The sequence below is a fragment of the Anomaloglossus baeobatrachus genome, chromosome 5, assembly GCF_048569485.1.
Source record: "Anomaloglossus baeobatrachus isolate aAnoBae1 chromosome 5, aAnoBae1.hap1, whole genome shotgun sequence".
In the NCBI taxonomy this organism is placed as follows: Eukaryota; Metazoa; Chordata; class Amphibia; order Anura; family Aromobatidae; genus Anomaloglossus; species Anomaloglossus baeobatrachus.
The window spans coordinates 530,956,946-531,201,400 of NC_134357.1; the positions used below are offsets into that span (position 1 = coordinate 530,956,946).

General features: G+C 46.5%; 2 protein-coding genes across 3 annotated transcripts; both read left to right on the forward strand.

The window, feature by feature from the left end:
* Window positions 1-48,912: 48,912 nt before the first annotated feature.
* LOC142312915 (uncharacterized) lies at window positions 48,913-194,867 on the forward strand. Its single transcript, XM_075351903.1, is given in 19 exon segments — window positions 48,913-48,997; window positions 62,342-62,491; window positions 62,621-62,800; window positions 62,882-63,005; window positions 63,089-63,186; window positions 68,966-69,065; window positions 76,561-78,132; window positions 85,088-85,125; window positions 136,721-136,870; window positions 137,000-137,179; window positions 137,263-137,386; window positions 137,470-137,567; window positions 137,765-137,855; window positions 146,471-147,288; window positions 147,290-147,682; window positions 180,428-180,539; window positions 180,623-180,717; window positions 180,911-181,001; window positions 192,874-194,867. Coding segments are annotated over 18 exon segments (6,048 nt in total). The 5' UTR covers window positions 48,913-48,997; window positions 62,342-62,413; the 3' UTR covers window positions 194,580-194,867.
* Window positions 194,868-221,564: 26,697 nt separating this feature from the next.
* On the forward strand, window positions 221,565-242,062 carry LOC142312123 (uncharacterized). Of its 2 annotated transcripts, none has more exons than XM_075351010.1 (6): window positions 221,565-221,639; window positions 221,769-221,948; window positions 222,031-222,154; window positions 223,481-223,578; window positions 223,768-223,858; window positions 240,486-242,062. In XM_075351010.1, the coding sequence occupies exons 1-6, from the start codon at window positions 221,583-221,585 to the stop codon at window positions 241,718-241,720; spliced, it is 1,785 nt and encodes a 594-aa protein (XP_075207125.1). In that variant the 5' UTR covers window positions 221,565-221,582; the 3' UTR covers window positions 241,721-242,062. The 2 variants fall into 2 exon arrangements, with proteins under 2 accessions (XP_075207125.1, XP_075207126.1); XM_075351011.1 differs by having other exon boundaries at window positions 240,489-242,062.
* Window positions 242,063-244,455: the final 2,393 nt, after the last annotated feature.

The window sequence follows — 244,455 nt, forward strand, 5'->3', positions numbered from 1 at the left end:
ATATTTGACAATATCTTTGGTATTAAATACATCCCATGTACAATGACTAATTACAAAATTATACACCTTGGATTTTTCTAAAACAAAAGTCTTGGGCCCCTATTCGTTAAGATTAGTGTTTCATACACCAGTCTTAAATAGAATCTGTCAGCAGGTTTTTGCTATATAAGTTGAAGCCAGCATACTGGTTAAGAAAGAAAGTTCAGGCATGCCTGTCTTGTGACAGACTGATCTTTTGTTTATTTGTTATGTTTGTTTTAGCAACTGAACCCTTATCATTGCTGTGACTGGCTCATGTCACGTTGTTCTGCATGCCCTTGCTGTGATTGACACCTTAAGGCGGCTTTGCACATTGCGACATCGCACGTGCGATGTCGATGGGGTCAAATCGAAAGTGACGCACATCCGGCGTCGCAGTCGATATCGCAACGTGTAAAACCTTTTTGATACGATGAACGAGCGCAAAAGCGTCGTTATCGTATCATCGCTGCAGCCTCCGACATTTCCATAATGCCGGTGCAGCGACAGGTGCGATGTTGTTCCTCGCTCCTGCGGCAGCACACATCGCTGTGTGTGAAGCCGCAGGAGCGAGGATCATCACCTACCTGCCTCCTGGCTGCAATGAGAAGGACGGAGGTGGGCGGGATGTTTACATCCTGCTCATCTCCGCCCCTCCGCTTCAATTGGCCGCCTGCCGTGTGACGTCCCGTGCGACCCGCCCTTTTAGGAAGGAGGCGGGTCGCCGGCCAGAGGGACGTCGCACGGCAGGTATGTGCGTGTGAAGCTGCCGTAGCAATAATAATCGCTACGGCAGCTTTCACTAGATATCGCACGTGCGACGGGGGCGGGACTATCGCTGCAGCATCGGTAACACATTGTTACCGATGTCGCAGCGTGTAAAGCCCGCCTTACAGTCAATGCACAATCTCTATAGAGAGCCTGGTGTGGGTGAGGACAGCTCCCAGCTCAGAAACCTCAATTCTTGCCAGTAATCTAAGTTAAACATGGTTAGTTTCAGAATCTCTTTGACTACACCATACTGTTTTCATATGAAATAGCAAAAAGCTGCTGACAGATTATTTTTTTAATGAGGAATGTGCATCAATAAGATGTGCCAAATTCATTGAGACACCTCTGTCTTAATTCAGTACATTATTAGTGGTGTGCAACTCACCAAAAATAGTACTCCGGTTAGGCAGAAGAGTAACATTTTTGATGTAAGAAACAAGAAGCAAATCAGTATATTTTATTACAGGTTTGGGTTTTTTTTTTATAACAGAAATAACAAATATCTCTCCTCCCTTTTCCCAATCCAAAAACCTGAGGTAAGATTATTTCTACAGATGCATCATGTACAGAAATATTAAGGCTACAACAACATCACATACAGTGGGTACGGAAAGTATTCAGACCTCTTTAAAATTTTCACTCTGTTTCATTGCAGCCATTTGGTAAATTCAAAAAAGTTCATTTTTTTCTCATTAATTTACACTCTGCACTCCATCTTGACAGAAAAAAAACAAATGTAGACATTTTTGCAAATTTATTAAACAAGAAAAACTGAAATATCACATGGTCATAAGTATTCAAACCCTTTGCTCAAACACTCATATTTAAGTCACATGCTGTGCATTTCCTAGTGATCCTCCTTGAGATGGTTCTACTCCTTCATTGGAGTTCAGCTGTGTTTAATTAAACTGATAGGTTTGTGCTTATCCAAATCAAGTCCTTTCTATATAAGGGCCGTTTCAGATCAGCGGTATTCTGCCGCACTCGCAGATCCGGCATAAGGGCAGTACAGTACTTTACAGTTCACTGGCAAGCTCCGGGCACATAGGGTCATGTGACAGGAGCATGTGACAGCATGTTACCGGGGCTTGCCGCACTGTCTGTGAACTGTAAAGTACTGTACTGCCCTTGTGCCGGATCTGCGAGTGCGGCAGAATACCGCTGATCTGAAACTGCCCTAAGACAGCTCACCGTGCATATCAGACCAAATGAGAATCATGAGGTCAAAGGAACTACCCAAGGAGCTCAGAGACAGAATTGTAGCAAGGCACAGATCTAGCCAAGGTTACAAAAGAATTTTCTTTGTCGCTCCATTGGGAGACCCAGACAATTGGGTGTATAGCTTCTGCCTCCGGATGCCACACAAAGTATTACACTTTAAAAAGTGTAACCCCTCCCCTCTGCCTATACACCCTCCCGTGCATCACGGGCTCCTCAGTTTTATGCTTTGTGTTGAAGGAGGCACACATTCACTCAAGCTCCCATTTTAGTCAGCAGCAGCTGCTGATTGTATCGGATGGAAGAAAAGAGGGCCCTAACAGGGCCCCCGGCATGCTCCCTTCTCACCCCACTAAGTCGGCGGTGCTGTTAAGGTTGAGGTACCCATTGCGGGTACAAAGGCTGGAGCCACATGCCGTTTTTCCTTCCCCATCCCTTAGAGGCTCTGGGAGAAGTGGGATCCTAACCGGTCACCATTCACTGGGACCGGGCTCCCTCCGCAACCCCTTGGGGAATCTGACGGACAGGAGACTGAGTATCATCAGGGACAGGCCCTGCATCTATAAGGTACTCTGTGTCCCCTTGGGGACGGTGCATGGAGCACCTGTGTTACAGACGCTGCAGCGGCTGCTGTTTTCTTGTGACGACCGGGACTACCGCGCCGACCGCGCCTGTTTGACGGCCGCGTTAATAAATTTAGTCCCCGACTTCTGCGGCCTAGTACCATAACTCCCGCCCCCGGGCCTGCCAGTCAGGGGTAAGGGCGGGACGGTCGACTGGACGTCGGCAGTGAGGGCTGGAGCATACTTAGGTGTTCTCCTCCCCCCTCACTGAGCACTGTGGGGCACCAGATTCCCGCACTTTATTAGTCACGCCCACGGCTCCCTCCTCCCCTGAGAGCTCTGGCAGCCATATTTACAATCACTTCTGCCGGTGGAGGATTTCAGAACGAGCTCTACAGCTCTGGGAGGCCCAGGCAGGGAATCTGGTGGACACACAACCGCTTTGGGCGGTCGGTAAGCCACACCGGTTACCCGGTGCTGGCCCCCCTTGGGTGCCGAAGTGTATGTATATATATATATATATATATATATATATATATATATATATTTGTATACATTTTCTCTGTTCGGCCGCATTGTTTTGCTTTTCGCTATATACCCTCAGTGATCACTCTCAGAGGAGACTACAGCATGTCGTCCGCAAAGAGCAAGGGTGCCAAGGCACAGGCTTATTTTGCAACCTGTACCTCTTGTGCGGCTATGTTACCTGCAGGTTCCACCTACCCTCACTGTGTGCCATGCTCGGCCCCTGTGGCACTCACTCAGCCGGAGCCTCGGGCACTGGTGGGACCCTCGGCTCAGGTAGAACCGCCGGCTTCCACTGTCCAGGTGGCAGGGACAGAGTTTGCAGTTTTGGCTGAGAAACTCTCTGAGTCGCTTTCACAGTCCATGGCTCAGTCTATGGACAGATGGCCTGCTAAGATACTAGAAGCCTTGCAGTCCAGATCGGTCACACAGGCCCCGGGCACTGTGAGTTCATCGCCCCCAGGCCCCTCTCGGTCGGTGCAGCAGAGTGCTCCTGGGGTGACACCTAGGTCCCACGGGGAGGACTCCGACACGGACCGCAGTCCCAGACCGGCTAAGCGGGCTCGCTGGGAACCTTCCCCGGCTTCATCACGCTGTTCGGGGTCTCAGCATGAGGACTCTCTGGAGGATGAGGCGGAGGTCGCAGCTCAGAGCTCTGATCCTGACGTTGCTCTCAATCTTGATACACCTGAAGGGGACGCCATAGTAAATGACCTTATAGCGTCCATCAACCAGGTGCTAGATCTTTCTCCCCCAACTCCACCTATAGAGGAGTCGGCTTCGCAGCAGGAGAAACACCAGTTTAGGTTTCCCAAACGTACACGGAGTGCGTTTTTCGATCACTCTAACTTCAGAGATGCTGTCCAGAAGCACAGAGCATTTCCGGACAAGCGCTTTACTAAGCGCCTTAATGACACACGTTACCCCTTCCCCCCTGACGTAGTTAAGGGTTGGGCTCAGTGTCCCAAGGTGGATCCTCCAGTCTCTAGACTGGCGGCTAGATCCGTAGTATCAGTGGCAGATGGTTCATCGCTCAAGGATGCCACTGACAGGCAAATAGAGCTCCTGATGAAATCCATCTATGAAGCCATAGGCGCGTCTTTTGCTCCGGCCTTTGCAGCCGTGTGGGCACTCCAAGCTATCTCAGCTTGTCTGTCTGAGATTAATGCAGTCACACGTACCTCTGCTCCGCAAGTTGTGTCTTTGACTTCTCAGGCATCGGCCTTTTCGTCCTACGCCATGAACACCGTCCTGGACTCAGCGAGCCGTACAGCGGTAGCGTCCGCCAATTCGGTGACAGTCCGCAGGGCCATGTGGCTACGCGAATGGAAGGCAGACTCTGCTTCCATGAAGTTCTTAACCAGTTTGCCATTTTCTTGCGACCGCTTGTTTGGCGAGCAATTGGATGAAATTATTAAACAATCCAAGGGAAAGGACTCGTCCTTACCCCAGTCCAAACCAAACAGACCTCAGCAACGAAAAATTCAATCGAGGTTTCGGTCCTTTCGGCCCTCAGCCAGGTCCCAATCCTCCACGTCCAACACGTCAGAGAAGGGCCAGAGGAACTCTTCTGCATGGCGGTCTAAGTCACGTCCTCCAAAGACCGCCGGAGGAACCGCCTCCAAGGCGGCCTCCTCATGACTTTCGGCCTCCCCAAACCGCATCCTCGGTCGGTGGCAGGCTCTCCCGCTTTTGCGACGCCTGGTGGCCACATGTCCAAGACCGATGGGTGAGAGACATTCTGTCGCACGGTTACAGGATAGAGCTCAGCTCTCGTCCTCCGACTCGTTTCTTCAGAACATCTCCGCCCCCCGAGCGAGCCGATGCACTTTTTCAGGCGGTGAACACTCTGAAGGCAGAAGGAGTTGTGATTCCCGTTCCCATTCAAGAACGTGGTCGCGGTTTTTACTCCAACTTGTTCGTGGTGCCAAAAAAGGACGGATCATTCCGCCCCGTTCTGGACCTCAAACTGCTCAACAGACACGTGAGAACCAGACGATTCCGGATGGAATCTCTCCGTTCTGTCATCGCCTCGATGTCCCAAGGAGACTTCCTAGCCTCAATCGACATCAGGGATGCTTATCTCCATGTGCCGATTGCACCAGAGCATCAACGCTTCCTGCGTTTCGCCATCGGGGACGAACACCTTCAGTTTGTGGCACTGCCTTTCGGCCTGGCGACAGCCCCACGGGTCTTCACCAAGGTCATGGCATCCGTGGTGGCGGTCCTACACTCTCAGGGCCACTCGGTGATCCCGTACTTAGACGATCTCCTAGTCAAGGCACCCTCCCGGGTGGCATGTCAACACAGCCTGACCATTGCTCTGGAGACTCTCCAGAGGTTCGGGTGGATCATCAATTTCCCAAAGTCAAAATTGACACCGACCCAATCACTGACTTACCTCGGGATGGAGTTTCATACTCTCTCAGCGATAGTGAAGCTTCCGCTGGACAAACAGCGGTCGCTGCAGACAGGGGTGCACTCTCTCCTTCGGACCCAGTCACACCCCTTGAGGCGCCTCATGCACTTCCCTAGGGAAGATGGTGGCAGCAATGGAGGCAGTTCCCTTTGCGCAGTTTCATCTGCGTCCACTTCAATGGGACATTCTCCGCAAATGGGACAGGAGGTCGACGTCCCTAGACAGGAACGTCTCTCTTTCACTGGCAGCCAAAACCTCTCTTCAGTGGTGGCTTCTTCCCACTTCCTTGTCGAAGGGAAAATCATTCCTGCCCCCATCCTGGGCTGTGGTCACGACGGACGCGAGTCTGTCAGGGTGGGGAGCGGTCTTCCTCCACCACAGGGCTCAGGGAACCTGGACTCCGACAGAGTCCTCCCTTCAGATGTTCTGGAGATAAGGGCAGTGTATCTAGCCCTAAAGGCGTTCCATCGGTGGCTGGAGGGCAGACAGATCCGCATACAGTCGGACAACGCCACGGCGGTCGCGTACATCAACCACCAGGGCGGCACACGCAGTCGTCAGGCCTTCCAAGAAGTTCGGCGGATTCTGCTGTGGGCGGAAGCCACAGCCTCCACCATCTCCGCAGTTCACATCCCGGGCGTAGAAAACTGGGAAGCAGACTTTCTCAGTCGCCAGGTCATGGACGCAGGGGAATGGTCTCTTCACCCGGACGTGTTTCAAGAGATCTGTTGCCGCTGGGGAACGCCGGACGTCGACCTCATGGCGTCTCGGCACAACAACAAAGTCCCGGCATTCATGGCACGGTCTCAAGATCACAGGGCTCTGGCGGCGGAATTTTGTTTACTTACCGTAAATTCCTTTTCTTCTAGCTCCTATTGGGAGACCCAGCACCCGCCCCTGTTCCCTTCGGGCTGTTGTTCTTTTGTGTACACATGTTGTTCATGTTGAATTGTTCTTTTGGTTCATGGTTTCAGTTCTCCGAACATCCTTCGGATTGAATTTACCTTAGACCAATTTATAAGTTTCCTCCTTCCTGCTTTTGCACCAAAACTGAGGAGCCCGTGATGCACGGGAGGGTGTATAGGCAGAGGGGAGGGGTTACACTTTTTAAAGTGTAATACTTTGTGTGGCCTCCGGAGGCAGAAGCTATACACCCAATTGTCTGGGTCTCCAAATAGGAGCTAGAAGAAAAGGAATTTACGGTAAGTAAACAAAATTCCCTTCTTTGCAGTACTCAAGGTTCCTAAGAGCACAGTGGCCTCAATAATCCTTAAATGGAAGACGTTTGGGACCAGCAGAACTCTTCCTAGACCTGGCCGTCCAGCCAAACTGAGCAATCGTAGGAGAAGAGCCTTGGTGAGAGAGGTAAAGATAAACCTCAAGATCACTGTGGCTGAGCTCCAGAGATGCAGTAGGGAGATGGGAGAAAGTTCCACAAAGTCATCTATCCTCCACCAATTGGGCCTTTATGGTAGATTGGCCTGACAGAAGCCTCTCCTCAGTGCAAGACATATGAAAGCCTGTATAGGGTTTGCAAAAAAACACAGGAAGGACTTGCAGCCTATGAAAAATAAGATACTCTGGTCTGATGACACTTGTGAGGAAAGAGTTAACTTTAATGGCTAGAAAAATCATAGAAATTCATTCTTCTTTGCAAAGTGCACGAACAGACTTGTTTACGTAACAGACTCTGAGAGAAGATTCAAGGACTTGGAATGTTATGACTTAAAGTAGAGATAACACTTTGCTGGGAAGAAACTGCTTTTTGCTTGGAGAATAAAACTTGTGTTATGTTGTTTTGCTGCGAAAATGTAATTCACGCTTATGACGAATCTAAACTAATGAATATGCATATCACATAGTTACGCCCAAAAATAGTTTGGTATAACTCTGTGTGTAAACAATAAATCAGTATTCCTTTCGGAGCACACACTCTAGCTTTTATGTGTAGATACCAGCGTCCGTTTGTATCTCATTGAGGCTGGGAGAAGCAGGGGGGTTGCCGGTTCTCCCTTCGCATTTGGTCATCGCTGGCAACAGTTGTGACCTATTGGTCAACCTAACATTTCTGGCGCCCGAAACGGGGACCCGTGTCTAATCCAGGACCCAGTGGACCGTCTTGCCACCCGAGGACGAGAGACCAGACGTGGGGACCAAAAACACCTGGCCAGGTAAGAGCTGAACCTTCTTCTGCTCTTTTGCGCCTCATCTCTGCTCTCCCTCTCCTCACCGCTGCAAGAGGGACACTGTCAGTAGAAACTGGGTAATTGGCGGGTCACCACTGAACTCTGAGAGAACTCTTGCCAGTAGATGTTTTTTTTCTGTGCTCAGTCTCTTTTTCTGTGCTTTGTCTCCATGTGTCTTCTTTTCTGTGTTTTGCCTCTGTGTTTCTGTCCTGTCTAAATGGATGTCATATTCACTGCCCTAGTGTTAGTTGGAGGAGCCCTGTTTGCCATTGATATCGGATATAGAGTATACCTCTGGTACAAGAAGGGTAACCCACCACCATTCAACATACTCAGCCCCCTCTGAACACAGGACCCCACCTTAGTAGGAATATAAATAAGGAGTCACTCTCCGGGTACTTCCAGGATAGGTGAGGCTAGTGCAAGGGATGTTCAAGGGTCTAAAAGCTGAAGAAGTAAGACGAAGAATGGGGCAAGGAATATCAAAGGACAGAGCTGGATGCACCTTGTAGCATCTCATTACGTGTTACCATGGAAAAAGAACAGCCAGTCAGTCCAAGGAAGTTTTTAAGACATTTGGATTGGAAGGGAAGGACCAACTGGACCCCAACAAATGGGACAAAATAAGAGCTACCAGAGCAGGAGTAATATAGCAGATAAATCATGGACTGAACTGGTCAGAACTCTTTCTGACATGGCAAACACAGCCCACGATCAAGGTTGGATATACCATGAAGAATCAGACACATGGGAAGAAGCTGAGAAGAAGGCTAATAAGGATCTTGAGCCTCCCCTGTACCTGTCAACTACTCCTGCAATGACCCCACAAGCAGCAGGACCAAAAGGATGGACCTGCACTAATTGTGGCCAACAAAATCCGGGCTGGAGTGAAACATGCCTAGCCTGTGGAGCGCCACAGCACAAGCCACAAGCTAGAACACCAGTGCCTCTTTATCCTGTAGTGGAAAAAAGAGTTCTTATAACACCACCTGTTAATCCACAAAACCCAGATGCTCCCAGAGATGCAGTCCCCCGTACGTATGAAATGTACGTACCCTGGACTCCAGCCGAGCAGATGGCTTTCCTGCAAAATGCTCCAGACCCGACTAGAAACCCCGTCGCTTTTTCACGCTACCTGAACCAAATACAGATCTCTTACCGGAGCACTTGGTTGGACATGGAGGGTTTATGTAGAGTTAAAATGTCCCCTGAGATGTACGCTAAGCTTACTGCCCATCTGGCAGGGCATGTCCCAGCCGATACCCATACTGTGGAATCTGGCCAAGACTTCATGACAAGACTCAATCTTGTCTGCACCCAGGAGCAAAGAACTAAGGGCACAATGGGACCAGTGCACCAAAGTCCTGTGGAAAATGTCAGTTCATTTTACTACAGATTGAGGCAGTCATTCGCAGATGAAGGGCTGGACTTACAAGCATGTGCAATACGTCGCCTGATGGTAAGATCCTTCATGGATGGAATACATGCACCTCTGGCAGATAGGTTGAAAGTGTGCTGTCCCGAATGGAGGAACATGGAAGACATAGATCTTCTAGTCAACAAAGCAAGTGGCTTAAAAACAGACCCAAAGGATAAAAGGACCAACAAGAAAGTTGTCTTAGCTGCAGTAGACTGTCAGCCAGAAGTCACAAGAAAAAAGGCACCGACCTGCTACTATTGTGGAATCAAAGGACACATGATCAGAGACTGTAGAAAGAAGAAGAGGGACACTCAAAACCAGCCCGAGAGTCAGGAAGAGAAGACTGCCTGACTTGCGGCAGCACGGGATAGGGATGCCAGAGGTCCATTTATACACATCCCCCTTCAAATTGGCAACAACGAGATAAGGGCTCTGGTGGACTCAGGAGCCTCACGCTCCGTACTCCCCAGGGACCTGGTACCTGAAGGATCCATCTCATCCGAGTCTACTATAGTATCCGGTTTTGATGGACAAGCCCAGATAATCCCAATAACACATCCATTGAAGGTGAAACTGGGACAACACATGTTTGTGTCCAAATTCTTAGTGTCCCCCCTGGGTGGAGATGCCCTAATGGGAGCAGATGTACTATCAAGATTACAAACTCAGATTGTCTACAATGAAGATGGATCTGCTATCCTGCAAATTTTGGAAGATATTCCAGAAGAAGTCAATGTGTACCCTCCAGATGATCAAAGATCAACCAGAATCTGGTGCCACACAGGAGGCAAACACAGATCCAGTACTTCTCCAAGTTCCTGCAAACCTCTGGTCCACATCGAAAACTGACCTCGGCACACTACCCGTGCCCCCCGTAAATGTTTCAGTCAAGCCTGGAATTACACCACCACAGCTAAGACAATATCCTCTTAATGCTCAAAAGGAAGCTGCCTTGGATTACCAAATAAAAGAACTGCTGAAGTCGGGAGCTCTCAGAACTACTAAGTCTCCTTACAACACACCGTTATTCTCTGTCAAGAAAAAACAAGTGAAGAAAGGTACCAGATGGTACATGATTTGAGGGCAGTGAACTCAATACTGGAGCCCCTCACTCCTGTTGTTCCTAATCCACATACACTGCTCACACAGGTACCGGCTACATCTACCCATTATACAGTAATAGACCTTGCTAATGCCTTTTTCTCGGTGCCACTGGACCCAGCATGTCAAGATCTCTTTGCATTCATGCATAAGCAAAATCAATATACGTGGACAAGGCTGCCACAAGGGATGCAGCATTCCCCTACACTGTATGCTCAGGCTATGAGTAGTGTCCTTAAAGGCTGGCAGCCTCCTGACCGCTGTGTCCTTCTCCAGTATGTGGATGACCTACTACTGTGCTGCCCAAGTGAAGAAGAATGTAAAACGGCTTCAAACAGTCTTCTAATCTTTCTAGCAGAATCAGGATGCAAAGCAAGCAAGGACAAGTTGCATTCTGCAAGACAAGGATCACTTTCCTGGGTCATTGTCTCTCTGCAGGACAAAAACACCTCAGCCCGGACAGACAAGAAGTCATCAGGAAGGCAAACGTCCCTAGGCCCCTCAAGCAACTCAGAGGATTCTTAGGACTAATATCATTCTGCAGACAATGGATTCCTAATGCGTCACTACTCATGCAACCATTGTATGACTGCACGAAGAATGTTCCTTTCTTCCTTAGAAAAGAAGCTCGACAAAGCTTACAGAGACTTAAGGAACTAGTGATTGATGCTCTGGCACTACCAAACTATGATCTTACCTTTTACTTGTTTATAGCAGAACTTCAAGGATTTGCCGTGGGAGTACTCACCCAGAAGACAGAAAAACATCACATAATCGGGTACTACTCCTCTCAACTCGACAACGTTACCAAAGCAGCACCAACCTGTGTCCGTGCTGTCACAGCAGTCTCAAACATACTGCAGAAAGCATCTGAAATCTCACTCGATTTCCCGACCACCATCCTTACCAGCCATGACATCTATGCTGTTCTCAATCAAGTGCAGCTGAAACACCTCTCCATGACAAGACAAGTCAGACTTCAGTGCACACTGTTGCTACCCTCAAACATCTCATTTGCTCGAGTGACCAGTCTAAACCTCGCTGATCTGCTGATCTTCACAAGTTTAGAAGGGGGGACAGAGGAAGAGAGTGACAAACGTACCAGCAGCACACCATTTGACCATGATTGTCAGGAACTCATCGAACATGAGGCAAAGCCCCTGCACAATATTCAGGCAACACCGCTTACAAATCCAGACTTTGAACTTTTTGTGGATGGTAGCAGATATGCCAATGACACAGGCAAGTTCCACACCGGATTTGCGGTAGTGACCCTACATGCAGTCTTAACCAAACAACTGCTACCTCCGCGCATATCTGTCCAAGAAGCGGAACTTCCCGCCCTCATCTGGGCAATTGAGTTTCTGGAGAAACGAACAGCGAACATCTACACGGACTCAATCTATGCACACGGCATTGTGCACGATTTTGGCACTATCTGGCAGACTAGAGGATTCCTCACAGCGACAGGAAATCCCATCAGGCATGGAGCCTCAGTGAAGACACTAATGGAAGTAGCCTTGATACCAAAGCAGCTAGCTATCATAAAGGTTGCTGCCCACACCAAGGGTCAAATACCTGAGGCAAGGGGAAATCGCTTGGCCGACCAAACAGCAAAACAAGCAGCCTTACTCCCTTTGAAGGAGACGGAAACAGTGTCAACGACGGAGGAAGAAATGCAGAACCTCTCTGAGACACAGGAAAACGCATCTGAGGAAGAAATGGCCGGATGGCGTGCCAAGAGGGCATAAAAAGTGGAGGGGATTTGGCGCCTAAACGGACTTTCCGTCCTGCCACGTAGTTGGTTCCCTGCCATTTTCCAAATACTCCACTACCCTACGCACGGTAGCACAAACTCAATCATGAACCAGATGCAACCTCATTGGGTAGCCCCCGGGTTCAGACAATACACCTCCCAGAGAATAAAAGCTTGTCACATCTGTCAACAGCATAGTCCAGGCCAGCTAACAAAAACCCCGCAAAGACACATGCCAAAGACGTTTGCCCCATTTGAAAAAGTACAAATAGACTATATCCAACTGCCAAAACATGGCATTTACGAATTTGTACTTGTCTGTGTAGACCTCTTCTCAGGATGGCCAGAGGCCTACCCTGTCAGCTCAGCCACGGCCAAAATCACAGCAAAAAAATTGGCCTGTGAGCTGGTACCCCGGTTTGGACTCCCCGAAGTCATAGAGTCAGACCAAGGTACCCATTTCACTGGACAAGTTTTCCAGAATACCTGTTCCCTGTTGGACATTCAGTCAGCCTTACACACACCTTACCACCCACAGTCATCAGGGAAAGTGGAAAGGTTAAATGGAACTCTAAAGCTCAAACTAGCCAAGGCAGTGGAGGAGACTGGTAGACCATGGACAGAATGTCTCCCCATAGCTCTTTACTCCATAAGGACCACCCCGCAGGGAAAGCACAGGCTCTCACCTTTTGAAATACTCTTTGGTAGTGCACCCAGATTATGATACTACTTCCCGCAGGAGTTACACCTGCAATGTGATAGCCTAACGTCTTAGGCTCTGTGCGCACTGGGAAATGAAATTTCCTTGAGAAAATTCCGCATGCTCTCAAAGATTACCGCACCCGCGGTAAAAAACCGCGGGAAACCGCACCCGAAAACCGCATGCGGTTTGCCGCGGTTTGCTGCGGTTTTACCGCGGTATTGTTTGCGGTATTGCCGCGGTTTTGCTGCGTGCGGGTTGGGATGTGCTTTATTGCATTCAATGCAATAAAGCACATTGAAGAAAAAAAAAAAAATACATTTAATTCTGATAGTAGATAGACAGAAGAATAGATAGAGGGATAGATAGATAGACAGACAGATAGATAGAGGGATAGATAGAGGACAGATCGCTGCATTTCCCACGGTCGGCAGTGAGTTCACATTACCGGCCGTGGGAAATGACCGGTAATTACCTCTGCTGTCTGCTGCTTTCATTCAGCGCTGTGTCTGTGACAGTCGCGGCTGGATGTAAGCAGTGCAGGACCCCGTGGATTACGCCGGAGCGGTGGATTACGCCGGAGCTTTGTTTCGGGGGGGTTAATAAAATGGTGAATGAGGCTTGTTGGTTTTATTTAAAATAAAGGATTTTTCTGTGTCTGTCATTTTTTCACTTTACTTACGGGTTGATCATGTCAGCTGTCACATAGACGCTGCCATGATCAAGCCTGGGGTTAATGGCGGTGGTCCCCCATCACCATTAACCCCTTGTATTACCTTGCCACCACTGCTACACGGTGGCAAGAAGAGCCGAGGACACTCCGGTAGTGCCGCATAATGCATGCGACAGTCCCGGGGCAGCTGCGGCTGATATTCTCGGCTGCCGGAGGGGGAGTGAGGCGGGGGACATTACCCCTGCCCCTCTCCCTCCCCAGCCTGAGGATACCGGGCCGCCGCTGTGTGCTTACCTCGGCTGGAAGGTAAATATGCAGCGGAGCCCACGTTCTTTTTTTTCTATATTTCCGTTTTCTTTCTATGTGTATATTCTATGTGTCTGTGTCTATGTGTTCTTTGTCTGTGATGTGTGTGTGTCTGTGATCTGTGTGTGTGTTTACTCTGCACGGCTTCCTCTTCCTGTAATGACATCACTTCCCTGCAAAACCGCAGACAAGCGATGTACATTACCGCAGGTAAACCGCGAAATACCGCAGGGAATAACGCAGGAAAACGCAGTGAACCGCACAGAATTTGCTTCCTGCGTTATTCCCTGCGAGATTTCATGATTAACATTGGAGTCAATGGAGTGAAATCCCGCAGCGATGTGCGGAAAAGAAGTGACATGCACTTGTTTTTGCTGCGGGATTCCCGCAGCAAAACATGCAGCTGTCAAATTCCGCCTAGTGCGCACAGGATTTTTTTTCTCCATAGGATTTGCTGGTGATTCACTGCAGAGATGTTATGAACATTTTCTGCAGCGAAACATGCAGCAAATCCGCGGAAAATCCACGGCAAAATCCGGTAAGTGCGCACATAGCCTTATGTTGTTTCCCTGCAGAAGAGACTAACTCAAACCCACCAAAGGGTCTATTCTTCTCTACCTGATCCTGATGAAGTTCCAGGAACCCACTCCCTGAGGCTCTGTGCGCACTAGGCCGTTTTTCCCGCGGATTTACCCGCGGATTTGCTGCAGAAATTTCTTGAGAAATGTCTGCAATCTTTGTGCAGACATTTCCCAGCAAATCCTATGAGAAAAAAAAATAGCTGTGCGCACTGTGCGGATTTTTCTCAAGAAATTTCCTTGAGAAGATTTTCTCGAGAAACTTTCTTGAGAAAATGAGCATGTCCATTATTTTCCGCAGGTACCTGCGGAATACCCCCGGAATTTCACTCCATTCACTGTAATGTAATCGCGAACTTCCGGGGGTATACCGCAGGTAGCAAATGATGTGCGGTATACCCCCGGTATAGCCGCGATTTACCTGCGGTAATGCTCATCGCTGCCTGCGGTTTTGCAGGAAGCGATGTCATTATGCCAGGAAGAGGAAGCGGAGCAGAGTAAACACAGACGTCACACTCCCTGGACGCCGCACAGAAGCGCTTCCGTGCGACCTCCAGGTGCCCGTGCAGTCTGTGTCCTGCTCCGGCCTCGCGGCTGCCTGCACTGCAGGGTGTCAGTGTCTGCCCGCAGTGTCAGCAGCCTGTCACGCTGCAGCGCAGGCAGACACTGACACAGGCAGACACTGACACTGCACTGCAGGGTGTCAGTGTCTGCCCGCAGTGTCAGCAGCCTGTCACGCGGCAGCGCAGGCAGACACTGACACCCTGCAGTGCTGGCAGCCGCGGGGATGACGATCGCTGCTGTCAGGAGGTGAGATCATTACCTGCTGTGACGATCTCCTGCCTCCTGACGTCAGCGCGGTCACTGCTGTCTATGCCCGTCTCGCGAGCGGCCCGAGACTGTCACTAGCGGTGACGTCACGGGCTCTCGCGATACTTCTGACAACGCGGCGGGCATAGAAGTCAGTGACAGCGCTGACGTCAGCAGTGCAGGAGATTATCACAGAAGGTAATGATCTCATCTATGCTCCTGGCAGCAGCGCTCGTCATCCCCTGCAGTGACCTGAGCTGACCTATTGATGTTAGCTCAGGTCACTACATTGCTCTCCCAGCCAATGGGGAACATTCTGTTCTTCATTGACTGGGACAGCGACTATGGTATGGATCGCCGTGGCCCCCCCCCCCCCTTATTGGATTACGCCGGACGTGGAATTGATTGTTCTTTTAAATAAATTGGTTAAAGAGGGAATGTGGGGAGTGTTTTTTTCAAATAAAACTTTTTTTGTTGTCTATTTTTTATTTCTTACTGACTGGGTTGGTGATGTCGGGTATCTGATAGACGCCTGACCTCACCAACCCCAGGGCTTGATGCCAGGTGACATTACACATCTGGCATCAACCCCATATATTACCTCGTTTGCCAACGCACCAGGGCGCGGGATGAGCTGGGGCGAAGTGCCAGGATTGGCACGTCTAATGGATGCGCCACTTCTGGGGCGGCTGCGGCCTGCTATTTTTAGGCTGGGGAGTGTCCAATAACAGTGGACCTCCCTAGCCTGAGAATACCAGACCACAGCTGTCCGCTTTACCTTGGCTGGTGATCCAATTTGGGGGGGACCCCACGTTTTTTGTTTTAAATTATTTATTTAATGTAAAATAATAGCGTGGGGTGCCCTCTATTTTGGATTACCAGCCAAGGTGAAGCTGCCAGCTGTGGTTTGCAGGCTGCAGCCGTCTGCTTTACCCTAGCTGGCTACAAAAGATGGGGGGACCTCACGTCGTTTTTTTTTTAATTATTTATTTATTTTATGGCTAAATACAAGGCTAAGCACCCTTTAGGCTATGTGCACACGTTGCGTAAATACATGCAGTTACGCTGCGCTTTGTAGCGCAGCGTAACTGCATGCGTCCTGCGTCCCCTGCACAGTCTATGGAGATTGTGCAGGGGCCGTGCGCACGTGGCGTTTTAGAGCGCAGCGCTTCGGCTTCTGCCGAAGCGCTGTGTTCTAAGAAGTGACATGTCACTTCTTCCGTGCGCTTTGCCGGCAGCCCCTGCTCTGTCTATGGCAGGAGCTGCAGGCAGAGCGCATGGAATCGGCTTTTTTTTTTTTCTCACTACGGACATTTCTGCAGCGATTTAAAGCGCACATGTGCTCTTCAGATCGCTGCAGAAATTTCTACAGTGACTGTACGCAACGTGCGCACATAGCCTTAGTGCCACATGAAAGTCACTAAAGGGTGCCAGCTTAGAAAATGCAGGGAGGTGAGACATTCTATAGGTCTTTCTCATCTATCTATCTATCTATGGTCCGTTTCACACGTCAGTGAAAAACACTGACGTTTTTCACTGGCGTGTAAAACATGCACATGTCCCTGCATGTGCCGTGAATTACGGCACACGTGGGTTCTCTAAGTGCAATCCGGGCTCCATTCTCCGTGGCCCGTGATTGCACTTAGAAATCAACTCACCTGTGCGCGCTCCCGCTCTCCATGGTGCTGATCGCTCCCGCGGCGCAGCATCCGGCCAGCGCTGACCCCGCAGCAGCTGCTTCCGGGTCGGCTGTGTCGTGCATCATGAATATGCGCGACAGTAATGAGCCGGCTCAGAAGCAGCAGGCTGCACGGGCTGCAGAGAGCGCCGCTGAAGCCGGGTGAGTAAAAATGTTTTTTATTTTAAAAGCACGTTTTTTTCTGGCACGTGTTTCACGGACCACGACATCACTGATGCCAGAAAAAAATGGACATGTCTCCGTGCAGCAATCACGCACACACGGGTACGCCGCATGGAGACACGTGCAGTGAAAAATCACTGACGTGTGAGCAGACCCATTCATTATAATGGGTCTGCGTATGTCAGGGATTCTGGTACGTTTAAAAAAAGCACAAACGTACCAGAATCACTGACGTGTGAAACAGGCCTATCTATCTATCCATCTTTCACTCTATCCATTATCTGTCTATCGATTATCTATATTATTTATTGCAAAACCGAAGGGAGCAACCTGCGGTAAATCCGCGGTAAATCCGCGGCAAATCCGCGGCAAATCTGCATGCGTTTTTCCCGCGGATTTTTCCGCAGGTGCGGAAATCTTCAACTCCCAGAAGTTTCTCAAGAAATTTTCTTGAGAAAAATCACTTTTCTAGTGCGCACAGAGCCTAAAGCCTGGTGACCGGGTCTACCTAAAGAAGCACGTGAGAAAGACCCTTGAGCCACGATTCAAAGGGCCTTTGACTGTCCAGCTGACCACTCCAACCTCCGTCAAACTTGAGGGGAGATTGACATGGGTCCATGCCAGCCACTGCAAGAACGCCTAATACTGCTGATAAGTATTTCTATGTGTACTTCTTTTTTGGGGCCTTCTACACCACGGCAGAATTCATTTGAGACCCTCCATGAAGTGTTAGCTGAAAAACTTGAGATCACAGATCTGGATATGTACACACGCACCTGTGATGGCCTCCTCCATGCCTTACTTAGCTATACCAGTCCTAATAAACGAGGTGTTCCAATGGGGAGGCTGTTACAATAGACTATCAGTCAATGACACAAAGTATCAAAAACTGTGAAACACTAGTGTGCCCATACCAATAGTAAGATGGGTAGATTTCCCCTGGTGGCAAGGCAACCTTACTACCGGCCTTCCCAGAACCCAGCAATACTTAGCCATTGAAGGAAACAGCTGGGTACCCCGTAATTACACAAAAACACCTATTATGGGCAATATTCCAATGGAAGGAATTAAAATAAGTTTTGGGTGAACCTCTGACAATACAGATGCATTCAAACCCTTGCTGTTAGAGAGACATCTGCATGACCATGGGTGGGTATACAATTCATTGTTCCCAGAAGGCACAAATAAAACTTGTTACTCCAAACCTGGAAATTTATGGTGCAATGATTCAGACCCGTATGTGCCTGGCCGAGAAACCTGTGGTGAACAGTCCGCAGGATATTGTAGTCCCCTAGGCCAACTTCCCGGATGGTGTATGCTGAGAAACATATCAGCCTTTATAGATATAGTACATAGACTCATACTACAACATTCTGCCATCTGGGATCTCCCGCCGCAGACCTACTGGGTTTGTAGTTACAATGCCTACAAATGGCTAACAGTAGGGGTAAATGGCACCTGCACCCTAGCCCGTTTGACTCCTGCCACCTTCATTATCAATACTACTGATATACCGGCAGGAAAAATGCCTCTCCACCTACTGGTAAAGCGAGTGGCAGATAACAAAGAAAGGCCTAATGGCCGACCCCATGTAATTCAAATGAGCCATGTCAACAAATGTTTCAGTACCCTTTTTCTCTACCCTATGGTAATGCAGATGTATGATAAGTTGGTAGAAAGCACCGACTATCTTCATGATCAAATTTTTGAGGTTCTCCAAGCAGCAAATAGTACCATTGCCATACAGAGACAATTAATCATTGTAACCAACCAACATACTTTGGTACTGGATTACCTCACAGCGGCCCAAGGGGGGATGTGCCAGATAATAGGCCCTAGCTGTTGTCACTATATAGATCCAAAGGGAACCTTGATAGCAGGGGCGGACTGACCCACCAGGAGGTCGGGAGAACCCCCGGTGGGCCCCTGCTATTGATGGCCACGCCCCCTAGGCCCCGCCCCCCTACACCCCTTGGGCCCCTATGGATATGTGTGAGAGGCCCTCCCCCGGCCGGTAATTTAACTAATCATAACGGCACATTGCTGATATGATTAGTGAGAATCCCATTCCCTCTGCAGCGGCAAGCAGGGAGAGAGATCTCCCTTCTCTCCATGCTGTCACTGTCAGTGCCACGCGGCTCTGACTCATCTGCGCAGCCAGCGACACTGCAGGAGGAGGCAGTCTTAGAGTGATGACTGCTTCCTTCCTGAGCAGCTGCTGGCAGCATCGCGCTGCGGAGGACGGACCCGGCGTCGCCCCAGGCCAGGCTGCAAGAGCAGCAGCATGTGAGTATAGAAGGCAGGGGTCCGGAGAAGGGGGGGTGCGGTAGCCCGGGGAGCGAGCAGGGGCCCCGGGGAGGGTGCGGGGGCCCAGGGGGGGTGTACGGAGGCCCAGGGGGGGAGGGGAGGTTGGGCATCTGGAGACTGTGGGTAATCAGATCAGTAACATTAGCCCTTATTCCATCGAAATGTCTGCACAGTCAGGGGTGGGATTCAGCCGGTTCTGTCCGGTTCTGGAGAATCGGTTGTTAAAATAGCAGCCGGTTCCCAGAACCGTCAAGAAACAGCTCCAGCGATCTGGGTCCCTGTATTAATTTGTGTTAGTGTCTCTTTAAGACACTGACACAAATTAATCCCTGAACCTCCGTATGCGCCGCACTTCCGGGTTCAGTGGACCCTGATCCGGCGTGCAGCGCCGTGCTGACGCTGCAGAGGTCATGGCAGTGTGGGGAGGTAGCTCCTCCTCCTGCTGTCTGTCAGCGTCAGGCCCTGTGCGCACTAGACGTTTTTGCTGCGTTTTTAGCGGCGTTTTTTACAGCGTTTTTTTGCAGAAAACTATGTAACTTTGCTTCCCCAGCAATGTTTATGGGTTTTCAGAAGTGCTGTCCGCACACAGCGCTTTTTTATAGCTGCGTTTTTGTGGTGACCACAAAAACGCAGCATGTCAATTATTCCTGCGTTTTTCACTGCGTTTTCCACCCACTGAGTTCAATGAGATGTTCAAAAACGCAATGAAAAACACAAATTGCAAATATAGCTGCGTTTCTATGACTATTAATGCGGCTCTAAACGCAAGGGGTGGGTACTACAGTGACGTGTACAGGAAGAGGATTCCTTCTGTCAGTAAACACAGAAGTGTGAATCCTCCCGGAACTGGCACCGCTGCTTCCATCTCCCGTCCGGCGCCATGTACGGGCAGGAGATGGAAGCAGCTGCGAAGTCAAAAGTGAACAGTAGAGAAAAAAATGTCATACCCACCTGTCTGCAGCCTCCCGGTGCTATGTCCGCTCCCAGCTCTTCTCCTGGTACCGCCACCCCTGCTCCGGGTGTGTGCAGACGGCCGGGACACCTCCGATAGCTGCAGGACCTGGCGCTGATCACCTGATGCGGTCACCTGACGGAGTCAGCTGACTGTGACAGTGGTGACGCCGGCTTTTTACTACCCGGCCAGCTAAACTATCAGCTTATGTCATCAGGAGACTTCATCAGCTGATTACCGCCGGGTCCTGCATTGATCGGTCTGACAGGAGTCTGCACTGAAGTGTGTCTTTTTTTTTTGCACTGATGCATCAGCTGATTGTATAAACAGCTTTTATACAATCAGCTGATGTGTCATGGAATTCACATCCTTGATCCTGACACATCATATGATCGCTTTGCCTTTCAGCAAACCGATCAGTGGATATTGGATCCGGATTGGACGGCGCGGGACCCTTGACCCAGGATTACTGCGGAGGAGGGGGGTTCTTTATTTCAATAAAGATGGAGTCACTAATTGTGTTGTGTTTTATTTCTAATAAAAATATTTTTCTGTGTGTTGTGTTTTTTTTATCTTTACTAGAAATTCATGGTGGCCATGTCTAATATTGGCGTGCCATCATGAATTTTGGGCTTAGGGCCACTTGATAATATACAGCTAGCCCTAACCCCATTATTACCCAGCGAGCCACCCGACATCAGGGCAGCTGGAAGAGTTGGATACAGCGCCAGAAGATGGCGCTTCTATGAAAGCGCCATTTTCTGGGGTGACTGCGGACTGCAATTCGCAGAGGGGGTGCCCAGAAAGCTTGGGCACCCTGCACTGCAGATTCCAATCCCCAGCCGCCTAGTTGTACCTGGTTGGACTCAAAAATTGGGCGAAGCCCACGTCATTTTTTTTTTAATTATTTAATGAAATTCAAGAAAAAAAAAAAAGGGCTTCTCTAAATTTTTGATTCCCAGCCGGGTACAAATAGGCAGCTGGGGGTTAGGGGCAGCCCATAGCTGCCTGCTGTACCTGGCTTGCATACAAAAATATGGCGAAGCCCACATCATTTTTTGGAGGGCAAAAAACTCCTGCATACAGTCCTGGATGGAGCATGATGAGCCTTGTGGTTCTGCAGCTGCTGTCTGCTCTCCTGCATACACTAGTGGAGAATGAAGAACATATTGACATCAGACCTTTTTTTTTCAACAATCTTTAATGGCATTGTTCACTGATAAAAAAAAACGCATAAAAAAGCAGTGAGCAAAAACGCAGCCAAAAACGCACAAAAGACGCAATGTGAAAAAAACACCTAGTGCGCACATACCCTTAGTGTGCAGAGAGCCGCAGAGGACAGAAGACAGAGGAGAGGCCACAGGTGCTTGGAGCAGGTAAGCGCTCAGTGAGCCGAAGATGCAGGGAGAGGGGCCACATAAGATGGCAGCTATATGTGGCTATATGGGGAGAGGGGCCACATTAAGATGGCAGCTATATGTGGCTACATGGGGAGAGGGGCTACATTAAGATGGGAGCTATATGTGGCTATATGGGGAGAGGAGCCGCATTAAGATGGCAGCTATATGTGGCTATATGGGGAGAGGGGCCACATAAGATGGCAACTATATATGGCTATATGGGGGAGGAGCCGCATTAAGATGGCAGCTATATGTTTCTATATGGGGAGAGGAGCCGTATTAAGATGGCAGCTATATGGGGAGAGGGGCCACATAAGATGGGAGCTATATGGGAAAAGGAGCACATGGGATGTGATCTGCTGGGGAAAGAGGCCATAATGGGATGGGATCTGCAGGGGAAAGAGGCCATAATGGGATGGGATCCGCAGGGGAAAGAGGCCATAATGGGATGGGATCTGCAGGGGAAAGAGGCCATAATGGGATGGGATCTGCAGGGGAAAGAGGCCATAATGGGATCTGCAAGGGAAAGAGGCCATAATGGGATGATATCTGCAGGGGAAAAGAGGCCATAATGGGATAGGATCTGCAAGGGAAAGAGGCCATAATGGGATGAGATCTGTATGGGGAAGGTCGTCCATTCAAATTTTAGCAGGGCTCCTTTAGTAATAATTTTTAAAAACTGTAGAAAAATCATTTAATACAATAAGACTGACCGTGACTGGAACAACTGATGCTGGGCAGGAGAGGAAGGGGAAGGAGATTTTACTTTAAATTACTTGTATTTTTTGGTTGAGAAAATTGCGGGAAAATGGGTGTGGCTACCAGAATGGGTGTGGTTACAGAATGGGTGTAGTTTTCAAATGGGCGGGTTTTACAGAGAACCTGTTAAAAATTTGAATCCCACCCCTGCTAGATACAGTACGGTAACTGCATGGTGCTGGTGGGCCCCAAGATTGATTTTTCCTGGTGGGCCCCAGGTACTCCAGTCCACCGCTGCTTGATAGCCCAAGCCAGTTTAACTGAGATACAAAAGCTGAGGAAAAAACATGATGAGGAGGTACTCAGGAGCTCAGATGCTTGGTGGAGCAATACCTTCTCAATGTTCAACCCTGCAAACTGGTTTAAGGGAATAGGAGGATGGTTAATGGGGATACTGCAATCAGTATTCCAAATACTACTCTGTCTATTAGTTGTCTATGTAGTGTTTAAGTTTCTAATGACTCTGTTTTCCCGCTGCTTGAAGAGATGCAAATACAGTGATTATTCAGCACCAATATGTTTTTTTTTCTCTGCTCATTCCTCTAGAAATCACCTTGGCGTATTATGATGTGACTCTTGTCGGGAGGTATGCAGGCAGTTTCTGGAGGACAGATGTGGATTTCCAGCTTTCACGTCCCTAAGCAACCCGCTTGGATAGCATCTGGTGGCTAGCCTGCTACACAGCTTCTCGATAGGCCCTAGTCCATCACGCACGCCAAAAGGGGGTATTGTGAGGAAAGAGTTAACTTTAATGGCTAGAAAAATCATAGAAATTCATTCTTCTTTGCAAAGTGCACGAACAGACTTGTTTACGTAACAGACTCTGAGAGAAGATTCAAGGACTCGGAATGTTATGACTTAAAGGAGAGATAACACTTTGCTGGGAAGAAACTGCTTTTTGCGTTGAGAATAAAACTTTTGTTATGTTGTTTTGCTGGGAAAATGTAATCCACGCTTATGACGAATCTAAACTAATGAATATGCATATCACATAGTTACGCCCAAAATTAGTTTGGTATAACCCTGTATGTAAACAATAAATCAGTATTCCTTTCGGAGCGCACACTCCAGCTTTTATGTGTAGATACCAGTATCCGTTTGTATCTCATTGAGGCTGGGGGAAGCAGGGGGGTTGCCGGTACTCCCTCCGCATTTGGTCATCTTGGTCATCGCTGGCAACAGTTGTGACCTATTGGTCAACCTAACAAACTAATATAGAACTGTTTGGTGATAATTCTAAGCGGTATGTGTGGAGAAAACCAGACACTGCTCATCACCTGCCCAATAGAATCCCAACAGTGAAATATGGTGGTGGCAGCATCATGCTATGGGGGTGTTTTTCAGCTGAAGGGATAGGACAACTGGTTGCAATTGAAGAAAAAATAATGTGGCCAAGGGCAGAGACATCCTGGAAGAAAACCTCTTTCAGAGAGCTGTGGACCTCAGACTTGGCCTAAGGTTCACCTTCCAACAAGACAATGACCCTAAGCACAGGGCTGAAATAACAAAGGATTGGCTTCAGAACCCTGTGACCATTCTTCACCAATGTTAAACATCCAACCTGATGGAATTGGAGAGGGTCTGCAGGGAAGAATGGCAGAGGATCCCCAAATCCAGGTGTGAAAAACTTGTTGCATCATTCCCAAGAAGACTCATGGCTGTACTAGCTCAAAAAAGTGCTTCTACTCAATACTGAGCAAATGGTTTGAATACTTCTGACCATGTGATTTCAGTTTTTCTTGTTAAATAAATTTTCAAAATTGTCTACACTTCTGTCAATATGGGGTGCAGAGTGTACATTAATGAGAAAAAAAAAATGAACTTTTTCGAAATTACCAAATTGCTGCAATGAAACAAAGGTCTGAATACTTTCTGTACCCACTGTATATTATAGAGAAGAATAGCACTATCTCCATAGTTTTTTTATACAATGACATAGATCAGACAAGATCCTCATATATAGGCCGGGGCCACACGGGCACTACTGCGATCCACTTGCATGAGACTCGGCTCGTGCTGGCAGTACAGCAGAGCCGAGTGTCATGCCTGTGTCCTTGCAACTGAGGTCCGTTCGTGCGAGCAGACCTCAGCTGCGGGGGGCGGGCCGGCACTCAGGAGAGGAGGGAGGGATTTCTCTCCCTCTCTACTGTGTAGCCGGCTATTGCCATTCTCGCACTGCACTAGCAGTACACCGGTGTACCGCGAGTGCAGTGCGATTTTTCTCTCGCCCCATTCACTTGAATGGGTGCGAGAGAAAGAGACTCAGCTTACAATCGCAGCATGCTGCGATTGTTTTCTCAGTCCGATTAGGGCTGAGAAAATAATCGCCCATGTGTGCTGACACACAGGCTAGAATTGGTCCGAGGGGAATGCGATGTTTTATCGCACTCCACTCGCACCGATTTTCTCGCCGTGTGGCTTAGGCCTTAGGCAGTTTCTATTTTCCTCTAATGATTTTTACATGTACAAGGTCAGTGAGTCTCTTTATACGGCCTAAGCCACACGGCGAGAAAAACAGTGCGAGTGGAGTGCGATAAAACATCGCATTCCCCTCGGACCAATTCTAGCCTGTGTGTCAGCACACATGGGCGATTATTTTCTCAGCCCTAATCGGACCGAGAAAACAATCGCAGCATGCTGCGATTGTAAGCTGAGTCTCTTTCTCTCGCACCCATTCAAGTGAATGGGGCGAGAGAAAAATCACACTGCACTCGCGGTACACCGGTGTACTGCTAGTGCAGTGCGAGAATGGCAATAGCCGGCTATGCAGTAGAGAGGGATAGAAATCCCTCCCTCCCCTCCTGAGTGCCGGCCCGCCCCCCGCAGCTGAGGTCTGCTCGCACGAACGGACCTCAGTTGCAAGGACACAGGCATGACACTCGGCTCTGCTGTACTGCCAGCACGAGCCGAGTCTCATGCAAGTGGATCGCAGTAGTGCCCGTGTGGCCCCAGCCTACCGAGTAGAGAAGCTCCAGGGACAAGGCGCCCGTCTGGTACTAACACGCTGGAGGCCCGAAGTATCCAGCCTCAGAGCCCAGATTCTCTCATTTTTGGCTCTAGCATTTATTTTAGAATAGATCACTTTCTCATACAGTCCTGTTGTAATGACTTTCTTGATTCACGTTTTGTACAAGGATTTATCTGAATCCATCTAATCGTTATTAATTTATGTGCAAAAAACAATAAACCTCAGTTTTAACACTTGTGTCTAGTGTCAGTTCTTCTATAGACCCTAATACAAAAAACCTTGTCTTCAACTAAACCTACTGATTATGATTTTACAATTGTAAAACTTTACTCAAAAAAAGTATTTATGATCACGCAGTGTGTAGTTAAGATCAGCAGCTAACACTAAGCACTTCGGAGCTTTGGCCTCTGCACCTATGCTGACCTTGTGGAGAAACAGAGAGATCATACAATCCTAATGGATAATATATAGTTGTGACAGTGTGCAAAATTATTTTAGGAATATTGATCTGACCGCTTCAAGTATGATTGGGACTAGTCACTGATGACCATGAGACAAAGTCCCTTTTCCCTTCACCATTACAGCACCACACATGAGACAGTATCCGCCCCTAGAACAGGAAACCTACTGCAAATAAAAGTGCAGTACCTCTCCGAACGTGCCAGTGTGGTTTCCTATTCCTGGAGAAAGAGGTGAAGGTAGCACCTGGGCAGATTTCTCCAGAGGTAGAGAACCTCGTAAGGGGCGTTCGTTAGGTCTTGGGCCGGCGACCATCCAATGTCCTTAGGCTGTATCTCCATCTGTGGAGTACTCCCTGCAGGCCGCTACCAGGTTCATAGGTTACAGCTGGATGTGGCCGTGACACATATTGACATCAACTCCAGCGGTCGTTGCCAATAGTAAGGTGCATATACGCAAGATCTCTGTCCATTTCTGGTTTCAGAAGTAAGCCGGAGAAGACGTCATATGCCGAATGTTGGCATGCAGTCGCAGATTACCAGCCACTTTCGGATTCAAAAGATGGACCGGAATAAGGGGCCAGAATTTGGCGGTGTTTTCCTCCCACTCCTCCTGGGCGAGGTTTAAAAAAACAAGGACCTCTTATTACTGTCAGTGGATGTACAGCAAGTGCAGCATTCAAAATCCAGTGCCTAGTGGTGATGCAGACGACCGAAACCTTCTCGTATCGCAGTAATTTCCTATGCTTACGATGGGTGAGTGTTTTTTCCTTTGTGAATCCATACCCAAAATTTATTTTCCTTTTGTGGTTGAGGTAGATGCCTCTTCTCTGGGGAAGTGTGCCATTCTTTCACAGAAGGGCAACTGTTCAACAATGGCCTTCTCATATTGATGCATTTGTTTAGCACGTTCTTACACAGGAAGGAGAGATGGAAACTTTCCTTGTACAATGAGTCGAAAAAGGTGCACAAATAGTATTTCATGGTGGCCAAAATGCGTATCACGCGGGGGTCTTGAGAAGGCCAATTGGACATGAAATCTGATATGTGAGCCAGACTACCAAGAGGCAACCTTTCATTTTCCTCACCAAGAGGAAGACTAGCAATCATCTCCTCCTCCTCTGCAGGCCATCCACACTGAATAGACAATAAGCTGGTGTTGGTAGTTCCCACTGTAGCGCAGACAAGCAACTTCGGTTCCTCCTCAGCTTCCTCCTTCTCCTCCTGATTATCACCCAATCTGGAATGAGACTAGGAGTATCACACAGTGCATGTTCTTTCTCCAAAGCCACTTGCTCAGCATGCAAAGCTTCCTTTTTAAAAAGGAGCAGCGAGTGTTTCAGTAGACACAGCAGCGGGATGGTTAAGCTAATTATGGAGTCATCACCACTCACCAACATGGTGGAGTCCCCTCTCCCCCAGCTCACAGCGGTCATGTGACTGCTTCTGCCATGATTTTGCTGCTTTCTGTGACATCACGTCAACAGGGGCAGGACCTTGCTGACGGGCATCACAGCCGACAACATGTTCCCATCCTGCTGAGCGGGTACAGTGCGTGGAATCCCCTTCCCCTTCCCCTGCACCCTTCCACACATTCCGTAGTGCAGACTCTGCCCGTAGACCATAGGCGGCCCCTGATGCTTCTTGTGCCGTGCACGTCCGTGGCCCCCTTGATCGCAGCCTGTGCTGGGGGCCCATGCAGTCAGCGCGTTATATGAGATGACTGATGTCCGGGCGCTGCGCAGATGCGCACTCTCTAGACAGCTACTGCAATGATCAGTGGCCGGCCAATCAGATGCCAGCAGCTGATCACTGGAGAAGCTGTACAGAGAGCTCGTCCCTGTGCAGCACCCGGGAATATGTCCTCTGATATAAAGCTCTGTCAGCAGCGGCCTCTGCATACACTGGCACCGTTCATCAAGGGGACTGCGGGCGGCCCCCTGCACTGGCAGCGTTCATGAAGGGAGCTGCAGTTGCAAGAAGCAGGACACTGAGCGAATGGAGGAGAGGTGAGAAAGATTTGTCTGTTTTTTGTTTTTTTTTTGTGTGTGTAAAGAGTGACACAATATGGGACACTACCACAGGATGGAGCATTGCTACAAGAAGAGGACCCAAGGAAAGGGGTTGTTACTACATTATGAGCAGAAAGATGGGCACAATTCTACAAAATGGGGGAATTATTACAAGATCGGCACAAAGATGGGGCACATTATTCCCGGATGGGCACATTACTACAGCATGGGCACATTATTACATTATATGTGCCCATAGTGTCCTTTGCTAAAGGTTAGTGCTGAGCAGAATACTGACAGCCAATGAGTGTGCAAAGGGCGGCGCTGGACAGTGAAGCCGGGCGGTGCCAGCTCTGACTGTGAAATTGGCAACCAGGGAAAGGTAAAAGTCAAGTGTGCTTGAGCTGCAGGTAAATAAAGTGGTTGCAGAAAATAAAGTGATAATTCAAGACGAACAAAAGTTAGAAAAAAAAAAAACACAAACTGTAGGGGTGTTTTATATGACAACACAGCACAGATTAACTTAAAAAAAATATTGGAGTTTATCTCGGACAACTTCTTTAAGTACACCAGCATCCTAATTGTGGCTCAAAACTACTTTTGAGCCACAATACAAAGTGAAGGGAAGGAGCGCCATATTGGAGTGCAGTTAGTTGGAATAGTGTCTCTCTCGCTCATCAGAATGCAGAAGCTCTCCAAACAAATAGCATATTAAGTGAGCAAAAATTACACTACATAATAACAACGCATGGCCAAGTAAAGCGCAATCAATGTCTGAAATCTGTATATAGTATATATCCAGGGCCGTATTTGGGGTTTATGTTGCCCTAGGCACTGTCAGTGGTGGCGCCCCCTTCTGATCAGTCAGATTAAGGGTATGTGCACACAGCATTTTGTTTTCAGACAGATCCGCGCTGTAACCCGCCCAAAAAACCCAAACTCTAAATATTAAAGAAATGAACTCATACACTGCAGTGTAAAAAAAAGACTTGCTGTCCATGTGTTCAGTCTTCGGAGTTTTTTTAACCCCTTAACGACCCTTGACGTACTGGGTACGTCATGGTGACATGGTGCTAAACGACCCATGACGTACCCAGTACGTCATGGCGAAATCGCTGTCCCGGAGCCCTGGGGAGTCCAATTTGTTTAATCAAACAGTAGATTCGGGAAGGAGGGGACCTCTGCCTGACCTCAGGAGGGGTGGTGCCTCCTCCCCGAACCTACGGAGGCTGTGATTGGCTGACGAACGCCGCTCAGCCAATTACAGTCACTGTAATGTTCCAGCCATTGAAAATGGCTGGAACATTGAAATCCAGCCCTGATCAGTGCTGCTGTAGCACTGGCCATTGGCTGGAGCTGGGTGATCGGTGCTTCACCCGCCCCCAGCTCTGATTAGAGAGACCGGACTTGTGACCGATCTCTCCAAGGTGACCTGTGTCCATCCCTGAGGGTGCCCATCGGTAAGTTGCTGCCCCCGCCGCCCGCCCCTGTCCCCGATCGCCCTGCCAGCCTTGCCGCTGTCTCCTATCGCCCCGCCCGCCACTGCCAGCCGCCCCGCTGTCTCCGATCGCCACCGCCAGCGCCGCCGCTGTCTCCGATCGCCCCGCCGCTGCTCCCAATCCACCGCTGTCTCTGATCGCCCCACCCGCCACTGTCCCCGCCGCCACGTTCACCACTGTCCCCGCCGCCACGCTCGCCACTGTCCCCGCCGCCGTCGCACCCACCTTTTTCAGTCGCTGCTGCCCCCGAATCCGCCCCCACTGTTCCCGTTCGGCCGCCGCCGCCGCCTCCTTCATTGGCTGCCCCTTCTCCATCGCCACTACACCTCCTCCCCCTCCATGTGCTGCAAGCCACCCTCCCCCCACATGTGCTGCAAGCCACCCTCCCCTCTCCATGTTCTGGGGGCCACCCTCCCCCTCCATGTTCTGGGGGCCCCCCTCCTCCATGTGCCATCTCTCTCTCCCATCAGACTCTGCTCCCCTCCCCGATCTGCTGCCTGCTCTCTCCCATCCTCTTCATCTACTGCCCCCTCTCACACTCCTCAATCTGTTGCCTCTTTCATCTTCTGCCTCTTCTGTCTGCTGTGATCCTGCTGCCTAGATCCATCCTGTAAGGTAGGTATCCCCATCTCACCTCCCTCCCCCCCATCCTCCGCCGCTCCTCCATCCGCTGCGCCATTTCCCATCTTCCATCCACTGCGCCCTTTCTCATCTTCCATCCGCTGTGCCCTTTCTCATCTGCCGCTGCGCCCTTTCCCATCCTCTGCCGCTCCCCCATCCGCTGCGCCCTTTCCCATCTTCCATCCGCTGCGCCCTTTCTCATCTTCCATCCGCTGCGCCCTTTCCCATCCTCTGCCGCTCCTCCATCCGCTGTGCCCTTTCCCATCTTCCATCCGCTGCGCCCTTTCTCATCTGCCGCCCCGCCCTCTCGCATCGCATTATCCAGCGCAGTTGCTCGCTTCCAGACTGGAGTGGATGATGCGATGCGAGACTCGTGTATTGCTCTCACGTTTGGCACTGGTCTTAGTGGCAGGCGCTCATATTTTTTTTTTTTACTGATGTCTGTATTTTTTATTTCGCCAAACTAATTTTTTTGTATGGGGGGGTCTAGTTTCCAAAATGGGATCACATGTGGGGGAGCTCCATTGTGTAGGCACCTCAGGGGGTCTCCAAATGCAACATGGCGTCTGCTAATAATTCCAATCAATTTTACTGTGAAATTGCGCTCCTTCTCTTCTGAGCCCCGCCGTACGCCCAAACAATTGATTTCCACCACATATGAGGTACCTGTGTACTCAGGAGAAATTGCACAATACATTTTATGATGCATTTTTTCCTGTTACCCTTGTGAAAAAAAGCTACCTGTTTGAAAAAACAATTTTGTGGTAAAAAAAAAGAATGAAATATTTTCACGGCTGAACATTACAAACGTTTGTGAAGCCTCCAGGGGTTCAAAGGGCTCACTAAACAGCTAGATAAATTCCATGAGGGGTCTAGTTTCCAAAACGGGGTCAATTGTGGGGGAGCTCCATTGTTTATGCACTTCAGGGGGGTCTCCAAATGCAACATGGCGTCCGCTAATAATTCCAACCAATTTTGCTGTGAAATGGCGCTCCTTGCCTTCCGAGTCCTGCCGTGCGCCCAAACATTTGATTTCCACCACATATGGGGTATCTGCGTACTCAGGAAAAAATGCACCATAAAATGTATTGTGCATTTTCTCCTGATACCCTTGTGATAAAAAAAGCTACCTGGTTGAAGCAACAGTTTTGTGATAAAAAAAATTTTTTTTCTTTTCACGGCTCAACGTTATAAACTTCTGTGAAGCCCCCAGGGGTTCAAAGTGCACATCAAACATCTAGAAAAAATATTTGAGGGCTCTAGTTTCCAAAATGGGGTCACTTATGGGGGAGCTCCATTGTTTAGGCACCTCAGGGGGTCTTCAAACCCGACAGGGGGTCTTCAAACCCGACATGGCGTCCGCAAATGAGTGCAGCTAATTTTGCACTCAAAAATTCAAATGGCGCTCCTTGCCTTCCGAGTCCTGCCGTGTGCCCAAACATTTGATTTCCACCACATATGAGGTATCTGCGTACTCAGGAGAAAATGCACGACACATTTCATGATGCATTTTTCCTGATACCCTTGTGAAAATACTAATTTTTATGGCTAAAGTAACATTTTTGTGTTAAAAAAGTAAAATTTTCATTTTTTCTTCTACATTGCTTCGGTTGCTGTGAAGCTCCTAAAGGGTTAATAAACTTCTTGGATGTGGTTTTGAGCAGAGTGAGGGGTGCAGATTTTAGAATGTGGTCACTTTGGGGTATTTTCTGTCGCCTAGGTTTCTCAAATCACTCCAAATGTGATGTGGTACCTAAAAACTTTTTTTTGGGAAATTTTGTTGGAAAAATGAGAAATTGCTGATGAACTTTGAACCCTTCTAACTTCCTAACGGAATTTTTTTTTTTTTCCAAAAATTGCGCTGGTGTAAAGCAGACAATTGGGAAATGTTATTTAGTAACTATTTTGTGTGACATATCTCTCAGATTTATGGGCATAAAATTTCAAATTTTGAAAATTGCGAAATTTTTACAATTTTCGCCAAATTTCCAAAATTTTTACAAATAAATGCAAAACATATCGGCCTAAATTTACCACTGACATGAAGTACAATATGTCACGAAAAAAACAACGTCAGAATAGCCAGGATCCGTTGAAGTGTTCCAGAATTATAACCTGTCAAAGTGACACTTGTCAAAATTGCAAAAAATGGCCGGGTCTTTAAGGTGAAAACAGGCTGGGGGCTGAAGGGGTTAAGCGCGTCAGGTTTCCTCAGACATGAAGCGGCCGACAGTGACCGATCCATTATATGGCGGCTTCTGCTAGGATGCCGCTTACTAGTTTACTTAAAAAATAAGTAAAATCCAGTAGCTAAAAGATGTTGGAAAAAACAACCAAGAAGCAACAGCAAAAAAAAATTAAATATTTGCTTCAGGATAAAATGATGACTGTCCTGAAGTGTTTTCTGTCTGAATAATTCCGGGGGTTCACAGACAACTACAAGACGTGTGCACATGCCCTGATAGAGCCCAGAGCCTGCAGATAGTAGTTAGGACCTGCATACACATTAACCTAAAGTGGTCTAAACCCGCCAATATCGACGGGTTCTGCTGACAGTCCAATGTGAATGGGGACTCTAACTTCTGATTGTCGGGGGGGAATAAGGATCCAGCATGTCCGATTACGGAGTGTAGATCCTATTATCCTCTAAATGATAAGCTGCTGCCGGAGATGTCTAGCATCGGCTCCAATAGAGAACACAGGAACACTTGGCAGAATGCGTGCTCCTGCATATGGGAGAGCTGAGCAATATAGCTGTCGGCTGAAAGATCAGACTATACTGTATGGGGGCTTTAGTCTATTACTTATTCGGCTGACAGACATGCAGATATCTGTATTTTTAGTCCAGCACACTGACCCTATGTTTTAGGATCAAGACTGATAAGGTAAAGATTACAACAGCCACATGACTATCACCAGATCCACCATCAGTACAGTAATACATAACTAAAACCACACTAAATACAAGAATATATAACCAAAACTACAATTAGTACAGTAATACATCAACAGAACTACTGTCAATACAGTAATACATCACCAAAACCTCCCTAAATACAATAATACATCACCAAACCCACCCTAAAGACAATAATACATCATCAAAACCACCATCAGTACATGAATACATTGCCAATTTCACACAGCAATCAAGTCCAGTGTCAGGTTAGACCCATATACATATATGTATTGCATTAACATACCATTGGTAAGGACATACTGGGAGTTGTAAGGTGATACTGGTAGTTGTTACCAGCCATCATTAGACTGTGGACCATATAAGAACCACAATACTGATTAGTCCCAGACGGTAGACTTAACTTTTGGAGGCGATCTTATAGGTTTAGGTCTATTAATTCTGAGGAGATTAGTAGGGCAGAGGTGGGCTCAGTAGGGAGAAGGGGCATCATGGGGTGGGACTTGAGACCCCCACCAATTGCTCAAAAGACCTCTTACGTGCACAGCTCAGGAGACAGGACTATGAAATTTTACTCCCACCATCCATTCTGTCTGCATGTTCTGGTTCTCAGAAAAACTAGGGGCCACGGTAGTTGGACCCTGTTAGGGCCAGGTGGACGGGCAGACCCAGGAGGTGGATCCACTGGGCCGAACTCCTTGATGAAGGCAAGGGGTCCGGTAGCCGGAGCACTACGGGTAGCAGGACAGTCCGTGCACAAGAGTGGAATGGAGAAGTCCCTGGGACCACGGAGTCACTGATGGTAGTCCGGGTGACGGAGCTCAGGTTCGGAGGCCGAGATGTTGTCAGGCAGAGTCCGGAACCGATGGAGCGAGAGGACGGGTCACCACAGGGATCAGAGATGGAACGGACTGACGGGATGGCAGATAGTCAGCGTTCGGGAATCGGCAGGACCGGATGGCGAGGCAGGAGCGGCTCTAGAAGAGAGATAGGTAAGTATGGCACAGACACAAGGAGACCTGACTCCTAGCTTAGGAAACATGAAGAACAGGCCCCGCCCACTTGGACACTAAACCCCTTTATACCCTGTACCTGTGTGTTCAATTTCCTGTCAGTGGACGCTGGCCCTTTAAGAAAGGGTCAATGACCGCGCGCGCGCCCTAATGCGCATGCGCGAGGCCCGGGTGCCAGAAGCCAGGGCAGGGAGCGGTGAGCAGGAAGCAGGAGAGCCGGGCTGGGGCTGAGTAGCCGACGGGCGCCGGGAGCGGGGACCGGGCCGCCTGCAGACCGCAGGCAATGGAGGCTGGAGACCGGGGAGAGAAGCAGGGAAGCCGGGGAGCGTGGCAGGTGAGCCGGGGAGCAGAGCAGGGGACCCGGAGAGCGTGACAGACCCCCAGCGATTGGAAAGTTATTCTTCATCCCAAGGATAGAGGGTAAGTTTCCAATGTGAGAAAACACCTTTAAAGCAGCATTAACACTGCAGCCAAAGATGGGAAACGGATTTATCTAAACAGTGTCCATCACCCGATGCACGAGCAAAACTTTCATTCGTCAGGTGAGATGATTTTTAAGCTGACTGAAAGGGAATCTGTCACCCCCAAAATGACACCTAGACTGCAGAAATATTTATATGGGGGATATGATCTGTGGAGAAATAATCCCACCCATATAGTTCAGCTTAAAAGGAACTGGTCACGACCTTTAATATTAAACTGCTTTATTGTCTTGTTAGTCAGAAAATGTGCATCACTAACAAGACACTGGGGGCAGTTTAAAATTGAAAAAGGGTGTAACAGGTTCCCTTTAATACCGTGTTTTTCCAAAAATAAGACACTGTCTTATATTTTTTTTGCCCCCCCAAAAAAGCGCTAGGGCTTATTTTTGGAGGAGGTCTTATTCTTGGAGAAACACGGTTGGGGGTAAGTTTACCCCCCAAAAAAGCAGACCCCCCCCACTTCCCAGGAGACTCATACTCACCAGACCAGGACGTCTGCGTGGTTCCCAGGTCCTCCTGTGATCTCCGGTCGGTGCTGCACGCCGTCCTACCCTGCTGGTAGCTGACACGCTGACACACACAGAAGATCCCAGACACACACAGCAGATCACACACAGACACACAGCAGATCACAGATATACACAGCAGATCACACACATCCGATCGCAGGCACACACAGCCGATCACAGATACACACAGCCGATCACAGATACACACACAGCAGATCGCAGATATACACAGCAGATCGCAGATATACACAGCAGATCACACACAGCAGATCTCAGGCATGCACAGCCATCACAGATACACACACACAGCAGATCACAGATATACACAGCAGATCACACACAGCAGATCTCAGGCATGCACAGCCATCACAGATACACACATCCGATCACAGGTACACACACAGCCGATCACAGATACACACAGCAGATCACACACAGCAGATCTCAGGCATGCACAGCCATCACAGATACACACAGCCGATCACAGATACACACACAGCAGATCGCAGATATACAAAGCAGATCACACACAGCCATCACAGATACACACATCCGATCGCAGGCACACACAGCCGATCACAGATACACACAGCAGATCGCAGGCACGCACAGCCATCACAGATAGACACAGCCGATCACAGATACACACAGCAGATCGCAGGCACGCACAGCCATCACAGATACACACAGCCGATCACAGATACACACATCCGATCACAGATACACACAGCCGATCACAGAAAAACACAGCCGATCGCAGACACACACACACAGCCGATTGCAGACACACACACACAGCCGATCGCAGACACACACACACAGCCGATTGCAGACACACACACACAGCCGATTGCAGACACACACACACAGCTGATTGCAGACACACACACACACACATATCACATCACATCACATCCAGCACTTACGGCAGCAGGGAATGAAGCAAGTCACGTGTCCGGCCGCAGGTCCTGTTCGTCGCGCTGCACTGCACTGCCTCTCAGGATTCTCCCGGCGAGAAGAGATCGGTGTCACTGGATGAGGTGAGTGTGTATGCGATCCGATGTGTGTGCGATCCGATGTTTGTGTGTGTGTGTGATTTGTTGTTTGCGTGTGAGCCGATGTTTGTGTGTGCGATCTGACTGTGTGTGCGATCCGATGTTTGTGTGTGAGATCTAGTGTGTGTGTGTGTGTGTGTGTGAGAGCTGATGTGTGCGGGTGTGTGATCACTGCAGGTCCTGCCGCTCAGTGTCGGGTGAGTGTAATTGCCGGGTGCCGCTGTGTATAATGAAGTGTCCTGCAGTATCTGTTTCTTTTTTAGCTGCACGGACACTTCATTATTGATCCATGACTAGGGCTTATTTTCGGGGGAGGGCTTATATTTAAGCCTTTCTCCGAAAATGCTGAAAATCCCTGCTAGGGCTTATTTTTGGGGGAGGTCTTATTTTTGGAAAAACACGGTAGTCACTGAAAAAGCCACATTTATTTGATATGAAAATGAGGACATTTCTACACAGCCTAAGCCTGGGTGCACCATTACCACCTAATATAGGAAAATACTAGCCAGGCCTTTGTCTTGATTAATAGTGATCCATTGGTGAGAGTGAGCACCGTAACACCAGATCTCCTGACTGCACCGCACCTAACACTGCGGCACACTCCAAGCGTCAGTGCGGGTGTGCACACAACACAGGAGGAGCACAGTGGCACACTCCAAGCGTCAGTGCGGGTGTGCACACAACACAGGAGGAGCACAGCAGCACACTCCAAGTGTCAGTGCGGGTGTGCACACAACACAGGATGAGTACAGTGAGGAGGGGGACACGGCGCTGTGATGTGCTGTCTGCTCACCTCAACAACCTTCCTCCTCATTGAATCTGCAGTGAAATACAGGCAGCAACCAGGTGTCAGAACGTACCTGCAGTCACATTGCATGCGCACCCACACCAACACTGCAGTCACATTGCGTGCACACCCACACTGACACTGCAGTCACATTCCGTGCACCCACACTGACACTGCAGTCACATTCCGTGCACCCACACTGACACTGCAGTCACATTGTATGCGCACCCACGCGGACAATGCAGTAACATTGCATGCGCACCCACACTGACACTGCAGTCACATTGTATGCGCACCCACGCGGACAATGCAGTAACATTGCATGCGCACCCACACTGACACTGCAGTCACATTGCATGCGCACCCACGCGGACACTGCAGTCACATTGCATGCGCACCCACACTGACACTGCAGTCACATTGCATGCATACCCACACTGACACTGCAGTCACATTGCGTGCGCACCCACACGGACACTTGGAGTGCTACTCTGCTCCTCCAGTGTCAGGACACGTGCAGAAATGCTAAGTGATTTAAGACAGCACTGACTCTCACCTAAGGACGAGGGACTGTCTTTAATATGCAAATAGGATGGTTCACATCTGCACCAAGACACCGGCCGCAACAGGGGAGACAGAACAGTCTGCATATATATAATAAAATATTAAGTTAAAACTGTACATGCCAGAGCGACGTCCCCTGTATAAATGTGTATGCAGATTAATTGGCATTTTGGGAGTAAAAGTATAATGTCATCGTTCTTAGCAACACATTGTCCTGCGTCTCCCAAGGCTTCCCTCTTGTTTGGTCTGCTGCAGCACATACTGAAACGGTGCCCGTAAAGGGAATCTGTCACCAGGTTTTTGCTCCCCCATCTGAGAGCAGCATAATGTAGAGACAGAGCCCCTGATTCCAGCAATGTGTCACGTACTGAGCTGTTTGCTGTCAGTTTCTCTGCTGCAGATCTCGCAGTTATACAGAGCTCATGAATATGCTGGACTACCTGCAGCACACCAAGTAGTCCTGTAATGATAACTACTGCTGATTAAACAGTGATTTTATCAAAATTACACTAAGCAGCCCATTAAGTGACAACACTGGAATCAAGATCTCTGCCCCTACATTATGCTGCTCTCAAATTAGGTGGCAAAATCCTGGTGACAGACTCATAATTCTCCTCACTAAAGAGTAACCACCCTAAGTAAGCCCAAGGCTGTGCCCAAGAATAAATAATTGCCCATCACTGAGCTCACTTCACAAAAAATGACCACACACCGTCTCACTTATAGTATACAGCCTCCACATTCTCTCCTAAATAGCAACAAGAAGAGGAGATAAAAACTCCCCCAAAAATGTATTCTAAAATGTACTCACAGCAAAAAAGGGCAACCAGTCCAGTTAGCCCAGGCCAACACATCTAATGTACAAACAGGATGCAGACAAGCCTCTCAACATGATGGCCACTTCACAGGTGCAAGGTAAATTGCACACTAGTGGCATGCATAGGGCACTGTTCACACTTGTATGCGCATGGTGTCCAGCCAGCAACCTATTACCACGCCCTTACTATTAGGATTAGGCGGGCTACTCGGACATAACTCCCTGCAGCACGTAAGGGACAGAAATTCCACTATGCACGGCCGTATTAGGAGGCCCGGCTGCACCCCGCATAATCAAAGTGCAAAAAATACATATAAAATATATGTGAGGTATTAGTTTGTAAATTGGCCAATGTACGTAAGCCCACAATCCTCATCACGGATATATTTTACTGTCTTCACCACTGAATTATACCCTCCAGATCTTCCTCACTTATGAGCTATGACCTCCACTGTCCCCACCTCTCCATGCAGCCCCCACTTCACTGCCCCCCTCATGCTGTCCCCACTCTATAATGAACCTTCTGCTTCGCATTCTGTATACCGGGCCCTCCCAGGCTCCTAACTGAGCGCTCCCCATGCTGCCCCTTCTCCATATCAAGCCCCCTCCATACCAAGCCCCCCCATGGTTCCCCTTCCATACCGAGCACCCCCCCATGCTTCCCCATTCTTCATACCATGCCTCCCCCCATGCTACCCCATTTTTCATACCATGCCTCCCATTCTCAATACTGCAACTCCCATTCGCTATACTGTCCACCACCCTCATTTTCCCTCCCCCCCATTTTCCCATCCTGCTTTATCCCCCATGCTGCACACCCCATCATGCTCCATACTCCATGTTGCGCCCCCACATCATGCTTCATCCCCCCATCCTCCATGTTGCGCCCCCACATCATGCTTCATCCCCCCATCCTCCATGTTGCGCCCCCACATCATGCTTCATCCCCCCCATCCTCCATGTTGCACCCCCACATCATGCTTCATCCCCCCATCCTCCATGTTGCGCCCCCACATCATGCTTCATCCCCCATCCTCCATGTTGCGCCCCCACATCATGCTTCATCCCCCCATCCTCCATGTTGCGCCCCCACATCATGCTTCATCCCCCCATCCTCCATGTTGCGCCCCCACATCATGCTTCATCCCCCCATCCTCCATGTTGCGCCCCCACATCATGCTTCATCCCCCCATCCTCCATGTTGCGCCCCCACATCATGCTTCATCCCCCCATCCTCCATGTTGCGCCCCCACATCATGCTTCATCCCCCCGTCCTCCATGTTGCGCCCCCACATCATGCTTCATCCCCCCATCCTCCATGTTGCGCCCCCACATCATGCTTCATCCCCCCGTCCTCCATGTTGCGCCCCCACATCATGCTTCATCCCCCCATCCTCCATGTTGCGCCCCCACATCATGCTTCATCCCCCCGTCCTCCATGTTGCGCCCCCACATCATGCTTCATCCCCCCCTCCTCCATGTTGCGCCCCCACATCATGCTTCATCCCCCCCAATCCTCCATGTTGCGCCCCCACATCGTGCTTCATCCCCCCATCCTCCATATTGCGCCCCCACATCATGCTTCATCCCCCCAATCCTCCATGTTGCGCCCCCACATGATGCTGCATCCCCCCTCATCCTCCGTGTTGCGCCCCCACATCATGTTCCATTCCCCCATCCTCCATGTTGCGCCCCCACATCATGCTTCATCCCCCTCATCCTCCATGTTGCGCACCTCCCCCCCCCCCGGGTTGCTTGTTTGGCACTGGCTTCGGCTGTAAAGCGCTTACCTGCTCCAGGCTGCATCTCCGGTCCTCTGCAGCGGCTCCATCTCCCGTTCTCCGCAGTGGCGGTGGCGGCATCGCACATCTTCCTCGACGGCGGCTCCATCTCCCGTCCTCCTCTGCGCGGCACTGCCTCACGCTGCTGTGACCTCTGCACAGTGAGCGCACGGTAGCACGTCGGGGCGGGGAGCTGATTGCAGCGCCTCTGACCCCAGAAGTGACGGCGCGCTCACAGTTTCATTTATATTCGCATGTTATAGACGCGACTATAAATGACTGCGACGCCCCCTCCCTCCTCCAAAAAGGCGCCGGATTTAATAAAAAGTTTGGAGGAGGGAGGAAGATTTAAATTTTTTTTTTTTTTTTTAAGTTTTGCTCTGGGCGCCGCCCCCCTGGAAGGCGTCGCCCCAGGCACGTGCCCTCAAGTGCCTAATGGCAAATACGGCCCTGTATATAGCATATGACTAGATAAGGTGCAAAGCTAAGAATAAAAATGCTGATGCAATAGTACGTGTGGAGTTCCGTATGATATCGGCTAGATGAGGTATATGCTGATATTCTCCCGACGAAGCTACACGCGAAACACGTGTTGAGACGCTGGTCCCCACGTGGTCACCCCGGTGGTGCAGTGATCTGAATAGACTTGAGGAGGTGAGTTGTGCTGCTTGCATCTGGGGAAATACCTGTACAGTTTGTATTTTCATTCCCACCATTTGTGCTGCAGCCTTACTCTTAGCTAATAGTCACCCCTCATAAACCCTCTAATGATCTTTGCTGAGGAATTTTCCTCTTTCCTCTCTGGGACACGTGGGGTTCTTTCCCCTTCAGCACCGCTCCCTTGGTCCATATGTATTTATATATATTTTTGTACCCGACAGCACTTTAATACAATAAAATATTTAATATTTACATAATTTTGCTTGTATGGGCTCGTTACTAAGCGAACTTAAAGACTCTGTTCCTCTTGGTTCTCATAATACAATTATAGTAGAAGTAGCCCATAGCATACCCTATATCTAGTAGGGATGCATAATACAATCCATGCCCAAAGTAAGGGGAATGCAATACAAGTCTATGGATGTGTGCGAAACAATGGACTGCAGTGATGACATCCGAGTGCAGTGCGATATACGCAAGGTAGACAATATAGTAGATGGAGAGATTAATCACACACATGTAAGAGAATTGGATCACAGTAAAATTACACTCGGTTCACTCCTCGGATGCTATACACTAGTGTGACCCTGGCCTAAGTGATTGGCTGCTTCTCCTGTTCTATCTATAACATAGAGAGTGCTGGACCCCCTGACTGAACTAAGGTAACAGAAATGGGGCTGTACGGAGAAAACTGGTGGAATACAGACATTTATACAGTGTTTCCACCCATATCCTGTCCACTGCCATTAACTTGAGAATAGCGGCAGCTATAGGCATAGAAGTGGTGTCTAGGTATAGTAAAGTAACCATGCACTATACGCAATGAAACCACCTATTGCGCCACCTGGTGGAAAACAACGTAGTTAGCATTTTTATCTCGAAAACGGAACGAGAAAAAAGTGAATTACAAAGTTGTAGGGCATCATCAATTCAATATAAATCGCCACCTTGCATACAGAAATGCTGTGATTAGAACGTGTAAAACTCACAAGGCTGCGGACGTGAAGCGATACCTCATGGAGACCTTCCTAGAAGTCATTGGGTATGGTGGCTGCATGGAGTGACCTCCACGCTCACCTAACTTGACCCCATTGGACTTCTTTCTGTGAGGTCACATCAAACAGCAGGTGTATGCGACCCCTCCACCAACACTGCAGGACCTACGACGACGTATCACAGATGCTTGTGCAAACGTGTCACCTACCATATTGCACAACGTGCAGCAAGATACAGTATGCTGTCCAGAGTCCAGATGTGCATTGCAGCTGACAGTGGCCACTTTGAGCATCAAAGTTAAATGAGTGCCATATGTGTGACCAACATTCAATGTTTTGGGGGGTCATGGGTTTCATATCATAGCATTTCTGTATGCAAGGTGTCGATTCATATTGAACTGATAATGCCCTACAACTTTGTAATTCACTTTTTTTCTCTCTCATTCCGTTTTCAAGATAAAAATGCTAACTTCGTTGTTTTCCACCAGGTGGCGCTATAGGTGGTTTCATTGCGTAGCGCATGGCTACTTTACTATACCTAGACACCACTTCTATGCCTATAGCTGCCGCCGTTCTCAAGTTAATGGCAGTGGACAGGATATGGGTGGACACACTGTTTATATATACATGGCTCCGCACAGCCACACATACATAGCACTGCTCTATACACATCATACACACACAGCTCTCCTCCATACACATCTTTCACATGTGGCTCTGTACATGTTGAACACACACGGCTCCGCTCCGTACACCTTGTACACACACGGCTCTGCTCCATACACTTCATACACACACGGCTCTGCTCCATACATTTCATACACACACGGCTCTGCTCCATACACTTCGTACACACACGGCTCTGCTCCATACACTTCGTACACACACGGCTCTGCTCCATACACTTCGTACACACACGGCTCTGCTCCATACACTTCGTACACACACGGCTCTGCTCCATACACTTCGTACACACACGGCTCTGCTCCATACACTTCGTACACACACGGCTCTGCTCCATACACTTCGTACACACACGGCTCTGCTCCATACACTTCGTACACACACGGCTCTGCTCCATACACTTCGTACACACACGGCTCTGCTCCATACACTTCGTACACACACGGCTCTGCTCCATACACTTCGTACACACACGGCTCTGCTCCATACACTTCGTACACACACGGCTCTGCTTCGTACACACACGGCTCTGCTCCATACACACACGGCTCTGCTCCATACACACACGGCTCTGCTCCATACACTTCGTACACACACGGCTCTGCTCCATACACATCTTTCACATGTGGCTCTGTACATGTTGTACACACACGGCTCCGCTCCGTACACCTTGTACACACACGGCTCTGCTCCATACACTTCATACACACACGGCTCTGCTCCATACACTTCATACACACACGGCTCTGCTCCATACACTTTGTAAACACACTTCTTTGCTCCATACACTTCGTACACTCACACCTCCGGTCCTTACACGCAGCGGCGGACTGGAGTACCTGGGGCCCACCAGGAAAAATCAATCTTGGGGCCCACCAGCACCATGCAGTTACCGTACTATATATAGCAGGGGTGGGATTCAAATTTTTAACAGGTTATCTGTAAACCCCGCCCATTTGAAAACCACACCCATTCTGTAACCACACCCATTCTGTTAGCCACACCCATTTTCACGCAATTTCCTCAACCAAAAAATACAAGTAATTTAAAGTAAAATCTCCTTCCCCTCCTGTACCGTCACTGTCCTGTCCAGCACCAGTTGCTCCAGTCACTGTCAGTCTTATTGTATTAAATGATTTTTATACAGTTTTTAAAAATTATTACTTAAGGAGCCCTGCTAAAATTGGAATGGACGACCTTCCCGATACAGATCTCATCCCATTATGGCCTCTTTCCCCTGCAGATCCCATCCCATTATGGCCTCTTTCCCCCCCTTTAGATCCCATCTCATTATGGCCTCTTTCCCCAGCAGATCCCATCCCATCTGCTCCTTTTCCCATATAGCTCCCATCTTATGTGGCCCCTCTCCCCATATAGCTGCTATCTTAATGCGGCTCCTCTCCCCATATAGCCACATATAGCTGCCATCTTAATGCGGCTCCTCTCCCCATATAGCCACATATAGCTGCCATCTTATGTGGCCCCTCTCCCCATATAGCCACATATAGCTGCCATCTTAATGTGGCCCCTCTCCCCATATAGTCACATATAGCTGCCATCTTAATGTGGCCCCTCTCCCCATATAGCTCCCATCTCATGTGGCCTCTCCCCATATAGCCACATATAGCTGCCATCTTAATGTGGCCCCTCTCCCAATATAGCTACATATAGCTGACATCTTAATGTGGCCCCTCTCCCCATATAGCCACATATAGCTGCCATCTTATGTGGCCTCTCCCCATAGTCACATATAGCTGCCATCTTAATGTTGCCCCTCTCTCCATATAGGCACATATAGCTGCCATCTTATGTGGCCCCTCTCCCTGCATCTTCGGCTCACTGAGCGCTTACCTGCTCCAAGCACCGGTGGCCTCTCCTCTGTCTTCCGTCCTCCACGGCTCTCTGCACACTAAGGGTATGTGCGCACTAGGTGTTTTTTTCACACCGCGTTTTTTGTGCGTTTTTGGCCACAAAAAAGGCACAAAAACGCACCCGCGGTAAAAACGTGATGCGTTTTTGGCTGCGTTTTTGCTAACTGCTTTTTTATGCGTTTTTTTTATCAGTGAACAATGCCATTAAAGATTGTTGAAAAAAAGGTCTGATGTCATTTCCTTCTTCAATATGTTCTTCATTCTCCACTAGTGTATGCAGGAGAGCAGACAGCAGCTGCAGAACCACAAGGCTCAGCATGCTCCATCCAGGACTGTATGCAGGAGTTTTTTGCCCTCCAAAAAATGACGTAGGCTTCGCCATATTTTTGTATGCTAGCCAGGTACAGCAGGCAGCTATGGGCTGCCCCCAAACCCCAGCTGCCTATATGTACCCGGCTGGGAACCAAAAATATAGAGAAGCCCTTTTTTTTTTTTTTATTTCATGAATTTCATTAAATAATTAAAAAAAAAAAAATGACGTGGGCTTCGCCCAATTTTTGAGTCCAGCCAGGTACAACTAGGCGGCTGGGGATTGGAATCCGTAGTGCAGGGTGCCCAAGATTTCTGGGCACCCCCTCTGCGAATTGCAGTCCGCAGCCACCCCAGATAATTGCGCTTTCATAGAAGCGCCATCTTCTGGCGCTGTATCCAACTCTTCCAGCTGCCCTGATGTCGGGTGGCTCGCTGGGTAATAATGGGGTTAGGGCTAGCTGTATATTATCAAGTGGCCCTAAGCCCGAAATTCATGGTGTCACGCCAATATTAGATATGGCCACCATGAATTTCTAGTAAAGATTAAAAAAAAAACACAACACACAGAAAAATATTTTTATTAGAAATAAAACACAACACAATTAGTGACTCCATCTTTATTGAAATAAAGAACCCCCCTCCTCCGCAGTAATCCTGGGTCAAGGGTCCCGCGCCATCCAATCCAGATCCAATATCCTCTGATCGGTTTGCTGGAAAGCAAAGCGATCTGATGATGTGTCAGGATCAAGGATGTGAATTCCATCACACAGCAGCTGATTGTATAAAAGCCGTTTATACAATGAGCTGATGCATCAGTGCAAAAAAAACAAAAAAAAAAACAAAAAAAAAAACCTACACACTTCAGTGCAGACCGATCAATGCAGGACCCGGCGGTAATCAGCTGATAAAGTCTCCTGAGGGCATCAACTGATAGTTTAGCCGGCCGGGTAGTAAAAAGCCGGCGCCACCACTGTCACTGTCAGCTTATTCCATCAGGTGACCGCATCAGGTGATCAGCGCCAGGTCCTGCAGCTATCGGAGGTGTCCCGGCCGTCTGCACACAGCCGGAGCAGGGGTGGCGGTACCGGGAGAAGAGCTGGGAGCGGACATGGCACCGGGAGGCTGCAGACAGGTGAGTATGACATTTTTTTCTCTACTGTTCACTTTTGACTTCGCAGCTGCTTCCAACTCCTGCCCGTACATGGCGCCGCACGGGAGCGGACATGGCGCCGGACGGGAGATGGAAGCAGTGGTGCCGGTACCGGGAGGATTCACGCTTCTGTGTTTACCAACAGAAGGAATCCTCTTCCTGTACACATCACTGTACTACTCACCCCTTGCGTTTACAGCAGCGTTTTTAGTCATAGAAGCGCAGCTATATTTGCAATATGCGTTTTTCATTGCGTTTTTTAACATCTCATTGAACTCAATGGGTGGAAAACGCAGTGAAAATGCAAAAAAGCGCTGTGTGCGGACAGCACTTCTGAAAACCCATAGACATTGCTGGGGAAGCAATGTCACATAGTTTTCTGCAAAAAAACGCTGTAAAAAACGCTGCTAAAAACGCAGCAAAAACGTCTAGTGCGCACAGGGCCTGACGCTGACAGACTGCAGGAGGAGGAGCTACCTCCCCACACTGCTGTGACCTCTGTAGCGTCAGCACGGCGCTGCACACCGGGTCAGGGTCCACTGAACCCGGAAGTGCGGCGCATACGGAGGTATAGGGATTCATTTGTGTCAGTGTCTTAAAGAGACACTAACACAAATGAATACAGGGAACCGGATTGCTGGAGCTGTTTCTTGCTGGTTCTGGGAACCGGCTGCTATTTTAACAACCGGTTCTCCAGAACCAGACAGAACCGACTGAATCCCACCCCTGACTGTGCAGACATTTGAATGGAATAAGGGTTAATGTTACTGATCTGATTTCCCACAGTCTCCACATACCCAACCGCCCCTCCCCCCCCGGGCCCCTGCTTGCCCCCCTGGGCCCCCGTACACCCCCCCTGGGCCCCCGCACCCCCCCGGGGCCCCTGCTCGCTTCTCAGGCCCCTGCACCCCTCCCCTGGGCCCCTGCTTGCCCCCCTGGGCCCCTGCTTGCCCCCCTGGGCCCCCATACACCCCCCCGGGCCCCCGCACCCTCCCCGGGGCCTCTGCTCGCTTCTCGGGTCCCCGCACCTCCCCCCCGGGCCCCTGCTTGCCCCCCGCACCCCACCCCCCTGCTTGCCCCCCCGTACACCCACCCTGGGCCCCCGCACCCCTGCTCGCTTCTCGGGCTCCCGCACCCCCCCGGGGCCCCTGCTTGCCCCCCTGGGCCCCCGCACCCCACCCCCCCCGGGACCCTGCCCTTTGCTTGCCCCCTGGGCCCCCGTACAACCCCCCTGGGCCCCCGCCCCCCCCCCTGCTCGCTTCTCGGGCCCCCGCACCCCTCCCCCGGGCCCCTGCTTGCCCCCGCACCCCTGCTCGCTTCTCTGACCCCAACACCCCCCGGGCCCCTGCTTGCCCCCCTGGGCCCCCGTACACCCCCCCTGGGCCACCGCACCCTCCCCCTGGGGCCCCCGCCTTCTATACTCACATGCTGCTGCTCCTGCAGCCTGGCCTGGGGTGACGCCGGGTCCGTCCAGTGCAGCGCGATGCTGCCAGCACCTGCACAGGAAGGAAGCAGTCATCGCTCTGAGACTGCTTCCTCCTGCAGTGTCGCTGGCTGCGCAGATGAGTCAGAGCCGCGCGGCACTGACAGTGATAGCAGACAGAGCTGGAGATCGCTCTCCCTGCTTGCCGCTGCAGAGGCAATGGGATTGTCACTAATGATATCGGCAATGTGCCGATATGATTAGTGAAATTACCGGCCGGGGGAGTGGGGGGGGGGCCTCTCACACATATCCATAGGGGCCCAAGGGGGGTAGGGGGCGTGGCCTAGGGGGCGTGGCCATCAATAGCAGGGGCCCACCGGGGGTTCTCCCGACCTCCTGGTGGGCCAGTCTGCCCCTGCTTACACGTCATACACATGCGGCTCTGTACACACAAGGGTCCCCACACGTCATACACACACGTCTCTGCTACATCTGTAAGGAGGTGGCAGTAGCTCACCACTAGAGGGCACAGTGTTCCCCTAGTTCGATGCAGGGGGAAGGGAGGAGCTCAGGGGAGATGGGGGAGGGGCACTAGGTAGAAGGGTAGGAGTGTAGTAAAGAGGTGAAGGAAAAAAGAGGCTGCAGAGAAAGATGGAGTGGAGGGAGTTCGGATCCTGATGTAGAGATGGCCGCCCTGTTGGTTTGAGGACTGGTGGACAAAGACATGGATGAAGAAGGCGTGGGGCTGAGTCCTAGGGATGGCCCCCGTGTAGGAATGCTGAAGAATCTCAGGAAGTGGGAGATCAAAATGGCCAGAGCACCCGTATCTACAGGGAAAGGGACCGGTAATCCTGGAGGGCGATGGTAAAATCTGACAGCCGGGATAATGAGAGTAGTGAGGAAAAAGATGTGTCTGGGGAAGAAGACGTGCCCTGTCCTGGAGGAGGAAGGGGTCTGCAAACTAATAAAGTGGAGGTGTTGAATGAGAAACCGGAGTCTGCCTCTCCTTTAGGCTGGGACCACACGGGGATTACTCCCCTCGCATGACACTCAGCTCACACTGGCAATACAGCAGAGCCGAGTGTCATGCGAGTGTCCCTGCGACTGAGGTCCGACTATGAGAGCGGACCTCAGCTGCAAGGGGTGGGCCAGCGCTGAGGAGGGGTGGGATTTATCTCCCTCTCTCCTCCGTAGCCGGCTATTGCGATTCTCGCTCTGCATGCGCGGTATACCGGTGTACCGCGAGTGCAGTGCGATTTTTTTTTCTCGCCCCATAGACTTGAATGGGTGCGAGAGAGAGTCTCGCATTACAGTTGCAGCATGCTGCGATTGTTTTCTCGGTCTGATTAGGGCTGAGAAAATAATCTCTCATGGGTGCTGACACATAGGCTAATATTGGTCCGAGTGGAATGCGATGTTTTATCACACTCCACTCGCACCGATTTTTATGCCGTGTGTCTTAAGCCTTACCAGGACTGTGTCCTAACCCAGAGGTAAGCTCCTCAGCTCCCCTGGGGTCTGGCATCCTTCTGCCGCCCCTACAGCCCTCTTCCCTTTTCCAAGTGAGCCGGTTGAGGATACCAAGAGTACTACAACCCCCAGCCTCAGCAGGCGCCCCCACCCGGGCTCCATCACATCCACAATGTAAACCCCTCCTAACCTCACCCAGCACCATGACACCCAGCACAGCAGAGTCCTGCATACACTGAGGAGCTGATCATGTGACCCCTGACTCCTCCCCTCCATGTGACATCATCACAGGTCCTCTAAGCACAGAGCAGCCATATATCTAGTGTTGATGCTAGAATGTACGGGCTCCTTCCAGGTATGAAGTAATTTGTCACGTGATAGGGGCGTGTTCAAAATGCAGCCCAATGTTTTCCAGACAAATAAACATTATTTTTCTCAGTCCACGTGGGCATGGAGTTATTTATAATAGAAGCGGGCTCTGGGGGTAAAAGCTCCAGAACAGAGGGTGCAGGGGGCGGAGCCTGCATTATAGTGGAGGAAACATTGCCACGCCCACCAACCAAGCTGGTTGCGCCCACTAACCTGGAAGGAGCCCATACATTCTAGGCTCATCCCTGCAGTAGGAGGTATGTGAAGATTCCCCATAATTGGGCGCAGGGGGACATTAACCCCTTCAGCTCTGAGACTATTTTGGTGGTTTTTGTTGGTAATTTCCTGGAATCAGAAGGTTTTGTGCGTTTTCCTCTGAATCGTGTAGAAACATAAGAATCCGCCGCCTCTGTGAGATGAGGAGACGCTGTATATATGGGATGTGATCGGCATTACCGCTGTATGGAGACGCTGTATATATGGGATGTGATCGGCATTACCGCTGTATGGAGACGCTGTATATATGGGATGTGATCGGCATTACCGCTGTATGGAGACTCTGTATATATGGGATGTGATCGGCATTACCGCTGTATGGAGACGCTGTATATATGGGATGTGATCGGCATTACCGCTGTATGGAGACGCTGTATATATGGGATGTGATCGGCATTACTGCTGTATGGAGACGCTGTATATATGGGATGTGATCGGCATTACCGCTGTATGGAGACGCTGTATATATGGGATGTGATCGGCATTACCGCTGTATGGAGACGCTGTATATATGGGATGTGATCGGCATTACTGCTGTATGGAGACGCTGTATATATGGGATGTGATCGGCATTACCGCTGTATGGAGACGCTGTATATATGGGATGTGATCGGCATTACCGCTGTATGGAGACGCTGTATATATGGGATGTGATCGGCATTACCGCTGTATGGAGACGCTGTATATATGGGATGTGACCGGCATTACCGCTGTATGGAGACGCTGTATATATGGGATGTGATCGGCATTACCGCTGTATGGAGACGCTGTATATATGGGATGTGACCGGCATTACCGCTGTATGGAGACACTGTATATATGGGATGTGATCGGCATTACCGCTGTATGGAGACGCTGTATATATGGGATGTGACCGGCATTACCGCTGTACGGAGACGCTGTATATATGGGATGTGATCGGCATTACCGCTGTATGGAGACGCTGTATATATGAGATGTGATCGGCATTACCGCTGTATGGAGACACTGTATATATGGGATGTGATCGGCATTACCGCTGTATGGAGACGCTGTATATATGGGATGTGACCGGCATTACCGCTGTATGGAGACGCTGTATATATGGGATGTGATCGGCATTACCGCTGTATGGAGACGCTGTATATATGGGATGTGATCGGCATTACTGCTGTATGGAGACGCTGTATATATGGGATGTGATCGGCATTACTGCTGTATGGAGACGCTGTATATATGGGATGTGATCGGCATTACCGCTGTATGGAGACGCTGTATATATGGGATGTGATCGGCATTACCGCTGTATGGAGACGCTGTATATATGGGATGTGATCGGCATTACCGCTGTATGGAGACGCTGTATATATGGGATGTGATCGGCATTACTGCTGTATGGAGACGCTGTATATATGGGATGTGATCGGCATTACCGCTGTATAGAGACGCTGTATATATGGGATGTGATCGGCATTACCGCTGTATGGAGACGCTGTATATATGGGATGTGATCGGCATTACTGCTGTATGGAGACGCTGTATATATGGGATGTGATCGGCATTACCGCTGTATAGAGACGCTGTATATATGGGATGTGATCGGCATTACCGCTGTATGGAGACGCTGTATATATGGGATGTGATCGGCATTACTGCTGTATGGAGACGCTGTATATATGGGATGTGATCGGCATTACTGCTGTATGGAGACGCTGTATATATGGGATGTGATCGGCATTACCGCTGTATGGAGACGCTGTATATATGGGATGTGATCGGCATTACCGCTGTATGGAGACGCTGTATATATGGGATGTGATCGGCATTACCGCTGTATGGAGACGCTGTATATATGGGATGTGATCGGCATTACCGCTGTATGGAGACGCTGTATATATGGGATGTGATCGGCATTACTGCTGTATGGAGACGCTGTATATATGGGATGTGATCGGCATTACCGCTGTATGGAGACTCTGTATATATGAGATGTGATCGGCATTACTGCTGTATGGAGATGCTGTATATATGGGATGTGATCGGCATTACCGCTGTATGGAGACGCTGTATATATGGGATGTGATCGGCATTACCGCTGTATGGAGACGCTGTATATATGGGATGTGATCGGCATTACCGCTGTATGGAGACACTGTATATATGGGATGTGATCGGCATTACCACTGTATATATGGGATGTGATCGGCATTACCGCTGTATATATGGGATGTGGTCGGCATTACCGCTGCATGGAGACACTGTATATATGGGATGTGATCGGCATTACCGCTGTATGGAGACTCTGTATATATTGGATGTGATCGGCATTACCGCTGTATGGAGACGCTGTATATATGAGATGCGATCGGCATTACCGCTGTATGGAGACGCTGTATATATGGGATATGATCGGCATTACCGCTGTATGGAGACGCTGTATATATGGGATGTGATCGGCATTACTGCTGTATGGAGACGCTGTATATATGGGATGTGATCCGCATTACTGCTGTATGGAGACACTGTATATATGAGATGTGATCGGCATTACCGCTGTATGGAGACGCTGTATATATGGGATGTGATCGGCATTACTGTGTGGCGCCCTGGACTAGCCAGGTCATCACAGGTAACACACACACACCCCCACCCCCACTAGACAGTACCATTAGCCAAACACAAAATCCTTGTTGCCTCCCTCCAGGGTCTGATGTCCAAACCAGGTGGGGCGGAGCCAAGTGGTTGGCCCCACCCACCGAGGAGTTCATAGGCCTGGAGGGATGTGATCGGCATTACTGCTGTATGGACACGCTGATAATGGCTGTGACCGGCCAGACGCTGCTTTCCTGATGGGACCCTATAACCTAATGTGGATCACCTTTCATGTGCTCAGTGCTCACATATATTTTGGCTTTTAGGCTGCTTTCACACTTGTGTTGTTTTGCATCAGTTACAATCTGTTGCCTTGAGGAAAAATTTTGCAGGAATCCGTTTTTTCCCCGTAGACTTCTATTAGCTACGGATTGTGGCCCTGCGTTGTATCTGCCACGTGATGGATCAGTTGTTTACTGACTGACCGTCAGGCGGTAGGAATGCACACTAACTTTTTTGTGTGTGGCAGATCAGTTTTTTACTGTGAGCATGCGCACAGTAAAAAACCACGATGGACTATAAATTCAGTTCCAACAGCAGAAACGATCAGCTGATCGCCGGGCGGCCGGCTTTTCTGAACGATCAGCTGTCACAAAAGGTGTCCGCCGGGTGATCAGCTGATCGCTTAGAAAAACTGTCTGCCCGTAAAACAGTAAAAAAAAAACCCGAAAAAAAAGATAGTTGTTTTGCAGCATCAGTGTAATGCTGCCATCAGGGGGAGCCAGAGCTCTGCAGCAGAAGACACCACACAGAGCAATGAGAACCAGGAAGGGAATACACAGTGTTCTCATACACTACCTCAAAGCACAGCTGAGAAGCAGAGCATGCAAGGAATAGTCAAGCAGGCTGGGTCAAACACCGTACAGGCAGAAGCAGGACCGGAGGAACGAGGAGAAGCGGAGTCAAAGTCAGGCCAAGGTCAGTACCGGAGGAAGCAACCGAGTGGGGGAATAGGAGAGGGGACAGAGGACAGGAGGGGCGACCAGGGGACGGAACACAGACAAGCGCACAGGAACAGACAGAATCAGGATATCACTCACAGGACCAGCAATCACAGGCAAAGCAGTGCTAAGCTTATAGCCGGCGCTGGTTCACTGGAAATGTCAGCTTTTAAGGCATCCAGGGTCCGGAAGTGAGGCCCGAGAGAAGGCCCCGCCCCCTAGCCATGTGGACGGGGAGGTGAACCATGACAGTCACATCAGTTGTGCCACTATCTGCAACGCATCCTTTTCATCAGTCACACAACTGATTGTGATGGATGCAAAACAATGCAAGTGTGAAAGCAGCCTTACAGAGGTGGCGGATTCTTCTCTTTGTATATTATGCAGTCACGGCAGCTGGCTCCTGGTCACACTTGCTTTTTTCTTTTCGGAGGTGCAGGTCAGTTTTTTCATCCTAGACACACGGCTCCACACACATCCTACACACACAGCTCTGCTCTGTACATAATTTCATGTAAAATGTAATCTAATTGTAACTATTAGTGGCCACTGGAGGAGATTCCTGTGTGGGATGGTTGTATTGTCCTCTGGGATTTGTCTTTCTTTGAAGGGGGGGGGGACCAACAAAAAGACATAAAATGCAAATATCCTCCCCTGAGAGGAAGTGACGAGGTGACCTCACTTGATGGCAGATGAGCACCAGGGACCAGGTCTTCCACATGTGAGAAACGCTGGACATTGCCATTTCTATGGGGTCAGTGGGTTATAAGGCTATGTGCCCACGCTGCGGATTTACCGCGGATTTTGCCGCGGATTTGCCGCGGATTTCCCGAAAATCTGCAGTAGCGGCACTTCCAAGCCATTTCAATGGCATTTTGGAAATGCTGTGTCCATGCTGCGGATTTTTCCGCGGCGGATTTGCCGCGGATTTTGATCCGGAAAAATCTGCAGCATGTCAATTATTCTTGCGGATTTTGGTGCGGATTTTGGGTATAGAATGGGGAAAAAAAAAATCCGCATCAAAATCCGCGGTAAATCCGCGGGTGCGGATTTGCCGCGAAAGTCGCGGATTTTCATGCAGAAAAATCCGCAGGTACATTCTACCGTGGACACATAGCCTAAGACTTGTTCTGTTCTCTGCCTCCTTCAGGTACTGGAGCCTGTACACCAGGAGCAGGGAACCTTTTTTTCTGCCTGGGCTATTTGGAAATTTCTACCAAGCTTCGAAGGCCGCACAAAATTATCAACTTGAAAATTATCCAGCTGTACTGTATTTGGTCAAGCTATTGATTACCTCCTCCTACTCTGGTGGTTGGAGCTGTTTCTCTTTGGTGTGGCTGTGATGTTAGATGATATTGATCATGCTGCTTCTGTAGCATCCCTAAAGGTACCAGGTGCCACAAATGTAACCCGTGGAAATCCAAACCCCAGAATATCCGTGCCAGAGCAAACACACCAGCACCTTCAGGCCACAAACATCGCCCTAACACTAAACTGGGAGACTGCCTAGTAACAGGTAAAAGGTGAGGGCCCTGATTGGATAGTACCACCTGGCCTGTAGGGAGAGACCCAACGAGGGGGAGGGGCCAGTGGTCAATTGAAAAAGGTGGGAGGAAGTGGTGCGCAGTCTGTAGAAAGTCAGTCAGAATGAGGTGAAGAAGGAAGCGTCTCTGTCAGGAGAGTCTGTCGGAAAGTCTGAGGAGAAGGAAGTGAAGGAGAGGAGTAGTAGTCTGAGGTAGTAGAAAGTGGAAAGTACTGGAAAGACCTGCAGTGAGAACGTAGTGCTGTAAAAGGAGTGAGAACTGTGGAGCACAGAACGGGACTCCAGGCACCGTGGGTTACCTGTAAAAGCAGCAGACTCCAGGAACCACGGAGGGCCTGTGGAAGTTCGGAACCAAAGCTCACGGGACTCAGCACAAGGCGGGGTGCAGACCCTAGGACAGTGGGACACTTTATGGTCAGCTGTTAACTCTGCCGGGCGAGAAGATCTCCAGGGTCCATTGCCAACCCAAAAAGTCTGAAGCACAGGCAGCAAAGAGGGGACTGGGGACTGAACCCCTTAAATAGTCAAGGCTGTCTGCAATAGGACCAAGAGAGAAACAGAGGGGTTCCCAAGTAACTCCAGGCCACGGGAGCCCATCAACAAGTATGCATGGAGGACAGCTAACCCAGGTCACAGCTGGCATGGAGAACAAGGGAAGCGGATACACCTGGGACCGGCACCCTCGGGTTCAGGTACCACCACAGCAAAGTAAAGAAAGGCAAGTTAAACTACAATATTAGTGTGGACTGCTTCCATTACGGCGTGCACTACAATCAATCTCCATCATCCACTGCTGGGGCCTGTCCTTGCTTGCGGAGGGTGCTAACCATCCAGGCTGCATCACTCCATCAGCCCCAGCAGAAACCTGCAGCGGCGACCCCAAATAACCTGGCAGCACACTGCAAGTGACGTAGTCGACAAAACCTCTTTTTCTTTTATTCTCTTTCATTTAAAACCCCCTTTATTATTTACTCCAGAAGACACCACCAAGGTCACGAAACCGGACCACGCCACGGCTGACATCCCTGGACTAGTACGGCCAGGTTCTGAGTCCCCCGGCCCTGGGGCGGGCGTGTCACTTCTCACAACTGCTTTTCCACATTTGTCTCTGGCTGGAGCACAGTCAACTCTTTGTGATAAAAAGATAGGTAAATCATATATATCACATAGGATACTCTGGACCGCTGTATATACATCACACAGCAGACACTGGGGACTGCGGTACATACATCACATAGGAGATGCTGGGGGCCCTTACATGATAGCAGGGGCTGGGAATATATATATATATAATATACATATATAATCACAGGGCTGGGGCATGTACCTCACAGGAGGGGCTGTGACATACACCTCACAGGAGAGGTTTGGGGCATATACAGCATGGGAGGAGCTGGAGGTATATACAGCACAGGAGGAGCTGGGGACATATAAAGCAAAAGAGGGGCTGGGGGTATATGCAGCACAGGAGGAACTGAGGGCATATACAGCACAGGAGGGACGCATACATCAAAGGAGATTTTGGACCATATACATCACAAGAGACACTGGGGCACAGACGTTACTGGAGGCATAGACGTGTGTGGGGCTAATGAAATAGGAGATAAGAAGGTGTGTAACAAAGGAGATCACCAAATATCCAAAAGCAATTCACAATTTTATTAGTAGCAAAAAACATGTTAAGAACACTTAAAAACTGACAAACCGTGATAAAGATGACAGGGGTTCGCATATAATAAAGCAAGACTACCCCCAAGGTATCCTACAATAGAATACAATCCATATATGAAATACACCATGAACCAAAAGATATGCACAGTGGTTCAGTAAATGAGTGATATAGGATATATATCTTATATATGGAAGTAGGAAGTCCTCGTGCCCGAAAGCTCCATGTTTGGACTTGTGTGCTGAATTAACATTGTATTGCCTTTGTTCAGACTGTGTATCCTGTTTCCATGCAAAGAAAGGCCCATTATTTACTGGTGTATTGGCTAGCTCTATGGAGTTTACATAAAGCAGCCTTGATGTTTGTTTAAAGTCAATTCCTGTGTCTTCCCCAAACACCACCTAGTGAGCTGTATTCCTACAATGCATACCTATACAATCCGACTTTCAATCCTCGAGTATATCTATGATCATAGAAAGTATTCGCATCTCTAGGTAAAATCGTAAACGTTTTGGTGGCTGGCAACTCACAGGAACACACTATCTTCCTGAATTACAGATATATCATATCCATGTGTGGGGTGTATAGAATGCTTGAAATCTGTTCTGTAAGATGTTGGCCATATGGGGGAACTTGTGACTGATTGTGTAAATAAGGCCTAAAACTGGATTAGAATTGAATCAGAGGGAGAAGTGGGGGGGACTGGTAAGACCCTGTATAACATGTTATCTCAGGAAAATCATTCTCTGAAGTAGCAACAAGTATTGTAGATCTGTCCATATTTCTGGCGGTGTTCTCCCCTAGAAGCTCTCACAAATTAATTCTTGTGACTGTTCATCATAAAACTACAATTAATAAGTTCTGTTTTGTCTTTTTAATAATCCACGTGCTCCACTCCATACACATCTTAGCTATTTATACCATATTTTTCGGATTATAAGACGTACTTTTCCTCCCAAAAATTTGGGAGGAAAATGAGGCAAAGCTGTGGAGTCGGAGTCGGTGTTCATTTTGTCAGAGTCGGTATAAAATGAACCGACTCCGACTCCTAAAAAATATCATAAAGTGATATTGATATGTTTGTGACAACAAAGAATTTGTTACCAAGACACTGGTAGTAAAAGATACTAAAGCTCATCACACCAGCCAGTTTCTCCAGGCCTTAGTGGAGAAAGTTCTGCAAGATTACAAACTCAAAAAAGAACAGGTTCTTGCTATTGTAATGGACAATGCTTCAAACATAAGTACAATTAAACTGATGAATGAGAGTAATGAACAACAGCTAAAAGAAAATTTAGGATTCAGTATGTTTGAGATGGAAGGCCACAGTGCTAAAACCGTTTCTTATAGATATGGCGAACCCTCAGGTAAGGGGTGCTTCACACACAGCGAGATCGCTGCTGAGTCATGGTTTTTGTGACGCAGCAGTGACCTCATTAGCGATCTCGCTGTGTGTGACACTGAGCAGCGATCTGGCCCCTGCTGTGAGATCGCTGCTCGTTACACACAGCCCTGGTTCGTTATTTTATTGTTGCTCTCCCGCTGTGACGCACAGATCGCTGTGTGTGACAGCGAGAGAGCGACGAAATGAAGCGAGCAGGGAGCAGGAGCCGGCATCTGACAGCTGTGGTAAGCTGTAACCAGGGTAAACATCGGGTAACCAAGGTGGTTACCTGATATTTACTTTCGTTACCAGCCTCCGCCGCTCTCACGCTGCCAGTGCCGGCTCCCTGCTCTCTGCACATGTAGCTGCAGTACACATCTGGTAATTAACCCGATGTGTACTGTAGCTAGGAGAGCAGGGAGCCAGCGCTAAGCAGTGTGCGCGGCTCCCTGCTCTCTGCACATGTAGCGACGTTATGATCGCTGCTGCATTGCTGTGTTTGACAACTAAGCAGCGATCATAACAGCAACTTACAAGGTCGCTGTTACGTCACAGAAAATGGTGACGTAACAGCGACGTCGCTGTCGCTATGTGTGAACCCAGCCTAACTCGAAATGAAGGTCAATGGACACAGGTTGCCTGAATTGAAGGAATTGCTTAATCACCCATTTACCGTGACTAAATAATTACAAGCTGAGGATTTAACTCCTGGCATTTTCATAAGGCCTCTGTCACACGCCCGTGAAAATCACGCACATGTTTCACGGACGTGTCAAAGATGCGGATTGTCCTCGGTGTACTGTGTGTATGGCACAAGTGTGTTCTCCGTGTGTTATCCGTGATAACACATGGAGAACAGGAACTTTCTGCTCACCTGTCCCTGGCGTCGCTGTCCGTGGTGCTGATCTTCGGTCTCCGATCCTGCCGACTCTCTGCTGCTGCTGCTTCCGGCCGCAGTGAAGTGAATATTAAATGAGCATAATGAGCGGCGGTCGGCAGCAAGTGACCGCAGCGGCAGAGACAGGAGGGCTGGAGAAGGTGAGTAAAGGTTTGGGGTTTTTTTAACAGACACATGTCTTTTCTCCGGTGCGTGTCACACGGAACACATCCGTGTGGTCCATGTGTGTTACGTGTGACACGTTTGCGTTCCGTGTGACACCCGTGATGCTGGAGAAAAACGGACATGTCGGTGTATGGAGCACACGGGCACACGTAAGTACGGAACGGACACACGTTCCGGGCAAAAATACTTTCGTGTGCCCGAAACTATAGGAAAACATATGTCAACGTGTGCCCGTGTCTCCGGTACGTGAGAAAACTGTCCATACACGTACCGGAGAAAGGAACGTGTGACAGAGTCCTAAGGGAGTGGAAGAACTTGCTCTTTTGCCTGTTCCAAAGAGGAGGGTTAATCGCAGATGGCATTGCTGCTTCAATGAAATGGAGAGAAACACAGCTATTGGAAAAAAAAATATTCTTCTGGCAGCTGTTTATGTGAACCCAAGTCATCGTATACTGCTTGATGATAAACAGCTTACTAAAGGAAAAGAAGCTCTGACTGAGGTAGCAGTTAGGATGAGTGGCCTACCGGACTGCCAGGCGTAAGAGGACTTGGGTCCTGACACTGCTACTGCTGCCATATCTTCATCCTCATAAGATGAGGAGTTTAACTTTGACAAGTATTTGGATGACCTGTAGCAGGCAAAGAGTTGCCGCAAGGAAAAAGATTTCACTCTGTTTCCTATAGCAGCAGATTGACCAGATTTCAGCAGAATTTTTCACTTGCTCTCAAAGAAATAGAAAAATTCAACCATTCATCAAAACTGACTGTGCACGAGGCAAGTTCTTCATACCCGGAAATTGTTAGAGATGTTGCCCATGTGGTTACGGCTTTGCCTCCAGCCCAAGTTAGTGTAGAGAGGTTGTTCTCTAGCCTTAAAATTATTAGGTCAGATTTGGGGTCATCTAAGGAGGGTCTGATGGAGGCAATTCTATTTCTTACAACAAATTGATAGACTGCACAAATGTTATTTAGTAAGTTTTTGTTGAAAACTGTTTTCTGCCACTCATATAGTTTATTACATAGTGTTTATATATATATATATATATATATATATATATATATATATATATATATATATATATATATATATATATATATATATATATATATATATATATATATATATATATAAATGTGTGTATGTAATCTATATTACATGGTGTATTACATATTTACAATTTTTATTACAGTTTTTTGTGTTCTAAAGTTGTATTCCAATAAATATATTTTATGTTCTGTCTAAATATCTTGATTATTGTATCATAAAAATGATTAAATGTCTGATGTTCATATTGTACTACAATACATTTTTCACTTAAATATAAGCAATATATGTGGCAGTCGTGGAGTCAGAGTCGGAGTCGATGCAAGGGATATTGAGGCGTCGGAGTCGCAGGTTTGGCTTACCGACTCCACAGCCCTGAAATGAGACGTGCATCTTAAAATCTGAATGTAGCTTACAGGGAGGTGGAGAATTGGCACGTGGGAGCTGTCTGTGCGGGCGGCCTGCTGGCCGCCTCTCTGTGCGGGCGGCCCGCTGGCCCCCTCTCTGTGCCGGAAGCCGGCTGGCCACCTCTCTGTGCGGGCGGCCTGCTGGCTTCCTCTCTCTGCGGGCGGCCTGCTGGCTACCTCTCTGTGCGGGCGGCCTGCTGGCTGCCTCTCTGTGCGGGCGGCCTGCTGGCTGCCTCTCTGTGCTGGCCCTGCAACATAAATGCAACATACTTGAACGTTATGGTGTTCAAGAGTTAATTTTTTTTACACACATATTTAACATTTTTTAAAAAATAAACACTATCGACCCAAATCATCAAAACAATCATGCCCGAAATTACGCATATCATTTGAAAAGTGTCAACATTTTTGCACATACTGGAGTTTTGGAGGTTGCTCACCAGTTTCGACCAAGCCTAAAATGGGTGGGGCTATGGTAGAATGAGTGCTCCACGGGTTTGGAATAATGCCACAGCTTGTCTAATGCATGATGAGCTGTGGCGTTCTTTATACTGGACATCTTACTCCAGTCAATGACTGGAGTAAGATTTGTGGCAAGGCATATGCACTGCTTAATAAATTAGTAGCTTCTTACTCCAGCACGACCGTTCATCACAACTGGCATGAACATCTGCTCTTGACTAATCGAGTACCATGTGTGTAGCCCAACAATTTTAGCACAACAGGGAGTTTGGGAACTTTCACACCAGTATCATTCAACTCTTCCAAAATGTGTGAAGATGTAGTAAAATGAGGGCTGATCGGGGCCATGAAGCCACAGTTTACCTAATTTATGACTAACTGTTCCTTCCTTAAGCCGGTTACCTTACTCCAGTCTGCTACTAAAGTAAGATGTATAGTAAGTTACATGTGTAAGCATCAGTAATCCCTGAATCCAACAGGACTGTTTATGAAGAACGGCATGAACATCGCTGGTCTTAATCGGGGCCCATATGTTTCGTGCTTTTTACACTGTATTTTGCAAGCAATGTTTGTGCCAATTTTATTTTGTAACACTTTAACCCCTTGCTTTTTTCTGGGATTGTTTATGTAATGTACATAAACGTTGTCCAGAACCTAAAATGTCCTTTCTAAATATCTATCTTTACATTTTAGCACCTATTGTTATTAGCTTTATTATAAAATTCCCTATATAGTTTATCCTTCGTTGTGTTTTTTTTTTTTTTTACTGTATTTCCTGTGATGTTTAGTTTGAGAGGCGCATCACAGAGGATGCCACAGGAGGCTGGGGCTGCACTCACTTCCTGCAGTGTCTATCACCCCTTCTGTATTAGTATTTCATCCTGGAGCAACGCTGCAGTTGCTTGCTACAGTTTCTTGCAATGCCACCCACTAAAGTTGTCTTGGATTCCTGGTGTTAGACTCTGGGAGAAGTGAGTGCAGCACCAGCTCTCTGCTTCTATCTGTGCTGCATTTTCTAAAAGTGAAAGAAGACATGGTTAGGGGGCAGAGATAAAAGCATTGAGTGACATCAACTCCGGCCTCTGATCATTCGTTTGAGGGTGTTGACCAGGGGCCGGTGCTGGTGTTACTGATTCCATCTCTGCACCTTGGTGACGTCTTGCTTTGCATTTAGAAGATTTGGCAATAGAGAGGAGCAAACTGTGGTGCTGCACTCACCTCTACTGCAGCATTTATCAACATGGATCCAGGAGATTTTCAGAGGATGGTGATGCAAGAAATTGTATTAAGTAACTGCAGCGCTGTGCCATAATTATGTCCTGTTCAAGGAAGGGCAATAGACACTGCAGGGCAGTGAGTGCAGCCCCAGCCTCCTGTGTTGTCCTGTGTGAGACTCCTCTCAAATGAGACCTTGTGAGATCTTACTACTTACATCTAACTACATTGGTCAGCGTGCTAACTCTTCTGATCTACACACAAATGAACAGTTTCTTCCTCAGCGGGAACAAACAATCTAGTGTTGCCACACGTAGTAAACATACATGTGGTGTCTTTACCTTTTACATGCAGTTAGAAATAAATTGTAGGTTCAAGGCAGGTCCAGGTATCCCATCACCGACATTCGTGTTTTGTATCCCTTCCTCAGGGTATGTTATTTTTTTTTTAATAACTATTTCTTACATTTTATATTTAATTTTCTGAGCCTTACCACCTACATCTAACTATATTGGTAAGTATACGTGTTTTCTATGGGTGACAATAAGTACCAATCTGTTTATACTATTTGGACACATTATAATGATTAAATTGTTGTGTATGTGGCCTAAAATATATAGGATTTATTATTAGATGTAAAGAAGAAAAACAATACTGTAAAATAATAAATTGTAACACATTAATGAGCTCCCACAATTCCTGGGCCACCACTGCTTGGGTCCCCATCAGTCTCTGTATTTTCTGGTTAGTCCTAACAAACGTGATTCCTTCAGTGGCCAAAGCAGTGACCAACAATAGCGAGTAAATGGGACAAGCTGACTGTCAGCAAATCAAGTTTAAGTGTATGCTATCTAAGAATACAACATATACATGTTATATCACCTCACATGTTTCCCCCATTATCTCTGGTAACTGTTTTATTACATGGAATTGTTTATAATTTTACATATCATCTTCCTATTCAGGTCCCTACATTATCGGATCCTCTCAGTGGAGATTGTCTATATAAGAGAATTTTCCTGATTGACCCATCAAGAATGGATAAAGAGAGGGACAAGATGGCGGAGAGTATATTACACCTCACCCTAGAGATCCTCTTCCGGCTTACTGGAGAGGTGAGAGATTCTGATGACGTCACATTACATCACTCTTATCTATGGGAATAACAGATGGACAGAACTGGAGAGGTGAGGACTCTGGAAATGTCTGTAGTGAGATTTATTAATGTGTCTCTCCATAACCAGGATTACACAGTAGTGAAGAAGACCTCTAGTGAGCGCTGTCAGGCCCCTGTGTCTGAGGGATGGGGAAGACCCCTGAGCCCAATCACGGAGCCTCCACCTCACCCCCCGATACATGAGGACATCAATGACCAGAAGATCCTAGAACTCACCTACAAGATGATTGAGCTGCTGACTGGAGAGGTGACACTGCTGGGAATGCTGGGACATTATACAGTAATGCTATGAAGGGATCGGGGGTGACGGTATCATTGTATATGTCAGGTTCCTATAAGGCGTCAAGATGTCACCGTCTATTTCTCCATGGAGGAGTGGGAGTATTTAGAAGGACACAAAGATCTGTACAAAGACTTCATGATGGAGGATCCCCAGCCCCTCACATCACCAGGTAATAGACAGGACTAAATACACACGACCTATAATTATCTGTATGTAAAGAATGAATTCAGCCCCTGTATATGTTTCCTCCAGTTCTATCCAGTAAGAGGACAACACCAGAGAGATGTCCCCGTCCTCTTCTTCCACAGGACTGTGAACACGAAGATCCCAATGTTCCTCAGGATCATCAGGTAGATGGAGAGAAGGTGCCATGAAATCTCCCTATGATGTGTAGATGGCTGTGAAGGTCTTGTGCTCAGTCCTGTTTTACCCACCAGTATTAAACACAGCTCACATAAATTTAGGGATATATGGTTTTCGGGTGAAATTTCATGATGATCCTAAAATGCAGTCTAACCTTTTCAGTGGAACTTAATGTGACCTTCTCTAATCTTTTGAATGCACATGTCCAACTGTTCAATGTTTCAGTACTTTTTGCAGAACTTGCTGTTCTCTATCAATGAGTATAATGGCAATGTTCACAAGAGGCATTTGACCCATTAATCACCCAATACATTTTGGGGTTCAATTAGAATTAATATTTAAATAGTTCTCCTCATCATATTGTTCACATATAACAACTGATCAACAGTACATTGCAAAGCTTCATTAGGATGTTCTCAGATCGAAGTGACCACTGAGCTTCGAGTGTAAAGCCTGCTTTACACGCAATGTATCTTACAATGTGTCGGCGGGGTCCCGTCGTAAGTGACTCACATCCGGTATCGCAAGGTACATTGCAGTGTGTGACAGGTACGTGCGGTTGCGATTGAACGGTAAAACGTTCATCGCACGCACATCGTTCCTTTCTCTAGGATTGAACGTCAGATTGTTCATCGTACCCGAGGTAGCACACATTGCAGTGTGTGACACCCTGGGAACGATGAACAGATCTTACCTACGTCCTGCGGCTCCCGCCCAGCAATGCGGAAGGAAGGAGGTGGGCGGGATGTTTACGTCCCGCTCAGCTCCGCCCCTCCGCTTCTATTGGCCGGCTGCCGCGTGATGTCGCTGTGACACCGAACATCCCTCCCACTCCAGGAAGTGGACGTTCGCCGCCCACAGCGAGGTCGTATGGAAGGGAAGTACGTGTGACGGGGGTTAATCGTTTGTGCGGCACCTTCAACAAATTGAACGTGCCGCACATACGATGAGGGCGTTGCATATCGTATGCGAAATTGCAACTTGTAAAGCAGGCTTAAGAGTGTCATCAGCAGGTTGCAACAAAGATACAGAGAGACTGGAAGAATCACAGAAAGGCATAAAAGTGGACGTCCTTTGGCGACATCCCACACCAATGTCTGCTTGTGAACAATGCCCTTCAAAATCAAATGATGAATGCCACACAACTCCAGTTACATTTAACCCCTTCTCCCCTGGGCGATTTTGTGTTGTTCCGTTTTATTTTTGTTTTTTTGCTCCCATTATCCCAAGAGCTGTAACTTTTTTATTTTTCCGTCAATCTTGCATATGAGGGCCTGTTTTTTGTGGGATGGGTTGTACTTTTAAATGAAACCATGAGTTTTACTATATAGTGTACTGGAAAACAGCAAAAAAATTCCAAGTGCGGAAAAATTGTAAAAAAAAAATTGTGATTGCACAATTGTTTTGGGGATATTTGATTCACAGTGTTTAATATATGGTAAAACTGATTTGTGGGTTCGTAGATACCAAACATGTATAGGTTTACTTTTATATAAGGGGTTAAAAATAATTCACAAGTTTGTCCAAAAAAAAGTGCACACTTTTTGCGCCATTTTCCAAAACTCTTACGTTCTCATTTTTCGTGGTCTATGGCTAAGTGACGGATTTTTTTTTGCCCCTCGAGCTGACGTTTTTAACGGTACCATTGTTGCGCAGATGCTACATTTTGATCGCCAGTTATTGCATTTGCACAAAATTTGTGGCAACCAAAAAACTTAATTTTGGCGTTTGGAATTTTTTTGCCACTACGCCGTTTACCAATCAGATTAATTGATTTTATATCTTGATAGATCGGGCATTTCTGAACACGGCAATACCAAATGTGTGTATATTTCATATTTTTTAACCCTTTAATTTTCAATGGGGGGGTGATTTTATTTATTTTTTTTAAACTTTAACTTTTTTTTTACATTTTACTAGTTCCCCTAGGGAGCTATAATGATCAGCAGTCTGATCGCTTGTTCATTTCTGTAGATCACAGCTGCAAAGCGCTTAGTGTGCTGGGCATGTACATCGAACTGTCACATTTTAACAGCGCGATGCAAGGGGTTAACAGGTGCAGGAGGATCGTGGATCCACTCGTGCTCGGGAGGCACACATGTCAGCTGTACAAATCAGCTGACATGTGCGGGACTCACTGCCGGCTCACTGCAGCTGCCGGCAGTGAAACCCCTGACACGATCCATGATGTAGCCAGTACGTCATGTGTCGTGAACAGGTTAAGGCAAGTGAGGAGCACCAAATTATCATGTCAGACCATTCAATACCGTTTACATCACCGTGGTCTGCATGCTAGACAACCTGCAAGGGTACTGGACCATACCACTATGCAGAGGCGTCATCTTCTTACTGGACAAGGGACTGATGGGCCTCAGTGCTGTTCACTGATAAGTCGATCATGCTGAGCAGATATAATGGCCGCCAACGATTTGGAAGATGTCAAGTAGTACGCTATGCATCAGCCGTTGTTGTCACCAGACGAGCCTTTGGATATGGTAGTGGTGGTTTTAGTGTGGGCTGGTGTGTCTAGTCAATACAAAATGGCCCTACACTGTGTGAATGGTACAGTGACAGCCCCTACTACTTAAACAACATTATTAATCCAATTGTGTCTCTGCATGAACAACACAGGCCTAATTTCATCTTCATGGATGACAATGCTACAGTTCATCAAGGTCGCATTGTTAGATGATGGTTGAGTTCCTAGACCTGAAGACACCAAATGTGTTCTGAAATATATATGTATGTGATTAGATATAAAGTGATGTTATGTAGGAATGTATAGTGTAAGGTATTGTAATGTATAAGATGTAGCAGAGTTGAGAATGTTACTATGTAGAGGTGAATGTGTATTGGTATAAGGTGTAATGTTATGTAGTATATAATGTAGGATGCTTAATAAGGTATTATAAGTGTTATAGGGCTGCAGGTGAAAGGTTAAATCTGCCCGGCAACAGAAAGTTAGCATTAGCCTATATGGAAGGAGCTACTGCTGAGGGAGAGAAACGGTTTCTGTGGGAACGTCATTTAGGGCCCAGCCTGTGACAGTAACAGACCATAGGTGTGAGGAACAGCAGAGCTGCATGATATGAGTGTCATGAAAAGAGAGAGACCATTACAAAGAATAGTGTGACCGAGGAAAACAGGGAACAACTGAGAAGGAGGTGACTGTGACACAGTGTGGTGTAGTGGAGTCGGCTCAGTGCACTGACGGAAGGAACGAGTGACAGAGAAAGACGGGTCCTGGCGCAAGACAAAGCAGGACAAGGAACAATGTGAGTGTCTTAAGCAAGTGTCCCTGAGGTGTCTTCAGTAGCTTATAGCTCAGTCCAGCTGTGGTGCCCCTGAGGCTTCAGTCGTCACAGGGTACTGCATCTCACCAGAGGTGCAGTATTCACCTCGGGTAAGGAGTAAGGAGGAGGTCGGTGCCGGTTCAAAACATCCACCACCACACATATGCCAGTTGCTCTCTCTCTCCGGGACGGGGTTAGGGTAGGGTCATTTTCTCACCATATCGTCTGGGGCCTCCCACCCATTAGGGCTCGAGTGGGCGGGGTGACTGATCAGGGGAGTAGGAGCCACACACACACACTACAGAGAGAGTCGAGACACGACAGGGAACCAAGTGAGACGCAGGAGAACACGGTCGCTGAGGGGACAGCTATTAGCTCCCTCAGCACTGGCGCACATCTCGGGGTGCGGAGCCCTAGGCTGGTGGGCACTTCACGGCCTGCCAGTAGAATACACCGGGCGAAGGATTTCAAGTCTTCTGGCCCACAACAGCTCCCGGGGCAAAGTAGCATATAGAGTATGAGCGGACTGTATATCAAAACAGAGGGTGTCCGGAGAAATTTAACCGGATATGGGAAATGTGGAATTCCTCCCATTTGATTTTAACTGATTGAGTATGATATATTCACATGTCTCTATCAGTACTGAATACAAAACTGATTGTGGATGAGGGCAGTTTCCAATGTCTAGGACGGTGTTATCGGCAGAGCTAGTTATTAGTTATTTACTGGTTTTCTTTGTTTGTTTGTAGTATTTACCATACACTCAAATGCAATGTAATCAGCTATCTCATTGTCCGGAAGACACCATAACAGTTTTAAAATGAACATTCATTTAGCAATATAGCGACATGTCTACTTGTTGAGCCTACTTGAGTGGCTCATAGCAAACCTGTATGTGCATATCTAATGTGCCTTTTGCTCTGTATTTGAGAAATTCTCTACTGTTTAATAAACGAATTTAAGAAAAAAAAAGTAGCATATAGAGCCAGGAGCCATGACCATAGGGTGGCCCATCAACGGACTTGCGGTGCCTGCTATACGGGACGGGGAACATAACCACCCCCAGGACTTTGGTCCCTGTGTAGCTTCAAGTCGCAGGGACTCACACAACAGGGTGCAGGGAGGAAAACTCACAAAGTATCCCATGGAACCGGCCCTTGAACTATCGGGGATCGTCTGGAGCCCATCACAGCGGAGTCTGGCAGTCCATGGCATGAGCAACTCAGTGAGTAAACACCTTAAACTGCAACCGCTATGTCGTCTATTCCTTCCCGCGCCCCGCACTTCCAACACTGGGGTAGACAACTATTTTAAACATTCTCCATGGGGTCTAGCTCTGCCTGTGGAGAGCTGCAACATCTGAGCTGTGTTACCATCCGCCCCAGCAGAGAGAGACCTTGCGCAGTGGCGGCTCCTCTCCTGGCCGCATACCACAGGTGGGGCCATGAAAAACAACTACTTCCACCATCATCCCCACCAATCATTTTGATTGACACCGCGGGATCACGGAGCCGGGCCAGGCCACTGTGACAACCCAATCCCCCAAACCGGCCCGGTGACGAGTAAATCCCAAGATCCCATGGGCGCGTCACAGCCATATTGTCAGAATCCCTCTAAGAGGGAAATGACATGGAACTGCTTGAGCAGGAGAATGTCTTCCAATGACTATGATGTAATGTACATTGGTGTTGATAAGTTTATGTTCAGTAAAATGACATTTTTATGAACTTGTGGTCTCCCTCAATGAACGGTGCACCATCTGGTCCTGGCCGGCTCAAACCATCGGCAACATGCGGCCTGCAAAGGCGTTTCGCCTCCAGATGCAACGCCACACACCTAGCCAGGACCTCCATTTTCATGTAGCGTGCCGGGGTGCAGCAGACAAATACCTCTCCCACGATTACCACCCCGTGCCGCGTTACAGCATCATTAGGGAATGGCTACTAGAGACTGGGGTACCTGAAATGGAGCAGCCAGCGCTTTCTCCAGACCTGAATCCCATAGAAAACCTATGGGATCAGCTGAGTCGCCGTGTAGAAGCTCGTAACTCTACCATAGAATCTCAATGGCCTAAGGACTGCCCTTCAAGAAGAGTGGGATGCCATGACTCAACAGATAATAAATCGACTTGTGAACAGCATGAGACATCGTTGTCAAGCTCTAATTGATGCTCAAGACCACATCACAAGTTATTGAGACATTGTTGGCTTTTGTTTCAATAAATTGTTTAAGATGAAGAAATCACCATTGCATCTTTCTACTTAAATGCCCTACTTTCTTGATAAAATATCACTGTGGCATGAATTTTTTACGTTTTACATAAATTTCACCCTAAAGTTAAATGTCCCTAAGATTTTGTGAGTAGTCCATGTTTTATACTTGTATAATGAGAACAGTGGAGATGGCAGGATTAGAGTGGATCATAGATGTGACTTCTCCCATCTGTTTGTGACTTTAACAATATTTGTTTCAGGGTGAAGATCTGACCCACATTAATATTACAGAGACATATGTGAAGGATGAAGAGGATGAAGAGTGGTTGAAAGTGGAGATTCCTACAGATGATTATCCAGGTGAGTAGTGACCACTAAATGTAGAGAAGTTACAGATTCTTCTCAGTCACCGGCTGTGTTTGGTTTATCTGCAGAGTAACGTAGCATGTTTCCCCGAAATACAAAAACTGCGGATGAAAGCACAGAATATGGTCTTGCCAGGTTAGGTAACAGATAAAAACAGGCGATTGCGCTGACCTATTAGGGTCGTGCCAGTCACAACTCCTAAATACGCATCAGAGATGGCGACCGCCGCAGCCCCGGGATTGTGAGTAAACATCAGGATGTAGAAACCGGGTGTGTGCTGCGCTGTCACCAGAAAGTACAGATGTTGATTATTTCAAATTTCTTTTATTACGACCTGAATAAAAGAAATTTGAAATAATCCACATCTGGACTTTCTGGTGACAGCGCAGCACACACCCGGTTTCTACATCCTGATGTTTCCACAAAAATAAGCCCCAGCAGTAATTTTCAGCCTTTTTGGAGTAAGGCTTAAATATTAGCCCTACCCCGAAAATAACTCCTAGTTGCGGTTCAATAATGAAGTGTCCATGCAGCTAAAAAAGATAATACTTTAGGACACTTCATTAAAGAAATCACACACCCCCAAAAGAGAGAAGACAGAAGACCCCGCAATCATACTCACCAGACATCGAACGAGATGCTGTGGAATCCATCGAGGACCTGTAGTGGAACGCATCGAGGATCTGCGGTGACACACACACACACTCACCCACACGAGGATCTGCGCATCGATGCGTTTTACCGCAGGCCCTCACGTTCCACAGCGTCCCAGGTCCCCGTGCCTGTTGGAAGCCGTATGGTATCACCGGATGTGAGTGTGATGTTACTGTAATCTGATGTGTGTGTGTGTAAGTGTCAGCGGAAAGTAGGGGAGGACCACTGTGGAGCACACAAGGACCTGCTGAGAGCCCCCGCTGTGGATTGCAGGAGGACCTAAGAGCGATGCAGATGTCTGAGGTCTGGTAAGTATGGTTCTCCTGGGGAGTGACTGCCTCTTCTTGGGGTAAACTACCCCCAACCCATGCTTTCTCAAAAATAAGCCCTAGCACATTTTTGGGGGGACAAAAAATAATATAAGACATATGGCCGCTTTACACGCTGCGACATCGCTAGCATTTGCTGTTGAGCGCGATAGCACCCGCTCCCGTGGTATGGCTGATATGTGGTGATCGCTGCCGTAGCGGACATTATCGCTACGGCAGCGTCACACGCACATACCTGTTCAGCGACGTCGCTGTGACTGCCGAACAATCCCTCCCTCAAGGGGGAGGTGCATTCGGCGTCACCGCGTCGTCACTAAGCTGCCGGCCAATAGAAGCGGAGGGGCGAAGATGAGCAGGACGTAACCTCCCGCCCACCTCCTTCCTTCCTCATTGCCGGCGGACGCAGGTAAGGTGAGGTTCCTCGTTCCTGCGGTGTCACACATAGAGATGTGTGCTGCCGCAGGAACGACGAACAACATCGTACCTGCAGCTGCAACAATAATTGGGAATAGACCCCCATGTCACTGATTAGCGATTTTGAACATTTTTTCAACGATTCAGAATCGCTCATAGGTGTCACACGCAATGACATCGCTAACGCGGCCAGATGTGCGTCACGAATTCCGTGACCCCAACGACATCGCTTTTGTGATGTCGTAGCGTGTAAAGCGGCCCATAGTCTTATTTTCGGGGAAACACGGAAGTTCAGCCATATTACAATCAAGTGGTCTTGTTTCTAAATCAAAACTGTACCCATTACTTTGGGGATTGGAAGTCCATCTGTTGGAGTGAGATCTGTTCCGGCCAGAGCTTACAGCCCGGAGAACGCACCCTACTCTCTCTTGAGTTAGAAGATGTTGATCCTTACCTTCCCAGATCTCTAAACTACAATAGCAAATGACAGCGTACATAGAATGTGCTGACAACTTAGAAAACCATGTGAAAAAAAATATAATCCGTATGGCGTGCCTTCCTTTTATGACAAGACATCTGTCCTTGTCCTTTTTACTTTTATCAAATATAGACAGTAGACACATTAACACAAGAAATATTATGCAATTGTTATTTTTTTCCTTTTTTTTGCTATTTAATTGCATCCTTGACACCCAACCATTCAGAGGAGACAGAAAAGCAGAGAAAACCCTTCAATTCTTGCCCGTATTTCCAATGAAATGACAAAACAGTATTCAGCCTCTCAGCAACGAATGTGATAACAGGTTTCCACAAATCCCTAATTTCCCGGCCGTTCCAATAGACCTGCCGAGTTACACTAGTGACATTTAGAATTTAATATTTCCGATCTTCTGCATAAAAGCCGGGGATGGTGCAACCTGTGAATAACCATAAATTGTAATATTCTTTAATCTGACGTACAGAAGAAAATGAGCAGAATTCACCACTATTTCCCATTGTGTAATCCCTTACCGATATATGACGTACTGCTACGTTATATGTTGCCTCCTAACTTTGCATGCTCACACACCTCGCCCACATCTTTCCCGTCGGATTATGGCTGTGTTATTCAGCCACCATGTGTCTCTTAACAGCCGTGGGGGGAGTGGTGTTCCGCCTGCAGTTGTTAACCTGCATATTAAGTCTACTGAACACCTCTGTGCCTGTCGTTACAAGACTCCCGTGAAAACCAGCCAATAGCTGGCGTTCACAGCAGATTGTGATTTTCACTATACATAGCAGTATTTATGCACTGGTATGCATAGTGCAAATGCTCAGATGACCACAGGTTTAAGTTCCCTAAGGAGATTTACAAATAAAATACAGTAAAAAGTAAAAATAACTATTAAAAAAATAGACAAGTTCAAATCACTCCTCTCTTTTGCCCCATTAAAAAATAAAAAAATACACATATTTGGCATTGCTGCATTTTTAAAAGTCCGATCTTCAAAATATAAAATCACAAGAGAAAAATCAAAACCGCAGAATTAGGTTTCCTATAGCCATAACAATGCACTAAAATGCAATAAGAGGCGATCAAAACATCGTTTCTACTCCGAAAATGGTATCAGTAACAACATCAGCCCAGGGCGCAAAAAAAGGCCATGGTAAGTAAAAAATCCCAAAAAAAGAATTGTACAATTTCTTTCATTTTTATTTTTTTTTGCAATTTCTGCACACTTTTTCCCCACTTTTCAGTGTATCACATTTTTCAAATGAATGGTGTCTTTCAAAAAAAATAACTTGTCCATCAAAAATACAAACCATCATGTGGCTATGTGGACGGAAGAGTAAAAAAGTTCTGGCTCTTGGAAGAAGGTGATAAAAAAGGAGATCAAAAAATGTGAAATAGCCCAGTCAGGAAGGGGTTAAGATAAATCCAAGATCTGATCCCCAGAATTTAATCTACTGGAAATCGATTAATCAAATGTTTTTATTGGGAAATTATTCTGCCTTTTTAGATTTCACAATAAATAATCCATGAAAGGAAAAAGGTCCCCTAAAATGTAAAGTCGGGGTGAAGACTGAATAGAACGTCTTAATGCAAATAACGAAGAAATCTGAGTTCTCTAATCCTCCTTGTATGAAGAGTCCCTCTTTAGTGCCAGTAATAATTCCCTTTTTATCCAACGTTCGGCACAGGGTAATTGTAAGAAATGCGGGAGATTAGTATTATCCACAGTGAGTACATGGGGGCCGGGCAGCCCACCCACAGGAGCTTTTCTGAATGCCTCTCAAAATGTAGTTATCAAAAAAGGACAGAAATTATTACATACAGGTCGGATATTTTACCTTCAAGAGCCTGAAATATATTTTCTGTAATAATTCTACAAACGTCCATTATATAAGAACTTGTACTGGAGCCGCCATTGTGGAGTCTGAGAGGCCAGAAAATAACAATCTCCCCTTATTACAGGAGTAAATGAAGTTAACCCTTTAAGGACCAGAGTGTTTCTCATTTTTGTACTTTTGTATTTTTCTTGTCTTATTTCAAGAGACATAACTGTTTTGTTTTTCTATTTAAATGATGAAACAGAGCTCTGCAAAGAAAATATTTTTCTTTGTGTTGCCATTTTCCAACAATTATTTACCAACTGGGTAAGTTTTTCTTATCATTCTGACCTAGATAAAAATTTTTTTGTAACTTATTATCAACTCCTTCACAACCAATGACATACGGTACGTCCTTCGTCGTAGTCCTCCAGTTACCATGGGCTCCGGCGGCAAGCCCGCTGTAATCCCCACATGTCTCTGCTGATATGATCAGCAGAGTTGTATGGTTATCAGGCGCAGGTGAATCAGAGATCCACCCGTGCCAGTTAACCCCTTGGATCGTGCTGTCAAATACTGACAGTGCAATTTGAATGGCCGCTGCGGGGATCGCGCTGTTTCTCCCCGCCATCGACAGCTCCATGACACGATCACAGGGCACCTTGGTGTTACCATGATAGCGCGGGGTCAGCTGGTGACCCCTATCACTACCATGACTCACTTCCTGTGAGAGCTGACAGAGCGCCGACACTCATAGGAAAGCAGCATTTCTCCTATCAGAGCAATGGTCTCTCCGTGTTTGTGTGGTTCTCCTCTGGGTTCCCCGGTTTCCATACTCCAAGGACATACTGATAGGAACGTTAGATTGTAAACCCCAATGGGGATAGTGTGTCTGTGTCTGTAAAGCGCTATGGAATTAATGGCATTAGATAAGTGAATAAATATTATTATTTTTCTGATACATGAGTTGGTGAGAAAAAAATTCCAAACGCCAAAATGATGTTTTGTGGCCTCCGCAATTTTTTTTTCCCCCCCAATTTAATGTTTTATTGATTTTAGGAAAGGAAAGACAAAGGACAGTTAACCAATATATCAAAGGGTTGCTATACAAAGAGCCCTTACGGTACAGCAAAGCAGCGGGCTCAACAACAGTGCATGTATAATTACATAAATACATGGTTAACACGTTAAACCAGGAATAATAGAACAGAAAGGAGTAGAATGAGAAGGGAAAAAATGACACGATACAAAGAAAAGAAAGGAAGTGTAGTGAGAAAAGGAAGGAAGTGAAAGAGATGAAGGGGAAAAAGGACATGCTGGCCTGGTATGTCATCCGTAGGACTGTAAACTAGAAGAAGGGAATACATGGCTTCTGTAAATAATACATGCCAAGGGGCTAATTATCCAGGAAATTAATGTAGTGCGAGGAACTTTGGACCAGAGAGGAATGATTCCCAATGGAACCACTTAGTGGCTATCTCCGTCGTCTGTCCTCGTGACTGGGCCATCACCATCTCCATACGGTGTATCACGTTCACCTCCAGTGCCCATTCCTATAGGGTCGGGGGGGGGGGGCAGATACTTTCCATCGCCGTGGGATTACAGTCTTGGCGGCCTGAAGGAGATGCTTCAAGAGGGATTTCTTATAGGTCCTCTCCGACACTTTGAACATATACAATAAGGCTGCGTTTAGGGACCGTAATCCCCGTTATCTCCTGTATAGCCTCTAATACCTTCTCCCAAAAGGCCGCCAAGCTCGGACAGTACCACTAAATATGGGACATGGTGCCCCCTTGTGCTCCACAGCACCAACAGGTGTCAAATATCTCAGGACATCATGCATGAAGAGAAGCCGGAACCCTATACCACCGGGATAGTATTTTGTAACTGGTCTCCTGCATCCTTGTGGCGACCACAGATTTGTGGGTCAGGCGGAAACAGCACTCCCATTGGTCCTCAGGAAACACTTGATTAAATTAAATCTCCCAAGCTGCGCAGAAACGGGGGAGGGACCCCGCCGCCGCACAGGTCAGAATCCCGTAAATCTTTGAAATTGCGTGACGGGTATCAAGAGCCATTGGTACAAAGATTTTCGAAAAGAGTTTGAGGTGGGGGATGGGCCATGACATGACCTTGTGAGATTAGGAAATGTCTTAATTAGGCATATTCAAAATAAAACTGCATCCTAAAACTGCTACTCCCCCACAATCTCAAGAAGTGGGAGAATAACCCCATTTGGCGCCATCTGCTTCAATCTCAGGGGCCTCTGTTTCGAGCTTCCAAGAAAATTATTAGACGAAGCCCCTGGCAAAAAGCCAGGATTATCAGTCAGGGGCATAAGAGATCCCAGGGGCTGAAGCAGGCGATTGCGCAATTTCAGGGAATGTACCGTTTTCAGTGTTTTGTTTAGTGCTGTAGGACATCCTAATGTTGTGTCTAGTGAGGAGTGGCCAAGTCCACGGCAGGGTTGGTACCGATAGAGGACACAAGTCGTGTGCCAAACGGACCCATATCTTCGACCCAAAATTATGTAAGAGGTCCAAGACACTGCCATGGGCTTTCGCCAGGTAGTACCGCCAACAGTCAGGCAGCCCCACAAGTACAACAGTCTGGGTAGTGCTGTCATACTGAGGGCGCGAATACTGCCAAACCAGGAAAGGGTGCCTCGGTGATAGGAAGCCAGATCCCTTTCGAGTTTAGATAAGAAGCATTGAAAGTTTAATTAAAAGAGCCCGTTCATGTCGGATAAGCAAAAATAGGTAATATCAGCTCACCAAGCCTGCAGTCCCATAATCGTCCTGTGGTGGATGATCAGCGCCCGGATGGTCAGAAGTCACCAAATAGATATAAAATATAAATCCAGCGCAATCACATGGAATATTAAAAAGTTGTCTTCTTTATTGATAGTTTTTCATAAAATCCAAAAGGTACATGCAGCATAAAAATAAAGGATGCCCAGGTCAGAGCGACGCGTTTCAACAAACTGTCTTAATCATGGTCTTATTAGTTCATGTCGGATGGTATGGTAATGCCCAGGTATCCAAAACTGCCGTAGGATGGCCATTTAAAGGGGAAATTTGGTTTTATATCATCGACTGTTGTCTGTGGGAAGGGGTCTCCGCAAATTTTTTTAAAAATGCAATAACAGGCGATCAAAACGTAGCATCTGAAAAAAAATGGTATCATTAAAAATGTCAGCTCAAGACGCAAAAAATAAGCTAACATTGAGCCCTAGATCCCAAAAAATGAGAACACTATGGGTTTCAGAAAATTACAGCAAAAGCATAATTCTTTTTTCGGACAAACCTCTGAAATTTTATTCACCCTTTAGATAAAAGTAAAAGTATACATGTTTGGTATCTACGAACTCGTACTGATGTGAGGCATCATACTGACATTTCAGTTTTACCATATTCACCGCACTTTATATTTTTTTTTCTTGTTTTCCAGTACACTATATGGTAAAATGAATGTTTTTATTGAAAAGTACAACTTGCCCCGCAAAATATAAGCCCTCATATGGCAAGATTGGAGAGGAAAAAACTAAAATGAAAAACAGAAAAGCGCCGAGAGGTGAAGGGGTTAAAGTATTTGGGGGGCAGAACGAACAAACAAGAACGAACATCATGCTCTACACGTTCCTGCTCTTAGGTCTATTGTTAAATTGTCAACTGTTTTTGCCTCCATAAATAATTTAATTTTTCTACAAAACTTAATTTCTATGGATATTAAAGAAATGTTCTACAAATATTTTATTCAAAAATAATATATTTTTTTTTTAGCAGGTGACTGTACCAGGAGATTAGAGGGACAACCGACATCTGCAATTTTTAAATCAGATGACCTTGATATCACACAAGATACGACTGAAGTGAATGCCATTACTCCAGATTTCCTGTCATCCCTTCACAGCAAAGATCTATCATCTGATCCATTTAAACAGGTCTTATCTTCCGATTCATCACAGACTATTAAGAAAAATAAAAGTAAAAAAAGAGGCATTAAAAATCAAATTGCTTTTAAAGGAATGAAGCCGTTTTCAAGTCCAGAATATAAAACATTTTTGTCCCTGAAAATACACACAAAGAAGAAAACATTTTCTTGTGCACAGTGTGGGAAATATTTTAAGCAGAAATCAGATCTTGTTAGACATGAGAGAGTTCACACCGGGGAGAAGCCATATTCATGCTCAGAATGTGGGAAATGTTTTAATCTAAAATCAAATTTAGTTATCCATCAGAACATACACACAGGTGAGAAGCCATTTTCATGTTCTGAATGTGGGAAATGTTTTGCAGATAAATCAAGTCTTGTTAAACACCAGAGAACTCACACAGGGGAGAAACCTTTTTCCTGTTCAGAATGTGGGAAATGTTTTGCAGATAATTCAAATTTTGTTAGACATCAGAAACTTCACTCAGGGCAGAAGCCCTTTTTATGTTTAGAATGTGGGAAATGTTTTAATCAGAATTCAGAATTACTTATCCATCAGAGAACTCACACAGAGGAGACACATTTTTCATGCTCAGAATGTAGTAAATGTTTTAATTACGCATCAGAATTGGTTGTCCATCAGAAAACTCACACAGGGGAAAAACAGTATTTATGTTCAGAATGTGGGAAGTGTTTTACTAAGAAATCACATTTTTTTAGACATCAAAGAACTCACACAGGGGAGAAGCCTTTTTCATGTTCAGAATGTGGAAAATGTTTTAATCAAAAATCAGGTTTATTTGTCCATCAGAGAACTCACACAGGTGAGAAACCCTTTTCATGTCCAGAATGTGGGAAATGTTTTTTAGATAAATCAGGTCTTGTTAGACACCAGAGAATTCACACAGGAGAGAAGCCATTTTCGTGTTTTGCAGATAAATCAAATTTTGTTAAACATCAGAAACTTTACTCAGGAGAGCAACCTTTTCTATGTTCAGAATGTGGGAAATGTTTTAACCAAAAATCAGAATTAGTTGTCCATCAGAAAACTCACACAGGGGAGAAACCGTTTTTATGTTCAGAATGTGGGAAATGTTTTGCAAAGAAAGCACATTTTTTTAGACATCAAAGAACTCACACAGGGGAGAAGCCTTTTTCATGTTCAGAATGTGGAAAATGTTTTAATCAAAAATCGGGTTTAGTTGTCCATCAGAGAACTCACACAGGGGAGAAACCTTTTTCATGTTCAGAATGTGGGAAATGTTTTGTAGATAAATCAGGTCTTATTAGACACCAGAGAATTCACACAGGAGAGAAGCCATATTCGTGTTTAGAATGTGGGAAAAGTTTTAATCAGAAATCAGATTTAGTTGTGCATCAGAGAACTCACACAGGGGAGAAACTATATATTTTTACAAACTGTACATGAAAACATATAACAGAGACAGTCAAAGTAACGACGAATGAGAAAAGGAAAAGCAAGTTAGCGCTTGCTTTAGACTAAAAACATATAAACATATGCAGTTATTAATAGACATCATTACCTAAAAAGCAGTACAACATTAGCATTAAATATATCACATTGTTATATATTTTTATATTCACTATCTGGGTAGGAGTATTGCAACCAATTCCACCTCCCTGATTGCCAAACATACTCAACATTTCCTCCTTTTTTTTTCTAGCTCCCAATTTTAATTGTCTACCATTCATTACAGTATCTTTATATCCACAATCTCTCATGTCTAAAGAAATGAGATAAACATGTTCATGATACAAGTTACTATTTGCATCTATAATCCATTCCTTCTTTGTAGGACCATGTGCTGTGATCCATTCTTTTGTCAAAATGCTTAATTATCATATGCTGTATTTTTGTTATAATACAAAATGACAATACAGAGATATAAAAAAAAAAATCAGACAATTGTTTATAAAGGCTGGGAAGTGCGGGGAGAGTGAGAGAAAAAAAAAAAAGGGGGGTAAACAATGGTTCTTACCGTGTTTCCCCGAAAATAAGACCTGTCTTATATTTTTTTTATTCCTTGAAAAATGCTTATTTTTGTGTAGGACTTATTTTCGGGGAATCACAGTTGGGGGTAAACGTACCCCCCAAAAAGCAAACCCCCGTTCCCAGGAGTATAATACTTACCAGACCCTGGACATCTGTGTCGCTCTCGGGTCCTCCTGCGATCTTCAGCAGGCGCTTCCAGCAGGTATGCTCCATGCGGTCCTCCCCTGCTTCTGGCCGACACACATACATCAGATCGCACACAAACATTCATACACACACATCAGATCACACACACAATCACCACATCCGGCGATAATGATTACTTTCGGCCAGCAGGGAACGATGAGATGCAGTGCAGTGGAGCACGAGGACCTACAGTGGAACGCATGGAGGACCCGGTGGTGGAACATATCGATGGGTTTCGCCGCAGGTCCTCACGCTCCTCTGCACTGTGTCCCAGGTTCCCCTGCTGCCCAGAAGTATCGCCGGATGTGGTGAGTGTGTGTACGCAATCTGATGTGTGTGGCTGTGTGATTTAATGTGTGTGCGTGTGAGATCTGCTGTGTGTGCGATCTGATGTGTGTGGGTGTGCGTTCCACTGCAGGTCCTTGATGCGTTCCACTGCAGGTCCTCCCATTCGGCGTCTGGTGAGTATGATTGTAGAGTCTTCTTTTTTTTGGTGGTGTTTACTTTCTATAATGAAGTGTCCAACAGTATTATTTAACATTTTTTAGCTGCATGGACACTTCATTATTGAACCGCAACTAGGACTTATTTTTGGGGTAGTGCTTATATTTAAGGCTACTTTCACACTTGCGTTGAACGGTATCCGTTGCATTGCGTTGTGTAACGGATGCAACGGATGTGTTGCATATAGTGACACAACGGATGCAACGGATGCTGCAAAACAACGCAATTCGTTTTGATTTTTTTTTTTTTTTTTTTCCCGGTTTTACCAGCGGCAGACTATAGTGAACGATCAGCTGATCGTTCCCTGCAGCCGGCCGCTGGGTGATCAGCTGATTGCTCCCAGTAGCCGGCCGCCGGGTGATCAGCTGATCGCTCCCGCCCGCCGGGTGATCAGCTGATCGCTCCCGCCCGCCGGGTGATCAGCTGATCGCTCCCGGCTGCCGGGTGATCAGCTGATCGCTCCCTGCAGCCGGCTGCCGGGTGATCAGCTGATCGCTCCCGGCCGCCGGGTGATCAGCTGATCGCTCCCGGCCGCCGGGTGATCAGCTGATCGCTCCCTGCAGCCGGCCGCCGGGTGATCAGCTGATCGCTGTCACTTGCCGGCGCCCGGGCATGCCGGCGGGCGGGCGCTCAGCTGAGCGCTGTGACTTGCCGGCGGCCGGGCATGCTGGTGGCCGGTCATTCAGCTGAGCGCTGTCGCTTGCCGACGGCCGGGCGCTCAGCTGAACGTTCGGCCACCGCGAGCCAAAATAAAGTTTGATTTAAAAAAAAAAAAAAAAAAAAAAAAAAAAAAGAGCATGCGCAGTGAAATCCAGAGGATTCCGCTGCTCAAAATAACGTTACATGCTGCGTTCCTCCCGCTGGGCGGAAGCAACGGAGCGTCGCCCAGCGGAAGCAACGCAGCTCCTTTTGGTACAATCCGTCAACCATACAAGTCTATGGGAAACAGCGGAATCCGTTAACGGATTCCGCTGTTTCCCAAAAGGGCGGATTGTAACGGAAGGAAAATAACGCAAGTGTGAAAGTACCCTAAGCCTTACGCTGAAAATGCTGAAAATTCCTGCTAGGGATTATTTTCAGAGTAAAGCTTATATTTGCTAAAACACGAGAGATGTATGTTAATACATCTAACTAGTTTCAGATTAGAAAAACTACATATACACATGGTGTAAATGACCATTGATATAATAAAACCACAGATGCTAAAAGTCCAATATAACTTTCTGCATTAGAAGTGATGTAGTTGATGTTATTAGAAAAGAACTTAAACTATAGAGGTGATAAATGAAAAGCTTGATTTAAATTTGGATCTTGTTGGAGGTTTATCCACGTTGTCCACGCATCAAAGAAAATCTCTAGTGTTACAGTTCTTCTAGCATCAATTCGTTCATATAGCATAATCATATTAATTCTATCTTTGTCCATCGTATTGAGATGTGAATTACCATTTTGAACCAATGTGAATTCTAGCTGCCATCATAATATAGTGTATAAGATGTAAAGTTATATTGCACATTCGCAATGGTTTGTCTCCGAATAACATGATGTTTGGGCCAAGTTGGGTAGACCTTCCATTGACATTCGAAACTAAGGATTCAATCTTCTTCCAGAAAGTATTTACGTGAGTGCAGTACCACCATATATGTTTCATGTCACCTAATACATCCCAATCTCTAAAGCCTGCTTTACACCTTGCAATTAAGCATACAATATCGTATGCGATCGTACCCGCCCCCATCGTATGTGCGGCACGTTCAATTTGTAGAACGTGTCGCACAAACGAATAATTCCCAGTCACACGTACTTACCCTTCCATACGACCTCGATGTGGGCGGCGAACATCCACTTCCTGGAGTGGGAGGGACGTTCGCTGTCACATCGACGTCACGCGGCAGCCGGCCAATAGAAGCGGAGGGGCGGAGATGAGCGGGACGTAAACATCCCGCCCACCTCCTTCCTTCCGCATTGCCGGCGGGAGCCGCAGGACGTAGGTAAGATCTGTTCATCGTTCCCAGGGTGTCACACACTGCGATGTGTGCTACCCCGGGTACAATGAACAACCTGATGTTCAATTTTTAGGAAATGAACGACGTGTATGCGATGAACATTTTACCGGTCAATCGCACGTAGCTGTCACACGCTACAATGTAATTTACGATGCCGGATGTGCGTCACTTACGACGTGACCCCGCCGACACATCGTAAGATATATTGTAGCGTGTAAAGCGGGCTTAAAACATTAGGGTTTGTTTTATTTAGTCGTGCTGGAACATTTATATGCCCTGTGTAAGATTTTAAGTGATGTTTCCGTCAGAGGGATTTGGTTACTACCATTTGATAACGTATCGCAGAACCTACTCCAAATGGGTCATTTAAGCATATTTGCTCAAAGCATGAAAGTGGTAAAGTAGGTTATAAGGAGGGTTATTCCTGGTTTATACGCATAGCTTCTCCCAAAAATGGATTGTATTTTTATATAAAGTCTTGCCTAGTTAATACTTTATCATTTGACCAAACATACTTCAAATTAGTAATTGCTTTCATATTCCACCATTTATAGGCTCTTGGGTCCAATCCAGGTGGTATAAACATTAAATTGTTAAATAAGACCAATAAAGAAGAGGGGTTAGATTGTAAATTATAGTGATATCTAAGTTTTCTCCACAGAGTGGTGTGTGAAGGGGGCTCCCTAGGCCAAACCCTATGGAAGGGAACTTGTCCATAACAAACCAGAAAATGAATATGGTGATATAAGGGATGAGTCTGGTCCAATCCATCTAAGAGCAGCTTATTGAGAAGATATTGTAATTAATTGAGCTCAAAAATATATTCAGAAGCTAATCCTCTCATCCTATGGTAAAATATAGTAAGTAATACTCATGGGTGCAAGCAGGACAGAACCCACTGGGCTGCATCACATAGTACACCCGAGGGGCATGATTTAGCCGCACACTGGGTTTTTAATCAGAGCTTATGATGGTGAGGATGGACTAGGCTACCGATAGCCATTAGGAGCCACCCAGGGAGACTTGGTGCTGTGACAGTTTGCACCAGGAGTACGGACACTGACAGTCTCTGATATGGCGGATGCAGCCACTACAGTTGATAAGGCAGGCATGGCCAGAATGGATGGGTGCAGCAGCGGGTGTGGCAGATACAGCTGGTACAGATTTGTGTAGTAGCGGATATGGCAGATACTGGAACACAAACGGGTATTAGTAATAGAGCTGTACGGCAACAGCAGCACAAGGATAAGGGACCTGACCACTAGCAACACATTTCAAAAGGATAAACAACGTTGCCCAGGCACCTTCTACAGGGGGAAAATGCCTCAAATACCTAGTATCTCTCAGCCATAGGCTGAGAGGCACTTCCGGGTTGAGGCAAGCTGGCCCTTTAAGAAATGCTGTGCGCGCACCCTAAGCATCATGCTAAGATGCCTGTGTGGTGTGTGCAGAGACTGGGGAAGGAGCAACCTCTGCCGAATGACTGGGAGGCTGAATGTGCCAGCGTTCCTGCTCGGGAGAGGGTCAGGAAAGTGCAGGGATGCCGATAATGGCATTACAGTACCTAACCAAACTCTGGTTTACCTTGCCAGATATATTCTGCATTGACCGGCGACAAGGTACCAGGATTGCTGAAGTAGCGGCTCAAGATGAGAAATTTGAGGAGAGACACATGGAACCTGTTCGGGATACACAAGGAGGCTGGAAGATTCAGTTTGTAGGATACGGCATTGAACTACTGGAGCACCTCAAAGGGATCAATAAAATAAAGTCCCAGCTTGTAGACTGGCATCTTGAAATGGACCTATTTAGAAAGTGGGCCATACCTTGTCTCCGGGTCGGAATGAGGGAGGATCCAGGCGTTTCTTATCCGCATACCACTTCATTTAGATGGAGGACTGCTCCAGGGAGGACTTGGTCTCCGACCAGATCTCTGAGAAGGTCTTAAGGGGGCTTTACACGCTACGATATCGTTAATGTTTTATCGTCGGGGTCACGCCGTTAGTGACGCACATCCGGTTCCATTAACGATATTGCAGCGTGTGACACTTTTGTGCGACCTAAAACAATCGCAAAAGTGGCAAAAATCGTTTGCCGTGGAGAGCTCGTCCTAAAACCAAATATCGTTTATTTCTAATTAGCGATGTTGTTCCTCGTTCCGGTGGCAGCACACATCGCTGTGTGTGACACCGCAGGAGCGAGGAACATCTCCTTAGCTGCCTCCACCGGCAATGCGGAAGGAAAGAGGTGGGCGGGATGTTTACGTCCCGCTCATCTCTGCTTCTATTGGACGCCTGCCGCTGTGACGCCGAACGACCCACCCCCTTAGAAAGGAGGCGGATCGCCGGCCAGAGCGACGTCGCAGGGCAGGTAAGCCGTGTGACGGGGGAGCGCGATTCTGTGTGCGACGGGCAGCGATATGCCCGTGTCGCACAAACGAGGGGGCGGGTACGCACGATAGTGATATCGTTACCGATATTGCTCCTGTCTAAAGCCCGCTTTAATCAGAGCATTGGCCGCAAGGTTGACGGAAGAGATAATAACGGGTAATGGGATTTTGGGTTGCTGTCCATACACTAAATGAAATGAAGAATTAGGGTAAGACTCACGTGTTTATTATAGAACTCCTGGCTTGGAAAAAGCTTGACGTAATCGTTGTGCTGTTCGTTGACAAAATGCCGCAGGAAATTAGTCTGGATCTGTTGACCTGCTCCACTTGGTCGTTGCACTGTGGATGATAGACCGACGAGAAAACCAAGGTAACATGCAGCAGCTTATAAGCAGTCGTTCAGAACCGAGATGAACTGGATGCCTCTATTGGACACAATGTGGAGAGGTAAATCATGCAAGCAGAAAATGTGTTGGATGAAGTACTCACCGAGCACTGGCACAGAAGACAAATTGGAGAGCGGAGTGAAATGGGCCATTTTGAAAAACCTGTCCACTACTACCCAGATGATGGAGCAACCAGAGGACCTCCCTAGGTTGGTGATATGTGCTGCCAATGAGCGGACAACACCTGTAGGGGAAGTATTCGCACAGCAAGTTGTTTTTAGGGGCCTTGTTACCGGCACACGAGGGACAGACCAAGACAAACTCGTCGCACAGGCACCTCCCATAGGGGGAAGGTACCTCAAATACTTAGTGTGCGCGTGTCCTAAGTGCACTCCCAGGAGGCCTCTGGCATGAGCAGGTCCTGGAAGCTGTCGGTAGGGACCACTGAGCGGCCGGGAGGGTGACTGTGCCGGCGTCTCTGCCAGTGAGTGGTGCAGGGCAATGCGAGGATGCTGGTAACAGCATTGCAGTATTTAACCAAACTCTGGTTTACCTTGCCAGATATATTTTGAGACCACAGAATGTATACTAGTAAAGGTTCTTGTGGGAATAGCGATAGGGAGAGACCTGAATAAATATAAAAACTTTGGTAAGGAAACCATTTTTGTTGAATGCATTCTACCCAACCAGGATAGTGATGTGGGAGACTATTTGACTAGGTTGCCTGTAAACCTTTGCATAAATGGGGTTTAATTCCATTTACAAAAAGTGGACTTTTTGGTGAAAGAGTGATCTCTTTTTGGTGAAACTGTATTAAGAAATAACGTGGTCTTGTTCATATGTGGGTGTATTTATAAATGATGCTTCTGATTTATCTATATTTATTTTCAGTCCAAAGATTATCTCCAAAGTTTGGAGAAGAGAAAAAGGTAGCAATGTTATAAGTTGAGAGATTGACATTAACCCCTTCCCGACCAAGGACGTACTGATACGTCCTATTTTTTGGGCACTTAATAATCAAGGATGCACTGGTACATCCTGGCGATTGCACACACGATCGCCATCGAGGACTTGGCTTACCCGACAGCCAAGCCCCGACCCTCACAAAAAAGAATGGTGACTGCGCTGCCCCTGGCTGTTTAACCCCCTAAATGAGATACTGATTGTGGCACTTAGGAGATTGGGAGAGGGATTGTGCTCCCTTTCCTTCCTATCGAGACCCCCGCAATGTAATTGTGAGGGCCCAATCATTATCATGGTGCCTCGAAGTTGTCATGACGGCCTCTGGGTCAACTGACTGCAGAAGGCCTATGTGATCATGCCTGTAGCATGATCACTCAGGCTTTCTCAGTGCAGCTCGACAGCTCCGATGTTCTGCAGTGATCAAGCACTGCAGAACATTGCAGCTGCAATCTGAGTATTGTGGGGTAGAGACTCATAGAGAGAGGAAATCTAAAAAACAAATCCGAAAATAAAGAACAAAAAAAATAAACAATAATGTTCCAAAAACTAGTTATATTTGTGTAAAAAATAAACAAAAAAGTGCACATATTTGGTATTGCTACGTCCGTAACAACCCCATCTATAAAACTCTCACACTAGTTAACTGCTTCACTGAACACGATAAAAAAGTAGCAAAAACTATGACTTTTCATTATACAGCTGACAAAAAAGTAGACAAATGCAATCAAAAAGTCATGTATAAATTAAAATGGTACCTCTGAAAATGTCATCTTGTCCCTCAAAAGAAAGATACCATACTGCTCAGTCAGCGAAAAAAATAAAAAAAGTTATAGCTCTCAGAATACAGCAAATCAAAAACAGTTTTTTTCCTATGAAATAGTTTTTATTGTGTAAAAAGCAGCAAAACAAAAAAAAACTACATAACTGTGGTAATCATATTGACCTGAAGAGTAAAATTGTCTTATCGTTTCATGGCACGGTGAATGGCGTAATCAAACAACAACAAAAAAATATTCCTGAGTTACTGTTTCTTCTTGATTCTGCCAAACAAAAAGCGGAATAGAAAGTGATAAAAAAATATTACGTGGCCAAAAATTGTGGCAATAAAAACTCCAACTCATCCCGCAAAAAACAAGCCCTCACATGACTGTCAACAGAAAAATAAAACTATAACCTTCAAAATTCAGTGATCCAAAAAACTTTATTTTGTAAAAAGCTTTTTTAGTGTAATAGTCACCAAACTTAAAAAGACTATATAAATCTGGTATCGCTGTAATCGTACTGACAGGAGAAATAAAGCCGCCTAATCAATTATACCGCAAAGTGAACGCTGTAAAACTAAATAAAGCCATTCTTCAACTACTATTGATTTGTTCATTCTGCCTCTAAAAGATTGTGGTATGTTATAGTTCATATTTATCCTGCGCTCTATGATGAGCACTTATACCAGGGATTACGTGTAAGGGTACATGCCCACAATCAGGAATAGCAGTGTTTTGAACGCAGTGTGTGTTTGCTGCTTCCAAAACGCTGTATTGTACAGTACAAGCACCGTAGATGGATTTATAGAAATCCCATGCCCACTGTGCTTCTTTTCTCTGAAGCGTAAACTGACATGCGGCGCAGCTTTCCGCAGCATGTCCATTTTAGCTTACGGAGACGTGAGTGTTCGCCAGGGAAAACAGAGCAAAATTCCCACAGTGCCCCAAATCCTGATCGTGGACATAGGCAGCTGCGGTCTCCTGCAGAGAACACTTGGATCTCTGCAGGAGAAGACGCGCTGCATTCAGGATACAGCATGTGTGGATCATGGGCACATACCCTAAGGCCTTGTGCGCACTAGATGGAATTTCCCGCAGATTAGCCGCAGATTTGCTGCATGTTTCGCTGCAGAAAATGTTCATAACATCTCTGCAGTGATTCATCAGCAAATCCTATGGGAAAAAAAAATGCTGTGTGCACTAGGCGGATTTTGACAGCTGCATGTTTTGCTGCGGGATTCTCGCAGCAAAAACAATTGCATGTCAATTCTTTTCCGCAGGTAGCTGCGGGACTGGCTACTGGAGGAATCTCCAGTGATAACAGTCCTGGCCGCGGTTACCTGCACTGACCTCCGGAGCGGTCACCTGAGCTCTGGAGTGCAGCGTAGACTAAACTGCGAGCGCCGAGTGATTGATTCCCCGGCGATTGCAGTTTAGTTCAGGCTAGGCTGATCTCCGGAGCTCACGTGACAGCTGTAGAGAGGCCAGGCTGCACTCCGGAGCTGTCACCTGAGCTCCGGAGATCAGCCCGGCCTGAACTAAACGGCAATCGTCGGGAATCAATCACTCGGTGCTCGCAGTTTAGTCTAGGCTGCACTCAAGAGCTCAGGTGGGAGCTCCGGAGTTCAGTGCATGTAACCGCGGCCAGGCCTGGTATTACTGGAGATTCCTCCAGTAGCCAGTCTGACGCTGGCTGCGGCATTTCCGCACCAAATCCGCAGCAAAACGCTACAAACCGCATGCGTATTTGGATGCAGATTTCGGTGCGGTATTTTCCCGCAGGTGCGGACATCTTACTAAGCCTTTTTCTAGTGCGCACAGGGCCTAAATCTCTGAAAAATGTAATTCAGACAAAATTCTCAACGGAAGATTCACTGTAATGAGGCCTGGATATATCTGCCCTTTTTTGCATGTGTGTTCATTGAAACAGCTTCCAGCCTGTTGGTTGTACAGCAGGCAGTCAGTGCAACAGCTTATTGAGATTGTGTCCTGGATTAATTTCCCCTCTACCACCCGGCTTAGTATTAAGGTGATGTCACACACAGCGACAACGACGTCGCTGCTACGTCACCATTTTCTGTGACGTTGCAGCGACGTCCCGTCGCTGTCGCTGTGTGTGACATCCAGCAACGAGCTGGCCCCTGCTGTGAGGTCGCCGCTTGTTGCTGAATGTCCAGCTTCATTTTTTGGTCGTCGCTCTCCCACTGTGACGCACAGATCGCTGTGTGTGACAGCGAGAGAGCGACGAAATGAAGCGAGCAGGGAGCAGGAGCCGGCATCTGGCAGCTGCGGTAAGCTGTAACCAAGGTAAACATCGGGTAACCAAGGTGGTTACCCAATATTTACCTTCGTTACCAGCCTCCGCCGCTCTCCCGCTGCCAGCGCCGGCTCCTGCTCTCTGCACATGTAGCTGCAGTACACATCGTGTAATTAACCCGATGTGTACTGTAGCTAGCAGAGCAAGGAGCCAGCGCTAAGCAGTGTGCACGGCTCCCTGCTCTCTGCACATGTAGCTGCAGTACATATCGTGTAATTAACCCGATGTGTACTGTAGCTAGGAGAGCAGGGAGCCAGCGCTCAGTGTGCGCGGCTCCCTGCTCTCTGCACATGTTGCAGCATAGCGACGCGTGTCGTTATGATCGCTGCTTCGGCTGCTGTGTTTGACAGCTAAGCAGCGATCATAACAGCGACTTACAAGGTCGCTGCTACGTCACAGAAAATGGTGACGTAACAGCGACGTCATTGTCGCTGTCGTTTAGTGTGACCCCAGCTTTAGTCTCCAGAACAAGTGTGTGCCCGCTATCTTGGAGTAAGGTCCTGAGAAGGTGTGAGGCCAAGAATAAGGTTGTGGCTTTGTCATTCGGAGATGTATAACTCTCAGAGAGACCTTTTACATGTTATATATGTTTATATTATATTTAAGCTCAAGAATGTCAAGGCGCTCTGACTACATTTTGAGTTTCTCCTGATCTTACTCTAAAGCATCTACCACATCATCCATTTTGTTTTGCAAGTCAAATGTACATTGTGCATTTTCCTTTACATGCACAGTGAAAGACTCTAAGTTCAGATTTAAAGGGACTGTATTGTGTTTTTTTATTTTTGTATTAAAAATAGTGATTCTGAAATCAAGTATTTTTAATACAAAATGAAAATCGTAGCTTATTTACTTTTTCTGTTATTCTAATTTTACTGTATGCACTGGGGCCATGTTGGATTCTCTGTGTGTGTAACGACAGTTACACACTCCTTTATGGCAGCCCCTGTGCATAGAGATCCGACCCTATGTGTAACGTTACAGTGGGCGTATGCTGTGACCTGGACGTGCCCCCTGGGCTATCCAGATCACAGCAGACGGAGGAAAGCAAGCGCCATTTTTGTGGAGATTCAAGCCATGCTTTTTTCTCCACTTTACACCTGTCAACCGCCAGGATGTGAGTCCTGGCCGCCTCCCCTCCCCCCGTTACCAATGACACCCCCTCCCTCCCTCTGTTCTCACCAGCCCCCGCCCCCTGCCGTTACCGTCTGTAATGAAAGCACCTCCCTCCGCTGTCCACAGCCTCGTTCTGGCGGTCGCCGGTGTGTGTGTGTCCTCCCTCTGCTCTCACCAGCCCCCTGCCGTTACCGTCTGTAATGAAAGCACCTCCCTCTGCTGTCCACAGCCCCGTTCTGGCGGTCGCCGGTGTGTGTGTGTCCTCCCTCTTCTCTCACCAGCCCCCTGCCGTTACCGTCTGTAATGAAAGCCCCTCCCTCTGCTGTCCCCAGCCCCGTTCTGGCGGTCGCCGGTGTGTGTGTGTCCTCCCTCTGCTCTCACCAGCCCCCTGCCATTACCGTCTGTAATGAAAGCCCCTCCCTCCGCTATCCCCGTCCACGTTCGTGTGTGTGTGTGTGTGTTACAGTGCCAACTACAGAGCCACCATACGGTGATAACTACTGAGCCACCATACAGAGCCACCGTACAGTGCTAACTACTGAGCTACCATACAGAGCCACCATACAGTGCCAACTACTGAGCCACCGTACAGTGCCAACTACTGAGCCACCATACAGAGCCAACTACTGAGCCACCGTACAGTGCCAACTACTGAGCCACTATACAGAGCCACCGTACAGTGCTAACCACTGAGCCACCATTCAGAGCCACCATACAGTGCCAACTACTGAGCCACCGTACAGTGCTAACTACTGAGCCACCATACAGTGCCATACAGCGTATACTGTATGTGTAACAGTCAGTGTATATATGTGGGTGCGATGACCGCAGTCTGTGTATATATATATATGTGTAACAGTCACTGTATATATGTGTAAGACTCTGTGCGCACTTGCCGTTTTTTGCCGCGGATTTCCTGCGGATTTGCTGCATGTTTCGCTGCAGAAAACGTTCATAACATCTCTGCAGTGATTCACCAGCAAAACCTATGGGAAAAAAAATGCTGTGCGCACTATGCAGATTTTGACAGCTGCAGAACTACAAGGCTCAGCATGCTTCATCGAATAGTGTATGCAGTAGAGCAGACAGCAGCTGCATAACTACAAGGCTCAGCATCCTCCATCCAGGACTGTATGCAGGAGTTTTTTGCCCCCCCAAAAAAATGACATGGGCTTCGCCATATTTTTGTATGCTAGCCAGGTACAGCAGGCAGGTACGGGCTGCCCCCAACCCCCAGCTGCCAATTTGTACCCGGTTGTGAACCAAAAATATAGCGAAGCCCTTTTTTTTTAATTATTTCATGACTGTCATGAAATAATTAAAATTAAAAAAAAAGACGTGGGCTTCGCCCAATTTTTGAGTCCAGCCAGGTACAACTAGGCAGCTGGGGATTGGAATATACAGTGCAAAGTGCCCAAGCTTTCTGGGCACCCACGCTGCATATTGCAGTCCGCAGCCACCCCAGAAAATGGCACTTTCATGAAAGAGCCATCTTCTGGCGCTGTATCCAACTCTTCCAGCTGCCCTGGTGATGGGTGGCTCACTGGGTAGTAATGGGGTTAGGGCTAGCTTTATATTATCAGCTGGCCCTAAGCCCGAAATTCATGGTGTCACGCCAATATTAGACATTGCCACCATGAATTTCTAGTAAAGATAAAATAAAAAAAACAAAACACACAGAAAAATATTTTTATTAGAAATAAAACACAACACAATTAGTGACTCCATCTTTATTGAAATAAAGAACCACCCCTCCACAGTAATCCTGGGTCAAGGGTCCCGCGCTGTCCAATATCATCTGATCGGTTTGCTGGAAGGCCGGAATCACATCACACAGCAGCTGATTGTATAAACGGCTTTTATACAATCAGCTGATGCATCAGTGAAAAGAAAAAAAAAAAACCTACACACTTACATGCTGGCTCCTGTCCGATTGCTGCAGGAGGTGCCGGTGATCAACTGATAGTCTCCTGACGGCAGGATCAGCTGATAGCCGGGCGGTAAAAAGCCAGCATCACCGCGAGACTTGCGATCAGCTGATGCGTCAAGTGACTGCATCAGGTGATCCTCCGCCAGGTCCTGCATCCATCGGACGAGCCTTGGAGCCGGCACACAGCTGGAGCAGCGGTACCGGAAGAGGACCTGGGAGCGGGCATGGCACCGGGAGTCCGCAGACAGGTGAGTATGTTTGTTTTTTTGTTTTTTTTCTACTGTTCACTTTTGATTTCGCAGCTGCTTCATCTCCCGCACGGGAGCTGGCCTGCCGCCACACGGGAGCGGGCCTGCCGCCGCACGGGAGATTGAAGCAGCGGTGGCGGTACCGGGAGGATCCGATGACCGCAGTTTGTATATATATATATATATATATATATATGTATAAATGTGTTTCCACTTTACTTCCGGGTGGAGCTGTACAATTCATATACAGTCACCCAGAAAATGGCGACACATTACTATGAAATACACCTCCTCCCCTTTTGGGTGCAGTGTAACACCCAAAAGGGGAGGAGAATAGGCATGTCATCTAGTGACTGCCCAAATTTGCAGCTATCGTAATTCCACTAAAGATTACTATAGCTTTTTGATGTGTACACAGGAAGATGCTCCCCCTACTGGCAATTATAAGTATTTTGTATATAAAAGTTTTATTTTACATATTTAAAAGTTGAATTACATTAAGAAAATAGTTGTTACACGATTAGAATAATATTGTTAGCTGATTTGGCCTACAAAAAAAAAATAAAAAAATTAGACGATACAGTCCCTTTAACCCTTTCACGACCGGCCGATTTTTCGCTTTCCGTTTTTTTTTTCGCCATTCTTTTTCTGAGAGACGTAACTTTTTTATTTTTCAGTCAATATGGTCATGTGAGGGCTCATTTTTTGCGGAACGAGCTGTACTTTTAAATGAAACCATCAGTTTTACCATATTGTGTACTAGAAAATGGCAAAAAAATTCCAAATGCTGAAAAATTGCAAAAAAAGTGCGATAGCACTATGGTTTTTGAGATATTTTATTCACTGTGTTCACTATATGGTAAAACTGATGTGTGGGTGTGATGCCTCAGGTCAGTGCGAGTTCGTAGACACCAAACATGTATAGGTTTACTTTTATATAAGGGGTTAAAAAAAAATCGGAAGTTTGTCCGAAAAAAGTGGCGCACGTTTTACGCCATATTCCGTGACCCGTAGCGTTCTCATTTTTCGGGATCTTAGGCTCAATGATGGCTTATTTTTTGCGTCTCGAGCTGACGTTTTTAACGGTATCATTTTTGCGCAGATGCTACGTTTTGATCGCCTCTTATTGCATTTTGCGCAAAAGTTGTGGCGACAAAAAAACGTCATTTTGGCGTTTGGAATTTTTTTGCCGCTACGCCGTTTACTGATCAGATTCATTGATTTTATATTTTGATAGATCGGGCGTTTCTGAACGTGGCGATACCAAATGTGTGTATATTTTTTATTTTTTTAACCCTTTAATTTTCAATGGGGCGAATGGGGGGTGATTTGAACTTTTAGGTTTTTTTGTTTTTTTTTAATTTTTTAAAACTTATTTTTTTACTTTTTTTTTTTATTTTACTAGTCCCCCTAGGGGGCTATTGCGATCAGCATTCCGATCGCTCTGCAGTATCTGCTGATCACAGCTGGAAGGCTGTAAACAGCAGATACGCTGTCTTTCTCTTTTGCTGTGCCCCGGGCACAGCGAAAGTGAAACCAATTCATGTGTAGTACAGGAGTCATCACATGACCCTGTACTACCATGACAACTATCGGGAGTCACGTGATCGCGTCACGTGACTTCCGGTTTCGGCGGTAAGTAAAACTTTACCGCGATTGCGCTTATAATGGCGCTGTCATGTATTGACAGCGCCATATAAGGGGTTAATCGGCACGAGCAGATAACGATTCTGCTCGTGCCTAGCAGGCACACATCTCAGCTGTGAAAATCAGCTCAGATGTGTGCCGATCGCGGCATGCTGCCGCCGGAGGACCGCGGGCAGTAAGATTATGTCATTTAGGACGTAATTTTACGGCCCGCGGTCGTTAAGGGGTTAAACATGTCCTGCAGATTTTTCAGTAAAGTAGATGTAATTACCGAGTCCAGTGTAGCTTGAGTGTTAGGAGCTCAATCACTCTCTGCTGACTGTGTCGTAGTTGCAGAAGTGTCTGCGGCAGAAGTGGCATCACTAAAGTTTGATGGGCCTCGATGCAAAGTTTGGACCTGGAGCCCCCTACGTACATGACATTTAAAGTACGGGATAATGACATCGACATTCTGGGTACAGCATAATGACGCTGACACTTGGGATATGGGATAATAACACTAACACTTGTGGTATGGGATAATGACGCTGCACTCGGGGTACAGGATAAGGACATTGACACTTGCCTTTTTCTCTCAGCACCCAGGTTTCCCATGATCTGAAATCCCTCTTTCTGTCAGTACCCAGCTTTCCGATGTTCTGATATCCATCTTGTCCTCAGCACGCAGTTTTCCCATGCTCTGATATACACTGCTCAAAAAATTAAAGGGAGCACTCAAATAACATATCCTAGATCTGAATGAATTAAATATTATCATTGAATACTTTGTTCTGTACAAAGTTGGATGTGCTGACAACAAAATCACACAAAAATCATCAATGAAAATCAAATGTTTTAACCAATGGAGGCCTGGATTTGAAGACACACACAATGAAAGTGGAAACAAGTCAAAATGAAAATCAAAACAAGACAAAATTAAAGTGGAAGCAAGTCAAAATAAGGCTCAGTATTGTGTGTGGCCTCCACATGCCTGATGACCTCCCTACAACGCCTGGGCATGCTCCTGATGAGGTTGCGGATGGTCTCCTGAGGGATCTCCTCCCAGACCTTGACTAAAGCATCCGCCAACTCCTGGACAGTCTGCTGTGTTGGTGGATGGAGCGAGACATGATGTCCCAGATGTGCTCTATCGGATTCATTTCTAGGGAACAGGTGGGCCTGTCTATAGCTTCAAAGCCTTCATCTTGCAGGAACTGCTGACACATTACAGCCACATGAGGTCTGGCATTGTCCTGCATTAGGAAGAACCCATGGCCAACTGCACCAACATATGGTCTCAGAAGGGTTTTGGGGATCTCATCTCGGTACCTAATGGCAGTCAGGCTACCTCTGGCAAGCACATGGAGGGCTGTGCGGCTCTCCAAATAAATGCCACCCCACACCATTACTGACCCACTGCCAAGACGGTCATGCTGAAGGATGCTGTAGGCAGCAGATCACTCTCCACGGCGTCTCCAGACTCTGTCACGTCTGTTACATGTGCTCAGTGTGAACCTACTTTCATCTGTGACTAGCACAATCCTGGTGTTCTGTGGTAAATGCCAAGTGTCCTGCACGGTGTTGAGCAGTGAGCACAACCCCAATCTGTGGACGTCAGGCCCTCATGTCATCCTCATGGAGTCAGTTTCTAACCGTTTGTGCAGACACTTGCACATACGTGGCCTGCTGGAGGTCATTTTGCAGGGCTTTGGCAGTGCTCCTCCTGTTCCTCCTTGCAGAAAGGTGGCACTGAGGCTAGGGGACCCCCAGCTATCCCTGATCCCAGAGATGTCTGATTGTGATGATATCCGGGCCGCCTTCCTACCCCTGCTCCTGACCAGCCCTGATCAAGTACCCCTTCCCTCCCTATCCCCAGAGGCCCAGGACAGGAGCGTGTAAACACCAACAGTGATAGACAAACAGAGGATATAAAAACACAGCAAGCTCACACAGAGTAATCAGAGAAGTGATAAGAAAGAAAACTAAAGCAGGGAGGAAATACCCAGATGACCGAGGAATTCCACTGTACACCAAGCAACATGCAGTAAATCACAAGACTGGAAAACAACAGCACACGGACCACTTTAGCAAAAAGCTATAGTTGGCATAGGAAGACAAATTACTCCATCTTAAAAAAGTGGGAGTACCTGTGAAAGGTCTCCCACAACACATGATCCAAAGGTAACTAGCGGGCTAGCAGAAATGAACTCCTGCTAGTCCCATCACTAATAAGCAGACAGCTGGTTGACGCCCAAGCCTGCTTGTGCAACTCAGAAGCACCAGAGAAAGTATAATGAGGTGTATCAGAGTCTGGTGTCTGAACAGTGTCTGATCCCACCATGACACTCGGCGAGTTTAGCACAAAACACAGTGCAACGGTACCCCTCCTTCTATGAGGGGTTGTCAAGGGAAAAATTTAGTTGAAGATAGCTAATGGTATCTTCGTTTAGGATATTCAGAGGCCGGTGCCGTATCAGCTATATATCAGAGTTGATGTTAATAAATCAGACAATGATCACACAATACGTGTTCTCTCTTTGGGCCAGCGTCACCAACTGAAACTCGTGTATTGGATAGATTCAATTATACAGAATGCATCATTGACCTTGGGACTAGAACAGGAAGCTTAGGGAGTATTCCACTCCCCAATCTTTCACAGTATGCTGTAAAATACATCTCTGTTCGTTATACATTCTTTCTGTATGAAACTATTGATAAGACTTTTGCTCATTATTATGAAGACTTTTATTGTTTATACATCTGTTCACTCATCCTTGGTAACCCCTTCATGACTATACAGCTTAAAATCATATTATAGGTCTGTGCAATTGCTATATAGACACACAGATAATTATGCTACTACATCTATATTTTGATTATTTACATACACAGATAATCTTATTACGTTAGAACAAAAAAGCTATAGCTCAGGCCACCTCTACAGTCCCCCCTTAATAAGATTTCTGTGAATGTTGTCAACCTTAAATATTAAAGTTTTCCCCATTTAGATATATTTTATTTGGATCTTATTTGTGACTTACCCCCCTTGGGACTTTCATTTTATATAATACTACAGGCTTTAGCTCCCCCTTAAGTACTTATTCTATTTATTAAAAATAACTTCATGATTTATAGGGTCTATTAGAATTGGCATTATTACTTTCATTAGGGCACATTATCCCGATTAAGAAAGATTGAATCTAGACCTTATCTTAAAATCAGCACATAACCAAAAAAACATTTGCTACAAATTGTCTATGGTTTTCTTTCTGGATATGAAACAAAAAGGAGGATGCTTGGTCAGTGCTAGTCCACTTAGGGCCACTTCGTGAACCCAGATAATCTGCTCTTGATAAAAAAACATGATAAAACTTCATATGAACAGTTTGTGGCGCTGACTTGGAGAAACCTTTTGGACTAATGGGTAAAATAGCAGCCGCTTTCTGCTTCGGTTGTTTCAGGTCTGTTGGTTTCTGAGATGTAACATAAACTTGCGTGTCACTGACAGTGCTCAGCAGACTAGGCCGGGGAGACATCAGCCTGATGGGATAGGCTCTTCCTAAACTTTTCCCGAGATGAGAGAGTCCATAGCTAGCATTTTGTATTAAGGAAAATCATTGAATATATTCATTCATGAGTTAGTAAGAGACAAAACCATTTATAAATTGTTAGGTTACATTAACTAAACCACATTTTTGGGTCTATGAAATGGCTGAATTAAGTATTTTAGATTACTCAATTCGTACCCTCAACAGTTCCCCCTTGACTCACTTCTGCCATTTCCAAATACCAAGGGTACTGTGTTCCCTTAGGAAAAGAGGAAGAAAGATCTGTTGGGAAATGCTGCCTGACTAAACGTTGAACATGGGTGGAGAGGGGAAAGGGTTTCTTCATTGGTTTGAGACCAAGGACCCCTAAGCGAGTCCTTACCCTTTGTAGTTGGACTTTCCCATGTATCAAGGCTCGCTAAGTCCTCTCTTCTAACTGTTTTGGCAATAATGGTCTGAGACTGTGCAGGTCTTTTTGAAAAGGATAAATATGAGCAGGACACTCAGTGCAGCTCTGGTAGGTCGACCCTTCTGCAATGCGAGGCGTGAATCCATGTTGTCCTGCCATTGAGCTTTATCAAAATTTCTGTGGTGGGGACAAGCTGGATCAACTCATCTAATCTTGACTCATGGCTCTTTCTCGCTTGTCCTTTTAGGATTAATCATATACTACTAACTCTAATTTAGCATCTGAAATTAGAAAATACACTTGTTTATTTCACTATTTTGTCAATCATATAAAATTTGTACGTACTTTGTGCTAAACCAAAAAAACATTTTACATTGAGACCTGTTTGTTACTAAAGAGAAACAAAACACACATTGGTTTACAAGTTATCAGTTTGTTTTTTTACATACCACTTGCATTATGTGGATTTTCAGGAATGACGTTTTCTGCACTGGAATGCCTCTGACCAAGCCTGGAGAGAAATCTACACAACACGCACAGACTTGCATACAATGTGCTCATGATATACATCTATAATCAGTTTGCAGTCTCTAAAAATGGGTAGAGCAGGTGCAGAATATGTTTCTGCGGACTCCTTACAGTTTTTTCTTCATTGTTTTAAGAACGTGTTTTACAAGACTGGGTGAGTTTGCCTACCTGGGTACTGAACCCTGGTGTTACCAAAGCGCACACTGATATTTATTTTTCACAGATTTTAGTCCATAAGTTACTTGGGCCATCATTAAGAAGAGATCTCATGGCATAGAAAGCTTACCGCCCTTTATCCACAGACCTTCCTCAGTTAGCTGGCTACCTTCGTCTCACACTTCATTCTTCTTTGATTCGCTTGTTCCTGTAGGGATTTAAGAACACAAGGAGTGACAGAAGTCACTGACATGACAGGTGTCACCGAAGTATGGTCCATATGCATTGTAAAGGACTCTTCAACTCTAGGCCCGTTCACTGTTTCTTGGTCAGCTGCATCTGTGCGGGGATCTCCATCCGATTCCATCAGCTCAGATCTAGACTTTATCTTCAGCATACCTAACTCATTTGACAACAGAAAAGATCTACATCCTACATACACATTTTGACTCTTAATGCTCCACCCATCTAGAGAGGAATTAATACATCACTCCTCCTGTACCGATAGGAGGGAAGAGAGTGGTTCAAATTTAGACTACCTCATGTTGTGTAAACCATAGCATATCCAGTGCAGAATCGACCTGCATCTGGTTTCATCTATAAAAACAAAAACGAAAAGAAATATGCACTAATCATTCTTATAATAGACATATTTCATAGTAGTCCAATAAACATGACATAACTGTTGCAAAAGAAAAGCCAGCTTTAAAGCCTATCCAATATGTATGCTGCGCCTTCTACTACTGGAAAAATATAATAGATATCATCTTCCCCCCTTTATTTTTTTTGTTTTTTTATGTACTAATTTGATAAAATTCACAGTTTTATAACAGCAGATAATATGATTAACCAACCGATTAATAAAACTTATACACTACTGGGGAATTTAAAAAAAATATATAATTTTCCCTGTAAAACTTAATTTAATTATTTACATATTAGCAGGATACTATTGATAATCTCCTGTGAAATTTTGAACTCTAAGGGTTAAACAAAACCCACCCTACCAGAGAAAAACACTAATCAGTAAGGAGTGAAACACATACAGTCCTGCATATCTCTGCAGAAACCATTTTTTTTTCTTTTCTCTACTTCGTCAGTTTTTTTTGTTGTTTTTTAGGAGCTGACTTAGCCCCCACCTTTCCCTGTCACTCCCACGTCTCACTGCGGACAGCCAGGGTCAGGGTGGTGGTATCAGAACGGCTGGTGGGGAGAAACAGATACAAGAGGGGCCATGGGCAGAACTTTCATTACAGAAACATATATCACAAAATCTTTAACATGGATAGGGTGGAATGGAAGGCATTGTTAGGAAGGGTGGCTTGGGACTGGAAATCACTGCAGCAAGGAGACAAGCAGTCCGGGGTTCCCCTCTGTGTCATTAGGGAAGATTGGGGCAGACTCGGTATTTTGGGGGATCTTCTGGGGCGGATTTCTTTCCCTCTTTTTTTTTTCAAAAGGTGAATTACAAAGGAAAACACAGTGTATTAGTACTCCGCTGTGTAACAAACTGTCAATTTGGCCTTGGAGACCAGCTTTTTGGGCTAATTTAAAGGGCTACTGTGATACTCTGGGAAAAGGCACACCTGGCTTCAGGTAGATTATTACTGAATCTACAGGGAACACCTTTATTGTGGATTTATGTGCTGCAAGTTTTGGTTACGATTTTGAGGGTACAAGGCTAAACACTGAAATTGGGGGTACAGCACTCTCTCTGGAGGTGACGAGGCTGGCCACAACGCCAACAGATCAGATATTTGCTTTGTTGGGTTTGTTGATAGTTGCCACAACGCTTATTGGATCTGTTGTTGGACCGGTGCGGATTCACAATAGGGTTTGGTTGCTGTTGGATACGCTGTGGCTTTAAGGGTCAAAAACTATCTCCTGGTTTTACCTTGGTGAGATTAACAAGGTCCTTTTGAGCAGCTAAATACCACTGATGGACCTGTAGCATTTCCCTACAAAATCGCATAGGGTTAATTTCAGGGTTCTGGCAGGCAGTTGAGTAATGCCGCTGACTGGGTGGGGTTGAAAGGGACATATTTGAATGAGGGCTGTTCCTCGTCAGGTTCGGGGTAAGGCTCGCTATGTGTCCTAGAGGAAGGAGGGGGATCTAAGGGGAGGGGATTGGTGACTGAGGAGCGTGGCTTCAGACTGGCCGGTGGGGGGAGAGATGGCACTGCAGGTATGGGAGGGACCAGGGGTATGGGTGTGGATAACAGCTCCTGAGTCTGCTCGGTTGTTCTCTGATGTAGAGGAGGCACATAGTAATCTCCTCCCGGAGTTAGAAAAGGGAGGATTGGGACAGGCTTATGGCCATGACTCATATGTGGGCGGTGAGCTGTACAATTGTTACAACCATCTCTCCAGTCTGTGTTTTGGTAGCCACACTGGTAACATGTGCAGCTAGCTGGGTTGTATGGGGGCGGCTTCTCAATTGGTACTTCTGGATGGATAGAGGCAGTAGTGGGCAGGGTCAATGTGAAAATTGTGGAGAATGCCTCTACTAACTGTGAGGTGGGTGCTGGGACTAAGGCCGGTGTGGGCAGTACAGAAAGAGATAAGGGATTTTGGCCAGTGGGTGGGACTGTAACATCTGTGAGTAGCTCCAGGGCTTGTCCAGGATCAGGCTGCGAAGTAGCAACAAAACAACCTTCTTGAGTGCCCTTAAAACCATCCTCAAACTTCGGTAACCTATAGAAAAACATAACATCCCCTTGCTCATCTTCATCTTTGACCTCAATATATCTTTCTGATAGCAATATCTGCGTTACTCTGCCAAACTACTTTGCATCAATCAACAAGTAATACTCTGAAAATCTCCGGGGCATGATGCACAGCTTAACTGTCTCCAGCACGTGCCCCCACCTAAGGAATGTTCACTAAATCCAACACATTCTGTGAATCCTCAGGTTTCTTAACCTTGTCTTCTCCATTCTAAACATTTTTGCTATCTTGGTGGTGTCTGGATTGCACTAATTTATGACTATGCGGCGTGCGTTACAGTCCGGCTGGAACTTAAGGCCACACTTCTATACTAGCTGGCAACTCCTCAGCTATATAATAATAAGGGTATCCTGTGTTACGGAGGAGGGGTACAAAATGTATTCCCTCCAGACTTGATCAGCTGCACCAATATTTTTTATTGTCCTAATCCCTATCTTCGTTCACGTGAAAATCTTCCGTGTAACGGAGGAGGTCGTACAAGAATGCATATGCAGATACAAACAAGTCCCAAGTCCCGGCCTCTGGACTTGGTCAACTCTGGCAAATTTAACGTCCTAATCCCTATCTTCGGTCACGGGAACAGTCCCGCGTCTTTAATGACACACTGGGTCAGTCTAACTAGCTATATCCGGCCACCACCATCTTTCCTGCCCTAACAACCATCCTCTGGATTCTGTGTGACACTCTTGATCCACACCTCAGGGCTGGGATAGTGCTACTGAGCCCCAGTGGGCATCACCCCTGAGTCACAATCAGGTACCTTTTAACACTGATAAGGACACACAGCCCATCGCTCCCTCCTCTCCAAAACCAACCACAACGGTAGTGAATACACAGTATGTAACACTCACCCGTGGGGTCGGAGGGGATCAGCCTGTTTGGAGGAGAGGGAGATCTCAATCCTGGACGTCCAAACCATCGGTATTTCCAGGTCGGCAATGTGTCCTTGGAGGGGCTCCACATTGGATGCGCCAAACTGTCAAGGGAGAAATTTAGTTGAAGATAGCTAATGGTATCTTCGTTTAGGATATTCAGAGGCTGGTGCCGAATTAGCTATATATCAGAGCTGATGTTAATAAATCAGACAATGATCACACAATACGTGTTCTCTCTTTGAGCCAGCGTCACCAACTGAAACTCGTGTATTGGATAGATTCAATTATACAGAATGCATCATTGACCTTGGGACTAGAACAGGATGCTTAGGGAGTATTCCACTTCCCAATCTTTCCCAGTATGCTGTAAAATACATCTCTATTCGTTATACATTCTTTCTGTGTGAAACTACTGATAAGACTTTTGCTCATCATTATGAAGACTTTCATTGTTTATACATCTGTTCATTCATCCTTGGTAACCCCTTCATGAGTATACAGCTTAAAATCATATTATAGGTCGGTGCAATTGCTATATAGACACACAGATAATTATGCTACTACATCTATATTTTGATTATTTACATACACAGATAATCTTATTACGTTAGAACAAGCAAGCTATAGCTCAGGCCACCTCCACAGGGTCTCTGGACCCCCTTTTCATTCGAGTGGCCGCGCGACCCCCGGATCCGGAGACCCCTCGAGCCCCTGCGGATCCGGATCTGAGCAGTAGCGGCCCGGCTGCTGGCACGGGGGCGGCACAGTAACCATAGGCACAAAATAAAAGGGATATACAAGAGGAATCATGGCAGTGATTATAGATAGCAAACTCTGCAAGAGGAAGGAACAAGGACCTCTTCTACTGATTATCTGAGACAAAACAGCACAAATACTACTCCAAGTTCTGATTCATGTTCTCACTTTGTCCATTAGACTGAGGATAGAATGCAGATGAGTGAGACAGATTAATCCTAAGCAATAGCAGAAAGCCTTCCAAAAGTTGGCAGTAAATTGAGTATAGTGGAACCTCGCTTAACGAGTAACCTAGTTAGCGAATATTTCGCTTAACGAGCAAAGCTTGCTGTAAATTTGTAACTCTGTTTACGAGCAAGCTTTGCGGTACGAGCAAAATACTCACCGCACACACTTCCGGTTCTGTACATCCACCGCACTCTAACCCGCTCTTGCAGTCCACACAAACACACACAAGCACACACAAACACACACAAGAACACACAAACACACACACACACACACACACTCACACTCACGCACACACACACATATACATATTATGCTCACCTTACCTTCCATTCACTCGCCGGCCTCCTGGAACTTGCAGTTCGCCCGTACAGGCTGTGTATCTGTCACACTCCCAGGTTCCCGTACCACGCTCCCCAGTTCCCGTGCCATGCTCCCCGGCTCCCGTGCCGCGCTCCCCGGCTCCCGTGCCACGCTCCCCGGTTCCCGTGCCATGCTCCCCGGTCCTCCGCTCCACAGCCTCCTTGCTCCTTCTCCCTCACCTGCGTCCTCCAGGCGTCCTGGTCCCCGCTCCAGGCACCCTTCCGCAACTCTGAGCCTTCTGCCGGGCACTCCTGCCTCTTGTGCACCGCTTCCTGCCCTGGCTTCTGGCACCCGGGCCTCGCGCATGAGCGTTAGGCGCGCGCACGGTCATTGACCCTTTCTTAAAGGGCCAGCGTCCACTGACAGGATATTGCACACACAGGTACAGGGTATAAAGGGGTTTCCTTTCCAAGTGAGTGGGGCCTGTTCTTCGTGTTTAGTAACCTAGGAGTCAGGTCCCCCTGTGCCTTGTCCCATACTGGCTTATCTGTCTTGTAGAGCCGCTCCTGCCCCGCCAACCGGTCCTGACGGTTCCAGAACTCCGGACGGTGACTGTCTGCCATCTCTTCACTCCCTACCGTCTCCGATCCCTGGATCCGTGTGGTGACCGACCCCCTCGCTCAGCTGGTTCCGGATTCTGCCTGACATCATCCCGGCCTCCGAACCTGAGCCTCGTCACCCGAACTACCTTCAGAGACTCTGTGGTCCCAGGGACTTCGTCACTCCGGTCCTCTGAACGGACTGTCCTGCTACCCGTAGTGCTTCAGCTACCGGACACCTTGCCCTCGGTGGGGTCCTCAGTCCAGTGGATCCACCTCCTGGGCCTACCCGTCCTCCTGGTCCTAACAGCAAGAACAGGCCATGGATCTCGCCGAAGCACTAGCGTCCCAGCTGGCCGGATTGCAGTAGGAACTCGGACGACAACGTGAGATCCAATCCCGCATGCTAGCCTTCATGACCTCAGTGGACACCCGCCTGAATACGCTGCAAGCGATAGCCACGTCCCTGGCATCACAGTCCACGTCCACAGCTCCCGTGGGAGCTTCCTCGGAAGCCTCCAAACTCCGCTTGGCCTCTCCGCCCCGGTATACCGGAGATCCTAAGACCTACAGAGGATTCTTGAATCCGTGCTCTCTCCACTTTAAGCTGCTTCCGCATCTTTTTGCCTCCGACCAAGCCAAGGTGGCGTTTGTGATATCCTATCTAGAGGGTGAGGCACTGGCCTGGATGAACCCCTTGTGGGAGAAGGAGGACCCTGTGACCACTAACTTCCAGGAATTCCTGCAGGCTTTTCGAACCACCTTTGATGAACCCGGACGTGCTGCCGCGTCCGCCTCATCACTCCTCAGGCTACGCCAGGGGACCTTGACGGTGGGTCAATATGCCATCCGCTTCCGCACCTTGGCCTCAGAATTAGGGTGGAACAATGAGGCCCTAACCGTCGCCTTCTGGGAAGGACTCTCCGGTCAATTAAGGACGAACTGGCGATGTTCCTTCCACTCTGGATGCCCTGATCGCTCTAGCCACCCGCGTGGACCTCCGATTTCAGGAACAATTCAAAGAGGTGTCCCGCGAGAGACGTCCGATACGGCACTCCTCTCCTCCGCGGAAGCCCGCCGTTCCTCAGTCGGTGTCATCTGGCGTCTCTGTCCACGAGCCCATGCAGATTGACTGTCTGAGGCAGTCCGAGCAACGCCGAGCAGAACGGCTCGCCAAGGGCCTCTGCTTCTACTGGGGAGAGGGCACACACCTGCTACGTTCCTGTCCAGAGAGGAAACTCCAAAGCCTAGGGTTGGTAGGAGAGGCCACCCTAGGTACTGGGTCTCTCTCAGACCCGGTTACATGGACTGTTCAGGTGACAGCGGGAGAGACGCAGTTCATGGCAGAAGCGTACCTCAATTCCGGGGCAGCAGGCAATTTCATCCAGCAGGCTATGATGGACAAGTACCAGGTGCCTGTTATTCCACTAGACAAACCCCTCGTGATTGCCTCTGTAGATAGGAGACCCCTCTCTGACACCATCTCGTGGATCACCAAGCCTGTAGAACTACGTATCGGTGCCCTGCACACTGAGAAAATCACTCTCTACGTCCTCCCACGCATGTCTCATCAGATCCTGCTGGGACTCCCCTGGTTACGGACACACAAACCGTCGGTCAGCTGGCGTGCTGGCGAAATTACCCGATGGGGCCCCTCTTGCCACGAGAACTGCCTGAAGTCCCGGAGTCCCTACCAGGACTGCCATCGGCCTACTGGTCCTTCGCGGACGTTTTTGATAAAAAAGAGTCAGAGGTACTGCCGCCACATCGTCCCTACGACTGTGCCATCGACCTACTGCCGGGAACCATACCTCCTTGAGGACGGATATATCCTTTGTCCCCTGCTGAAACAAGGGCCATGTCTGCCTACATCACTGAGAACCTGGCAAGGGGATTCATTTGGAGATCCTCCTCTCCTGCTGGAGCAAGCTTCTTCTTCATTAAGAAGAAAGAGGGCGACCTGCGCCCCTGCATTGACTACCGGGGATTGAACCAAATCACCGTAAAGAATAAATACCTCCTGCCGCTCATCCCCAAATTGTTTGATCGGCTCAGAGGAGCCCGTGTGTTCACCAAGTTGGATCTTCGTGGTGCCTACAACCTGGTCCGCATCCGCTCTGGGGACGAATGGAAGACCACATTCAACACTCGTGATGGGCACTACGAGTATTGTGTGATGCCCTTTGGCCTGTGTAAAGCACCGGCAGTCTTCCAAGAACTAGTGAACGACGTGTTCTGGGACCTTCTCTACGTCTGTGTGGTGGTATATCTGGATGACATTCTGGTCTTCTCCCCGGACCTACAGACCCACAGAGAGAACGTGCAGCTTGTACTACAAAGGCTTAGAGAGAATCGCCTGTACGCCAAGTACGAGAAGTGTGTCTTCGAACAGTCGTCTCTTCCCTTCCTGGGTTACGTAATCTCCGACACCGGCCTGCAGATGGACCCAGAGAAGGTCTCTTCCATCCTCAACTGGCCCCCTCCTTCCAGGCTGAAGGCGATTCAACGTTTGCTTGGCTTTGCAAACTACTACCGTCAGTTCATCCCTCACTTCTCTTACTGCGCCTCTCTCTGCCTTGACCAAGAAGGGGGCTAACCCGAAGGACTGGTCACCTGCGGCCGACGCCGCTTTTGGCTCCCTGAAGCGGGCGTTTGCTTCCTCTCCTGTGCTCCATCGTCCAGAGTTAAACCGACAGTTCACCTTGGAGGTGGATGCCTCCTCCTCAGGAGCCGGGGCAGTGCTCATGCAGAAGTCCTCCACCGGGAAGATGGTCACTTGCGGATTCTTCTCCAAGAGCTTCTCGGCGCCTGAACGCAACTACACCATCGGTGATCGAGAGCTATTAGCAGTTAAGCTGGCTCTGGAGGAATGGCGCTACCTTCTGGAGGGAGCAGTGTACCCCGTGATCATTTACACTGACCACAAGAAGCTGGAATACCTGCGGTCTGCTCAACGACTGAACCCACGACAAGCCAGGTGGTCCATGTTCTTTGCCAGGTTCGATTTTCAACTACATTTTCGGCCCGCGGATAAGAACGTGCGAGCAGATGCCTTGTCCAGGTCTTTCGTGCCCATGGAGCAGGAGGAGGAGACATCCCAGCTCATCATCTGCCCAAGTAAAGTCATTCCGGTGGCTCCTGTCACTCTGGCTCAGATAAACCCTGGGAAGACCTATGTCTCTGAAACCGACAGACAGAAAGTCTTGCACTGGGGACATGCCTCGAAAATAGCCGGCCATGCTGGTCAGAAGAGAACATGGAGTACGATTGTCCGGCACTATTGGTGGCCATCCCTTCGCATGGATGTCATGTCTTTTGTCTCAGCCTGCTCCTCCTGTGCCCAGAACAAGACGCCCAAACACCTGCCATATGGTCGTCTTCTGCCGCTGCCAATTCCCTCCGTTCCGTGGCAACACATTGTAATGGACTTTATTACAGACTTGCCCTCGTCCTCCGGACAGACAGTCATATGGGTCGTGGTGGATCGTTTCTCCAAGATGGCTCATTTCGTCCCCATGGCCGGATGGCCCTCTGCCCAGGAGCTCGCTGACGCCTACATACAGCACATCTTCCGGTTGCATGGCTTTCCTGCACATATTGTGTCCGACAGAAAAACTCAGTTCACCTCGCGCTTCTGGAGGGCTCTCTGCAAACATCTGGGAGTGGCTCTGGACTTTTCTTCGGCCTATCACCCTCAGTCGAATGGCCAAGTGGAACGAGTCAATCAGATCCTGACCTCCTGCCTGCGCCACTACGTTAACATACATCACGACGATTGGTCCATGCTCCTTCCTTGGGCTGAATTCTCCCATAACCATCAGGTCAGTGAGTCCACCTCCAGCTCTCCCTTCCATGTCGTTTACGGACTTCAACCTTCCGTCCCATTACCTGTATCCTCTACCTCGGATGTCCCTGCTGCTGATACCGTAGTCCGTGATTTCTCAACAATTTGGAACTCTGTCAAGACGTCCCTTGGACGCGCTTCCCTGCGGATGAAGAGACACGCGGACAAGAGGCGTCTGGATCCTCCGTGTTTCTCATCAGTTGATCTGGTCTGGCTTGCTTCCAAATATGTCCGATTGAAGCTACCGTCGTACAAGCTGGGTCCTCGCTACATCGGGCCATTTAAAGTCATCGGCAAGATCAATGAGGTCTCCTACAAGCTGCAGCTCCCGGCCACGATGAGGATACCCAACTCCTTCCACGTCTCCCTGCTCAAGTCGGTTGTCCTTGGTCCCTTCTACGCTGATGCCCGTTCTGCTCCTCCTCCTATTGCTGATGATGACATCTATGCGGTAAGGGATATCGTGGCCATGAAGACCGTGCGGGGCCGGCAGTTCTTCCTGGTGGACCGGGCTGGGTATGGTCCCGGGGATAGGTCCCAGGAACCCCGGGAGAATGTGGGTACCCCCTTGATACGTGCCTTCCTGTCCCAGTTGCGGGGAGGGGGGCGTGGGGAAGGGGGTACTGTCATGCTCCCCGGTTCCCGTGCCAAGCTCCCCGGTTCCCGTGCCATGCTCCCCTGCTCCCGTGCCGCGCTCCCCGGCTCCCGTGCCACGCTCCCCGGCTCCCGTGTCGCGCTCCCCGGCTCCCGTGCCACGCTCCCCGGTCCTCCGCTCCACAGCCTCCTTGCTCCCTCTCCCTCACCTGCGTCCTCCAGGTGTCCTGGTCCCCGCTCCCGGCACCCTTCCGCGACTCTGAGCCTTCTGCCGGGCACTCCTGCACTCGGTGGGGTGCTCAGTCCAGTGGATCGACCTCCTGGGCCTACCCGTTCTCCTGGTCCTAACAGTATCGGGTAACCATCATGACCGATGCCGGACATTCCGCTCCCAGCGCGCTGACATCAAAGGCAGGAGTCGCTTGCCTTTGATTGGCCAGCGCACTGCCTTTGAGTAGCGGCTGACAGGGGAAGTTCCTCCCTCATCGCGATGCTTGCCGATACACATCCTGTAGCGGTGAACTACAAGAACCATGAGGCCGGCGATGGAACGAAAGGTACATATATTATGCTCATCTTACCTTCCGTTCCATCACCGGCCTCATGGTTCTTGTAGTTCGCCGCTACAGGATGTCTATCCGGTAACCATCGCGACAAGGGAGGCACTTCCCCTGTCAGCCACTACTCAAAGGCAGCGCGCTAGCCAATCAGAGGCAAGCGGCTCCTGCCTTTGACGTCAGCGCGCTGGGAGTGGAAGGTCCGGTATCGGTCACGATGGTTACCCGATACACATTCTGTATGGGCAAACTGCAAGTTCCAGGAGGCCGGTGAGGGAACGGAAGGTAAGGTGAGCATAATATGTGAGTGTTTGTGCGTTTTTGTGCATGTTTGTACGTGTGTGGAATGGTTTAATAGGGGACCAGGATGGGACATTTAACAAGTTGTGGAACGAATTGTCTGCATTGCAATGATTTCCTATGGGAAATCTTGCTTTGCTGAACGAGTAACTTGATTAATAAGCACACTCCCAGAACGGATTGTTCTCGTTAACCAAGGTTCCATTGTACCTCTATCAGAAACAATATCAGATTTGGCTCCATGGAGTCTCACGATTTCACGTAAATACCTGAGCTAAGGTTTTAGCATTGCGTGAATATGGTAATGCAATTAAATGTGTCATTTCGGAAAACCTATCCACCACTAAAGATGAGTGAACCTTTGGAGGTTCAGTTTGCTGACAGCAAACGACCTGAACCTCCATGTGTACGAACCTTGCCCAAGGAGGTTCGGAATCCATGATTGGCAGTTTGACTCTCCACCCACATACATCCAGCCATAAGCAGATCACTTCCCGGGCAGGATGGGATGGCATTTTCAATTTATTTTTTTTTGTTACACACTACATGTGACCACGCTGTTGTTACCCAAGTACGAGCCGTTCAAACACTGCAAGTGGCTGAGCACCAATCATACCTGAGCACAGTGTTGCTTGTGTGAGGTAAGTTTGCATGTAGAGAGTTCAAACTCTGAATCCGAGCCTTGTTTTTTAAGTTGGTGTTTGGTTCGAAAACTGAACCTCTGGTTCGCTCTTCTCTATCCACCACCAGAAAATTGACCATATTACCAGCAGAGAGAGGAAAATGCATAATAAAGACCATGGAAATGTCTGTCCAAGGCTTGCTAGGGACCCTCAATAGTTGCAGACAACCTGACAGATGAGAATGCGATGGGTCAGAGCATGCACAGGTCGCACATGCAGATATCACGCCCAGGGATATCTGGTACTCGGTCCCGGGCAGTGTATATCTTGGGAATGTCACTCAGGTGGCCGTTGCCCGGTTCCGTGTCCTGGGCCCTTTTTGTAAAGGGGATATATTTACAGGGGATTAGATTAGTGTTCACACGTGATGTCACTTCCGGTGTTGCGGCTATGTGGATGGAGCCGTCGCTGCACAATGTCCACTACTGGGGCTGATGTTAATGGCAGCATGGATGTTAGGCCCTCCGCAAGCAGTGCCGGGCCCCAGAGGGTATGTGTAATGATGGGTACCTCTGGTTCGCTCTTCTCTATCCACCACCAGAAAATTGACCATATTACCAGCAGAGAGAGGAAAATGCATAATAAAGACCATGGAAATGTCTGTCCAAGGCTTGCTAGGGACCCTCAATAGTTGCAGACAACCTGACAGATGAGAATGCGATGGGTCAGAGCATGCACAGGTCGCACATGCAGATATCACGCCCAGGGATATCTGGTACTCGGTCCCGGGCAGTGTATATCTTGGGAATGTCACTCAGGTGGCCGTTGCCCGGTTCCGTGTCCTGGGCCCTTTTTGTAAAGGGGATATATTTACAGGGGATTAGATTAGTGTTCACACGTGATGTCACTTCCGGTGTTGCGGCTATGTGGATGGAGCCGTCGCTGCACAATGTCCACTACTGGGGCTGATGTTAATGGCAGCATGGATGTTAGGCCCTCCGCAAGCAGTGCCGGGCCCCAGAGGGTATGTGTAATGATGGGTACCGGAATAGGTAGTCCACACAAGGGTTCAGTGCAACTGGCCTTTACTCACTTTTGCTGGTGGTAACTGGTTACCCGAGGTCGGCTGGTTTCACCTCCAGGTCCCCTTTGTCCCAGTGCCAGTGTAATAATCTGGTACCTTCTTCCCCTTTACCTCTCTGGTTAGTGGGTCCCTGTGGTACAAAGCAACTGGGGGTCCCCGTCTGGTGGTGTTTCTTTCCACTTCTGTCCGCCTGATGGTAGCGTGAACCCTGTGGGGTTGGAGTCCCTGGTCCTGTCCCCAGCTCTCTCTTTGCTACTGAGTCTCGGATTTTTAGGATCAGTAAGGTCCTTGATGGTCCCCTTGCTGTGCATGTTAACAGGCCGGCTTGGAGCTTCTGCCTGTCCTAGGGTCCTGTACCCCGTCAGTGCACAGTTCCGAGAGTACTCCACCGGCAACTACACTCCTGGGTACCAGGTTACTGTCAACCCCGTGTCAGTGCGTATCCTGCTGTCCACCTTCACTCCTTGACTCTCTACTCTGTACTAACTACTGTCCACTGTCTGCCCCTCCCACCTGGTCAACTAGTGGACTGCACTGGCTCTACCTCTAGGTGGCCATCCATGGGTCCGACCCTAGCCCTGTACCATTGTATGGGGGATTGTTGGGGAAAACTGGGATTACCTGGAGTGTTTTTGTGTTACCGGCACTGGTCTCCACTGGTATGCAGAACCTTGTAGCTCCCTGATGGCTTCAGGGGTGCTACACAGACACATAGGACACCACATCCCTCTGGATTTTGGGCCACCAGACACAACGCAATAAGAGATCCAGAGTACCTTTCACCCCAGGGTTACCAGCCAGGACAGAATCATGATGTTCCCCCAGAACTTTAAGGCGAAGATAGCTGGGACTCCCGACGATACCTCATCCTGGCCCTCCACAATCTCAGTTTGAACCTTAGTAGTGAGTGCTGACACCACCACTTCCTTCTGCACGATGGGTACAGGTTCCTCACAAGCTTTCCCTCCACCCCAGGCAAACTACTGGACAATGCATCAGCCTTAGGGCGGTGTTACAGGAGACGATATATCGTGTGATCACATGACCGATCACACCCGCCCCCGTCTTTTGTGCATCACGGACAATTTATTGAACCCCCGTCACACGGACTTACCTCCCTAACGACGTCGCTGTGGGCGGCGAACATCCTCTTCCTGAAGGGGGAGGGACGTTCGGCGTCACAGTGATGTCACACAGCGGCCGCCCAATAGAAGCGGAGGGGCGGAGATGAGCGGGACATAACATCCCACCCACCTCCTTCCTTCCTCATTGCTGGCGGGATGCAGGTAAGCTGTGTTCGTCGTTCCCGGGGTGTCACACATAGCGATGTGTGCTGCCACGGGAACGATGAACAACAGGCGCTCAGAAGGAGGAACGACATTATTGAAATGAACGACGTGTCAACAAGCAACGATAAGGTGAGTATTTTTGCTCGTTAACAGTCGTTCGGAGGTGTCACACGGTACATCTCTAACGATGCCAGATTTGCGTCACGAATTCCGTGACCCCGGTAATATATCGCACGATATATCGTACCGTGTAACGAGGCCCTTAGTGTTTTTAGACCCTGGATGATAACTTACAAAAAAGTTAAACCTGTTGAAAAATAATGACCACCGCGCTTGTCTTGGTGTAAGACGTTTAGGTGACTGAAGGTACTTTTATGATCATTAACCCCTTCACGACCATGGACGGATCTTTCCGTCATGGATCGTGTCCCGGTAATCCCCGCCCCCTGCCGCGGGCAGGCGGCGTGGATCGGCACACATATCAGCTGTTTTCAACAGCTGACATGTGTGCCTACATGTTCCGAGTGGAATCGCATTCCACCCGGAACATTAACCCCTTAGATCTCGCTGCCAAAGTCTGGCAGCGAGATCTATATGCGCGCGGCCATCTTTTTTTCTTACCTCCGCCCCCTCCGGACGTCACGTGAGTGATCACGTGACGTTCGGTGGTTGCCATCGTAGCACAGGGTCATGTGATGACGCCTGGTGCTAAGAAGTTTCACTTTCATTCTTCCTCGGCACGGAGCAGAGGAAGAAAGAAAGTGACTATTTCTGCTGTTTACAGCGGTATAGCTGTGATCAGGAGATAGCGATCAGCAATCGGATTGCTGATCGCTATAGCCCCCTAGGGGGACTAGTAAAATAAAATAAAAAAAGTAAAAAAAAAGTTTTAAAAAATTAAAAAAAAATAAAAAAACCTAAAAGTTCAAATCACCCCCCTTTCTCCCCATTGAAAATTAAAGGGTTAAAAAATAAATAAATATACACATATTTGGTATCGCCGCGTTCAGAAATGCCCGATCTATCAAAATATAAAATCAATTAATCTGATTGGTAAACGGCGTAGTGGCAAAAAAATTCCAAACGCCAAAATTACGTTTTTTGGTCGCCGCAAGTTTTACGCAAAATGCAATAACAGGCGATCAAAACGTAGCATCTGCGCAAAAATGGTACCATTATAAACGTCAGCTCGAGACGCAAAAAATAAGCCGTCACTGAGCCACAGATCCCAAAAAATAAAAACGCTACGTGTTTCAGAAAATGGCGCAAAACGTGCGCCACTTTTATTGGACAAACTTGTGAATTTTTTTAACCCCTTAGATACAAGTAAACCTATACATGTTTGGTGTCTACAAACTCGCACCGACCTCAGGTATCATACCCACACATCAGTTTTACCATATAGTGAACACCGTGAATAAAACATCCCAAAAACTATTGTGCCATCACACTTTTTTTGCAATTTTTCCACACTTGGAATTTTTTTGCTGCTTTCCAGTACACCATATGGTAAAACTTATGGTTTCATTTAAAAGTACAACTTGTCCCGCAAAAAACAAGCCCTCATATGGCAAGATTGACGGAAAAATAAAAAAGTTACGGCTCTCGGAAGAAGGGGAGCAAAAAACAAAAACGCAAAAACGGAAAGTGCCCCGGGGCTGAAGGGGTTAATAACAGTAACAGGATGAATAGCTCTCTCCAAAAAGTGTCACCACTCCTCAAACACTAATTTGATAGTGACTAGTTACCTATTACCAATGTCATAATTGCATTCAGACAGAAATAACTTCTTGGAAAAGAAGGCACATGGACACAGTTTACCAATAGACAGATCTTGGCGCAATACAGCTCCAACCCCACCTCTGATGCGTCAACCTTCACTGTGAAGGGTAAAGACACTTTAGGTTGTATTAATACGGGTGCAGACACAAAGCATTTTTTAAACAGTCAAATATATATAAAGCACTCTCAGACTAAGTCAGAAAAGTCCATACCTTTTTTCGTCATGTCAGTCAGAGGTCTTGCAATGGCAGAAAATGTTTTAATAAACTTCCTGTAATAATTAGTGAACCCCAAAAAACGTTGGAACGCTTTAAGGTTCTCAAGACAGTCCAATTTTAATATAGCCTGTAACTTAGAGGGGGTCATACTAAAACCAGAGGGGGACATAATATAATCCTGAACGGTGAATACATACTTTTGAAATTAATCGTATAACTTGTTCTCTCTGAGAATTTGCAAAACCTGTTTAACATGTTTCAAATTTGACCCAAAATCCTGTGACTAAATGAGAATGTCATTCAAGGAAATGATAATAAATTTCCCCAACAGGTGAGCAAATACATCAGTAACAAAGTGTTGAAAAACTGCAGGTGCGTTGGTCAGGCCAAATGGCATCACCAGATTTTCTAAGTGACCCTATGGCTTGTTGTATGCAGTCTTCCACTCATCCCCCTATCGGACCCAAATCAGATTATAGATAACCCTGAGATTGAATTTGGAGAACCATTTGGCACGGGTAATCTGATTAATAGGGTGCATAGTGAGTGGCATAGGATACAGTTCCCGAACTGTAATCTGGTTATGCCACGGAAATCCAGGTACAGACACAGTTCGCCATCCTTCTTTTTGACAAAGAAGAAACCTGCAGCCACAGGGGACGAAGATGGCCTAATGTAACCATTAGCCAGACTCTCCATTATCTATTGTAAATTCCTTGAGGGGTCTAGTTTCCAAAATAGAGTTATTTGTGGGGGAGCTACACTGCTTAGGCACCTCAGGGGCTCACCAAACCCAACATGGCATCCGTTAATGATTCCAGCTAATTTTGCATTGAAAAGTGAAATGACACCCCTTCCTTTCTGAGCTCTGCCGTGTGCTCAATCAGTAGATTTCCACCACATATGGAGTATCGCTGAACTCAGGAGAAATTGCACAACAAATTGTATGATGCATTTTCTCTTATTATACCCTTGTGGAAATACAAAATTTGGGGCTAAAGTAATATTTTTGTGTGAAAAAGTAACATTTTCATTTTTTTCTTCCACATTACTTTACTTCCTGTGAAGCACCTAAAGGGTTAATAAACTTCTTGGATGTGATTTTGAGCAGTTTGAGGGGTGCAGTGTTTATAATGGTGTCACTTTTGGGTATTTTCTGTCACCTAGGCTTCTCAAATTACTTCAGATGTGATATGGTTCCTAAAAAAAATGATTTTCTAAATTTGTTGGAAAAATGAGAAATTGCTGATGAATTTTGGACCCTTCTAACATAAATATTTTTTAAAAAAAGTAGAATGTGGACAATGTTACTTAGTAACTATTTTGTGTGACATAACTCTTGTATTTAAGGGCATAAAAACTTAAGGTTGAAAATGGCAACATTTTCAAAATTTTTGCTAAATTTCAGATATTTTCACAAATAAATGAAAAAATATTGTGTTAAATTGACCACATTTATATATTTGTTTGTGTTTTGCCGCTTTTACACAATAAAAACTATTTTATAGAAAAAATAATAGTTTTTACATTGCTGTATTTTGAGAGCTATAAACTTTTTTTGCTGATGGATCTGTTTTTCTGCAGGTCAAGATTAAATTTTCAGTGGTATCATTTTTATTTCAATATGAGTTTTTGATTGCATTTTATTCCACTTTTTTGGTCAGCTCTGTGATGAAAACACTGTTCACTGAAGGGGTTCACTGAAGGGGTTCACTATTGTAACTAGTTAACTAGTTTTGTAGCTCGGATTGTTACGTACGCGGCAATATCATATATGTGTACTTTTATTTTTTCACATAACTATACATATACATGTGGCGCCCTGGACAAGCCAGGACGTCACAGGTACTGCAACAACACACCCCACACCCCGGCTAGGCACATCGAAGTCAGACAAAAATCCTTGTTGCCTCCCTCCAGGGGCTGATGTCCACACCAGGGGGTGGAGCCAGGTGGTTGGCCCCACCCACCGAGGAGTTCACAGTCCTGGAGGCGGGAAAAGGAAGGCAGAGTAGTTGGAGAGTTGAAGAGTGAAGTGGTAGTGGAGCAGGCTGACCGTGTCTGGGTGCGTGGCCCGGCACATACAGCAAGGTTGGCAGACGGTGGTGACCGTCTGCAGGAGGGGCTGATTGACGTGAACCGTAAGGACTGGGGACGGGCGGTGGCCCACCGGTACCGGATCGGGGAGCGAAGAGAAGCCAGCACCATTCGGCAGGGCCTACGGACCCCGACCAGGCTTGGAGTCGCCGTAAAACTGGTCAAATCCGTTAGCGAAGGGAACCTCCGGGCTTTCCCAGCAGTCAAGACCCGATTGAAGGCAACCGCTCAAACCGTGAAGGGAAATACAGTCACTGCCAAGGCTACAGTTCCCAGGGCCAGAGCCTGCGGGCAAAAGGGGCTCCCTCAGCATCCATCCAAGCTGGGGAGCGGGTTACCGGTGGGAAGCCACCAGAACCGAGAACATAACACAGGTGCAGGGAAAGGCAGTCACCGCCAACCTACCGGGAGAAGAACCACCGCAGCCGTCTGTGGGACCCGTCCATCCAGCCGTTTGTTTTACCGGAGACTTTGCATTCATTATTGGCTGAGTGAGTACCACCGTGCCGTGCGGCACCGCGCTGCACCCGCGACCCTGCACCTCACCAGGTCTCGTAACCCACCTGCCATTCCTCCCTCACCGGGCCCCGGGACAACCAACCCCCTACCCACAGAGGGGAAAAACAACATCCAAGCTGCTCCCTGTCATCGCTCCCGGGATCCCCGTCCAGAGCAGCGGTGGTGTCACAACCTCACCACAACCGTGGGTGGCGTCACGGACAATAAATCCCCAAAACCATTCTCCTTTTCACTCACGGGCGAGGAGCGCCGCTCGAGTCCCTGGATCTGGCACACCGCTCGAGCCACCGAGCAGCAAGCGAAGCAGCAGCGCCGGACCCGAGCGTGGTGAGCGCAGCGTCCCCTCCCCGCCCGCGACATACATATTTATTGGAAGAATTATTTTTTGGGGGGGTTTTTTCAGTTTTTTTTAAAAATACTTTTACCATTTTCTTTTTACTTTTTTACTTAGTCCCTTTATGGGACATCATTCTTCAGTGGTCTGTTCACTGATATAATCCACTACAATGCTCGATCACTGCAGTGGATATGTCGGTGCTGCTGCAGCACTGATACTTCGCCTCACACATCTGCCCCCTTTAATTCCACCACCTGGAGGGATAAGGACCGCAGTAGTTTAGATACTGCAGCAACTGGGTCCTTGTCATAGTTTAAAGGGAAGGTGCTGCGTTTTTTTAATTTTTGTATTAATAATAGTGATTATGGAATCCAATTCTTTTTAATACAAAATGAAATTAATTGTTTATTTAGTTTTTATTTAATTCTAGTTTTACTCAAACAGCGGGGCTGCCATCTTAGATTTGCTGTGTGTAATGACAGTTACTCACCTCAAATATGACAGTGCCTGTGCATAAGAAATAGTAGATGTCCGACCCTATCTCTTACACTCTAGCTGCTCCCTGCTGTGACTTTGACTGGGCTGTCCAGATCACAGCTCTGGGAGTAGACCACTGCCATCTCTGTGGACCCCACAACGTCTACTGTATGGCTGTATGCTCAAGTGTCCCACTGAGCACGGTGGCAGTGATCTGCGGCTGATCCTGGTATGCTGTGGAAGTTGCACTGCGATCACCACTTCCCCCCCTGCATGTGCTCGTCTCACGCATCAGCTCCTGGCAGCTCCCCACTGCTCTGTGCTGTGATCGCTGACAGGAGGAACAGTCAAGACACCAGGCTGCCAGGAGTGCCTGCAGGGGGCGGAGGTCTGAGGTGAGTGCATGCGGCTGAGACTTGTGATCGCAGTTCCTCCTGTCAGCGTTTAGGGCAAAGTATATAGGGACACAGAAACATGGGGGCAAAGAAACATGGGGGCACAGAAACATGGGGGCACAGTATATGGGGCACAGGAATATGGGGGCACAGGAATATCGGGCATAGTATATCGGGGCACAGTAATATGGTGGCAGAGTATATGGGGCATAGTATACAGTGGGACCCAGTATACAGTGGAGCCCTATGCCAGCTGTCCTTGGTGACACTTTAGACATATCAGGATCACTTTGCGGTCACGAACAAAATGGCTCGGTACGGTGGTCCTAAACTTCATCTTCCCTTATGCTTTTGAAGACACCCAGAACGGGAGGGGGAGGCGTTACATCACACACATGAGAGCAGATTCCACCCACTTTTACTGCAGTTGTAATGTGAGCTAGTTGTACACTAGGATTTTAGCAGCTGCTCCCCTAATGCAGGCGTCACACGAGATGATCTATCGTGAGATATGTCTTCAGGCTCACGGTTTTCGTGACGCACATCCGGCATCGTTTACGACGTAGTCCCGCGTGACACCTATGAGCGACGCAGAACGTTCGCAAATCGTGTATCGTTGACACGTCGCTCATTTTTAAAAAGTAATTTATTTTTCTTTGTGCCGGTTGTTCATCGTACTCGGGGCAGCACACATCGCTACGTGTGACACCCCGGGAATGATGAACACAGCTTACCTGCGTCCCGCGGCTCCCGCCGGCTATGCGGAAGGAAGTAGGTGGGCGGGATGTTTACGTCCCGCTCATCTCCACCCCTCCGCTTCTATTGACCGGGCGCTGTGTGACGTCGCTGTGACGCCGAACGTCCCACCCCCTCAAGAAGTGGATGTTCGCCGCCCACAGCGAGGTCGCTCAGCAGGTAAGTACGTGTGATGGCGGTTTAACGACTTTGTGCGCCACGGGCAACTAATTGCCCGGGATGCACAAATGACGGGGGAGGGTACGATCGCTCGTGCGATCGCATGATAGATCGTATCGTGTGACGCCCGCATTAGTGTTTAAGACTGGAAAATATCAAACTTTTAAAATATTTATATTTATATTTTATTTAATTAAAAACAAATAATATTTAAACAGAACATTAAAACATTAATACTTTACATTTTTTCAGTTGTTAAAAAAAATTTCCTTTAGAGTCAGCCAACTATAATGTCACGGGGTGGCGGGGATAACAGTGGACCAGGCCTCCTAAACAGGCCCTCAGGCTAGGGGGGCCTGGCTCGCCATGATCTCAGACATACATCTAATGGTGACGATGTCTGGGCCGCCTTCCTAACCCTGTTCCTGACCAGCCCTGATCTAGTACCCCCTCTCTGCCTACCCCAGGGGGGAGGAGGGGGTTACAAAAGTGTGTAAACACCAACAGCATGTCACGGGGTGTGATGAAGTAACTTGGAATGGGGGCACCTACGCTGGCCCTAGGGCTAGGGTGGCCCTAGTTGTCCCTGTTCCCAAAGATCCATCTAATGGTGACGATGTTTGTGCTTACTTCCTAACTCTAGCTCCTGAATAGCCCTGGTCTATAACCCCTCTCTTCCACCCCCGGAGAGGGCTGAGACAGGAGTGGTTTTATCCTTTACAAACAGACAGACAAAACTCAGTGCAGTCATAAGGTCTGTACGGCGGCAGCTCCTGGCAGCCCTTTTCAGAGAAAACATCACAAAACTTAGAAAAAGGCTTTGGAATTTTCGTGGTCATCGCAGAGATACAGGTCCCTAAACAGTGATGGTTACAGAAAGAGATCCATTTAGTTATTTTCACTATGTGCTGTGTGACTTGTGACGTGCTCAGGGCCATTGTCTTTGTGCCTTTTGTAATTCTGTTGTTTAGGCCGGTTTCACATTTGCGTTGTTTTGACGCAAACGGACTCCGTCACTCATGTAGTACAGTTCATTTATTTACAGTGTAAGCGCGACACCATGTGGACACATGCGGGTAGTGCAGGAAGCATGGTGTTGCTCTTCCACTGTAAATAAATGAACTGTACTAAATTAGTGACGGAGTTCGTTTGCGTCAAAACAACAGAAGTGTGAAACCGGCCTTAAACATGTTTCTTTCTTTAGGCACTCTAGGGGTGCAGCTGCAGACTTCTGAATGCAGCTCAGCTGTTCCTGCTGACATCCACTTCCAGCCTGGATAAAAACCCTCTGCCACCAGCAGGAGGTGCAGGTTATTCAGATCATTCTGGGGCTTGGCTCGGAGGTGGACAGACGTTTTCCTGTTGCTGCTGCTTCAGCTGCTGGTGTCTGGTGATGGGTTGTGTGAAAGATCCCTGGTGTAGTTACTTTCCCCCTTCTGATGTCGGCTCCAGTTCACCTCCATATCTGTTCCCCTGCTGTTTGTTTATGGGTGTCTGTGTGCTGTTGGCCCCCTGTCTGTTGTTGGTGGGGGTTTTGGGAATCTGCATCCCGGTCTGTCCCCTTGGTTGGTGGCTGTGCAGGGGACATTACCATCAGGCCATAATGGGACATAAGGAGAGGCTGGAGGCTCAGATGTCGCTACCCATAAGTGTAATTCTGGGATGAGGTTCAGTCTAGGGCTCCCCCTTACCTTGAGAGTAAGGAGCAGGGGTCTCCCGACCAGTCATTCTCCCTACTGGTCACATACCTCGCGTGACAGTTATGTCCTTGGTCTTCCAGTCTACAACCAGGTTATGCAATTTAAACCAAGGGAAGCCTAACACAATTTGTGCAGGAAGGTCTTTGAGTACATAGCAAGTAATATGATCTGAATGGAGTACCCCTATGCGGATCTCCAACCCCAAAACACATTCCCTAAAGAACCCTTGTCAATAGCAAAGACCCAGAGAGACTGGATAATTTGTCTACCTCTAGCCCTGAGATGTGAGCAAACTGTTGAAATGTTTGCCCCCTGAGCTACTATCAAGAAAAACCTTAACAGAGACCTTTTGACCTTTTATTTTAAGCTTGGCAGGTGACAAACACTGAGACACCATAGAGGAGGAAATACATAGGCCCAGGTTTGAATCCCTCAATCCCCCTGGACTTAACTGTGTTCCGACGGCTGATCTCTCTTAGGCACCAAAGGACAGGTACTAATAAAGTGTTCCTTTTTACCGCAGAAAAATCAAGTACCTCCCCTTTTAAAAGTAGAAGAATCTCTCCTCACATAAGATGTCCCACCAAGCTAAATGGGCTCAGGCTAAGCTTCAGATGGTAATGCAGGTACAGCGACCCCATCTCAGAGAGTCTTGTTATTATTATTATGACACTTTTGACTGAACCGATGATCAATATGGATTACCAAGGACATAGCTGCCTCAAGAGAGGGAGGAGTCTTATACATGACCAACGCCTCCTTTACCTTGTTGGACAAGCTCTGAAGAAACGTATTTCTGAGAGCAGGGTCGTTCCACAGTATGTCCATAGGCCAGCACCGGAATTCAGAGCAGTAATTCGCTGCCAGAAAATTCCCCTTTTGCAGTGCACAGATCTTAGACTTGGCTGGTGATACCCTATCTGGAACGTCGTAGATAAGACCGAGAGCAGAGAAAAAACCCATCCATTGACACAAACACAAGTGACTAAGAAGGAAAGGAAAAAGGCCATGCTTGTGGGTCTCCACTAAGAAGAAAGATCACAATACCCACCCGCAGTGCCTCACTCCCAGAGGAATGAGGACGCTGGCAAAAGTACAATTTACATGCTTCCCTGAAGGTGACAAACCAGCTACGATTCCCTGAAAATCTCTCAGAGTGGCAACTTGTGTTCTGGCGATCCGGCAACCAACACTGCACCAGAGTAGCAGACTGAACCTGTTGCTGAACCTCCCACTTAATTCTGCCACCTGGAGGGATAACACCTGCAACTGCCTCAAAAATAAGACTACGTTATCCATGCTGAATTTTAAATTGGGCTGATGATAATGTCGCAGGGTGTGATAGAATCACTAGGGACAGGGGAGCCTAAACTAGCCCTCATGCTAGGGGAACCCTAGCTGTCCCTGATCCCAAAAGTACGTCTGAAAGTGATGATGTCTGGGCCGCCTTCCTTGTCTTAGAATCTTAATAACCCTGGTCTAGTTGCCCCCCTCCCTCGCCCTATGACAGGGCCAGGACATGAGTGGTTAATCCCATGCAAATAAATACACGGGCGTAAAAAACAAAAATCAAACTCACAGCAATCACTTACAGAGGTATAGACAATACGTGATCAGGAGGAAACTAAAAGAAGGAAGGAAATAACCAGACAACAAGAGTATTTCCACAACACACTGAACAGCACACAAAGGTTCACCAGCAACTGGATATCAAAGGACAAAGACCCGGACCGCATAGAGCTATGATCAGCACGGGAAAACAGGCTCCACCATCTCAAAAAGGGCCAAAGTGAATGTGATAGGTCTACTGCAATATGTGACTCAAGCAGTAATCCACGCGCAGCTCCCTCCTGACCCCACACATAAATAGCAGAGTCCTGCATACACTGAGGAGCTGATCATGTGACCCCTGACTCCTCCCCTCCATGTGACATCATCACAGGTCCTGTACGCACAGAGTATCCATATATTTAGTGTGCGGCTCTGCAGGTGGAGGTATGTGGAGATTTCCCATTACTGGGTGCAGGGGGCATTAACCCCTTCACTACTGAGACTATTTTGGTGTTTTTTTGTCCCGAATTTCTAAGAATCAGAAAGTATGTACCGCGTTTGTGCCTTTTCCTCTGATTCGTGTACAAACAAGAATCCGCCGCCTCTGCGAGATGAGAAGACGCTGAGTATATGGGATGTGATCGGTATTACTGCTGTATGGAGACGCTGATAATAATGAAGGTACAGTGGGGAAAATAAGCATTTGATACACTGACGATTTTGCTAGTTTTCCCACCTACAAAGAATGGAGAGGTCTGTCATTTTTATCGTAGGTGACATTAACTGTGTGAATCCCCCAAAAATCCAGAAAACCTCATTTATAATTTTAAAACAATTATTGCATAAAATAAGTATTTGATACAATAGAAAAACAGAACTTAATATTTGATAGAAACCTTTGGTTACAATTACAGAGGTCAGACGTTTTCTGTAGTTCTTGACCAGGTTTGCACACACTGCAGCAGGGATTTTGGCGACTCCTCCATACAGATTTTCTCCAGATCTTTCAGATTCCGGGGCTGTCACTGGGCAACATTGAGTTTCAGCTCCTCCAAACATTTTCTAATGTGTTCAGGTCTGGAGACTGGCTAGGCCACTCCATGATCTTAAGTGCGTCTTACGTAGCCACTCCTTAGTTGCCCTGGCTGTGTATTTCAGGTCATTGTCATGTTGGAAGACCCAGCCATGACCCATCTTCAATGCTCTTACTGAGGGAAGGTGTTATGGGGAGACCGGCAGATTAGGACCAGGGGGTATATATCCTAATCGTCAGTCGGGGCCCACCGTGCTCCAGATGACAAAGGAGCTGCTGGCACCTGAGGGTTAGGTGGAGACTATAGAGCTGGATGGCTCTGAGATAACCCAGGAACTCTGGGAACCGGTCACGTGTGTTGGGACACGTCAGACCGGACGACAACCCGATTAGCGTTTTGGTGCACCTAGCGCTACACCAACCACGTGTGCAGGAAACACGTCAGGCCGGGTGGTAACCAGGTAGCGTTGACCGGAAGACCGCCACGAAAGCGCCCTGTCGGCCACGTGTGTAGGACACGTCAGGCCGATCGGTCCTCCGATTAGCGTTTCTGGCCACCTCTCGACTGGCCACGTGTGTGTAGGACACGTCAGGTGAGATGGGTACACCAGTAGCGTTGACCGGGAAGCCGAGGAAAATAAGGAACACCCTGTTAACTCCACAGGGGTCCTGGAGTACGCTGTCCGTGCGTGTAGGGGGCACAACCGGACAGGTGGCGCAGCAGGTGAGTTGTCCGTGTGCGTAGGGGGCACAATTGGACAGGTGGCGCAGCAGGTGCGTTGTCCGTGTGGGTAGGGAGCACAATCAGACAGGTGGCGCAGCAGGTGCGTTGTCCGTGTGCGTAGGGGGCACAATCGGACAGGAAGCACAGCAGCCACAGCCCAGTTAATGCCACAGGGCTGCTATAGCAAGACTGGAACGGCAGGAGGGAAGCACGGCGCCTGACCCTGATGTGCCGAGCCACGAATCTTGGCGTGACAGGCACCGTTCGCCTAACCCTACCTACCGCTTCGAAACATAGGCTTATGCCGCAATGAGGTTCTAACATGGAGGTGTGCTCTGACTGAGCAAAAGTGAAGACTGCGCCCCTCCATGTTGTCTCCAGCCCCTTTTATAACCTGGGTCCGCCCCAAACCCAGGGTGGAACCACCAAGGTCCAATGGCAGAGTGCCATGTCATCAGTGACGTCACATGCGACCTATCCGGAACCGTCATTGATGACCTCATGGCAGCCACGCCCCAAACACTTCACCAGTCATCATCTGACGACCAATACTGAGGTGCCAGATCATAGGGGCGGGCCTCTGCGAGCCAGTCCGGAGTTGCCACGTCATCAGGACACCTGACACCCTCTGCCCTATCAGGGCCTGCCACCTCACGGACATGCTCAGTGAGGTCCTTACCGGACCTAGCCTCTGGTGCACTAAGTGCCTGAGCATGCCCAGTAGCCTGAGCAACAGGCTCAGAAAGCAGACTATCAGTTTTAGCATGCTCAGTAGGCACATCCCAGCACTTAGACACAGCACGAAGTCCAAGTACCTGTGCAAAGAGGCTGTTAGGGTTAATTGTGGGAGCATGCTCAGTAGCCTGAACTGAGGACTTAGTCTCAGACATAACACAATCAGGCTGAGCATGCTCACTAGGCAAAACACCGGGCTTAAACTCTGGCTGGGGTAATTCGGCGCACGCATGCGCACTAGCCACCTCTCCACACTTAGGCGTGGTGGAAGGAACAGCCAACTGGACGACCCGAGGCACGGTCAAGAACGGCAGCCGGCGCCTGGGCGCAACAGGAACCGCAGCAGGCTGCTTGCGGCTATGGCGGCACCGGTTCGTAACAGAAGGAGGTTGTTGGCCAAAATCTCGAGATACATGACCCCATCCATCCTCCCTTAAATATACTGCAGTCATCCTGTCGCCTTTGCAGAAAAGCACCCACAAAGTATGATGATTCCACCCCCATGCTTCACGGCTGAGACGGTGTTCTTAGGGTTGTACTCATCCTTCTTCCTCTAAACACGGCGAATGGAGTTGATACCAAAAAGTTCTGTTTTGGTCTCATCTGACCACATGACCTTCTCTCATGCCTTCTCTGGATCATCCAGATGGCCATTGGCGAACTTCAAAGAGGCCTGGACATGTGCTAGTGTGAGCAGGAGGACCTTGTATGCCTTGCAGGATTTTAATCCATGACAGCGTAGTGTGTTACTAATGATAATCTTTGAGACTGTGATCCCTCCCATGCATTTCTGGGCTGATTCCTGAACTTTCTCAGAATCATCTCTACCCCACAAGGCAACATCTTGCATGGAACCCTAGACCGAGTAAGACTCACATCACAGTCATCTTGTGTTTGTTCCATTTTCTAGTAATTGCACCAACAGTTGTAGCCTTCTCACCAAGGTGCTTGCCTATTGTCCTTTGCCTATTGTCCTGTAGCCCATCCCAGGCTTGTGCAGGTCTACAGTTTTATCCCTGGTGTTTTTAGACAGCTCTTTGGTCTTGGCAACGGTGGAGCGGTTGGATGGGATTGATTGAGTGTGAGGACAGGTGTCTTTTATACAGGTAACGGGTTCAAACAGGTGCAATTAATACAGGTAATGAGTGCAGAGTAGGAGCTTCTTAAATAAAAAATAACACATCTGTGAGAAACAGAATTCTTGCTGGTTGGTAGGTGATCATATACTTATTTCATGCAATAAAATGCTAATTAATTACCGTATTTTTCGCTTTATAAGACGCACCTGATTATAAGACGCACCCCCAAATTTGGTGAAGGAAAAGAGAATTTTTTTTTTTTAATGTTAAATGGGGTCCATCTTATAATGCCAGTGTCCCTCTAACAAATCATATAGGGTATATGTCCCTCATAGCCCCCCATCCTAAAATTAGCCCCCTTAATCTGGATATGGCCCCCTTATATTGAATATAGCCCCCTTGTGATGGCACACGTTCCCCTGTGCTGCCTATGGTCCCCTATGGATTGCACACGTTCCCGTGTTAGATAACGCCCCCATGGTGCTGCCCATGGCCCCTATAGATCGCACAAGTCCCCCTGTGTCAGATATCGCCCCCATAGTGCTGCCCATGGCCCCTATAGATCGCACAAGTCCCCCTGTGTCAGATATCGCCCCCATAGTGCTGCCCATGGCCCCTATATAGATCGCACAAGTCCCCCTGTGTCAGATATCGCCCCCATAGTGCTGCCCATGGCCCCTATAGATCGCACAAGTCCCCCTGTGTCAGATATCGCCCCCATAGTGCTGCCCATGGCCCCTATATAGATCGCACAAGTCCCCCTGTGTCAGATATCGCCCCCATAGTGCTGCCCATGGCCCCTATAGATCGCACAAGTCCCCCTGTGTCAGATATGGCCCCTAGGCTGCTGCCCAAAGTAAAATAAAACCCTCTTTCCTTATCTCCTCCAGCGCTGAGCTCCCTCCTGTCTCCCTCCGTGCTTCTGTTCTTCCACTTCCTGGTTCTCAGTGCGGTCATGTGATCGGCACAGCAGGCTGAGATCTCTGCCTGCCTGATCACACTGGAAACAGGGACACGGGGAGAAACGCTGCAGGGGTAAGTAAAGATTTTTTATTTTAGAATGAGCAGCAGCCTGGGGGCCAAATCTAACACAGGGGTGGGCATGTGCGATCACACTGGGACGCAGGCTCATATAATATGCACCGCTCACCAGCCCCTCACTGCGTGCGATTTCAGCACCATTGGAGATGGACAGCGGCTGTGCATATTATATGAGCGGGTGCAGGAGATCAAAGGCTGCGTTCCCCTGTGCTCCAGAGCTGCTGCCCCCACCTCCCCTGGACGCTGCAGTGTACATATATATATACCACCCCCCCCCCCGTATATTCAGCTTATAAGACGCACCCCCTACTTTCCCCCAAAATTTGGGGGAACAAAAGTGCGTCTTATAAAGCGAAAAATACGGTATTTAAAAATCATACAATGTGATTTTCTGGATTTTTTTTAATTCTGTCTGTCACAGTTTAAGTGTATCTACTATAAAAATTACAGACCTCTCTCTTCTTTGTTGATGGAAAAACATGCAAAATCGGCAGTGCATCAATTACTTATTTTCCCCACTGTACTTAGCTCACTGGCTGTGATCAGATGCACCTTTCTTTGATGGGATCCTATAACCTAATGCAGATCACATTTACTTATCCAGTGCTCACATAGGCCTAAAACACACTTCCGCAAAAAAAACGTCCGTGTAACACGGTCCGTTTTTCGGCTCCGTGTTCCGTTTTTTTGGGGCATTTCTCCAGTACGTATGGCATTCGTGTGATGGCGTATGCGAGCCGTGTGTACGTGTAAAATGCCCGTATATGTGTACGTGGAATGTCCGTGTGGAATATCCATTTGTGTGTTGCACAATGTCGTTGATACATGTCGGCTGACAGCAGACAGAGTTGCGCGATGAGAATGAACTCGGGTGAACTTCACCCGACTTCATTGTCATACCGCGGCTCTGTCTGTGTGCCGCGTACTGATTAGCGGTCACCTGTGAAAGATTCACCAGTGACCGCTAATCCCACGAGTGACTGAAGTGAGCAGCCCTCTCTCATACTTACCGCTCCCCGATCACCAGTGCGGCGAGGAACAGCTGTGCAGAGAATACGCGGCAACAATTACTTTGAATATGCCGGCCGCTCATTAATCAATCTCGTATTCCTTGCTTTCCCCACCCACAGACGCCTGTGATTGGTTGCAGTCAGACATGCCCCCCACGCTGAGTGACAGCTGTCTCACTGCAGCCGGTGGGCGTGTCTATACTGTGCAGTAAAATAAATAAATAATTAAAAAAAACGGCGTGCGGTCCCCCCAATTTTAATACCAGCCAGATAAAGCCATACGGCTGAAGGCTGGTATTCTCAGGATGGGGAGCCCCACGTTATGGGGAGCCCCCCAGCCTAACAATATCAGTCAGCAGCCGCCCAGAATTGCCGCATACATTATATGCGACAGTTCTGGGACTGTACCCGGCTCTTCCCGATTTGCCCTGGTGCGTTGGCAAATCGGGGTAATAAGGAGTTATTGGAAGCCCATAGCTGCCAATAAGTCCTAGATTAATCACGTCAGGCGTCTCCCCGAGATACCTTCCATGATTAATCTGTAAATTACAGTAAATAAACACACACACCCGAACAATCCTTTATTAGAAAAAAAAAACACTAACAAATTGCCTTGTTCACCAATTTAATAAGCCCGAAAAAGCCCTCCATGTCCGGCGTACTCCAGGATGGTCCAGCGTCGCTTCCAGCTGTGCTGCATGAAGGTGACCGGAGCTGCAGAAGACACCGCCGCTCCTGTCCGCTCCACGCAGCTAATGAAGGGAACAGCGTGATACAGTGTTAAAGTAATTGTTGCCGCGTATTCTCTGCACAGCTGTTCCTCGCCGCGCTGGTGATCGGGGAGCGGTATGAGCCGGAGGAAGATAAAAACTGAGCGCCAATGTAAGTATGACTGAGAACTGCAGAAAAAAAGGTAAGTATACTGACTTTAATTACAAAAAACCCAAAAAATAAGATCGCTAGTGTAAAAACGCACACACACGAAACGTGCTGAACATGGACATTGTTAGGGCCAGATGGACGGGTAGACCCTGGAGGTGGATCCACTGGGCCGAACTCCCGGATGAGGGAAAGGAGTCCGGTAGCCGGAGCACTGTAGGTAGCAGGACAGTCCGTGCACTGGGAGAAAATGGAGAAGTCCCTGGGACCACGAGGTCACTGATGGTGGTCCGGGTGACGGAGCTCAGGTTCGGAAGCCGTGATGGTGTCAGGCGGGGTCCGGAACCGTTGAAGCGAGATGACGGGTCACCGCAGGGATCCGAGATGGTACGGACTGTCAGGATGGCAGATGGACAGCGTTCGGGGTTCGAGGTACCGCAGAACCGGATGGCGATGCAGGATCGGCTCTAGAAGATAGAGAGGTAAGTATCTCACAAAACACAGGGAGACCTGACTCCTAGCTTGGGAAAACACGAAGAACAGGCCCCGCTCCCTTGGACATTAACCCCCTATATACCCTGTACCTATGTGCATCATTTCCTGTAATTTGACACTGGCCCTTTAAGAAAGGGTCAGTGACCGCGCGCGCGCCCTAATGCGCGTGCGCGCGGCGCGGGTGCCAGAAGCCAGGGAAGGAAGCTGAGAGGAGGACGCAGGGGAGCCGGCCAGGACCTGGGAAGCCGTCGGGCGCCGGGAGCGGAGACCAGGGGGCCTGGGAAGGACGGGCACCGGAGGTTGGAGAGCGGGGAGCATGGCAGGTGAGCCGGGGAGCGGAGCTGAGGACCCGGGGAGCGGAGCAGAGGACCCGGGGAGCGGAGCAGAGGACCCGGGGAGGGAAGCCGAGGACCCGGGGAGCGTGACAGTACCCCCCCCCCCACGCCCCCCTCCCCGCAACCGGGACATGAAGGCACGGATCAGAGGAGTGCCCACGTTCTCCCTGGGCTCCCAGGACCTATCCTCAGGACCATACCCCTCCCAGTCCACCAGGAAGAACTGCCGACCACGTACGGTCTTCATGGCCACGACATCCCTTACCGCATAGATGTCGTGCTCAGCAATAGGAGGAGGAGCCGGGCTGGCGGCAGCGGAGAAGGGACCAAGGACAACCGGCTTGAGCAGAGAGACGTGGAAGGAGTTGGGTATTCTCATCGTGGCCGGGAGCTGTAGTTTGTAGGAAACCTCATTGATCTTGCCGATGACTTTAAACGGCCCGATGTAGCGAGGTCCCAGCTTGTAGGATGGTATCTTCAGTCGGATGTACTTGGAAGCAAGCCAGACGAGATCTCCCGGAGAGAAACACGGAGGATCTAGGCGTCTCTTGTCCGCGTGTCTCTTCATCCGCAGGGTTGCCCGTGCAAGGGACGCCTTAACTGAGTCCCAAATGGTAGTAAAGTCACGGAGTACTGCATCAGCAGCAGGGATGTCCGAGGACGAGGATACAGGCAATGGGACAGACGGCTGAAGTCCGTAGACGACATGGAAGGGAGAACTGAAGGAGGACTCACTGACGTGGTGATTATGGGAGAATTCTGCCCAAGGAAGAAGCGTGGACCAATCGTCATGATGGGCGTTCACGTAGTGACGTAAGAAAGAGGTCAATATCTGATTGACCCTCTCCACTTGGCCATTAGACTGAGGATGGTAGGCAGATGAAAAGTCTAGAGTCACTCCCAGATGTTTGCAGAGAGCCCTCCAGAAGCGGGAGGTGAACTGAGTTCCTCTGTCGGACACTATGTGTGATGGAAAGCCATGCAAGCGGAAGATGTGATGTATATGGGCGTCCGCGAGTTCCTGAGCAGAAGGCAGTCCAGCCATAGGAACGAAATGGGCCATTTTAGAGAATCGATCCACCACGACCCATATGACTGTGTGTCCGGAGGACAATGGCAAGTCCGTAATAAAGTCCATCGCTATGTGCTGCCAGGGAACTGAGGGTATGGGCAGAGGCAGAAGACGGCCGTATGGCAGGTGTTTGGGTGTCTTGTTCCTGGCACAGGAGGAGCAGGCAGAGACAAAAGAGGCGACGTCCGTGCGCAGGAATGGCCACCAGTAATGACGTACAATAGCGCTCCATGTTTTCTTCTGACCTGCATGACCGGCTGTTTTCGAGGCATGGCCCCAGTGTAACACTTTTTGCCTGTCTTTCTCAGAGACATAGGTCTTCCCAGGCGGTATCTGGGCCAGGGTGACAGGAGCCACCGGAATGATCTTACTAGGACAGATGATGGGTTGGGATGTCTCTTCCTCCTGCTCCATGGGCATGAAAGACCTAGACAAGGCATCAGCGCGTACATTCTTGTTTGCGGGTCGGAAATGAAGCTGGAAGTCGAACCGGGCAAAGAACAAGGACCACCTGGCTTGCCGTGGGTTCAGTCGCTGAGCAGTCCGCAGGTATTCCAGGTTTTTGTGGTCCGTGTAAACAATGACAGGGTACACTGCTCCTTCCAGAAGATAGCGCCATTCCTCCAGAGCCAGTTTGACCGCCAATAGCTCTCGGTCACCGATGGTGTAATTGCGTTCAGGCGCGGAGAAGCTCTTGGAGAAGAAACCGCACGTCACCATCTTCCCGGAGGAGGACTTCTGCATGAGCACTGCTCCGGCTCCCGAGGAGGAGGCATCCACCTCCAAGGTGAACTGGCGGTTTAACTCTGGACGGTGGAGTACAGGAGAGGAGGCAAAGGCTCGTTTTAGAGCGCCAAACGCGGCGTCGGCCGCAGGTGACCAGTCCTTTGGATTAGCCCCCTTCTTGGTCAAAGCGGAGAGAGGAGCAGTCAGAGCCGAGAAGTGAGGAATGAACTGGCGGTAATAGTTAGCGAATCCGAGAAAGCGTTGGATTGCTTTCAGTCCAGAAGGAGGAGGCCAGTTGAGAATGGAGGAGACCTTCTTGGGATCCATCTGCAGTCCGGTATCGGTGATGAGGTACCCCAGGAAGGGGAGAGAAGACTGTTCGAAGACGCACTTCTCGTACTTGGCGTACAGACGATTCTCTCTCAGTCGTTGTAGAACCAGTTGCACGTTCTCTCGGTGGGTCTGGAGGTCCGGAGAGAAGACAAGGATGTCGTCCAGATATACCACCACACAGACGTAGAGAAGGTCCCGAAACACATCGTTCACTAATTCTTGGAAGACAGCTGGTGCGTTACACAGGCCGAAGGGCATCACGCAGTATTCATAATGCCCATCGCGAGTGTTGAACGCGGTCTTCCATTCATCCCCTGAGCGGATACGGACCAGGTTGTAGGCACCCCGAAGATCCAACTTGGTGAACACACGAGCTCCTCTGAGCCGATCAAACAATTCGGGGATGAGCGGCAGGGGGTACTTGTTTTTCACGGTGATTAGGTTCAATCCCTGGTAGTCTATACATGGGCGTAGGTCGCCCTCTTTCTTCTTTACGAAGAAGAAGCCTGCTCCAGCAGGAGAGGAGGATCTCCGGATGATTCCCTTAGCCAGGCTCTCTGTGATGTACGTAGACATGGCCCTTGTTTCGGCTGGAGACAGTGGATATATCCGTCCTCGAGGTGGTGTAGTTCCCGGGAGCAGGTCAATGGCACAATCGTAAGGACGATGTGGCGGAAGTACTTCGGACTCCTTCTTGTCAAAGACGTCCACGAAGGACCAATAGGCTGAGGGCAGTCCCGGTAGGGACTCGGGAACCGGAGGTCGCCGGATGGGTTGTATGGTCTTCAGACACCTCTCATGGCAGGAAGGCCCCCATCGAGTAATATCACCAGTGCCCCAGCTGACTGAAGGCTCGTGTGTCCGCAACCAGGGAAGACCCAGCAGAATTTGATGTGACATATGTGGGAGGACGTAGAGAGCGATGTTCTCGGTGTGCAGAGCACCGATACGCAGTTCAAGCGGCTTGGTGATCCAGGAGATGGTGTCAGAGAGCGGTCTCCCATCCACAGAGGCAATTACGAGGGGCTTGTCGAGTGGAGTAACAGGCACCTGGTACTTGTCCACCGTGGCCTGCTGGATGAAATTGCCTGCTGCCCCAGAATCGAGGTACGCCTCAGCCGTAAACCGCGTCTCTCCCGTAGTTACTTGCACAGTCCATGTGACTGGGTCTGAGAGAGTCCCAGCACCTAGGGTGGCCTCTCCTACCAACCCTAGGCTTTGGAGTTTCCCGGCCTCTCTGGACAGGCGCGTAGCAGGTGTGTGCCCTCTCCGCAGTAAAAGCAGAGACCCTTGGCGAGCCGCTCTGCTCGACGTTGTTCAGACTGTCGCACACGGTCGATCTGCATGGGTTCATGGACGGAGACACCAGAGGCCGTTGACTGGAGTACGGCGGGCTTCCGTGGAGGAGAGGAATGCCGTACCGGACGTCTCTCACGGGATACCTCTTTGGACCGCTCCTGAAAGCGTATGTCCACTCGAGTCGCTAGGGTAATCAGGGCGTCCAGGGTGGACGGTACATCACGTCCAGCCAGCTCATCTTTGATTCGACCCGATAGTCCTTCCCAGAAGGCGGCGGTTAGGGCCTCGTTATTCCACCCGAGTTCTGAAGCCAAGGTGCGGAAACGGATGGCGTATTGACCCACCGTCAGTGTTCCCTGACGTAACCGGAGAAGTGATGACGCAGACGCAGAGGCGCGTCCGGGTTCGTCAAAGGTGCTGCGAAAGGCCTGCAGGAACTCCTGGAGGTTCTTGGTCATAGGTTCCTCCTTCTCCCACAAGGGGTTCATCCACGCCAGTGCCTCGCCCTCTAGGTGAGACATGATGAAGGCGACCTTGGCTTGGTCGGAGGCAAACAGATGTGGCAGCTGCGTGAAATGGAGGGAGCATTGGTTTATAAACCCCCTGCAGGTCTTGGGATCTCCGGCGTACCGGGGTGGTGTGGCCAAACGCAGTCTGGAAGCATCCGAAGAGGCAGCCACGGGAGCGGGGGTCGTGGCTTGACTAGTGGAGGCTCGGGATGTTGAAGACGTGACTGCCGCTTGTAGCGTGGTCAGGCGGGTGTCCACGGAAGTCATAAAGTTCAGCATGCGGGTCTGAACTTCACGCTGGCGTTGGAGTTCCTCATGCAAGGCCGCTAGTGCTTCGGCGGGATCCATGGCCTGTTCTTACTGTTAGGGCCAGATGGACGGGTAGACCCTGGAGGTGGATCCACTGGGCCGAACTCCCGGATGAGGGAAAGGAGTCCGGTAGCCGGAGCACTGTAGGTAGCAGGACAGTCCGTGTACTGGGAGAAAATGGAGAAGTCCCTGGGACCACGAGGTCACTGATGGTGGTCCGGGTGACGGAGCTCAGGTTCGGAAGCCGTGATGGTGTCAGGCGGGGTCCGGAACCGTTGGAGCGAGATGACGGGTCACCGCAGGGATCCGAGATGGTACGGACTGTCAGGATGGCAGATGGACAGCGTTCGGGGTTCGAGGTACCGCAGAACCGGATGGCGATGCAGGATCGGCTCTAGAAGATAGAGAGGTAAGTATCTCACAAAACACAGGGAGACCTGACTCCTAGCTTGGGAAAACACGAAGAACAGGCCCCGCTCCCTTGGACATTAACCCCCTATATACCCTGTACCTATGTGCATCATTTCCTGTAATTTGACACTGGCCCTTTAAGAAAGGGTCAGTGACCGCGCGCGCGCCCTAATGCGCGTGCGCGCTGCGCGGGTGCCAGAAGCCAGGGAAGGAAGCTGAGAGGAGGACGCAGGGGAGCCGGCCAGGACCTGGGAAGCCGTCGGGCGCCGGGAGCGGAGACCAGGGGGCCTGGGAAGGACGGGCACCGGAGGTTGGAGAGTGGGGAGCATGGCAGGTGAGCCGGGGAGCGGAGCTGAGGACCCGGGGAGCGGAGCAGAGGACCCGGGGAGCGGAGCAGAGGACCCGGGGAGGGAAGCCGAGGACCCGGGGAGCGTGACAGACATACTCCGTGTGTGGTATGTGCAGGCACGGACCCATAGACTTTAGCGAGTCCATGCTTGCGTGCTGCCGGCCAAAATTGGACATGTCGTCCGTGTAGAAAAGCGCACACACGTACTTACCACACGGTCACACGTTCCGTGTGATTTTACATGTGTGTGCTATCTACCATTGAATAACATGGGTCTCCGTGTGTACGTGTCTCCAGTACGTGCAAATACGTACCGCACACGTACAAATTAAACGGATGTGTGTTGCGGGTCATATACTGTATCTTGACGCTTACAGAGGCAGCCGGATTCTTCTGTTTGTATATTATGCAGTCACTGCAGTTGGCAGCTGTTCACACTTGCTATTTTCTTTTTGAGATGTTGGTCAGTTTTTCATACAGGTGCATAGTGCAGGACAAGAGATAGCTGAGGTGCCAAAGGAAATACCACAGTAAGTAGAAGGAGGGTTGCAATTCAGTATTGTGCAGGCACAGATAGTATTGAGGTAATCATAGCAGAGAGAACAGCCTGTCAGCAGGATATACACATATTACAATCTAATGCCTTTTTAACACTCACCCATATTGTTCCGTCAGCAGATGGCACCACAGTAACCCCTGTCTGTGTATGTGTGCATGTAGTCTTTGTGTAGTAGGGTTGTGTGTATATGAACATGTAGTAGGGCTGTATGTTTATATGGGCATGTAGTCTGTGTATAGTAGGGCTGTATAAAAATAATCTGAGGATCCAGCTCAAAACATACAAGGTTTCCTTATTTCTTGTTTATATAAAGTGCATAACAGCAAATGTCCCATCAATGCGTTTCAAGTGCAAGACGCACACTTAGTCATGATACCAGTGCAGTGTGTGTATGTTCATGTAGTCTGCGTATTGTGTGGCTGTGTGTGTATATGTGCATGTAGCAGAGCCGTTTGTGTATATGTGCATGTAGCAGAGCCGTGTGTCTATAACTGCATGTATTCAAATACCCTGCACACTCTTAATCTGCTGATTAATGTAAAATTAATTTTTTTTGCAATTTTTTATTACTATATGAAAAGAGCCAAAAACCGTGTAAGGGAAATGAACAACAATCGACAGATTTTTACTCTGACGTTTCGGCCAGAATGGCCTTGATGACAGAGTTTACTGTTGTTGATGGTTCTGTGTATTATGAATCTATGAAAGCAGATAGGCCCCAAAAGGGTTAACTGTCATCAGTGGTACAGTGTCTAAGGTGTGAATTTGCAGATGGCCCTGCAGGGGTTAACTGTGTCAACGTGTTCGCCAGCACTCCCGTGCCTTCGCACACAGAGCCAAGGCATGGGAGTGCCTTGGCTCCACTAGATACACCCACTTATTGTGTTTTTAATGTACAGTACAGACCAAAAGTTTGGACACACCTTCTCATTCAAAGAGTTTTCTTTATTTTCATGACTCTAAAAATTGTAGATTCAAATTGAAGGCATCAAAACTATCAATTAACACATGTGGAATGAAATACTTAAAAAAGTGTGAAACAACTGAAAATATGTCTTATATTCTGGGTTCTTCAAAGTAGCCACCTTTTGCTTTGATTACTACTTTGCACACTCTTGGCATTCTGTTGATGAGCTTCAAAAGGTAGTCAACGGAAATGGTCTTCCAACAGTCTTGAAGGAGTTCCCAGAGATGCTTAGCACCACTTGTTGGCCCTTTTGCTTTCATTCTGCGGTCCAGCTCACCCCAAACCATCTCGATTGGGTTCAGGTCTGGTGACCGTGGAGGTCAGGTCATCTGGCGTAGCATCCCATTACTCTCCTTCTTAGTCAAATAGCCCTTACACAGCCTGGAGGTGTGTTTGGGGTCATTGTCCTGTTGAAAAATAAATGATTGTCCAACTAAACGCAAACCGGATGGAATAGCATGCAGCTGCAAGATGCTGTGGTAGCCATGCTGGTTTTGTATGCCTTCAATTTTGAATAAATCCCCAACAGTGTCACCAGCAAAGCACCACCACACCATCACACCTCCTCCTCCATGCTTCACGGTGGGAACCAGGCATGTAGAGTCCATCCGTTCACCTTTTCTACAAAGACACGGTGCTTGGATCCAAAGATCTCAAATTTGGATTCATCAGACCAAAGCACAGATTTCCACTGGTCTAATGTCCATTCCTTGTGTTCTTTAGCCCAAATAAGTCTCCTCTGCTTGTTGCTTGTCCTTAGCAGTGGTTTCTTAGCAGCTATTTTACCATGAAGGCCTGCTGCACAAAGTCTCCTCTTAATAGTTGTTCTAGAGATGAGAAGGTGTTTGCAAACTTTTGGTCTGTACTGTATATTTAATAAACTGTATATTTTAGGATTTTTTTTTGTTAACACACTGTTTAGATTCCTCCCATATTGTCAATTCTTAGCTATGAGAAACATATCTAGCTGCAGACTCCAAGGAGGAAACTGCTTTTGTGTGTGAAGACTAAAATATATAGGATTTATTAGTAGATGTAAATAAGAAAGACTGAGTACAGTAAAATAACAAAAATAGTAACACATCAGATGCCGAAGCAGTGACCAACAATAGCGAGTAAATGGGACATGCTGACTGTCACCAATTCAACTACTGTTCCAGTGTATGCGATCTAAGAATACAACATCTACACATTATATCTCCTCATATGTTTCCTCCATTAGCTTCGGTGATTGTATTATTACATGGGATTCTTTATGATGTTCGTTTTTCTCATCTTCCCATTCAGGTCCCTACAATATTGGATCCAGTCAGTGGAAATCTACTATATAAGAGAATTCTCCTGATTGACCCGTCAAGAATGGATATGGACAGGGACAATATGGCGGAGAGGATATTACACCTCACCCTAGAGATCCTCTGCCGGATTACTGGGGAGGTGAGAGATTTTGATGACGTCACAATACATCATTGTTATCTCTAGGAATAACAGATGGATAGAACTGGAGATGTGAGGACTCTGGAAATGTCTGTATTGAGATTTATTAATGTGTCTCTCCATAACCAGGATTACACAGTAGTGAAGAAGACCTCTAGTGAGCGCTGTCAGGCCCCTGTGTCTGAGGGATGGAGAAGACCCCTGAGCCCAATCACGGGGACTCCACCTCATCCCCTGATACGTGAGAACATCAATGACCAGAAAATCCTAGAACTCACCTACAAGATGATTGAGCTGCTGACTGGAGAGGTGACACTGCTGGGAATGCTGGGACATTATACAGTAACGCTATGAAGGGATCGGGGGGATGACATTATCATTGTATGTGTCAGGTTCCTATAAGGTGTCAGGATGTCACCGTCTATTTCTCCATGGAGGAGTGGGAGTATTTAGAAGGACACAAAGATCTGTACAAGGATGTCATAATGGAGGTTCCTCAGCTCCTCACATCACCAGGTAATAGAAAGAACTAAATACATGCGGTCTATAATTATCTGTACGTAAGAAATTAATTCAGTCCCTGTATGTGTCTCCTCCAGCTCTATCTAGTAAGAGGACAACACCAGAGAGATTTCCCTGTCCTCTTCTTCCACAGGACTGTACACAAGAAAACTCCAATGTTCTTCAGGATCATCAGGTAGATGGAGAGAAGGTGTCATGAAATCTCCCCTATGATGTGTAGACGGCTGTGAAGGTCTTCTGCTCAGTCTTGTTTTATCCACCAGTCTTATCGATGTTATACTTGTGTAATGAGAACAGTGGAGATGGCAGGATTAGAGCTGATCATACATGGGACTTCTCCATCTGTCTGTGACTTTACAATATTTGTTTCAGGGTGAAGATCTGATCCTTATTAATACTGCAGGGACATATGTGAGAAGTGATGAGTGGTGTAAAGAGGAGATTCCAACAGATAATCACCCAGGTAATAACCACTAAATGAAGAAAATTCAGATTCATCTCAGTCATCGTCTGTGTGTGGTTTATCTGCGGCGTAGTCTGGCCATACCACAAGCAAGTGGTTACCATTCTCCCACTAAACCAAAATTGTCCCCATTACTTGGGACATTGGAAGTCCTTCTGTTGGAGTGAGATTTAGGATTACTGCCCAAAGAACGCACCCTACTCTCTGTTATTAGAAGATGCTGACCGTTACCATCCCAGGTCTCTAAACTACAAAGCCAAATGACCGCGTACATAGAATGTGCTGACAACTCAGAAAATCATGTGAAGAAAAATATAATCCATATGATGCGGTTTACTTATATGATGAGACCCCAGTCCATGTCCTTTTTATTTATATGCACAAATATGGACAGTAGACACATTAACACAAGAAATATGATACAATTATCATTTTTCTCCTTTCTTTTTTTAATTAATTGCATCCCCGACACCCACCCAATCAGAGCAGAGAGAAAAGAAGAGAAATCTCTATAATCAATAATTCTTGCCTATATTTCCAAACTCTTTCCTTATACTAATTTCAGCAATTATTATATTTGGATGTGTAACTCAGACTAATCTGGTGTTAAAAAAATATATTATTAGACATTATCTAGTCCTTAAAAATAATTCCCTTTGCACATAATAACCGTGAAGTAATTAGATCCTGAAATGATAAAACAATATTCAGCCTCTTAGCAACAAATGTGATAACAGGTTCCCAAAAATCCCTAATTTCCCATCCCAATAGATCTTCCACCTCTGAGTTACACTTGAGACATTTAGAATATTTAATATTTCCGATCTTCTGCATAAAAGCCAGGGACGGTGCAACCTGTGAATAACCATAAATTGAAATATTCTCTCATTTGACATGGAGAAAAAAATGAGCAGAATTAAAGGGGTGGTTCACCCATATTTTTTATTGTCTAGATCGATATTATATTGAGAAACAATGTTTCTCTCAAATACCTTGTGTTGTCAATAGTGCCTGTGAGAGGCGCTATTGCAGACCGCTGCTCCCCGTCCAGTGACGTACCCGTCCAATGCTGCCTCGTCACATCCGTGCAGCAGGCTACATTCTGAGCCCATCTGCCCCCTGCTCCTCCTCCCTCCTCCTTCACAGCACATCTCTTGCTTGCAGCGTTCTGCGAGGAGGGAGGAGGGAGGGGGGAGCAGGAGATGCGCCGTGCTGTGCTAGGAGGGAGGGGGGGAGCAGGAGACGTGCCGTGCTAGGAGGGAGGAGGAGGGGGGAGCAAATCTGCTGTGACAGCAGTGAAACACCGCTCACAGCTCAGAGTCTGGAAGACTGTAGCCGGCTGCACGGATGTGACTTGGCAGCATTTGACGGGTACGTCACTGGACGGGGAACAGCGGTCTGCAATAGCGCCTCTCACAGGCACTATTGACAACACAAGGTATTTGAGAGAAACATTGTTTCTCAATATAATATCGATCTAGACAATAAAAAATATGGGTGAACCACCCCTTTAATTTCCCATTTTGTAACCCCTTACCGACATATGAGTAATTCACACACACAGAGTCCGCATCTTTCCCGTTGGATAATGGCTGTGTTGTTCAGCCACCATCTGTCTCTAACAGCCGTGGGTCAAATGGCGCTGCAACTGCAGCTGTTACCTTTCTAAATGCCACTATAAGTCTCTGATGTAGCATTTAACATGAATGAGCAGGGGGGCATGTCATTATACGCACCCATTGGTGTGCTTGTGGCATGATCACGGGGTGTCAATTGGTTGTCATGACAGCCAGGAGTCCGCTAAACACCCCTGTGTCATTAAGGTACTTCTGTGAATTTCAGCCTGTGCTGGCGTTCATAGAGGATTGTGATTTTCACTATACAGTCATGGCCAAAAGTTTTGAGAATGACACCAAAATTATATTTTCACATGATCTGTTGCACTCTGGTTTTTAATCACATACAGAAATATAATTGCAATCATATTATGAGTACCAAAAGGTTATATTGACAGTTAGAATGATTTAATGCAGCAAGTCAATATTTGCAGTGTTGACCCTTCTTCTTCAGGACCTCTGCAATTCTCCCTGGCATGCTTTCAATCAACTTCTGGACCAAATCCTGACTGATAGCTGTCCATTCTTGCATAAGCAATGCTTGCATTTTGCCAGAATTTGTTGGTTTTTCTTTGTCCACCCGTCTCTTGATGATTGCCCACAAGTTCTCAATGGCATTAAGATCTGGGGAGTTTCCAGGCCATGGACCCAAAATCTCTATGTTTTGTTCCATGAGCCATTTAGTGATCACCTTTGCTTTATGGCAAGGTGCTCCATTATGCTGGAAAAGGCATTGTTGGGCGCCAAACTGCTCTTGGACAGTTGGGAGAAGTTGCTCTTGGAGGACATTCTGGTACCATTCTTTATTCATGGCTGTGTTTTTAGGCAAGACTGTGAGTGAGCCGATTCCCTTGGCTGAGAAGCAACCCCACACATGAATCGTTTCAGGATGCTTAACAGTTGGCATGAGACAAGACTGGTGGTAGCGCTCACCTCTTCTTCTCCTAAAAAGCTGTTTTCCAGATGTCCCAAACAATCGAAAAGGGGATTCATCTGAGAAAATGACTTTACCCCAGTCCTCAGCAGTCCACTCCCTGTACCTTTTGCAGAATATCAGTCGGTCCCTCATGTTTTTTCTGGAGATAAGTGGCTTCTATGCTGCCCTTCTTGAAACCAGGCCTTGCTCAAAAGAGTCTCCGCCTCACAGTGCGTGCAGAAGCACTCACACCAGACTGCTGCCATTGCTGAGCTAGCTCGGCACTGCTGGTAGTCCGATCCCGCAGCTGAAACAGTTTTAAGATACGGTCCTGGCGTTTGCTGGTCCTTCTTGGGCGCCCTGGAGCCTTTTTGGCAACAATGGAAGCTCTCTCCTTGAAGTTCTTGATGATGCGATAGATTGCACCTCAGTCAACAATCTTTGTAGCTGCGATACTTTTCCCTGTTAGGCCATTTTTGTGCAGAGCAATGATGGCTGCACGTGTTTCTTTAGAGATAACCATGGTTAACTGAAGAGAAACAATGATACCAAGCACCAGCCTCCTTGTAAAGTGTCCAGTGGTGTCATTCTTACTTAATCATGACTGATTGTTCCATTAACACAGGTGTGGGTGTTGATGAGGACAGGGCTGGCGATCAATCACTAAAACAATGTTAGCTGCTCCTTTTAAGGCAGGAATGCAATGCTGTTGAAATGTGTTTTGGGGGTTAAAGTTCATTTTCTTAGCCAATATTGACTTTGCAAGTAATTGCTGTTAAGCTGATCACTCTTTATGACATTCTGGAGTATATGCAAATTGCCATTAGAAAAACTTAAGCAGTAGACTTTGTAAAAATTAATATTTGTAGCATTCTCAAAACTTTTGCCCATGACTGTACATAGTATTGCTTATGCATTGCTATGCATAGTACAAGCGATCAGACGAATGCAGGTTGAATTGCACTAAGGCGACTAACAAATACAGAGAAAAAAGTAAAAAAATAATGTTTTGGGTTTTTTTTAAATAAAATTAAATATTTTTTCCTCATTAAAACTATAATAAACACATCTTTGGTATCGCTGTGTTCATAAAATTCTGATTTGTCAAAATGTAAACTACACTGATCGGCAAACGGGTAACAATGTTTTGAACTTTTGACTTTCAGGCTCTATATCTCATCATGCACTACAGCTTTGAGCGTGAGACGACCTTCATTTTATAGACAATTATCTTGGCTATATCATACATAAATTTGAATTACAACTTTTTGGCATATGATTAGTTTTTGTTATATCACTGTATTGTTACTGTTTTCTCCTTAACTGCTTCACCCCCGGGAGATTTCCTGTTTTTATCTCCTTTTTTCCCCAGGAGCCATAACTTTTTTATTTTTCTGTCAATATAGCCATGTGAGGGCATTGTACTTTTGAACAACACCATTCATTCTGCCCCATATTATACTGGAAAATGAAAAAAAAAATCCAAGTGCTATGAAATTGCAAAAAAAAAAGGGAAATTGCATGATTGTTTTTTTTTCTTCTTCGCTATTTACCATGTTCACTAATTTAAACAACTGACCTGGATTTATGATTACAAGTTCATAGATACCAAACATGTATAGTTTTACTTTACGTGGTGAAAAATTCTGACGTTTGTAAAAAAAAAGTGCTTTTGTTGCCATTTTTGAGACCCATAGCGTTCTCATTTTTTTGGGATCTGGGGATCAGTGGTGGCTTATTTTTTTAGAGTTTTGAGCTGACATTTTTAACTATACAATTTTTGAGTAGATGTGATGTTTTGATTGCCCGTTACTGCATTTTAATGCAAGGTTGCGTCGTCGAAAATTTTTTTACTGTATCTTCCGCATTGACATAGACACACTTTTTTCCCCAAAACAAGGGGTAAAATGGGGGTGTGTTTTACAATGTGGATCTGGGTTACTGGGGTGGCAGTGGTGGAGCGGGGTCATAGGAGGCAAGGTCAGTGATACTGAGGGTGTCACTGTAGTGTCGTGGCGGCGACAGCAGGCGCCTGATCTAACTGTGGGCTCTATTGAATTGCTCGCGGTTGACACGATGAGCTTCAAGAAAATGGATGCGCTTGTGGTGTGTCTGCAGATTGATGCGAAGGACTACAAGAAAATGGCCATGGGGGCCTTTTTGAGCATGTGCCACCTCCGCGGCCATTTTCTTAAAGTCCATTGCGTCAACCGCGGATGATTCAAAGGAGTCCGCAGTCAGATCAGTTGCCTGCCACCGCAGCAACATCCCGTCTTGTTACCCTCCCACAGCACTCTGTCAGATTAATGGTGCGCGCCGCAAAACCCCCGAGGCCACAGTATCACCTACCCTCTGTCCACTGACCCTCCTGAGATGCAACACCCTCTCCTCTCTAAGCCCACAGCATCGCTGACCCTGCCTCCTGTGACCTTCCTGAGCAGCTTCCCCACCGCCACTTCCCCCTGGTGAGCATTAGGATTAAGACACACTAGGATTATAGAACGGACCCTCATTTTAACATTAAATATTATTTTCTCCTATTTTTCTTCTCTAAATTTGGGGTGCGTCTTATAATTTGGAGCGTCTTATAAACCAAAAAATATGGTAATTTTGTTGTTTGGAATTTTTTTTCTCACTATACCTTTTACTGATCAGATTAATTGATTAGATATTTTGATAGATTTTCAAGGGAGAGATTTGAACTTTTAGTTGTTTTTTTTTTTGGGGGAGGGGTTGTACATTTTTTTAAATTCATTTTACTTGTCCCCCTTGGTGACTTTATGCCTGTTCATTCCAATCATTTCTCCTGATCAGCGTAATGCTTTAGCATCGCTCCGATCAGGAGAAATGCTGTGTTACTGTGAGTGTCGGCACTCTGCTGGTATTCACAGGAAACACGTCATGGCAGCGACAGGGGTCATCAGCTGACCCCACGCTGCCATCGTAACCCATTGGCACCCCATGTTCGCGTCGTGGGCCACTAATGGCAGCGTGGATTTCACGATCACTGTAGGAATGCTTTAGATTGCGCTGTCAGATCAGCAGACATGTACTGGGAATAATGCAGGCTCGCCATGGCCAAGGATGTACCAGTACAGGGTTAAAATCAAAATATGATTTTGTATTATTTTGTTAGTATTTTGTAAATTCACTTTAAATTTAAACACTGCCTGAATCCTTCTGGGCATGTTCTTGATCAGATTCAAGCATGTCTCGATCAAAATCTTATCCCAGGTCTCTTCTAAACATTCCCAATGTTGGTGCATACTAATCGACTCACTTTGGTATGTAGACAGCTTTTTTTTTTATTCCAGCTCTACCCACAAAGTGTTCAATTGGATTGAAGTATGGGGACTGTGGGACAATCCAGCACCTCTACTTCATTGTTATTGAACCATTTCTTCACTAATCTTGCTTTATGCTTTGGGTCGTTGTCCTGCTGGAACACTATGTCATCCTTTTCATACCCATAGTACTCGAGTGTATGAAGTAACTCGTCTTCTAGGATACTCATATATAGCTTAGCATTCAGATCACTATTGATTGTGGTTAAGTATACAACGCCTTTGTCTGTGAAACAAACCCAAATCCTCCACCAAACTCAACAGTTCCTTCAATTTCTCGATCCGTTAGCCCCTTTTTCAATTGTTTCTTCCAGACCTATTTGCACCCATCACAGCCTAGTTTATTAACTTTTGTCTCATTGCCCCAAGTCATGAGTTTCAAATCTTGTGCTGTCCATTTTTTCTTGTTTTTTGCAAACTTGAGCCGACTCTTAAGACAATATTGAACTCAAGGCTTCTTCACCTTTTTTGGGCCACCATTCTGGACTTGTATAATGTATGTCATACAGTACTTGCTTGGACATCTGTGATCATAATATTATAAAGCATATGAGCTACTTCCACTGCCATCACGCCAGAACTTGTAGACCTTGGGATGACCCAACTTGTTGACTGCAATATTTTGCCTGGACGTCCACCTCTTGGCTTTTGAATGGATGGACGAACTTCATTTTACATTCTTCCAAATGTCATGGCACTGACATGATGCAGTTTGGCAATTTTCTTGGCTGAGAGACCACTATCGATTAACTAGATGATGTTGTTACTCTTTTTTGGGGGATTTGTCTTCATAGCAGCACCTTGATTTAAATCAGTGACGTTCACTTGGCAATCAACCTAATAACACACTGAGCCATTAGGAAATGTGAGAACAGGTAGTACACAGGAAGAGAAAAAAAATTCTAAACACCATTAGCAAAACAGTAGCAATGCAGTGACATTACAAGAATCTGCATTACAATCTATAATATAGTTATATATATATATCATATATATATATATATATCTATATATATCATATATATCTCTATATATATCATATATATCATATGCTAAACAGTTGTAAGGCAAATTTATGTATGAGATAGCCAAGGTGATCATCTATAAAATTAAGGTAGTCTCATGTTCAAAGCTGTAGAGGATGGTGAGATATGGAACCTGAAAGTCAAAGGTTCAAAACGTTTCCGTTTTGTCTGTGTAAATTAATCCAATTGGCAAATGGCGTGAGGAGAAAAAAAAAATCTAAACACCAAAAGTATGTATTTTTTTTAGTTCCCTCAATATTGCAATAAAATGCAATAAGATCCAAAATAATGTATTGCCCTCAAAATGTTATCAGTGAGAACATCATCTTAGAGCACAAAAAATATGCCCCACACAGCTCCAGATCCCAATAACTGAAAATGTTACGAATCTCAGGAAGCTAAATTTATTTTTTTTCTTACAAATTTCTGATTTTTTTTTCAAGCACTTAAAAAAACCAAAACTTCATGCTTGGTATCTACGTAATTAAACTTACCTGGGGAATCATATTGGAAGGTCAATTTTAGTGAACATAGTGAATAAAAAGAAACAAACAAAATATTGTGGAATTACATTTTTTTTGCAATTTCAACGTACTTGGATTTTTTTTTCCTGTATCACATGATAAAATGAATGGTGTCATTCAAAAGAACAAGTCCCACAAAAAAGCTCATATGGCTATGTGGACAGAAAAGTAAAAGTTATGGCTCTTAGAAGAAGGTGAGAGAAAAAAGTAAAACAAAAAGACGGGAAATAGCCACATTAGGAAGGATATAGATAAATCCAAGATCAGCCAAAGTTTGGCTGAATCCGACACTTCAACTGGTCAATTCATTTCTATCCAGAATCTAATTTCCACAATTTTAATCTCTTGTGAAAGTCGATTCATCGAATATTTTATGGGTAAGTCATTCTACCTTTATAGATTTGACAATAAATAATCCATGAAAGGGAAATGTTCCCCCAAAACGAAAAGCCGGGGTGAAGACTGAGTAGAACGTCTTACTGCAAATAACCAAAAAAACCTCTGAGTTCTCTAATCCTCCTTGTATGACGAGTCCCTCTTTAATATCTGTGACAGTACTAATTCCCTTTTTATCCAATATTCGGCACATGGTAATTGTACGAAATGTGGGAGATTAGTATTATCCACAGTAAGTACATGGAGGGACAAGTTGTAGTTTTGAATGACATAATTCCATTTACCATATAATGTACTGTAAAAAAAAAAAAAAAAAAAAAAAAAAGTGGGATCAAATTGTGAAAAAATACAATTCTGCCATTGTGTTTTGGGTTTTGCTTTTACAGAGTTCTTTTGCTGTAAAAATTGTTGGACACATAATTGTACACCTCAGTCGGATTACTATGATCCGAAATTTTTTTATATTTAAGAAAAAAAATACAGAATATTGAGGAAAGAATTTTTTTTCATTTTTTTACTGATCAATTAAGCTTTTATTGGTATCATTCTGACCTACATATCATTTTTTGTAGCTTATTATTCTAGTATTTTGGAGGTAGAATGAACGAACAGGGCCAACACCATGCTTTACACATTCCTGCTCTAAAGTCTATTGTTAGATTTTCAACTCTTTTTGTCTCAGTAAATTAATGTCATTTTTCTACAAAACTTGCAATTTCTATGGATATTTTAGAAATGTTATACACATAATTAAAATATTTTATGCAAAAAATAATACATTTTATTCTTAACAGGAGACTGTACCAGGAGATTACAGCGAAAACTGATATCTGCAATTTTTCAATCAGATGACCTTAATATCACACAAGATATAACTGAAGTGAATGCCACTACTCCAGATATGCCTTCATCCCTTCACAGGAAAGATCTATCATCTGATCCTTTTAAGCAGGTCCTATCTTCTGATTCCTTAGAAACTAGTAAGAAAAGTAAAAGTCACCAAAGTCACCAAAGAGGCATTAAAAATGAATCTGCTCTTAAAGCAAAGAAACAATTTTCAAGTGCCGAATATAAAAAAGGTTTGACCCTCAAAATGTCTTTTGCTCCTCATAAAAAAATTCACACAAAGAAGAAAAATTTTTCTTGTTCAGAGTGTGGGAAATATTTTACCTACAAATTTGACCTTGTTAAACATGAGATAGTGCACACCGGTGAGAAGCCATATTCATGTTCAGAATGTGGGATGTGTTTTAATAAAAAATCTAATTTAGTTATCCATCAGAGAACTCACACAGAGGAGAAACCATATTCATGTTCAGAATGTGGGAAGTGTTTTAATAGAAAATCAAATTTAGTTATTCATCAGAGAACACACACAGGAGAGAAGCCATATTCATGTTCAGAATGTGGGAAATGTTTTAATACAAAATCAAATTTAGTTGTCCATCAGAGAATTCATACAGGGGAGAGGCCTTTTTCATGTTCAAATTGTGGGAAATGTTTTGTACATACATCACATCTTGTTAGACACCAGAAAATTCATACAGGACAGAAGCCATTTTGATGTTCACAATGTGGGAAGAGTTTTAACAAAAAAAATAGATTTATTTCTCCATCAGAAAATGAACACAGGGGATAAACTTTTTTCATGTGCAGAATGTGGGAAATGGTTTGCAAGAACATCATATCTTTTTATACATCAGATAACTCACACAGTGGAGAAACCATTTTCAAGTTCAAAATATAGAAAATCTTTGTCCCTCAAAATGTCTTTTTCTTCTCATGAAAAAAATTCACGCACAAAGAAGAAAAGATTTTCTTGTTCAAAGTGTGGGAAATATTTTAAGTACAAATCAGAACTTGATATACATGAGAGACTTCACACAAGGGAGAAACTATATTCATATTCAGAATGTGGGAAGTGTTTTAATAAAAAATCAAATTTAATTGTCCATCAGAGATCTCACACAGGGGATAGGCCTTTTTCATGTTCAGAATATGGGAAATGATTTATAGATACTGTAAATCACATCTTGTTAGGCACCAGAAAATTCACACAGGACAGAAGTAATTTTCAGATTCAAAATGTGGGAATGTTTTAAAAAAAAAATGCATTTCTCCATCAGAGAACTCACACAATGGAGAAACCTTTTTCGTATTCAGAATGTGGGGAATGTATTAAATAGAAATCAAGTCTTGCCATACCCCAGAGAAATAATGGTGGGAGAATTCATATTCATGTTTCTAATGTGGGAAATGTTTTAGTCAGAAATCAGATGTAGTTGTCCATCAGAGAGCCCACACAGGGGAGAAACCTTTATCATGTGCACAATATGGGGGGAATGTTTTGCAGATAAATCAACTCTCGTTACACACCAGAGAAGTCACATAGGATAGAAACCTTTTTCAACTCCTAATATTAGTGATCTACCATTTATTACATTTTCTTTAAATCCGCAATCTCCATGTCTGAAGAAACGTCTATGTATATTACAATAATAAACTTAGTAACTTACAACAGCTATGCTCCGTTCCTTCATTGTAATAAAGTCTGATGTGATCCATTGTTTTAAACAGTTCCCATATAGAAGTTTTTTCACCATCAGTAGAAACTGATTCCCTTCTCTATACCCCAATACACATATTTTCTATATCGTTCCTATGGGAGACCCAGACATTGGGTGGATAGCTTCTGCCTCCGGAGGACACACAAAGTACTACACTAAAAAGTGTAGCTCCTCCCTCTGAGCATATACACCCCCTGGATAACCAGATCTAGCTAGTTCATTGCTTTGTGTTTAGGAGGCATACATCCACACATGCATTCTCATCTGATTTTTCATTTTTGGAAAGATTTTGAAGAAAAGCGGGTCCAAGTCTGGACCCCCGGCATGTCCCTTCTCACCCCACTGTGTCGGCGGTGTTGTTAAGGTTGATTCCAAGGCTGGAGCCTTACATGCCGCGCTCCTTCACCATCCCTCGGGCTCTGGCTTGAAGTGGGAGCCAGCACGGTTCTCCATGCTTTGCAGGAGACCGGTCTCCATCCGCAGCCCTTCAGGATCCTGCTGGACGGAGCACTCATCCCCAGGGACATGGCCCTGCATCTCAGCAAGCTAAGTACCGGAGACGTTTATGTTCTGGGGGTCCCTGTACTTTTATTATGTGGGGAGAGTGTGCTGAGTGTTTTTTGTGACATTTCCGGCGGGTTCTCTGGCTGTCGCCTGAGAACCGCGCCGATGGTGCCTGCGCGCCGGCCGCACCGCTCAAATTTAGGCCCCGGCTTCGCCGGAGGCCTACTTTCGGTTTCACTGCCCTCGCATGTCATTCATGCAGAGGGACAGTGTGGCTCCGCCCAGCGGCCGTTCTGCACAGGGGAGGGACACTCCTCACTGAGTACATGTCTCCTCCCCTGTAAATCTCTTTGGCCCTCCAGATCCCGCTCTCAGGGTTGGCCCCGCCCCCTCTCCTCGCTCCGGCGCCATTTTATCAGCGTTTTCTCTGCAATCAACACTGGCTGCAGCATCCCTGCTGAGGTGCTTGGGGGTCCGGGCTTTGAGATCTGGAGGGCACACAACACCGCTCCAGCGGTCTGGTAAGCCACAACCTCTGGTTGTGGGTCTCCGTATATACTCTCTGAGGGTCACTCTGGCAAGAGCCCCCACTTCAGCAGCATGTCTCACACGAGGAGCAAGGCTCCAAAGCTATATTCAGTATGCACTGCATGTAAGCTCGTGCTGCTGAACCGAGCACATATCCACATTGTGATGCCTGCTCTGCCCTGACAATGCCTCAGCCTGGAATTGCCCCCCCAGTGGTCTCTCCGGCTGCTCCGGCTCCTGTGGCTGAACCCCCGGCTTGGGTAGAATCCTTCTCTAGGTCAATCTCCCAGTCTTTTGCCGACTCCATGGGACAGCTGTCCCGGACTTTGCTGAACATGCATCAACCCCCTTCACAGGGTGCTTCTGCTGCTAGGGCTCTCTCAGCGGAGCTCACAGAGGATTCATCATCTGGTCCCAGACCCCGTCCTCCTAAAAGGAGACGCAGGGTCCCCTCTCCTTCCTCGTCCTGCGGCTCTGATTCAAGAGCTGATTCGCAGGACGAGGAGGATGCCTTTACTGGGGGCTCGGAGGCTACCTCCATGTGCCCCATTGATCTGTCCGAAAGTGACTCAGATGTTAGTGATTTGATTGCGTCCATTAATCCTGTACTGGACCTCAATCCGCCAGTATCAGAGGAGCAACCCTCTCTGGCAGAAAAGCACCAGTTTACCTTGCCTAAGAGGACAAGGAGTGTGTTCTTTAACCACTCCAGTTTTCAGGTCACTGTGACCAAGCCTAGGGCCTGTCCTGACAAACGCTTCCCAAAGCGTGGTTCTGATGACCGTTTTCCCTTTCCACCTGAGGTGGTCAAGGAGTGGGCTCATTCACCAAAGGTAGACCCTCCGGTGTCTAGACTCTCAGCCCGGACCGTTGTATCAGTGGCTGATGGCACCTCTCTTAAGGATTCCACTGACCACCAGGTTGACCTTCTGGCCAAATCTGTATATGAGGCGGCAGGGGCCTCGTTCTCCCCATCTTTTGCAGCAGTGTGGGCTCTCAAAGCCATCTCTGCTTCTCTAGAGGAGATGCATTCCCTCACCAGGGAATCTATGCCCGAAATGGTTGCCTTAACTTCCCAAGCTTCAGCTTTTTCATCCTATGCCATGTCTGCCATGCTGGAGGCTTCTCACCGCACTGCGGTGGCTTCGGCTAATTCCCTCGCTATCCGCAGGATCTTGTGGCTTCGAGAGTGGAAGGCAGATGCTTCTTCAAAGAAGTACCTTGCTGGGCTCCCTTTTGCTGGATCCAGGCTATTCGGTGAACAACTGGATGAAATTATTAAGGAAGCTACTGGCGGGAAGAGTACTTCCATGCCACAAACTAAAACCAGGAAACCTGCCCAGGGTAGGAACCAGACAAGGTTTCGTTCCTTTCGTTCCTCCAACTGGTCATCATCTAAGCCCTCGTCCACTAACTCAGCCAAGGACCAAAAATCCAACTGGCGCACAAAGGCGCGTCCACAGAAGACCGCAGGAGCTGCTGCCACTAAGGCAGCCTCCTCTTGACTATCTGGCCGCGCCAGCAACGTCCTTAGTCGGTGGCAGGCTCTCCCACTTTGGCGACGTGTGGTTTCAACACGTCTCCGATCAGTGGGTGCAGGATATCATCTCCCACGGCTACAGGATAGAATTCTCTTCCAGCCCGCCAAACAGATTTTTTCTGTCAACTCCCCCCTGCTCCAAGGCCGCCCCCTTCTCTCAGGCCGTGGCATCCTTGCAGGCCAACGGAGTAATTGTACCGGTTCCCGCCCGGGAATGGTTCAGAGGTTTCTACTCAAATCTCTTCCTAGTCCCCAAAAAGGATAGTTCCTTCCGGCCCATCCTGGCTCTCAAGCTTCTCAACAAGCATGTTCAAGTGCGGCATTTTCGCATGGAGTCTCTGCGGTCAGTCATTGCCTCAATGACCCAAGGGGATTTCCTGGCATCCATCGACATCAGTGATGCCTATCTGCATGTGCCAATTGCAGTTTCACACCAGCGTTGGCTACGTTTTGCAATCGGAGAGGAACATTTCGAATTCGTGGCTCTCCCCTTCGGGTTAGCCACGGCCCCTCGAGTATTCACCAAGGTCATGGCAGCAGTGGTTGCGGTTCTGCACCTCCAGGGGTTGGCAGTGATTCCTTACCTGGACGACCTTCTAGTCAAGGCTTCATCCAGCGCAGACTGTCAGCGGAGTGTCTCGCTCACTCTCGCCACTCTAGCCCAATTCGGGTGGCTTGTCAATCTGCCCAAATCCACTCTGACTCCGACCCAGAGGCTCACGTACCTAGGGATGCAGTTTGAGACTCTGCCGGCACTTGTGAAGCTGCCCTTAGTCAAACAGCAGTCCCTCCATCTGGCGGTGCGCTCTCTGCTGAGGGCCCGCCGTCATTCCATCAGGCACCTAATGCAGGTGCTGGGTCAGATGGTGGCGTCAATGGAGGCTGTTCCCTTTGCCCAGTTCCATCTGCGTCCTCTGCAGCTGGACATTCTCCGCTGTTGGGACAAGCGGACTTCCTCCTTGCACAGGCTAGTGGCTCTGTCGCCACAGACCAGCGGCTCCCTTCAGTGGTGGCTTCGGCCCCTCTCTCTGTCTCAGGGGCGCTCTTTCCTGGCCCCGTCCTGGGTGATCCTCACCACGGATGCCAGTCTATCCGGCTGGGGAGTGGTATGTCTCCACCACCGAGCGCAGGGCACTTGGACTCCTTCCGAGTCAGCCCTCTCGATCAATGTGCTGGAAACCAGAGCTGTGCTTCTAGCTCTCCTAGCCTTTCACCACCTGTTGGCGGGCAAGCACATCCGAGTCCAGTCAGACAACGCGACAGCGGTTGCCTACATCAATCACCAAGGCGGGACACGCAGCCGCCTGGCAATGTTGGAGGTTCAACGCATCCTTCAATGGACGGAGGACTCCAAGTCCACCATATCCGCAGTCCACATCCCAGGCGTGGAAAACTGGGAAGCAGATTATCTCAGCCGTCAAACCGTGGACAGTGGCGAGTGGTCCCTGCATCCGGCAGTGTTTCAGTCAATCTGCCGCAAGTGGGGCACTCCGGAAGTGGATCTAATGGCATCCCGGCACAACAACAAGATTCCGGTTTACGTGGCTCGCTCCCACGATCCTCAGGCCTTTGCAGCGGACGCTCTGGTTCAAGATTGGTCCCAGTTTCGTCTGTCCTACGTGTTTCCCCCTCTAGCTCTCTTGCCCAGAGTTCTGCGCAAGATCAGAATGGAGGGCCGTCGGGTCATCCTCATTGCTCCGGACTGGCCCAGGCGAGCTTGGTACCCAGACCTGCTCCATCTGTCCATAGAGGTGCCGTGGCATCTTCCGGACCGTCCAGACCTTCTCTCACAAGGTCCGTTTTTCCGCCAGAATTCTGCGGCTCTCAGATTGACGGCGTGGCTCTTGAGTCCTGGATCTTGACGGCTTCTGGTATTCCTCCTGAAGTCATCTCCACTATGACTCGGGCTCGGAAGTCTTCCTCGGCCAAAATCTATCACAGGACCTGGAGAATTTTCCTGTCCTGGTGTCGCTCTTCCGGCCATGCTCCTTGGCCTTTTTCCTTGCCGACCCTTCTGTCCTTTCTACAGTCCGGTCTGCAGCTAGGACTATCCCTCAATTCCTTCAAGGGACAAGTCTCGGCTCTGTCAGTGCTGTTCCAGCGGCGTATCGCCCGGCTGGCTCAGGTCCACACCTTCATGCAGGGCGCGTCTACATCATTCCGCCTTACCGACGGCCCTTGGATCCCTGAGACCTCAATTTGGTCCTCACGGCCTTGCAGAAACCCCCCTTTGAGCCTCTTAGGGAAGTTTCTTTGTTTCGTCTTTCACAGAAAGTGGTCTTTCTAGTGGCCATAACTTCCCTCAGGAGAGTCTCTGATTTGGCTGCGCTCTCTTCGGAGTCACCTTTTTTGGTTTTTCATCAAAACAAGGTGGTTCTCCGTCCGACTCCGGACTTTCTCCCTAAGGTGGTTTCTCCTTTCCACCTTAACCAGGACATTTCCCTGCCTTCCTTTTGTCCGGCTCCTGTTCATCGCTTTGAAAAAGCGTTGCATACTCTGGATCTGGTGCGGGCGCTCCGGATCTATGTGTCTCGCACCGCTGTTCTTAGGCGGTGCACCTCTCTTTTTGTGCTAACCACAGGTCGGCGTAAGGGCCTCTCGGCTTCTAAGCCGACCTTAGCTTATTGGATTAGGTCGGCCATTTCCGATGCCTACCAGTGTACTCAGGTGCCTCCCCCGCCGGGGATCAAGGCACACTCGACCAGAGCTGTGGGTGCCTCTTGGGCTTTCAGGCACCAGGCTACGGCTCAGCAGGTCTGTCAGGCTGCCACTTGGACTAGCCTGCATACCTTTTCAAAGCACTACCAAGTGCATGCTCATGCTTCGGCAGATGCGAGCTTGGGCAGACGCATCCTTCAGGCGGCTGTCGCCCATTTGTGAAGTTAGGCTCTGCCTACTTCTCAGTTTTTCTGTTTATTCCCACCCATGGACTGCTTTGAGACGTCCCAATGTCTGGGTCTCCCATAGGAACGATAAAGAAAAAGAGAATTTTGTTTACTTACCGTAAATTCTTTTTCTTATAGTTCCGTATTGGGAGACCCAGCACCCTCCCTGTTGCCTGTTGGCAGTTTTTTGTTCCACGTGTTATCAGCGGCTGTTGTCGTGGACAGAGTCTCTGGTTGTTCCGGTTCTTGCTCTGTCTTTACTTGTGGGTGGCTATTCTCCTTCAGCTTTTGCACTAAACTGGCTAGATCTGGTTATCCAGGGGGTGTATATGCTCAGAGGGAGGAGCTACACTTTTGAGTGTAGTACTTTGTGTGTCCTCCGGAAGCAGAAGCTATACACTTAATGTCTGGGTCTCCCAATACGGAACTATAAGAAAAAGAATTTACGGTAAGTAAACAAAATTCTCTTTTTTGGGTCTAAGGGGACTTTGATATTTAATTCTTATTCAATTGTTTCAATAACATGACCTAACAAAAAATTTACACTTTATAGCATAACAATAATATATGATGGGTTAACCTCTCAATGAGTGCCGAGACACCTTTTAATGTCAGTTGTTCAGGGCACTTATTTCTCAGCTCCATTAAAAAGCGGCGCTGTGGAATAAGGCACACGCTGCGTTTTTTGGTGCAATTTTGTTGTCAGAAAGTTCTGGCTTTTTCCAAGGAAAGTCTACAAGAATTCAAATTTGCTCTGTGCACGTTTCAGTTTTTTGTCTGCACTTTATTTGTCACAAACATCTGACAAAAAAATGAAGCATGTTCATTCTTTTTGCATTTTGTCCCTGCTTTTTTCACTAGTGATGGGAGGATTCGCAGATCAATCCCCCACGACTCGGCGCTTCATACTCACCGATCACTGGCTGTCACACTGCTCCTGCAGCCTCTCTTTCTTCTTTCGGAGCCACTCATACATATTCACTGCTTCCCCTGCCCACTGGCGTCTGTGATTGGTTGCAGTTAGATGCACCCCCACGCCGAGTGACAGCTGTCTGACTGCAACCAATCGCAGACGCCGGTGGGTGGGTTTATATCGTACAGTAAAATAAATAATTAAAAAAACGACATACTGCTCCCCCAATTCTAATATCCAAACAAGATAAAGCCCCACAGCAAAAGGCTGGTATTTTCAGACTGGGGAGGTCTCCACAGCCTAAAACTATCAGCCAGCAGCTGCCCAGAATTGCCGCAACCATCCAAACACCCAAAGAATCCTTTATTTGAAATAAAAAAGCACTCACCTCTTTCACCACTTTATTAACCCACTCATATATCCCTCCAGGTCCGACATAATCCACATGAGGTCCCACGACGCTTCCAGCACGGCTACATCTGATGTTTACAGTGAGCACCATAGAACATGACTGCCCACTGCGAGGTTCGGGCCGCGACTGAAGTGAGCACCGCAATAAGTGGTGAAGTCACTCAGGTGAGTCCTCCACCTGCAGCTCACTTCAGCCATGGCCTGATTTGTAGTCACAGGTGGAGGACTCCAGCTGTGACCACAGATCACTCAAGTGACGTTAGTGCTGATCGCACAACTGACTTCAGTCACTCTGGTGATTTGCTGTCCCAGGTGGAGGACTCCAGCTGTGGCTGCGGCTAACCTAAGTGTCATCACCATGTGGCTCACTTCAATTACTGTGTGGAGCTCACAGTGGGCAGTCATGTTCTATGGCGCTCGCTGTGAGCGTCAGATGTAACAGTGCTGGAAGTGTCATGGGACTTCGTGTGGATTATGTCGGACCTGGAGGTGGGTTAATAAAGTGGTGAAAGAAGGTACTTTTTTGTCTTTTATTTCAAATAAAGGATTATTTGGGTGTTTGTGTTTATTTACTTTCATTTACAGATTAGTGATGGGGGAGACTCAGATGCCTGCCAGCACTAATCTAGGGCTTAGTAGCAGCTGTGGGCTATTATTAACTCCTTATTACCGATTGCCACTGCACCAGGGCAACGGGAAGAGTCAGGTCTAACACCAGAATTGGCACATCTTATGGATGCGCCACTTCTGGGGCGGCTGTGGGCTGTTATTGTTAGGCTGGAAAGGGCCAAATAACAATGGCCCTTTCTACCCTCATAATATCAGCCCCCAGTTTTGTGCTGTACCTTGGCTGGTTTTAGAAAATAAGGGGACCCCACGTCATTTAAAGAAAATAAAAAAATCAAATAAAAAAAAATAGTGTGGGATCACCTCTATTTTTCATAACCAGCCAAGGTACAGCAGACAGCTGAGGGTTACGGGTTGCAGCCTGCAGCTGTTCCTGTGATGGATATGAAAAATGGGGGGACCCCACGTCATTTTTTACCCCCCAAAAAAAAGGAAAAAAAAAAAACAGCTGGCCGAGCTAGCTACCGTATTTTTCGTTTTATAAGATGCACCATATTATAAGACGCACTCCAAATTTGGAGGGGAAAAAAAAAGGTAAAAAAAAAAAAAAATATGGGGTCCGTTTATAATCTGGTGGGGTCTTACCAGGGAGGGGGGCCTGCAGAGGAGCGGCGGTCACAGGACGCAGAGGCGGTACTAAAGTACTGCAAGTAGCATAGAGGGGGGCCCAGATACTCACTGCGGGTGCTGCTCTGTGCGGGGTCGGTGCCGCCGTCGCTCTGCTCTGTGCGGGGTCGGTGCCGCCGCTCTGCTCTGTGCGGGGGGCCCCTGTCGCTCTGCTCTGTGCGGGGGGCCCCTGTCGCTCTGCTCTGTGCGGGGGGCCCCTGTCGCTCTGCTCTGTGCGGGGGGCCCCTGTCGCTCTGCTCTGTGCGGAGCCGGCAACGCCACTCTGCTCTGTGCGGGGCTGGTGATGGAGCAGCCAAGTGCCGAGCAGAATGGAGGAGCCGAGCGCGGAGCAGAACGGAGGAGCCGAGCAGAACGGAGGAGCCGTGCACAGAGCAGCCGAGCAAGACGGAGCAGCCGTGCACAGAGCAGCGGAGCAGGACGGAGCAGCCGTGCACAGAGCAGCCGAGCAGGACGGAGCAGCCGTGCACAGAGAAGAATGGAGCGGCGCTGCCCGATGCACAGAACAGCGTCGCACAGACCAGCAGCGGGTAGCACAGTGTATTGCTCGGAGCATCTCCCTGCCTCCTTTGACCCCTCTGCACAACCCCCCCGGTAAGCTACATTCGGATTTTAAGACGCACCCCTCATTTTCCTCCCAAAGTTTTGGGAGAAAAAGAGCGTCTTATAATACGAAAAATATGGTATCTCTCTATCAAGCTATTCTGTTATTTCTTTCTTTCTATTCTGTTCTTTTTTATTATCTATTCTATATGTTATAGCTATTATTCTTTCTATTTTTTCTATCTATTCTAGCTATCAATTATCCTATCCTATCATATTTTGTTTCTCCTTTAAAAAACGCATTAGCAAAAATGCACCATCATTACAAGCGTTTTGTTTTTTTTTTTTACATTTTCAGACGCTCTGTGACAAAGTGCAGTTTAGGTTGCAGTTTTGGTGCAATTAAAACTACAGCGTGTGCATATATCCTTAGAATATTGAACGACTAATAAGTGAATAGTTAAAATTTCTGCATGTGATTGCTGTACATGACAGGGGACACCTGCGGGTATTGCCACCGACCAGTTTTGGAACCAACTGGGGCCTATTAACTCCCTAAATACTGCTATCCAGTGACAGCGGTATATAAGAGGCTAAATGGTGTTATAAGACCCCCCTTGGCAGGATCGGTCACCCGTGATGGTAATCACGAGTGCCTATCATCACCATGGTATACCCAAGTCATCTGATGACTACAGGTTACGGTGACCTGTAAGATCCTGCTATAAGCAGGGTCTTATAGGCACAGTCAGTGAGACACTGACGGGTCTGCTACACTGCTGTACACAAGTACAGCAGTGCATGAGATCAGTGATTAACCCCTTCACGACCATGGACGGATATATCCGTCATGGATCGTGTCCCGGTAAGCCCCGCCCCCTGCCGCGGGCAGGCGGCGTGGATCGGCACACATATCAGCTGTTTTCAACAGCTGACATGTGTGCCTACATGTTCCGAGTGGAATCGCATTCCACCCGGAACATTAACCCCTTAGATCTCGCTGCCAAAGTCTGGCAGCGAGATCTATATGCGCGCGGCCATCTTTTTTTCTTACCGCCGCCCCCTCCGGACGTCACGTGAGTGATCACGTGACGTTCGGTGGTTGCCATCGTAGCACAGGGTCATGTGATGACGCCTGGTGCTACGAAGTTTCACTTTCATTCTTCCTCGGCACGGAGCAGAGGAAGAAAGAAAGTGACTATTTCTGCTGTTTACAGCGGTATAGCTGTAATCAGCAGATAGCGATCAGCAATCGGATTGCTGATCGCTATAGCCCCCTAGGGGGACTAGTAAAATAAAATAAAAAAAGTAAAAAAAAAGTTTTAAAAAATTAAAAAAAAAACAAAAAACCTAAAAGTTCAAATCACCCCCCTTTCCCCCCATTGAAAATTAAAGGGTTAAAAAATAAATAAATATACAGATATTTGGTATCGCCGCGTTCAGAAATGCCTGATCTATCAAAATATAAAATCAATTAATCTGATTGGTAAACGGCGTAGTGGCAAAAAAATTCCAAACGCCAAAATTACGTTTTTTGGTCGCCGCAAGTTTTACGCAAAATGTAATAACAGGCGATCAAAACGTAGCATCTGCGCAAAAATGCTACCATTAGAAACGTCAGCTCGAGACGCAAAAAATAAGCCGTCACTGAGCCATAGATCCCAAAAAATAAGAACGCTACGTGTTTCGGAAAATGGCGCAAAACGTGCGCCACTTTTATTGGACAAACTTGTGAATTTTTTTTAACCCCTTAGTTACAAGTAAACCTATACATGTTTGGTGTCTACAAACTCGCACCGACCTCAGGTATCATACCCACACATCAGTTTTACCATATAGTGAACACCGTGAATAAAACATCCCAAAAACTATTGTGCCATCACACTTTTTTTGCAATTTTTCCACACTTGGAATTTTTTTGCTGCTTTCCAGTACACCATATGGTAAAACTTATGGTTTCATTTAAAAGTACAACTTGTCCCGCAAAAAACAAGCCCTCATATGGCAAGATTGACGGAAAAATAAAAAAGTTACGGCTCTCGGAAGAAGGGGAGCAAAAAACAAAAACGCAAAAACGGAAAGTGCCCCGGGGCTGAAGGGGTTAAAGTAAAAAGTATTCTTGTGCCACAAAGTTAAAAAGTGAAAAAAAAACAAAAAAAAAACACATACACAAAAATGTGCACATAATGTCATTTCTATGTTGAGTTCACACGATACAGTCAGGTCACTTAAGCCAAAACATACAGTACTGCACCTGGGTATACAGAAGATGACCTTACCACCGTTTTACACAGACAACGCCCTGGCACGGGAAGGGAGAGAAGGTGATCCACACAAGCTCTGGTGTAGCCCCACACTCACTCACAAACCTGATAGGCTGAAGGACCCCATTTACTAGACCTGCCAGCTGGTAACAAACCAAGAACACAAATGCATGAATTTGTGTATCGAGATAAAAGAGCAGCCCAAGGTTAAATTAGTTATTTAACTGCCTATTAAGGGCACACTAGACAAAACACTTTGCATGGTTTTGTGTTATATGCCTTTGATTGTTGGGGATCCATCCAATAAAGTCTAATTATTGTGGCTCCCGTACCCTGTGTTGTCTGAGTAGTGTTCTGCCCAGAGGTACGGAGTTCAGGCGTTCATTTGGGGTGAGCCCTGGTCCATACGGTCTTTCTAAAGGCAGCTGAGCCAGTGGACGAGAGGACCCACTGACACTCATGTCTCTACAGTCATTATCTCAGAAAATTAGAATATTATATAAGACCAACTAAAAAAATGATTTTAAACTCAGAAATGTTGGCTTACTGAAAAGTCTGTACAGTAAATGCACTTAATTTAATACTTGGTTGGGGCTCCTTTTGCATGAATTACTGCATCAATATGGCATGGCATGGATGCGATCAGCCTGTGGCTCTGCTGAGGTGTTATGGGAGCACAGGTTGCTTTGATAGTGGCCTTCAGCTCGTCTGCATTCTTGGGTCTGGTGTCTCTTATCTTCCTCTTGACCAGGGGTGGGGAACCTCCGGCCCGCGGGCCGTATACGGCCCGTCACGACTTTTTATGCGGCCCCCAGGCACATTCCCAGGGACCGCTGTGCTCTGGCAGCAGCCGCGCTTTTCCCGGCTGCCGGCCCTTTAAATCTCACTGCCTGATGCCTTGAGGGTAGATGCTAGAATGTACGGGCTCTATCCAGATCCTGACTTCCAGGACCTGACTGCAGCCCATACATTCTAGGCTTAACCCCGGCCTGTGCTAGTGTGCTCTCTGCTCTGGTGGGCGGGGTAAGCAGCACGCTGCGATATGTCACAGAAGAGCTGCAGCAGATTTACCAGCCTCCCGGACCTGCTGTCTGCGTGACTCCTCCTCCTCACTGTGAGTACGCAACCCATCGCTACCCCCCCCCCCCCGCTAAGTGCTGTGTACTCCCTTGTGCTGTGTGTACCCCCTCGTGCTGTGTACCCCCTAATGCTGTGTATCCCTCTAATGCTGTGTGTACCCCCCAGTGCTGTGTACCCCCCCTAATGCTGTGTGTACCCCCTAATGTTGAGTACACCTCTAGTACAGTGTTTACCCCTTAGTACTGTGTGTGCTCCCCTAGTAATGTCTGTACCCCTTGGGTGATGTCTATGCCCCCCAGTGCTGTCCGCACCACCTAATGCAGTCCATGCTGCCACCAGTGCTGTCCATGCCACGGTCAGTGCTGTATGTGCCCCCTTATGCTGTCCGTGCTCCCCAGTGCTGTGTGCCACCCCTCAGTACTATGTACCCCCCAGTGCTCTGAACTTGCTACTGCTGTCTGTACCCTCCCACTGCTTTCTATGCCCCCAGTCTGTGCCCTCCTGTTGATGTCTATGTTCCCCCAGACTTCTCTGTCTCCCTAGTGCTGCCACCTAGTGCAGTCCGTGCAGCCACCTAGTGCAGTCCGTGCAGCCACCTAGTGCAGTCCGTGCAGCCACCTAGTGCAGTCCGTGCAGCCACCTAGTGCAGTCCGTGCAGCCACCTAGTGCAGTCCGTGCAGCCACCTAGTGCAGTCCGTGCAGCCACCTAGTGCAGTCCGTGCAGTCCGTGCAGCCACCTAGTGCAGTCCGTGCAGCCACCTAGTGCAGTCCGTGCAGCCACCTAGTGCAGTCCGTGCAGCCACCTAGTGCAGTCCGTGCTGCCACCTAGTGCAGTCCATGCTGCCACCTAGTGCAGTCCATGCTGCCACCTAGTGCTGTCTGTGCCCCCTTATGCTGTCCGTGCTCCCCAGTGCTGTGTGCCACCCCTCAGTACTATGTACTCCCCAGTGCTTTGAACTTGCTACTGCTGTCTGTACCCTCCCACTGCTTTCTCTGCCCCCCAGTGTGTGCCCTCCTGTTGATGTCTATGCTCCCCCAGACTTCTGTGTCTCCCTAGTGATGCCACCTAGTGCAGTCCGTGCTGCCACCTAGTGCAGTCCGTGCTGCCACCTAGTGCAGTCCGTGCTGCCACCTAGTGCAGTCCGTGCTGCCACCTAGTGCAGTCCGTGCTGCCACCTAGTGCAGTCCGTGCTTCCACCTAGTGTAGTCCGTGCAGCCACCTAGTGTAGTCCGTGCAGCCACCTAGTGTAGTCCGTGCAGCCACCTAGTGTAGTCCGTGCAGCCACCTAGTGTAGTCCGTGCAGCCACCTAGTGCAGTCCGTGCAGCCACCTAGTGCTGTCTGTGCCACAGCCAAGGCTGTCCATGCCCCCCTACTGATGTATATGCCCCAGCCCCCTCCTGTCATGCATATGCCCCAGCCCCTCCTGTGATGTGTACTCCCAGTGTCTCCTGTAATTTATGCACCCCAGCCCCTCCTGTGATGTATATGCCCCAGCCCCTCCTGTGATCTATATGCCCCCAGCATCTCCAGACCGAGACAAACCTGGAAAAGCAGCTGTGAGAAACAAGATGATCAATATCACCGAACACACAGTCACACCAAACAGAAGCAGCTCCTGCCTCCACAGTAAGGGTGAGTTAATTAATCGTTTGACCAAATTTTTCAAGTTGATAATGTTGTGCGTCCCCCAAAGGTTAGTAGGAAATTCCAAATGGCCCCCGGCAGTAAAAAGGTTCCCCACCCCTGCTCTTGACAATACCCCATAGATTCACTATGGTGTTTAGGGCAGGCAAGTTTGCTGGCCAATCATGCACAGTGATATTGTGGTTATTAAACCAGAAATTGGTACTTTTGTCAGTGTGGACAGATGCCAAGTCCTGCTGGAAAATGAAGTTTCCATCTCCAAAAGCTTGTCGGCAGAGGGAAGCATAAAGTGCTCTAAGATATTCTGGTAGACGGCTGCGCTAACGTTGGTCTTGATAAAACACAGTGGATCTACACCAGCAGATGACATGGCTCCCCAAACCATCACTGATTGTGAAAACTTCACACTAGACCTCAAGCACCTTGGATTGTGGCCTCTCCACTCTTCCTCCAGACTCTGGGACATTGATTTCCAAATGAAATGCAAAATTTACTTTCATCTGAAAACAACACCTTGGACACTGAGCAACAGTCCAGTTCTTTTTCTCCTTGGCCCAGGTAAGACGCTTCTGGCGTTGTCTATTGGTCATGAGTGGCTTGACACAAGGAATGCGACACTTGTAGCCCATGTCCTGGATACGTCTGTGTGTGGTAGCTCTCGAAGCACTGACTCCAGCACCAGTCAATTCGTTGTGAATCTCCCCAAAATTTTTGAATGACCTTTTCTTAACAATCCTATCAAGGCTGTAGTTATCCCGGTTGCTTGTGCACCTTTTTCTACCACACTTTTTCCGTCCACTCAACTTGCCATTAATATGCTTGGATACAGCACTCTGTGAACAGCCAGCTTCTTTAGCAATGACCTTTTGTGGCTTACCCTCCTTGTGGAGTGTGTCATCGATTGTTTTCTGGACATCTGTCAAGTCAGCAGTCTTCCCCATGATTGTGTAGCCTACTGAACCAGGCTAAGACCATTTTAAACGCTTAGGAAGCCTTTGCACATGTTTTGTGGTAAATATTCTAATTTTCAAAGATAATGACTTTTGGGTTTTTATTGGCTGTAAGCCATAATCATCAACATTAAGAGAAATAAACACTTGAAATAGATCACTCTGTGTGTAATGACTCTATATAATATATGCGTTTCACTTTTTTTTATTGGATTACTGAAATAAATTAACTTTTTGTTGATATTCTAAATTATTGAGATGCACTTGTATGTACCTCTTGTCGTTGACCACAAGCATGTTTTTGCTACATTGGGCTCTGGTTTCTGCACACAACAACAAGCTGTGGTAACTCTGGCAGAGAGGGATTTGAACAGTGGGATGCTGGTATAAGTCTCCTTTCACATTGCGGCATCCGTCCGGACCGCTCCTCCCCCACTCTGCAAAGCGTGCTCCGGACGCATGCGCCCGACAGGGCCATTCACTTTTATGGAGCGCACTGCGTTAGCGTGTGCTCTGTTTTGTGCCATTTTTTGCACATATACGTTTCTGCAGAGGGACACCCGAATGTAGAGGAGTACGTTCGGGTGTCCGTCTGCAGAAACGTATATGTGCAAAAAATGGCACAAAACAGAGCACATGCTAACGCAGTGCGCTCCATAACAGTGAATGGCCCTGTCGGGCGCATGCGTCCGGAGCACGCTTTGCAGAGTGGGGGAGGGGCGGTCCGGACGGATGCCCCGACGGGACCTGTGGACGTAGAGAAAAACGCAATGTGAAAGGGGCCTTAGGCTATGTTCACACACTGCATCTTTTTTCTGAGTGCATCTTGAGTGCATCTTGACTGCATCTTTTTTCTGTGGTCTCAGAAAATACAGCTTGTGGCCCAAAAAACGCATGACGTTTTGCTGCGTTTTTGTGAATGTGTTTTTTAAAGGAGAAACAATGATAGGATAGGATAATTGCTAGATTGCCAGAATAGATAGATAATAGATAGATAATGGATAGAACATATAGAATAGATAATAAGAGACAACAGACAGAAAGAAATAACAGAATAGCTTGATAGAGGGATAGCTAGCTTGGCCAGCTGTTTTTTTATATTTTTTTTTTGTTAAAAAAATGACGCGGAGTATCCTATTTTTCATATCTAGCACAGGAACAGCAGCAGCTGCAGGTTGCAACCGTCAGCTGTGTGCTGTACATTGGCTGGTTATGAAAAATAGAGGGGATCCCACACTTTATTTTTTTTAATTATTTGATTTATTAAAAAAAAAAAAAATGACGTGGGGTCCCCCCCATGTTTTTAAAACCAGCCAAGGTACAGCAGACAACTGGGAGCTGATATTATTAGGGTGGGAAGAGCCATTGTTATTTGGCTCTTTCCAGCCTAACAATAGCAGCCCACAGCCGCCACAGAAGTGGCGCATCCATAAAATGCGCCAATTCTGGTGCTGGGCCCGGCTCCTCCCGTTGCCCTGGTGCGGTGGTAATCGGGTTAATAAATAGTTAATAACAGGCCACAGTGGCTACTAAGCCCTAGATTAGTAATAGCAGCCATCTATGAGACACCCCCCTACACTAATCTGTAAGTGAAAGTAAATAAACACAAACACCCAAAACAATCCTTTATTTGAAATAAAAGACAAGAAAGCACCCTCTTTCACCACATTATTAACCCCCCCCCAACACCCCTCCAGGTCCAAGGTAATCCACATGAGGTCCCACGACGCTTCCGGCACTGCTACATATCTGAAGCTCACAGCGAGCGCCATAGAAGAACACTACCCGCTGTGAGCTCCACGCAGCAACTGACGTGAGCTGCCTGATAAGCGGTGACGTCACTCAGGTTACCCGCTGCCACAGCTGGAGTCCTCCACCTGTGACAGAAAATCACCTGAGTGACTGAAGTGAGCTGTGCAATCAGCGGGACGTCACTCAGGTGATTTGCTGTCACAGGTGGAGGACTCCAGCTGTGGCCGCAGCTAACCTGAGTGACATCAATGTTGAGCGCGCGGCTCACTTCAGTTGCAGCCTGAACTTCACATCAGGCAGTCTTGTTCTATGGCACTCGCTGTGAGCTTCAGATATGCAGCAGTGCTAGAAGCATCGTGGGACCTTGTGTGGATTACGTCGGACCTGGAGAGTGGTGTTGATGTTAATAAAGTGGTGAAAGAGGGTGCTTTTTTGTCTTTTATTCCAAATTAAGCATTAATTCGGTGTTAATTTAATTTCACTTACAGATTAGTGATGGGGAGGGGGGGGGGGGTGTCTCGGGTAGACGACTGCCATTACTAATCTAGGACTTAGTGGCAGCTACAGGCTGCCATTAACTTCTTATTACCCAGATTGCCAAGGCAATCGGGATGAGTTGGGTAAAGTCCTGGAACTGTCGCATCTAATGAATGCGGCAATTCCGGGCGGCTGCTGGCTGATGTTTTTAGGTTGGGGGGCTCCCAATAACGTGGCTCTCCCCAGCCTGAGAATACCAATCCTCAGCTGTGAGGCTTTATCTTGGCTGGGTATCAAAATTAGGGGGACCGCACGCCTTTTTTTTAAAATTATTTATTTATTGCACTGTACGATATAGACCCGCCCACCGGCGGCTGTGATTGGTTGCAGTCAGACAGCTGTCACTCAGCATGAGGGCGCGACTGACTACAACCAATCACAGCCACTGGTGGGATGGGGGAAGCAATGCATATTCAATGAAGGTAGTGAGCGGCCTGGGAAGTGAATGACTGGCCGCGGGAGCAGTGTGACAGCCGCGCCGGTGATTCGGTAAGTATGAAGCGCTTGCTCCTACCCCTTTGTGCCAGATTCTGGTCCCCATTGACTTTATGGGAACAGGCATCTAGCCAGCTGCCAGGGATCAATCCCCCACAATCCCAAGTCAGCGGTGGATTGATCTACCAGTCCTCGAAATGAAGGGACAATATGCAATAAGAATTGATATGCTGCATCTTGGCTGCATCTTCAAAAACGCAGCCAGAAAAATGCACTGTGCAGACAGCAAAATAGAAATATCATAGACTTTGCTGGGAGAAGGAAACGCACGCATTTAAGTGCATCTCTGTGATGTCAAAAATGCACCAGAAATGCAGTCAAAGATGCAGCGTGTGAACATGGCCTAAGGCTAAGTTCACATCTTCCTTTGTTTTGCATTGGTCACAATCCGTTGCCTTGAGGAATTACGGTATCCTGCAAATTTTGCGGGAATCCGTTTTTCCCCATAGACTTCTATTAGTGACGGATTGTGACTGATGGCCCTTGCGTTGCTTCCACCGCGTGACAGATCAGTCGTTTACTGACTGACCGTCAGGGTGGAGTAATGCTGAATGTAAAGTTTTTTGTGTGCGGCGGATCATTTTTTTACTGTGAGTATGCGCACAGTAAAAAAACCATGATCGACTGTAAAATCCGTTCCAATGGTCGGAACGATCAGCTGATCGGCTGGCAGCAAACAATCAGCTGATCGCCTGGCTTTTGTGAACGATCAGCTGATCGTTCACAAAAGCCGACCGATCAGTTGATCGTTCACAAAAGCTGGCCGCCGGTAAAACAGTAAAAAAACCAAACTTTTTTTGCAGCATCAGTCACATCAGTTGTGCCACTATCTCCATGCATCCGTTGCATCAGTCACACAACTGATTGTGACTGATGCAAAACAACAGAGGTGTGAACTTAGCCTAAGAGTTATCAACATACAGGTGATAATCCTTTTCCAGCAATGGGTGCATCAAATCCCACACTATTTTCCCACTCACCCCTAGAACAGGGGGACATTCTGTTTGTTGGACCCATGTGTCCTTCCCTTCATAAACTCTAAACCTGTGGGTGTACCCTGAGGTACTCTTGCAGTTTGTGGAGTTTAATTCCATACCTGGCCCTCTTACTGGGCAGGTACAGTCGGAATTTTAGCCTCCTCTTGAAGTGGAGAAGGGACTCATCCACGCAGATTTCTCTTTGGATTATGTACACTTCAGCAAAATTGAGATAATCTCAGGGAGGACATTGCGAATTGTCATTGAAATGTAAAAATTTGTGGATGGCCTCAAAACGTTTACGGTCAGTACCATGCAGAATACTGGAGTGTTATAGAAAATATCAAGAACATGATTAAGACCTGAGCGTTGAAACGCATTGTTCTGTCTGCCTCCTCATGATACAAGCCCTTACTTGCTGCATTTTACATATTTCTAGAATAAATTTTTGGATTTTATTTTCAGCGCTGGACTTTCTATTTTTCTATAAAATATCAACGCTCCAATATTGCCGAAATTCTGTCGTCTTCACTATCCACATGTAAAGAATACAGTGTGAAGAGTCCAATACTTCATTTCTACTGCGTCTACAGGTGTCCAGTTAGAAAATGATGAAGTGCGTTTTGGGGCCAAAAACTGTTGGGTGTACAAATTTGTTTTCACCACCTCAATGAGACTTAGAAACTGCTCAGAGAAAAGTACTTTGAAAAAGGTTGGCAGTGACAAATTGGGTCTTGATTGGGGAATACAATCATGTCAGTGGTGCAAAATTTTTGGTGGTGAGGTCCATAGGGGGTCACTACTCAAGGAACTTACCCAGGTCTCTGGCTTATTTATTGTCCTGCATCGCATCGCTGTGGTGGTTGTGCATCACTGGAGGTGGAATAAAGGAAGGTAGGATCCTATCAGTATCGTGCTTGCGTGCGTGTAATAACTAAACTATATTCAGGTGTGTGTGGTGCAAACTTTTGTATACTTTTTAGAAGTGTAAAAGAAAATCTAGAAAAAGAAATTAAAAAATTTAAATTTGATAAAATAGAAAAGAAACTTACTAAACGGACGACAGTAAAATATTTTTTTTTTTTAAAAAAAAAAAGTACTGAGCTTCCGAAACTGATACTAAGCCTACTAAAAAAAAAACAAATGCAAATCAGCGGTTGTAGGACACACACGCGGGTGTGGTGCAAACGGGGGGAAATATCGGACAATAAAATATTAAAATAAATAAATAAAAATATCGTGGCCAAAACTTGCACAGACACCGATCAGTAATTGGCGTCACTAATCAGTGGCTCAGCAGCTGCAGGATGTACACACACGGATGTGGTGCAAAAGAAAAAGCAGCTGCCAAAACTTGAGCAATGAAGTACCTGATCAGCGATTGGCAGCAGAAGTGGGGATTGAGGTCGGCTGGAAAAGACCAGGACCAAAAAAAAAAAAAAAATCTTTCTACTCACAGGAACAGAGAACAGCAGGAGCAGGGGAGACCGGAACAGAGAACAGCAGGAGCAGGGGAGACCGGAACAGAGAACAGCAGGAGCAGGGGAGACCGGAACAGAGAACAGCAGGAGCAGGGGAGACCGGAACAGAGAACAGCAGGAGCAGGGGAGACCGGAACAGAGAACAGCAGGAGCAGGGGAGACCGGAACAGAGAACAGCAGGAGCAGGGGAGACCGGAACAGAGAACAGCAGGAGCAGGGGAGACCGGAACAGAGAACAGCAGGAGCAGGGGAGACAGGAACAGAGAACAGCAGGAGCAGGGGAGACAGGAACAGAGAACAGCAGGAGCAGGGGAGACAGGAACAGAGAACAGCAGGAGCAGGGGAGACAGGAACAGAGAACAGCAGGAGCAGGGGAGACAGGAACAGAGAACAGCAGGAGCAGGGGAGACCGGAACAGAGAACAGCAGGAGCAGGGGAGACCGGAACAGAGAACAGCAGGAGCAGGGGAGACAGGAACAGAGAACAGCAGGAGCAGGGGAGACAGGAACAGCAGGAGCAGGGGAGACAGGAACAGAGGAACAGCAGGAGCAGGATTACTGATCAGAGGACTACAGGATCGCAGGAACACAGGGAGTGGTTTCACAAGCAGAAATCACTTGTGGCACCCCAAATCTCAGCAAGATAGTGTCGCAGAACGTCATGGGGACCACTCTCCTCACATCTCTAAACCGGATTGAGGCTGAGGAGAGCGATCACTGGGGGGTCAAACTGCACCTCTGCACACTGATTGGAGCAGTCGCGTGTCACAGCACGAACGCTCCAATCAGGGCTGTAGGGGGTGACACCACCATTGCACAGCTCTAGCCTATGATCGGCGCTGTTGTAGCTTTGATTATAGCTGGATCTCAATGTTTCAGTTCAGGCAATTTAATTGCCAGAAACATTTAAATTGCTGCGATTGGCTGTTCAGAATTAAACAGCCAGCCACAAAGATCGTAGTTGCGGGGTGGCGATGAATTCTGGTGCTGTGCTTTAAGAAATGGCAGGTACCATCGTGCAGTGGCAATGGAGGCCGTGTGAATGCTAGGACGTATCTATACATCCTAGGTCGGTAAGTACTTCCATTCTAGGATGCATAGGTCGGGATGGGGATAAAAACTGCACCCCTCACAGTTCCAAACTGCTGCTGGAAATTTTTTAACCATTCATGTGCTACACAGAAACTAATGCAAAGTTAAAAGAAAAATTTTACCTCTAAAATGTTGCTTTAGCTCCATACACACTTGGCTCTGCACACGTCGTACACACACTGCTTGTTCCGCTCCGCACGCGTCGTACACACACACGGCTTGTTCCGCTCCGCACGCGTCGTACACACACACGGCTTGTTCCGCTCCGCACGCGTCGTACACACACACACGGCTTGTTCCGCTCCGCACGCGTCGTACACACACGTCTTGTTCCGCTCCGCATGCGTCGTACACTCACTGCTTGTTCCGCTCCGCACGCGTCGTACACACACACACACGGCTTGTTCCGCTCCGCACGCGTCGTACACACACACACGGCTTGTTCCGCTCCGCACGCGTCGTACACACACGCCTCCGCTACGCACGCGCCTCCGCTACGCACCGCCTCGTACACTTGCGCCTCTACTACCCACGCCTCGTACACACACACCTCCGCTACGCACACGTCGTATACATGCAGCTCCACTTCGCTCCGTACACACATGGCTCCGCTCTGCACATGACAAACACATGTGGTTCTTCTCCATACACGCACCGCACCACTACCCTTCCCTCTGTACTTGGTGGCTCCACCTCGCACATGTCGTACACACATGGCTCCGCTCCGTACGTGTTCACACGTGCTTCTGCTTCGTACACACACGGCTCCGCTCCCCACACCTCGTACACACGCGGCTCCGCTCCCCACACCTCATACACACACCGCTCCGCTCCCCACACCTCGTACACACACCGCTCCGCTCCCCACACCTCGTACACACGCCGCTCCGCTCCCCACACCTCGTACACACGCCGCTCCGCTCCCTACACACGCCGCTCCGCTCCCTACACACGCGGCTCTGCTCCGTACACCTCGTACACACGTGGCTCTGCTCCGTACACCTCGTACACACGCGGCTCTGCTTCGTACACCTCGTACACACACAGCTCTGCTCCGTACACCTCGTACACACTCAGCTCTGCTACATCCACACTGTAAACCCCTCCTGACCCCACACATAACTTTCCCCTCATCCAGCACCATGACAACCAGCACAGCAGAGTCCTGCATACACTGAGGAGCTGATCATGTGACCCCTGACTCCTCCCCTCCAGGTGACATCATCACAGGTCCTGTAAGCTCAGACCACAGCCATATATCCAGGTATGACGTCATTTCCGGTCACGCCCACTAGCGTGCAAGGAGCCCATATATTGTAGGCTCAATCGTGGAGGTATGTGGAGATTCTCCATTACTGGGGATAATAATAATTATTATAATAATAGTCTTTGGAAATCAAATGTGGAAGGAACACATGGAGCTTTCTCTCCTTTTTATTGCTTGTATTGTCTCTGGAGAGAATACATCCTGAGCCGTCCTTTGTATTCACCACACTTGTATTTATACATATAAATGATAACGTTCAATGAATGGAGCCGGATCGGTTCGACCATCACTATTCAGCACTGAGACTGTTCAGGAGTTTTTGTTTTCCTACTTTCTAATAATGATAACTTTCTTATTCCTTTTCTTCTGATAAATACATTAGACCCAACTATGGAAGACGTAAAACATGAAGTCACATATTCCTCCTATAGTAAAGCGACCTGTTCTTGTGCCAAAACCCTATAATGTTCCCATAGTTCCCCATCCCCCCCAAAGGTGTTAAATCCTCAGCAAACCAAATTAAAGCTACCTGATTTAAAATGTCTTTCTTTATTAAAGAAACAACAAAACACAACAAAATACAGTGGAACCTTGGTTAATGAGAACAATCCGTTCTGGGAGTGTGCTTATTAACCAAGTTACTCGTTCAGCAAAGCAAGATTTCCCATAGGAAATCATTGCAATGCAGACAATTCGTTCCACATCTTGTTAAATGTCCCATCCTGGTCCCCTAATGTGCCATTCCACACACGCACAAACACACACACACATACAAACTCACACAAACACACAAGCACGCACATATTATGCTCACCTTACCTTCCGTTCCATCGCTGGTCTTCTGGGACTTGCTGTTCTCCGGTATGGGCTGTGTATCGGGTTACAATAACGACGAGGGAGGAACGTCCGCTACCAGCGCGCTAACGTCAAAGGCAGGAGCCGCTTGCCTCTGATTAGCCAGCGCGCTGCCTTTGAGTAGCGGTGACAGCTGAAGTTCCTGTCTCGTCGCTATGGTTGCTGATGCACAGCCTGGAGTGTAGCGGCGAACTACAGGACCCAGGAGGCTGGCGATGGAACTGAAGGTACATATATTATGCTCACCTTACCTTCCGTTCCATCAACAACCTCATGGGTCTTGTAGTTCGCCGCAAGGACGTCGCGATGTACCGGCAGACTACAAGAACCAGGAGGCCGGCGATGGAACGGAAGGTAAGGTGAGCATAATACTGTGTGTGTGTGTGTGTGTGTGTGTGTGTTTTGTGCGTGTTTGTGTGGACTGCAAGTGTGGGTCAGAGCGTGGTGGATGTACAGAACCGGAAGTGTGTGCGATGAGTATTTTGCTCGTACAGCAAAGCTTTCTTGTAAACCGAGTTGCAAATTTACAGAAAGCTTTACTTGTTAAGCGAAATTCTCGTTAACTGGGTTACTCGTTAAGCGAGGTTCCACTGTATGTATTGTGAGACAGGGAATATAGCTCACCAATGGTGTGAACAGGGTGCAAGACTCAAAAATATACAACTAAACAATAGGATAAAGAGTTGCACACCAGTCACAATGTATAGGGGAATAATGAAAAGCATAACTGCTATAGGAATAATAGACTGAAAAATACAATGGACTATGTGAAATAAGTGAAAAACATGAAAATGGTATCTGCATAACTGCTATGAAAAATAGAAATGAGAGATATTTAGCCATTGTATTGATCAATGCAAAGGAGCCCCAAAACCAAACGCCAAGGTAATCTCTATTTTTGGGGTCCCTAACCTATGTGTAACCTCACCTGCAGTTAAAAAACTTGCTCTGTATGGGAAGCAAGGGACCAAGCTATATATGGGACCAAGCTATTTTTCATAGCAGTTATGCAGATACCATTTTCATGTTTTTCACTTATTTCACATAGTCCATTGTATTTTTCAGTCTATTATTCCTATAGCAGTTATGCTTTTCATTATTCCCCTATACATTGTGACTGGTGTGCAACTCTTTATCCTATTGTTTAGTTGTATATTTTTGAGTCTTGCACCCTGTTCACACCATTGGTGTTCCAGACATACATTCTTTAGTTAGTATGCACTTTTTGTCTGAGAACCCTGCCCCACCCATAGCCATGTCTCTTATTTCACACATATATAGCTTGGTCCCTTGCTTCCCATACAGAGCAAGTTTTTTAACTGCAGGTGAGGTTACACATAGGTTAGGGACCCCAAAAATAGAGATTACCTTGGCGTTTGGTTTGGGGCTCCTTTGCATTGATCAATACAATGGCTAAATATCTCTCATTTCTATTTTTCATAGCAGTTATGCAGATACCATTTTCATGTTTTTCACTTATTTCACATAGTCCATTGTATTTTTCAGTCTATTATTCCTATAGCAGTTATGCTTTTCATTATTCCCCTATACATTGTGACTGGTGTGCAACTCTTTATCCTATTGTTTAGGGAATATAGCTCAGCTGGGATCTTTGCTTTGGTCCAAGCGAGTGGCTATGGATTCACAGATGACAGCGGCAGACTGGCAGGTTCCAAACAGATACGGCCACTGCCGTGTTTATTGTGTACACTTATGCTTCAGTGTTACACATGCAAAAACAGGAAAATAAACGTCTAAGGCCGTCTGGCCACTAACTAACAACAGAATGCTAACTACAAAATAAACCTATGTAACAAACAAAACAGTATTCTCTTACTGTGTGGGTTCCTCAGCACAGCCAGTGGAGGAATGGAGTCTCAGCCCCAGCAGCCATGAGCCTGTACTGCTCTCCTCAGCAGCCTCCCTGTTCTGAATGCCTCCTGATTATTTCAGCTGATCCAGTGAGGAATCAAAACCTGGATTGAATGGGGAGAAGGGAGCAACCAGTCCCACTGCCATTTGCTCCAGGAAAAACCGAGCCCAAAATTGCAATGAAATAAACAGTTTTCAGTGACTACCTTATTGCTGAGCCAGATATAACTTTCCCAGCTTTTCCCAGCCCATTTGCATGGGCCGACTGCTCCACAGTCAGTACATGGAGACATATGAAATGAACCGAGGGGAAACATACCTGTTCTCTAGTACTTCTCCCCTCGGCATCTCACAGTATAAATAAACAAACATGACATTAAAATGAGCTCAGTGTGAAAAAAGGAAAGGGTGATGACAGGTTCATCCCCTATCCTTTCCCTTCCTACCATACGGGGGGTCGGCGTCCTATCCTCACTGACGCCCCCGTTCACCAACAGCTAATCCCTATCTGGTCCCTGCAATATTTCTAGACCCCAATGCTCCTGTTTTAGCAGTGGGAAATAGTGAATCTGTGTCGCCCAGGGAAGGGGGTACTCGGTCCCGGGCACTACTTATAATTGGGAATGTCACTCTGGTGGCTGTTCCCCGGTCCCTTGCCCTGGGCCCCTTTTGTAATGGGAATATTTACAGGGGTGATAAGAGTGATTGTCATGTGACGTCATCTGCGGGTTGCGGTTAAGGATGGAGAACCGCCGCTGCTGAATGTGGGTACTCCCAGGGCTGATGGTGATTGCAGCAATTGTGTTAGGCCCTCCGCAATTAGGGCCGTGCCTGGGAGATGTAACGGGGTTCACACCAGGTTGTCTTCATCAGTCTCTACTCACTTGGACCCAGGGGTTGCTGGTTCAGGTCCCAGGAGTATCAGTGCCAATGTAGTGACCCAGGTTGCTCTGTCCCCGACACTCTCTGTTGGTTGGGTCCTTCTCCGTAAGGCGGGCAGTGCGGACCCTGTGGGAAGGTAAGTGTCCGAATCCCGATCCTAGTTTGCTGCTGATGCCCCCGGATTATTTGGTTCGGTGAAGTCCATAAAGGTGTCCTCACCGGGCAGGTATTTACCAAGCCGTTTAAAACTGTCGCCTGATCTAGGGCCCTGTGCCCCGTTCGTGCTCTGGTCCCAGCGGTATCTCCGGTACCCGTCCTGGCGACCTCTCTCCCATGGTCACCGTTACACAGACCCAGCTCAGGCACGTCCACGCACCTCTTCTTTGTGCGACCCTCTCCTCACTGACTGCTGACCCCTCTCACCAGGCTGGCTAATCCCAGGGACTCGTTCCCATAGCAACCATCCCCTTACATGGTTAACCCTCTATGCCCAGTGTGGAGTGGAGAACTAGGATTTTATTTGTGTTTTGGTGGTATCGGCAGTGTTACTCCAGGTCCCAGGGGGTAGGTCCTGCATCCCAAAGAGGGTGCAGTTCCCTGTAGTGCCCTGACGGTCACAGGGGTGCTACACATCACCATTCAGCCCATAGAGAGATAATCAGTGTCCTGTCTGAGGAAAGTACGTTTGTCGAGGATTGTCTCCTGTTGTTATTATTAATGGGAATACGGCCATACTACTTCGTTAATAAAAGCATAGGCCATTTGTCTGTGTGAGGTAGAAAGACAATAAAAGTTAGATTATTCCAAATCAATCCAAGAATTTGCCTACGCGTTTCGCCCCTTTTAACAGATACAGGGGCTCATTGGGGGCGTCTCAACCAAATTCTTGAAAAAATAACGGATCACAATCTACAAAACAAAGAGAATCCATTGTTATCACCTATGGATGAATCCTACATGATATTACTTCACTAGTTATACTGACCAGTTTTAATAGCCAATAGATCTCATGCCGTGTACTTATAAGACTGCCTAATATCGGAGGCTCGCTGCTTTAGTCAGTCGATATATTTTCATAATTGCACCTGCCTGTCAAGTTAACATACATAGCGATTGTCAAATACATTATTTGGTGACTCATAACACAACCATTTCTACATATTACCTTAATATGATACAGCACAAATTCATTAATGCTCCGCTGGCTGAGATATTCACCAAAATCCTTAAGAGTCTGTCCCATTATATACAGAAAACCATTATCAATAAAGCGTCTAATATCCACTTCCCATTAGTAGGTTAAGAAATGCAAACAAATATTTCCTTTTTCCTTTTAGGCCTAAGACACACGGCATGAAAATCGGTGCTAGTGGAGTACGATAAAACATCGCATTCCACTCGGACCAATATTAGTCTATGTGTCAGCACACATGAGCAATTATATTTTCTCAGCCCTAATCGGACCGAGAAAACAATTGCAGCATGCTGTGATTGTAATGTGTTCCTGGTTTCTTTCGCACCCAATCAAGTCTATGGGGCGAGAGAAAAATCGCACTGCATTCGCGGTACATCGGTGTACCGCAAGTGCAGGGCGAGAATGGCAATAGCCGGCAACGGAGGAGAGAGGGAGATAAATCCCTCCCCTCCGTAGCGCCTGCCTGCCCTCCTCAGTGCCGGCCCGTCCCTCCTCAGCGCTGACCCGCCCCCCCGCAACTGAGGTCTGATCGCATGATGAGACCTCAGTCGCAGTGACATTCGCATGACACTCGGCTCCTGCTGTGCTACCAGCGTGAACCGAGTGTCATGCGAGGATCGCATTAGTCCCCCGTGTGGCCCCCGCCTTACCGTATGTATTGCATACCTGTCCTTAATACTTCCTCATTGCTAATAATACAAGTCATCCATCATTTAGAAAATAATAGCCATGAGGGGTTCACAAGATCCTTATGGTAATTTCTGACCAGTGAACATGAACATACCACTGTTGTTCATCAATTAACAATCCCAGTATATCTGTTGTTATATATTGCATACCTGTCTTTAACCCCTTCACGATTATTTTAACGTGATTTAACGACCAGGGACGTAACTTTACTGCCTAAAGTTCATTTGATTGCTGTGGCCATAGCAACGACTTTCAAATGATGTCCCCTGCTGTTTCTTACAGCAGGGGACCTTTGCTTGACCCCGGGGGGGGGGTGGCATCGCCACCCCCCATCGACGATCGTTGTGATTGGCTGTTCAAATCTGAACCGCCAACCACATCGTTCGCACTTATTTTGGCTAAAACAATGCCTGAATCAGTGCAATACTGTGAGATCCTGCTATGAGGTGCCGCAGCAGCTGCAGCAGATCATAGCTGGAGCTCAACACGGTGCCCCCCTGCCCCTGCAGCACTGATTGGAGCGATCGTGCTATGACGCGCAATCGCTCCAATCAGTGTGCAGTGGGGCGGTCTGATCTGCAGGTGACCACCCTCCCCTGGCTTGTTGGTCTGGGAGCCATCCCCCCCAACATGTCTGCAGCGTGCAACTGGCTGGTATATGTAGTACCACGCCGCCGCCGCCCGATCGCCGCTCCATGTGAGTATTGCTCCCTCTGATGTCCCCTGCGCGCTCCCGCGATGGCCCCTGCGTGCTCCTGTGATGGCCCCTGCTCGTGCATCCCCGCGATCTGCCCCCCGACATCCCGATCTGTCTACCTCCCCCGTGATCTCTATTCTTCTTCCCTGCTTCTGCAGCTGCTTCTCTGGTCTCCTCCACCCCCTCTCCATCTGCTCTCCCTCTCCGACGTCCTCTTACCTACCTTCACCGGGTCGTCCGAAGTCTTCTCTGGCTCGATCAAATCTGCTTCCATCGCTGGGTCCTTCCTGGGTCTTCTGATAAGCTGTCCAACCTCCTGCCTACTGTTCCTGTAAAGCTGTCCATCTCCCTGCCTTCTATTCCTCCTGCAGTTCCTCTGGGTCCTGTGAGTATAACTTTTTTTTTTTGTATCCCCTGTCCATTTTCATACCTCATCCGTCTGTGTGTCCCTCCGAGCGCTGATCAGGGATGCAGATAACGGATCTGCATCTGTGGTCAATTTTTGGCGTGACTTTTTTTTTCCGTATCCCTGACGCTTTTTGTATCGTGTCCGTCCGTGCGTCCCACCGAGCGCTGATCAGGGATGCAGATAGCATATCTGCATCCATGGTCAATTTTTGGCGGGACTTAAATTGCACAATACGTTTTATGGTGCATTTTTTCCTGGTAACATTATAAAAAAAAAAACAAAAAACAACTAACTGGTTGAAGCAAAAAATTTGTGGTAAAAAAAAATTATTTTCACGGTTCAACATTATCAACTTCTGTGGAGCCCCTGGAGGTACAAGGGGCTTACCAAACATCTAGATAAATTCCTTGAGGGGTCTAGTTCTAAAATGGGGTCATTTGTGGGGGAGCTCTACTGTTTAAGCACCATATGGGGTCTCCAAACGTGACATGACATCCGCTAATGATTCCTACCAATTTTGCTGTCAAATGGCGCTCCTTCTCTTCTGACCTCCGCTATGCGCCCAAACAATTACTTTCCACCAGATATGAGGTATCATCGTACTCAGGAAAAAAATGAACGATACATTTTATGGTGCATTTTTTCCTGATACCCTTGTGAAATAAAAAGCTACCTAGTTGAAGCAAATCTTGTGGTTAAAAAAAAAAAAAATTCTTTTCACGGCTCAACGTAATAAACTTCTGTGAAGCCCCCAGGTGTTCAAAGTGCTCATCAAACATCTAGAAAAATTATTTGAGGGCTCTAGTTTCTAAAATGTGGTCACTTGTGGGGGGAGCTTCATTGTTTAGGCACCTCAGGGTGTCTTCAAACCCGACATGGCATCCGCTAATGAGTGTAGCTAATTTTGCACTCAAAAATTCAAATGGCACTCCTTGCTTTCCGAGCCCTGTCGTGTGCCCAAACATTTGATTTCCATCACATATGACATATCTGTGTACTCAGGAGAAAATGCACAATACATTTTATGGTGCATTTTTTTCCTGATACCCTTGTGAAAAAAAAGCTACCTAGTTCAAGCAACAGTTTTGTGGTAAAAATATTTTTTTTCTTTTCACGGCTCAATGTTATTAACTTCCGTGAAGACCCCAGGGGTTCAAAGTGCTCACCAAACATCTAGAAAAATTATTTGAGGGCTCTAGTTTCCAAAATATGGTCACTTGTGGGGGAGATCCATTGTTTAGGCACCTCAGGGGGTCTTCAAACCTGACATGGCATCCACTAATGAGTGCAGCTAATTTTGCACTCAAAAATTCAAATGGCGCTCCTTGCCTTCCGACCTCTGCCGTGCGCCCAAACAATTGATTTTTTTTATCACATATGGGGTATCAGCGTACTCAGGAGAAATTTCACAATAAATTGTATTGTGCATTTTCTCTTTTCTCCCTTGTGAAAATAAAAATTGTATGGCTAAAGAAATATGTTTGTGTTAAAAAGTAAAATTTTCATTTTTTCCTTCCACATTGCTTTGGTTCCTGTGAAGTACCTAAAGGGTTAATAAACTTGCAATGCTGACGATCCGTTCCACAACTTCTAAAATGTCCCATCCTGGTCCCCTATTCTATCATTCCACACATGCACAAACGCATACAAACACACACAAACTCACACAAACACGCATGCACACACGCACACACACATATTATATGCTCACCTTACCGTCCGTTCCATCGGCGGTCTGCTGGGACTTGCTGTTCTCTGGTACGGGGCCAGGCTGTGTAACGCGTTACCATAACGACGAGGCAGGAACTTCCCGGCCAGAGCGCTGACGTCAAAGGCAGAGCCGCTTGCCTCTGATTGGCCAGCGCTCTGCCTTTCATTAGCGGTGACAGGAAGTTCCTCCCTCGTCGCTATGGATGCAGATACACAGCGTGGACTGGAGCGCAGCGGCGCACTACAGCACCCAGGAGGCCAGCGATGAAACGAAAGGTAAACATATTATGTTATATTATATGCTCACCTTACCTTCCGTTCCATCGCAGGCCTCCTGGGTCTTGTAGTTCGCCACGAGGACGTCGCGATGTACCCGGGAACTACAAGAACCATGAGCCCGGCGGTGGAACGGAAGGTAAGGTGAGCATAATACTGTATGTGTGTGCGTGCGTGTGTGTTTATGTGTGTTTGTGCGTACATGTGTGTGTTTGTGTGGACTGCAAGTGCGGGTCAGAGTGTGGCAGATGAACGAAACCGAAGTGTGTGTGGTGAGAATTGCGCTCATACAGCAAAGCTTTCTCGTAAAGCGGGTTACAAATTTACAGAAAGCTTTGCTTGTTAAGCGAAATTCTCGTTAAGAGGGTTACTCGTTAAGCGAGGTACCACTGTATGTCTGTCATGTTTGTTTATATGTACTTTGATATAGTATATGTGTTTAATAAAGAAAGAAATTTTAAAACAGGTAGCTTTAATTTGGTTTGGTGGTTGATATCTACCTGAGATATCAGATATTGGTATACAATTCATGATAAATCCTCAGCCCCATCTTTATGCCGAAACAGATTATCTCATATGTTCTGGGGTCATCACTGCACAGCAGGTGTATAGGATAATAGAGGATAATGAGGCCGTTATGGGGGGATTTCACCAACATTGTGCAGGGAGTTTGTTCTCCCTATAATGAGGGCTATTTCTCATTGCTAAAACTTAAATTGGTAAGGGGGGGAGGGGGTTCACTTAAAACTTTTTTTTCAACAATACTCATTAGTGCAATCATACAACATGCAAGTCTTTCATTACTATGTGCTGATCCATACGAGGAGAGAATACAAAATGTACTTGTGATATCTCATATATTTCCTCTTATTATCTCTAATAATTGTAGATTACAGGAGATTCTTTATGATTTTCTATCTTCTCCCCATTCAGGTCCCTACAATATCAGATCCTCTCAATGGAGATCTGTCATATAAGAGAATTATCCTGATTGATTCGTCAAGGATGGATAGGGACAAGGACAAGATGGCGGAGAGGATATTACACCTCACCCTAGAGATCCTCTTCCGGCTTACTGGAGAGGTGAGCGATTCTGATGACCTCACATTACATCATTCTTATCTATGGGAATAACAGATGGACAGAACTGGAGAGGTGAGGACTCTGGAAATGTCTGTAGTGAGATTAATGTGTCTCTCCATAACCAGGGTTACACAGTAGTGAAGAAGACCTCTAGTGAGCGCTGTCAGGCCCCTGTGTCTGAGGGATGGGGAAGACCCCTGAGCCCAATCACGGGGCCTCCACCTCACCCCCTGATACATGAGGACATCAATGACCAGAAGATCCTAGAACTCACCTACAAGATGATTGAGCTGCTGACTGGAGAGGTGACACTGCTGGGAATGCTGGGACATTATACAGTAATGCTATGGAGGGATCGGGGGGATAACGGTATCATTGTATGTGTCAGGTTCCTATAAGGTGTCAGGATGTCGCTGTCTATTTCTCCATGGAGGAGTGGGAGTATTTAGAAGGACACCAAGATCTGTACAAGGACGTTATGATGGACGTTCCTCAACCCCTCACATCACCAGGTAATAGACAAGACTAAATACACACGACCTATAATTATCTGTGTGTAAAGAATGAATTCATTCCCTGTATGTGTTTCCTCCAGTTCTATCCAGTGAGAGGACAACACCAGAGAGATGTCCCCGTCCTCTTCCGCAGGACTGTAAACAAGATGATCCCAATGTTCCTCAGGATCATCAGGTAGATGGAGAGAAGTTGTCATGAAATCTCCCTATGATGTGTAGATGACTGTGAAGGTCTTAGGCTCAGTCTTGTTTTATCCACCATTATTATATGTTTTAAACTTGTGCAATGGGATCAGAGGAGATGGCAGGATTAGAGCTGATCATAGATGTGACTTCTCCATCTGTCTGTGACGTTTATAATATTTCAGGGTGAAGATCTGACCCATATTAATACTACAGAGACATATGTGAGAGGTGATGAGCAGAGTAAAGAGGAGATTTCTACAGATAATCACCCAGGTGAGTAGTAACCGTTCTCCTGCTAAACCAAAACTATCCCCATTACTTTGGGCATTAGAAGTCCTTCTGGTGGAGTGAGATCTGTTCTGGCCAGAGATTAAAGCCCGGAGAACGCACCCTACTCTCTGGTATTAGAAGATGCTGACCCTTACCTTCCCAGGTCTCTAAACTGCAAAGCCAAATGACAGCGTACATAGAATGTGCTGACAACTTAGAAAAGCATGTGAAGAAAAATATAATCCTTATGGTGGGCCTTGCTTTTAGGGTACGCTCACACGAGCGTAAAAAACGGACGAGTGCAATGCGAGAAAATCTCGCATTGCATTTTGACCAATGGTAACCCCTTCAGCCCCCAGTCTATTTTGACCTTACTGACCTCCACCATTTTGCGCAATTCTGACCACTGTCCCTTTATGATGTTATAACTCTGGAACGCTTCAACGGATCCTGGCGATTCTGAGACTGTTTTTTCATGACATATTGTACTTCATGAAAGTGGTAAATTTAGGCCGATATGTTTTGCATTTATTTTTGAAAATTTCGTAAATTTGTTGAAAATTTTGAAATTTTCAAAATTTGAAAATTTATGCCCATAAATCTGAGAGATATGTCACACAAAATAGTTACTAAATAGAATTTCCCACATGTCTGCTTTACACCAGCGCAATTTTCAAAACAAATTTTAAGAAGTTAGAAGGGGTCAAAGTTCATCAGCGATTTCTCATTTTTCCAACAAAATTTACAATAAAAAAATTTTTAGTGACCAAGTAACATTTGGAGTGACTTTGAGAAGCCTAGGTGACAGAAAATACCCAAAAGTGACCCCATTCTAAAAACTGCACCCTTCACTCTACTCAATACCATATCCAAGAAGTTTATTAACCCTTTAGGTGCTTCACAGGAATCAAAGCAATGTGGAAGGAAAAAATGAAAATTTTACTTTTTTACACAAAAGTGTTACTTTAGCCATAAAAATTAGCATTTTCACAAAGGTATCAGGAAAAATTGCACCATAGCACTTTTGGTGCAATTTCTCCTGAGTACACAGATACATCATATGTGGTGGAAATCAATTGCTTGGGCGCACAGCAGGGCTTGAAAGGCAAGGAGCGCTATTTGACTTTCCAAACGCAAAATTGTCTGGAATCGTTAGCGGATGCCATGTTGCGTTTGGAGACCCCCTGAGGTGCCAAAACAATGGAGTTCCCCCACAAGTTACCCCATTTTGGAAACTAGACCCCTCATGGAATTCATATAGATGTTTAGTGAGCACTTTGAACCCCTGGGGGCTTCACAGAAGTTCATAATGTTGAGCTGTGAAAATAAAATGTATTTTTTTTTTTACCACAAAATTGTTACTTCAACCAGGTAGTTTTTTTTTCACAAGGGTATCAGGAAAAATGACACCATAACATTTATGGTGCAATTTCTCCTGAGTACACAGATACCTTATATGTGGTGGAAATCAAATATATGGGTGCAAAGCACGGCTCGGAAGGCAAGGAGTGCCATTTAACTTTTTGAATGGAAAATTAGCTCCAAAGGTCAAATGGCGCTCGATGACCGGCCGAATTTTGAACAGTCTTATCAAAATTCGGGTCATCGCGGGGAAGGCTGTCCGCATTGTCCCTAAAATGGAGAAACTTATGAACGGCCTCAAACCGTTTGTGGGTCATGACCATGCCAAATATTGGAGTTCAATATAAAATATCAGTACTCCAGTATTGGCGAATTTCTGGTTTCTTCACAATCCCCATGTGAAGGACCAGGCCCCAATATTTCATCATTTCTACTGGTACTCCGTAATAAAACATGCTTGGTCTGATGAAGTTGGTTTACTTGATGCATATAACAAATCATACCTTAGCATCTGTTTGGCTCTTCAATACGTTTTTTTTCCAGCACCCATGACAGCACCACGAGAGAGGGGATCCGCCCTTCAAGGACAGGAAACCTCCAGGATAAAAAGGGGCGGTACCTCTCCCCGCATCAGTTGGTTTCCTGTCCTTGAACAGGGAGCCTCCAGTGATCCAGGATGGTCCTGATGGGCCGAAGATTCAAAACCGGCGGCCGGCCGGCCGGCTCTGGCAGCGGCATGGGTCCTGCTGTGGTCGGCCGAGGTGCCGTGGAGCTGCCGCAGCGGACCCACGGGGGTCAGACCTGCGTGCGGCACACCATCCTCCGGTGACGCCAGGACGGATTCCAGGCGCGAGGACATGGTGTGGAGCCCCCCCCCTCTCCTTACCACTGGCGCCAGGGGCTGGGATGGAGGTGGCTGCTTTTGCGCTTCCCTGCGGTGGCGTCCTCGTGGCTGCTGCTGCGCTTCCCTGCGGTGGCGTCCTCGTGGCTGCAGGCCCACGGGGGATATACCTGTTTCTTTGGCCTCACCTGGGGTGGCGGAGCCTACCAGCAGCAAGTCTGAGGACTCACCACAGCAGCCCACGGGGGCTGTGCCTGTGAATAACAGTGTCTCCCACGCTCCAATGCTATAGGAGCAGTGACGCTGTCTTACCGGCCCAGAGGTAAGTGGTGGTGTTTCCACAGTGTGCTTCGGGGCCTCACAAGTATCTGCCCGGCCACTCCGGGCGATTGGGCAGGAGCGACAACGGGGGACGCCATCTTGAGGATGGCCGCTGCCGCATGGTGTGTGTGTGCGCGTAGGCGCGGGATCTTCTCTGGGTTCTCGCATGACGCTCAGCTGACGTCACCTCCCGGAAGAGACACCGGCTGTGTGCTGAGACTCGGCTGAAGTGAGACGAACTGAAGGCTTCACCCCCTCCGGTGGAATACGGCAGTCCCCGTGCTGCTGGAAACAGCTTCCAGGGTTGCATGTGGCCTGCGGGCCTGGTGTTGGAGACCCTTGGTGTGGGTCGGCCTCCGCATTAGCGACATGGCTCCTATAACGTTATGGGTTTGAGTCCGTACTTGCAGACTGCTATGTACACGGTAACAGCTCTGTGTTGACAGCTGGGGGACAGAGGGAGCTGGTTGCTGGCAGTTGCTGCACTCATATGGCTCTTGTCGGTCGCGCTAAAATGACTGATAACCCTTTAGATGTGAGCATTCATGTCATTCAAAACAAAAAAAAAAAAAAAAAGGGGCTCCCTGAGGCAACCTCCAGTTCTGCTCCTACCACACAGCGCAGGCTGGCTCGCAGTTGGGGCAGTGTGATTGCATGCCTCAACGCGGACGGGTATACTAGCTCATGTGATACTCTGGGAGGATCGGCACCTGGTCCAATTAGTGGAGTCTAAACTCCAGCAGGACCGACGCCCAGAGCCTGCAGGGGAGATTGATTAGATGCCATCATTCCTCCTTCTACCCCAGTTCCGCCTCTGCATCAGAGTGGTAAGTGACCTTCCTGAAAGTTCACTTTGTTCAGAGCCGCTCTTGCCTGTTTTTGGGGCGGACTCAATGGATACACTTCAATACCTGGACCACGCTCCCTTTAATCAGGAGATGTCTGTTACCTGGTCTCAGCAGTGGTGCCAGAAGGGTATTAAGCATAACCTCTCAGGTGAGGTCTTGGATTAGGGCTGTCAAGCCCGATGTTGGCTTGACAGTTTTGCGGCGTCATGGCCTTCGGAAATTCAGGCCTGCCTTCCCTGCTTATGGAGACTCTATCAGGTCCGAGGGTGAGTTGAATTCTTCGGCTTCCACATCAATGTCTGACAGTATCTCGGGTTGTTCAGACTTCTCGATGGAGAACATTGTGACACTAGTGAATGTGGTCGGGCCCACTTTGGGCATCCCTGAAGTGGCACTCAAGAGATGTCTCGATTTTGTATGTTTGTGGCCTAGAAGAGGGAACCCGTGATGCCTCCCGGTTGTTGATACTCTATAGTCCCTCATTGCTATATAGGGGCCACAGGCGGATAGGCAAAGTTCAACCAAGACTACCCTTTGAGGAAGCAGCTTGTTCCTTCTGGCCCCTTAAGATGACTGTCGCTGCTCTCAGGATTTCAAATAGTCATCGGCCACTCTAGGCTGCTTGTGCCTGCCCTTGTTAGCTCACAGCGGCTCTACAGTTTGAGACTGGACAAGTAACGGCTGAAGGGATTGGGGGGCAATTCCCGATTCTGTGAAAATGAGGGAGGTAAGGACTTACAGCATTCTAGGATGGAAATAACGCCACTTCCTCAAATACCTGGGAATTTTCAGCTGGGGCTTGCAACAGCTAATGTAGCTGCTTACACAACGGAGTCCCTGGCAGTATGAGTTGACCACATCAAGGATCGGCTATGCCAGAGAGCCCCTAGACGGATCATGTCCCCACTCCTCTTCTCACAAGGAGCGGCAGCGTTCCTTTTAGACTCATCTGCGGCCTCACCCAGACTGACAACCACTTCTCTCGTTGTAAACCTGTTTCGGAATAGTGTCCGGGTGGTCCAGTGTGAAACATTTATTCCAGGCGGTCACATACCAGTAGTGAATCTGACGAATGCATACTATCATGTCCAGTTCGACGTAGTTCAGAGTTCCTCAGAGTAGCCTGTTTATGGAAGGAAACGTTCGACGTTTCCGGTATGCAACCCTTCCAAGGGATGACGATGGGCTGGGAGTCTTCGCAAGATTTTCAGAAGTTACAGGGCAGAGAAGTGCTTATCATCCCTTTCCTCGGCAACTTCTTGTTTGATGGCAGGCCTGCCTGTCATCGTGCCGCCTTTCTGCGGGAGGGTGTTCTTCCTGCTCACACGGGAAAGGCTCCTACACTAGGAAAATCAGGATTATGTCCGAGGACAGTCCTAACTTTTTTTTTTTTTTTTAGGACTTACTTCGATTCAGAAGTTCAGGTATTTCGTCTCCGGTCCTAATAGATCCGGCACCAGAGGCACCAAGGTTGTCCCTCAAAGGTGCTATGTCCCTACAGGGTTCCCTTACATCCGCCATTGCGACAGTTCGGTGGGACCGGGCGCACACTGTAGTAACCTTCAGTGGGACATATTGGAGACTCAAGCAATTGTTGAGGATCATTGACCAAGTGCTTGCACTCCGGCACATTCGAATCCCTACATTGCTGGTTGAACCGGTGAAGTAATGAAACCTGCTTCATATGACCTGAGATCCTAAGGTGCTTGCTTTTGCCGCACGTCTTCAAAGAGGAGCCCGCCTTCGGGGTCACCTGATCTGCAGTGTGTGGTCTGGAAGCGAATCCCATGGTTTGTTTTCTTTTCTTTTTCTTAACAATTGCCAGGATATGGCTGGTTGTAGACTGAGCGGTGGGCTGGTCCCTACCCTCCCTGTCTGGTCGTCAGTTCCTATATGGAGAAGAGTAATCGGTTTGGACTGTTTTCGGCAGCAGCCGGTTGAGACGGGGGATGGGTCCTCCGTCAGTCCATCGTCACTTCGATATACGTTGCCTGTGTTCCGATAATAGACCTCTTTGTGACCTGAAATAAGGTTCACTGGTTTTGTTCTCTAAATCCTCGGGATCAGCCTCATGTGGTGGACGCCCTGCTGTTCGAATGTAGATGTGACCTTGTTGTACCTCTCCACTCATAGCCTGTTTCCAGCCGTGTTGAAGAAAATCCTGGAGAACAGGGCTGTGATGCTCCTGATAGCGCCATTTTTTGCCAGAGTTACCATGATTCTATTCCCTGGTAACTTGTCGTTCTCCAGGCCGGGGGTCCTACTGGTCCTCCTCACTCCGGTTCCAGCTCTTCACCCCCTGTCAGGCATATTGCATCTTACCGTGTTGTCTTTTTTGAAAGGTCACCTTACGAATCAGGGTTTTCTCTTGTTCTTGTCCCTACTCTTCTTCGGAGTAGTAAACCGGTAAAAAAAAACAAAAAACAAAAAATGAAGGGCTGGGGGGCCTGGACAATATTCTTGTCTTCAAAGGGTGAGCCCTGATGCACCGACGACGGTTGCGGTAATCTTAGCGTTTTTCCGGAAGGGTTTGACACTGGGTCTGTCATTCCGTTCACTAAGAGTTCTAATATGGGCCCTTACAACCTGGTACCATTGTGTCCTGTCTGGAGTCCGCTGGACTCCTGGTTCGTTCGGGTATGGTCTAGCCCTCTGCGCAATGTATCTTGCCCCCTTGGGGCCTTATTCTCGTCCTATCTGCCCTGACAAAGCCCCATTGATCACTTGGAGTCCATGTCATTCACTACTCTGTCTCTGAAACAGACTTCCTGACACCTTCACATCAGCTTGTAGGGTTAGTGACTTCCAGGCCCTATCTTAGTTCCACCATTCCTCAGCTTTCAAGGATAAGGTGTCCTGACGCCTGCCCCTCCTTGCTTCCTGATAGTACGTCATGTTTTCTTCATTCAAAAGGGAATTGTTCTTCCATCCTTTGGGATAGTCGGCAAGATCAGGAAGGGGAAGGGGGGGCATTGCCTGGACATTAGCGGTTCCTTATGGAATATCTGTCTGCAGCAGAGTCAGGTCCGGTTTGTTTTCTTTCAGGGTGATCGCTAGACGCTCAAGGCTTCTACATCCACTTGGTGGGTGGGTCTGCGAAGCCACTTCTTCGCCTGCTCGGCTTGTGGTAGGTATGTGCCTGTAGGTCTGACAGTTCACTGCACAAGGGCGATGACATCTCCTGGGCTGCAAGATCGTATGTCACCATTGAGCAGCTTGTCAGGGGCCACGTGATCTTCCCCTTTCACTCGCTATAGGCACTATAAGTTGGCCTTATGTTTACTGGCTTCACCTGGGGAGCTCGGTTCTGTGATTTCCCCCCCTTGGCTTATTCCTCTGTCTATGTAATTCTCTCGTGGTGCTGTCATGGGTGCTGGAAAAATACGTAATTACTTACCGGTAATGTGTTTTTTCTGAACCCATGACAGCACCCTTACATTCCCTCCCTGCATGTGGAAAATTGGCTGTTTTTTAGCTGCACGGGGTTCATGTTGGTGCTGGTTATGTTATAATGTTGTTACCTCCGGAGGTCCTTTCATGCTCTGTAAACCAACTGATGCGGGGAGAGGTACCGCCCCTTTTTATCCTGGAGGTTTCCTGTCCTTGAAGGACGGATCCCCTCTCTCGTGGTGCTGTCATGGGTTCAGAAAAAACACATTACCGGTAAGTAATTACGTATTTTTGTTTAAGGCTTCTGTAACTATGGCCATGCTCCCGATATCTGTGGATTATATCCCAAGCTTGTATCTCAAAACCATTGTCAGTAAAACATAATCGTTTCAGGCGTTTGGCCAACTGGAATGGATTTAATTAGTGAAGTCGGATGAGCTGACAATGAATGTAATATATATATATATATATATATATATATATATATATATATATTATATAATATAAAATATATATATATATATATATCTCAATCAGTTTGTAGCATGTTCAGGGAGTCTTTCTTGGTTTTGATGTCTGAGAAATCAATGCTGGTGAAATCAAATTGGTATGTCAGATGGGTATTTGAATCATTGTGATTCACGAATGACGTGATTTCATGCAGCTCTGTGGTGGTGCCCTGCCAAATAAAAAGAAAATCATCAATGCACCGAGTCCAAAAAAGGACTCAATGCATCTAATCTGACAGGAAGAGGTCCCTCTCCCACAGCCCTAGGAACAAATTTTCATATGAGGGCACAGAAGAGGCCAACCTAGCAGTGCCTTCGAGCTGCAGGTAGAAGGACCCCTTAAATATGAAGAAATTATGCATGAGACTAAACTCAAGTAGTTGAATATGATCAATCATATCACCACTGGTGTTGGACATCTGTATGAAGAATTTAGCTGCTCGTATACCATCACTGTGTTTGATGTTATTATACAGTGATTCCACATCACAGCATACCAAGAAAGTATTCTCTTCAACCTGGATCCCATCAATTTTCTTAAGTAAATTGGCAGTGTTTCGGATGTATGATGGTAAACATTCAACAGATGATATCAATTTGGCATCAATGAATTTTTCAATTTTTTTCTAGGTAATTACCTGATCCAGATATAATAGATTGCCAGGTGGAGTTCTATTGTTCTTATGATCTTTAGCTAAAAAGTAGATTGTCGGAATAGTCAGTTTTTCCATTGAAAGTGCTGTTGAAAGTTCCTTTGAGATTACACCTGGTTCCCTTGCACTCTGTAGAATTGATTTAAATTGTGAGACATATGATGACAAAAGGTTGAATGTCATTTTTTTTATAATGTACAACATTGTTTTGTTGGCAATAGGCCTCGGCCTTGTACATTACCTTTGGCCAAACAACAATATTACCGCCTTTGGCCCGTTTCACACATTAGTGAAAAACACTGACGTTCTTCACTGACGTGTAAAACACAGCACATGTTCCTTCGTGTTCCGTGATTCACGGCACACGTGGGTTGTCCATGTGCAATCCGTGATCCGTGATTGCATATGGACAGTACTCACCTGCCTTCACTGCTGCTGTCCATGGTGCTGAAGTCCTCAGCTCTGCAGCGTCCGCCCACCGCTCTCAGCACCTACTTCCTGGTCGACTGTTCCTGCTCTCATGAATATTCTTGAGCCAAGCAGGAGCTGCCGAGAGCAGAGGCTGCAGAGCGAATCGCAGGCAAGGTAAGTTGAAAATATTTAATATTTAATATGTCCGTGATTTTCTGGTACGTGTTTCACTGATCACACACGGATCACACCATAGTGTGGTCCGTGGGTCATCAGTGATGCCAGAAAAAAATCTGACTTGTCTCTGTGCAGAATCACGGCCACGCGTGCACACTGCACGGAGACAAGTTCAGTGAAAAATCATGTTGGATGGTGTGTGGGATTTTCTTAAATTCCTTGCTAATCAATTGAACAAAAAGATCTACGTTCGAGCACGTCGATATCGGTGGAAAGATTTTGGAGTTATGCATGAAGAAATCTTACCTTCTGCAAAAACATTATATTCATGAAATAATGCATTCAAGGTCCTTTTAAAGCTTCCTGTTCTGCTGCTGTCAGAAACAAGTCATGAGATGTTTGATCATGGAGAAACGTTTTGAAAGTTAAGGAGCATGCAAACGGATATACTGTAAATCCTTAATGGCAGTGAATAAATCAAAATTACTCTGGGGGCAGAAGGTAAGGCCTTTGTTGAGTTCCTCCAGATCAATGTCAGACAACACATGAGTACTAAGGTTTATTACCTTGTTACGTTTATTTATCTGGAGAGGTTCTCTAATATCCTCTGTTAAAGGATCCACGTAAATCATATTTACGGTTATAGGAACTCATGCTGCCAGATGTAGTGGCAGGCATAGCCTGATCTGATTGTTCCCTCATAGATGATGAGACAAATGTAGAACAACTGAGTCTTGTCTTGATTGGGTTATTTTTACCATCCATACATATTGTTGGTTTGTAAGTTTCATATCACATGTAAATTTCTTGGTCTGTGACTCTTGAATACTTTTTACCCATATATCAATTTGTTTATCCATCTGTATGAGAATTAAGTATTGTGAAATCAAACCTTGATAGGGTGTTTTTAGCAGATACAAGAGCTTCATCCAACTGTTGCTCAATATATTGAGTGTTTTAGTATTAAGACCAATCAAAAGTTCCATAAATTTAAATGAACTTTGGTTACAGATATTGATATTCTCCCAAATGGCAATAAAATTCTGGTCATCAACAAAGAAAGATGGGATCAACTTAACTCGTAGTCTTCTGGGGATTAGTTTTTTAGCGACATAATTTTCTAAAAAGGTTCTTTTCCACTATGTATGAGTATTAGGGTGTTTCATTTTGTATGGTAAAAATTAAAATGTCAAATTTGGCAGACTTTGCTTACGCCCTGAGTCTCGCTAATGTATAAAGTATATATGCCAAATTTCAAGACGATTGAACAATATTTAGAGGTTGCACACTTTTATAAGTTCAATAAAAGTACGCAAAAAACAGATTTTTCAATGTTTAGTATTTTTTATTAGAAATTCAAACAATTCAAAACTTAGAATAATAGTGACAATAAACAGTAACATTGATAGGCAGTATCATACGTATTAAATGATTTACACTAATGTGCTGTGAAAGATGCAACTCCTTCTTTTGTTCGCTTGGTGACGGCTTTTCTATGATACTCGACAACTCTTAACAAGAACTGTTTCTGTTGTTCATCTCTGAATTATTAAACGTCTTTATCAGAGCAATGTCCCTTTCCACGGTGTCATCCACCACCTTCAGAGCATTGACGGAGCTTCTTAGTGTATCTCTGCAATATTCTTCTACGTCGTGGATCCCAAACAATTCAAATAATGTCTTTGTTTTACTTGTAAAGAAATCGCTGATGTCTTTTCCTTCAAAAACTAGGTTTTTACCTTACAACCATTTCAGTTCCTTTTTCTTTGCAGGTTTCATCTTTATGTGGATAATTTTGCAAAAGCTGTAGCATGTCCAAATCATTCATTGGAGTCCATCGTCTTACAACTGTCTCGTGCCAAAAGCGGACATATATTAGACAGACAAAACGTGCTACTTTTCTTATTCCTTTCAAGTTTGTATTAGAAATATGCAATTGTTTAGTGAATAGCACAATTTTGAGTACATATATGGCCTTTGCTATCCACCTTGCTTCATTCAGAGCCCCTGGAACCGTAAATTCAAAATAGTTTTCATCCCAACCTCCAAGATATAAAAGTGACTGCCATCTTTGAAGACATTGTGGAGGTAGTCCACCATTTTTACACATTCGTCTTCTAGAAAACCTTGAATGGGATTTTCTTAAGCTAACATTGTGGAATAGGACTTCTTATCAACTGAATTCCACTGATTTTGGAAGCTTTGGAAAATCTGGATTCAGTACTTTCAGATAAAAGTGATTAAAGTGTGCAACCCCTAAACATTAATCGATTTCGCAAACATTTTTTACATGGATCTATTAGATGAGTTGGACCAAGGATTCAAGCAAAGTCATGTGAAAATCTTAACTTCGGAAAAATGTAACACCCTAATGGGTCTGCTTAAAAAACAAATCTTTAATCAAAATGTTAAAAATCATTATTCCCCTGACCCCCAATAGTACTGCCATCTGCAGATCCATCACTGAATATCTGGTTAGCTTGTCCTAACCATGACCGTTCCTTAGTTTTAATGTCCATAATTACCTTGGCAAAGAGAACCTGTGTGAACACAGTGAACAATAAGAGACTGGGGAGTTTGTCAAAGAAAAAAGCATCACATACACCCATAAGTCTGTATAATGATACAGTATAGACCTAGGGTCTATTCTCATCCAGCAGATCTACATCCCCTTACATTTCTATACTATATCATTATACAGACTTATGGATGTATGTGATGCTTTCTCCTTTGTCAAACTCCCCTAAAACTTGAAGAAGCCTGACTCTGGCAGGCAAGGTATAGTCTGCCAGGGTGGAGCCATTTTTATTTAGATGCAGTGATAGTGTCAGCATCCAAGTGGCAGCAGCCTATCCCATAGTTCTGCGCCATCCCCCCCCCCTTCCCAATAAGATGAATGAGAAAATGTGTTTTGGGTTTTGCTTATACAACATTCTTTTAAAAATGGCTGGAGATATATTTGCACGTTGTGGTTTTTTGTAGTTATGAGTTGCTCAGATTTATATGGTATTAAACATTGATCTTTATTTTTATATTTAAATCATAAAAATCAATTGAATATTTAAAGAATTTTATTATACCGATTGGTAAGTTTTTATTGGTGTTATTCTGATCTACGTGAATTTTTTTTTGTAGCTTATTCTTCCAGTATTTGGGATGTGGAACTAACAAACCAAGCCAAACATCGTGCTCTACACGTTCCTGCTCTGAAGTCTATTGTTACATTGTCAACTGTTTTTGTCTCAGTAAATAATTTAATTTTTCTCAGTACCTTGTAATTTCTATGGATCTTTAAGAAATGTTATACAAATATATTTTTTTAAAAATATTTTATTCAAGAACAATTATTTTTATTCTTAGCAGGTGACTGCACCAGGAGATTAGAGCGAAAACTAATATCTGCAGTTTTTAAATCAGATGACCTTGATATCACACAAGATATAACTGAAATGAATGCCATTACTCAAGATATCCCATCATCTCTTCACAGAAAAGTTCTATCATCTGATCCTTTTAAACAGGTCCTATCTTCTGATTCATCACAGGTTAAGAAAAATAAAAGTCACAAAAGAGACATTAAAAATCAAGCTGCTCTTAAAGCAAAAAGGGCATTTTCAAGTGCAGAATATAGAAAATGTTTGCCCTTAATGTCTTTGGTTGTTCATGAAAAAATTCACACAAAAAAAAGATTTTCTTGTGCAGAGTGTGGGAAATATTTTAACTACAAATCAAACCTTGTTAAACATCACAGAATTCACACAGGAGAAAAACCTTTTTCATGTTCAGAATGTGGGAAATGTTTTAATCAGAGCTCAACTTTAGTCGTCCATCAGAGAACTCATACAGGAGAGAAATCTTTTTCATGTTCAGAATGTGGGAAATGTTTTGCAGGGAAATCAAGTCTAGTTAAACACCAGAGAAGTCACACAGGGAAGAAGCCTTTTTCATGTTCAGAATGTGGGAAATGTTTTAATAAAAAATCACGTTTAGTTGTCCATCAGAGAAGTCACACAGGTGAGAAACCTTTTATATGTTCAGAATGTGGGAAATGTTTTGCAGGGAAATCAAGTCTAGTTAAACACCAGAGAAGTCACACAGGTGAGAAACCTTTTATATGTTCAGAATGTGGGAAATGTTTTAAGAACAAATCAGGTCTTGTTATACACCAGAGAACTCACACAGGGGAGAAACTTTTTGTATGTTCAGAATGTGGAAAATGTTTTAATAACAAATCAGGTTTTGTTATACACCAGAGAACTCACACAGGGGAGAAGCCTTTTTCATGCTCAGTGTGTGGGAAATGTTTTGCAGATAAATCAGATCTTATTAGACACCAGAGATATCACACAGGGGAGAAGCCTTTTTCATGTTCAAAATGTATGAAATGTTTTGTAGATAAATCAAGTCTTGTTAGACACCAGAAAATTCACACAGGGGAGAAGCCATATTCATGTTTAGAATGTGGGAAATGTTTTATCCTTAAATCACCTCTTCTTATACACCAGAGAATTCACACAGGGGAGAAGCCATATTCATGTTTAGAATGTGGGAAATGTTTTATCCTGAAATCATCTCTTCTTATACACCAGAGAATTCACACAGGGGAGAAGCCTGTGTCATCTGTGTCATGTTCAAAATGTAGGAAATGTTTTGTAGATAAATCAAGTCTTGCTAGACATCAGAGAATTCACAGAGTGGAGAAGCCATATTCATGTTTAGAATGTGGGAAATGTTTTAATCAGAAGTCAGGTCTTGTTATACACCAGAGAACTCATACAGGGGAGAAACCTTTTTCATGTTCAAAATGTGAGAAACGTTTTGCAGATAAATCAGATTTTATTAGACACCAGAGAATTCACACAGGGGAGAAGCCGTATTCATGTTTAGAATGTGGTAAAAGTTTTAATCAAAAAATAGGTCTTGTTAGGCATCAAAGAATTCATACAGGGGAGAAACCTTTTTCATGTTCAGCATGTGGAAAATGTTTTGCAGCTAAATCAAATTTTGTTAGACACCAGAGAACTCACACAGGGGGAAATATTTTTGCAAACTGTCAAAGTAACTCATGAGTAAATGAGAAAGGAAACGCAGGTTGGAACTTGCATTGCAATGAAATTATATGCAGTTACTAATAGACATCAGTTATCTGCAATACAATGCAATACAATACAACAATAGCATTAAATATATCTTATTGTTTTAGATTTATATACTCACTATATGAATGAGTATTGCAGCCCCATCCATGTCCCTCTTCGCCCCCAAAAAATACCCAACATTTCTTACTCCTCCTTTTTTCCTAACTCCGAATCTCAGTGATCTGCTATTCATTAGCTTCTCTATATCCAAAATTTCCTTATCAGAAAAAATATCTTTAGTTTATGTATATTATAACAATAAACATGTTCATGTGACAAGTTATTTACATCTACGATACATTCCTTATTTGTACAGGAAATAGAAATGCTCCAGCAATGAGAAGGTAAATGTAAATGTTCTCTTTTATTGCAGAGGTTTAAAAAATTGTGGCTGACATATCACAGAGGTCAGGTCAGACCGAGAAGTTTCGGCATTTAAGGCTTAATCTCTTTACGACCTTGGAACGAATCCATACATCTTGGTTAGTAAGGGGCTTCCAATCTAGGACGGGGTGTGTCCTGGCGATCGTGCAGGCTCAGCTGTGCACTTGTGATTGCCGCTGGTAGTTTGGCTTACAAGATGGCTTAAACCCGTCTCTCACAGCCAGGAGTGGTCCCCAAGCCACCCCTAGCTGTTTAACCCGCTAGATGCTGCAATCAATAGTGATTGCAGCATTTAGGCGCTGGGAGAGGGAGTGCACTCCCTCTCCCACATGAACGTGACCACCAATGTAATCACGGGTGCCCAATCATTGCCATGGCAGCCCAAGGTTGTCATGACCGGGTCAGCCAGCTACAGCAAGCCTCTTAGACCATGCCAGGAGCATGGTGTAAAAGGTTTCTGTCAATGTAAAACTGGCAGGTATAATCCATTGCACAGTTTGTGCATTGCAATGGATTCTTCCAGTGATCAGAGTAATAAAAGATAAAGTCCCATAAAGGAACTAAGTAAAAAAGGAAAATAAAACTGCTAAAACAAACAATTGTAAAATTACTTTAAAAAAAAAATCACAAAATATAGAACGATAAAAATGAAAAACATGATATTAGTAAATACGTATGTTTATTAAAAAAAGAATAATCCTAAAAAGGACACAGATTTGGTATCGCCACGACCAGATCTATAAAACTGACACACTATTTAACTGACACACTATTTAACCCATTAGTAAACACTTGAAAAAAAAAACTGCAAAGAAACTATGCTTTTTCATCATAGTTCCATAAAAAGTTAAATCAAATGTGATCAAAAAGTTGCATGTAAATAAAAATGACATAGCTGAAAACATCATGCCCTGCAAAAAAACAAGCTTCCCTATACCTCAGAAATAAAAAAAAAAGCTATAGCACTAAGAATATAGCAATGCAAAAACTATTTTTTTGCTATAAAATTGTTTGGTGTGAAAGCAGCAAAACATAGTTTTATTTTTATGTAAATGTGGTATTGCTGTAATCATACAAACTCAATGAATAAAGCGGTCTTATCACTTTTATGACACAGTAAATGGTGTAAAAACAAAAAAATAAATAAACCCCCACAAAATACTATTCCTTAATTCTGCTTCACAAAACTGTCATCCTGCAAATAAACAAGCCACTGCAAATAAACAACCTAACATGACTAGTCATCAGAAAAAAAAATAAAACTATGCCTTCAAAATTCATTGATGCAAAAAAAATCTTTTATTTTGTAAAAAAGCATTTAGTGTGATAGTAGCCAAACCTGAAAAAAAAACCATATAAATCTGGTATCGCTGTAATCATACTGACCTGAAAAATATTTGCCTAGTCACTTTAACCGCAAAGTGAACAACCTACAAATAGTAATAAAGCCAATTCTTCAACGGATGTTGATTTGTTTATTCTCATTCCCAAATACAGTATTATAGTAAGGCTCTGCTTACATTTATGCAGCGCTCTACGTAGAGGGCTTACACCAAGGATTATGTGTAAATGTCTTAAAACCATGATTGACAACATTCCTAACGGAAAATTTATTGTAATGAGGCAGAGGAAGTCTGTCGTGCGTCATCCGTAACCGCACACGCGGATTACTTCTACTGTGTCGGGCTCTGTTCACATTGCAGAGTCTGACAGGCAACCTAGTCTCTCTAAGGCTGGAAACACATCTATGCGAGTAAAATCGGTCCGAGTTGGCTGAAAAAAACTCGGCTGATTTTAGTTCACATTAGGTCAGAGTGCAATGCAACTGCACTGCGATCCTGAGATTTTTCTCATGATTGCAGTGCGTGTGTGATCCGTGTGTGATCCTTTTTTTTTTCTTAGCAGCTGTCATCTGCCATTCAGCTCTGCTACATGGCCGCTGACAGCAGACAGACAGCCATGTTGCAGAGCTGAATGGCAGATGACAGCAGACACAGACAGAGCCGCACGATCAGAATGAACTCGGGTGAACTTCACCCGACTTCATCCTCATACCGCGGCTCTGTCTGTGTCGCGTCCTGATTAGCGGTCACCCGTGAAGTTCTCACCGGTGACCGCTAATCTCCTGAGTGACTGCAGTGAGCAGCGCGATTAGCGCTGCTGTCACTCAGGTTACCCGCAGCTAGCTGAATCCTCCCCCGTGACCGCAACTCATCTGTGACTTCATCGCTGTCACTCGGGTGACTTGCTGTCACAGTTGGAGGATCCAGCGGTGGCCGTGAGTGACCTGACTGACATCAGCTGATCGCGATACTCACCTCAGTTGCTGCGTGGAGCTGACAGGTGCGGCGGTGTCTTCTGCAGCTCCTGTCACCTTCATGTAGCAGAGCTGGAAGCGACGCTGGACCTCCGTGGATTACGTCGGACAAGGATGGGTTTTTTGCGTACTTAATAAAGTGGTGAACGAGGGTCTTTGTTATTGTTTATTATTTCAAATAAAGGATTTTGTTACTGTGTGTGTTTATTAACTTTAACTTACAGTTTAATCATTGGGGGTGTCTCATAGACGCCTGCAATGATTAATCTAGGATTTAGTGGCAGCTATGGGCTGCCATTAACTCCTTACTACCCCGATTGCCAACGCACCAGGGCAAATCGGGAAGAGCCGGGTACAGTCCCAGAACAGTCGCATCTAATAGAAGCGGCCATTCTGGGCGGCTGCTGGCTGATATTGTTAGGCTGGGGGGCTCCCCATAACGTGGAGCTCCCCATCCTGAGAATACCAGCCTTCAGCCGTATGGCTTTATCTGGCTGGTATTAAATTTGGGGGGGACCGCACGCCGTTTTTTTTAATTATTTATTTATTTTACTGCACAGCATAGACACGCCCACCGGCTGCTGTGATTGGTTGCAGTGAGACAGCTGTCAGTCAGCGTGGGGGCGTTTCTGCAACCAATCATAGGTGCCGGTGGGCGGGTAAAGCAGGGAATACTAGATTGAATAATGAGCGGCCGTCTTTTTCAAAAGAGGAGAAGCCACCGGAGCAGTGTGAACGCCGTGCAGCGCCACGCTGGTGATCGGGGATCGGTGAGTATAAGAGAGGGGGGGAGAGGGATAGACCGACATGGACAGAGATAGAGGGACAGAGATAGTGACCGACAGACCGACCGACAGAGAGAGAATAGAGACCGAGAAGGAGAGACCGACTGACAGAGAATAGTGATTGACAGACATTGTGAGACATCACTCGTTTCCAGTGTTTTAGGAAACATGCGAGAAATGTATTTAGAAAATCGGATGTGACTAGGATGGTGTGAGTGCCGTCCCGTGACATCCGATTGTTTTACACGCTCCCATAGACTTGCATTGGAGTAACTCGCCGAGAAACTCGCAAAAAAGCAGCATGCTGCAATTTTTTTCTCGGTCCGATTTTGACTGCGAAAAAAATCGCAAATGAGAGCATAATCATTCACTAACATGTGTCCGATTCAAATGCGAGATTTTCTCGCATTGCTCTACTGCGAGAAACTCGCAAGTGAGAAGCAGCCCTTAAGTGCTCAGCCCGGCTAGGCGTTGGCTTAGTTGTTTCACTGCTCCCAGCTGTGCAGGGGTTTATCCTTGTTAGAGCAGCGTGCTGAGAGCCAGGTTGGTGATTTCCTTCCACAGCTGGTCTCTTATTTAAGGCTAGGGTGTGTAGTAGAAGACCACCGAAGATAGTTTTTGCTTGCAGTTACGATATCCTGGTGTCCGTGATGATCCTCCATTTGGTAATCAGCGATCTGTGGTCTGCACTGCATGTAAGCTCCCTGGTGTGTCTTAACTCCTTCTTCTTTGGTTTATTCCCTCCGGTGTCTTTTGTCTCTCCTCTGTGGATATTTGCAGTGTGAATGAGTTTGTTTATCCCATTGTGTTTGTCTTGTGGGTGGCGGTATTCTTCGCGGCCTGACCAGCCCTGGGTTGGAGGGTGTTGGGAGTATTAGGTCAGGGCCTGACAGGAGACAGGGACATGCTGGTGGCTCGACCCTGCCTACCTTCAAGTCTACCGTTGAGATAAGGGATAGCACAGGGTCCCCAGCCTTAGCGTCAGTCACTTTGAACTCCAGTCTGGCCTGTGGTTCAGCGGTGACCATGATTTTAGGTGTGTGGAAAGTGCGGTCAACAACAGTTTTGTGTATCTCGTTAGCTATGTGACACGCCAGATCACAGATGCGATTTGCCGAGATCGCAAATAGGTCGTTTTAAGCGCCGGTCACATGTGCGATCTCGGCAGATCGCATCTGCGATCTGGCGTGTCACATCGCTAACGAGATCGCTAGCGATGTTGCAGCGTGTAAAGCACCCTTTTCTCTCGCAGAGTCGTGTAGAAGTGAGGCTCATGATTCGTTGTTTTCTAGTGAGATAGATTCTTGAACTTCAACTCCTGCTAGAAGATTTGTTTTTGATTGTTATGTTAGCTATATGACATGAAGATTTCTTATCTCCTGTTAAGTTCCCTATTGTTTTTAACAGCTATATCACATTCGCTTACATGGTGTTATTCAAAACAGATCCTCCTTGGTCAGGCTAGATGTTATATGGTCATTCAGCTAACCTAAAGGGTGTTTTACACGCTGCGACATCGCTAGCGATCTCGTTAGCGATGTGACACGCCAGATCGCAGATGCGATCTGCTGAGATCACACATGTGACCGGTACTAGAAAACCGACCTATGTGCTATCTCGGCAGATCACATCTGTGATCTGGCATGTCACATCGCTAACGAGATCGCTAGCGATGTCGCAGCGTGTAAAGCACCCTTAACTGTTACATGGAATGGTAAGGGGCTGGGTTCCCCAAGAACACATGATTTTACACATCAGTTTATTTAACCAACAATCGGATAGCAAAGGCAGATTGTTACAATTAAGACTATCTACACCGAGTGGGGATATTTTTTCATATAATGTGTATGCCCCAATGTGATCAATAAATCCTTTTTTAAACAATGAGAAACTAGATTACTTCTTGACCCCCACACCCAACAAGATAGTAGAAAGGGATTTAAATTCTGTTTTATTTCTAGTTTTGAAGATAGAAAGAACATGTCCACACACCCTCAACTAACCACAACCCTTCCCTCATTGCTATCCTTTGTCAAACATATCACAGTACTTTTACCTATGTGGGCGGCAAAGCCCTAGACCCCCTTACATCCACTTTACTCTCAAGCTAATAACGCCTGGTCTTGTATAGATTATTTGTTAATCTCCCGCCTCTATTATCCAAACTAATCCTCTCTAATATAGATGACATTGTCATCTGGGACCACTCCCCATTGATAATAGAATTAGCAAACTCTCATCCACAAAGGTCTTGCCTTTTTATGGAGATTTCCAAATTATTTCTGTAAAGATGAATCATTTGTATTTTCTCTTAAACTATGGTGGCGGGAGTTTGACTGATCATGAGGTACACCAGGATATCCCTTTTTTACTTTGGGAATCAGCTAAAGCAGTGTTGCGGGGGAAGTTTATGGCACATTTTATCGCACAAAAAAATAAATACCTTGAAAAAATCTGGAGAACTATCTGCCGAACTTAAAGGGAACCAACCGGCAGGATGTTCATATGTAATGTAAAGTCAGTGGTATATTGGCACTAGGATGCTAAATCCAATCATAACTTTAGTTGAGCTATTGAATCCTTGATTGCAGAAAAATGTGTAATCAAAGTTACAGAAATGCACCGATTATTTGCATTGCTTGTTGCCACTGTTACATTTATGTCTGATGCAAGCGCAGTAGCATCTAGAAGTATTTCAGGAACTATTCACTAAGATGCCGTTGGAGTCCACTCCTGCGCATCTTGTTGAAGACACTGTCCGCTTCCTTCAGACGTCTCAGAGGCTTGTGCCGGGGTGTTAATAGAATAGGTAAAACCCCAGCGCTCAAAGGAAAAAGGAGAATTTTGTGTATGCAAATAAATTTTATTTTTTATTAATTGCAAAAAGTGAACCCTGACATATGCAACACCAACTTTTTGGTTTGCGCCTTTCTCAAGGTTGTTTCTTAATATGGAAGTACAAAAGAACGCGAGTCACAATGGACAATAGTGGCTAAGATAAAGCAGGTGCTTCACACTTTGCAGTACAAGCAATTAAGATATTGGTGGGTAGAAGATTCAGAAGATTGGTGGAGAGAAAGAGAACGCCTGTAGGACATGCCCAGGGAAGCTTGCAGCAGCAGTATGTCAATTTCAGCGGCGGTGCCACTGCCATACTGCTGCTGCAAGCTTCCCTTGATTGCTTGAACTGCAAACTGTGAAGCACCTGCTTTATCTCAGCCACTGTTCTCCATTGTGACCCGCGTTCTCTTGTACTTCCATATTAAGCAACAACCTTGAGAAAGGCGCAAGCCGAAACATTGGTAATGCATATGTCAGGGTTCACTTTTTGCAGTTAATCAAAAATAAAATTTGTTTGCATACACAAAATTCTCCTTTTTTCCTTTGAGTGCTGGGGTTTTACCTATTCTATTAGTACCCTTGCTTCACTCTTCAGCACCACCTTTGAAGCAGTGAGCCAGATCTCACCTATATTAAGTGCCGTGGTGTTGACAAGAAAACCAGATGCGAAGGCGCATGCACCGCTAACAGCATGAGCATCCGAGAAATCTGAAGCAGGTGGACAGCGTCTTCAATAAGATGGCGCCATGGACAGCGCTATGCACAGGCACTGATGCTATCTTAGTTACGAGTTCCTGAATTACTTTTAGATACTACTGTGCATGCGTTGGACATAAATGTAACGATGGCAACGGGGGGAGAGAAAGGCCAGGCAAGCATACAGTGCCGGAATAATAACCGGAATAATAATGCAAGACTCAGCCCACATAGTCCTGCCCAGATGCACAGGCCACACAAACAATCTGTGCATTTCTGAAACTTTGATACACATTTGTATGCAATCGAGCATCCAATCCCTGAACTAAAAGTATGATTGGATTCAACATCCTAGTGCCAGTATGGCACGGACTTAAATTTTATATATCCTGCTGGTTGGTTCAATTTAAAAAAGCTAACCCTAACTTTCTTATTAGACCCTTCACCCACAAATAAAATACCTGGGTGCTGAAACAATCTAAATTCAACCTTTATGTAAACAGACCAGAGAAATTCCATGTGTCTAAAAAGGAGGCACATTTCTTTAGATTTGGTAACAAGGCGGGTCGGATGATGGCTAATCTGGCCAGAGGTATGAGAGCGCCACAGTGTATCTTCCAACTAAAAAATACTGATGGTGAAACTTCAAATGGACCCTCCGATAATCAGTAACATTTTAGACTTATTTTATAATGACCTCTACAGAGACCCTAAAAATTTTACCCCTCCTATCACTACACTCTCAGATAAAGATAATATGCCCAGCTTTTCAGAAGAACAAAATATCCTCTTTATTAGCCCCATCTCTGGGGAAAAAATCATAAGTATAATCAAAAATTTCAAGTCATGTAAAGCTGCGGGCCCCGACAGCTTTACCAATTAATTTTTCAAAATACTTGTATCTGAAATCTCTTCTTTATTGAATTCACTATTTACTAAAATCTTTGTTAACCACTTTTCTCGTCAGCCAATAAATAAGTCAGCCTTAAATAAAATTACTCGAGAAACAACTCCGAGTAAAGATCCATTATACCGCAGCTCTTAAGCGGGCTTTACATGCTACGATATCGTTAATGAATTATCGTCTGGGTCACGGTGTTTGTGACACACATCCGGTGTCATTAACGATATTGCAGTGTGTGACACTTACCGGCGACCTTAAATGATCGCAAAAGCGATCAAAATCGTTTGCCACGGAGAGGTCGTCCTGAAACAAAAAATCGTTTTCTGCTTATTAACGATGTTGTTCCTCGTTCCTGCGGCATCACACATTGCTATGTGTGACACCGCAGGAGCGACAAACATCTCCTTACCTGCCTCCACTGGCAATGCGGAAGGAAGCAGGTGGGCGGGATGTTACGTCCCGCTCATCTCCTCCCCTCCGCTTCTGTTGGACGCCTGCCGTGTGACGTCGCACGAACTGCCCCCTTAGAAAGGAGGCGGTTCGCCGGCCAGAGCGACGTTGCAGGGCAGGTAAGTCCATGTGACGGGGGTAAGCAAGGTTGTGCGCCACGGGCAGTGATTTGCCCGTGTCGCACAACCGACGGGGGCGGGTACGATCGCTTGCGATCTCGCTAGCGAGATTGCCGCGTGTAAAGCCCGCTTTACAGGCTAATTTCTCTAATTAATTCAGAAGTTAAAATTCTTTTTAAAATAATGGCAGATAGATTGGCATCTGTCCTCCCCAGTCTTCTCACCCTCCCAGGCAGGATTTATAAAAGGCTGATCAGCAACGGTCAATATTACAAAGGTGTTATTGGTTCTGGATAAAATCCATTCTATTAAAAATAAGAATAATAACAAAGGTGTCCCAGCTATAGTAACTATTGATGCGGAGAAGGCCTTCTATAATATTAAATGCAATTGGCTATATAAAGTATTATGGAAAATGTTATCAGGCCCCCTCTTTAATTATTTACATAAGTTATACTCTACTTCCAAAGCTCAAGTATATACTCCGGGCTTCTTCTCAAAGCCTTTCCCACTGGAAAAAGGAACAAGTCAGATGTCTGTTATCCCACCTTCTTTTTAATCTAGCCATTGAGCACTGGTACATATCTTGTCAAACCCAAGCAGGTGACAACCTCAATAGTAAAACAATACAAACAGCTTTTTTTTGCAGATGATATCATTTTGTTCCATCTAATCCAAAAGCACATATTTTTGACCTTAATGTATTTGGCTCTATTTTGGGATTTAACCCCTTCACCCCCGGCCACTAAAACACCCTAATGATCGGGCCATTTTTTGCATTTCTGACCAGTGTCACTTTGACAGGTTATAACGCTTCAAAAGATCCTGGCGATTCTGATATTGTTTTTTCGTGATATATTGTACTTCATGTCAGTGGTAAATTTAGGCCAATATTTTTTGCGTTTATTTGTGAAAATGTAGGAAATTTTGCAAAAATTTTGAAAATTTCGCAATTTTCAAACTTTGAAAATGTATGCCCATAAATCTGAGAGATATGTCCCACAAAATAGTTACTAAATAACATTTCCCACATGTCTACTTTACATCAGCGCAATTTTCGAAACTAAATTTTTTTTCGTTAGAAGTGGTCAAAGTTCATCAGCAATTTCTCATTTTTCCAACAAAATTTACAAAATACTTTTTTTTAGGGACCATATCACATTTGAGGTGACTTTGAGAGGCCTAGGTGACAGAAAATACACAAAAGTGACCCCATTCTAAAAACTGCACCCCTCACACTGCTCAAAACCACATCCAAGAAGTTTATTAACCCTTTAAGATCTTCACAGCAACCAAAGCAATGTGGAAGGAAAAAATGAAAATTTTACTTTTTAACACAAAAATGTTACTTTAGCCATAAAATTTTCATTTTCACAAGGGAGAAAAGAGAAAGTGCACCCTACAATTTATTGTGCATTTTCTCCTGAGTACGCTGATACCCCATATGTGGTAAAAATCAATTGTTTGGGCGCACAGCAGAGGTCGAAAGGGAAGGAGCACCATTTGAATTTTTGAACGCAAAATTAGCTGCACTCATTAGCGGACGCCATGTCGGGTTTGAAGACCCCCTGAGGTGCCTAAACAATGGAGCTCCCCCACAAGTGACCCCATTTTGGAAACTAGAGTCCTCAAATAATTTTTCTAGATGTTTGGTGTGCACTTTGAACACTTTGGGGCTTCACAGAAGTTTATAACGTTGAGCCATGAAAAGAAAAAAAATATTTTTTTTACCACAAAACTGTTGCATCAACTAGGTAGCTTTTTTTTTCACAAGGGTATCAGGAAAAAATGCACCATAAAATGTATTGTGCATTTTCTCCTGAGTACGCAGATACCCCATATGTGGTGGAAATCAAATGTTTAGGCACACGGCAGGGCTCGGAAGGCAAGGAGCGCCATTTGAATTTTTGAGTGCAAAATTAGCTGCACTCATTAGCGGACACCATGTCGGGTTTGAAGACCCCCTGAGGTGCCTAAACAATGGAGCTCCCCCAAAAGTGACCACATTTTGGAAACTAGACCCCTCAAGGAATTAAAATAGGATAAACACCATCGTCATTATGTTCCATTAATTATCCCCTCCTATTGAACAAAATTATTACCCAACTAAAATCCTGGCAGGATTTTCCACTATCATTTATGGGCAGAGCTCATCTTGTCAAAATGATAAGTATGGCTAAGCTGATGTACTAATACAGACCCTCCCGCTGCTACTCAAACACTCCGATATTAACTTACTTAATAAAGCCTTTAGCCATTTCCTCTGGAGGAGGAAATGTTATGGTCAGGAGATCACAAAAATTCTTGCAAAAATCCAATAAAGTATTGTAGAAGATAATGCACAAAAGTAGTTGGAAACTTAGCTGGCTGCAATCCACTGACTACACAAACAAAGCTAGAAGTAGCGGTGGAGCTTTCCTAACCAACCTAGATGCCTCATCACTGCCAGGGAAATAACTAACCTCAAAGATGAAATGAGGAATCCTGACTTGCCTCAGAGCAGCCCCAAAGGAAAGCCAAAAGCTCCCAACATATAAGGACAGTGATGTAAGAAAAAACACACACAGATGGTAGATATGAAATTAAGCAAAGTGAGGCCCTGCTAGCTAGATACAAAAGTATAGGATATATTGCTGGTTGCATCCAGTAAAAACCCTGAATACTAACACCTGATAATAAAAAATTCCCTTAAAAGATCACACGATCTTTCCTCCCACTATATCAGGAACTCTTGTGCAATACATGTAAATAGAAAATGCAAATATAATAGAAAAGATCTTAACTACAAAAGCACATGAGATACAAAAATACAAAACTCCTGATCAAACAGGGAGTAAAAACTCCCTTTCTTGCTGGGAATAAATAGTCCTCCAAAAATAGTGCAGGAAGAGCACTCATTCACTTGCAAGAAACAAAAATGGAGTATTCTGAAAGACAGATTTAGAAAAAGACTTAGATTAAGCAGAAAAGCCCTTCAGTGCAAATTGAGTCTCTAACCAAGCCCAGACTAATAGAGCAAAATACTTATCAGGTATAGCTGCAGACTCAGGATGACATGGAAACAAAACTGATGCAAAGGAACGAAAAATTGCTGTGGAAATCATTCCTGGAATATCCAAAATGGCGCTGAAAAAAGGCAAAACAAAACCTACAGGGAAAGGCAAAAGCCTAAAGGTTGGAGCACAATTCAGGACATCTTAGCATGGAGCAGAAATAATTATCACCGGCAAAGGTTAGACAGAGACTGCCTTCCTATATCCCCCCAGGCTGGTCTCCATAGGCATCCTGAAACAGTAATCATCTCCAACACCTGTCCGAGTGACAGATGCAGAATCAGACTTACTACCAGCACTAGCCATCAGAGGGAGCCCAGAAACACTCGCGGGAACAGCACCATCTCTGATAATATTCACAACAGGGAAACGTCCCGGAATCAATTTGATTAAACTCATGGCCTCTAAGGAGGCTGGGGGCATTAATCTTCCTATTGTTAGACATTATAACCTGGCGTGGCTCACATGCTATATCATAGATTGAATGCACTATAGACATACATTCTGAGACTCTATTCTTGAATCAGACTATGCTCACACTCTTAATCTGACAGAAATTTTACAGTCTCTACCTCCTCCAATTAAGCACTCGGTAGTTTTTAGAGATACAATATCAACCTGGAAGGTGGTCCAGAAAAATATAGTCTTTCCTTTAGGCCGGGGCCACACGGGCCACTAGTTCAATCTTCGCATGACACTCGGCTCACGCTGGCAGCACAGTGGGAGCAGAGTATCATACGAATGTCTCTTCAACTGAGGTCCAATCATGCGACCGGACATCAGCTGCGGCGGGCAGGCCGGCACTGAGGAGAGGATGGAGGGATTTATCTCCCTCTCGCCTCCATAGCCGGCTATTCCCATTCTCGCACTGCACTCGCGGTACACCGGTGTACCGCGAGTGCAGTGCGACCTTTGTCTTGCCCCTTAGACTTGAATGGGTGCGAGAGAAAGAGTCTCGCATTACAGTCACAGCATACTGCGATTATTTTCTCGGTCCGATTGGGGCCGAGAAAATAATCGCTCATGGGTGCTGGGACATAGGTTAATATTGGTCCGAGTGGAATGTATGTTTTATCGCATTCCACTCGGTCCGAATTTCATGCCATGTGGCTTAGGCTTTACAATATCAGTTCATCTTCCTTTGTGGTTTAATCCTGAGTTTCCCCAGGGCATGGAGAATAAACTCTATTCGATGTGGTGTAGTGCTGGTATATCTAAGGTTCCCCATCTCATACATCCAACAGATTCCAGGGTGTTGACAAACAGAAAATGCATTGACAAATACACCTACATCCATCCCTCTACTTCCAATATTAACAAGTTAGACTCTCAATTATGTCCAATTTAAAGGATTTTACTTATGAATCTGAACAGAATGACCTTGGTACCATTCTTCTTCGTCCAATGAGAACTCCATCATCATTATTGTACTCCATGATGAAGCCTAACTTATTGGGAGTACACAATCCTCAGTCCAGTGTAAGCAGCTTGCAGTGTTTGAACAGCCCACACTGTGGGTACCAGTAGTGTGATCTGATGTAGCGTGCACCAAACAAAAAAAATGGAAAAACCCCACCCCCTGGAGTGATCTGCTTATGGATGGCTGAATGTTGGCGGAGACCCGAACTGCCCAATTAGTGACTTCCATTGAGGTACGGGTCAAGTTTTCAAACATAATGAGTTCATCATTGAACTGCTACAATTCATACTCACCTGCAACTACTTCATGTTTAATGGGAGATTCTACCATCAACTGAGGAGCACGGCAATGGGGTGCTGAGCAGCCCCCACATACGACAATTTTTTCCTGGTCTGGTGGGAGGATACTATCACTTTTAAAGGTGAGGAAGATGTGTCTTGATGGAGCCCCCATATCCTTTTTTGGGGGAACTACAAAGACTATATCCTTATTTTGGTGGTAGGAGAAGAGGCTCTCTTTAACTGATTTATGATGGAAATTAACATCAACAGTCTTTGCCTCAAATTCACTTCTGAGTTTGGGGATTCGGAGATTAACTTTCTCGATGTGACCAATAGGCGAGTGAGTTAGGGACAGCTACTAACCTGTACCTTTTGGAAACCCACCTCGACAACCTTCTCCATTGGACAAGTCATCATCCACCTAGCTTAAAGACCGGGATCCCAAAGAGTCAGTACCTGAGGGTAAGGCATTATTGCTCCTCGGATATAACATACCATCATCAGGCAGTGAATCTAAGGAATGGGTTCCTCGAAAGGGGATATTCCATGAATACTCTAAGTAATGCCTTTCAAAATACGATAATCACTCCCAGAACCAGTCTTTTAAGTACCAAAAGCCCCCGAATTTAGGATTATTGGAAAATCAGGAGCACCAGGGACCATCTGGTGCACAACATATATTTAGCCCCGAGTCAACCAGGTACTTGGTTAGACAGACGTGAAAATGGAACCTTTCGCTGTTGCAAATGCAGTTTCTGTAGATTTGTATGCGTTTTTAAGATTTTTACAATGAAGTCACCAACAGAACATATACAGGTCCATGAGACATTTTCCGAACTCCAGGACTAGTGGAGTGATATACCTCTTTAAATGCACATACAGATTAGAATATATAGGCAAGACAAATAGAGAATTTAGAAGGCGGATAGGGATCACATAGGGAATATCCGGAACATGAGGGATATTCCAATTGCAAAGCTTATTAAATTGGTACATGGAGGGGATTTGGAGTGCTTCACTTTTTGTGTGATTGAGTTCATCACTCCAGCTCCAAGAGTGGGTGACTGGAACCAAAGGATTCTACAAAAGAAAATTACATGGAATTATCAGCTCAAAACAGTAAACCCGCTGGGCTTAAATGAGCAGATTCACTTTGCTTGTTTTTTTGTAAAAAGGTTGCTTAGTATCTCTTTTATTGCCATACTAATGTATTTCTATTATATTGTGGATATATTATATCCTTTATCCTAATGGATATCTTTCTCGTACAGACCCTGATTTATATATGACCCCCTGGTCCATATGGATGCTTGATTTTGTTATCTGGGTCCCAGGTAAATAAGGTTAGGGGACCAATGTATCTATTTCTTTATTAACGTTTTGATGATATACAGTATGTGCTCTTTGTCTCTGTATTACCTTTTTCTACCTGACCGCATTATCTTGTATCTATAGGGACGCACTATATGTGGCCAATGAATAATCATCTTTGAAAGAATGTAGAGGTTTATTTATGGTTAATGAATTATTTATCTTTGTAAGAATACCTCTTTTTTGCTGTCCTGATCTATTATGCAGTAATTATCCACTCTGGTGCTCCAGAGGGGAACACATCACTGTTCCAGGTATGCGCTGTCATGATGCGTCATCACTCGGCGGCCAGCACCTTCTTTCACATATCTAGCGTGGTATTAAAGAGGTTGAAGTTTTTCATGTTTATCTTCTGTATTGTTGCATATTGAGTGTTACTTATTCTGCTGTTGTACTTACCCTTTATTTTTCTTTGTGTTCAATCTATGCTGTGTGCCCGTGTTTTGTTACGACCCTGGCATTGCTTCTACTTGTACCTTTGGAGATTGGATTAGGGATCATGTCGGTGTAAGGCTGCATAAATTAGACGGTGTGCACCCATTTAAATCTGTGGGTGTGTAAAAATCATCGGACTGCACTCGGAAACGATTTCTGCAGACTCATTGAGGAAGATGGAAAACTTTTGTTTTCTTTTTTCTGACTGTGTGTTTTGTGTTACAATTCTCTCATCTAACATAATTGGATCACGCACAGGCTGCTTTCACATTTCCATCTTTTATCCTCAGTCACAATCCGTTTTGTGACTGATGCAACTGATTAGTCGCAGATAGTGGTAAAAATGATGAGACGGATCTTGTGAAAAAAATGAATCCGTTGTACTATTTTTTTTTTTCCTGGGAAAGGTTATGCACCATAGAAAAACCATATGAACCCATCGGGGAGGGGGGGAGAGAGAGAATTTTTAACCAGAAAGAAATTTACACACCTGAGCATGCTCATTTGACGGATTCCGCGCACATAGGCTTCAATTATACCAAACGACGGACGCTGATGGAACCGTCGCTATCCGTTTTTTCGATGAACACAAAAAAAGTTACATTCTTCGTTGCTTACGCTCGACGGTCAGTCATTGTACGACTGATTCGTTGCATGACGGATGGAATGCAATGCCATCAGTCGCAATCCGTCATTAATACAACTCTATGGGGAAAAAGATGAATCCTGCAAAATATTTTGCAGGATACCGTATTTTCTCAAGGTGACAGATTGTGACTGAGGATAAAAGACGGAAATTTGAAAGTAGCCTTAGCTGACACTCTGTTAGAGATCGATCTGTCATTAGCATAATCGGGCCAATTCTCTCAATTACTTCCATCTGACTGCGGCTTAAGTAATAGAACGGGTGAAACGTCTTCCAAGATTAAATATACAACACAAAGAACGCCGAAGCCGGGACTGAGCTCAGGTCAGAGAAATGGGGGAGTAAGGCCAAAACTGGATGTGATGGGGGACAGACAATCAAAAATACACCATGTTCCAAATTATTATGTAAACGATATTTTTCTCTGATTTTCCTAAATAGTCAGTGCAAATGACAGTCAGTCTAATAAAAGTCATCACCCGTTAGAGAATACATCGAATTGTATTGGAGAAACCTCCCAATGAAAACAGTATAATCTTCAAAATTAAAAAAACCCTCAAAATGCACTGCTCCAAATTATTAGGCAAAGTAGAGTTTCTAAACATTTTATATATTTTAAAGAATTGAAAATGCTCATTTGTGGAATTTGCAGCATTAGGAGGTCACATTCACTAAAATAAAAAGCTATTTAAATCCAAAACATCCTAACAGGCCAATTTACATGTTAACATAGAAACCCTTCTTTGATATCACCTTCACAATTCTTGCATCCATTGAACTTCTGAGTTTTTGGAGAGTTTCTGCTTGAATTTCTTTGCATGATGTCATAATAACCTCCCAGAGCTGCTGTTTTGATGTGAACTGCCTCCCACCCTCATAGATCTTTTGCTTGATGATACTCCAAAGGTTCTCTATAGGGCTGAGGTCAGGGGAAGATGGTGGCCACACCATGAGTTTATCGCCTTTTATGCCCATAGCAGTCAATGACACAGAGGTATTCTTTGCAGCATGAGATGGTGCATTGTCATGCATGAAGATGATTTTGCTCCTGAAGGCACGTTTCAGCTTTTTGTACCATGGAAGAAAGTTGTTAGTCAGAAACTTTATATACTTTGTATAGAGGTCATTTTCACACCTTCAGGTACCCCAAAGGGGCCTACCAGCTGTCTCCCCATGATTCCGGCCCAAACCATGACTCCTCCACCTACTTGCTGACGTTGCAGCCTTGTTGGGACATGGTGTCCATCCACCAACCATCCACTACTCCATCCATCTGGACCATCCAGGGTTGCTCGACACTCATCAGTAAACAAGACTGCTTGAAAATTAGTCTTCTTGGATGTCTGGGCCCACTGCAACCATTTCTACTTGTGAGCACTGGTTAGGGGTGGCCGAATAGTTGGTTTCTGCACCACATCTAGCCTTTGAAGGATCCTACACCTTGAGGTTCGAGGGACTCCAGAGGCACCATCAGCTTTAAATATCTGTTTGCTGGTTTGTAATGGCTTTTTAGCAGCTGCTCTCTTAATCCGATGAACTTGCCTGGCAGAAACCTTCCTCATTCTGCCTTTATTAGCACAAACACGTATGTGCTCAGAATCAGCCACAAATCTCTTCACAGTACGATGATCACGCTTAAGTTTTCGTGAAATATCTAATGTTTTCATCCCTTATCCAAGGCATTGCACTATTTGATGCTTTTCGGCAGCAGAGAGATCCTTTTTCTTTCCCATGTTACTTGACAACTGTGGCCTGCTTAATATTTTGGAACATCCAGTTTTCCTTTTATTGGGCTCACCTGGCAAACTAATTATCACAGGTATCTGAGATTGATTTCAGTGATCCAAAGAACCCTGAGACACAATACCATCAATGAGTTTCATTATTAATTGCTAGGACACTTAAATACAATTTGCATAATAATTTGGAACATGGTGTATACTTGACTCTGCTCCGTACACATCGTACACACAGGGCTCCCCTCCATACACGCCAAACACACGCGGCTCCTCTCCGTATATACACGGCTCTGCTACATCCACACTGTAAACCCCTCCTGACCCCACATATAACCTTCCCCTCACCCAGCCCCATGACACCCAGCACAGCAGAGTCCTGCATACACTGAGGAGCTGACCATGTGACCCCTGACTCCTCCCCTCCATGTGACATCATCACAGGTCCTGTAAGCACAGAGCAGCCATATATCTAGTGTGCGGCTCTGCAGGTGGAGGTATGTGGAGATTTCCCATTACTGGGGATAATAATAATCGTTTATCATTACCCTTTATGTTGATGCAGTTGATCTTGGGAGACATGAGATAATCACCACACGATAGCGAGATACCTGCTCTGTGTAACCGGCTAGATGGGAGAGTCGCTATTGTTCGCAGCATATAAGGCGTCTAAAATCCAGGTTTTCAATCTCTTCATTCATTGTCATATAATAATACATAAAGGTGAGCATCGGCTTATATTGGCTCGTCATCTTCTCCCCATTCAGGTCCCTACAATATCGGATCCTCTCGGTGGAGATCTTCTATATAACAGGATTATGGAGCCACAATATTAGTTGTTCCAACTGTAATGAGGCATAACAGATGGGAGCTATTACTGTATGGGGGTACCAATGGTTGTTAATGATCGTATGGTGGTATTTGGTTACCACGTGGTGGTTTATTTTTGGTATACAGTAGAACCTTGGATTACGAACATAACTGGTTCCGGGAGTCTGCTCTTAAACCAAGTTACTCTTGTAGCGCCCCTGAGACCCTCAGGGCACTACAGGGAACTGCATCCTCTCAGGGATGCATGACCTACCCCCTGGGACCTGGAGTAGCAGTGCCTTTTCCACCAAAACACAATCTAAATCCTAGTTCTCCTTTCCACACTGGGCATAGAGGGTTAACCACATAAGGTGATGGTCGCCATGGGAACGAGTCCCTGAGTATAGCCAGCCTCGTGAGAGGGGTCAGGGAGTCGGTAGTGAGGAGAGAGTGGAGTAGCACACAGGAGAGGTGTGCGGACAAGCCTTAACTGGGTCCGCGTAACGGTGACCCTGGGGGCACAGGAGAGAGGTCACCAGGACGGGTACCGAGATACCGCTGGGACTGGAGCACGCACGGGGCGCAGGGCCCTAGGTCAAGTGCAAGTTTTAGACTGTTTAGCAAATACCTCGCCGGTGAGAACACCTTCACGGACTTCACCAAACCAAATAATCCGGGGCATCAGCAGTAAACTAGGATCGGGGTTTGGACACTTACCTCCCTGCAGGGTCCGCACTGCCCGCCGTATGGAGAAGGAGACTGTACCCCACAAGAGACAGTTGGGGTCCCCAAATGCTCCACGCTACGGGGACTCAATCTACAGAGAGTGCTGGGGACAGAGCAACTTATGTCACTACATTGGCACTGGTCCTCCGGGGACCTGAACCAGCACCCTCTGGGTCCACAGTGAGTAGAGACTGTTAAAGACAACCTGGTGTGGTCTCCATTATTGCCCTCTACATCTCCCAGGCACAGCCCTACCTGTGGAGGGCCTACCATCACAGCCGCCACTACCACCATCCCTGGGAGTACCTACATTAAGCAAAGGCGGTTCTCCATCCCTAACCGCAACCCGCAGGTGGCGTCACATGATAAAAACTCTTATCTCCCCTGTAAATACCCCCCATTAACAAAAGGGGCCCAGAGCACCGCATCGGGCAACGGCCACCAGAGTGACATTCCCATTTATTACCGCCCGGGACCAAGTACCCCCTTTTCTGGGCGCTACACTCTTATAGCAAAGCAAATTTTCCCATAGGAAATAATTGAAACGCAGACAATTCGTTCCACAACCCAAAAATATTTACAGTATTTATACAAACTTATTAGAGTAATGCAAAATAATGCACTGTATTCATATAAAATTATTACAGTAAACTAATACAAAATAATGCACAGTACAGTAAAAAAACATAAATTAAACTGCACTTTAGCTTCCAATGTACAGTGGTACCTCGCATAACGAGTAACCCTCTTAACGAGAATTTCGCTTAACAAGCAAAGCTTTCTGTAAATTTGTAACCCGCTTTACAAGAAAGCTTTGCTGTGCGAGCGAAATTCTCACCGCACACACTTCCGGTTTCGTCCATCCACCGCGCTCTGACCCGCACTTGCAGTCCACACAAACACACATAAAAACACACGCACGCACACACATACAGTATTATGCTCACCTTACCTTCCGTTCCACCGCCGGTCTCATTGTTCTTGTAGTTCCCGTGTACATCGCGACGTCCTCGCGGCGAACTACAAGACCCAGGAGGCCTGCGATGGAACGGAAGGTAAGGTGAGCATATAATATAACATAATATGTTTACCTTTCGTTTCATCGCCGGCCTCCTGGGTGCTGTAGTGCGCCGCTGCGCTCCAGTCCACGCTGTGTATGTGCATCCATAGCGACAAGGGAGGAACTTCCTGCCACCGCTAATGAAAGGCAGGGCGCTGGCCAATCAGAGGCAAGCGGCTCTGCCTTTGACGTCAGCGCTCTGGCCGGGAACTTCCTACCTCGTCGTTATGGTAACGCGTTACACAGCCCAGCCCCGTACCAGAGAACAGCAAGTCCCAGCAGACCGGCGATGGAACGGAAGGTAAGGTGATCATATAATATGTGCGTGTGCGTGCGTGCATGTGTGTTTGTGTGAGTTTGTGTGTGTTTGTGTGTTTTTGTGCATGTGTGGAATGATAGAATAGGGGACCAGAATGGGACATTTTAGAAGTTGTGGAACGGATCGTCTGCATTGCAATGATTTCCTATGGGAAATCTTGCTCTGCTGAACGAATACCTTGATTAACAAGCACAGTCCCAGAATGGATTGTTCTCGTTAAGCAAGGTACCACTGTAGTTGTTGGTGTGCGAGAGGTACAGTATAAGCAATGTGCTGTACTGGTTAGCAGAAAGAAAGCACAATACTATATCCACAAATGCAAATTGATAGATATGCTATATAGTATTGTTGTGGCTGTTCTGTTTTGTCACAAGTCAGCTTATGGGATCACCAGTGAGGTCCTCTGAATTAGGCCTCTTCAGACCTAATCAAGATCGAGCGCTCGGAGAAAAGACCTGCATTCATGTGAGCATGATCAATTTTCTGTTTATTTAGCTAAGGTACAGTTTATTTATACCATTTACAGATCAATGTGATATTGCAAAAAAAGGCTTCTAGCTGGACTTTACAAGTTGCTCATATGACCTTTAAGTTTTAGCAAAACAAAAATGTAGAGTCATGCATATGAGATAAGAAGAAGATAAGAAGAACATTTAGAGACAATAATAATCCTTGAGCCTGTCTCTCATTCCGAAGGCTCCATAATGACTATGAACTACCCCCAGAGCCCAGATATACTTACTAATGGAACAATAAAATATCTTTAATAAAGAAATAGAGAAACTATTAACCCTTCTATATCAGTATATACTTTACTGTACAATGGTATACTGTAAACAGTACATATGTACAGAAAGTTACCTCCAGAGCAGGTCAGGGCACGGTGAAAGGACGGAACAGGAAGTGTGCACAGTGGGAATTTGCTCTTCTTGCAAATCATTGCTCTTAGTTAAACCAAGTTATACATTTTTAAAAAGCTTTGCTTGTCTTGCAAAACGCTCTCAAACCAAGTTACTCTTAATCCAAGGTTCCACTGTATTAGTTTTTGAATTCAAGACTTTTAGTAACATTGTGGTGATAATTATTATTCGGTAAAGGTTTTGCTTAGAAAATGATCTTATTGCTGTAGTTTATATGAGATTTAATCTGTAGTTTGTTTTATTATGGGGGGAAGGTAGAGAAGTGAACACCTATCTTTATAAGATCTAGGATGCTACAGGGGTCCTTACGTCTGACCAACTTGAGGTGGTGGTCAAGGTCCGAATATTGCACCAGGTCTCCCATAGGACTTTCGTTAGTCCACTACTTCGGACTTTTGACCTCTGTGCTAATGCTGACCTTGTGGAGGAACATGGGCGTCATAAATTCCATATGGATAATATATAGTTGTGACAGACTGCAACTGTCCCTTAGGCCTCATTCACATGTCTGTGTTTAAACACATCCATGAAAAAATGGTACTGGTGTCATCAGTGTTTTGGATCAGTGTGTCGTAAGTATATGGTCTGAGCATCCATTTTTACAATTAATGTTACATCAGAGGGGAGAGGGGAAGAAAATCTGTCAGTAGTTGGTGTGACCAACATATACCCCACGTAGTGTAACACATCTCCTTCGCATAGAATTAGTTTGTTGAATGTGGCCTGTCGATTGTTTGTCCACTCGTCTTCAATTAATGTGCGAAGTTACTGGATATTTGCAGGAACTGGAACATGCTGTTGTACATGCCAATCCATAGCATCTCAAACATTCTCAATGGGTGACATGTCTGGTGAGCATGCTGCCATGTAAGAACTGGGATGTTTTCAGATCCTTACAACATGGGGCCATGCATTATCATACTGCAATGAAATGATGGTCATAGATGAATGGCACAACAATGTCAACAACAATCTCATCACATGCATTCAGAATGGTATCAATAAAATGCACTTGTGTTTGTTGTCCATAACATACACCTGCCCATACCATAACCCCACCACCAGCATGGACCACTCAATCCACAACGTTTCCATCAGCAAACCGCTTACCCACACAACGCCATACACGCAGTCTACGATCAGCAGTGTACAGTAACAACTGGTTTCATCTGTGAAAAGCACCCTCTCCAATGTGTCAGATGCCATCGTATGTGAGCATTTGCCCACTCAAGTCGGTCATAACGATGAACTGCAGTCAGATGGAGACCCCAATGAGCAGCAGATAAGCTTCCCTGATGATTGAGTTTGTGCAGAAATTCTTTAGTTATTCAAACGTATTGTTGCAGCAGCTGTTAGGGTCTTTGGTCTCAGACGATCTTGGAGATGAAGATGCTGGATGTGGAGGTCCTGGGCTGGTGTGCTTACATGTAGTCGGAGGTTGTGAGGCCAAATTCTCTGAAATGCCTTTGGAGACAGCTTATGGTAGAGAAATGAATATTCAATTCAGGGGCAACAGCTCAAGGCCACTTTATACACACAGATAAATCTTTGGCAGATCTGTGGTTGCAGTGAAATCATGGACATATTGTTCCATTTGTTCACAGCCACAAACCTGGCACTGATTGTCCACAATTTCACTGCAACCACAGAACTGCCTAAGATTTATCTGTGTGTGTAAAGTGGCCTTCAGTTAGAAATTCTTTCAATCAGCATGCCAATTGCATGCTCCTTTAAAACTTGTGACAGCTGTGGCATTGTGTTGCGTGATAAAACTACACATTTTAGAGTGGCCTTTTATTGTGGCCAGCATAAGGCGCACCTGTGCAATAATCATGATGTCTAATCAGCATCTTGACATGCTACACCTGTGAGGTGGATGGATTATCTTGGCAAAGAAGTGCTCACTAACACAGATTTAGACAAATTTGTGAACAATATTTGAGACCTTTTGTGTACATAGAAAAAGTCTTGGATCTTTGAGTTCAACTCATGAAACGTGAGGAGAAATAAAAGTGTTGCGTTTATATTTTTGTTCAGTGTAGATAGGACCACTTCAATGGTGCTTGTCCATCAATAAACAGACCCAATATCATATTCCCAGTAACATATACTAACAATGGGATATTTCTCCAAATATATAGACAGCAAAATTTGATAAAGTCTAGAAATCTTACCAGACATTCTTTATGAGTTAAGCGGGCTTTACATGCTACGAGTTTGCTACAGCGATCTCGTTGGGGTCACGGATTTTGTGACGCACATCCGGCCGCTGTAGCGATCTCGTAGTGTGTGACTCCAAGGAGCGATTTTGGATCGTTGCAAAAACATCCAAAATCGCTCCTCATTGACATGGGGGTCCGCTCCCAATTATCGATACTATCGCTTTCCCGTTGTTCCTCGTTCCTGCGGCAGTGCACATCGCTGTGTGTGACCCCCGTAGGAACGAGGAACATCTCCTACCTGCCGCCAGCCATAATGCGGAAGGAAGGAGGTGGGCGGGATGTTCGTCCCGCTCATCTCCGCCCCTCCGCTTTCATTGGGCGACCGCTCAGTGACGTCGCTGTGATGCCGAGCGGACCGCCCCCTTATAAAGGAGGCGGTACGCCGTTCACAGCGACGTCGCTATGCAGGTAAGTATGTGTGACGCAGGTGCGCGATTTTGTGCGCGACGGGCAGCAATATGCCCGTTTCGCACAAACAATGGGGGCGGGTCGCATGCTTGCGATATCGGGACAAATATCGAAGCGTTTAAAGCCACCCTTCGATATTACATTCAGCATCATGTTTTGTTTAATCTTATTTTGTGCATCAAAGTTGTGCCACACCTATATATAAAACATACAGCGGGTGAAATAAGTATTGAACATGTCATCAATTTTCTAAGTAAATATATTTCTAAAGGTGCTATTGACATGAATTTCTAACCATATGTCCGTAACAACCCATTCAATCCACGCAAGCAAAGAAATTAAACCATAGCTGTCCAGAAAAATTATTGAACACATGAAGAAATAGATGTTGAAAAAATTCATGGAAAGTCATGACACCAGCTGAAATCTATCAGTAATTAGAGAGCAATCCTTCACTTAGTGATAATAATATCAGCTGGTTCAACTGATGGCTTAAAAAAAATATGTCTCATTACCAAGGTGCCACACAAGAAACATCTCATGTGTTGTAAAACAGGTGAGCTGTCTCAAGACCTTCACAACCTTATTGTTGGAAAACATACTGATGGCATTAGTTACATAAAAATTTCTAAACTACTTAAGGTTCCAGTGAACCCTGTTGGAACCATAATCTATATGTGGAATGATCATCATGTCACTATAAACCAGGTGCTCCCCACAAAATTTCAAAGGAGTGAGAAGAATTGTCCAAGACCACATGTGGAGAGCTGCAGCCAGGCCTAGAATGAGCAAGTACAATTGTTTCAAAGAAAACAATAAGTAGTTCACTAAACTTCCATGGTCTGAACAAAAAGCATGCTTAAAATTTTGCTTTACAACATTTAGAGAGGCCTGTGAAATACTGGCAGAATATAGTCTGGTCAGATGAGACCAAAATTGAACTATTTGATGCCATAATGCACACCATGTTTGGATGCCAAAAGGCATTGTATATCACCCCAAAAACACCATACCAACAGTGAAATTTGGAGGTGGGAACATCATGTTGTGCGACTGTTTTTCAGCACAGGGAACTAGCAAACTTCATATGGTTGAAGGAAGGATGAATGGACAAATGTACCAAGATATTCTTGAAAAAAATCTGTTGCCATCTACCAGGATGATAAAGATGAAACAAGGGTGGACACTTCAGCAAGACAATGATCCACAACAGAGAAGCCAAGTAAACTCTCAATTGGTTTCAGATAAAAGAAAAATAAAACTGCTTGACTGCATGTCTGATTGCTTGGAATCACACTGGCTGTCTGCATCTCTACAGTGGTGATAAACATAAATAAATATAAATAAATTGGCATAGGATCTCACCATATTATGATATTTAGCACAGCTAAAGCAAACGGCTACAGGCTGGAGCCCCCAACCATGCGCTTATCTTGGCTGTATATCAAAATAAAAAAGACCCCATGCAGCTTTTTTTTTTAAAAAAAAATAATTAAAAAAAAACATGCGGTCCCCCAAGATTTTGATACCCAGCCATGATAAAGCCAACAGCTGGGGGCTGGTATTCTCAGGTTGGGGAGACCCATGGTTATTGGGCTCCTCACAGCCTAAAAAGAGCAGCCTACAGCCACTCAGAGTTGTTACATCCAGTAGTTGAGACAATCCTGTCACTTTACAAGGCTCATCCTGATTGCCCTGGTGCTGTGGCAATCTGGGTAATATAAGGGGTTAATGACAGATCACATCTGCCATTAAGCCCTAGATTAGTGATGGGAGGCATCTATGAGACCCCCTCTTTACTAATCGGTAAGTAAAAAGAAATAAACACAAACATCAGAAAAATCCTTTATTTGAAATAAAATACAAAAAACACCCTCTTTCACCCCTTTATTAACTCCCAAAACACCCAGTTCCATAATAATCCTCATGAGGTCCTACAACGATCCAGACTGTGCTACATTCTGTCGCATTGTGCGGGCACAGACCGTGACTGCTCGCTGCGGCTGTAGGCATAGACTGACTTAGCAGCAGTTGTGAGTGGTGGAGTCAATGAGGTTATGTGCGGTTGCAGCTGGAGGTTCCCAGGGTGCCCCATCTGTGACCATAGGTAAAATGTGGTTTCTGCCAGGAGATGCTGGTCTGTGAACTCAGTTCATCTGAGGTGGGGTCACTGAGTTCAATGATGTCACCTGAAGTCAGTTTACCTGCGGTCACAGGTGGTGTACCATGAAAACCTCCAGCTGTGACCGCAGATAAACTGAGGGATATCACTGCTCACAGCTTTGGCTCAGTTAGTCTCTGCCTGAAACCACAGCATGTGGTCATGTTCTGAACCTGCACTCTGTGATTAGCTACTGATTATGAGTATTTTCCATCTGCTTAAATACTTCTATCTTCCATGGCATTGTGCTGGTGATATTATTCAGTCCATTCAAGCTCTGGTTGCAAGCAGGAGGCTTGTTTTCATCTGTGGTATCATTGCTGAAATTTTGCTGAACTTCTACGGAGTCATCTGTGGATAAGTAGTTCATGCATTTTCCCCCTGTCTGTCCTCCTTTTGTCTTCTGTAGTGTTTAATGGGGTTGACGAAGAGCTCATCCCACCTCTTCCGTATTTAGGGTCCAGTACTAGGGATACCTAGGGTCAGAGATCCAGCTTGGCGCTTGGGTGTGGGACCTATCTAGGGTAGTGAGTGACACCAGGGATGAGCGGTAGGTTTTATCAGGGGTCACTATTTCCCCCTTCCCTAGACTTAGGGTTCCCCTTCCCTTTCACTTGGTACTTCCCCTGTACCTAGCATGACAGTTATATTTCTTAAAACTGATTAGTGTGGGTTTTTTAGCTTAAAACGTTTCTTTTTTTTACTTTTTAGTTCTTAGCTTTTAACTTTTTTTTTTAGTTTGATCATACAACATGCACGTCTTTCATTACCATGTGCCAGTCCATGCGAGGCGAGAATACAAAATTAACTTATATCTCTTAATTATTTTTCAACTTCCACCTGTCAAGCATGGATGAGCACAGAGACAAGATGGCCGAGAAGATAATACACCTCACCCTAGAGATCCTCTTCCGGCTTACTGGAGAGGTGAGAGATTCTGATGACATCACATTACATCATTCTTATCTATGGGAATAACAGATGGACAGAACTGGAGAGGTGAGGACTCTGGAAATGTCTGTAGTGAGATTTATTACTGTGTCTCTCCATAACCAGGATTACACAGTAGTGAAGAAGACCTCTAGTGAGCGCTGTCAGGACCCTGTGTCTGAGGAATGGGGAAGACCCCTGAGCCCAATCACAGGGCCTCCACCTCACCCCCTGATACATGAGGATATCAATGACCAGAAGATCCTAGAACTCACCTACAAGATGATTGAGCTGCTGACTGGAGAGGTGACACTCCTGGGAATGCTGGGACATTATACAGTAACACTATGAAGGGATCGGGGGATGACAGTATCATTGTATTTGTCAGGTTCCTATAAGGTGTCAGGATGTCGCCGTGTATTTGTCCATGGAGGAGTGGGAGTATTTAGAAGGACACAAAGATCTGTACAAGGACGTTATAATGGAGGTTCCCCAGCCTTTCACATCACCAGGTAATAGACAGGACTAAATACACATGACCTATACCGTATTTTTCGGATTATAAGACGCACTTTTCCTCCCAAAAATGTGGGAGGAAAATGAGGGGTGCGTCTTAAAATCCAAATATAGCTTTACCTGGGGGGGCGATCTGGTGCGTTCGGGCGGCCAAGTGCCTGTGGTTGCGAGCGGGTGGCAGCCGGGTGCCTGTGTGCGGGCGGCAGCCGGGTACCTGTACCTCTGTGAGGGCGGCAGACGGGTACCTGTACCTGCGTGCGGGCAGCAGCCGGGTGCCTTTACCTGCGTGCGGGTGGCAGCCGGGTGCCTGTACCTGTGTGTGGGCGGCAGCTGGGTGCCTGTACCTTGCAGGCGGCAGCCGGGTGACTGCGTGTGGGCGGCAGCCGGGTGCCTGACGGTGCCGGCTGCCTCTTTGTGCGGGTGGGCGGCTGTGCGGCAGGTTTCCCAGTGTGTCAGTGGTCCCAGTTTCAAATGATGGCACCGGGAGACAGCGCGTGTGCAGATGGAGCTCTTGGATGAGAGCTCCATCTGCGCAGGCGCTGCTCCGGGCGCCATCATTTAAAACGGGACCGCGGTCACACTGGGAAACCTGCCGCACAGCCGCCCACCCACACAGAGAGGCAGCCGGCACCGACAGGCACCCGGCTGCCACCCGCACGCAGGCACCCGGCTGCTGCCCACAAGGTACAGTCATATACACTCACCGCACCGATCTACTGCACCACTCACCCGCTGCCGCTGCCACTACTTACCCGCCGCACCTGCCGCTGCCACTACTTACCCGCCGCGCCTGCCGCTGCCACTACTCACCCGCCGCGCCTGCCGCTGCCACTACTGACCTGCCTGCCGCGCCTGCTGCTGCCACTACTGAACCGCCGCGCCTGCCGCTGCCACTACTGACCCGCCGCGCCTGCCGCTGCCACTACTGACCCACTGCGCCTTCCGCTGCCACTACTGACCCGCCGCGCCTGCCGCCACGGACGCCACCGTGCCTGCCGCTACGGACGCCGCCGTGCCTGCCGCCACTGACCTGCTGCCACTGACTCGCCACGCCTGCCACCACGGACGCCGTGCACCTGCAGCCACTGACCCGCCGCGTGTGGCAGCAGAACCTCTGCCTCCTGTGACCTATTTCACCACCACTGCTGCCCCCCTCTGGTAAGACAACACTAAGACAACACTGCAGTATAAGATGAACCCCATTTTTATTTTTTTTTTTACCTTTTTTAGCTCTAAATTTGGGGTGCGTCTTATAAAGCGAAAAATACGGTAATTATTTGTACGTAAGAAATGAATTCAGTCCCTGTATGTGTTTTCTCCAGTTCTATCCAGTAAGAGGACAACACCAGAGAGATGTCCCCGTCCTCTTCTTCCACAGGACTGTAACCAAGAAGATCCCATTGTTCCTCAGGATCATCAGGTAGATGGAGAGAAGGTGCCATGAAATCTCCCTATGATGTGTAGACGGCTGTGAAGGTCTTGTGCTCAGTCTTGTTTTATCCACCAGTATTATATGTTTAACACTTGTGTAATGAGAACGGTGGAGATTAGACCTGATCATAGATGTGACTTCTCCATCTGTCTGTGACTATTACAATATTTGTTTCAGGGTGAAGATCTGACCCATATTAATACTGCAGGGATATATGTGAGGGGTGATGAGTGGTGTAAAGAGGAGATGCCTACATATAACTACCCAGGTGAGTAGTAACCACTAAATGCAGAGAAGTCACACATTCTTCTCAATCACCGTGTGTGGCTAGTTTATCTGCGGTGTAGTCCGGCCATATCACAATCAAACAGTCACAATTCTCCTGCTAAACCAAAACTGTCCCCATTACTTTGGGCATTGAATGTCCTTCTGGTGGAGTGAGATCTGTTCTGGCCAGAGATTACAGCCCGGAGAACGCACCCTACTCTCTGGAATTAGAAGAGTCTGACCCTTACCATCCCAGGTCTCTAAATGTCAAAGTTTAATGACAGAATGTGCTGATAACTTAGAAAATCATGTGAGGAAAAATATAATCTATATGGTGGGCCTTACTTTTATTACGAGACACCAGTCCGTGTCTTTTTTTATTTACAGTCAGGACTGAAAGTGATGGCACCCTTGAAATCTAAAATCTGATTCTATCAGAATTGCTGCACCCAGTAATCTATGGGATAGATCATTGGATTCAATGTCTTTTTTCTTACATTATGCTGCTCCAAGATAAGGTAGCAAAAACCTGCTGACAGATTCCCTTTAATGTGTCTACTGTCTATAATTGATGATATATAGTCATAACCGAACGTGTTGGCCCCCTTGAAATTGTTCAAGAAAATGAGGTAATTCTCCCAGAAAATTATTGCAATTACTAATGTTTTGTTAAACACGTTTATTTCCTTTGTGTTTATTGGAACAACACGAAAAAAAAGTCAAATTGGACATAATTCCACACAAAATCCCAAACATGACCTTGATGAAACTGTTGGCACCTTTCTAAAATTGTGGGTAAACAACTTTGTTTCAAACATGTGATGTTCATTCAGAGTTACCTGTGACAAGTAACAGATGTGGACCATGTGAAAATCACACCCGAAACCAGATAAAAAGGGGAGAAATCGACTCAATCTTTGCAGTGTGTGTCTGGTTGTGCCACACTAAGCATGGAGAACAGAGGGAGGAAAAGAGAACTATCTAAGACCTTGAGCACAAACATTGTTGAAAAATATCAAAAACGTTTACAACCAATGGCACTGTAGCTATTTTTCCTGGACATGGATGGCAGAGAAAAAATGATGAAAGGTTGCAATGCAGGAGAGTTTGGATGATGGATAAGCAGTGCCAATTAAGTTTCACAGAAATTCAAGCTGTCCTGGAGGCTTGGGGTGTATCAGTGTCAGTGTGAACTATCCATCGACATTTGAATGAAATTAAATGCTATGGCAGGAGACCCAGGAGGACCCCAATGTTGATACAGAGACATATCAAATCTAGACTGCAGTTTTCCATAATGTACTTACTTGAGTAAGCCATAATCCTTATAGGAAAGTGTCTTGTTTACAGATGAAACCAGCATAAAGTTTTTTGGTAAAGCACATTATTCAGTTTACCGAAGACAGAATGAGGCCTACAAAGTAAAGAACGCAGTACCTACAGTCAAATATGGTGGAGGTTCAAACATGTTTTGGGGTTGTTTTGCTGCCTCTGGCACTGGGTGCTGTGAGTGTGCGCAATCTGATGATTACCAAAGAATTTTGGGTCTCAATGTAGTGCCCAATATCAAAAGCTGGGTTTCTGTCCAAGGTCATAGGTCCATGAGCAGGGCATTAACTCCAAACAGACTTCAAGAAGTCACCAGAAATGGAAGACACAAAGCACTGGAAAGTTCTAAAGTGGCAGCAATGAGTCCAGATTTAAGTCCCATTGAACGCCTATGAGAGACCTGGAGCCGTTTGTAAAAGAAGAGCGGTTCATAAGTCCAGTTGAGAGGAGTAAGACGCTTGTTGATGGTTATAGGAAGCAATTGATTGCAGTTATTATTCCAAAGGGTGTGCAACCAAATATTAACTTGAGGGTGCCAACAATTTTGTTCTGCCCATTTTTGAAGTTTTTTGTGAATGTATGTGTTATGTATAATTTACCTTTTTTTCAGGGTTTTTTTTGTGTCGTTCCTAGACACACAAAGGAAATAAACGTATATAACAAAACATGAGTAATTGTAATAACTTTCTAGGAGAAATACTTTAGCCACTTGAACAAAATTAAGAGTGCCAACAATTTCGGCCAGCATTGTATATGATCAAAATAGACCATTAAAGGGAATGTGTCAGCAGATTTTTGCTACCTTATTTGAGAGCAGCATGATGTAGGCAAAGAGACCCCATGATTCACTTAGATTACTGTTTGCAGCAGTTCCGATACAGAGTTTTTTGATGTAGCAATGCAGCAGAGCTAAAAAAGCTAACCCCACCCACACCAGGCTCTTTATGTGTAATGTCTATAGACAGTGAGCTGCTACTCACAGGTGGGGGTGGAGTCAGACAATATAGCAGATCCAGATAGACACAGCAATGATCATCACTGCAATGATAAAACCTTCCGTGTAAGTAAACATCAGCATGACATATGACAGATCACTGAATTCTGTTTTATTCCTTACCCCATGATTACACAGTGAAAACCTGCTGACAGATTCCATTTATCACAAGAAATCTGCAATTAGCATTTTTTTGTTTTTTTTCTCCCTTTTCTATTTAATTGTATCCCCGACACTTACCCATTCAGAGCAGTGAAAAGAGAAAACTCTTCAATCAATAATTCTTGCCCATATTTCCAAAACTCTTTGCTTATTCTTTTTTAGCAATTAATATATTTGGAAGTGTAACTTGGCCTAACCTGTTGTTAGAAAAAATTATTATTAGAAGTTATCCAATCTTGAAGATAATAACTGTGAAGTAATTGGATTGTGAAATGACAAAACAATATTCAGCCTCTCGGCAACAAATGCGATAACCGGTTCCCACAGATCCCTAATTTCCCGGCCGTCCCAATAGACCTGCCGCCTCTGAGTTACACTTGAGACATTTTGTATTTTTAATATTTCTGATATTATGTATAAAAGCCGGGGATGGTGCAACCTCTGAATAACCGTAAATTAACATATTCTCTCATTTGAATTAAAGAGAACCTGTCATCAGATTTTTCCCTATTAAACTAAAAGTATCAGCTTCTGTAGCTCCTGGGCTGCATTCTATGAAGGTGCACCTTAGCCCTGACTCCCCTTCCAGACCCCAAAAATAACTTTATAAAACCTGGCATGCTAATTACCTGTGTTGGCCTGATGGGCGGGCTCATTTTCTGCTCCTGTCCCCCCTCCTACCACTCCATATCGCAGGCAGAGCAGAAAACATAGCTGCATCGGTGAGCTAAATGTTCAGGCGCGAGATTATGGTCGGCGCTGTGCATGACCTCACCAGCGTCATCCTCGTACCCGCCCATAATCTCGCGCCTGCGCATTTAGCTCACCGGTGCATGCGAGGGCAGCTATGTTTTCTGTTCTGCCCGCGATATGGCAGAGCAAACTGCGCCTGTGCGAGCCGACATAACTGCACACGCACGAGATTTGAAAATTCGATGAGGATGATAACGGAGGCGTCATCATGTCAATCAAGAAAGGAGGATGGCGATCAGCGGCAGGAGAGGGGACAGAAGCAGATAATGAGCACACCCATCTGGCCAACAGAGGTAATTAGCATACCTAACGGCCAGGTTTTATGAAGTTATTTTTGGCGTCTGGAAAGGGAGTCAGGGCCAAGGTGAACCTTCATAGAATGCAGCCCAGGAGCTGCAGAAGGGGATACTTTTAGTTTAATAGTGAAAAATCTGGTGACAGGTTCCCTTTAAATAAGACAAGTAGCAGAATTCACAACTATTTCCCATTGTTTAACCCCAAAACCGACATGTGACTGGTACGTCATTGGCTGGCTCCCTAACTTTGTTGTCGAGCCTGCATCTTTCCCGTTGCATAATGGCTGTGTTACTCTACCACCATCTGCTTCTCACGGTTGTGGGTAGAGTGACACTCCGCCTGTGGTTTTTAATCTGCTAAATGACTCTGTCAATCTCTGACAGCTGTATTTAACACATATCAGCAGGCGGGTGCTTCATAATACATTCCCATGGCATGACCAGAGGGCGCCGATGGTTTATTATGACAGCCTCTGCTGAACACCCCCATGCCAATCATTACGACACTCCTAAGAAATCCAACCTGTAGTTGGCGTTCATAGGAAATCGTGATTTTTCACAATACATAGCAATGCTTAAGCACTGCTATGCAAAGTACAAACGATCAGACAACCGCAGGTTCAAATTCCCTAAGGGGACGATTAAGTACAGTAAAAAGTAAAATAACTGTTTCAAAAAATAAAATCCAAATGTTCAAATCACTACCCCATTAAAAATAAGATAAACATATATTCGGCATTGCTGCATTTGTAAAAGTCCAAGTTTTCAAAATATAAAATAAATTAATCTGATTTGCAAATGACATCACTAGAAAAAAAATCAATACACCCACCAGAATTATGTTTTTTAGCCCCCAAAACTTTGCAAAAAATGCAATAAGAGGCGATCAAAACATTGTAACTACACCTTAACGGTATCAGTATAAACAGCTGCTTAGGGCGCAAAAAAAAAGCTCTCACAGCCCCAGATCCCGAAAAAAGGAAACGTTATGGGACTTTTAAAATGGCGTCAAAAGCTTTTTTAAAAAAATTTTTATACAAGTTTCTGAATTTTTTTTTCACCGCTCAAATAAAAAAAAATCTACAGTGGAACCTTGGGTAACGAGAACAATCCGTTCTGGGCTTGTGCTTGTTAACCAAGTTACTCGTCTAACAAAGCAAGATTTCCCATAGGAAATAATGCAAGCTCAGACAATTTGTTCCACAACTTGTGCAATGTCCCATCCTGGTCCCCTATTGTGCCATTCCACACATGCACAAACACACACAAACACACATATTATGCTCACCTTACCTTCCGTTCCATCGCCGGCCTCCTGGTTCTTGCAGTTCGCCGGTACAGGATGTGTATCGAGTAACCATCACGGCCGATACCGGAACTTCCGCTGACGTCAAAGGCAGGAGCCGCTTGCCCCTGATTGGTCAGCGCGCTGCCTTTGAAAAGCGGCTGACAGCACAAGTTCCTCCATCATCGTGATGGTTACCCGATACACATCCTGCAGCGGCGAACTACAAGAACCATGCGGCCAGCGATGGAACAGAAGGTAAGGTGAGCATAAGATGTGTGTGTGGTTGTGTGTGTTTGTGTGGACTGCAAGAGCAGGTCAGAGCGCGGTGAAAGTACGGAACCGGAAGAGTGTGCGGTGAGTATTTGCTCATACAGCAAAGCTGGCTTGTAAACTGAGTTACAAATTTACAGAGAGCTTTGCTCCTATAGCAAAATACTCGCAAACTGGGTTACTCATTAACCGAGGTTCCACTGTATTCATGTTTGGTATCTACGTCATGTTACTGACCTGGAGAACCGTATTGTCAGGTAAATTTTATTGAACATGGTAAATATAAAAACAATTGTGGAATTGCATTTTTTTTGGAATTATGGAACGAAATGGTGAAAAGAGTAGTGTTTATTATGCACAGTAAAATCTGTTTCTGTAGTCTTCATTGGAGGACACAGAACTCTGGGATAGTCTGCTGCCACCTGGTGGCAGACACTTTTATTGCATCTAAATAAAATTGACTCCTCACCACAAGACTATACCTTGCCTGCGGAGTCCGTCTTCCTCAGTTTTGTGAAAAAGCAATAAGAGTAGATAGAACGGAAAAGGAATTGTGTAAAGAAGAGAAAAAAATATAACCAGATGCCCAACCAGGCAACCAAGGGAGGGAGCTGAGTCCCCAAATGAAGACTACGAGAAACAGATTTTCCGGTGAGTATTAAAATCTATCTAGCCATGGCGTGTCCTAAAGCTGTCACCAGGCAGCTAAAAAAAATGAAATATGATACTCTGTTACTACCTGGCCTTTGGCCCCAACTCAAGCAGAAGACTGAGCTACTGCCACCTGCAGTGTCTTCCTGCCAAGCCTTGCATCTGCTGAGGCAAATGTGTGGACTCTGTAAAACTCTGAAAATGTATACACCAATGTCCAAGTTGCTGCTTTATAGAGCTGCAAAGCCAATAACAGATGATGTATCACCCAGGAGGCTCCCACTTCTCGTGTAGAGTGTACGCTAACCCTAAATGGAGGCACCCTAGTCTTAGTACACATAGGCATGGATAATTGCAGTCTGGATGAAGCGGGAAATGGTTGCTTTAAAAGTGGCCTGACCCCTACAAAGGCCCACTGGTATAATAAACAAGGAATCAGAAGGACATAACCTGAGGTTTGAAAGACAAGGACCTCTGGAACAAAATAGTCGTGGCGGACACCTGACCCTAGAGGGAACTAAGCGCCAGACCTACCTCCAATCCTGACTGCAAAATGGAGAGCAGCCCCGACACAGAATCTTTAAAGCTATGTCTGCCCTTCACATCTTAAGCCAAAGCATACGGTGGATCTCCATGTAATTACTTGCCACATGGGCAGAACACTTCTTTGCATCTAAAGATGCTGAATAGAAATATTTCCTGACCTGCGCAACTTGATTAACGATCTTGGCCAGCTGAACAAAAGGCAAAACCTGCCATGTCAAAGGCTCCATAGATTCTGAATGTCTATCCATGGGATCTTTAAGAGCCGTAACTTCTGTCAGCAGCGGAGTGGTCACTTTGGATAAGCGAGATGCATAGGTATCCAGTAGTGAAGTAGACTAAGAGGCCACCAGTTCTGCAGGGAAGTGATATAACACCTCCATACAGCTACGCTTCTGAAAATGTTTGTCTGGGTGCTCCCAAGCTCTTTGTAAGACCTCTTAAAATTCTTCATGGTTAAAAAAGGACCTTGGCACTTTCTCACTTCTCATAAAAACCCTGTGTCGGTAACAGGAGAGGGTGTCATAGCTGTTACTCCTAGAGAGGCATCAACAGCTGACACCAAACTGTTCACCATCTCCCTCAATTTTTCCACTTGATATGGATCTAAAACAGATTCTTAATTAGAACTTGAAGCTGAGCGCTAAGGAAAGAGTGTCCCAAGAGGAGTAGAAAGGGAACCAAGGTGCCTCCCCTATAGAGAGGACCGGGATGAGGAGGATCCCTGAGGTCGTATGGACTGCATCTGCGACCAGTCATACCAGTGTGGGGTGGCTTGAGGATCCAAATACCTTGCAGCGGTCATTGGAGTTCTTGGGGTGGCAGTGGTCAATTGCAAATGCTCTACAAAACATAACCACCGTCTTGGAAACTCTAGTTACTTCAGCTACAGATTGAGCTAAATCATGAGCCCATGCAGGAGGGGCCATATACTCTTCTGATGTCATAGGGGTCCCATGGGCAGCTACTACCATGGAAGCCAGAATGGGTACAGGCAGCATGATAGGGCACAGATTGACAAGAAGAAAACTTAAGTCCACTTTACACACTGCGATATCAGTACCGATATCGCCAGCGTGCGTACCCGCCCCCATCGGTTGTGCGACACGGGCAAATCTCTGCCCGTGTCACACAACATAGCCCGGACCCGTCACACTGCTTACCTTCCCTGCAACATCGCTGTGACCGGCAAACCGCCTCCTTTCTAAGGGGGCGGTTCGTTCAGCGTCACAGCGACGTCACAGCAGCATCACTGAACCGCCGCCCAATAGAAGCGGAGGGGCGGAGATGAGCATGACGAACATCTAGCCCACCTCCTTCCTTCCGCATTGTGGCCGGGAGGCAGGTAAGGAGAGCTTCCTCGTTCCTGCGGTGTCACACGGAGCGATGTGTCCTGCCGCAGGAATGAGGAACAACTTCATTACTGCTGCAGTAACGATATTTTAGAATGGACCCCCATGTCACCGATGAGCGATTTTGCATGTTTTTGCGACGATGCAAAAACGCTCATCGGTGTCACACGCAACGACATCGCTACAGCGGCCGGATGTGCGTCACAAAATCCGTGACTCCAACGAGATCGCTGTAGCGATCTCATAGCGTGTAAAGCCCGCTTAAGTGTTACAAGTCATGCATGCAAAGAAGGGCTGTGGAGTCAGTAAGCCAAACCTCTGACTCTGACTCCTTAATTTCCCTGATTCCGACTCCACAACTCCGACTCCCTCATATATTACTCATGTTTGTAATAAATTTACTGCAGTAAAATGGTAACACTAGGCTTTTAATCATTATTATGATGCAATAATCAAGCTGTTTAAATAGGATATAAAATATATTTATTGGAATACAAGTTCAGAACACAAAAAACTTTAATAAATTGTAAATATGCAATGGACTGTGCATGGACATGTTTTTTCAACAAAAATGTACGGAATAACATTAGTGCAGTCTATGAATTTGTTTAGAGAAATAGTATCGCCTCCATCAGATCCTCCTTCATAGATTACCTCAAATCTGACCTAATTATTTTAAGGCTGGAGAACAACCACTCTATACTAACTTAGGTTGGTTTGGCGGCATTTTGCTGTTTATTGAAAGTTTAGACTTGCTTTAAGAAGTATTTAAACACAGAGCACAAGAGTCTTTAGATTCACCAAAATATAGAAATACCCCATAGACACCGTGATGCAAATGTATAAAACATTTTATTAATTATTAGCGCACAGGGTATTACAAGATGTACAAAAAAGATTTCAAGAACAACCGAAATGGGTTAGTGAAGGAAGAGGGGAAAAACCCCACGTGACCCAGGATAGATGTCAAATATCATATAAGACCTGCTGATACAAATATGGTGCTAAGGTGGCCTCATGCCCATACGGAGGCCAACACAGGGACCAAAGGTCCATTGTGCCACTAAGCAATAGCCCAATATCTTAACATATGGCCTTCTATCAGGTTATGCACAAAATGCAAGGGATAACTACAGGCCTGTATAAGGGGCTAACACAATGGCCAGGGTTCACTCTACAGCTAAGCTGTAACCTCAGATAATTGTAAAGAGGTGCCCAGGCAGTAGAACTCGGTCTACCGTAAAATAAGGCACGAGGGCTTACCAAAAACAAGCAGATCGTCAGGGAGTCCTGGAGGACACGTGGGGACTGACATCCCAACACGTGTTTCGTCAAGTGCTTCGTCGGGGGACGATAGTTAAAAAGTGCAGAAGGTGAGGTTTAAGAAGGGGACTTGATTGTCAGAGACACACCTCCATTGCCCACGTGCACTGGAGTGGCTGACCGCTACGGAGCGCGCCGTGGCTCAGTATCGGCGGCCGGGAGCCGGCGGAAGTAAGGACTTCCGGTGACGTCACCATATAGTACTTCCGGTTCCCCGCCGCAACGAACGTTGCCACGGACGCGATACCAATCAACAAGCGGATGCCACTGCAGTGCTACGTAAGATGGACCTCCCCTCAATGCAAACGCTAGTCCAGCCTCCTCAGTCCCGTCAAATACAATATAGCATACAATGCACAAACATATATTAGGCACCTTTACATGTAAAATATCCCCTAATGGCACCTGTCAGTGGTGTGTACATTACAAGGCACATACATATTATGCATTATTAAATATATACAGTCACCACTAGTGGTGCTTATTTAAGAGAAATAGAGGGGAAAGAAGAAAAGGATAGATAAGCAGACGTCTGCAAAGGGGTGTGATATAAGGACATAGACATAGATATATGCATGGTAATTCCAACATAAACACAGTTACAAGAAATCCATGTCCGTGTCCACCAAAGTTCCGGAGCCTCCCAAGTTTCGTTCTATAAACGCATATAAGCCTCCATTTCTTCCAATTCAGATTGAGTCGGAAAATTGATGACAGAACCCGAGTTGATGGAGGCAGTAGAAAGGGGAGGGGGGGAGAGGGGGGGGGGGAAGGGGAGGGGAAAATAGGGAAGGAGGGCCAGAACGACGGGGGTTCTTGACAAAAACAGGTCCCTTAAAATTAAACAAGAAATAAAAAACACACTGTTAAAAGAGTCATAGGACAACCAAATACATACAGCATGAAAAGAAACGTTATAAATGCGCTAGGGGCCACGCAGCTATTCACTCCTCTGTTGCGTGTTCATGGTGGATTCAACCACCACAAAGACCAACAATCGAGTTAATTGAATCTAACTGGAAGGAGCTTTCCCCTCCCTCCCAGTCGGACTCATATTAAGACACCATATTATGGGGATAAGAACAATTTAAAAGAAGAGAATCCACTAGTTATAAAAATGGGGCAAAGGAGAGCCGTTCATTCAACCCATATGGTGCCTGGGTACCCAAAACAAAGATCCAACGGCATTCCACTTGTGCCAACCGTTTTTTGAGGTCGCCTCCCCGAATTCCTAGATGTACCTTGTCGATACCTCGGACCTGAAGGGATGTAGGGTCACAATTGTGGACCTCCCTAAAATGTCTGGGTATCGTTTTTAGGGATTCGGGGTTGGTGACCTCTTTGGCCGCCAGAACATCACGCACATGCTCCCTCGTGCGAATTCGGAGCTCACGTGAGGTCAAACCGACATATATCTTGTTACAGCCACACGTGGCGTAATATATTACGCCAGATGTGCTGCAAGAGATATATGCCCGAATGGAAAACTCCCTCTTTCCGTCCGCTGAGCAGAAGGTTGTGGCCCGAATGATGTTCTGGCAGCCACGGCAGCTACCACAAGGGTAGCAACCGACACGTTGGGGACCACATCCAAAGAGGGGGGTTCTCTTGGCAACATAGTGACTATGCACCAATGTATCCCTGAGACTCCTACCCCTCCTTGCCGTCATCAAGGGGCGTTCCGGTAAATAGCCTCGAAGGGAGGGCTCAGTCTGGAGAATGGCCCAATGTTTGTTTAATACGCCTCTGATTTGGTCCCACTGTCGACAATAGGTGGAAATAAATCTCGCCACCGGACTGGACGTGGGTTTTGTGATTACATTCCCAGATAGGAGCTGGTCCCGCTGGGAGTGTTTAGCACGCTGGTATCCCTTTTTGATGGATCTCCTACTATAACCCCTCGTTATGAACCTCTCCCTCATATCCCCTGATTCGGATTCGAAACCATCATCCGACGAGCACAGCCTGCGTAACCGCAGGAACTGGCCCGTCGGGATGGCATTCACCGTTGACCTGGGGTGACCTGAGGAAGCATGGAGGAGGGAATTAACCGAAGTAGTTTTCCGAAAGATGGTAGTGGATACAGCCCCATTGGATTCCACCGAGATTCGAATGTCCAAAAATTCGATGGTCCTTGGTCCGACTTGATGGGTCAAGTAGATGTTATAGCTGTTGGAGTTGAGGCGACGCACAAAGTCTTCTAGCTCAGAGCCGGTTCCCCCCCAGACGACCAGAATGTCGTCAATATAGCGCAGCCAACACTGCGCATGGGAGCTCGCCGGCACGCCGTCCCCGAAAACCTCCCTCTCCCAGAAGCCGAGAAAGAGGTTTGCGTAAGACGGCGCGCAGGCCGCCCCCATCGCAGTGCCGCGCCGCTGGAGGAAGAACCGGTCTCGAAACACAAAGAAGTTGTGCGTCAACACAAACTCCAACAGCTCCATAATAAGAGCGGACAAGGACCCATCGAGACTACTCGAATCCAAGTAGAATCGTACGGCGGCCAGACCATCCTGGTGGCCAATGCTAGAATATAAGGCCTCAACATCCATTGTTACCAAAATAGCCTCTTCCTCCAAGATAAGACCCTCCAGTCTCCTTAGGACGTCAGCAGTGTCTCTGACATGGGAGGGCAACGTCTCCACCAAGGGATGTAAGTAGTGTTCAATGAATTTACATGTGACGTCACACAGCCCTCCCATGCCAGAGACAATGGGACGCCCAGGAGGTGTCTTGGGGTTTTTGTGAATCTTGGGGAGGAGGTAGAAAGTTGGAACAACAGGTGTTTTTACTAGGAGGCCCTCATAGATCTTTTTAGGGATAATGCCCTCCTCAAATGCCCTCAGTAATATCAACTCCAGGTCGTTGGTGAAGCCGCATATTGGGTTATGATGGAGAGGTTCATATGCCTCCCGGTCCCTCAGTTGACGCCATGCCTCCTTCTCATATAGCTCCACTGGCCAGATTACCACATTCCCGCCCTTGTCAGCAGGTTTAATCACAACCCCGTCCAACGATTCAATCTCCCGTAGTGCCATTTGTTGTTGTCTAGTAAGATTGTTTTTACCCCCTCTCCGTGGGAGTTGCTGAATGTCTTTTGACACTAATTCACAGAAAATCTGAATCGGGGGGCATAAGGACAAGGGCGGAAATGTGGCAGACCTTGGCATTGTATGGCGTGGGAAATTACCTGATTGGTGGTGGGCGGACTCCTCCTCTAGCTCCTCGAGCGCAGCAATAGCCTCCTGTTCACGGATGGAAGTACTAGATTCCCCTGTTGCTCTCTTGGAATGTAGTTTATGTAGTACCAACTTCCGCAAGAACAGATGGAGGTCTTTGATCACTGAAAAGAGATTGAAGTTAGTTTGGGGCACAAATGACAACCCCAACTTCAACACCTCCGTCTGCGTGGGGGTGAGGACATGCTTGGATAAATTAATTACCTCCATATGTCCATCACCTCCTTTTTTCTGAGCCAGAGGAGGAGGGGCTACCCGTCCACCACCCAACGCCAAGGTCTGTTTATTCCGAGCATGGGCTGATCTAGTATTCGGTCTTACATTCCTGATGTTTTCAGATGCAGTGTCTTCCTCCAGTGAAGACATGGATGAGGCAGACATTGACATGGACGAGGTCTGATGTTTCTTCTTTTTGGGGAAGGACGTACCTCGCCAGCGGAAAACCTGACCATTTTTATAGTCTGTGACGTCGCGTTGGTATTTCTTCGTCTTGGTACTCAGGATCTCCTTTTCCCATTTAGAAAACTCCTTATCAAGTGAATCGTTGTATTTAGACAGTTCCTCAGGGGTAAGTTCGGAGTCAAGGTTGGCCTGAACGTCTGCAATTTCACTCTCCAGATCGCTAATGGATTTTTCATTCAGCTCGATCAGGAGCTGCATGAAAATCCTGGAGCAGTTGGACGCGGCCTCCTCCCACTTTGTTTTGACTGTCTCATCTGAGACCACGAAAGAGGGAAAGACCCTGACTCTTAGTCCCCTGGGAACTAGTCCCCTGTCAATGTATCTTTTCATAAAAGCCACGTTCCACCACAATCGTGTCTTTCTATTCAGCATGGTTTTGAGACTATTCATGCGGTCTAAGGTGGACCTAGAACTCGTAGTAGGTAACTCCTCCCCTCCAGCTTCAAAAACTCTATCCAGTTGGGTTTCCCACGTTTTTTCGCGGGCTTTATAATCCATGGAAACCTGGAAAAGGCCTGTGATAAACCACAGAAAAACTATCATGTATAACATGAGGATCCAGAAATTATAGGCAACAACTCGAAAATGATGCATTTAAACACAGAGCACAAGAGTCTTTAGATTCACCAAAATATAGAAATACCCCATAGACACCGTGATGCAAATGTATAAAACATTTTATTAATTATTAGCGCACAGGGTATTACAAGATGTACAAAAAAGATTTCAAGAACAACCGGAATGGGTTAGTGAAGGAAGAGGGGAAAAAACCCCACGTGACCCAGGATAGATGTCAAATATCATATAAGACCTGCTGATACAAATATGGTGCTAAGGTGGCCTCATGCCCATACGGAGGCCAACACAGGGACCAAAGGTCCATTGTGCCACTAAGCAATAGCCCAATATCTTAACATATGGCCTTCTATCAGGTTATGCACAAAATGCAAGGGATAACTACAGGCCTATATAAGGGGCTAACACAATGGCCAGGGTTCACTCTACAGCTAAGCTGTAACCTCAGATAATTGTAAAGAGGTGCCCAGGCAGTAGAACTCGGTCTACCGTAAAATAAGGCACGAGGGCTTACCAAAAACAAGCAGATCGTCAGGGAGTCCTGGAGGACACGTGGGGACCGACGTCCCAACACGTGTTTCGTCAAGTGCTTCGTCGGGGGACGATAGTTAAAAAGTGCAGAAGGTGAGGTTTAAGAAGGGGACTTGATTGTCAGAGACACACCTCCATTGCCCACGTGCACTGGAGTGGCTGACCGCTACGGAGCGCGCCGTGGCTCAGTATCGGCGGCCGGGAGCCGGCGGAAGTAAGGACTTCCGGTGACGTCACCATATAGTACTTCCGGTTCCCCGCCGCAACGAACGTTGCCACGGACGCGATACCAATCAACAAGCGGATGCCACTGCAGTGCTACGTAAGATGGACCTCCCCTCAATGCAAACGCTAGTCCAGCCTCCTCAGTCCCGTCAAATACAATATAGCATACAATGCACAAACATATATTAGGCACCTTTACATGTAAAATATCCCCTAATGGCACCTGTCAGTGGTGTGTACATTACAAGGCACATACATATTATGCATTATTAAATATATACAGTCACCACTAGTGGTGCTTATTTAAGAGAAATAGAGGGGAAAGAAGAAAAGGATAGATAAGCAGATGTCTGCAAAGGGGTGTGATATAAGGACATAGACATAGATATATGCATGGTAATTCCAACATAAACACAGTTACAAGAAATCCATGTCCGTGTCCACCAAAGTTCCGGAGCCTCCCAAGTTTCGTTCTATAAACGCATATAAGCCTCCATTTCTTCCAATTCAGATTGAGTCGGAAAATTGATGACAGAACCCGAGTTGATGGAGGCAGTAGAAAGGGGAGGGGGGAGGGGGGAGGGGGGGGAGGGGAAAATAGGGAAGGAGGGCCAGAACGACGGGGGTTCTTGACAAAAACAGGTAACACTAGGCTTTTAATCATTATTATGATGCAATAATCAAGCTGTTTAAATAGGATATAAAATATATTTATTGGAATACAAGTTCAGAACACAAAAAACTTTAATAAATTGTAAATATGCAATGGACTGTGCATGGACATGTTTTTTCAACAAAAATGTACGGAATAACATTAGTGCAGTCTATGAATTTGTTTAGAGAAATAGTATCGCCTCCATCAGATCCTCCTTCATAGATTACCTCAAATCTGACCTAATTATTTTAAGGCTGGAGAACAACCACTCTATACTAACTTAGGTTGGTTTGGCGGCATTTTGCTGTTTATTGAAAGTTTAGATTTGCTTTAAGAAGTACTTGCCTTAATCCTACTTTCCTGTTAACGCTAGAGTCTCTAGCGGTTCTGATATGATTGCAGGCATTCTTTGTCTTTGTTTTTACCCTTATCTGTAGAGGAGGAGGTTCACTACTTATATGATGTAGCTGAAGTGCAGCACAGATTCATCTGAACGAAGAGCCTAGATTCTGTGATCAGGAATAGAACAGACATTTATAGGACATTTCATAAGTTTCCCAAATTCTTATTAAAAAATATTCATCACATACTGCATTGAACCGCTGTACCCAATTTATTATATATTGTTGCAGTTGGTCCATTTTATACTGACTCCGACTCCACCAAAATGGACACAAAAAGTTACATGAAAAGTTACAAATGGTCCGGCCACACTGACGGGAGAGGATATGGACAGAACAATTACAGCTTGTATTTTCTGTTGCTACGTGGGTGAAACAAGGTGCACAATTACTGTTTCCCATAAGATATCCATCTGAAAGACTCAAAGGAAATGAAAGGTTAACTAAGACAGGTCTGGGACAGACCTTGTCCCCAACTGATACAACACTACTAGAAACTGAGAGAGCCTGCTCTAGCAGGTGAAGTATAGTCTGCCAGGGAGGAGCCAATTTTATTTAGAAGCAAAAATAGTGTCAGGCTCCATTTGGCAGCAGACTATTTCATGGTTCTGTGTCCCCCAATGAGGCGAAAGAGAAAATGTAATTCTGCCATTGTGTTTTGCTTTTACGACATTCTTTTTGCTTTAAACATTTCTGGAGATATAATTGCTCACATCAGTCTCATATTAAACATTGATCTTTTTTTTCTCTATTTAAATGATGAAGAAAATTTGTGCATACTTTTTTTAAAAGTTTCTTTTTACTTTCGGTTGCCATTTTATAACACTTATTTACCGATCAGGTAAGTTTTTATTGGTATCATTCTGATCAATATACATCATGCTCTACACGCTCCTGCTCTGAGGTCTATTGTTAGATTGTCAACTGATTTTATTTCAGTACATAACTTAATTTTTGTATTATCAGTGTTCCTGCACTGCTTTGCCTCTGCCCAACAGGGACGCCAACTAACTCACCGCCGCACCTGGACTGCATCGCCCTGCCTCACCTCCCCACGGTCTTCCACATATGAGTCTCCATCCTTCTGGTCCCAGGGCCTGTGCATACCACACAGGTCCCTCAGGGGTGCACCTAGGGCACACTCACATCGTCGCTCTTAAATGGCCAACGCACTTCTAAGAGGCACTGGGTACTTAAGGCATCCTTCCACTAGGGGAGGTGACTGAGCAACATGGCCAATTAGTTAGTTCATGTCCATCTAGCTAACTAGTTGTCAGGTCCTGTTGCCCACTGTCCTGTGCCTGTGTCCACCTACGTATCACCCTGTCCTGGCCTCTCCATATGTACCCACCCGCCACTGCCATCTTGTCTGCCTCAGCTGTCCCTGCTTCACCTGTCAGTAGTAGAGACTCTGCCTGTCTACCTAGCGGTTCTGCCTGTCCACTCCCGCTTGCTGCCTCATTACCATTAGCGAATATTAGAATTTTTGTACATAGCTTATAATTTCTATGGATATTTTAGAAATATACAAATATATTTTTTAAGAAAGTTTTATTCAAAAGTAATAATTTTTATTTTTAGCAGGTGACTGTACCAGAAGATCTGAGGAACAACTGACAATTTTTAAATCAGATGACTTTGCGATCAAACAAGATATGATTGAAGTGCATTCCATTATTCCAGATATACCATCATCCATTCACAGCACAGTTTTATCATCTGATCCTTTTAAACAGGTCCTATCTTCTGATTCATCCCAGGTTATTAATAAAAATAAAAGTCACAGAAGAGACAGTAAAATTCAAACTGCTCTTAAAGCAAAGAAGCCGTTTTCAAGTGCAGAATATAGAAAATGTTTGTCCCTCAAAATGTCTTTTGTTACTCATAAAAAAATTTGCACAAAGAAAAGATTTTCTTGTGCAGAGTGTGAGAAATATTTTAACCAGAAATCAGACCTTGTAAGACATGAGAGAGTTCACACAGGAGAGAAGCCATATTCATGTTCAGATTGTGAGAGAAGTTATGTAGACAAATCAAGTCTTGTTAAACACCAGAAAAATCACACAGGAGAGAAGCCTTTTTCTTGTTCAGAATGTGGGAAATGTTTTGCAGATAAATCAAATTTTGTTAGACATCAGAAACTTCATTCAGGAAAGAAGCCCTTTTTATGTTTAGAATGTGGGAAATGCTTTACTCAGAAATCAGCCCTAGTTGTCCATCAGAGAACTCACACAGGGGAGAAACCTTTTTCATGTTCAGAATGTGGGAGATGTTTTAATCAGAAATCAACTTTAGTTATCCATCAGAAAACTCACACAGAGGAGAGGAACTTTTCATGTTCAGAGTGTGGGAAACGTTTTAATAAGAAATCAGATTTAGTTATCCATTTGAGAACACACACAGGGGAGAAGCCTTTTATATGTTTAGAATGTGGGAAATGCTTTGCAAGGAAATCATGTCTTGTTTTACACCAGAGAAGTCACACAGGGAAGAAGCCTTTTTCATGTTTAGAATGTGGGAAATGTTTTGTAGATAAATCAGGTCTTGTTAGACACCAGAGAGTTCACACAGGAGAGAAGCCATATTCATGTTTAGCATGTGGGAAATGTTTTAATCAGAAATCAGATTTGGTTGTCCATCAGAGAAGTCACACAGGGGAGAAACCTTTTTCTTGTTCAGCATGTGCGAAATGTTTTGTAGATAAATCAAGTCTTGTCAGACACCAGAGAACTCATACAGGGGAGAACCCATATATTTTTACAAACTGTACAAGAAAACATATAACAGAGACAGTCAAAGTAACAACAAATGAGTAAATGAGAAAGGAAAAGTAAGTTAGAGCTTACGTTATTAATAAAATATATGCAGTTAGTAATAGACATCGGTTATCTAAAAAGCAATACAACATTAGCATAGATATACCACATGGTTTTATTTTTATTTATTTTCACTATATGGATAAGAGTATTTCAACCCCCTCCACCTCACTCGTCGCCAAAAAAATACTCAACATGTCCTCCTCCTTTTTTTTCTAACTCTCAGTCCCAGTGATATGCTATTCATTACAGGTTTTTTTTTATATCAACAATCTCCTTATCTGAATAAACGTCTTTAGTTTATGTATATTACAATAATAAAGATGTTCATGTTATAAGTTACTATTTATATCTACGATAGATTCCTTATTTGTACAGGAAATAGAAATGCTCCAGTGATGAGAAGGTAAAAATAACCACTTTTATTATGGTGATTTAAAAAAAATTGTGACTGACATATTACAGAGGTTATGACAGACCAACGCATTTTGGCATTCAAACTTTAACCCCTTCACAACAAGCTTGGACGTATCCATACATCTTGGTTGGTAAGGGGTTCCCGACCTAGGATGTATGGGTATGTCCTGTTGATCGTGTGGGCACAGGAGCTGTGCACGTGCGATCGCCACCAGGACTTCAGCTTATGTAATGGCCGAGCCCCAGCTCTCACATCTAAGAATGGTCCCCGTTCCATCCTTGGCTGTTTAACCCCCAAAATACCTGCAATCTTTAGTGATTGCAGCATTTAGGGGCTTGAAGAGAGAGTGTGCTCCCTCTCTCACATGATCGGGACCCCCGCAACATGATACAGAGCCCCCAATCATTGCCATGACAACCCAAGGGTGTCATGATAAAGTCACAACTGAGTCAATCAGCTAAAGCAAGCGGATTGGCAGCTGAGGCGGATGGCTGCGTTCTAGTCGTGCTCCGGCAGCTGACCTTCCCAAAGAGTGACTTATGCAGCACTAACCAAGGGAAAAGTCCCCGTGATGACCTAAGGGAAGATGCACCAGAAGCAGCAATGTAAATTGGAGTTTGTCTTTGATAAGACTGCAAGCAAAGATGGTGCTGCAAACTTTGCGTGGCCGTGGTTTTCCCGGGGCAGAAGGAGATGCTCACCTGAACACAGCAACATGCCGAGAGAAATGCGATCTCCAATGATGAGTGACAGTTCCCAGGAGATATCCCCGCTGGTCCTGGTGAACGGCTCGAGACCTGGGCCTTTGATAGCAAAGGCTGAGGGGGAAATAATGCCAGTGTCCCCATTGAGGGATACCCTCTCACCCAGTGCAAGCCCGACCAAACCGAAACAGAGCCGCATTGAAAATCAGGCAGACACAGTAGCTCCTCATGAGGCTGGTCCAGAGAGATCAGGAGATCAAAAAGCCCTTGCAACTTTCCACACCTCTGATCAGCCGGCCTCAGGAACCCTATTAAAAGGCATGCTGGTAGCATTTAGTCACTTTATGCAAATAAACTTTGCTAGCCTCTTGCTAACAGTAAAAGCTCTCACACAGGAGCTAGACACCAGAGTCAACCACATAGAAAAAAAGATGGGAGACTTTGCTACCTCTCACAATAGTCTAATGCACTATCAAAGGAAATGGAAGCCATAAAAATAAAGCTGGTGAATTGAGAGGATAGATCAAGATGCAACAATATAAAGTTCTGTGGCTAAAACACTAGCTGGTGCGAGCAAGGAATGGACCCACTGGGCCACAGAATACAGAAAACCTAAAAGGTCTTGACTACAGAAACATACCAGGTTTTCACCAGTGCCACTCAGGAATACAGATGCTGCGACAGCTGGCCCCAGGCATACGGCTAATCATAGTGACTGTAATGGCAGATGCTGCTGGGACAGCTGATGTGGCAAGCTCGTTCAATGCGGATAGTTGCAGCAGCAGTTTGGCAGATGCAGCTGGTATGGATAGTTGCAGCAGTGGGTTTGGCAGATACAGCTGGTATGGATAGTTGCAGCAGTTCAGCATATACAGCTGGGTTGTATAGTTGCACTAGTGTTTATGTCCGATACTTTAACAAAAATGGGTATTAGTAATGCGGCATACAGCAATACAGCAGCAACACAAGGGACCTGACAACAAGCAGCATATAGACCATGTTGCCCAGGCACCTTCCTTAAGGGCAGGGTACTTAAATACCTAATGCCTGTCAGAAATAGGCTGAGATGCACTTCCAGGTTAGGGCATATTGGCCCTTTAAGAAAATGGGTGTGTCCACACGCACGCCCTAAGGATACCTCCAAGAGGCCTGTGTACTGAGCACAGGCCCCAGGACACAGAAGCAGGAACCGAGGATAGAGCAGCTCGGCCATGACAGTGAGTGTGACGGTGTCCTTGCCAGTGAAGCGGGGCAGGATAGTGTGGGGACGGACACTAGTGCTTGTATAACGGGAATCCCTGAGGAGGTGCACAATAGTGAAACATGAAAATACCTACAGGATTTGATTAAAGCCACCCTCTCCAATTTCTCTACACAAGAAATAACAATTGATAGAGCTCATAGGGTATCAAGTCCTAAGCATTTACTGAGTACAGATCCACATGATGTCTTGGCCAGGGTTCATTATTTTCATGTTAAGGAGGAATTACTCAACTTCTCAAGGAAAAATGAAGAACTCCCCCTTCCCTTCAACAACCCAAGATACTTTCAGATGTCTCTGTGGTGACACTTCGCTTCTGCAGGGCCCTCTCTCCAGTTGCAACACCTCTGAG

Coding starts and splice junctions, on each gene's coding strand:
- LOC142312123 (XM_075351010.1), top strand. CDS start 221,583: ATGGCCGAGAAGATAATACACCTCACCCTAGAGATCCTCTTCCGGCTT. Junction 221,640..221,768: donor TCTTCCGGCTTACTGGAGAG/GTGAGAGATTCT, acceptor CTCCATAACCAG/GATTACACAGTAGTGAAGAA. Junction 221,949..222,030: donor TTGAGCTGCTGACTGGAGAG/GTGACACTCCTG, acceptor TGTATTTGTCAG/GTTCCTATAAGGTGTCAGGA.